At 35.2% G+C, this 288,358-nt stretch overlaps 3 protein-coding genes across 5 annotated transcripts in view; 1 reads left to right on the top strand and 2 right to left on the bottom strand.

The window, feature by feature from the left end:
• LOC148951526 (uncharacterized) overlaps positions 1–3,752 on the top strand; it is a 3,817-nt gene extending 65 nt beyond the window's left edge. The window contains exon 2 of the mRNA XM_089090314.1: positions 2,874–3,752. Coding sequence (XP_088946440.1) covers positions 2,874–3,676 — 803 coding nt within the window. The 3' untranslated portion in view covers positions 3,677–3,752. The remainder of the gene's footprint in view (positions 1–2,873) is intronic.
• A 52,622-nt stretch (positions 3,753–56,374) lies between these two features.
• On the bottom strand, positions 56,375–212,589 carry LOC148951525 (metastasis-associated protein MTA3-like). Of its 2 annotated transcripts, none has more exons than XM_089090311.1 (17): positions 212,540–212,589; positions 169,929–169,996; positions 158,216–158,306; positions 142,991–143,122; positions 141,515–141,747; positions 139,919–140,039; positions 134,885–135,078; positions 127,583–127,771; positions 121,569–121,702; positions 116,470–116,649; positions 104,854–104,992; positions 100,098–100,263; positions 87,283–87,470; positions 78,538–78,667; positions 76,494–76,675; positions 60,027–60,354; positions 56,375–56,932 (listed from the first exon to the last, which is right to left on the bottom strand). In XM_089090311.1, exons 1-17 carry the CDS (start codon positions 212,571–212,573, stop codon positions 56,925–56,927), a joined length of 2,517 nt encoding a protein of 838 aa, XP_088946437.1. In that variant the 5' UTR covers positions 212,574–212,589; the 3' UTR covers positions 56,375–56,924. The 2 variants fall into 2 exon arrangements, with proteins under 2 accessions (XP_088946437.1, XP_088946439.1); XM_089090313.1 differs by having other exon boundaries at positions 60,069–60,354.
• Positions 212,590–263,617: 51,028 nt separating this feature from the next.
• LOC148951524 (uncharacterized) overlaps positions 263,618–288,358 on the bottom strand; it is a 296,748-nt gene continuing 272,007 nt past the window's right edge. The window contains exons 30-33 of one of the 2 annotated variants that reach the window (XM_089090920.1): positions 286,853–287,045; positions 269,487–269,601; positions 266,110–266,370; positions 263,618–264,100 (exon numbers count right to left, since the gene is read on the bottom strand). In XM_089090920.1, the coding sequence (XP_088947046.1) occupies positions 264,008–264,100; positions 266,110–266,370; positions 269,487–269,601; positions 286,853–287,045 (662 nt within the window). In that variant the 3' untranslated portion in view covers positions 263,618–264,007. Of the gene's footprint in view, positions 264,101–266,109; positions 266,371–269,486; positions 269,602–286,852; positions 287,061–288,358 lie in introns of both variants that reach the window. The other variant, XM_089090919.1, reaches the window with a different exon arrangement.

Here is a 288,358-nt window from a genome sequence, read left to right as displayed (position 1 = left end):
GTTTATTCCATCATCCTAGTCAACCTACATAAATCTATTTTTAAATTTTCTATACCTAGAACTAATCTAAATGTGTATACTTATAGTATGCTCCTGGCTATTTGTTTTGATAAGGCTCACTGAATTTTGCCAAAACAGGATTTGAAATATAGCCTAGGCTATTAGCCTAGTGAAGTAATGCACTAGGATAAATAATTTGTTATTGAGCAATGATTTCTTTATTAGCTATTCAAACTGATGGATGGTCAAAGAAAAATAATAAGGCTAGGAAACAAAATGTAGATATCCCTCAGTACCATAGGGTTTTTATCTGCTGTAGGCCTAGGCATAAAGTTCTAGTTGAGGGACTTCTAGCCATCTTAGAAAGCAGCTAAGATAGGTGAACAAAACATTCAAAGAAGTTTCCAAGGCCTAAAATATACCTGGTAATGCTGTATAAAGCTGCTTTCTTGGTAAATATATACCAAGTCATATGATTGACTTACATATAAAGTGAATATACCACTCAATGCCATTTTTTATGCTGATTACAAATATGATAATCATTTCTATCAGAAATGAGTTTCAGCCCCCCCCCCCCCTATATATGCCAATTCAGGGTATATATCTCTACATTAGGGGGGGGGGAATTTTGTTTCTGATGTAAATGGGAGGTAAGTTGGTAAAATTCTACTTTAGCTACTTTTGGCTATCTTGGGAAGGGGTTAGTTTAGGAAAATGAAATTTTCAGGGATCGGTCTACAGGCTAAAGTATGTTCTGGGAAGGTATTTTGAAGTACCTACATCCACTCCTACTCCCTCTAGAGGGTCTTGAAATTTACCTACATGACAGGTCCTATGCCTGTTGGAAATTTGACAAAACATCATTTTATCTGAATTTTCAGTTATCAGTTTCTTTTTCTATGGCTTTATTTCTAAAATTGCAATTCCTGTTATTTGAGTATAACTTGAAGCCATATCAATGTTTTTTTTCAAAATTTAGGAAACGTATTTGCATATCTTTAAAACCTTATAAATTGGGATTGAGCAAAGTTGTGAAGCTGAAAACAATTTTGCTGTACTTCATTTAAGCAGAAGATCTATTTTGCAAGGTTTCACTTCTATACCTCACATATTTTTAAAGGTCATCAAAGGTCAGGACCCTCTAGAGGGAGCTTTACGCCATATTAAGGATCTTTTCCTAAATTTAAGAAATGCATGATTTTCAATTCTTTACAACCTTATAAATCAAGATATAACTTAGATATGAGGCTCAAAATACTTTCCTTGTGCCTCAATTGAGCTGTAAGTCTATTTCTAAAGGTTTATCGTTTATAACACACAAAGATCTTTAATATATTTCCCATATCAGCTATTTCACACCAACACAACAAGAAGCTATTCTGAAATAAATTTGATAGATTCAGTGAGATTTATCCTTGGAAGTTTCTTCTGACTGGTAGAACAGCTTTCAAAATTTAAACCAGAATTTTAGAAGCAAACACAGGTGACAAGCAAGCCATTGAATTTGCCTTTGAAAGTGCATACATGATCTTTGGCACTTTGGATTACCCTGCAAGACTGACATGCTTATTTTCCTGGGAGTTTTCTCCAAGAAATTGTTAGATTTAATAGAGGTAGTAGAGTAATAGATGTTTCTTGTGAATTTATATCACTGTTATCATCATCACTGTCTATTAAATTGATTTTGTCCTACTTGTATTTTATTTACCACCCTGGGCAAATTCACTTTTACCAATTGAATTCACTCCTCCCCCTACAATCTCTCTTCCTTTTTAGTCCTTTTTTTCTAAATTCTGTTTTTTTTTGTAACAGACTATATAATATTTTTATTATTATTTACCTGTTTAATCTTTGCTAGTTTTTGAAAAAAGGTGACAGGCAAGCCCCTGAATTGGTCTATTGTTGTACTGCAAAGTTTATACATGATCTTGCAACTTTGGCTTACCCTACAAGGCTGTTATGACTCAATCTTCCAGGGAATTCTATCCAAGGAATCATTAGACTGAATAGAGGCAGTCCAAAAAGGTGCCTGTGAATTAACTTCTCAAAAAGTGTATAGCCTCTTATATCTCCCTTCTTCAGAGAGCCATTATGGCTACTCTCAAGGAAAGGAGAAGAAAGATTTGTTTTTCCAACACTGTCCTGTAAAACCCCTGAGTGAATTAACTTTTACCTAGTGAATTGGCCTGCCATTCTACAATCTCTCCTCCCTGGTTCTACAATCTGTCCTCACTTATCAATACAAAACTGGTTCTATTTTCATATCAATACAATTTTCATAGGATACAGAAGACCTATTCCCCTACATAATTGATATGCTAAAAAAGTAAATACCTCTTTTTCCCACACGACAGTCTTTTTACAGCTTGTTGAGTAAAGAATTTTACTAAATTTGAATTTTATTTTCAGCCTTTTTTTTTACTAAATTGTGATTCTCTGTTACAAAGACTATATTTTCTTTTTATTATTATTAACCTGTTTAATTTTTGCTAGTTTAAATTGATTTACATGTTGCCCTTCTCTTGAAAGAAGGTCAACTGGACTGTTTGAAAGAAGTTTTCCAAGGAAATTGTTTCTCCACTCATTAAAATTATCCATTGCTAATGCTGTCTATCTCTTACTAAAGCATATCCCAATAATGTGTTATAATTTAAAAAGTAACAGAGAAGGTTTAACACCAATTCCAAAGTGTGGGAACTTAGGGTAAGAAAAGCATTCTGATTAGCACTTTGATTATGTAAAAACAAAGATCTGATCAAAATCAAGTAAGATTGTAACAGTAAAAATGTGCCTGTTGATTAACAATAATATTATTAAAGATATAGTAAGTTCCATAGTTTTTGGACCAAAATAAAACCTTTCTTTTTCAGGCAAAGAAGCAAAAAGAGTATGGGAATTCCTAAAACGAAAATTTGGGGAAGAGAGGAGAAGCCTAAAAGGGAAAAGTGGTGATGGAAGTTGCAGCAAAGAAAATAAGTGGTGCCTCTTCAAACTTATGGAGTTTATTTCAGACTATATGGCAGAAAGAAACAGAGAACAGAAAAGAATTTTTACTGCATTACCTAGTTTTCCAGATTTTGAGACTGACTTCTCTGTTGTTGACAACAGCTATGAAGCTGGAAGTGTTGAAGAAAACATGTATACCAGCTATGATGATGGAAGTGCTAGTGAAACTGTTTATACAAGTGCTGATTTTGATGAAGACACAATTGACAGCACTTTAGAGTCAATTTTGTCAGGTAGAACAAAGAAGCAAAATGAAGAAAATAATCAAAAGAGAAAATACATACCCAATAAAAAAACATCAACAAGAGTTGAAAAGAGAAAAAGGCCAATTGATGCTAACCATAAAACTCCAATAAAAAATTTGAACAGAAATCAAGAGCAAAAAAGAAAGATCAGTGGGGACACTTCAGTTATTGATGAGCAAAGACCCGAGATAACATTTAAAGCTATGCCTCATATTGGTGCTGCTTCAGCTGCTATGCAGATCATGGAAAGGGCAGAGAGTCTCTTAAAGGGAAGTGAGGAGAAGAGAGACAGGGTATTTTTCTTGGGCCAATCGGTTACAGCAAAATTGAGACAGTTCAATGAAAAGTCTCAGATCTTAATTGAAAAAAATATAAATGACCTTATTTTTGAAGAAGAAATGAAAGCTTTAGAGCAAGAATGAAATTATTGCAACATTATTTGCAAAATGTGATTCTATTTGACGATTTTAACTGCTTCATGTATTAAATTTGATATCATATTTTTCTATATAGTATTACAATTTCTTTTCCCTACTTCTGACAAAGATAAAAAGCAAATATGAAGTAGAAAAAGATAAAATACTTTGCATTTTATGTTTTAACTAGGATCATGAAAATAGTATAGTAAATTTTTTTCTTTGATCATTTTGCCCTGTTGTACACTTTACATACCCTACACAGGAGAATTTGATTAACAGAACTTATTTTTATTTTCATACAGTCATAATCTATGAACTCATAAATAATAAAACAAACACAGCTAAACTAAGGTCAATTTTTAAAGGTTATAATAATCTGTATTTATTTTTAAAATGAACCTTGTTGAATGTGTTCGTGTTGCCAGGAAACACTTCCTGCAGATGAGCTAAAGTATTTACACAAATAGTCGCGAATCCTTATTGCATTTTCACTAGGGTGATTCGAAGCCAATCCGCTGTTTATATTTGTAAAATTTGCTAAGTCATATGTATCACTCCTCCTGCTCCCATTAGACACATCTCCAGAATCAACTGAGTCTGAAGTTACATAAGCAGGCATTCCTGTGCTACTATCACACTGTATTAGATAGTTGTGGAGACAGCATGCTGCTTTAATTACTGTGGTTACTGTTGAGGGTTTAAGGTTTATGGACTGGCGAAATACCCTCCACTTTGAAACAAAAATTCCAAAGGTGTTTTCAATAACCCTTCGAGCCCGAGATAATCTATAATTGAAAATGCGTCGCTCTACATTGAGGGTTCTTCCACCATAAGGCCTTGCCAAATATGGCTTAAGGGGAAAGGCTTCATCGCCAACAAATTGAAAAGGATATTTGAAAGCACTTTCTCTTAGATTTGGTAATGGCTCTGGCTCAGGCAAATCAATCATACCTTCATTTAGGGCAGCTCCTATATGAGAAGATGAATACATTCCAGAGTCACTATCACTGCCATAACCTCCAATGTCAACATAAGTAAATTTATAATTGGCATCACATATGGCAAATAGTACAACAGAGAAATAATTTTTATAATTGTAGTATTCAGACCCACTGTTTTTAGGTGCCTGTATCCTGACATGCTTCCCATCCATAGCTCCAACACAATTAGGAAAGTTCCATTTCTGGTAAAATTCATTGCTTATTGTCCTGAATTCATCCTTAGTTGGAAACTTCAGATACTCTGGTTCCAATATTTCTACTAGAGCCTGGCAAGTATCTCTTATGATGGTGCTGCAGGTTGATTTTCCAACTCTGAAGGCAGCACTAAGTGTCCCAAAACTGCAACCCTCTGCTAAGTATCTGAAAATAAATGTAAATAATTAGCTTTTCTATTCACAATGTAACAAAACTAAGCAGGTCAGGTTATTTCAACCACCTGACAGGAAATAAGAATGCAGCTGAAGATGAGAAGCAAGAAAAAAGTTAGTGTTATATCTCTCCTTATAATTCATTACAAACTTCTGTTTTTCTTATATTTTCATGGAATTCAGTAATAGAAAACATCACATTTCTTATGAAATACTTTCAGTGAGGTTTGAGTTTTTCTAGTAAGAAATGATTAACTTGAGCTCTATGGGATTGTTTATTACTTTACACAATTTAATAGACTAATTTGAAGCAGGTTAACATTTTTTAAGTTATATCCTTTCTTATATTGTCTTGAAGTATTAGATCTTCAAATTTATTGATTAAACAGAAAACTCAAGTTGTGAGCTGGTGATTTGCTACACCATGTTTCACTGAAAGTGAAGATTGTAATTGAGATAGCTGATATTGCTGGATCAATAAACATGAGTTTTCCCAATAGCTATTGGTTTTCAAATTTTATTGACACTGTGGAAGTGATGAAAGACCTAATTAGTGACACTGTGGAAGTGATGAAAGGCCTAATTCAAAATGTCTTAGCTTTATAGATTTAGAAAAGCCCAGCAGAATTACAGCTAAGATTGTTATGTTGACTAAAGACCTTAAAATCAAAGTTAAACATGTGTCAAAGTAGAAAAGACAAACAAATCTGAAATATTTAGGCAGTGTCTTTTAAATATGTCACTTAAATAAAGCAATTACTTGCCACATATACAAAAGCACAAGCTAAAGAGTAGATCATTCCTTTGTACCTTTAATGCATTGTCAGCACAAATCCCCTGCTGACATTAAATTGAAAACTTATAATCCATTTTCTGCCCAATCTTTATTCGTCCATGCACAGATTCTCAATGATTACTATTTTTTGGATTATATAGTTCCAGAATTGCTGATAACAATTCAAGCATAGAAAGGTGCAAACCTAAAGTTTCCTTATTTTCATGTAAGGTGGTACAGCAACCCTCAAAACAAAGTAAACTAAAGACAAAATTTATATTTTCTGACTTTTACTCAAATTTTGGTTTGATCAAAAATATCTATATTTTTGATATTGCTGATTTTCTTTATAAGTAGGAATATAATATAGGCATTTTCTACCATCCAAGTACAGCAGCCTATTTCTAATGGAAAACAACTGTGCATTAGTGCTTCTAGAGTCAAACTCTAGGGCTAGAACTCCGTTATTGTTTTACTTTTATACTGAGCATAAAAAAAATCTATGGGAGTGAAGGCTTGACTTAGTTAAGGTTATGCTATTTTTCCTGTGGCACCTTTGTCAGAATTTCATATTTGAGGGATAAAATTTAGGCTAAATCACAATTGAAAGTAGGGAGAGTCAGTGATGTAAAAATAGGTAATACAAGAGCTACAAGTCTGTATTATAATATGGATGGATTTAGCTTTATAAAATAAAGAAAATCACTAAATATTGGAAGTATTTACCTCAAAACCAATGCCAGCCTTTTCCCAGGAGAAATTGGTCTTTTGAAATTTGAATCTGTTTTTTCATAAGGGAATGATCAGCAATTTTGGCAAACAACTCCTCAAATTTCTCCTTTTGCATTTGAGCTCACTAATTACAAGGTTCATGGTCTGCATGAACCTCAGCAAACCAGTTAAAATACTGACTATGGTTTCACCTTTGGTTGTACCCAAAGGCTAATTTTCCCAGGAAAAAATATCTACATTTTTTATATTGCTAATTTTGTTTATAACTAGGACAAAATTATAGGCATTTTCTGCCGTCAAAGTAGAGCAGCCTATTTCTAATGGGAAACAACTATGCATTAGTGCTACTAGAGTCAAACTCTATGGCGAGAACCCTCTTATTGTATTTTTTTTTGTGCTGAGTATAAAAAAAAAATATGGGACTGAAGGCTTGGCCTGTTTAAAGTTATGCTATTTTTCCTGTGACACCTTTGTCAGAATTTCATATTTGAGGGATAAAATTTATGCTAAATCACAATTGAAAGTAGGGAGAGTCAGTGATGTAAAAGTAGGTAATACAAGAGCTACAAGTCTGTATTGTAATATGGATGGATTTAGCTTTATAAAATAAAGAAAATCACTAAATATTGGAAGTATTTACCTCAAAACCAATGCCAGCCTTTTCCCAGGAGAAATTGGTCTTTTGAAATTTGAATCTTTTCTTTTCATAAGGGAATGATCAGCAATTTTGGCAAACAACTCCTCAAATTTCTCCTTTTGCATTTGAGCTCACTAATTATAAGGTTCATGGTCTGCATGAACCTCAGCAAACCAGTTAAAATACTGACTATGGCTTGACCTTTGGTTGTTCCCAAAGACTAATTTTCCCAGGAAAAAATATCTACATTTTTTATATTGCTAATTTTGTTTATAACTAGGACAAAATTATAGGCATTTTCTGCCGTCAAAGTAGAGCAGCCTATTTCTAATGGGAAACAACTATGCATTAGTGCTACTAGAGTCAAACTCTATGGCGAGAACCCTCTTATTGTATTTTTTTGTGCTGAGTATAAAAAAAACTATGGGACTGAAGGCTTGGCCTGTTTAAAGTTATGCTATTTTTCCTGTGGCACCTTTGTCAGAATTTCATGTTTGAGGGATAAAATTTAGGCTAAATCACAATTGAAAGTAGGGAGTCAGTGATGTAAAAGTAGGTAATACAAGAGCTACAAGTCTGTATTGTAATATGGATGGATTTAGCTTTATAAAATAAAGAAAATCACTAAATATTGGAAGTATTTACCTCAAAACCAATGCCAGCCTTTTCCCAGGAGAAATTGGTCTTTTGAAATTTGATTCTTTTTTTTTCATAAGGGAATGATCAGCAATTTTGGCAAACAACTCCTCAAATTTCTCCTTTTGCATTTGAGCTCACTAATTATAAGGTTCATGGTCTGCATGAACCTCAGCAAACCAGTTAAAATACTGACTATGGTTTGACCTTTGGTTGTACCCAAAGACTAATTTTCCCAGGAAAAAATATCTATATTTTTTATATTGCTAATTTTGTTTATAACTAGGAAAAAATTATAGGCATTTTCTGCCATCAAAGTAGAGCAGCCTATTTCTAATAGGAAACAACTGTGCATTAGTGCTACTAGAGTCAAACTCTATGGCGAGAACCCTCTTATTGTATTTTTTTTTGTGCTGAGTATAAAAAAACAACTATGGGACTGAAGGCTTGGCCTGTTTAAAGTTATGCTAATTTTCCTGTGACACATTTGTCAGAATTTCATATTTCAGGGATAACATGTAGGCGAAAACCAGTGATTTAATAGAAGTTTAAACAAGAGCTACATGTCTATAATTTAATAAGGATGGATTTAGCTTTACAAACTGAAGAAAATCAGTAAATATTGGAAGTATTTACCTCAAAACTAATGCCAGCCTTTCCCAAGGAGAAATTGGTCTTTTGAAATTTGAATGTTTTTTCTTCATGAGGGGGTGATCAGCAATTTTGGCCAGCAACTCTTCAAATTTCTCGTTTTTCATTCGGGCCCACTGATTATAAAGTTCATGGTCTGTACCAACCTCAGCAAACCAATTGAAATACTGGCTATGGTTTGACCTTTGGTTGTGCCCAAAGACTAATTTTCTTTTTCGGGTTCGGGGACGCTCTTCAGTTTGCGTCACTTGGCCCTCCTCCTCCTGCAAAAGCAATAACGCAGCTGCAGAAGTAAGAGCTGCAAAAGTCAAAGACACTTTTCTGCTAGCCCCCATTTTTTATTTTTGAATTTCTCGCTGTTACACTCTTAATCGTCTTACACTGTAATTAAGACAAGGCGAAATCTACCCTCCATAATCTGTGAATAAGCTTAACAATAACGGAGTAAAACAATAACGGGTTTCTAGCCCTAAAGTTTGACTCTAGAAGCACTAATGCACAGTTGTTTTCCATTAGAAATAGGCTGCTGTACTTGGATGGTAGAAAATGCCTATATTATATTCCTACTTATAAAGAAAATCAGCAATATCAAAAATATAGATATTTTTGATGAAACCAAAATTTGAGTAAAAGTCAGAAAATATAAATATTGTCTTTAGTTTACTTTGTTTTGAGGGTTGCTGTACCACCTTACATGAAAATAAGGAAACTTTAGGTTTGCACCTTTCTATGCTTGAATAGTTCTCAGCAATTCTGGAACTATATAATCCAAAAAAATAGTAATCATTGAGAATCTGTGCATGGACGAATAAAGATTGGGCAGAAAATGGATTATAAGTTTTCAATTTAATGTCAGCAGGGGATTTGTGCTGACAATGCATTAAAGGTACAAAGGAATGATCTACTCTTTAGCTTGTGCTTTGGTATATGTGGCAAGTAATTGCTTTATTTAAGTGACATATTTAAAAGACACTGCCTAAATATTTCAGATTTGTTTGTCTTTTCTATTTTGACACATGTTTAACTTTGATTTTAAGGTCTTTAGTCAACATAACAATCTTAGCTGTAATTCTGCTGGGCTTTTCTAAATCTGCAAAGCTAAGACATTTTGAAAACATCTCTGTTAACCATTTACCTACAAGTCCAGTGGATATTGTTGTTCATGAGTCAACCCATTGTGATTCTAGTCAGCTTTCTTGGTTGGCAAAACCCATATAATGAGAACAATCTCAGTTGTCCATTCAACTACAAGTCTTTTGGACATAGTTTGTTATAGACTTTTGAAATCATTTTTGATCTGCAATTGCCTTAAAATGGCTCTTAGACCTGAAAGACTGTCTCAACTGATAGACTATAATAATTTTTATTCAACTCTGGAAAAGTTGGCCCCAGCGGTTCATCTCATTGAGACTTTATGTCTTAATTTTACTCTAATTAGGCTAATTAGGCCTTTCATCACTTCCACAGTGTCTGTAAAATTTGAAAACCAATAGCTATTGGGAAAACTCATGTTTATTGATCCAGCAATATCAGCTATCTCAATTACAATCTTCACTTTCAGTGAAACATGGTGTAGCAAATCACCAGCTCACAACTTGAGTTTTCTGTTTAATCAATAAATTTAAAGATCTAATACTTCAAGACAATATAAGAAAGGATATAACTTAAAAAATGTTAACCTGCTTCAAATTAGTCTATTAAATTGTGTAAAGTAAGAAACAATCCCATAGAGCTCAAGTTAATCATTTCTTACTCAAATCTCACTGAAAGTATTTCATAAGAAATGTGATGTTTTCTATTACTGAATTCCATTAAAATATAAGAAAAACAGAAGTTTGAAATGAATTATAAGGAGAGATATAACACTAACTCTTTTCTTGCTTCTCATCTTCAGCTGCATTCTTATTTCCTGTCAGGTGGTTGAAATAACCTGACCTGCTTAGTTTTGTTACATTGTGAATAGAAAAGCTAATTATTTACATTTATTTTTAGATACTTAGCAGAGGGTTGCAGTTTTGGGACACTTAGTGCTGCCTTCAGAGTTGGAAAATCAACCTGCAGCACCATCATAAGAGATACTTGCCAGGCTCTAGTAGAAATATTGGAACCAGAAGTATCTGAAGTTTCCAACTAAGGATGAATTCAGGACAATAAGCAATGAATTTTACCAGAAATGGAACTTTCCCAATTGTGTTGGAGCTATGGATGGGAAGCATGTCAGGATACAGGCACCTAAAAATAGTGGGTCTGAATACTACAATTATAAAAATTATTTCTCTGTTGTACTATTTGCCATATGTGATGCCAATTATAAATTTACTTATGTTGACATTGGAGGTTATGGCAGTGATAGTGACTCTGGAATGTATTCATCTTCTCATATAGGAGCTGCCCTAAATGAAGGTATGATTGATTTGCCTGAGCCAGAGCCATTACCAAATCTAAGAGAAAGTGCTTTCAAATACCCTTTTCAATTTGTTGGCGATGAAGCCTTTCCCCTTAAGCCATATTTGGCAAGGCCTTTTGGTGGAAGAACCCTCAATGTAGAGCGACGCATTTTCAATTATAGATTATCTCGGGCTCGAAGGGTTATTGAAAACACCTTTGGAATTTTTGTTTCAAAGTGGAGGGTATTTCGCCAGCCCATAAGCCTTAAACCCTCGACAGTAACCATAGTAATTAAAGCAGCATGCTGTCTCCACAACTATCTAATACAGCGTGATAGTAGCACAGGAATGCCTGCTTATGTAACTTCAGACTCAATTGATTCTGGAGATGTGTCTAATGGGAGCTGGAGGAGTGATACATATGACTTGGCAAATTTTACAAATATAAACAGCGGATTGGCTTCAAATCACCCAAGTGAAAATGCAATAAGGATTCGCGACTATTTGTGTAAATACTTTAGCTCATCTGCAGGAAGTGTTTTCTGGCAACACAAACACATTCAACAAAGTTCATTTTAAAAGTAAATACAGATTATTATAACCTTTAAAAATTGACCTTAGTTTAGCTGTGTTTGTTTTATTATTTATGAGTTCATAGATTATGACTGTATGAAAATAAAAATAAGTTCTGTTAATCAAATTCTCCTGTGTAGGGTATGTAAAGTTTACAACAGGGCAAATTGATCAAAGAAAACAATTTACTATACTATTTTCATGATCCTAGTTAAAACATAAAATGCAAAGCATTTGAACTGTTACTACTTCAGATTTGCTTTTTATCTTTGTCAGAAGTAGGGAAAAGAAATTGTAATACTATATAGAAAAATATGATATCAAATTTAATACATGAAGCAGTTAAAATCGTCAAATAGAATCACATTTTGCAAATAATGTTGCAATAATTTCATTCTTGCTCTAAAGCTTTCATTTCTTCTTCAAAAATAAGGTCATTTATATTTTTTTCAATTAAGATCTGAGACTTTTCATTGAACTGTCTCAATTTTGCTTTAACCGATTGGCCCAAGAAAAATACCCTGTCTCTCTTCTCCTCACTTCCCTTTAAGAGACTCATATATAAACAAGCTGTCCCAATAAAATCTTTAGTCTTTTAATGAGGAAGATTTAATGAGGAAGTTTACTGATGAAGATTTAATTAGGAATTTTAATGAAAAATTTCAGGAGGAAGAAACTCCTTCTTTTGGAGTTTCAACTTGAGAACCATACCAGTTTCTTTATTTTATAAGTTTTAGACACACCACAAACTTCTCAGAATTCTCTTGGCATGAATTCTTGTCGACAAGTAATATAAAAACAAGCCATCCCAATGAAATCTGTAGTCTTTCAATGAGGAAGATTTAATGAGGAAGGTTACTGATGAAGATTTAATTAGGAAGTTTAATGAGAAATTTAAGGAGGAAGAAACTCCTTCTTTTGGAGTATCAACTTGAGAACCATACCAGTTTCTTTATTTTATAAGTTTTGAACACACCACAAACTTCTCAAAAATCTCTTGGCATGCATTCTTGTCGACAAGTAATATAAAAACAAGCTGTCCCAATAAAATCTTTAGTATTTTAATGAGTAAGATTTAATGAGGAAGGTTACTGATGAAGATTTAATTAGGAAGTTTAATGAGAAATTTAAGGAGGAAGAAACTCCTTCTTTTGGAGTATCAACTTGAGAACCATACCAGTTTCTTTATTTTATAAGTTTTGGACACACCACAAACTTCTCAAAAAGCTCTTGGCATGCATTCTTGTCGACAAGTAATATATAAACAAGCTGTCCCATTAAAATCTTTAGCTGGACGTCTTGTTTATATATTACTTGTCGACAAGAATGCATGCCAAGAGAATTTTGAGAAGTTATTGGTGTGTTCAAAACTTATAAAAATAAAGAAACTGGTATGGTTCTTAAGTTGATACTCCAAAAGAAGGAGTTTCTTCCTCCTTAAATTTCTCATTAAACTTCCTAATTAAATCTTCATCAGTAACCTTCCTCATTAAATCTTACTCATTAAAATACTAAAGATTTTATTGGGACAGCTTGTTTTTATATTACTTGTCGACAAGAATTCATGCCAAGAGATTTTTGAGAAGTTTGTGGTGTGTTCAAAACTTATAAAATAAAGAAACTGGTATGGTTCTTAAGTTGATACTCCAAAAGAAGGAGTTTCTTCCTCCTTAAATTTCTCATTAAACTTCCTTATTAAATCTTTATCAGTAACCTTCCTCATTAAATCTTCCTCAGTAAAAGACTAGAGATTCCATTGGGACAGCTTGTTTATATATTACTTTTCGACAAGAATGCATGCCAAGAGAATTTTGAGAAGTTTGTGGTGTGTACAAAACTTATAAAAATAAAGAAATTGGTAAGGTTCTCAAGTCGATACTCCAAAAGAAGGAGTTTTTTCCTACTTAAATTTCTCATTAAAATTCCTAATTACATCTTCATCAGTAACTTTCCTCATTAAATCTTACTCCTTAAAATACTAAAGATTTTATTGGGACAGCTTGTTTTTATATTACTTGTCGACAAGAATGCATGCCAAGAGATTTTTGAGAAGTTTGTGGTGTGTTCAAAACTTATAAAATAAAGAAACTGGTATGGTTCTTAAGTTGATACTCCAAAAGAAGGAGTTTCTTCCTCCTTAAATTTCTCATTAAACTTCGTAATTAAATCTTCATCAGTAACTTTCCTCATTAAATCTTCCTCATTAAAAGACTAAAGATTTTTTTGGGAGAGCTTGTTTATATATTACTTATCGACTGGAATGCATGCCAAGAGCTTTTTGAGAAGTTTGTGGTGTGTCCAAAACTTATAAAATAAAGATACTGGTATGGTTCTCAAGTTGATACTCCAAAAGAAGGAGTTTCTTCCTCCTTAAATTTCTCATTAAACTTCCTAATTAAATCTTCATCAGTAACCTTCCTCATTAAATCTTCCTCATTGAAAGACTAAAGATTCCGTTTGGACGGCTTGTTTATATATTACTTGTCGACAAGAATGCATGCCAAGAGAATTTTGAGAAGTTTGTGGTGTGTTCAAAACTTATAAAAATAAAGAAACTGGTATGGTTCTCAAGTTGATACTCCAAAAGAAGGAGTTTTTTCCTCTTTAAATTTCTCATTAAACTTCCTAATTAAATCTTCATCAGTAACCTTCCTCATTAAATTTTCCTCATTGAAAGACTAAAGATACCGTTGGGACGGCTTGTTTATATATTACTTGTCGACAAAAATGCATGCCAAGAGAATTTTGAGAAGTTTTTGGTGTGTCCAAAACTTATAAAATAAAGAAACTGGTAAGCTTCTCAAGTTGATACTCCAAAAGGAGTTTCTTCCTCATTAAATTTCTCATTAAACTTCCTCATTAAATCTTCATCAGTAAGTATCCTCATTAAAAGACTAAGGATTCCATTGGGACAGATTGTTTATATATTACTTGTCGACAAGAATGCATGCCAAGAGAATGTTGAGGAGTTTGTGGTGTGTCCAAAACTTATAAAAATAAAGAAACTGGTAAGGCTCTCAAGTTTATTCCCCAAAAGAAGGAGTTTCTTCTTCATTAAATTTCTCATTAATTCTTCATCAGTAACCTTCCTCATTAAATCTTCCTCATTGAAAGACTAAAGATTCCATTGGGACGGCTTGTTTATACATTACTGGTCGACAAGAATGCATGCCAAGAGAATTTTGAGAAGTTATTGGTGTGTCCAAAACTTATAAAAATAAAGAAACTGGTAAGGTTCTCAAGTTGATACTCCAAAAGAAGGAGTTTCCTCCTCCTTAAATTTCTCATTAAACTTCCTAATTAAATCTTCATGAGGAACCTTCCTCATTAAATCTTCCTCATTGAAAGACTAAAGATTCCATTGGGACGGCTTGTTTATATATTAAATGTCGACAAGAATGCATGCCAAGAGCTTTTTGAGAAGTTTGTGGTGTGTCCAAAACTTATAAAATAAAGAAACTGGTATGGTTCTCAAGTTGACACTCCAAAATAAGGAGTTTCTTCCTCCTTAAATTTCTCATTAAACTTCCTAATTACATCTTCATCAGTAACTTTCCTCATTACATCTACTTCATGAAAAGACTAGAGATTTTATTGGGACAGCTTGTTTTTATATTACTTGTCGACAAGAATGCATGCCAAGAAATTTTTGAGAAGTTTGTTGTTTGTCCAACATTTATAAGAATAAAGAAACTGGTAAGGTTCTCAAGGTGATACTCCAAAAGAAGGAGTTTCTTCCTCCTTAAATTTCTCATTAAACTTCCTAATTAAATCTTCATCAGTAACCTTCCTCATTAAAAGACTAAGGATTCCATTGGGACGACTTGTTTATATATTACTTGTCGAAAAGAATGCATGCCAAGAGAATTTTGAGGAGTTTGTGGTGTGTTCAAAACTTATAAAAATAAAGAAACTGGTATGGTTCTCAAGTTGATACACCAAAAGAAGGAGTTTCTTCCTCTTTAAATTTCTCATTAAACTTCCTAATTAAATCTTCATCATTAAACTTCCTCATTAAATCTTCCTCATGGAAAGACAAAAGATTCAATTGGGACGGCTTGTTTATATATTACTTTTCGACAAGAATGCATGCCAAGAGAATTTTGAGGAGTTTGTGGTGTGTCCAACACTTAATAGAATAAAGAAACTGGTAAGGTTCTCAAGGTGATACTCCAAAAGAAGGAATTTCTTCCTCCTTAAATTTCTCATTAAACTTCCTAATTAAATCTTCATCAGTAACTTTCCTCATTAAATTTTCCTCATTAAAATGCTAAAGATTTTATTGGGACAGCTTGTTTTTATATTACTTGTCGATAAGAATGCATGCCAAGAAATTTTTGAAAAGTTTATTGTGTGTCCTAAACTTATAAAATAAAGAAACTAGTAAGGTTCTCAAGTTGATACTCCAAAAAAAGGAGTTTCTTCCTCCTTAAATTTCTCATTAAACTTCCTAATTAAATCTTCATCAGTAACCTTCCTCATTAAATCTTCCTCATTGAAAGACTAAAAGTTTCATTGGGACGGCTTGTTTTTATATTACTTGTCGACAAGAATGCATGCCAAGAGAATTCTGAGAAGTTTGTGGTGTGCCCAAAACTTATGAAAATAAAGAAACTGGTAAGGTTCTCAAGTTGATACTCCAAAAGAAGGAGTTTCTTCCTCCTTAAATTTCTCATTAAACTTCCTAATTAAATCTTCATCAGTAACTTTCCTCATTAAATCTTCCTCATTAAAAGACTAAAGATTTATTGGGACAGCTTGTTTATATATTACTTGTCGACAAGAATGCATGCCAAGAGCTTTTTGAGAAGTTTGTGGTGTGTCCAAAACTTATAAAAATAATGAAACTGGTAAGGTTCTCAAGTTTATTTTCCAAAAGAAGGAATTTCTTATACATTAAATTTCTCATTAAATCTTCATCGGTAACCTTCCTCATTAAATCGTCCTCATTGAAAGACTAAAGAATCCATTGGGATGGCTTGTTTATATATTACTTGTCGACAAAAATGCATGCCAAGAAAATTTTGAGAAGTTTTTGGTGTGTCCAAAACTTAAAGTGTGTCCAAAAACTAAAGTGTGTCCAAAAACTATAAAATAAAGAAACTGGTAAGCTTCTCAAGTTGATACTCCAAAAGGAGTTTCTTCCTCATTAAATTTCTCATTAAACTTCCTCATTAAATTTTCATAAGTAAGTTTCCTCATTATAAGACTAAAGATTCCATTGGGACAGCTTGTTTATATGTTACTTATCGATAAGAATGCATGCCAAGAGATTTTGAGAAGTTTGTGGTGTGTCCAAAACTTATAAAAACAAAGAAACTGGTAAGGTTCTCAAGTTTATTTCCCAAAAGAAGGAGTTTCTTCTTCATTAAATTTCTCATTAAATCTTCATCAGTAACCTTCCTCATTAAATCTTCCTCATTGAAAGACTAAAGATTCCATTGGGACGGCTTGTTTATACATTACTGGTCGACAAGAATGCATGCCAAGAGAATTTTGAGAAGTTATTGGTGTGTCCAAAACTTATAAAAATAAAGAAACTGGTAAGGTTCTCAAGTTGATACTCCAAAAGAAGGAGTTTCTTCCTCCTTAAATTTCTCATTAAATTTCCTAATTAAATCTTCATGAGGAACCTTCCTCATTAAATCTTCCTCATTGAAAGACTAAAGATTCCATTGGGACGGCTTGTTTATATATTACTTGTCAACAAGAATGCATGCCAAGAGCTTTTTGAGAAGTTTGTGGTGTGTCCAAAACTTATAAAATAAAGAAACTGGTATGGTTCTCAAGTTGATACTCCAAAAGAAGGAGTTTCTTCCTCCTTAAATTTCTCATTAAACTTCCTAATTAAATCTTCATCAGTAACCTTCCTCATTAAATCTTCCTCATTAAAAGACTAAAGATTTTATTGGGACAGCTTGTTTATATATTACTTGTCGACAAGAATGCATGCCAAGAGATTTTTGAGAAGTTTGTGGTGTGTCCAAAACTTATGGAAAAAAAAACTGGTATGGTTCTCAAGTTGATACTCCAAAAGAAGGAGTTTCTTCCTCCTTAAATTTCTCATTAAACTTCCTAATTAAATCTTCATCAGTAACTTTCCTCATTAAATCTTCCTCATTAAAAGACTAGAGATACCATTGGGACAGCTTGTTTATATATTACTTGTCGACAAGAATGCATGCCAAGAGAATTTTGAGAAGTTTGTGGTGTGTCCAAAACTTATAAAAATAAAGAAACTGGGGAGTTTCAAAAGAAAATAAAGAAAAAGAAACTGGAAACTGGTATATTATAGACAAATAATATACAAACAAGCCGTCCCAATGGAATCTTTAGTCTTATAAAGTAATATATAAACAAGCTGTCCCAATAAAATCTTTAGTCTTTTAATGAGGAAGATGTAATGAGGAAAGTTACTGATGAAGATGTAATTAGGAAGTTTAATGAAAAATTTAAGTAGGAAAAAACTCCTTCTTTTGGAGTATCAACTTGAGAACCTTACCAGTTTCTTTATTTTTATAAGTTTTGGACACACCACAAACTTCTCTAAAATCTCTTGGCATGAATTCTTGTCGACACGTAATATATAAACAAGATGTCCCAATAAAGCCTTTAGTCTTTTAATGAGGAAGATTTAATGAGGAAAGTTACTGATGAAGATTTAATGACGAAGTTTAATGAGAAATTTAAGGAGGAAGAAACTCCTTCTTTTGGAGCATCAACTTGAGAACCATACCAGTATCTTTATTTTATAAGTTTTGACACACCAAAAACTTCTCAAAAAGCTCTTGGCATGCATTCTTGTCGACAAGTAATATATAAACAAGATTTCCCAATAAATTCTTTAGTCTTTTAATGAGGAAGATTTAATGAGGAAAGTTACTGATGAAGATTTAATTAGGAAGTTTAATGAGAAATTTAAGGAGGAAGAAACTCCTTCTTTTGTAGCATCAGCTTGAGAACCATACCAGTTTCTTTATTTTATAAGTTTTGGACACACCACAAACTTCTCAAAAAGCTTTTGGCATGCATTCTTGTCGACAAGTAATATATAAACAAGCTTTCCCAATAAAATCTTTAGTCTATTAATGAGCAAGATTTAATGAGGAAAGTTACTGATGAAGATTTAATTAGGAAGTTTAATGAGAAATTTAAGAAGGAAGAAACTCCTTCTTTTGGAGTATCAACAACACCCTTGTTACACAAATTAAGACGGGGCTTAAGGTTCTCAAGTTTATGCTCCAAAAGAAGGAGTTTCTTCCTCATTATATTTCTCATTAACCTTCCCCATTAAATCTTCACCAGTAACCTTCCTCATTAAATCTTCCTCATTGAAAGACTAAAGATTCCATTGGGACGGCTTGTTTATATATTACTTGTTGACGAGAATGCATGCCAAGAGAATTTTGAGGAATTTGTGGTGTCTCCAAAACTTATAAAAATAAAGAAACTGGTAAGGTTCTCAAGTTGATACTCCAAAGAAGGAGTTTCTTCCTCATTAAATTTCTCATTAAACCTCCTCATTAAATCTTCATCAGTAACCTTCCTCATTAAAAGACTAAAGATTCCATTGGAACAGCTTGTTTATATATTACTTGTTGACAAGAAGGCATGCCAAAAGAAATTAGAGAAGTTTGTGTGTGTCCAAAGGCTATGAAAATAAAGAAACTGGTAAGGTTCTCAAGTTTATGCTCCAAAAGAAGGAGTTTCTTCCTCATTAAATTTCTCATTAAATCTTCATCAGTAACCTTCCTCATTAAAAGACTAAAGATTCCATTGGAACAGCTTGTTTATATATTATTTGTCGACAAGAAGGCATGCCAAAAGAATTTAGAGATGTTTATATATTACTTGTCGACAAGAATGCACAACAAGAGATTTTTGAGAAGTTTGTGGTGTGTCCAAAACTTATAAAAATAAAGAAACTGGTATGGTTCTCAAGTTGATACTCCAAAAGAAGGAGTTTCTTCCTCCTTAAATTTCTAATTAAACTTCCTAATTAAATCTTCATCAGTAACCTTCCTCATTAAATCTTCCTCATTAAAAGACTAAAGATTCCATTGGGACGGTTTGTTTATATATTACTTGTCGACAAGAATGCACGCCAAGAAAATTTTCAGAAGTTTGTGGTGTGTCCAAAACTTATAAAAATAAAGAAACTGGTAAGGTTCTCAAGTTGATACTCCAAAAGAAGGAGTTTCTTCCTCAATAAATTTTCATCAGTAACCTTCCTCATTAAATCTTCCTCATTAAAAGACTAAAGATTCCATTGGGACAGCTTGTTTATATATCATTTGTCGACAAGAAGGCATGCCAAAAGAATTTGGCGAAGTTTTTGATGTGTCCAAAAAGGTTCTCAAGTTTATTCTCCAAAAGAAGGAGTTTCTTCCTCATTAAATTTCTCATTAAATCTTTATCAGTAACCTTCCTCATTAAATCTTCTTCATTAAAAGACTAAAGATTCCTTTGGGACTGCTTGTTTATATATTACTTGTCGACAAGAATGCATGCCAAGAGATTTTTGAGAAGTTTGTGGTATGTCCAAAACTTATAAAAATAAAGAAACTGGGGAGTTTCAAAAGAAAATAAAGAAAAAGAAACTGGAAACTGGTATATTATAGACAAATAATATACAAACAAGCCGTCCCAATGGAATCTTTAGTCTTATAAAGTAATATATAAACAAGCTGTCCCAATAAAATCTTAAGTCTTTTAATGAGGAAGATTTAATGAGGAAAGTTACTGATGAAGATTTAATTAGGAAGTTTAATGAAAAATTTAAGGAGGAAGAAACTCCTTCTTTTGGAGCATAAACTTGAGAACCTTACCAGTTTCTTTATTTTTATAAGTTTTGGACACACCACAAACTTCTCTAAAATCTCTTGGCATGAATTCTTGTCGACACGTAATATATAAACAAGATGTCCCAATAAAGCCTTTAGTATTTTAATGAGGAAGATTTAATGAGGAAGGTTACTGATGAATATTTAATTACGAAGTTTAATGAGAAATTTAAGGAGGAAGAAACTCCTTTTTTTGGAGTATCAACTTGAGAACCATACCAGTTTCTTTATTTTATAAGTTTTGGACACACCACAAACTTCTCAAAAGCTCTTGGCATGCATTCTTGTCGACAGGTAATATATAAACAAGATTTCCCAATAAAGTCTTTAGTCTTTTAATGAGGAAGATTTAATGAGGAAAGTTACTGATGAAGATTTAATTAGGAAGTTTAATGAGAAATTTAAGGAGGAAGAAACTCCTTCTTTTGGAGCATCAGCTTGAGAACCATACCAGTTTCTTTATTTTATAAGTTTTGGACACACCACAAACTTCTCAAAAAGCTATTGGCATGCATTCTTGTCGACAAGTAATATATAAACAAGCTGTCCCAATAAAATCTTTAGTCTTTTAATGAGCAAGATTTAATGAGGAAAGTTACTGATGAAGATTTAAGTAGGAAGTTTAATGAGAAATTTAAGAAGGAAGAAACTCCTTCTTTTGGAGTATCAACAACACCCTTGTTACACAAATTAAGACGGGGCTTAAGGTTCTCTAGTTTATGCTCCAAAAGAAGGAGTTTCTTCCTCATTATATTTCTCATTAACCTTCCCCATTAAATCTTCACCAGTAACCTTCCTCATTAAATCTTCCTCATTGAAAGACTAAAGATTCCATTGGGACGGCTTGTTTATATATTACTTGTTGACGAGAATGCATGCCAAGAGAATTTTGAGGAAATTGTGGTGTCTCCAAAACTTATAAAAATAAAGAAACTGGTAAGGTTCTCAAGTTGATACTCCAAAGAAGGAGTTTCTTCCTCATTAAATTTCTCATTAAACCTCCTCATTAAATCTTCATCAGTAACCTTCCTCATTAAAAGACTAAAGATTCCATTGGAACAGCTTGTTTATATATTACTTGTTGACAAGAAGGCATGCCAAAAGAAATTAGAGAAGTTTGTGTGTGTCCAAAGGCTATGAAAATAAAGAAACTGGTAAGGTTCTCAAGTTTATGCTCCAAAAGAAGGAGTTTCTTCCTCATTAAATTTCTCATTAAATCTTCATCAGTAACCTTCCTCATTAAAAGACTAAAGATTCCATTGGAACAGCTTGTTTATATATTATTTGTCGACAAGAAGGCATGCCAAAAGAATTTAGAGATGTTTATATATTACTTGTCGACAAGAATGCACAACAAAAGATTTTTGAGAAGTTTGTGGTGTGTCCAAAACTTATAAAAATAAAGAAACTGGTATGGTTCTCAAGTTGATACTCCAAAAGAAGGAGTTTCTTCCTCCTTAAATTTCTAATTAAACTTCCTAATTAAATCTTCATCAGTAACCTTCCTCATTAAATCTTCCTCATTAAAAGACTAAAGATTCCATTGGGACGGTTTGTTTATATATTACTTGTCGACAAGAATGCACGCCAAGAAAATTTTCAGAAGTTTGTGGTGTGTCCAAAACTTATAAAAATAAAGAAACTGGTAAGGTTCTCAAGTTGATACTCCAAAAGAAGGAGTTTCTTCCTCAATAAATTTTCATCAGTAACCTTCCTCATTAAATCTTCCTCATTAAAAGACTAAAGATTCCATTGGGACAGCTTGTTTATATATCATTTGTCGACAAGAAGGCATGCCAAAAGAATTTGGCGAAGTTTTTGATGTGTCCAAAAAGGTTCTCAAGTTTATTCTCCAAAAGAAGGAGTTTCTTCCTCATTAAATTTCTCATTAAATCTTTATCAGTAACCTTCCTCATTAAAAGACTAAAGATTCCATTGGAACAGCTTGTTTATATATTATTTGTCGACAAGAAGGCATGCCAAAAGAATTTAGAGATGTTTATATATTACTTGTCGACAAGAATGCACAACAAAAGATTTTTGAGAAGTTTGTGGTGTGTCCAAAACTTATAAAAATAAAGAAACTGGTATGGTTCTCAAGTTGATACTCCAAAAGAAGGAGTTTCTTCCTCCTTAAATTTCTAATTAAACTTCCTAATTAAATCTTCATCAGTAACCTTCCTCATTAAATCTTCCTCATTAAAAGACTAAAGATTCCATTGGGACGGTTTGTTTATATATTACTTGTCGACAAGAATGCATGCCAAGAAAATTTTCAGAAGTTTGTGGTGTGTCCAAAACTTATAAAAATAAAGAAACTGGTAAGGTTCTCAAGTTGATACTCCAAAAGAAGGAGTTTCTTCCTCAATAAATTTTCATCAGTAACCTTCCTCATTAAATCTTCCTCATTAAAAGACTAAAGATTCCATTGGGACAGCTTGTTTATATATCATTTGTCGACAAGAAGGCATGCCAAAAGAATTGATGTGTCCAAAAAGGTTCTCAAGTTTATTCTCCAAAAGAAGGAGTTTCTTCCTCATTAAATTTCTCATTAAATCTTTATCAGTAACCTTCCTCATTAAATCTTCTTCATTAAAAGACTAAAGATTCAATTGGGACGGCTTGTTTATATATTACTTGTCGACAAGAATGCATGCCAAGAGAATTTTGAGAAGTTTGTGGTGTGTCCAAAACTTATAAAAATAAAGAAACTGGGGAGTTTCAAAAGAAAATAAAGAAAAAGAAACTGGAAACTGGTATATTATAGACAAATAATATACAAACAAGCCGTCCCAATGGAATCTTTAGTCTTATAAAGTAATATATAAACAAGCTGTCCCAATAAAATCTTAAGTCTTTTAATGAGGAAGATTTAATGAGGAAAGTTACTGATGAAGATTTAATTAGGAAGTTTAATGAAAAATTTAAGGAGGAAGAAACTCCTTCTTTTGGAGCATAAACTTGAGAACCTTACCAGTTTCTTTATTCTTATAAGTGTTGGACACACCACAAACTCCTCAAAATTCTCTTGGCATGCATTCTTTTCGACAAGTAATATATAAACAAGATGTCCCAATAAAGCCTTTAGTCTTTTAATGAGGAAGATTTAATGAGGAAGGTTACTGATGAAGATTTAATTAGGAAGTTTAATGAGAAATTTAAGGAGGAAGAAACTCCTTCTTTTGGAGTATCAACTTGAGAACCATACCAGTTTCTTTATTTTAAAAGTTTTGGACACACCACAAACTTCTCAAAAAGCTCTTGGCATGCATTCTTGTCGACAGGTAATATATAAACAAGATTTCCCAATAAAGTCTTTAGTCTTTTAATGAGGAAGATTTAATGAGGAAAGTTACTGATGAAGATTTAATTAGGAAGTTTAATGAGAAATTTAAGGAGGAAGAAACTCCTTCTTTTGGAGCATCAGCTTGAGAACCATACCAGTTTCTTTATTTTATAAGTTTTGGACACACCACAAACTTCTCAAAAAGCTTTTGGCATGCATTCTTGTCGACAAGTAATATATAAACAAGCTTTCCCAATAAAATCTTTAGTCTATTAATGAGCAAGATTTAATGAGGAAAGTTACTGATGAAGATTTAATTAGGAAGTTTAATGAGAAATTTAAGAAGGAAGAAACTCCTTCTTTTGGAGTATCAACAACACCCTTGTTACACAAATTAAGACGGGGCTTAAGGTTCTCTAGTTTATGCTCCAAAAGAAGGAGTTTCTTCCTCATTATATTTCTCATTAACCTTCCCCATTAAATCTTCACCAGTAACCTTCCTCATTAAATCTTCCTCATTGAAAGACTAAAGATTCCATTGGGACGGCTTGTTTATATATTACTTGTTGACGAGAATGCATGCCAAGAGAATTTTGAGGAAATTGTGGTGTCTCCAAAACTTATAAAAATAAAGAAACTGGTAAGGTTCTCAAGTTGATGCTCCAAAGAAGGAGTTTCTTCCTCATTAAATTTCTCATTAAACCTCCTCATTAAATCTTCATCAGTAACCTTCCTCATTAAAAGACTAAGGATTCCATTGGGACATCTTGTTTATATATTACTTGTTGACAAGAAGGCATGCCAAAAGAAATTAGAGAAGTTTGTGTGTGTCCAAAGGCTATGAAAATAAAGAAACTGGTAAGGTTCTCAAGTTTATGCTCCAAAAGAAGGAGTTTCTTCCTCATTAAATTTCTCATTAAATCTTCATCAGTAACCTTCCTCATTAAAAGACTAAAGATTCCATTGGAACAGCTTGTTTATATATTATTTGTCGACAAGAAGGCATGCCAAAAGAATTTAGAGATGTTTATATATTACTTGTCGACAAGAATGCACAACAAAAGATTTTTGAGAAGTTTGTGGTGTGTCCAAAACTTATAAAAATAAAGAAACTGGTATGGTTCTCAAGTTGATACTCCAAAAGAAGGAGTTTCTTCCTCCTTAAATTTCTAATTAAACTTCCTAATTAAATCTTCATCAGTAACCTTCCTCATTAAATCTTCCTCATTAAAAGACTAAAGATTCCATTGGGACGGTTTGTTTATATATTACTTGTCGACAAGAATGCACGCCAAGAAAATTTTCAGAAGTTTGTGGTGTGTCCAAAACTAATAAAAATAAAGAAACTGGTAAGGTTTTCAAGTTGATACTCCAAAAGAAGGAGTTTCTTCTTCCTCATTAAATTTTTATCAGTAAACTTCCTCATTAAAAGACTATAAAGATTCCATTGGGACAGTTTGTTTATATATCATTTGTCGACAAGAAGGCATGCCAAAAGAATTGATGTGTCCAAAAAGGTTCTCAAGTTTATTCTCCAAAAGAAGGAGTTTCTTCCTCATTAAATTTCTCATTAAATCTTTATCAGTAACCTTCCTCATTAAATCTTCTTCATTAAAAGACTAAAGATTCCATTGGGACAGCTTGTTTATATATTACTTGTCGACAAGAATGCATGCCAAGAGATTTTTGAGAAGTTTGTGGTGTGTCCAAAATTTATAAAAATAAAGAAACTGGTAAGGTTCTCAAGTTGATGCTCCAAAAGAATGAGTTTCTTCCTCATTTAATCTTCATCAGTTTATATATTCTCCTTCTTTTGGAGAAATTCCTTCTCCAAAAGAAGGAGTTTCTTCCTCCTTAAATTTCTCATTAAACTTCCTAATTAAATCTTCATCAGTAACCTTCCTCATTAAAACACTAAAGATTCCTTTGGACGGCTTGTTTATATATTACTTGTCGATAAGAATGCATGCCAAGAGAATTTTGAGAAGTTTGCGGTGTGTCCAAAACTTATAAAAATAAAGAAACTGGTAAGGTTCTCAAGTTGATGCTCCAAAAGAAGGAGTTTCTTCCTCATTTAATCTTCATCAGTTTATATATTCTCCTTCTTTTGGAGAAATTCCTACTCCAAAAGAAGGAGTTTCTTCCTCCTTAAATTTCTCATTAAACTTCCTAATTAAATCTTCATCAGTAACCTTCCTCATTGAAAGACTAAAGATTCCGTTGGGACGGCTTGTTTATATATTACTTGTCGAAAAGAATGCATGCCAAGAGAATTTTGAGGAGTTTGCGGTGTGTCCAAAACTTATAAAAATAAAGAAACTGGTAAGGTTCTCAAGTTGATGCTCCAAAAGAAGGAGTTTCTTCCTCATTAAATTTTTATCAGTAACCTTCCTCATTAAAAGACTATAAAGATTCCATTGGGACAGCTTGTTTACATATTATTTGTAGACAAGAAGGAATGCCAAAAGAATTTAGAGAAGTTTGTGATGTGTCCAAAGGTTATGAAAATAAAGAAACTGGTAAGGTTCTCAAGTTTATTCTCCAAAAGAAGGAGTTACTTCCTTATTAAATTTCTCATTAATCTTTCTCATTAAATCTTCATCAGTAACCTCCCTCATTAAAAGACTAAAGATTCCGTTGGGACGGCTTGTGGTGTTGTCCAAAATTTAAAAAAATAAACAAACTGGTAAGGTTCTCAAGTTGATACTCCAAAAGAAGGAGTTTCTTCCTCCTTAAATTTCTCATTGAACTTCCTAATTAAATTTTCATCAGTAACCTTCCTCATTAAATCTTCCTCATTAAAAGAACAAAGGTTTTATTGGGACAGCTTGTTTATATATTACTTATCGACAAGAATGCATGCCAAGAGATTTTTGAGAAGTTTGTGGTGTGTCCAAAACTTATAGAAAAAAAGAAACTGGTATGGCTCTCAAGTTGATATTCCAAAAGAAGGAGTTTTTTCCTCCTTAAATTTCTCATTAAACTTCCTAATTAAATCTTCATCAGTAACCTTCCTCATTGAAAGACTAAAGATACCATTGGGACGGCTTGTTTATATATTACTTGTCGACAAGAATGCATGCCAAGAGAATTTTGAGAAGTTTGTGGTGTGTTCAAAACTTATAAAAATAAAGAAACTGGTGAGTTTCAAAAGAAAATAAAGAAAAAGAAACTGGAAACTGGTATATTATAGACAAATAATATACAAACAAGCCGTCCCAATGGAATCTTTAGTCTTATAAAGTAATATATAAACAAGCTGTCCCAATAAAATCTTTAGTCTTTTAATGAGGAAGATGTAATGAGGAAAGTTACTGATGAAGATTTAATTAGGAAGTTTAATGAGAAATTTAAGGAGGAAGAAACTCCTTCTTTTGGAGTATCAACTTGAGAACCATACCAGTTTCTTTATTTTATTAAGTTTTGGACACACCACAAACTTCTCAAAATTCTCTTGGCATGCATTTTTGTCGACAAGTAATATATAAACAAGCCGTCCCAATGGAATCTTTAGTCTTTTAATGAGGAAGATTTAATGAGGAAGGTTACCTATGAAGATTTAATGAGAAATTTAATGAATAAGAAATTCATTCTTTTGGAAAATAAACTTGAGAACCTTACCAGTTTCTTTATTTTTATAAGTTTTGGACACACCACAAACTTCTCAAAAATCTCTTGGCATGCATTCTTGTCGACAAGTAATATATAAACAAGCTGTCCCAATAAAATCTTTAGTCTTTTAATGAGGAAGATTTAATGAGGAAAGTTACTGATGAAGCTGTAATTAGGAAGTTTAATGAGAAATTTAAGGAGGAAGAAACTCCTTCTTTTGGAGTATCAACTTGAGAACCCTACCAGTTTCTTTATTTTATAAATTTTGGACACACCACAAACTTCTCAAAAATCTCTTGGCATGCATTCTTGTCGACAAGTAATATAAAAACAAGCTGTCCCAATAAAATCTTTAGTATTTTCACGAAGTAGATTTAATGAGGACGGTTACTGATGAAGCTGTAATTAGGAAGTTTAATGAGAAATTTAAGGAGGAAAAAACTCCTTCTTTTGGAGTATCAACTTGAGAACCTTACCAGTTTCTTTATTTTATAAGTTTCGGACACACCACAAACTTCTCAAAAATCTCTTGGCATGCATTCTTGTCGACAAGTAATATATAAACAAGCTGTCCCAATAAAATCTTTAGTCTTTTCACGAGGAAGATTTAATGAGGAAAGTTACTGATGAAGCTGTAATTAGGAAGTTTAATGAGAAATTTAAGGAGGAAAAAACTCCTTCTTTTGGAATATCAACTTGAGAACCATACCAGTTTCTTTTTTTTCATAAGTTTTGGACACACCACAAACTTCTCAAAAATCTCTTGGTATGCATTCTTGTCGACAAGTAATATATAAACAAGCTGTCCCAATAAAATCTTTAGTCATTTTAATGAAGAAGATTTAATGAGGAAAGTTACTGATGAAGATTTAATTAGGAAGTTTAATGAGAAATTTAAGGAGGAAGAAATTCCTTCTTTTGGAGTATCAACTTGAGAACCATACCAGTTTCTTTTTTTTCATAAGTTTTGGACACACCACAAACTTCTCAAAATTCTCTTGGCATGCATTCTTGTCGACAAGTAATATATAAACAAGCTGTCCCAATAGAATCTTTAGTCATTTTAATGAGGAAAATTTAATGAGGAAAGTTACTGATGAAGATTTAATTAGGAAGTTTAATGAGAAATTTAAGGAGGAAGAAACTCCTTCTTTTGGAGTATCAACTTGATAACCTTACCAGTTTCTTTATTTTATTAAGTTTTGGACACACAACAAACTTCTCAAAATTCTCTTGGCATGCCTTCTTGTCGAAAAGTAATATATAAACGCCGTCCCAATGGAGTCTTTTGTCTTTCCATGAGGAAGATTTAGTGAGGAAGGTTACTGATGAAGATTTAATTAGGAAGTTTAATGAGAAATTTAAGGAGGAAGAAACTCCTTCTTTTGGTGTATCAACTTGAGATTCATACCAGTTTCTTTATTTTTATAAGTTTTGAACAAACCACAAACTTCTCAAAATTCTCTTGGCATGCATTCTTGTCGACAAGTAATATATAAACAAGCCGTCCCAACGGAATCTTTAGTCTTTCAATGAGGAAGATTTAATGAGGAAGGTTACTGATGAAGATGTAATTGGGAAGTTTAATGAGAAATTTAAGTAGGAAGAAACTCCTTCTTTTGGAGTATCAACTTGAGAACCATACCAGTATCTTTATTTTATAAGTTTTGGACACACCACAAACTTCTCAAAAATCTCTTGGCATGCATTCTTGTCGACAAGTAATATATAAACAAGCTGTCCCAATAAAATCTTTAGTCTTTTAATGAGGAAGATTTAATGAGGAAAGTTACTGATGAAGATGTAATTAGGAAGTTTAATGAAAAATTTAAGGAGGAAGAAATTCCTTCTTTTGGAGTATCACCTTGAAAACCATACCGGTTTCTTTATTCTTATTAGTGTTGGACACACCACAAACTCCTCTAAAATTTTTTAGCATGCCTTCTTTTCGACAAGTGAAATACAAACACGATGTCCCGATGGAATCTTTAGTCTTTTAATGAGGAAGATTTAATGAGGAAAGTTACTGATGAAGATTTAATAAGGAAGTTTAATGAGAAATTTAAGGAGGAAGAAACTCCTTCTTTTGGAGTATCAACTTGAGAACCATACCAGTTTCTTTATTTTAATAAGTTTTGAACACACCAATAACTTCTCAAAATTCTCTTGGCATGCATTCTTGTCGACAAGTAATATATAAACAAGACGTCCAGCTAAAGATTTTAATGGGACAGCTTGTTTATATATTACTTGTCGACAAGAATGCATGCCAAGAGCTTTTTGAGAAGTTTGTGGTGTGTCCAAAACTTTTAAAATAAAGAAACTGGTATGGTTCTCAAGTTGATACTCCAAAAGAAGGAGTTTCTTCCTCTTTAAATTTCTCATTAAACTTCCTAATTAAATCTTCATCATTAAACTTCCTCATTAAATCTTCCTCATGGAAAGACTAAAGATTCCATTGGGACAGCTTGTTTATATATTACTTATCGACAAGAATGCATGCCAAGAGAATTTTGAGAAGTTTGTGGTGTGTCCAAAACTTAATAAAATAAAGAAACTGGTAAGGTTCTCAAGTTGATACTCCAAAAGAAGGAGTTTCTTCCTCCTTAAATTTCTCATTAAACTTCCTAATTAAATCTTCATCAGTAACTTTCCTCATTAAATCTTCCTCATTAAAATGCTAAAGATTTTATTGGGACAGCTTGTTTATATATTACTTGTCGACAAGAATGCATGCCAAGAGATTTTTGAGAAGTTTATGGTGTGTCCAAAACTTATAAAATAAAGAAACTGGTATGGTTCTCAAGTTGATACTCCAAAATAAGGAGTTTCTTCCTCCTTAAATTTCTCATGAAACTTCCTAATTAAATCTTCATCAGTAACCTTCCTCATTAAATCTTCCTCATGGAAAGACTAAAGATGGAAAGACTAATGTTTAATTAATATATAAACAAGACGTCCAGCTAAAGATTTTAATGGGACAGCTTGTTTATATATTACTGGTCGACAAGAATGCATGCCAAGAGCTTTTTGAGAAGTTTGTGGTGTGTCCAAAACTTATAAAATAAAGAAACTGGTATGGTTCTCAAGTTGATGCTCCAAAAGAAGGAGTTTCTTCCTCCTTAAATTTCTCATTAAACTTCCTAATTAAATCTTCATCAGTAACCTTCCTCATTAAAAGACTAAAGATTTTATTGGGACAGCTTGTTTATAATGCATGCCAGCAAGAATGCATGCCAAGAGATTTTTGAGAAGTTTGTGGTGTGTCCAAAACTTATAGAAAAAAAGAAACTGGTATGGTTCTCAAGTTGATACTCCAAAAGAAGGAGTTTCTTCCTCCTTAAATTTCTCATTAAACTTGCTAATTAAATCTTCATCAGTAACCTTCCTCATTAAATCTTCCACACTGAAAGACTAAAGGTTCCATTGGGACGGCTTGTTTATATATTACTTTATAAGACTAAAGATTCCATTGGGACGGCTTGTTTATATATTACTTGTCGACAAGAATGCATACCAAGAGATTTTTGAGAAGTTTGTGGTGTGTCCAAAATTTATAAAAATAAAGAAACTGGTAAGGTTCTCAAGTTGATACTCCAAAAGGAGTTTCTTCATCATTAAATTTCTCATTAAACTTCCTCATTATATTCCATTAGATTCCAAGACTAAAGATTCTCATTAGACTCATTAGATTCCAAGACTAAAGATTCCATTGGGACAGCTTGTTTACATATTATTTGTCGACAAGAAGGCATGCCAAAAGAATTTAGAGAAGTTTGTGGTGTGTCCAAAACTCATAAAATAAATAAACTGGTATGGTTCTCAAGTTGATACTCCAAAAGAAGGAGTTTATTCCTCTTTAAATTTCTCATTAAACTTCCTAATTAAATCTTTATCAATAACCTTTCTCGTTAAATCTTCCTCATTGAAAGACTAAAGATTCCATTGGGACGGCTTGTTTGTATATTACTTTATAAGACTAAAGATTCCATTGGGACGGCTTGTTTATATATTACTTGTCGACAAGAATGCATGCCAAGAGAATTTTGAGAAGTTTGTGGTGTGTCCAAAACTAATAAAAATAAAAAAAATGGTAAGGTTTTCAAGTTGATACTCCAAAAGAAGGAGTTTCTTCTTACTTAAATTTCTCATTAAACTTCCTAATTACATCTTCATCAGTAATTTTCCTCATTAAATCTTCCTTATTAAAAGACTAAAGATTTTAATGGGACAGCTTGTTTATATATTACTTGTCGACAAGAATGCATTCCAAGAGCTTTTTGAGAAGTTTGTGGTGTGTCCAAAACTTATAAAATAAAGAAACTGGTATGGTTCTCAAGTTGATACTCCAAAAGAAAAAGTTTCTTCCTCCTTAAATTTCTCATTAAACTTCCTAATTAAATCTTCATCAGTAACCTTCCTCATTAAATCTTCTTCATTGAAAGACTAAAGATTCCATTGGGACGGCTTGTTTATATATTGCTTTATAAGACTAAAGATTCCATTAGGACGGCTTGTTTATATATTACTTTATAAGACTAAAGATTCCATTGGGACAACTTGTTTACATATTATTTGTGGACATGAAGGCATGCCAAAAGAATTTAGAGACGTTTGTGGTGTGTCCAAAACTTATAAAATAAAGAAACTGGTATGGTTCTCAAGTTGATACTCCAAAAGAAGGAGTTTCTTCCTCCTTAAATTTCTCATTAAACTTCCTAATTAAATCTTCATCAGTAACCTTCCTCATTAAATCTTCCTCATTGAAAGACTAAAGATTCCATTGGGACGGCTAGTTTATATATTACTTTATAAGACTGAAGATTCCATTGGGACGGCTTTTTTGTATATTACTTGTCGACAAGAATGCATGCCAAGAGATTTTTGAGAAGTTTGTGGTGTTTCCAAAACTTATAAAAATAAACAAACTGGTAAGGTTTTCAAGTTGATACTCCAAAAGAAGGAGTTTCTTCTTCCTCATTAAAGCTTCATAAGTAACCTTCCTCATTAAAAGACTAAAGATTCCATTGGGACAGCTTGTTTATATTTTACTTGTCGATAAGAAGGCATGCCAAAAGAATTTAGAGAAGTTTGTGGTGTGTCCAAAACTTATAAAATAAAGAAACTGTTATGGTTCTCAAGTTGATACTCCAAAAGAAGGAGTTTCTTCCTCCTTAAATTTCTCATTAAACTTCCTAATTAAATCTTCATCAGTAATCTTACTCATTAAATCTTCCTCATTGAAAGACTATTGATTCCATTGGGACTGCTTGTTTATATATTACTTTATAAGACTAAAGATTCCATTGGGACGGCTTGTTTATATATTACTTGTCGACAAGAATGCATGCCAAGAGAATTTTGAGAAGTTTGTGGTGTGTCCAAAACTTATAAAAATAAAAAAATTGGTAAGGTTCTCAAGTTGATACTCCAAAAGAAGGAGTTTTTTCCTCCTTAAATTTCTCATTAAACTTCCTAATTAAATCTTCATCAGTAACTTTCCTCATTAAAAGACTAAAGATTTTATTGGGACAGCTTGTTTATATATTACTTGTCGACAAGAATGCATGCCAAGAGCTTTTTGAGAAGTTTGTGGTGTGTCCAAAACTTATAAAAATAAAGAAACTGCTAAGGTTCTCAAGTTGATACTCCAAAAGGAGTTTCTTCCTCATTAAATTTCCTCATTGAATCTTCATAAGTAACCTTCCTCATTAAAAGAACTTTGTGGTGTGTCCAAAACTTATAAAATAAAGAAACTGGTATGGTTCTCAAGTTGATACTCCAAAAGAAGGACGTTCTTCCTCCTTAAATTTCTCATTAAACTTCGTAATTAAATCTTCATCAGTAAGCTTCCTCATTAAATCTTCCTCATTGAAAGACTAAAGATTCCATTGGGACGGCTTGTTTATATATTACTTTATAAGACTAAAGATTCCATTGGGACGTCTTTTTTATATATTACTTTTCGACAAGAATGCATGCAAAGAGAATTTTGAAAAGTTTGGGGTGTGTCCAAAACTTATAAAATAAAGAAACTGGTAAAGTTCTCAAGTTGATACTCCAAAAGAAGGAGTTTCTTCCTCCTTAAATTTCTCATTAAACTTCCTAATTAAATCTTCATAGGTAACTTTCCTCATTAAATCTTCCTCATTAAAAGACTAAACGTTTTATTGGGACAGCTTGTTTATATATTACTTGTCGACAAGAATGCATGCCAAGAGCTTTTTGAGAAGTTTGTGGCGTGTCCAAAACTTATAAAATAAAGAACTGGTATGGTTCTCAAGTTGATACTCCAAAAGAAGGAGTTTCTTCCTCCTTAAATTTCTCATTAAACTTCCTAATTAAATCTTCATCAGTAACCTTCCTCATTAAATCTTCCTCATTAAAATACTAAAGATTTTATTGGGACAGCTTGTTTTTATATTACTTGTCGACAAGAATGCATGCCAAGAGCTTTTTGAAAAGTTTGTTGTGTGTCCAACACTTATAAGAATAAAGAAACTGGTAAGGTTCTCAAGGTGATACTCCAAAAGAAGGAATTTCTTCCTCCTTAAATTTCTCATTAAACTTCCTAATTAAATCTTCATCAGTAACTTTCCTCATTAAAAGACTAAAGATTTTATTGGGACAGCTTGTTTATATATTACTTGTCGACAAGAATGCATGCCAAGAACTTTTTGAAAAGTTTGTTGTGTGTCCAAAACTTATAAAATAAAGAAACTGGTATGGTTCTCAAGTTGATACTCCAAAAGAAGGAGTTTCTTCCTCCTTAAATTTCTCATTAAACTTCCTAATTAAATCTTCATCAGTAACCTTCCTCATTAAATCTTCTTCATTGAAAGACTAAAGATTCCATTGGGACGGCTTGTTTATATATTACGTTATAAGACTAAAGATTCCATTGGGACGGCTTGTTTATATATTACTTCATAAGACTAAAGATTCCATTGGGACAGCTTGTTTACATATTATTTGTCAACATGAAGGCATGCCAAAAGAATTTAGAGAAGTTTGTGGTGTGTCCAAAACTTATAAAATAAAGAAACTGGTATGGTTCTCAAGTTGACACTCCAAAAGAAGGTGTTTCTTCCTCCTTAAATTTCTCATTAAACTTCCTAATTAAATCTTCATCAGTAACTTTCCTCATTGAAAGACTAAAGATTCCGTTGGGATGGCTTATTTATATATTACTTTATAAGACTAAAGATTCCATTAAAACGGCTTGTTTATATATTACTTGTTGACAAGAATGCATGCCAAGAGATTTTTGAGAAGTTTGTGGTGTGTCCAAAACCTATAAAAATAAAGAAACTGGTATGGTTCTCAAGTTGATACTCCAAAAGAAGGAGCTTCTTCCTCCTTAAATTTCTCATTAAACTTCCTAATTAAATCTTCATCAGTAACTTTCCTCATTAAGAGACTAAAGATGTTATTGGGACAGCTTGTTTATATATTACTTTATAAGACTAAAGATTACATTGGGACGGCTTGTTTACATAATACTTGTCGACAAGATTGCATGCCAAGAGATTTTTGAGAAGTTTGTGGTGTGTCCAAAACTTATAAAAATAAAGAAACTGGTAAGGTTCTCAAGTTGATACTCCAAAAGGAGTTTCTTCCTCATTAAATTTCTCATTAAACTTCCTAATTAAATCTTCATCAGTAACCTTTCTCATTAAATCTTCCTCATTAAAAGACTAAAGATTCCATTGGGACAGCTTGTTTATATATTACTTGTCGACAAGAATGCATGCCAAGAGAATTTTGAGAAGTTTTTGGTGTGTCCAAAACTTATAAAAATAAAGAAACTGGTAAGGTTCTCAAGTTGTTACTCCAAAAGAAGGAGCTTCTTCCTCCTTAAATTTCTCATTAAACTTCCTAATTAAATCTTCATCAGTAACTTTCCTCATTAAGAGACTAAAGATGTTATTGGGACAGCTTGTTTATATATTACTTTATAAGACTAAAGATTCCATTGGGACGGCTTGTTTACATATTACTTGTCGACAAAATTGCATGCCAAGAGAATTTTGAGAAGTTTTTGGTGTGTCCAAAACTTATAAAAATAAAGAAATTGGTATGCTTCTCAAGGTGATACTCAAAAATGAGTTTCTTCCTCCTTACATTTATCATTAAACTTCCTCATTAAAGTTTCATAAGTAAGTTTCCTCATTATAAGACTAAAGATTCCATTGGGACAGCTTTTTTACATATTATTTGTCGATAAGAAGGCATGCCAAAAGAATTTAGAGAAGTTTGTCGTGTGTCCAAAACTTATAAAATAAAGAAACTGTTATGGTTCTCAAGTTGATACTCCAAAAGAAGGAGTTTCTTCCTCCTTAAATTTCTCATTAAACTTCCTAATTAAATCTTCATCAGTAACCTTCCTCATTAAATCTTCCTCATTGAAAGACTACAGATTTCACTGGGACGGCTTGTTTATATATTACTTTATAAGACTAAAGATTCCATTGGGACAGCTTGTTTATATATTACTTTATAAGACTAAAGATTTCATTGGGACAGCTTGTTTATATATTACTTGTCGACAAGAATGCATGCCAAGAGCTTTTTGAGAAGTTTCTGGTGGGTCCAAAACTTATAAAAATAAAGAAACTGGTATGGTTCTCAAGTTGATACTCCAAAAGAAGGAGTTTCTTCCTCCTTAAATTTCTCATTAAAATTCCTAATTAAATCTTCATCAGTAACCTTCCTCATTAAATCTTCCTCATTGAAAAACTAAAGATTCCACTGGGACGGCTTGTTTATATATTACTTTATAAGACTAAAGATTCCATTGGGACAGCTTTTTTATATATTACTTGTCGACAAGAATGCATGCCAAGAGCTTTTTGAGAAGTTTGTAGTGTGTCCAAAACTTATAAAAATAAAGAAACTGGTATGGTTCTCAAGTTGATACTCCAAAAGAAGGAGTTTCTTCCTCCTTAAATTTCTCATTAAACTTCCTAATTAAATCTTCATCAGTAAACTTCCTCATTAAATCTTCCTCATGGAAAGACTAAAGATTCCATTGGGACGGCTTGTTTATATATTACTTTATAAGACTAAAGATTCCATTGGGACAACTTGTTTATATATTACTTGTTGACAAGAATGCATGCCAGGTGCTTTTTGAGAAGTTTTTGGTGTGTCCAAATCTTATAAAAATAAAGAAACTGGTATGGTTCTCAAGATGATACTCCAAAAGAAGGAGTTTCTTACTCCTTAAATTTCTCATTAAACTTCCTAATTAAATCTTCATCAGTAACCTTCCTCATTAAATCTTCCTCATTGAAAGACTAAAGATTCCATTGGGACGGCTTGTTTATATATTACTTTATAAGACTAAAGATTCCATTGGGACAACTTGTTTATATATTACTTGTCGACAAGAATGCATGCCAGGTGCTTTTTGAGAAGTTTGTGGTGTGTCCAACACTTATAAGAATAAAGAAACTGGTAAGGTTCTCAAGGTGATACTCCAAAAGAAGGAGTTTCTTCCTCCTTAAATTTCTCATTAAACTTCCTAATTAAATCTTCATCAGTAACCTTCCTCATTAAATCTTCCTCATTGAAAGACTAAAGATTCCATTGGGACGGCTTTTTTATATATTACTTTATAAGACTAAAGATTCCATTGGGACAACTTGTTTATATATTACTTGTCGACAAGAATGCATGCCAGGTGCTTTTTGAGAAGCTTGTGGTGTGTCCAAAACTTATAAAAATAAAGAAACTGGTATGGTTCTCAAGTTGATACTCCAAAAGAAGGAGTTTCTTACTCCTTAAATTTCTCATTAAACTTCCTAATTAAATCTTCATCAGTAACATTCCTCATTAAATTTTCCTCATTGAAAGACTAAAGATTCCATTGGGACGGCTTGTTTGTATATTACTTTAAAAGACTAAGGATTCCATTGGGACATCTTGTTTATATATTATTTGTCGAAAAGAATGCATGCCAAGAGAATTTTTAGAAGTTTGTGGTGTGTCCAACACTTATAAGAATAAAGAAACTGGTAAGGTTCTCAAGGTGATACTCCAAAAGAAGGAATTTCTTCCTCATTAAATTTCTGATTAAACTTCCTAATTAAATCTTCATCAGTAACCTTTCCTCATTAAATCTTCCTCATTGAAAGACTAAAGATTCCATTGGGACGGCTTGTTTATATAATACTTGTCGAAAAGAATGCATGCCAAGAGAATTTTGAGGAGTTTGTGGTGTGTCCAACACTTATAAGAATAAAGAAACTGGTAAGGTTCTCAAGTTGATACTCCAAAAGAAGGAGTTTCTTCCTCCTTAAATTTCTCATTAAAATTCCTAATTATATCTTCATCAGTAACCTTCCTCATTAAATCTTCCTCATTGAAAAACTAAAGATTCCATTGGGACGGCTTGTTTATATATTACTTTATAAGACTAAAGATTCCATTGGGACAGCTTGTTTATATAATACTTGTCGACAAGAATGCATGCCAAGAGATTTTTGAGAAGTTTGTGGTGTGTCCAAAACTTATAAAAATAAAGAAACTGGTATGGTTCTCAAGTTGATACTCCAAAAGAAGGAGTTTTTACCTCCTTAAATTTCTCATTAAAATTCCTAATTAAATCATCATCAGTAACCTTTCTCATTAAATCTTCCTTATTAAAACACTAAAGATTCCATTGGGACAGCTTGTTTATATATTACTTGTCGACAAGAATGCATGCCAAGAGCTTTTTGAGAAGTTTGTAGTTTGTCCGAAACTTATAAAAATAAAGAAACTGGTAAGGCTCTCAAGTTTATTCTCCAAAAGGAGTTTTTTATTCATTAAATTTATCATTAAAATTCCTAATTAAATGTTCATCAGTAACTTTTCTCATTAAATCTTCCTCATTGAAAGACTAAAGATTCCATTGGGACGGCTTGTTTATATATTACTTTATAAGACTAAAGATTCCATTGGGACAACTTGTTTATATATTACTTGTCGACAAGAATGCATGCCAGGTGCTTTTTGAGAAGTTTGTGGTGTGTCCAAAACTTATAAAAATAAAGAAACTGGTATGGTTCTCAAGTTGATACTCCAAAAGAAGGAGTTTCTTACTCCTTAAATTTCTCATTAAACTTCCTAATTAAATCTTCATCAGTAACCTTCCTCATTAAATCTTCCTCATTGAAAGACTAAAGATTCCATTGGGACGGCTTTTTTATATATTACTTTATAAGACTAAAGATTCCATTGGGACAACTTGTTTATATATTACTTGTCGACAAGAATGCATGCCAGGTGCTTTTTGAGAAGCTTGTGGTGTGTCCAAAACTTATAAGAATAAAGAAACTGGTAAGGTTCTCAAGGTGATACTCCAAAAGAAGGAGTTTCTTCCTCCTTAAATTTCTCATTAAACTTCCTAATTAAATCTTCATCAGTAACCTTCCTCATTAAATCTTCCTCATTGAAAGACTAAAGATTCCATTGGGACGGCTTGTTTATATATTACTTTATAAGACTAAAGATTCCATTGGGACAACTTGTTTATATATTACTTGTCGACAAGAATGCATGCCAGGTGCTTTTTGAGAAGTTTGTGGTGTGTCCAAAACTTATAAAAATAAAGAAACTGGTATGGTTCTCAAGTTGATACTCCAAAAGAAGGAGTTTCTTACTCCTTAAATTTCTCATTAAACTTCCTAATTAAATCTTCATCGGTAACTTTCATCATTAAATCTTCCTTATTGAATGACTAAAGATTCCATTGGGACGGCTTGTTTATATATAACTTGTCGACAAGAATGCATGCCAATAGCTTTTTGAGAAGTTTGTGGTGTGTCCAAAACTTACAAAAATAAAGAAACTGGTATGGTTCTCAAGTTGATACTCCAAAAGAAGGAGTTTCTTCCTCCTTAAATTTCTCATTAAACTTCCTAATTATATCTTCATCAGTAACCTTCCTCATTAAATCTTCCTCATTGAAAAACTAAAGATTCCACTGGGACGGCTTGTTTATATATTACTTTATAAGACTAAAGATTCCATTGGGACAGCTTGTTTATATAATACTTGTCGACAAGAATGCATGCCAAGAGATTTTTGAGAAGTTTGTGGTGTGTCCAAAAATTATAAAAATAAAGAAACTTGTAAGGTTCTCAAGTTGATACTCCAAAAGGAGTTTTTTCCTCATTAAATTTCTCATTAAACTTCCTACTTAAATCGTCATCAGTATCCTGACTCATTATATCTTCCTTATTAAAAGACTAAAGATTCCATTGGGACAGCTTGTGTATATATTACTTGTCGACAAGAATGCATGCCAAGAGATTTTTGAGAAGTTTGTGGTGTGTCCAAAACTTATAAAAATAAAGAAACTGGTAAGGTTCTCAAGTTGATACTCCAAAAGAAGGAGTTTCTTCCTCCTTAAATTTCTCATTAAAATTCCTAATTAAATCTTCATCAGTAACCTTCCTCATTAAATCTTCCTCATTGAAAAACTAAAGATTCCACTGGGACGGCTTGTTTATATATTACTTTATAAGACTAAAGATTCCATTGGGACAGCTTGTTTATATAATACTTGTCGACAAGAATGCATGCCAAGAGATTTTTGAGAAGTTTGTGGTGTGTCCAAAACTTATAAAAATAAAGAAACTGGTATGGTTCTCAAGTTGATACTCCAAAAGAAGGAGTTTTTTCCTCCTTAAATTTCTCATTAAAATTCCTAATTAAATCTTCATCAGAAACCTTTCTCATTAAATCTTCCTTATTAAAAGACTAAAGATTCCATTGGGACAGCTTGTTTATATACTACTTGTCGACAAGAATGCATGCCAAGAGATTTTTGAGAAGTTTGTGGTGTGTCCAAAACTTATAAAAATAAAGAAACTGGTATGGTTCTCAAGTTGATACTCCAAAAGAAGGAGTTTCTTCCTCCTTAAATTTCTCATTAAAATTCCTAATTAAATGTTCATCAGTACCCTTTCTCATTAAATCTTCCTCATTAAAACACTAAAGATTCCATTGGGACGGCTTATTTATATATTACTTTATAAGACTAAAGATTCCATTGGGACAGCTTGTTTATATATTACTTGTCGACAAGAATGCATGCCAAGAGCTTTTTGAGAAGTTTATAGTGTGTCCAAAACTTATAAAAATAAAGAAACTGGTATGGTTCTCAAGGTGATACTCCAAAAGAAGGAGTTTCTTCCTCCTTAAATTTCTCATTAAACTTCCTAATTCAATCTCCATCAGTAACCTTCCTCAATAAATCTTCCTCATTGAAAGACTAAAGATTCCATTGGGACGGCTTGTTTATATATTACTTTATAAGACTAAAGATTCCATTGGACAGCTTGTTTATATATTACTTTATAAGACTAAAGATTCCATTGGAACAGCTTGTTTATATATTACTTGTCGACAAGAATGCATGCCAAGAGATTTTTGAGAAGTTTGTGGTGTGTCCAAAACTTATAAAAATAAAGAAACTGGTAAGGTTCTCAACTTGATACTCCAAAAGGAGTTTCTTCCTCATTAAATTTCTCATTAAACTTCCTAATTAAAACTTCATCAGTAACCTTCCTCATTAAATCTTCCTTATTGAATGACTAAAGATTCCATTGGGACGGCTTGTTTATATATAACTTGTCGACAAGAATGCATGCCAATAGCTTTTTGAGAAGTTTGTGGTGTGTCCAAAACTTACAAAAATAAAGAAACTGGTAAGGTTCTCAAGGTGATACTCCAAAAGAAGGAGTTTCTTCCTCCTTAAATTTCTCATTAAACTTCCTAATTAAATCTTCATCAGTAACCTTCCTCATTAAATCTTCCTCATTGAAAAACTAAAGATTCCATTGGGACGGCTTGTTTATATATTACTTTATAAGACTAAAGATTCCATTGGGACAGCTTGTTTATATAATACTTGTCGACAAGAATGCATGCCAAGAGATTTTTGAGAAGTTTGTAGTGTGTCCAAAACCTATAAAAATAAAGAAACTGGTATGGTTCTCAAGTTGATACTCCAAAAGAAGGAGTTTCTTCCTCCTTAAATTTCTCATTAAAATTCATAATTAAATCTTCATCAGTACCCTTTCTCATTAAATCTTCCTCATTAAAACACTAAAGATTCCATTGGGACGGCTTATTTATATATTACTTTTTAAGACTAAAGATTCCATTGGGACAGCTTGTTTATATATTACTTGTCGACAAGAATGCATGCCAAGAGCTTTTTGAGAAGTTTATAATGTGTCCAAAACTTATAAAAATAAAGAAACTGGTATGGTTCTCAAGGTGATACTCCAAAAGAAGGAGTTTCTTCCTCCTTAAATTTCTCATTAAACTTCCTAATTAAATCTCCGTCAGTAACCTTCCTCAATAAATCTTCCTCATTGAAAGACTAAAGATTCCATTGGGACGGCTTGTTTATATATTACTTTATAAGACTAAAGATTCCATTGGGACAGCTTGTTTATATATTACTTTATAAGACTAAAGATTCCATTGGGACAGCTTGTTTATATATTACTTGTCGACAAGAATGCATGCCAAGAGATTTTTGAGAATTTTGTGGTGTGTCCAAAACTTATAAAAATAAAGAAACTGGTAAGTTTCTCAACTTGAAACTCCAAAAGGAGCTTCTTCCTCATTAAATTTCTCATTAAACTTCCTAATTAAAACTTCATCAGTAGCCTTCCTCATTAAATCTTCCTTATTGAAAGACTAAAGATTCCATTGGGACGGTTTGTTTATATATTACTTTATAAGACTAAATATTCCATTGGGACAGCTTGTTTATATATTACTTGTTCACAAGAATGCATGCCAAGAGATTTTTGAGAAGTTTGTGGTGTGTCCAAAACTTATAAAATAAAGAAACTGGTAAGGTTCTCAAGTTGATACTCCAAAAGAAGGAGTTTCTTCCTCATTAAATTTCTCATTAAACTTCCTCATTAAATCTTCATAAGTAACCTTCCTCCTTAAAAGACTAAAGATTCCATTGGGACAGCTTGTTTATATGTTACTTGTCGACAAGAATGCATGCCAAGAGCTTTTTGAGAAGTTTTTGGTGTGTCCAAAACTTATAAAAGAAAGAAACTGGTATGGTTCTCAAGTTGATACTCCAAAAGAAGGAGTTTCTTCCTCCTTAAATTTCTCATTAAACTTCCTAATTAAATCTTCATCAGTAACTTTCCTCATTAAATCTTCTTCATTAAAATCCTAAAGATTTTATTGGGACAGTTTGTTTATATTTTACTTGTCGAGAAGAAGGCATGCTAAAAGAATTTAGAGAAGTTTGTGGTGTGTCCAAAATTTATAAAAATAAAGAAACTGGTAAGGTTCTCAAGTTGATACTCCAAAAGGAGTTTCTTCCTCATCAGATTTCTCATTAAACTTCCTCATTAAATCTTCATAAGTAACCTTCCTCATTAAAAGACTAAAGATTCCATTGGGACAGATTTTTTATATATTACTTGTCGATAAGAAGGCATGCCAAAAGAATTTAGAGAAGTTTGTGGTGTGTCCAAAACTGATAAAATAAAGAAACTGTTATGGTTCTCAAGTTGATACTCCAAAAGAAGGAGTTTCTTCCTCCTTAAATTTCTCATTAAACTTCCTAATTAAATCTTCATCAGTAACCTTCCTCATTAAATCTTCCTCATTGAAAGATTAAAGATTCCATTGGGACGGCTTGCTTAAATATTACTTTATAGATTAAAAATTCCATTGGGACGGCTTGTTTATATATTACTTGTCGACAAGATTGCATGCCAAGAGATTTTTGAGAAGTTTGTGGTGTGTCCAAAACTTATAAAAATAAAGAAACTGGTAAGGTTCTCAAGATACTCCAAAAGGAGTTTCTTCCTCATTAAATCCTCATAAGTAACCTTCCTCATTAAAAGACTAAAGATTTCATTGGGACAGCTTGTTTATATATTACTTGTCGACAAGAGTGCATGCCAAGAGATTTTTGAGAAGTTTGTGGTGTGTCCAAAACTTTTAAAAATAAAGAAACTGGTAAGGTTCTCAACTTGATACTCCAAAAGGAGCTTCTTCCTCATTAAATTTCTCATTAAACTTCCTAATTAAAACTTCATCAGTAACCTTCCTCATTAAATCTTCCTTATTGAAAGACTAAAGATTCGATTGGGACGGCTTGTTTATATATTATTTATAAGACTAGAGATTCCATTGGGACTGCTTGTTTTTATGTTACTTGTCGATAAGAATGCATACCAAGAGATTGTTGAGAAGTTTGTGGTTTGTCCAAAACTTATAAAAATAAAGAAACTGGTATGGTTCTCAAGGTGATACTCCAAAAGGAGTTTCTTCCTCCTTAAATTTCTCATTAAACTTCCTCATTAAATCTTCATAAGTAACCTTCCTCATTAAAAGACTAGAGATTCCATTGGAACAGCTTGTTTATATATTACTTGTCGACAAGAATGCATACCAAGAGCTTTTTGAGAAGTTTGTGGTGTGTCCAAAACTTATGAAAAAAAAGAAACTGGTATGGTTCTCAAGTTGATACTCCAAAAGGAGTTTCTTCCTCATCAGATTTCTCATTAAACTTCCTCATTAAGTCTTCATCAGTAACCTTCCTCATTAAAAGACTAAGGATTCCATTGGGACATATTGTTTATATATTACTTGTCGAAAAGAATGCATGCCAAGAGAATTTTGAGGAGTTTGTGGTGTGTCCAACACTTATAAGAATAAAGAAACTGGTAAGGTTCTCAAGGTGATACTCCAAAAGAAGGAGTTTCTTCCTCCTTAAATTTCTCATTAAACTTCCTAATTAAACCTTCATCAGTAAACTTCCTCCTTAAAAGACTAAAGATTCCATTGGGACAGTTTGTTTATATTTTACTTGTCGAGAAGAAGGCATGCTAAAAGCTTTTAGAGAAGTTTGTGGTGTGTCCAAAATTTATAAAAATAAAGAAACTGGTAAGCTTCTCAAGGTGATACTCCAAAAGAAGGAGTTTCTTCCTCATTAAATTTCTCATTAAACTTCCTCATTAAATCTTCATAAGTAACTTTCCTCATTAAAAGACTAAAGATTCCATTGGGACAGCTTGTTTATATGTTACTTGTCGACAAGAATGCATGCCAAGAGATTGTTGAGAAGTTTTTGGTGTGTCCAAAACTTATAAAATAAATAAACTGGTAAGGTTCTCAAGTTGATACTCCAAAAGAAGGAGTTTCTTCCTCCTTAAATTTCTGATTAAACTTCCTAATTAAATCTTCATCAGTAACCTTCCTCATTAAAAGACTAAAGATTCCATTGGGACATCTTGTTTATATATTACTTGTCGACAAGAAGGCATGCCAAGAGAATTTAGAGAAGTTTGTCGTGTGTCAAAACTTATAAAATAAAGAAACTGGTGTGGTTCTCAAGTTGATACTCCAAAAGAAGGAGTTTCTTTCTTCTTAAATTTCCATTAAACTTCCAAATTAAATCTTCATAAGTAACTTTCCTCATTAAAAGACTAAAGATTCCATTGGGACAGCTTGTTTATATATTACTTGTCGACAAGAATGCATGCCAAGAAAATTTAGAGAAGTTTGTGGTGTGTCCAAAACTTATAAAAATAAAGAAACTGGTAAGGCTCTCAAGTTTATTCTCCAAAAGAAGGAGTTTCTTCTTCATTAAATTTCTCATTAATTCTTCATCAGTAACCTTCCTCATTAAATCTCCCTCATTAAAAGACTAAACATTCCATTGGGACAGCTTGTTTATATATTACTTATCGACAAGAAGGCATGCCAAGAGAATTTTGAGAAGTTTGTGGTTTGTCCACAGCTTATAAAAATAAAGAAACTGGTAAGGTTGTCAAGTTGATACTCACTCTTAAGGTTGTCAAGTTGTAAAAATCTCACTCTTAGAATTCAGTTCAAAATGCTAATTCTTACAAAGCAAAATATCACATCCCAAGGTGTATCTTTTTCCTCAGTCAACTACCTTTATTAAACGCGTTATTATATATATCTAAGCTGAGAATCAGAGCTCTGAATTTGCTACAAATGTCTTTTGCAACATTCTACTGCTATACCCATTCACTCTTTCTCTTAGTCAACGTTACTGTTTCAATCCAAAACGGTGTATCTGATAGACCACTGGAAATGCACCAAATCAATCATTAGCCAAAAAAAAAGTGTATCCAAAGGATTAATCAAAAGCTTGCATTTTCACCACATTCATCCCTTGGTCATCACTATAATCAGAGTTTATATTTGCTGTAGTTTTTGTAAAGTCTGTTTTTTTCGCTGTCTGGGCAAGAAATAACTGAGTTTGACTTGAATTCAAACCTTGCTAAAGTGGTTGATATGCCAGCTTATTGACTTTCTGAATGAAAGTTGAATATCAAGAAAATAGAGAGGTTAAAGTTATCTATTATTTTTCTTGTGTTGAAAAAAAAATGTATATGCAAGAAAACTACTAAACCACATTTTAGAAACTGTATATACAGAAAAGTCAATGTTCTTGAGAAACTGGTCAAGGCTTTCCTGTAAAATTTTGAAAAATAGAGATACACTATTTAGGATTTGGAAAGCCGAACGCTGTTGCACATATTAAGATCTTTGCGGCTAGCATACTAAATAAAGAGCGGGGTCCTAAATAAAGAGGAGGGTTTAGTTCCTATTTTATTTTATCCCTCTTCTTATTCTTCGTCTTGTTCTTTGGCTTTATTTTGTTGAATGTGTGAATTAGTTAGTTATTAACTGAGTCGCGGCACACTCGTCCTCTGATTTATTTTTTTTTTACTAGGGACTGTACTTACTTAATTTTTTTTGTGAAATACTGAAAACAATGGAATTAAATTTAAAATATCAAAGATGGCACAATATGTAGAAACATGTCCGAAGTGGTAGCTGGAAGGCATAAAAAAACTTCTATTTTGTATGTAACTTTGTTTCCATAAAAGAACAGAAAGTCAAGTTGGGTTATCCCAGTTGAAGAGACAAAACATTAATACAAAATCAAAACGCACAACAAGTCAGCTATGAAGTGGAATTTTTGGACACTTATAGTAAAATCATTTGGAGAAAATTTGAATCATTAACTAATCTTTGAGACTGAAACTTCTTGAAAAGACCCAAACTTCTTGGACACTTAAAAGAAAAGATTTTGATATCATGATGGAAAAACGGGATTATGTAATATATCAGTGACCGTGTAAATATTAAGGGGTCGCCCCCTTTGAGCCCACCAAGTAAAGAACGAACTCTAGCCTATAGCCCTCAATTTGACATTTCCTAACTTAGGTTTTTTTCTAATTGTCTAAATTCATTTTTAAACTGAAAACTATATGTGTCTTGAACAGTCTTGAAAAGAACTTATAAAAGGAAACTGAATATTTGGTATATACTGATTTCAATTGCAGAAAGTTCATCAGCTCAAGATTTTATTTCAGTGCATTTCAATGTTGTAATAAGTACAGAATAAAATATTTGTAATATAATTTGTTTTCAGTGAAGCGCCAATGATGCAGTAGACTTTAAACTTTTAGTTAGGGAAGGAGGCAGTTATCAAACTCTTGTTTGTAGTGAAAACTATGTGTGTCTTGAACAGTCTTGGAAAGAACTAATAAAATTAAAATGAATATTTGATGTATTATGATATCAATTAATGAAAGCTCATCAGTTCAACATTTTATTTCACTGGAATTTTTATTTTTAATGCTGTAAAAAGTAAAAAAGAAAATATTGGTAATATAATTCGTTTTCAGTAAAGTGCAAAATGACGAAGTAGGCTTTAGACTTTTACAATTGGGGCAGTAACCAAACTCTTTTGTAGTGATTTTCAGCTCGATTTAAATATTCAGTTTAAGTTTTACTCGTGTTAATTTTTTTTATTTATATTAGTACCTGTTGTATATTTGTTTGCTATGATTGTTTTTTTTTTATTTCTATCCGTTTTGGGTTTCATTTATTCTTTAATAGTAAAAGGTTTTTGTTCGTTTTAAACTTTATTTGCACATTTAATTTCAGTTTTGCTCGTTTTAAGATTTATTTATTCATTTATATTAGTACCTCTTGTATGTTTGTTTTCTATGAATGTTTGTTTAGTTTCTGTTCGTTTTTTTTTATTTTTGATAGTAATTTCTGGGTGTTTTCAGTTCGAATTATTATAGGTTTTTATTTCTGCTGATGTTAAGTTTAAAATGACCTTTACTTTTCTTTGAATAAATTCTTTCTCAGAAACTTAAAAAAAAAAAAAACTAATTTCTGTTCCTTTTGATTGCCAAAGTTTCAAAATTTCAACATACCCCATTTCAAAATAATTTTTTTTTTAAATGATCAAAGTATCAGAACTAGCATCAAAGTAACAATATCAAAGTTACAGAGTATCAAAGTAAACAAAGTATCGAAGTAACAATAAATAATTTGCATAACTTATTTCTGTTGCCCCCTTAAAACAGTAAATCACAGTATAGAAGTAAAAAAAAGTATCAAAGTAACAATAAGCAACTTGCATAACTTACAACCCTTGCCCCGAGGGCTGTTCGGGGTTTGTCAGCCCCTGAGTTATACTTAATTGACTTTTGAACTAATTTGAAAAAAAATGGCTATCTCAAAATTTTGATCGAATGCATTTGAGCAAAGAAGGGCGTCAGGAGGAAGGGGGACTGGTTACCCTGATAACTGTTTACTCTTAAAAAGAGCTAGAGCTTTCAATTTGCAATCAAATGAGCCTCCTCCAAACTTTATACAACCGCCCCTTCCATACAATCTTTATATGCTAACAACGGACAACCAGCATAACTTATAGCCCTTGCCCCAGAGGCCGAGGGGAGTCAACCCCTGAGCCATAGTAATTTTGCTTTTGAACTATTCGGAAAAATATGGTTATCTCAAAATTCTGATCGAATCCATTTGGGAGAAAAGGATGTAAGGGGGGCTGGTTACCTTCTGATCGCTTTTGACTCTTATAAAGGAACTAGGACTTTCAAATTCCAATCAAATGAGCCTCCTCCAAAGCTCATACAACCGCCCCTTCTACAAAAACATATAGCCTTGGAGCACAACTTAAAAGCCTTGCTTCCGGGCTCTGGGGGGGGGGAGGGGGATCACGTCAACTCGAATTTTGAACTATTTTGAACAAAATGTTTATCTCAAATTTCGATAGGAAGCATTCACGGAAAAAACGGCTTGGAAGGAAGGCTAGTTGTCCTCTGATCACTTTTGAGTCGTAAAAAGCAAACTAGAACTTTTAATTTCCAATCAAATGAGCCTCCTCCAAAGTTTATACGCCTACCCCTTTCGTAAAACCTTATACGCCCCGGGACATAACTTACGACCCTTGCCCCTGGGGGGGGGGGACAGGTTGTTTTAACCCAGGAGGCATTGCTGCAAGATCTAAATAAAAGTTCAAACAGGGATAAAATCATTTTAATAGACAGTGATAACTTTCACAAACAGTGATAAAATTTCACGAAAAATACTGGATATTTCGGTCACATGTGCAATGACCGTCATCAGTAGTAAAACTAAACTAAAACAATAGTTTATATACGAAATAAAATAAAACTACATATTGTTTAATAATCTAAATCTTTTCAAACCAAAAGCGGAAGCTAGTCTCATCGACGTTCTTGGATCCGGTTCATTAGCGTTGAAAGAACCAACACTTGGACAGAGGTTAACTATATTGGATGAATTGAAATTCACTCTATCAGATTTTAATAAATTATCGTAGAGTTCAAACCAAATTCACCTGTGTCACGATTTAATGCTATATTCTTAAATAAAATTTTCTCAATTTCAAGAGTTCCACGAAAATTTTGCTTGAAACCCTGGTCCCTAGAAACCAAAGAGACATTATTGAACAGAATAAAATGATCTGGAAAATTAAAAGTATGTTCCAAAGGCTGAAGTGAAATCTTCATACTTAGAATCTTGGTTTAAAGTTAACTATAGTCCAAGTGTTAGTTCACTCAACACTAATGAACTGGATCCAAGAAGGTCAAAGAGACTAGCTTCCGCTTTGAAAAGAATTAGATTATTAAACATTATGTAGTTTTATTTTACCAAAAATCTTATATGCCCCTAAGGCATGACTTCCAACCCTTGCCCATAGACTCCGGGGTGTTGTGCTGACCTCGGAGTTTCTGCTAGTCATCTTTGGGCTACTTAAAAAAAATGGCCATCTAAGTATTTTGATCAAATACAGTTGGAGAACAGAGGGCGTGGTAGGGGGGGGGGAGGCTAGTTACCGTCTAATCTCTTTTGACTCTTAAATACCCCCTGGAACTTCCGATTTCTAATTGAATGAGTCCCCCCTGGGGGCTCATTCAATTACTTTATTCCGTAAAAACCCGAATTTTTGACGACCCCTTCTTCTATTTTGGTGTAAGTGAGTCCAAGTATGAGTAAGGGAGGGACTGAGTGAGTGAGCATGTGAGCCCCCCTGTGAGTCTTAAATTTTATGCAACCACCCTTTCCATAAAAACATATATGCCGCTGAGGCAAAACTTAAAATTTCTTTCCCAGGGCCCTGGGGAAAAGGCGGGTTGTGTCAATCCCGGAGGCATTTTTATATGATCTTCGGACTATTTGAAGTATTTGGCTATCTCAAAATTTCAGCTGGACATATTTGGGGAAGAAAAGGGAGGCTAGTTGCCCTCCGATCACTTTTAACTCTGAAAAACGGAACTAAAATTTTCAATTTGAAATAAAATGAACCTCCTGCAAAGTTTATACGACCACGCCTTCCATAAAATTCTTAAATAGCCCTAGGGCATAATTTGCTCCGGGGCTGTTCGACCTCACAGTTATTGTTATTTGGCCTCTGGACTAGAGTTGCCACAACCCTCTAGAGCCCGAAGACAGTTGTAAGTTATACCCCCCGACTGTATAGTTTTTATAAAAAGGGTGGCCGTATAATCTTTGGAAGCTCGTTTGATTAGAAATTAAGAGTTCTAGTTCCCTTTTTAAGAGATAAAAGAGATCAGAGGGCAACCAGACCCCCCCCCCCATTACGTCCTTTTTTCCCAAATGGATTTGATCAACATTTTAAGACAGTCATTTTGTTCCGATTAGTCAAAAGGCAAAATAACTGTGGCTTAGGGGTTGACTCTCCTCGGCCCTCGGGGTAACGGCTATAGGCTATGCGAGTTGCCTGTTGTTAACATATAAACTTTTTGTGAGGTTGTATAAAGTTTACATGTGCAAGGCAATATTCAATAGTTTAATCGGGGTCTAAAAAGTACATTTGGCAACAGGAAGGTGGTTAAAAATCTACTTCAGTGGTATGTGATGGATATACCGCTTATTTCAATTTGTGAAAAATTTGTCTTACTACTTTGAAGCTGAAAACATATAGACTATTGATGGTTCAATCATCGCTTACGTTGAATGGAGCTAAGGCAAAGCATATGTTCAAGTTTCTGATTCCTTTGTGGAGCTTTTTAAAGAGCAAGTGAGTTCCTAACAAAAGACAAACCAATTCACTTGGAAATTCTGGAGTTGGCAATAAAATTCGACCATGCAAACAGCAATTTCGAAATGAATCACCTTTGTTGGTTTCATTTTTACACGATTTGATCCTTGCGGTCGCATGTGTTCTAACTGCACAATTCCTTCTGCTTGGATTTTCATTAATGCAGACAATTTTTCAATGCCCTTTGCTTTAGCTGCTCTGATTTTTCCAGTCTCATTTGATGGTCCAGGTTGTTTATTTTCACCCGCTGTGAATTTATATTGTTTGGGTTGTTCTATTTGTCTTATCACGTTGGATAGTTCAGGTGGTTGTACAAAAATTCCCCCTTGTTCAAACGAATCATCATTTATAACAATTGTAAATTTTCGTTTTTCGGATCTTCCTCTGGGAATATTTTTTATGCTTATATTAAGTGCTAGCTTTTGACAAATAAATTGAGAGATCTTCTTAGACATAACTAGCATTAATGCTATAATGACCTCAGTGAAACAGACGTTTTGATGTGAGTATTTTAAATATGACGTCATTTATGGCTGTAAAATGTATGGAGACTTTTATAAAAGCACAAAAATAACAGCAAGGCGTGTTTCTGATTTAAAGTTAAATTTTGAGTCACGACTACTTTGATTTCCGCGTCTTAAAAACTTCCAATTTGTCCACGTAACAAGAAAAATTAATTTTGAGTTTTTCATAATTTTTTAGATAAGAACTTTTGAATTTTCATTGTTTTAATATTTTCCTTTTGCTCTAGTTTTTGATGGTAAAAGTAAAACGGTAAATGTGTTTGAGAACCCGTCGAATATAAATTGTAGAATGACAGATCACAAATAAACGATAAAAACTAAGATAATATTTTCAATGAAAATCTCCCCCCCCCCCAAGTATTTTTCAAAACCTAAGGGGCCCATTTAAGGGGCAACAGCTCCCCCACCCAACGGACACGGCAGTAGCATAATTTATTAATATTACTTAAGGCGACGATAATGCCGTTCCAGTAAACTTTGCGTGAGAAACATGTAAATGTTTATATTTATACCTTTGATAGTGCACCCTGAAAGTAATTTCGTTCCCCAAGCCTTTTCAGAAGCTTCTTACCACAGTTTATATAATTATCCAGTAAGTTTACCGCAGATGATTTCTGGCTCTTCATTCTCGGTGCGAACAAAAAGCTCCTCCCACTTATTGGTTGAGCCGGCCAAGTGGTTTTGTCAGTACTTGTTCCGTAGCTGATTATTCTTTGTCTACCCGTGAAAAGATCTAATGCCGCTTATGTTTACATCTGCAAAAATGTTATCTGGAGCACTCGCACCTCGGTCCGGGTTTTTATAATGGGTGAGATAGGGAAAGATCATACTGGATAATTATATAAACTGTGCTTCTTACAAACAATATAATTATAAAATTCTTAACAAACAATAATTTGTGAAGCTCAGTTCTTTTTACCTTTTTGTGTTCTGCCTATATTAGTGCTCTCTGGGAGTGATATTCTTTACCATTCTTTTTTAAAGCTATGAACCAACTACATAATTATAAAATTTAAAACTTACTACAATATTCAAACCACATCTTTTTAATCTTCTATTTTCCATTTCTTTTCTAATACTAAAAATAAACTAGATGATTATGAAACTTAAAACCAATCATAACATTTAAAGCTCAGTCTTTTGCCTTTTTCTGTTATATATAAAGCGTTATGATCTGGAGTAATTCATATTTACATATAACATACATATATATCGCTCTTGATCGTAGCAAAACGTTTTATACAGTAAATATAAGATATTCAAACATTAAATATCTAATATTATTTACCTTTCGCATACCGTGCAATTAATTTTTTTTCATCCTAATTAAAAATTTTTATAGCCTACTTACTTACTGATGAAGGAAAACCCGAGTTACGTATAGCTTTAGGCAGAAACGCTCGCTGCAGAACGATTATCAGTGATGCCCCAAATATCCCTATAACTACGACAGAAAAAGTATAATCAAAGCTTTTGAAAAGAAGCTCAAAGGGCTAGACAGGCGTAGCGTTTCCTTCTAGCATATTACGCATTTGCAAGTGAGAATAATACGCTGAAAAGGTAAAATCCCTACCCCCCCTGGATACGGCCTTGGTGATCATATTTCATGGTAGGTGATCACAGTAGGGACCATCAGCTGCTACTTTTACTTTTTCATTAACAGGTTAAAGGTCATTAAAGGAATCGTATGTTTGGCAAATTCTCTTTAATTTATAAAATACAGACACTCAAAGACCAAAATTTTCCTGAACAAACTATCAAGTAGTATATTAAAAGAGCTAGTAATTACTTAAATCAAAACTGAAAATATTCAAATATAGTGACTAAATCTCTCAACTAAGTCAGCCTAAGAAACAGCACATTTTGTAGTTATAAAGATGGCGTTAAATACACCCGAATTGAATAGGCTAAGGGCGGCCATTTTTATCTTCAAAACACTAATGCTGTACAAAATCCTGTGTAGCCATTAAACTGTGTCAAGAAGCACACAAAAAAAGTCGAAGAAATGTACAAAAGACAAAATTGGAAACAATCTGTAATATAGATCTTCGCCAACCTGGGCTATAATTGATCCAGCTCTAAAACTAAAATATTTTTTTTTGATTGAACGATGAAGAGGCAATTTTTTTTTTATAAGCATTTGCTATGAGGCAAGGGGTGGGCAACAGCCCCTCCCAGACCTTGGTCTGCCTCCCCCCAGACCCAAGTTTGCCCCCCCCTCCCCAGCTGAAATTTAGTTTCTTCCAAAATCTTGTCAAAACTAGGATAAACCTACACAATTCAAGCATCAATAGAAACAGATCAGTTTTTTAGTACATATTTACCTTTACAGTACTATAAGTTACCTTTATATAGCACTATAAAGTAGCTTTATAGTACTTTTAAATTACTAAAGAGTGCCTTTATGATACCAAACGGCTTACTTTTTAGTTTTTAGTGTCATTTTCATTTGGTCTGGGAAAATTCTCTCTCTTAGTTAATTTTTTTTTTTTTTAAACTGATACACAAAAAAATATTACAGATAGTATAGTGTGAGGGTTATGATAACGTTAAAAATAAGACCTTTCAAGGAGGTTATGATAACGTTAAAAATAAGACCTTTCAAGGAGGTTATGATAACGTTAAAAATAAGACCTATTTGAATTCAAGGAGGAATAGGAGGGAGGTGGTCTGAAATTTAAAAATTAATATTTAAGGTCATAATTTTGAAATATTTGACGAGACCAGAAGTTTGTTTCCTAAAGGGTTCATTGGATAAATCTCGTTGGTGTGGTATTCCCTCCACCATACCTCCGCTTATGTCACCTCCTCAGCATCTTGTAGTGCATTTAAGGAACTGCAAAGAGCTATACCCCAAATAGAAAAGAAGTCCTTTTCAGGTCTCCATTAATCTTTTCTACTTGATCCAGCTGTGACACTAACACTCTTTGTTGATAAAAATTTCACCCCTTTCTTGGTAAATTCTGTAAATAATTTGATAAAATTTTGATTAAAGTTCTCTGTTAAAATGAAAAGTTTCAGAAAGAAAGCAGTAACAAGTGCAAAATATTTAAGAATATATTTTCAAAACAAGTAAAATAATTAACCGTTTAAAGCTAAAATAAACATTAGTAACAATTAATGTTCTTGGTTGTTTTTATTGTAATACAGTAATAGCAATTCACAAAAAATTCAGAGGGTGGGGGGGGGGGTGATTTGTTATTTTATTCATTAAAAATAAAGAAGAAAGGTATTTTTCAATGAAAATACTTCTAAAAATTGTCTTTCAAAGTCTAGGAGGGAGGGGTGGGGAACGAAGAGGGCAAATGACCTTCTAAATTGACGCTAGTCATGTAATGAAGGCGCTACTGATAGTGTCCGAGATGTCTATAAGCAGGAGTCCTCATACTTCATACTTTCACTGTAAGAGCAGAACTTTCATTCTTTAGATCAAATTCTTTAGCCAATTTAGCTTCAATACAAAAAAAAAAAAAAAAAAAAAAAAAAAAAAAAAAAAAAAAAAAAAAAAAAACCGACAGCAGAGAAATTATTGTTTTCTTCATTCTGGAGAAGAATATTTCCAGTTATTTTTTCTTCTTTTTTTTTTACATTGCACAAGCCCACACTTCTAATAGATTTCAGCAGTAAAAATTTCAAATTAATGCAAGATTTTAAGCTTTTAAAGATATAGCTTCATTTTTTTAAACTTACATTATCATATCAGAATTCCTTAGATGTGAAAGTGGCTCTGGAGCATAATTATTCCCAGATATCAAGAGAAAAAATATCTATTCAGAGCAGTCAGGCAGAACTGGATTTAATCTTTTACACAAGGATAATCTACTGGTATTAACCAGAAAAAATATATATAATATCGATACAACCATTGGAAATGTACTGCCTACGAGAAACCTGAGCAAAAAATGCGTAAATATAGAAATACTGCACTTTTTCAACAACTTCCAACGAATAATTTCATGTATATTTCATCTAATAGTCAGTGTTCCAAGGCTCGCTATCGTTCAGAAAAAGGGAGGGTTTGGCTCACATCAGCCGCAGTTGGTTTGAGGCATAATAAAATAAAGTATAAAATAAAGCATAAAAAAATATACTTATGTTGGCGAAAGTTTCAGAAAAACCGAAAAAACTAATAAAAAGTGTATTAAAAACCTTGTTTTCAAAATTAAATAGGGGTTAACTAAAAAAAAAAAAAAAATAAAAGTTGTGAGGAAAAACTAAAAATACCAGGTGAAAGTACTCGTTCTTGACAGAATATGTCAAGTTTATAAAGTTTTCAGTTTATTTTACCGTGTAAAAAAACAATAAAGAGCGGTATGACGTCGTTATAGGCCTAATTTGAATTCATAGGCTAAAATGACATGGTTTTACTCAAGTGAGAACTTGTGCGCCCCGATATTCGCTATCAGCACCCTCAATTACCCTAGAATCCATCCTCAAACCAACCGTGGCGAATGTGAGCCATCCCCTGAAAGATAACGGTCCCTGGATCACTGACTATTATAAAAACCACGTAGAATTAATTTAAAAACCGTAGTTCAGAGGATGGACAGAATTCAATCTCAATTATGGAATGATAGCAAAATTGTTGTCTTCCGTTCATGTATCCGAACTGTAGGAACCTCAATTATGATGAATTAAAGTTGATATAGTAAAACTGAACATAAGCCAGTAAGATTGATAATATATCAACTTATTAAAACTGAACATTAACCATTAAGATTGATAATAGGCGGTACAAACTTTAAAGTTGATACATGAAAACTGAACATAAACCAGTAAGGTTGATAATATATATATATATCAACTTTAAAGTTTATATATTAAAACTGAACATAAACTGTAAGGTTTATAATATATAAAATTTTAAGTTTATATGATAAAATTGAACATAAACAAGTAAGGTTGATAATATGTACACTTTAAAGTTAATATTAAAACTGAACATAAACCAGTAAGTTTGATATTATATAAACTATAAAGTTGATATATTAAAACTGAACATAAAACTATAAGGTTGATAATATATCAAATGTAGAGTTTATATATTAAAACTGAACATAAGCCAGCAAGGTTGATATCATATAAATTTTAAAGTTTATATATTAAATCTGAACATAAAACTGTAAGGTTGATAATATATCAAATTTAAAGATTATATATTAAAATAGAACACTTTAAAGCTGATATATTAAAACTAAACATAAAACTGTGAGGTTGAAAATATATCAAATTTAAAGTTTTTATATTAAAATCGAACACAAACCAGTAAGGTTGGTAATATATAACCTTTAAAGTTGATATATTAAAACTGAACATAAAACTGTAATGTTGATAATATATCAAATTTAAAGTTTATATATTAAAAATGAACATAAACCATTAAAGTTGATAATATATGAGCTTTAAAGTTGATATATTAAAGCTGAATGTAAGCTTAATGATGCCAAAGGAGCCGCGCATAAGTCAAAAACTTTGCTAAGCCTTGTAATATATTCAGATTTTTTGGACTCTATATTTGTTTCTTAGAACTCACACAGTCTTTAAATATACCAATATACACTTGTCTTTACAAACTCAGTATATATGGATAAAACAAATCATTTTCTAGGAGGGAAAAAACTCCTTGTCAAAATTGTTTCCACTGCATCAAAAGCAAATACACTGACACCAAAACACACATAATATGAACTGTCCAAATATCGTAGCTGTGACACCATTTTTATTCTGATATCTACGAAGAACACTGAGATTCGTATTTAATACCGGAAGAATAAGAAGAAAGCAACCTTCCATCAAAATAGTTATTTGCCTAAAAAGGTAAAATAGACATTATTTAATGTATTAAACATATAATCTCTTTTAAACCTAAGGACGACTTTAATAATGAGGGAAACACTGCCACTCATGAGAATCTGTCATTGGATTAGGCTTATTTAGCAAAAGTATAACGAAATAATGAATTAGAATACCTTAAACATTGCAGAATCTTTTATTTTGTCACTGTAAAAACATTGTAAAGCGCTTATAACATTATAAAACATTATATCTACTATCTTTAAATGTTTAACTGTGTATATATATATATATATATATATATATATATATATATATATATATATATATATATATATATATATATATATATATATATATATATATATATATATATATATATATATATATATATATATATATATATATATATATATATATATATATATATATGTATATATATATATATATTTATAAGTTTTTCTTGACAACGACTCCATTTTTTTTTGAAAATTGGCACCCTGGGATTTACGGGAGGTTACCATGGAAGGTCACTTTTAGTGTCTTTAAAATTTTACTTATTTTTGCGTCTGCAAAGATACACGGGAAGGAAAAATTAATTCACGCCCCAATTTCTTAGCCACTCTGGAATGGAATGAAATTGTTTTCGCTTCAGTGAAGAACAAACAAAAGAGAGGAGTTGAAGTCAAGCCAGAAAAAATCCATGTGAGTAACGTCACATTTATATACATCCAAAGAACAAAGAGTACGCCATAATTTCCCCAGGGGTGGTCGTATCACTTTTGTATCTATAACGTATACAAAATTACAAAAGAAAATAAATGAGTCATTTGAGTTTTACTGAAAACCAAATAATTTTGTTAAATAAAATCTTAAATTACTGAAAAAAACACAATCTGATCCCTTAGCGATTACCTACATAAATATTCCTAGAAACATCCTACACTAATAAATCAATAAAAAAAAAAAAAAAACAACAAAGAACAATGATCTTCTACCCACATATATTTATATACATATAATACAGTCGTTAATACAATCGTTTATATATATATTATATATATATATATATATATATATATATATATATATATATATATATATATATATATAATATATATATATATAATGCAGTGATAATTTTGTGGCTTTTGAATCAGCTGGCCTAGTGAAGTATTTATCTACTTATAGGCCCAGATCAAGTCTATCAGAATTGCCTTCGGTTAATACAGAGGTACGGGGATGGAAATCGTTAATCACCAGCTTTATTTTAATGAGAATTTGGAATTAGAATACTCAACGTAGGTACATGTTAATATAAATCTACGTTTTTTGAGACTTTGTCGCTTTATTCTTCAAAATATAGACGAGGATTAAAAAATAAAACGACTATGTTATTCAAGATGACTAAAATGAATGTTTAACATTTAATAAGAATAATTCCTGAGAATCTCAGTAATTCAAGATTTTATTTAACAAAATTATTTGATTTTCAGTAAAACTCAAATGACGCAGTAGTACGATCCCTTATTCGTTCCCCTACATAACTCAGAAGATTTCAAGTCTCAATACCATACGGCATTGGTTAATCTGACAGTTCGCCTATGTATTGAGTTTACAGTCAATGCAGAAATTCTCCTTAATAAACCTTTTCTCTAGGGGGGTTTACCAGAACTCTATTTCACTCAATTTCAGAAATGACACCGAATATTGGACGTTTTAACGTCAATGATGACGATATGTTTTAATAAAAGAAAGTAAGTTGTAATTAAAATTGTCTTTCCCATGAGTTCTTTGTCATCTGCTTAGAATAATCTGTCCTATATGATAAACCCCCTCCCCAAAAAAAAGAACAAGAAACGAATCTGAGCTGCTACTACAAATACAATTTATCTTTATTGGAGCCCGGGGACCCCAAATGAAACCCTACCAGAGAGGGAGGGGGGGGGGGGGTTAGAGTATTTGTGGCCGAAAGGAAGCTTTAACCGAGATAAAGAAACCCCCGGGATAAGAATGACCTAATCAAAGTTAAAAAGAGTTAGTAAGCTTTCAGACCGCTAACAGGAGAGGCATCAAAGAATCACAACAGTGGTCTAATTTATTATCTAAAGGCCATGAGACAAGCCAATGAATTAACTACGAAAGAAATATCTTTAATCGGAGCTAAAGTTTATATTTTATGACGATAAAAATTTCAATGATGTACTATTGTTGTCAATTCAACTCCATTCGGGACATAGCACCCAAAGAGAGTACTTTTGGGTGCTATATCTGCTCAAGCGTGGCTCTATCAGTGGCAGTTTGTAAAAAGCACGTGGTAATTAAAACTAGCTTTCGTAAGGCTTTTATATTTCTGTCTAGGACCATCTTTCAGTATGCTCATCCCTTGAGAGGGGGGAAAATGAGACACGTCAGTTCTACTAATAAAAAAAAAGAAGAAATAATCATCTTAATATTCAAGATACAAGACTGCAGAACTCATAAAAAGTTTTCGAAGACAATAGACGACCTCAATTAGGTTCTTTCCACTTTCCTAATTGACTCCATTCGAAAAATACCTAAAAAATGGCAGGTATCCATGTCTATTGATACTACTGAAACATGACACAATCATTGGGGTTTTACGTACAATACTGAATAATTAAAATTGGCTTCAATATGGGCCATTATTTGTCTCTGTACAACCGCAGGTTTTAAATGATGACCCGGTGAAAAAAAAAAGAAAAAAGAGAAAAAAAGAGGAAAAAGCTGATAAATGCTACCCATGCAAAAATAAAAACTTCCTTGCAATTCAAGATGGGTAATTGTAAATCGTCATCAAAAGTTTTTAATTATCGAGCAGTTCAAACATAGCGTAACTTCAGAGCTTTAGGGGGTAACAACCAACTTACAAGTAGATTCATTTGCTGTCATTTCATGTTTGATATCTCTAATTTTATTAGAAAAAAAAAAATCCATTTTCTACTTGACTAGTTTGTAAGTTTCTATGAAGAAACCCGGACACGATCAGACGCCCTTACTAAGACCAAATAGATAAAAGACACAAAATAGAACAGAGAAACAAGTTTTGCCCTAAAAAGAAATAAATTCAAAAGGATGTAAATACAAACATTCATAGGAAGAAAACAAAGCAAAATAAGAATGAAGCTCACAATGACCAGCAGGTGAGAAAGATCCTGAATATGTGCCTAACGTCTGGCAGCCTTCACTAAGACCTACGCTGCTAAATCCTTGATTAAGGTGTTGCAGGTGCCTACGGGAGGAGCGAAAATTAGCATGAGCTGTTGCGCGAGTAGAGGGTAAGCCGATTGCTGGGTGATATCCAGTAGATGGCATGGATGACGGTTCCTTTATAGTTCTTGACCGGAAAGTGCATTTTGCAGGTGACGCTGGTGACAGTTGATTGGTAAGTGCTACACGGTGATTGCTCAAACATTCCTGTAAAGTCAGAGCATACAATTACAAGCTTTTCAAAGCAATGAAAGGTAAGTAAAGAGCAATCCTTGGGAGCGTTATAGAAACACAAATAAAGAAAGCCTGAACACAACAGACGCATAAAGAATATGATTTCAATGCTTATTCTAAAAACATGTAATGACTAATTTTAAGATTATTGGCTGGGAAAAAATTACATAATTTTACGAAGCCTAAATTACCCCCCCCCCACAAAAAGGAAACTATCGGCTCGGTTTCTTTAAAGAAAAATTCTAAGAAATAGCATTTCGTATTTCCTCCCAGAAAGAGACCTACCGATAGGTGAATCTTTTACCCGTGAAAAAATAAATCGGTATTGCAAGTCGAATATTTCTGTCTTTTACCTATGCCCAAACAGCATGGATTCATAGAGAGGAAATAACCAGTCAGATCAGTGGCAATCATGGAAGTATTAACAGGTTAACAGGGACTCGTTTTGCCATGTATCTTATCAAGAGTCTGATTTTCGTAGTTTCTCACATTGAATGAAAATAATACGGTTTAGCTATTCTTTTCTAAAGGACTGTATTTTTTGTTTGTTTTCTCGGCATTACAAGCTTGCTTTATCAAGGGATATTTCCCTAGATAAACTGTGACTAAAAACCATAATTGTTTTCTAGTAGAACTTAAACAATAAAACTTGAGAACAATATCGCCCTGAGATTTCCACCCATTTTCACATAATTTTAGATTTAAAGCTAGCATAGAATAAAAGAAGATAATATCTTAAGTCGGGATACACGCAAAAATCAGCATTTAATAATCGACTGGAATCTTTAGATTTTAAAATTTCCCCCACAATTCCCTACATAGGTTTTTTTTGTTTTTATAAAATTTGCCCTATCCCCTGAAACAAACTTTTTTGTAAGAGCCTATTTTAGAATCGTTTCTTTTTATATTAAAAAAAAAAAGTTTGTATTGAGAAAAAACCACCATTTGTAGCTGATTCAGAACTGGCGACTATTATTTCGATTAGTTTTAATAGTAAAAGTTTGTCGCGAAAATTTTAACCAAGATTTACCGTTTTGTGGCCGTGATAACATGAATACGATTACTGATGTGACTCCCACACATTAACACAAATTATGCAACCATCTTACCATGCTAACAAATGCATTTATATATATTGCTAATTTTCAGTATGTTAAAACTACTCCTGTTTTGGAATCAATCCGTTTTGGTTAGGTTGCAGAAAATCTTCAAGAATTGCTGTTACCATTTGGCTAAGAAGGAGATCTAACGACTTCCAGTCATCATTCCCAGGTTTGGAGAATAATTCCGCGTAATATTTAACTTTTGGCTCGTTTCCACTTGTTCTCAATGTGATGATTAATCCATTCTCAAAAGAAAAGGTGATCATTTCAGATACGTGGCTTACCGGAAGGACAGCCTTCTTGGAAGGCTTAGAATCGTCATATCCAGTGGTTAAATCCCGAATGGATACGATTTTGTACTTACCGCCTAAAATACTTGTCGGATATGTGCTTGGACCATTGAAATTCCTAAGCCTTGCAAAAATTCTGGCAATGATTTTCATATCGTTGCATAGAAAGTACGAGTTCAAGTTAGCATGGTAGCCGTACTCTTTGTAGATCTCTCGAAGCATGCCGGCAACACTTTTCCCTTCTTTTGCAAGGTACGAAGCAAGTTCACACATGACAGCTCCTGCACTAATTCCATCTTTATCAAGAACGTTTACACCTACCATAAAACCTATAGACTCTTCAAAACAAAATATTACTTTTTTACCAGTATCCATTACTTCTATGGCACGGTTTGCAATCCATTTGAACCCAGTAAGAGTTTCATAGTACATAAATCCCTCTTTGTAGGCAATGCTCCGAAGAATTTTCGAAGAGACAGCACTAGATATCATACATATATCTTTATTATCTGAAGATTTCGTGTTATTGTAGAACTGCCACCAGCCAAGTAAAGCTCCAAGCTCATTTCCACTAAAGATCTTCCATTTTCCTTCCGGCTGTTTCTCAGCAAAAGCCATTCGATCAGCATCAGGATCGGTCGCAAGAATGTGTTTTACACGATTATCCTCTGCTGTTTTGATAGCCAGATCCAGCGTGGATTTACCTTCTTCTGGGTTAGGAAATATAACAGTTGGAAAACTGGGATCAGGTGATATTTGTTCTTTAACTGGTATATATGGAGGTAGTCCAAATACTTCGAAAGCTTTTTCCATGAATTCAGCTCCAACCCCGTGGACGGGTGTATAAACAAAACGTAAATCTGTGGTTCGATTAATATCTGAATAATTTGACAGTGTTTTAAGGATCTTGAAATAGTCCTTCGTGACTAGAGGATCGGTACAGAGAACACTTCTTTGAACATTCTCATTCCAAGCATTTGGCCAAGGTTTCAAATTATCCAAAATTTCACTATGGATCCCTTTATCGTGAGGAGGAATGATCTGTGCACCATTCGACCAATAGACTTTATACCCGTTATCCTCTTTAGGGTTATGAGACGCAGTAACCATAATACCAGCGGCACATCCATTCTGAAGTATCGCATACGGAACAAAAGGAGTTGGACAGATTTTGGGGAATAGATGAACAGGAATCCCTTTACTAATGAACGCTCGTGCTGCTAATGCAGCAAATCTTGAACTGTGGTGTCTCTGGTCAAACCCAATTACAATGCCAAATTTGACACATAGGGGACTGGTTTTTAAAAGATAACTGGCAAAACCTTGACTTGCTTGTATAACTACAAGGTCATTCATGCATGCAAATCCAGCTCCCATGCGTCCTCTAAGGCCTGCTGTTCCAAACTGAATTCTTTTTAGGAGTAGTTTCTCCAAGGTCTTGTAATCTTTTATCTTCACTAACTGTTTTATTTCAGTCTTCGTAACATTATTTTTATCCCAACGTAGCCATTTTTGTACCTTATGTTTTAGATTATATTTATCCATTACAATGTTATTTTTTACATTGTAATGGATAAAAATCAGTGTAATTGCCACCATCAAAAGTTACTGGCACCACGAGAAATCGGTTTTTATAAATTGAAGTGTGAAATAACCATAAATTGTTTTAAAATACTCAGAAATAAATACGACACAAATTCTTTTTGTATTTAGCACAAGAGGGAAAATTGTCTCCATTCAATTTTATAGTTAAACAGTAATTTGACTAAAAATATCAGATTTGTCTTATTTGCGTACCTGCATATGTGCAACAAACTTATAAATAGGATTGCTGATGGCCTGATACTGTCAATTCACCTATTTCTTTTTAGATAATTGTTGCAGATGTTGTTGCACACCATCAAAATTCTATCAACCTAATAGTAACTGAAGCCAAAAAAATATAGATGCTTTTTTAAAGTAACTGTCTAGTGATACATGTTTCGCTTGTAACACTGTCTAAAAGTGGTCATTTTCATTCAGGCTCAAACTGAACAATAACGTTTAATCACAAGAACAAATTTTTAGAATTTTGGAAAAGAGCTTGAAACCCTTTAAAAATGGTCAACAAGGAAAATTACATTTTTGTATGGGTAGCCCTGATATGCTTCTTTTTTCTTAGGGTTATCGGATAAATAGTCATAGAATGAATCGGAAAGACTCATTTGAATGGAAATGAACGTATTTAGTTCCTTTTTCAAGTAACGATAAGGACAGTGATTACAACTTGATGTCACAAACAAGCAGAAACCATGTTTATCATAACAGATGAGTTTATGGAGAGGACAGCCATTTCTTTATCTCCATTTCTTAAGAAGCATCGTCGCAGTAGAGTTGTACCTCCTGTATCTCAATAGTGGTGAAATAGTACACAGAAGGACCAAGTAAAATCGACCCATACAACTCAACCCTTTTGCAACCCAACACCCATTTGACTGATCCCCTATTCAACTGAACACCACGGGATTCAGCCTTTATTCAACTCAATCCATTTTTAACTCAACCCCCATGCAATTTAACACTTGTTAAACTCAACCCTCATGCAACTGAGCCCCATTTGATTCAACACCCAACCGCATTCAGGCCAAACCTCCTTAAATCAATAATATACCTATAAAATGTAAATGTAAAATGTAACGCAATAATCTTCTTCCTTAGTAAAATTTTTCGTGACCAGGACCCAAACATGGTTCATGGTTGCAGCAATGGGGAGAATGGGGGTTTAGTCAAATAGGGTTTGGTTAAACGGGTGTTGAGTTGCATGAGGGCTGAACTAAACGAGGGTTAATTTGTACGGGGATGGAGTTGAATGGGTTTATGTTGAACGGAGTTTAGTTAAATGGGAATTGTGTTGAGTTAAGGTTGAGTTAAGTGGAGATTGAATGAAACGGGGATTGAGTTAAATGAGGGTTGAATTGCACAGAATGTGGGTTGAGTTAAATGAGTTTGAAGCCAATGGGGTGGACTTGCATTAGGGTTGAATTAAACGAGAATTTTCTTAAAGGCGTTTCAGTTGAACGAGGGTTTAGTTAAATGGGTTGGGTTGAACGGGATTCAGTCAAATATGGGTTCATTTGCACGCACACCGTTTGACCTGATTGAAATTTCAAAAGTTTACTTGACGAAATTTCAAACAATCAGGTAATAGTATCTATTAATTACGATATCAAATTCCTTGTGTCAAAAGAAGATACGTGCCTTATATCATCTTGTATATGAAGGTGCAGTTCTTAGTAAAAAATTACATTATATTCTAAATGTTAGGTTTTGTTAATTACAAAAGACACAAGATAATGCAACTTCCTTTCAAACGAACACTTTAAAAGCTCCCAGGCAAATGAATCCTCCCATTTCCCCCTGTTGCTCCAGTTCTCCACTAGCGAAAAAAAAAAAAAAAAAAAAAAAAAAAAAACGAAAAAAAAAAAAAAAACGGAAAAAAGAGGACATATCTGCGTCAACAATGCGAAAAAGAAATTCGTCTTGTTGTTCAAGGTAGGGGACTGCCAGTCTCCTGCAAGTGATTTTCGACATTGGTAATTCCAATGGTATAACTTTTGTTTCGATCCGACGCTATTTCTAAGGCGTTTCATACTATTTTCGAAATTTCTATAAATTGGTTTTCAAAGTAACGTTCTACTATTAAGAATAATAAAAATATAAGTCACTATTCCTGAATCAGCTACGAATGCCAATTTTTTCTAATGAACCAGCTTTTTTTTATTTGTGGTTACTATGAGCCGTGGTTTGTTCTTTACAAGGTTGCAGCTATCACCGCAATCAAGATACCTTTCGGTATGCCCGGTCTGTATGTCAAGTTTTTTGGACTTGCAGATTCCGTTCTGCTTAGAATCTCAAGTTCTTCTGATAACTTTTTTAATCAAGTATTTCATAGCCATATCCAACTACAATTTTAAAATAAATAATTGTATAAAATTTGGAATTGTTAAAAAGGTAGAACTGTTGCTGAGACACTATAAACATTTTTGCATTTTATTTCATAAAAAAGTCGATTCTTATAATGTAAAAAGAATTCAGAAAAAAATGGTGCATTGGAACACTCACTTTATAAAACTGTAATGCAAACATTGCAGGGTTAAGTCATCTTACCCTAAATAAAGCTTTAAAATGACTGTTGGCGTAAGTATATGCTCAGGGGGATGACGACACCCATTTACTGCTGACAATCTTTGTATATGTAGCATACACCTAGGAATATCATCTCTTGGCATATATTTTATGAAAGATTACATTTTATTTTAATATTTCAGTCACCATGGACTAGACTTCGTTCTTTGGTATAACTATGGGACATGTTTGTCTCTTACTATATTGCAGCTACTGCTACAACCACGATAAATCCCCCCGTAGAATATCCCCAGGAAAGTTCACCCCCACAAACTTCCCTCTCCATGTAAAATTATCCCCTGGAAAATTCCCTCTCCAACAAAAAATGTCGGTATACTTCCCAACAAAAAACTATATGTAATTAATTGGTAAATTATATAGCTCATACCCCTTTTCTCAAGGGATGTGGGGGGTCATGTCATCCCCAAGGGCATAGGTATTGAAAATTACAACCATGCTTGACGAGACATTTTTTTTTCAAATATAATTACACAGACCAAAGGGAATGAGGCAGGGAAGTCATTCAAAAATGCAACCATATTCCAGAGAAGCAACTTTTCAAAATAAGTTTGTGTTATATTATCTTCTCAAAAGATAAGTGTGTTGCATCATCATGTATATAGTGATTTATGGGCCAGAATTCGTTCTTAACTATAATTCTCTTTTTTTTTCTTGACTGTTAGGGTTTGCATCTGAACCATCATTTATCAAACAGATGACTATGCATTATTTGCAATAAAAAACTGTCCTAATTTTTCACTCTTCTTCTACTTCTCTATGGCGCCATAATAATAATCTGTTCAATGATGCATCATGCCGTGCTCTAGTGGTTAAGCGAAGGATATGATTCCTATGATGCACCTATTCTCCACCGAGAAGTGAAGGATAGAACTTCAAACCTCTCTGTGGTAAATTTCAAATAAAACTTTTTTTTTTTACTTTCTTAACTGGTAGGGTTTTAAAGACTTGTTCAAATTTGCATCTGAACCATAATTTATCAAACAAATGGCTATACATTATTTGCACTATAAAAGTGTCCTAGATTTTTACTCTTCTTCTGTTTCTCTATGGCTCCATAAAAATAGATTCAAAAGTAGAATTGTTACTGAAACACTATAAATATTTTTTTGCATTCTATATAATTTTAGTTAATTTTTTTTCTATAATTACCTAAAGTATTCAAGTTGTTATATTGAAGAGGTATTTTGAAATTTATAGCTGTCACAAGAGAAGAAATGAATAATCAGAATATTCAATCAAACAGTTCGTTGTAACGAAATGTAAGTAAGGAGCGACCCGGCTCAATGGTAACCGAAACTCTAGAAAACAGGTTTTTGATACCAATAGATGCATCAAAAGAATCAGATTTCAATGCTGAATTCAAATATATAACTTTCATCAAGTTTAGTGCTACCCATCAAAAGTTACGCGCCTGAGAAAATTTGGCTGATTTTCAAAAAAAGGGGGAAAGACCCCTAAAAGTTATAGAACCTTAATGAAAATCACACCATCATATTCAGCGTATCAGAGAACCCTACTGTAGAGGTTTCAAGCTCCTATCTACAAAAATGTGGATTTTTGCATTTTTTGCAAGAAGAAAGATCACGGATGCGTGTTTATTTGTTTTTTTTTTCTTTTTCCCAGGGGTGATCGTATCAACCCAGTGGTCCTAGAATATCGTGGGAAGATTCATTGGAACGGAAATTAAAAGTTCTAGTGCCCTTTTTAAGTGACCAAAAAAAATGGAGGGCAACTAGGCCCCCTCCCACGCTTATTTTTTTCCCAAAGTCACCCGATCAAAATTTTGAGATAGCCATTTTGTTCAACATCGTCGAAAATATGATAAATATGTTTTTAGGATGACTTAATCCCCCGAAGTCCCCAGGGGAAGGGCTAAAAGTTATGAACTTTACCCAATGTTAACATATAGTATTGGTTATTGGGAAGTATACAGAAGTTTTCAGGAGGGGTTTTTTCTGGTAGAGGGAGGGAAGGATAGGTCGGGGGTTATGTTGGAGGATCTGTCCATGAAGGAAGTTTTCAGGGGGGAAGGGAAATTGCCATGAAGGGGGCGCCGGACTTGCCAGCATTATTTATTGGTTATTTGGAAGTATACAGACATTTTCAGGAAGGATTTTTTTCTGGAGGAGGGGGGCTAGAGGAGGGGGTTACTCTGGAGAATCTTTCCGTGGAGGATGTTTCTTTGGGTTAAGGGATATTTCTATGAAGGGGGCGCCGGATTTCCAAGCATTATTTAAAAAACGATCAGAAATTAAATAAAAAACGAAATTAATAAAGAAATTATTAAGAAGATAAAGAAATTAATTAAAAGAACTTAAAACAAACAGAAATTATAACGTATGTGAGGGGGTTCTCCCCCAAGTCAATACCTCGCTCTTTACGCTACAGCTTTTTTTTAGTGCTTTCAAAAGAGCTATCTATTCTAATTAAACGGCCTTTGTGATTCAGGGGTTTGTGAATCAGAATTTTCTTAACTTTTAACGTAAAGAGCGTGGTATTGACTAAGGGGAGAACCCCCTCATATACGTAATAACATATACGTAATAAACAAAAAAAAAACAAGTGATACGGCTCAATAGTAATCGAAACTTTTAAAAACGGAATTTTGATGTCAATAAATGTATCAAAAGAATGTGTTTATAATGCTGATTCTAAATATATAAATTTTATTAAGTTTAGTATTACTCATCAAAGGCTACGAGCCTGAGAAAATTTACCCGATTTTTAAAGAGCGGGGAAACATCCCCTACAAGTGAAAGAATTTTAATGAAAATCACACCGTCAGATTCAGCGTATCAGAGAATCCTATTACATAGGTTTTAAGCTCATATCTGCAAAAATCTGCAACTTTGTATTTTTTGCCAGAAGAAAAATATACGAATATAAAAGTTAGTTACGTAATTTAATTTGTAAAGACATCCATTTTGCAAAGGAAATGTAAAATTTTTATGCAAATTTTGTTTACTTATTCAATGAAGGTTAGCAAAAATAAAAGCTGCATTAAGTAAAAAACGATTAGAAATTAAATAAAAAAAACAACAAGTTTTTTAACTGAAAGTAAGGAGCGACATTAAAACGTAAAGACGAACAGAAATTATTCCGTATATGAAAGGGGCTGTCCCCTCCTCAACGCCTAGCTCTTTACGCTAAAGTTTGACTCTGTCTCACTATTTTATTTTTAAAAACAATAAAAAACTTGAGCGTACAGAGCGAGGCGTTGAGGATGGGACAGCCCCTTTCATATACGGAATAATTTCTGTTCGTTTTAAGTTTTAATGTCGCTCCTTACTTTCAGTTAAGAAAACTTGTTTTTTTTTATTTAATTCACCGGAAAAAGCCGATCCTTTCAATGTATTTTCCTGTGTGTAAAAATTCGGTTTTAATCACATGAGCTTCGATCCTCCTTCTCTAGAGGCGAGCCCCATGGCCATGTTTAACGTTATATATAGTAATGCTAAACAAGACACATTTTTTCAAAGATAATTACAAACAAGTAATTTCTTAGACCACACTAATTTTCCATTTACGAAAAATTAAGAGACTCCACTGTTTTATTTAAATCAAACCCGTTTTTCTCTCTTAATTTTTCGTATAATTACAAACAGGGAAAAGCCTAAGGCTTTTTCTTCGTTAGAATAGTGAGAGACGAACCTCAGAGATGCAGGCAGCTAAGTAAGTCAAATATGGCAGCAAACCCCTGAAAAGCAACTTTTCAAAAGATACTTGAATTATCTAAACTGTTAGTTACTATACGCCGTGGTTTGTACTTTACTAGGTTTTAGGTATCTGAACGACCATGATACCGGTGAAACTTACATAATCCCCATTTATAATGAACTATACAGATCCTTTATGTACTACACCGTTATTTACTATAACTTTCTTTGCCCCCTTATTGTACGAAAATGCAGTTTCTCGTAAAAAATGACTTTATTTTAAATATTATTTTTTTAATTACAGAAGCGACTATATGTAGCAATTTTCTTTAAAATGAGCCACTAAACAGCTCTCTATGATGTTCCAGTGCCCCACTGGCCACGGAGAGAAAGAAACGGAAAGAAAAAAAAGATACTTTCGATGCAGAATATCGTGGTTACAGCAACTTTCCCTGTTTTTCAAGCCAATGGATTATTATTCAAGCCAAGGGACTGTAAGTTTGCTATATAGGGGTTTCAGTCAAGGCGGTTGTAATGGTGTACTTTGTGTTTTGACTTTTGTTTTTGTGTCTACGGAAAGTGTTCGTCTCTTACTAGCTACCGCTGCAACCACGACTTGTTTCTAATCAGAGAAAAATTGCGTGTCTACACTTTTCACACTTATGAGGCTTTCACTATTAATAAATACATCATATCGAGAATTTTACTTTGTGAGGATGGTCATATTTTTTTTGGGGGGGGGGGGGGCATAGAGAAAATTTGTCTATCTTTTTCTGTCTTTTTGGCATTAGAAGAGAAAGAAGTGTGTGCCTCTATTTGATTTTTCTCACTTCAAAATGGGAGTCGAAGACTGTTAGCAATATTTATATTATAAGAGTCTGTTTCTTTGTTGATTAAAAATATCCAGGGTTCAATCCGAAAAAAGCAAGAGCTTGAAAAAAGTGGTGCTATGAAATTCTAATTACATGGGATTCCTAGAGCAAAGTCTTAAGTTTTTTCCAAAGTCTTACAAAATTCGTATTTTCCCAAAATAAATACTCACGATGCGTGTTTATTTGTTTGTTTTACAAGAATTTATTTACCGAGCGAGTAGCCTTAAATTACCAAGGACGTCTAAATGAAAATACTTTTTGTCCCCCCCCCAACATATTTTAGTTCTATTTATACCTAAAAATCCCAATTTCCTACGATTTTCCTTTTGGTTGTTTCAAAATTATGAAGTTCCAAGGGACCTTCATGATTTCTTTGTTAAATTTTACAACGCGTAAAAATTCAAACATTAACAATCTGCTGATTTTCAACCAAATTACATATATTAGCCTTATTAGAGTATGAGCTTTTGAAGTTCAGAAACTGATACAGAAAGCATTTGACCGTGCACCAAAGGTCTATCTTAAATCCCCCCTCGGCTAAAAAAATCCAATCAAAACAATTATACTTAAACTCGACCAGTCAAGAGCTTTTTGACGAGATATCTCAAGACAATTTTTGAGCGTCAGTGATTTCTGCATTGGATAGGTTGAGACAATACGAAGAGGCAAATTTAATTTTGGGATTTAAACTCGTCAACACAAGATTCTGGCATATATATGGTCCTTTGAAACTATCATAATAGGCAAGAACAATCTTTAGTTGACTTGTTACTTCGCTTACCAATCAAAACCCTCAATTATTAGCCATTACGAAGTGGCCACAAAACACTACTACTACTACTACTAACAACTCACTGCAGCACCAATCCGCATGAGGCTAGCACAGCTGCACAAGCTCCCCCTCCATCCAATATACTTAAACCTTCCCCCTTTACACCCCCTCAAGTAGTTCAAATTTCCTTTAAATCCATAATTACGGGTTCTTCCTACCTCATTCAGAGACAACCTACTTTCAGTTTGACCCTAGATGGATGGCCAAAAAGGACGGTTTTTGGCAATTTGCCATCCTTCATCTGCAAATATTGTCCTAGCCACTTCAATCTTTCTCTCATTATAGCCTAGAAGGCAGGATAGAAAAACATTTTTCCTATAGCTTACTGTTTGAAATACGGTCAGTCAAATAGGTACCCAAGACAATCAGCAGAAACTTCCTCTGAAAAATATCTAACAAATTCTCCTCCGTCTTCCGAAGTGTCCACGTTTAAAGACCATACATGACCAATGTGATCACCGTAGCTTTCGATATTCCAATCTTGCTATGCAGACATAACTTCATATTCTTGTAAACTTTTCTCAACTGAGAATAAAACACCCTGGACCTTGGCTATTCTTCTTTTAATATTTTGACTGCACCCATCATCTTTACTAATCATACTATCAAGGTAAGTGAGGGTATCCACTAGAACGATCTTTTCGTTACTCAAAATCTCTTCATCAACTTAATTTATTCCTAGCCTAGGCAACACGGTCTTCTTAACATTAATTTTCAAACATATTTTTGCACCCTGAATTGTCAAAGCCTACAAAAACCCATTCATTTTGCTAATGTTTACATGTAGGACACTCAAATTACCAGCATAATCTAAGTCCAGGAGAGTTTTACTTTCCTATTTGACACCATGCTCTCTCATATCCTTTGCCGTGTTCCTCAGAACAAAGTTCATCAAAATGATCCACATAAATGGGGGGGGGGGGGTAAAAAGGAAAAAACCCTGCTTAACTCCTATTTCCACAAAAGACCAGCTTCTATCCTCATTTCCTACATTAGCCGCAGCAATGTTGTTCCTGTGCGTAGAACAAATTACTTCAGTATTTATCTGGTATAACATACAAGGATAGGACTTCGCTAAAGCTCTTCTATAAGCTGAATCAAACCCTTTTTCATAATCTATAAAACTGCGGATTAAAGTCTGATAACTCGGGCACTTCTAAATTATTAATTTAAGAGTGGAAATTTGGCTGAAACATCATCTCCCCTTCCTAGAACTACACAACACTTCTCTTGAAACTTTACCTACAACATCTCACAGGGAATGGCCATGCATGCTCACGCATGTCATGCATTTTCATCTAGAAGGATCGTCATGCATGTGATCATCCGTAGTTGGTAGTCCTATATTATCAAAATATAGGACTTTATAGCATTTAATTAATACTCATAGCACTTTGGACCATAAAACATGATTTTGGCGCTAGCATGGCCAAACTTTTAGCTAGAAACAAATTATTACAACTATTGAAATGAAAATTGTTAGGGCTAGAGATCCCAATTATTTATCACAGGGATGTCCTTTTGTTCTTTTCATAGTCCCCCACCCCCTTTCTATAAAATTCTTTCCCCTCTTTTTGTTGCAAACGTTCTTACGTCTTTTCACGCGATAAGCCAATGAAGTATTTCCACCTGGGAAATTAGTCACCCTTTCAGTCCAGACTTATCCATAGTTTGGGATGAATTTAACTATGAGAGGACAAAATGCGTAAAGTCATAGATTCTTTTGCGGACACCTCATCTCCATATCTCGTCCACAATCGGTGAGAAGTCCAACTCTAAAGTGTGGAGTTGCAGATAATTGAGAAGTCTTACCTCGAGTGCAGATAATTGAAGAGTATTTTTGATTTATGTTTCGATTATGTTTTGCGACTTGAGGTCATTAAATAAGTTCTCTAGTTGTAGTGCTGACTTCATTTTTCGCCAGTTACTGGCTAGAGCGTTGAAGTAATGAGAATTAAACCTGAAATATCAAGTATTTACACAAGTAAACCGGCGGCGTACATCCCTTCTCCAATCCAGCTCCATGCATGACAGCCTGAAATGGCTACTGAGCTACAACAGCTCAAGGTAGCACTTATTCAAAGTGATTCTGAGTTTAAGCTTCTTCGGGGAATTTTGGGCTACAAGAGTAGCCCACAGTTGCAATTTCTATAGGTATTCTTATTTGGATCATAATGTGCACCATAGTAATACTACTGGCCACCTGGCCCAACGGCCTAAGCGGCGTTTATTTAGACTCCTAGTATCTGAAACAAAACTAGCCTGAAGTATGCTGATAACACCTAAATAACAAAACACAATCCATGAAAATGGTCCGTTATTAAAAGCCATTAAAGCTGAGTATTCAATAAAGCTGAGGGTTGTAGAGTACTGCATACTTTCAAATTATTTATTTTGGCATTCTTTAATTTCATAGTTAATACTTAAAATGAATCGAAATTCCATGGTGATTCTAATGAAATAAAATGTTTAGAGTTAATGGGTACGCCTCGACAGCTATTAGAATAAGTAAATTAGCATGTTTTAAGAACACGCTGATATTTATAGATAATTCAAGAAAAGGGAGAAACAGCACCACTGTTCTAGTGGTCTAGGCTTACTTGAAATTTTAAATGCCCTACCTCTGACTCCGAGCATGCAAAATTTCATATTTTTCTTTTGACAGGAGCGTCTTGTACTCTTCTTGTTTCATTTTTTTTCCACTAGTGATGACCGTAAATCGAAACAAACATCCGTTTGGCATCAATTTTGCAGGAAGAGTTCTGTCGGATGTTGACTTCGCTGACGAGGTTGCATTAGTATGCGAAAATCTCACTGACATCAATACTGCCCAGGAAACGCTAGCATCTACTGCAGGAAAACTTGGTTTAAATGTAAACTGGACCAAGACCAAAATATTGCCGGTGGACAAGATACCATGCAGCCCCCTGACAATTATAGAAGTATGTGGCCCAGATGTTGAGATAGTCAAGCAGTTCACCTACCTTGGTTCAATTGTTTGCTCAAACGGAAATCTAGATGCAGAGATATCAGCAAGGGTGGCAAAGGCGAACACCGTTTTCGACCGCCTACTAAGAACAATATTCCACAAACCCCAAATCAGCCATCTCATGAAAGCTCGTATCTACTCAGCCTCGTTAGCAAGTGTTGTGTTGCACTCGTTAGAGACTTAGCCTTAGACTCAGTCGCAGATGATGAAGGTAGATGCTGTCCAGACAAAACACCTCCGCAAAATCGAACGCGTTAGGTGGCTCGACAGGGTATGAAACATGGATATCCTCCAGTTCTTCAAATTACCACCCCTTTCCGAACAGCTTGAGTCCTGCTCGCTGCGTTGGTACGGTCATTTACTTCACCTACCAACTGAAACACCTGCCCGGCTTATATTTGACTTCGATCCAACTGCAAACGGCTGGAAACGCGCCAGAGGTAGACCCCGTATGAGATGGGCGGATATCATCCGCGATCTCCAACTTACGCCAATAAACAATTTCCGACTGAAAAATTATCAGTGAATTGCAGCGGAAGGGTGAGAATGTTATGCCTCCGTGGAATTTAGATCCAATGGCATCTTTTGTCAAAAATAATTTTAGGACGTCAAGGAACTTCCCTTTTTCAAATAGGGTATTTAATGTACTTGAACAGGGTATTCAAATGTCAACTTCTAAGCCAAGGGAAAATCTGTAAATTTTAGGAGAATGACGAGAATTATCTTATGTGCTGAATCAAAAACAGCGAGAAGATTTAGTTCTACATAACTTACGTGTTCAATACCGTCCTCCTCACTGAACAACTATCATGAGGTCTGCTGGAATCAATCAAACGGTTGTAGAAATATTGGAATACAGGTCTTTCGAGCAAGAATTGGGAATTCTTATGCCCTTTCCATGATTTGGAGGAGAATGGTGAGCAATAAGGCACTCTCCTCGTCTTTACAGTCCCGAGTCTTATTGCAATAGAAACATGATTTGAGATTGACAGTCAGCATAGTTATTCTAATAGGAAAGATAGTTTAAAACAAGCTAGAGGGGCACAACTTCATTGTCGAGGCTAACACTTTACGATCAATTCCCAATGAGAAATAATCCATACTGATTACGACTGTAGGCTGTTTTCTTACAGCCTAAAGAAAACCGCCAGGGAGAAACTTACTCTTAGAATCACCGCAACCTACAACTACTCAATAGCTTACTCAAACTACCACACTTAGGGCAAACGCAGTGTCCCCCGTTTTGCATAAAAGTCCAGTGGACATTATCCGTCATGATTCTGCCCAAAAACCTCGATCATCCCTTAGTTCTATAGACTATCTATCAACAAGTGAAAATGACATCATTTTTATACAATCTTGAAAAAGGCTTATACCGGCTTTGCCTCTCACTCAGACTATCTATCTTGGCTTTTTCTCTAATTAGCCATGACTTGATGACAACTTGATTTTAATTCAAAATAAACAGACTTTAAAAAATACTTGGTTTGTTACAGTTACCATCGAACGGATAAATTATATCTGTGCAGAAAACTGGCTAAATCCTCAAAGCCATTCTTCAGGGTGCCTTCTCTAGTATAGATATGCTCTACTAAACTGAGAAGGTTAATTCTCCCAAAGTAAAATCACGGCTATAGCTCTCACCACCCTGGCGTAGGCTAAGAAAAGCGTAAGATTGTAATTTAACCTGGAAAAACTTGCTATTATCCCTTCGAATCACTAAGTAATACTCTACAATAAATAACAAACCTTCTGTTTTTATTACCTGCACGGAGAGCATAAACACGAAGTTTTGGCCAGTCTTGGACAACCATCCATACATATTCCGATTTATACACGAAGACGTAAATTATGTCTAGCCAGCTAAATGCTGAGCTGATAATTAACGCCCCAGGTGCTATTTCTTTAAACCTTAGCTAATTAGCTTATTCGTAAAAAAGACGTAGTTCTCAGCGCAATGAGAAAAAAGGGAGGAATAAACTGAAAGGGAACCATAAAAGAACAAAAAGACAAATAACTGGGGCCAGACAGACACAAAGCTGCATTTTTAGAAAACTGCCTCAAATAGCCAGGGATAAGACACATCCTTCCCAGGATCTTGGGCAATAGCTGAAATCAGGAAATACTGATACCCTACTCATTTAAACTACATAACTATATATTGAAAAATAAGCTATATTCTTGCCTTTGTAAGTTTAATCCTCTGGGACACTCCTTCTCTTTTGTAAATATCAGGATTCTGAGTTGGTTTAAAGGCCAATTCTAATTTATTCGTTTGATATGCGGTAAGTGGAATTCTGCGCCTTTGCTTTCTTTCAAGAAAAATTCCTTCATTAAATTCTCCGTCAGTTCCTTCACTCCTTCTTCCTGAACAACAAAGACACAAATTACAAAATTGTATGAGCTTTAGTACCAATAGCTATTAAATTAAGATTAAATTAATTAAGATATGAAATAAAATAATACTAGTTAATTAAATTAGTATTAAGGGCTCCAGCTACAGAAAATTCAATAAATGGTCAGTTACAAACAAGCTTTATATTTTATGATTTGAACAATGTTTACTTGGATCTAGGCTTGATCTACATTTCAGGCAAGGGTATGCTCAATACTTAAATACCTGCTATATACTTAAATTATATTGAACGTGCCTAAAACACCTGCACACTGAGAAAAAGAGGTGATTTCAAAGCGTGTTAGCAGCAGCAGTGCTCTACGAAAGCGCATAGTGCAATTTACTAGAAAGTTAAAAAAAGAAGAGGGAGTGACAAAAACCACCCAAGGTGAATTTTCTGAGGGAGTAGGGTATCTAAAAGAAGCTTGAAATTCAAACAATAAAGAAGATTGACGAAATTATAGAAGCACAGTAAAGTTCTTGAAATCCTTTGTTTCAACGATAAGAAATGTAATCCTACCATGACTACAAGGAAGGATTCCGTCCTTGGAATCCTTCCAAGGACGACAAGGAAGGACTACAAGGAAGGATTCCGTCCTTGGAATCTTTCCAAGGACGAAAACTTTCCGTCCCTCCCTCCAACCAGCGTACTATAAAACTTTTAATTTTTCAATTTTGTTTCAATATCGTCACTGTTGCACCTAAAGGTCAAATCTGCCGTTTTCAAACTTCCGAAATCATTGCCAAAAATCACTTGCCAAGCTGATCTCATTTATTTTCGATGTAACAGCTTCAATTAGATACTGTTTTCTTAGGCTACACTGCCGTACAACGACAAACAAATAAACTTTCAAATGGGGATTAATCCATTTATTTAGACAGTGAAAAAAACAGGTACAAAATTCCAGATATTTCAATCACATATAAAGTGACCGTCTTCAGTAGAAATACTAAAATAATAAAATGGAAACTAGCATATTTCTACACAACAAAATAAATAGCTTTTCGGGTCATTCACAAAATAATGAACTGCCGGATTATTCACTAGATTATATTCAGAGAGAGAGTTCATTGAAAAAGTCATGTCAGTTATAAAAAAAAAGTTCTAAAACAATGCCTGATTAAAGGTGTTACGTCGAAAATACGTCGTATATATGGAAAAATGAGACCAACCCAGTAAACAATGATAAACTCAACATTTGGTTTGCAATTAGAAGACACGGAAGGCTTTGCCACCTTCATTAAAAATTTGTTTTATATTTGGGCAAGATTAAAGAAGGAAATTTACATCAAGTATTTGAATTAACTTTGTCAATGAACTCTCTCTGAAAAAAATCTAGTAAATAATCCGGAAGTTCATTATTTTGAGAATGACCCGAAAAGCAATTTATTTTGTTGTCTATAAATATGCTGGTTTCAATTTTATTATTTTAGTATTTCTACTGAAGACGGTCGCAGTATATGTGATTGAAATATCTGGGATTTTGTACCTGTTTTTCCAGTGTCTAAATAAATGGATTTATCACCACTTGAAGGTTTATTTGTTTGACTCACTTATGAAAACACTTTAGCAAAAGATTTTTGGCAATCACATCAAAAGCGTGAAAATGTAAGAAAAAACCTTTAGGCGTAGTATCGACGATATGTTCATTCATTTCCTATGTCCAATGTGTTTAATAATAAGTTTCAAGTATACGGAAATAATTGTCAAATGGTTGTCCCAAGCCAATCACACTTTTCCCCATGCCAGAACAACGGCTGGACATCCCCTGAAAACAAAATTAAATCTCAATTAGAATGCCAAAGATAATATGTTCAAGTTGATAATACTAACCTCTATGAATTTTTAGGTTTGTGTCATGATGTTTTGACTTCTTTTGCGTTAATATAGCGATCTCTTCCGCTGGAAGTCTTCTTAAAACAACACTGGCTTCTCTCATTCTCGTCGAATTTAGATTCACATTCTACAAAAAAGAAAAAATAGTTTTATAGTAATTGAAAGAGTAACATTTTTATGAAGCATATAAATAGTTTGTCAGTAATTGGGTTACATATATATACCGGTTGGAGGTATGTGGAAACTTACTTGAAACACGTCACAGAAAAATGCCAGTCCTGACTCTCCAAGTTCTCGGAGACAACTGATCAGCCGCTCGTTCGTTAGCTAGGAACGCCCTCTACCGAATCCAGTTGGCGCGCGCATGCTCCGAAGTACAGTCACGGCGGAAGAAAATGAGTCATTACTTTCCGGACAAACCCTGTATATACGGGTTGGAGGTATGTGGGTTTTGGAAGACCTGCGTACTCAGTTTACTGAATCCACCCAGAATAAAAATATTATATGGAAAATATATTTTTTTGTATAATTTAGTTACTGTATAATGGAGTGAATTTACAAAGTCTTACCAATTATTCACACACCCATCTCTCTACTCCACCATGTCCTACCACTGGTTATTCCCCCCTTACATCTTAATTGTGCAGAAAGGCAAAGTAAGTTTAACCATTTTTTACAATGTTTGCCCAAAAGTTTCAAAGAAATAAAAATTGAAAAAAAAAGAAAAAACAAAACATTTAGATTTAATTCTTCATGGAATCCCTATGATATAATATTATGAACGCTAAAAAACTTCATGGGTCACGGTTACTACAAAAAGACAACAACATAAAATCACAGGCAGCGTAACACTAGCATAGCGCTGCTTAAGTAAAGTTTTTTATTTTGTTTTTAGCATAGTCGAAAGGTCCAATAACCAAGCTTCTGGGGATGACCCCCCCCCCCTACAGCCCTTGGGGAAAGGAATGTACGTTATGCAATTTGCCCATTGTATACATATATCATTTGTTATCGGAAAAAGGGGACATGTTTGACCATTGGTGTCCAAAAAGGCCAAGGGCATTCAGGTAAAGCTTTCAGGGAGTGTTGAGGGGTGTGTTTAACTAAATAAAACACACTATGTGTATACAGGCTGTCAAAAGGGCGTAGCTCGGGAATGAGTTAGGCTATTACATTCGAATTTTCAGGGAATGATGAAGGGGTTTATTAATTTATCAAAAGGTAATATATGCATGCGAATACTACTATAACTACTACTACTATTAATACAACAGCTACTCATACTACAGCAGCTCTTAATTCCACTGCGATTACTACTAAGGCTAAGGGTATTGAAGTAAAAATTTCAGGATATGTTGAGGGGAAGTTGAACTAAATCAAAACATGTTATGTGCATAGAGGTTGTTAAAAGGTATTAGATATTGTGTAACAGCAATATCTTAGGAGCTACTTACGAGTATCAAGCTGAAACTTTCATGGCATAATGAGGGGGATGCTCAACTGGCCAAAAGGCAATAAATGCATACTCTTACTGCTACAACCGTTACTACTACAACTGCAACTACTACTACTCTCACTACAGCTACTACGACTACCACTACTATCAAGGCTAAGGCTATCATGGTAAAATTTTTAGGAAACATTAAGCAAAAGTTGAACTAAATAAAAAAAAAAACTATGTGCATAAATGTTGTCAAAAGGGCGTATCAGCAATATCTTACAAACGACTTAGAGCATTAAGTTAAAAACTACAGGACATATTCAAACTTACAGGGTACGTTGAAACCTACAAAAGGCAATATTTGCATGCTACTACTACTACTTCTACTGTTACTCATACTACTACTGCTGCTACTACTATTACTAATTCTATTACTTCTACTACTATTACTACTACAACTACTACTAAAGCTAAGAGTATTAAGGTGAAAAGTCAGAGAATGTTGAGGGAGGTCGAACTAAATGAAAACACACCATACGTAAGAAGGTTGTCAAAAGCACGTAGCAGCAACGTCCAAAGAACTTCTTAGGGTATTAAGTTGAAAATTTCAGAATATGTTGAGGTGGACGTTGAACAAAGCAGAAGGTGCTATATGCATGCTGCTACTAATGCTACTACTCTACGACTATTAATACTACTGAGGCTAAAGGTATTAAGGTGAAGCTTTAACGGAATGTTGGACTAAATCGAAACACACTATGTGCATGTGAGGTGAGAAAAGGGTGAAACAGCAATATCTCAGAAACACATTAGAGCATGAAGTTGAAACTTTCAGGGTATGTTGAGGGGGGTGGCGAACTAATCGAAAGGCACTATGTGCATACTATTACTGCTAATGTTGAACTATGATTACTATAACTACTGATGTTTAAGGTGAATCTTTCAGGAAATGTTTAGGGGGAGTTTGAACTAAATCAAAACACCCTATGTGCATGCAGGTTGTGAAATAAGCACACAAGCAATATCTTAGGAAAGGCATAGAGCATTAAGTTGAAACTTTCAGGGCATGTTGAGGGGAACATTGAACTAACGAAAAGGTCCCATGTGCATGCCACCACTAAGGCTATTTAAGTGAAATTTTCAGAGAATATTTGGGGGATGTTGAAGTAAATCAAAACGCACTATATGCATGAAGGTTGCCAAACAGGCATATCAGCAATTTTTCAGAAACGGCGTATAGAAATAAGCTAAAAATTTCAGGGCATGTCGAGGGGGGTGTTGAACAAACCAAAAGGCACTATGTACACGCTGCTGTTGCTACTAATACTGCTGATACTTCTGCTACTACTACTACTGCCACTGAGACTAAGGGTATTAAGGTGAGACTTTAATGGAATGTTTAAGGGGAACGTTGAACTAAATCAAGCAAGTTATGTGCATGCAGGTTCTCAAAAGGGCGTTTCGGCAATATCATATGAACGACTTAGGGTATTAAGTTGAATCATTCAGGACATGTTAGGGGGTATGTTTAATTAACTAAAACGTACTTTGTACATACTACTACTACTGCTACTGCTGCTACTACTACTACTATTGCTGCTGAGGCTAAGAGTACTAAGGTGAGACTTTCACGGAATGTTGAGGGGGATGTTGAACTAAATTGAAGCATCCTATGTCGATGAAGGTTATCAAAAGCGCGTAACAGTTTTATCCCAGGAATAGCTTATTAAGCTGTTAAATATTAAGTTGAAACTTTTAGTGCATGTTAAGGGGTAACACATCGTTAACATGGTTAAACCAACCAAAAGGTACTGTATGCACATTACTACTACTTCTACTGCTACTACTACTACTGCTGCTGCTACGACTAAGGTAATTAAGGAGAAATTCTCAGGAATTGTTGAGGGGGATATAAAATTAAATCGAAACATACTATGTGTACATAGGCTGTCGAGAGGGCGCATCCATAATATTTCAGGAACGGCTTATAGTATTAAGTTGATACTTTCAAAGCATGTTGAGGGGGATGTTGAACTATTAAAAAGATACTATGTACATATTACATGTATTGCTACTAGTAGTAGTAGTACTACAACTGTTACTGCTACTAGTACTATTATTACTAAGGCTAACAGTATCAAGACGAAACTTTCAGGGATTACTGAGGGAGATCTTGGATGATTCAAAACATAATGTTTGCATGCAGGTTATCAAAAAGGTGCATCAGCAGAATCTCATAAGCGGCTTAAAATATTAAGCTGAAACTATTAGAGCATGTTGAAGGGTGTCAAAAAGTGCCAAACAGGCACTATGTGACAAATTCTACTGCTGATAATACTCCTACTGCTATCAATACTACTATATTCCCAATGCTCCTACCACTACTATTACTATCAATATTACCATTGTTAATGCTAAGTGTATGAAGCTAAAATTTTCAGGGAATGGCGAGGGCGGCGTTGAACTAAATAAAAAAAAACCATCATGAACATGCATATTGTCAAAAGAGCGTATCAGTATATAAGGAAAAGTTTAGAGCATTAAGTAGAAGCTTTCAGGCCATTTGGAGGGGGATATTGAGCTAGTTATAAGTACACATGTGCATATGGGTTATCAAAGGAGTGTATCAGCAACATCCCTGCAACGCCTAAGGACAGTAAGTTTAAACCTGCAGGAGTACTAATATCACAACCTCTTTTGCTACAAATTCTAATACTATTACTGCTACTATTGAAATCAAAAGGCACTATGTGCATGCTGGTTGTCTACTGACATCCTGTTGCTAGTAATAGGTTTACTGTTGCAAAGACGCCCCAATGGGCGTCTTAGCAACGTCTCAAGAACAGCTGAAAGTATTAAGTTCAAACTTTCAGGGCTACTACTATTACTGCTGCTGCTACAAATATTAAACTAAATCAAAAGGGTTTAAGCGCATCCATGTGATCAAAATGGCATGGATATAATGTCTTAGGACCAGAATGAGATATTAAGCTTTAGTTTTCAAAGAAACCTGATTGGGAAACAAACTAAATCAAAAGGTACTATATGTATCTAGATTGTCAAAAGGCCATATTTGCAATACATCAGTAACAACTATGGGTGTTACTATGGAATTTTCAGATATTTTTATTGGACATATAGAACTGAATCAAAGACATTATGTCCATCCAAGTTTGTCATATATTTGCAATATCTTTGGAACTGATAAAGGTGTGAAGTTGGAGCTTTTAGGCTATGTTGAGGAAAATATTTGATTAAAATGGACGTTATAAGGGAGTATCTGCAATATATTTGGAATAGTTTAGGGCACTAAGGTGAAACCTTCAGAAGATGTTGAGGTACATGTTGAACAAAATTAAAACGCACAATGTGCCTGGAGGTTGTCAAAAGGGCGTATCAGCAATATATCAGAAACGGCTAAGGGTATGAAATTGAACCTTTCAGGCCTACTACAACTACTACTACTACTACAGCTACTATTTATGCTACTCCAACAACTACTACTCCAACTATTTACGACTGTTACTGGTTGCGTTTGTGTCTATTTGCGACTGCGACTCTGACAACTTGCCGCAGCAAGTTCAACTGCTTGTGACTGACTGCTACTACTCGAACCTGCGATTGCGACTAAACACAGATTTGACTGCAACAACTACTTGCATCTGTAGTGACTCAGAACTGTGACTGCGAATATTTGAAACAATGACTGTGACCCCTTGCGGCTGTGACTACTTGTGACAACTACTGCGACTACTTGGAACAGCGACTGCGGTTACATGTGACTATAACTAGCCTACTTGCAACTGCAACTGAGTCTAGTTGTGATTGCTACTACTGCTACTAATACCATTTCTGCTACTAATACTACTACTACTGCTGTTGCGACTACTACTTAATATTAAAGTACATCAAAAGAGGTTAAGTACATCCAGGTTGTCAAAATCGCACAAATACAAGATCTTAGGAATGGAATCGGGCATTTAGTTGAAATTTTCAGGGAAAGTTGGGGGTGATGTAACACTAAATAAAAATAAACTATGTGTATCAACTATGTGATTATCAAAAGGATGTATGTGCGACATCCCATTAAAATTGAGGGTATTACGTTGGACCTTCGGGGTATGCTTTAAAGGTTATTAAACAAAATAAAGAAAAAGAGAAAAAAAAACGTGTTCATCCAGTTTTTTCCAATGGGCATACCTACGATATCCCAGGTATTAAGGTAAAATTGTCAGGGCAGCTTGAGCAGGAAAATGCAATAAATCAATCTACACAATGTACATTAATGGTTGTCAAAAGAATGTAATTGTGGAGAGCAATAGTTGATTGATCTTTGCCTATTATCAAGGTTGTAGCACGATGGAAGGTAGAATTTCGCCAGCCCTATAGAACCCCAAAGATTATACACATTTGTTAATACACAAAACTTAAATCGAGGGTCCATTCACAATGGTCCTTTGATTATTTTATCCTACATTCTATGCGTACTAGGTCACAATTATCCAAACCATATCAATAAATCGTAGGGTTAATAGTCTATAAATATGATTAAATTTTAAACAAAACAAGTTTTGTCAACTGAAAGTAGGAAATAAACCAAAACTTTAGATGAACAGAAATTACCATGAACAGTGCAATAGTGTTTCCGGCTATTGGCGCTTCTACTACTAACAAAGCTTTATTTAATGACAACATTCTATTTTTAGATGCCAGTGATTGGTACATTATCAAATTGTAACATTAAGTAGTAGTAGCCCATTTGTTTGAATATTTTTCCCCGCACCCATCAATCCAAAGCATTATAGAACATCTATTACTAAAAAATTTGTTGCAAAATTTTGTCCAACATATAAATACTAACGCAAAATCTGGATTTTTATAGAAAAAAAAACTGCAAAGACTTAAAAGATTCATTTCTTAACCAATCAAAAAGACTTAGTCAACAAAAACGAACAGAAATTAATATATATATATATATATATATATATATATATATATATATATATATATATATATATATATATATATATATATAAATGCACAAAAGAAGTTTTCCCAAAAAGTAAAGACTAAAGTGAAAACTAAACCAAAGATGAGGAAAAAATCAAATAAGTGTTCAAGCGTTAACCTACTATAAACCGCCATCAATAAATAAATAAAAACCAAAACGAACCAAACTGAAACCAAACAATAAATAACGAAGTAAAACTCAAAACGCGCAGAAACTACCACAAAGAAGAATAGGGCTAACACCTCCTGTGCCTTTCAAAGACCAGAACATCATTTGAATTTTAATGGAGACCTAATGCATTCAAAACGTTTTCTCTTTTATTAATTTAATGAACCCAAACTTATTAAGACTTTCAGGAATCAGAGTGCATTAAACTGAAATTAAAATTAAAATCAGAGTACATTAAACTGAAATTAAAATTAAAATCAGAGTACATTAAACTGAAATTAAAATTAAAATCAGAGTACATTAAACTGAAATTAAAATTAAAATCAGAGTACATTAAACTGTCAATTCCATTCATAGTTTTTTTTTGTTAGTACGCTAATCTTGGTTACGATGGTGATTTTTGTCTTGATTTTAACGTTGTAAATCCATTAAGTTTTCAGTAAAATTAAATAATGTTCTGGTCTATGAAAGGCACAGAGAGCGGTAACCCTACTCTTCTTTGTGGTAGTTTTTTCCCGCTTTGTGTTTGACCGGGTTGTTCATCTTAGCTTCAGTCCCTTTTGGGTTTAATTTATTTATTGATGGTGGTCTATAGTAGTTTTACGCTTAAAAAATTATTTGACTGTATTTCTGCTCATCTTTGGTTTAATGTTTGCTCTCTACTTTTCTTTCAAAAACTTCTTTTGTGGACAAAGTTTTTTTTTAAATTAATTTAAAAACAAAGACACGCACTTAAACCTAAATAAACATAAACAAAAATTAGAGAATATAGTTTCTCTATTTTTTGTTATTCACCATGTCTGTACTCATCAATATTCTAAACTTCTGAATCCCTTAATATAAAATTCATCCATTTATCCCTGTGCCACACCGGGAAAATTTTCTCCCTTAATCCATTCAGTTCCTTATAAAAACTCAAAAATGAACTAAATGGTCCTCCCCATCTTCACATATTAGGCTAAAATAAGGACCTATCTTCGACTTCATTCTTTCCAAATACATTCTCTAATCACCAAGCGGTTAAAAAAAAATGTCCCTTGCCAACATTATCCAACTTGGTTCTGTCTTATATAATGCTCTTAAAATAAGTTTCCATCCCTCATGGTTTCCGAGAGATACCGGGACCCTGTTGCCTTACAATGCCATTTCTGGATTTCCTGTTTACCTAAAATAATCCTTACTTGTTCGGGTGCCACTCCAATTTCCGGCCCTAACCCTTTCTCGGTATCCCACAACCTTGTTTCTCCAGAACCGTCTAAAATATATCTTACTTGACTAGGCCAAGAACCCTTTTCATATCTCTCAAGTACTCCTGGCCTTCAATAGCCCATCTTCTTGCAAATATAGCAGTATCTTACAACACCTGACCATGCTAACTAGTCTATCTACTCTTACATTAATCAACCCAAATTGTCCCTTAAATCTAACCCACTGAACTTACCGCTTAGACATAGCAATTTTTTCTCACAAACTTAACTGAATCCTTTCTAATTTATTCAACTTAGAAACCCCCCAATTTCCCAGCCATGACTAAAAAATGGTTTTAGCTTGCGATTTAGAATCTTCTTCATTCAGGTGACGTCCCTTACGCCATTATTTCTTAAACTGCTCCTCAATGTACTCCATATTGTACTTAGTCTTCTATTTATCATAAGGCTAACATGGGGGCCTCGCCTACCATTTGATGAAACCTTGTAATCTAGATATGAAAACTTATTTGCAGTTTTCAATTCATTCCCATTCACATTTTGCCGAAACATACGACTATTTTTTCAAAAGTTTTAGTCTCTTCAAAAGACAGATTTTTTCAGAAATCAATTTCGAATTTCTACTTAGTATGGCCTGTTACTTAGTTACAGCTACCACTACAACCATGACTAGCTTATCTACTTGATCCAGGAGGGTCAAAAAGTCAATCAATAAAAACTTGGAGAAAAACTGTCAACCCTTCTAAGAGCCTTCGGGATAATCAACCTTTTAACCAAAATAAAGAAAGGGACTTCGGGAACCAAATTCAGTTTTAAGGACTAAAGAGTCCGTCCCTTGATTTTACAGACCTCGGGGACTTTGTGACAACCCAGTGCTACTCAAATAAGCTTTGGAGATTAACGTCTATTATCACCTTGGTGTTATTATTCTTCAGAGTCCATCCTTCTCTAGTGGAAATATCTCGATGTAGAGTTTCTTCAAAGGTGTGTTCTAATTCACCCGTTTGGCGTGCAGTAGATTTAGTTCTACATCTCTTCTGGGTTCTTTTACGGTTCATTCCTGGAACATAGTCTACTTGACATCTTCTTCTCCTCTTTGTCCCTGAATAGTAGAGAAACAAATTTAAAACTAATACGGGCTTAACTGACACCACCCATGGAACATTAAACGAATGATTATTTACACACCAAGGTATTATTTCTTCTTCTGATAAAATTTTCTTTTGAATCTGGGGCTCACATATAAGAGCATTTAAGAGCGCCTTCCACCTATTACCCCCTTCTTTAGCCAAGTCACAATAATTTTACTTAAAATACACGTATTCGTATCTAATCTATGTATTCATTCAATTATATGCCTGGACATTTACTTATTTTTAGAAGAATACTGATTCCACAAACATAATCAACTGAATAAACAAATTTTGTAAATAATACATTTTTTTGTTCAAAACTCCAAAAATTTTTATACTCACATATACTGCCATGCCTTAATCAAGTCTTTGCTTAATTACATTTTAAATTTAGAATCGGTGCTTTGCCATATTGCAGTTACAGGCTTTTAGTATTAAATTTTCTAATAGCCCAATATATTTATTTACATTATACCTATACAGCTTGCTGTCTTTGATTTGGTTGTCCATTCATATTGAAACAAAAACTAATGTGTTCAATGAGAGATTTACAGTTTTTTCACTAAATTGGTTGAGGAGTGTATACTACGGGCTCTGGATCTCAGCTCCAAAACTATCTGTATTTTCGTGATTGTTCCATATTTTCGTGGAATATTCTGGCAACTTTCATTGTATTTACTGTTTGAAGATACCTCCATCCTCCAAGAAAAAACTTGAAATCAGTTCTTTTCTACGTGCCTGAAATAACTATAAACAGTGAAGAAAACTGGCCGTAACAAAACATTTTAGTGCTCTTTAACAGCCTAAAGTCCAATTTAGGGAAGGATTGAAAAAAATTAAAAGGGATGGTAGAAACATGTATTTCTAGATGAAAGCTCCTTGTCTTTTCCTGTCTAGTATTCAGGAAGCTAAATAATTTCCAGTTCATACTTTAATCATGATTTAGTTCGTAGTTGAACAATAGCTAGAAGGTGAGCCACGACAATATTCTTCGCATTTGGACAAGATACATAAACAATAGCTTATTTCAGTGTTACTGTTTTACATAACACTAATCTGATTCTTAATGCAGTCACAAGGAGCGCCACGTCCTGCCCCCTTCATCTGGAATTTTTTTTTTATGGAATTTGTCCTAAAAAGCACAGCAAAGGCAATGAGAGAATACAGAATCAAATGGGGAAGTAAAACTCGCCTATATTTAGATTATACTGATGATTTAAGCATCCTAGATGAAAATGTCAGCAAAATGCACGATTTTTTAGAGGTTTTGCGAATTCAGGGTACAAGAATAGGTTTGAAAATTAATGTTAAGAAGACTAAGTCACTAAGACTAGAAATAAGTGAAGGTGAAGAGGTGAATAAGTGGAGACGTAGCAGCAATATCTTAGGAGAGACTGAGAGTGTGAAAGTTGAGGAGTGAAACTAAATCAAAAGACACTATGTGTGTCCAGTTTTTAAAACAGGCGTATATTGTGGAAAATTATGTCCAACATGTAAATAGTAAGTCAAAATATGGATTTTTATAGAGAAGAAACGAAAAGAGAAAAATATTTTTTGTTTAACAATTAAAAACACAATGTCAATCAAAAACGAACAGAAATTAATTTTAAAGATACTTCCAGAAAAAAGTTTGTCAAATAAAAGTAAAAAGCTACATTAAACCAAAACATGAGCAGAAAGAGAGTTACATTATTTTGCAAGCGTAGAACTACCATAAATCACCATCAATAAATAAACGAAATTGAAAACAAACAAAAATTACAATAAACAACCGAGTCAAACTCAAAAAGAGCAGAAACAAAGGAGTAGGGCTAACGTATCCTTCTCTTCTAAAGGCCAGAACATAATTTGCACTTTATTGAAAACAAGAATTGTTTTAAATATTTTTTCTTTTTTACCTTTAAAACATCCAGAGGCGGTCTTAGGGGGTGGGACAGAGGGGCCACTTGCCCCGGACGCAAAAATTTTAGGGGCGCAAAATTTCAAGTAAGTGATTTAACGGTTATAATCATTTTGCAATCCTTGACTTTTTATTGTTGGTGGTAAGCATAAGAGTTGAAAGCAAAATTTTGATTTTTCTTATATCATCATCACCATTTCTTGGAAATAAAAGTAGGTAGCAATAAAAGTAAAATATTGGGATGATGTGGATTCCATTCAGTTGTTCCATGAACTCCAAGATATAAAAAAAGCACAATTCAAGACCGACACATTTCCTTAAAGAAACCTATATATGTGTTAGAATGTAATGTGCAGTACGTAGAAGAAGGAGGCTTCGCAAATGTAAGGGTTGTCTATCAAATATTTTTAACAAGTGCAGTGTCGATGGCCAGTAATGAGCAACCGTTTAGCTTAGAGCCTCCGGAACAAGGAATGAATGGTGCAAAGGGCGTCAACGAAACATGGCCAGACAGCACGCAGCTGAGCTACAGCCGTGACGTCCTCCCATTGTGGTTGATGAGACATCTCCCTTCTACTCAGAACCTGTTCATGCTTGCGTCGCAAGGTGTTTCTTGGTCGACCTCTTTTGCGCCTCCCTTCTGGGCACCCCTAATAAAATGAGCATAGGAGTTGACCCTCTGGTATGCGAAGGGCGTGACCAAGGTACATCAATCTCCAACGTTTCAGAAGTTCAGTAACTAATGGTTGACCGGTTCACCGCTAAATTTCAATGTTGCTGACCATTTCCTGCCAAGACATGTTCAGTACTCTTCTAAGGCACATGTTTTCAAAGGCAGGGACGCGTTTCTCCAGTTAGACATTTAGTTTCCAGCATTCACTTACATAGAGGAGATTGGGAATCTCATTACTATTCATGAGGCAGAGCTTCAAGCGCATAGAGTATTTCCTACTGTGCCAGATTCGTTTCAACTTATTAAAAGCCGATATAGCTTGTTCAATAGTCCTCTCGATTTCGTTTTTCAGTTTACCATTATAATCAATCCAAATCCCTTAAATTCATTGAACTGTTCAATTGCTTTATCCTTGCATCTCAGGGCCAGCGGAAAGTCAGATTTAGGCATGCATTTTATTTCACTGACATTCACTGTAAACCCCACTTTTTTGGCCTTTCCATACATTGCGTCGAGTAGCAGGTGCAATCGCCGTTTCGCTTCTTAGAAGAGAACAACGTCTTCGGCGAAGTTCAGGTCAGAGATCTGTCGGCTGCAAATTTTCACTCCTGAGCCTGAAGACTGCCTTAGAATGTAGTCCATAACAATAAAAAACACGAATGGAAAGAGGACTCATACCTGTCTGACACCAGACATTATCTTGAAGAAAGGGGAATTACGATACTCGCACACAAAACATTCACTCTCTTCTTAGAGTGCGATTATCATTTTGACTAGTTTATCAGGTAATCCATAATAATTCAAAACCTCCCTAAGTTCTTTTGATCAACAGAATCGACTGCTTTTTCCAAATCAATGAAGAGCACGTATATTGGGTTCTTATCCCATCCCCTGAACTGTCCAAGCATTAGTCTAGGAACAAAAGTAGGATCAGAGCAAGACCTACCAGGTTAAAAGCCTTGTTGCTCTTCCCTGATGTGTGATTTTATGGTTGTTCTTAGGCGTTGTAATATGACTGTGGCTAGTACTTTACTAGGCACAGAAGTTAAGTTGATGTCCTTCAAGTTGTCAAACATTAGCCCATCGCCCTTCTTGAAGAGTTTCATCAGTATGCCTCTGATCTAATGTGTTGGGACTTTTTCGTTATTCAAGACGAACACTAGGAGAGCAGTCAAAAACAGTTATGGAGGCTCGAAGGGATGTCTTTAGCATCTCTGCCGTAATTCCATAGACTCCAGATACATGTCCATTTTTCATCTTTTTCCTAGCTGTCGTCACCTCTTCGATGCTGGGGAAGGGAGCGTTCATAACTTATGTCAATCACTAACAAAGATAAGATCGGCTATGGCCTATAGTCAGATCGACTACGGGTGATTGAACAAATGTTTCAGTGGTTTTCGCGCATTTAGAATTTGATTACGTAGTTGTCATCCAGATTCGGACTACTCTGGAGAGCATTAATTCCTTTTCTTCTAAAATTACGCCAACTTATGGAATCTCTGTAGTTTATACATTATAAAAGAGCTATAGGCCTCCAAAATAATTATAGTAGTTTTGGTTCTTCAAGGTGATTTAGACCTACCAGATCTACGCCAAACGAGGGCCATACAAGTAATAAAGTTTTGGCTACAGGTAAAACATTTGCCTGATAATCACCTGGCAAAAGCAACCTAAACAAAGAAGCTGAAGTCAACTAAAAAGGCAACTTAGTAACAACAGGTTAAAGCTTGGCTGGAGAATGGTAATCTCTTGCGGGCATGTAATTTGGGTCAAGGTCCTCTAGGTAAACTTAAAAATTTCCCCAGCAAGTTCGTACTGCACCTTTGGTACAAAGAGATCAAGGTCCAGTCGGCATTTTCATATCTAGATCACAGAAGTATATGGAGAGGAGTTTTACTTGAAACTAAAGGAGGGACCTTAGATGCTGGTTGTAAACGCAGGTAAATTGTATACCGCAGAATACAGAATTATGATACGGATGGTTCGGAAGGTAAGTGTGCTTACCCTCTCTGCGAGAAGATTGGGGACGGGTTCAACAATTTTTTTGGGGTATGTGACAAAGATTGGTGAATTAAGGGGAATAAATCTTTTCGAGGGGATGTATCACTGTTCCTAGATATTTTGAGAATTTCTTCTAGAGACATAGTTTTTGTTTTAGGATGTTTTATAGAGAATGACGTGGGGCACAGAAGGCAGTTACTTAAATTCGTCGAGTGTAATCACTTTTTTTCCGAGTTTATTTTTGTGAATATGGCCTACTTTTAAATACGTGTATCTATTTGTGTTTGGCAGACTTTCGTAAATCTGAAAAAAGGGTTAATATTTAGCGAAAAATGAGTAGCTACATAAATTTATTCTCATTTCAGCTACATTGGAAACCACCCAACTGAGACTTTTTCTGGAGGTATGAGCAAGCCCAGCTACAATTGTAGCTTAAACTGATATATCTTAAGGGTCCTTGAGCCCTTCAAGTTAAAATTGTTGGATTTTAAGCAATACATTTTAACAATTCTAACGCTTGATTCTGCAAACTGATTTTTTTTTTTGGTTCCGTACAGGGCAGTGGTACTGTTCGTCTTCAGTTTCGGACCTAAAACTCCCTCTTGTTTCCTCAGATAACCCGAAATGGATTTTGAGTACAAAAATGGTTTCAGGACCAGTGTAAAAGTATGCATGTAACAATGCACAAGCAGTCCTAACATCAAGGCCAATCCTGAGTATGGCTTCTCTTTTGGGTAGCTTGAGAAATTGCCTTACTGTACTTTCTCTAGAAGGGGGTAGAGCAGAGAAGTGAAAATCTAGAATGCCAAAGGATTTCTAGTTAGCCGGATTTTCATTCAATAGTTAGTTTAAGGTTTCAACACTGGCTATTAAAAAACTCCAATAGAGACTATATTCCAACAGCCCATCCATGACACAGTAGGTAATCAATCAAATACCTAGCAAGGTTTTAAATGTCTTCACTGACAGCAAAATATACTGCTTCTTCATCACAAACAAACTTATGTTCTGGAGGGTGGGGGGTCTTGACTCTTTAGATCTTCATAATTTCTAAAGTAATTAAGTTATCAAATTTGTTCACTGATTGAAATTGTAGTGGAGGAAAGATACGGAAAAAATGGTCAAACCTCGGGGAAATTGCAACAGAATTTTTTTTACACCAAAATGTCCAGAGAAATCAGATTAATCACACAAAAAAAATCCCCCCGATTCCCCCCTGCACAAGTATCCCAAATTCACCCTTGAAGGGGGAAAATGAAGGGGGACATCGATTTTTGTGGCTATAAATATTTTGGAGTTTGAATATTAGTTCCTATCAAATCAAGCATGCTGAATCCAAATAAGATTTCAGATTTTAATTTATTAGTATGCTAATGCCCATTTTCATGCATAACGTGCGGAGGGTGGGGGGTAAAAATTGAAAGCGTACGGTGGCGAGATTCTTCGTTCTTTCCATTCGAAAACATTTGTGGTAATTCCAATAAATAAGTTAAAAACTTGTTATTACGTAGTCAATTACCTCATTACACCTAAAACTCCTGTGAAAATTGACCAGCATGAACTATTTATTTTAATCACTTATCAGTTGATTCACCATTTCCAATCAAGCTAGGAATGGAACCTTAGAATACGAGTCTCGAACAGTTTAATTTTAAACCAGTATTCCAGAATCCCGTCCCCCTCCCAGTTTGCAGTTTCCATTCCTTAGTGCCATTCTTTATAATCAGTGGAGCCATCTACCATAGTACTTGCTAGAAGACTGGCGTGCTCAAGGCTATATACAAGGTTTGTGCCGTTTTGTTTTACTCCCGCGAAAAAAAGACAAAAGATCCGCGAGCGTTGAGCAGAAGTATTTGGCGAGATAGCGGTTAGAATTGTGCTTCTGATTTTGGAAAACAGTAGATATTCAATTCTGCTTTTAAACTTCATTTCTGCAACGTCATCTACTGCATATCACTCAAGCTGAGTGTATTATTCTATGTGGTGATGGGTTGAATTCTGATTTAGATAGATAAATAGATAAGATATTTATTTCAGAAAGATCACTATCACAAGCCCACAAAGGGCCGAATTCGGACTTCTGAGTCGACAATAAAAATTGTTGCACTAAAACTGGCCAAAATGCAAAAAACAACAACGAAATAGAAAAATCATAATGAACAATCATTTAACAGTCAATAATTAAAATTATAAAAAGTCAATTAAAAAGTTAAAAAAAAACTGGTCAAACTAAACTTACACAAATACGAATCAGAAAAAGAATTAGAACGTACATAAAAAAAGGAAGGGGGGGGGGGGGGGAATAAGCGAATATACACAAAAAAAGACCGAGACATTAATGAATATAAATTAAAAGGGACACTAAGAAAGTGTCAATAATTCAACAACAGTAAGTCAATAAAAGAGTTAAAAAATAAAAACTGGTCCAGAAGGACCAGTGATTGTGCCTGATTTGATTGTGCCTGGATTGACTGAACAAACAAGTGGTATGAAGTAATGGAAAAACTGTTTGGTTCGGGATTATACCGAATTCCTTTTGTTTGGATTCATGGTGGGACGGCCTCCCATGCCCCTCTTTCTCAGAATTTCTTTCCTGTCTGGCATTTCTTTTTTACTTTCTATTCTTTTGTTCCTTCTTTTCTAAGTTTTCGTTGTTATTTTTTTTTGTTAATTAAGATAATTTGGCTATTATTATTATGACGAGAAAGTTTGTTTGGTGTATATCCTATTATTTACGCACCCAACCTTACGAGCTCTGCTCTCTGTTGGGGGTTAATTTCTTTGTATTTTTATGTATATTAAATAAATAAAATAAATAAATTAAGTAGTTTCTTTTTCTTCTAGAACCGTCAATGAAGAAAACGTAGTCTGCCCGATATGCCAAAGATGCATCAAACCCGGTGAAAACACTGCCATATTATCCGAGAAAAGAGCCGATGCTGTGAATAACGCAAGCAAAGAAAGAGGTAGTAGCAGGACTGTGACTACTGGAAATGAAGTCCATACCGCGTGTCGTCTTAACTTCTGTGACAGACGTCGGATCGACAGAGAAAAGAACGCTCAAAGGAGACTTGAGCAAAAAGAACCGGTTGCAGCTCCCCCGACCAGATCTTCAGCTCCAAGCTTTGACTTTTCGAAGAACTGCCTATTCTGCGGTCAAGCAGTGAAATTATGCAAGATCACAAGTCGCGAATTTGCTGAAACCTATACATTACGAACTCATAGCTTCGACTTCTCGATTAGCGAAATGTGTAAGAGCAGGAACGATCAGTGGGCCACGACAGTGCTTGGTGGGATAAATTCAAATACTTCTGACCTTCATGCAGAGGATGCCGCTTATCATCAAATATGCTCCGTAAACTTCAGGACAGGAAAAGAGATTCCACAAAAATCCTGTGGTCAAGCAGAAGTGAGTGACGTACCTCCACCAAAGAAACAGAAGAAAAGACCGTGCGATAGTGCAAGGAAAGCCGCTCTCGAAGAAGCGCTTTGGTGCTATGCCAACAGTTAAGAACCTGTACCTCTGACGATCATTTTAAGAAAGATGGCTCATATTCTCTCTGAAACTGACTGTGATAATTTGGCATACAACTTACGTCAAGCCAAGGATTTGCTAGTCACTGAGTATGGCGAACGAGTGGTTGTGTCCGATTCAAACGGGAAATAGACGCTCGTAATATTTAGAGATACGGTTGACAAGATATTACGAGAATATCATCAAGAGGTGAAGGCAGATAGCGAAAACAGAGAAAGGGATCAGCTCATAAAAGTCGTTGAGAGAATAATAAGAAGTGAAATCAAATCCATTACGACCAGGAAGGATTCCTACGAATATTTTAACGAAATATCGTCTGTAGAGAAGTGTTTGAACTTCTTGTGCCCATCTCTTTGTCTACTACTTTCATCGATAAGTGGAGACTCGCCTCGTCTAATATCTTCTGTCGGACATGCTGTATTGCAGGCATGTAGACCACGGAGTTTATTGTCTCCTGTACAAATAGGACTGCCTTCGCAGCTGCATCACCATTTTCCATCCCGATTTTTAATTGAAACACTGCACAATCTCAGCTTCTGGTCTTCGTACTCAGAGATAAAAAGATTTGAGAGATGTGGAGCAGTATATCAAACGTTGTTGGAAGAGTCCAAAGAGAAAGCAGTTTTTTTCAGTATGTAGGAGAAAACGTCGATTATAACATTGCTACTATGGTCGGCCTGAATACCTTTCATGGAATGGGTCTTATTGAAATGTATACACCTGAGTTTCCGGCAACGGAGCTTTCAGTGCAAATAAAAGAAGTAAGCGGAGATGAGATGAAGTCAATCGACACCGTGCCATTCTACACTTACCAAAAACCCGCCAAGTTGCAACCAAGGACTTTTGTTTGCTTGACAAACAATGGTGACACTCATGACAAGGAATGGGAGGTTGAAACGCTCTGGCGCACCTCTGGCTTTTTCAAAAGTTCATATATGAGCTGGTCTACCTTTATGTGGTCAATACACCAAAAGCTACATTATTTGGGAAAATGAAATATTCGTTTTTTGCCAAGGATTAACCACAACCCAAGCAATATCTCCTGTGTTTATTCTACCCTTATGCATGCTAACGAACGCGCTAATCGGGCTGGAGAAAACTCTAGTCATTATCTTTGACCAGCCACTTTACTGGAAGGCGAAGTGTATCGTCGATGCAGAGCCTGCCACAAGTGCTTTAAGAAATGTTATTGTTGTCCTGGGTGGATTCCACACACGCATGAGTTTCCTAGGAGCCATTGGCTTCCTTATGGCTGACTCGGGACTTTTGGAAATCCTAAGTCAAGTATATGTGCTTAACACTGGGCGTAGTATTTTACAAGGCAAAGCTGACTCTCGTGCAGTGAGAGGCCATGGTCCGTTGGGGGTAGCCCTTTATGCGAACCTTTTATCATCAGAACTGGGTAACAGAGCATTTGATGGCAATGACATGCTACCAGAGCAAAACAGCCGTACGAGTCGCTCCTTGAAGGAGATGAGATCGACGAAGTGCAGGTGTCGGAAGCAGCAGAGCTTATCTATGAAATAGTTCAAAATGCAAAAGAACGATTATCCGAGTCCAGAACTGCCCGTCTTTGGTTTCAGTATCTGGACCTTTTGCCAAGCAATGTCTGGCTGCGATAAAACATTTAGACTTCACGGCGTAGGGAAACCAGCAGTAGTTTCCTTGCCTCTTAAAGATGGGATTTTTAAGGATGCTTGTAAAATCTTCATGACACCAGGATCCAACAACCAGGAGACCGCCGAAGCTAGGGAGAAAACTTTGCTTCGCGTATTCAAAGGGAAAAGAAATAAGAAGACCCTCGAGGATTTCTGAGCGCGAGCATTTACAATGCGGGTTGCAAGTGCAAATGCTTTTGTTCTTGAAGCCAAAGTCGGCTTCCACCGACTTTGGCTGCCGCAAAATACCACTTTTACAGGTGCTATTTTTAATTAATGAAGTGGCAAGACACGTCTAATTCACTAAAGCCCGAAGAGTGGGGTTGGCGCCTCTCTTCGTCACGGAATATGAATCTTCCCATTATGAAAGATGCTTCACCAGCACCGGAGAACCTACTGAAGATATTGCGGTGCCAGTGCACCAGCGGATGCGAGTTGCTCAGATGCAGCTGCCGTCGGAACGGTTTGCCCTGCAGCTTTGCCTGCGGGAAATGTAAAGGGGCGTTATGCACTAACACTGCAGCAAGACAGTATGAGGACGATAACGAAGACGAGCAGGAAGAAGAATTAGCTTTAGGTTGTGCTTTAAAATCAAAATGCTCTTGTGATTAATTTATCCGAGTTCTAAATGTTTTTCTTTTATAACTGATTGATTTGAAGTTTTGATCTCGATTAAAGAAGTAGTTTTTCAAGATATTATACTTATTACAGGCCCCTTAGAGGTGGAAATGAGGTAAATAGTGAAAAAAAAACTGCTTTTTGACCTCATTGTCGGCAATACGGTACTTTATTTGATATAAAATGATCCTTTAGCCGCAGGAATCCGGCAAATAATGATCTGCGTACTTTACCCCCCCCCCCCGTTCCGTGAAGGTGAAAATTGATACTGGGGTACGGAAAACTTGATTTCTGACGTCGGATTCGGATTCTTCAAGCTTAATTTGATAGAAAACGACTACTTAAACCCAAAAATACGTCCAAATAGAAATTCTGATTCCCCCCTTATTTTCCCCTTCAAGGGGGATTTTGAGTAGTTGTGCATGGGGGATATGGGGGGATTTTTTTGTGTGATTAAGCTGATTTTTCTGAACATTTTGGTGTAAAAAAAAAATTCTGTTGCAATTTCCCCGAGGTCAAACCGTATTTTTCCTCCACTATTGTGAATTCCATTGTATGAGGTTGTTATGTTTAAGGAAGTATCTCTCAATTCTAAGACATACATTAAACTTAATTTTTGTTTGTATATATGTGTAGTTGAAAAGAATTTCACTACGAAAATTTTTCATTTGAGAAAACTGTTGCTTTGAAAATAATTCAATAGACTAGTAGTCCCATTAACAGATTACCATAAATGCTAAAAAGACACGAGTTGTTTGTAGAATATAGAAACGACACTGCTTTAAAGAAATAGAGAATATACGAGAACTTAGAGCAGATTGAAATTACTGGACCTATTAGATGTATAGCCGGGAAGAAATTATAAAAGAAGCAAAAGAAAGTGGCCTTTTCCCCATACGAGGTTGCTGAGGTGATATTGTTTAAAAAGAAACAATTGTCAATAATCGTTAGATGTGGCATCGGCTGAACATACTAGAAAAATTTAATCGGTACAGCCTAGTTTGTTATTTTTTAAATTGAGAGTATTCATCAGTTTGGTAATTCTCTGAACAGATTAGCATAGATACTCGAGAAACAGTTTGTGACCCTTATAGATCAAACTAGCGTAAATAAACAGAAACAAACTGGAAATTTAGTTACGGTTGAATTTTACATTCTAATGGACTTAAAGCTAAAGATATGTCCTTAAGCAAGAATCAATTTAAACTCCGATTTATGTTAAAATTATTTTTATTGTTCATTGAATTAAACGAATTAAGCAAAATCAATTAAATAAATTAAATAAATTAAATTAAAATGAATAAGTCAAACTTTTCCACTTTTTTTTTGCAAAAATTGATATTTTGGCAAATTGTTCCGTATTTCATTTTGTTTTTGTGGAAAATCCAGCCTGCATCATGTTTATACTGTACAGCCTTAAGAGAAGTTAGATTAACTGGTGTACACTTGATGCGTGTTACCAAGATGAGTTAATTTTATTCGTGATAAGTTATCCCCCTTCTAAAAGTCATGCCTAACTTCTTTTGTCATAGAAAAAGATAACCTTTTATTTTTAATTTCAATTCACTACCTTGCATATGTTTGAGTCATTGAACTTTATGGAAACGGAAAAAAAAAATTATAGATATATTTAGGGTAGCTATACTATACTATATCATTTTTCTTCTTTTTTTACGTTCCTTGATGGAACAAGCCTTTTTAAATTGTTTATCCATTAATCTATTCTGGATCAAATAACCATAGCTCCTACTTTTCTTTTCAAAGAATCTGTAAAACCTCGGCATATTTTAGCAGAAAATAGTTTTTGTACCTTCTTTTTTTGCCGGAAATGGAATGACACTTTAGTAGACCTCTAAAAAATCGGTAGAAATTGAAACACTGCAGGCAGCAGCAATTTGTATCTAATATACAAGAACTCACGTATAATTAAAGCAGTAAAACTTTCTCAATAGTAAATCGATTCGTTACACCCATTAAAGTTCAATGAACTTTAAAACCAATTCATGTATTAATGATGAGTAATGAAAATTAATCAATTTAATAAACACACATCAAGTATCCAGTCCAACTAGCTGCTCTTAAGGCTACGCAACATAAAAGTAACTATGGCTGGACTTCCCACAAAACCAAAACGAAATCTCAAACAAAATACAAAATTTTTGCGAAAATACCTAAATGAGTCCAAGATTAAATATCTATGCTGGTAAATACCTTTATAGATATCCAACACTGTGTCAAGATTTTTCCATTTCCTGTTTATCAGTCTTTCGATTTGTTCTGATGAAAGTTTTCTTAGAACGACCTTGACTTCTCTCCATCTTGTTGGCACTGCATCACGGGACAAATCTAGTACTTTTGGAATAGTTTTGGGAGCAGCCTGCAGAAAATAATGGTTAAGTCTTAGGCCCCTAAATAGTCTTTCGTCGGCCCCCATATCGTAGCTTTTACTATGTAATTACAACTCTACAAAACTCAAGCAGGTTTAGTTCTACGTAACGCACTGGTTTTCATAGTTCTACAAACGTAGATAAATATCGTAGATAAATATCACATAATCTGTTTATTTGAGCTACTTTTGTAGATATATTCTGCAAAACCTGCGAAGCAATAATTTTTGTATTTCGATTTTTCTCTTCACTTTCGCGTTAAAACTGTTTCTTTAAATAAATTTTGCTCGTTTTTTGAACATACACAATAAACTTTACAGAAAGAGCTTTGTCTTAACCTAGGCAATGGAACTAAAGAAGTCAACATGAGTTTTGGGTAAAATAGGTACATTATAGGTTTTAATTTTTATCTCCCTCAAACTTTCCAATGAGATATGTCTATAGCAACATTGTCACATAGATAAAGAATTCAAGGGATGTGTTATAACGGGTTTCTCTCAGAACTAGAAGACAAAATAATCATAGCATGTAAATAAAAACGGAAATTTTCTTTCGGTCTGCTGGTCTTTTTTTCAAAATACGTTTTTTAATTTTCATTTACTACACGAATGGGAGGGGGATTATATAACAAAGGGGATTTTAAAAGTCCAGTAGAGGGTTTTGGACTATAGGAATTGCAATGGTGCCTTTGTTATCCTTCCTAGCCTTTCACTAAAAAATAGCTCCAGGAATTTGCATTTTTGGTGTCATATGGCACTTTACGATGGATGTATCAAAGGAAGTGCACAGAGCACATAGGTATGAGGAATAGATCTTAAATAAGCTACAGAAAACCTTTTCATAATTTGGTGGCAGCCCATAAGCCTTGGTGGAAAAAAGGAGACGCATCGTAGCTACCCATGCAAAAAAAAACCTGTTTTCTTCTTCAAAACCATCGGCTAGGGTTTCAGACCATTGAAAATTGACTGGCTACCATTAAATTTGTATATCCAAGCATCTCGAACTTCTTTCATCAAATGTTTTAAGGCACAAAATGGAAGGAAACGGCATTTTTCTTTAGCATGGTTAGTTTTGCTACTTAGAATGAATCAATCTATCGTGATTTTCATTCAAATGAGCCCTCGTCTAATATTTTGCGACAGTTATTCAACGCGATCACTCCCTGGAAAAAAATAGCAGAGAAACAAAAACAGACTTAATAGAGTTCTCTATGCAAAATTGAAACGAAAATATATCAAAAGGGGTAAAACTTTTAATTTCTAAAGTGAAAAATTAAAAGAAAATTTTCATACAAAATAATAATATCCGGATATTTCGGCTTCACATTCGGAGATCTTTACCAACAGAAAAAAATAGCATCAACAAAATATAAAATAAAAAACACCGTATATATATATATATATATATATATATATATATATATATATATATATATATATATATATATATATATATATATATATATATATATATATATATATATATATATATATATATATATATATATATATATATATATATATATATATATATATATATATATATATATATATATATATATATATATATATATATATATATATATATATATATATATATATATATATATATATATATATATATATATATATATATATATATATATATATATATATATATATATATATATATATATATATATATATATATATATATATAAACAAAAAAACCTAGCATCTAAACAAAATCCAATGTGGTGCAGAACCCAACTACAAAACATAGAGGTAACAAAGCCAGATGTCTGCTATGTGTCTACTTTTATGCGTCAGAGTTATCTTCTGCTGTGGATAGCAAATATAGAAGATTCCAGATGTGACGCCGAAAAATATGACTTTTATTATTAGCTTTGTATTAAAAAGCTTTTCTTAGTTTTAATGTCTTATTAAAAATTTCACCCGTTTGTAACAGATTTCCTTTTCAATTATAGATGGGAAGGCAGCGTGGTGTACGAAATTATTTACTACCCATGCAATGTAGGGGATTATCCTTGTTGTTAGGGGGGGGGCATCATTAATACCCATGCAAAATGATTTCCTTGTTCTTCAGAGGGGGGAGGATATTTGAAATGGGACTAATGGTGTTCTGTTATTTTGATCCACTGTCAATTTTGAAGATCTCTAAGCTCTCTTTCAAAATCCCGGAATTTTTTTTTTCGCAACATGCGTTTTCTATTACTGAAACCTGCATAATATTTTTTATTTCTGAATCACCTTTAAAAGAAAATCCTTGCAAATCTCTTCGATTGTCAAATATTCAACATAAATCAAGCTTCTTCTCCTCACCAGATTCTAGAATGAATTTTCGATATCGATCAAGCAGGGCAGTTGAAAAGTTTACTGGTGACGGTCTACAGATTATGAAAATTAGGGCAGGCAGACGCAAGATCATTGCAAGACTTGCATTTCTCAGCTAGTCTGAGCTTAGGCTGAATATAGTAGTGGTTTTATTGTTAACCCGTTTTAATGTATTACAGTTTTCTGAGGGGCTGAAAAACTTGTTCGGAAGAGCATCTGCTTAAGGTCTTTGATAAATAGGTTGGGTGGGCCTATTACCAAGAAGCACAGACACATTTTTGAGGACCAAAAAGTCGTTTTCCTTCCACCCGACAAGACGAAGCCTTCATCAGAAAGATATGACCCACCCCTCAATAGGTCGGGTCCCATCGCAAGGGTTTTAGTCTCTTCGAAATCACGGAGATGGTCCAAAACGTCACCTGTGCCTTCTTTTTTGGTTGTAATTCAATTTCGTCCGCTATTTTTGCAACAAACTGGGTTTGATCCTGTTGGATCATTCGATTCCGCACTTCGCTGACCCTTTAATATGTGGCCACCTTTTTAAGTAGTTTGGCTTCCATTTTTTGCTTTATGACATGGATTGCTTCATTGATTAGCCAATCTTCCATCGGAAAGCTCTTAATGCCATGCACTAGCCGTATGCATCACTAGTCTGTGTTTCAGAATAATTCCAGTCGTCTTCACTGCTATAAAGCGTGGCAATGAGCTCGAAACTATTTGGTATGTAATTTCAATCACTGGGCTAGGAGGCTAAGCTTGATATCAGCACATTAAATCTGTGGTCTGCATTTCCTAACTCTGCCGATCTGTAGTTTCAACAGTTCTTCAGTGATGTCTTCCAGCGCTAATAGAAATAATGACACAGTCAATCATTGTGTTTTAGTGCGTCCGTCGTTACTATACATCATATACAGTTGGATAGTTTTACATTCGAAATTGGCGTTTTCGATGACAAGATCATGAGATCAGGAGAGTTCAAGCAGGCAAACACCATAGTCGTTGAGTACGTTGGGGGAAACAGGTCCAATGGTCCCACGCCAACCCACCCAAACTGTTGTGCACTGTCGCTGTGAAGTTAACAGGGATAACGGTAACATGATCGAAATCATTTATGGGGGCATAGCATACAGTAAATAATTGTTAAGACCATACTGGCCAAACATGACAAAACGCAAAAAGAAGAATAAACGAGTGTAATTCCAGCCAATGAAAAAAGGAATAATAATAATAATTTATTTCAACCCTCTTTACATACATGAAATGCACTTAGAGGAGTACAAAAATACAGAAAAAATAAACTGAAACAATAAACAAGAAAAAACTCACAAAAAAACAAACAACATCTCAGCTATTTAAGCAGCACAATTAAGCTAAAAAATTAAGTGGTAAGTCGACAAAATTTTCTCGACGCGTATGGAACCTGTCCACAAGCTGGTCCTTTTTTGAAGGAATATCAAAAACGCCATATCTACTCCAAACGTACTGGTTGCGAGTCAAAAGCGGCAATTGCAGAAGAAATTTGCAAAAACAGAAAAATAAAGATATGATTTTCTTCCGCTCAGATATTGTGAAAAAAACTCCACAAAGGGACCAAGAAGAAGACATGCGGTGCGAAAAAAGGGTTGTAAATTCGGGTTATTTTGTGAAACGGGCCTTTAAAACGAGCAAGCAGCCCTTACGATTTTTTAGCTTTTCTTTCAACGTATAATATGGAGATATTCCAGTCGAGACCTCCGCTCAGCCGTCTTCAGTGCAAAAAAATAAATAAAGAGCAGAAAATACGGTTAAAAGTCTTAAGCACAAAGTGAAAAAAATAAAAACTAAATTCAAAGAAGTCTTCTTCAAGCAACGGTGAAAGGGCAGCGAAATATAAGCATTAGACATTGAATGGCTTTAAAAAAAAATCTGTAATGTTCCCATGTTTGAATAGCCATTCATTGTCTGGTGTTTTTATTTAATAGCTCTTTCACCGTTCCATTGAAAGCGTCTCTTTTAATTTTTGCTTTGTGAAAGCCCTTGGGTTTTTTGTTTGATTTTCTCCCTCTCTACCTCTTTTACGAATGATTAATGAATTTTAATATTTTGTCACTGAAATGACAGTATTTGTGTTCACAATATGTTTTTTGGGGATTCTTTTCTACTTCTTTTATTACTCTCCGCCGTTTATTAATGTGGAGACGGGCATTCATGTGGAGACGGGCATTATCGCTGTATTTCTGCTTGTTCAATATAAATTATGAGACGTACCTTGTGAGATTTGACATGCGCGGCTAATTTCACGGCCCGGTTAAAACTTCTTTTACATTCAAAGCAACGATAGTCTTCCTCTCCGTTGTTTGATTCGGCAGCCTGATCTACCTGTGATGATTTCAATTTCCCGCCATACCTGAAAAAGTTCAAATTCGAATGTTAATGCTATAAGAAATGGGAGAATTTTGATTTGAGCCACAAATTTGGAAAGTAGAAGACGATTTGTGGAACACTCTCTCCCCCGAAAGTGAAACAAAATTCTAAAGATAATTAAGAAAAAGTTTCCGCATGAAATACAGCAATGAATAAGTTCTTTTGAGCCCTAATAGTGAAAAGCGCAAGAATATCTCATAGTTAACTAGCTCTGAAATTCAATTCATTCCTATGATAAACATCGTGATGAAAAAAGAAAGAAAAAACCTTATGCCGTAAAATCCGCCACTTCTAGAACCTCCTTCTTTTCCACCCAATCCCTATATAAAAAAAACTCATCAAACCTGAACTACCATTTCTTCTCTTATTTGCCCCTTGGCTCCTACCTCATACAAAACCCTGGACAAAATATCAACAGAACCTGCTATATCCCCTTGCCATGCCATTTCTCCACTCTTATATTTAACTATTATCTTTCCCAACATCCCCTCACTACCATTATCCAACCTTAAAACTTCCTTGTATCCATACTCACTGTCCGTAAACGCATTTTCAGTAGGCCTATCATTTCGACCAATAGCAAAAAGGTGCAGAGGTGAAAAAAATTACGTTTTGAAAGGTTCTTGAAGGAATTTGGAAGGAATAAAACAAACTTCAAAAGCACTTGATATAAGATAGTACCAACACCATGGATTTACCCTCTCATGGGTCCTAATAATAATAATAATGTATTTCTTACCCGTCTACAAAAAGGGGAATGACGGAGTATTATATAAAAATAAAAAGGAACTTCAGCATCAAAAACTTATTTTCACCATAAATAATCAGATCACTTTGATAACAGGAAGACTGCTCTTCGTACACTATGCATAAGAAAACTTTCAGCAAGGGTAACAACGGATGAGTTGGTGAGTCAGCCAGGAAATTTCAAAATTTTGTTTAATTTTTTACACTTGATGCTATAAGAGGGATGTCTCTTACTTCCACAATTTGCACATTTCATAGGGGCAGAACACGGTAGCTCACGACTGGAAGTATGTCCTCCAGAACATCTAGCACACTTTGCCGCATTTTTATATTCGGAAGCTACATGTCCATAATGTTGGACACGTTGTAGCAGCGTTTTGGAATAAACAGGAATTTCTCTATCCGAAAGCAATCATATTCGATCTGAATACTGTGTCAGATTGCAGAGGAAAGGGCACTTTCTGTCGGAAAATACATTTTGAAAGTTGACGAGCTTCCGGTATGGGTAGCTCTTGTGCATTCTGGTGAGGCAGTTTTTAAGTCTTTTTCTGCTAAACAACTAGGTATCCCTTTCACAACGCCTATGAAGACGGGCTCGGTCACTTTCGTTGTCGCAGTGTCACTTTTCAGGTTTTTTGCAACGTTTTCAGCCGAAACCTGGTTGGAAACTTTGATCAGCCAACGACTTTTTGATGACTTGATACAAGCATCAATATCGCTAATGCCACACTTCTCCATTAACTGTCGTTTTTCCGTGGGATTTGATACTTCAGGTGAATTAGCCACAACAACGGAGAAAAGTCTTTTCTCAGAAACGTTCGCTATCTCCTTGTTCGCACCTGCAGCACCTTTCACGGGTGAGTTCGTTGGCGTTTTGAATTTTATGCTCAGCGCCTCTTCCAACTTGGGTTCGATTTTTAGCAGCCGGCGCGACAAATCTGCAAGTGACTTAAAACTGGCTTCGAGGACCTCCGAAGGATCATACAAGCAGAGCACCGTCTCGTCTCTAATATCTTTTTCTCGAAAAACAACATAGCAGTCGTATAGCTCACTAATTACAACACCAGGGAGCGAGAAAAAAGGCACAAAACAGATACTCCATATTATAAAATAAAATAAGAGAGGCTAGAGAGGAGGAAAACCTTTAAACTGAAAAACGCAGGACTCCATTGCCTGATACAACATCAGGGAATAAGAAAAAGCACAAAATAAATAGTTGGTGCTATAAAATACAAAAAAAAGAGGCGAGAGAGGAGACAAAAACCTTTAAATTAAAAAGAAAAAAGGAAGAAGAAAGAAAGATATTAAAAAGTTAATTTATTACAAATTAAATTTATTACATACGCAATTTATTACAACAACGAAGTGATACCTAGGAGCCGACTCAGAAAGTATGTTCCAGATAAGAAAACACGCAATTAAAGGACCGAAATCCAGTCTTGAAGAGGGAGTAAAATTAAAAGTAATTTGTGTTGGATAAACAATTCGGAAAGGAAATGAAAAATAGCCAGAAACCGGAAGACGAGTACATTCAAGGAGCTTGAGAAGGAAGAAAAATTCAAGATACACAATAAAGAATATAAAGCAATTTAAAGTCAGAGAGCAGCTTTAGAAAAGAAGAAAAAGATCATTTTAGCAGAATACGGTGAAACATAGAAGTCGATTATAAATAGATAAAAATGATCGGAATCGAAACAAAGAAAAACAATTTCGGACTTGAGAGTACCGAAACTTCGGTTTTAAAAAAAATCAACATTCTTCTGAAGAGACAGCTTTACATCATAAACTAAAAATCGTGCATGGCGATCCTTAGGCTAATTGCACCATTCGTTAGACGAATTTTAGATAGCAGAGGGGAAACCTGATATAAGAGGAAAATTGAACAATGTCGACTAGCAACGTCGGAATCGAAATCAGAACATCATAAACAGGCCGCTCAGATTTAAATGAATCTTATATACTGCCCAAACAGAAGTTACGAAGGTGCTAACGTCAGTAAAAGAAAAAGATAAGCATTGTAGACATAAAGAAACAAGGGAGACATAAAATGGACCAAGAACAGAAAAAAAATACTACTACAACTCATTGCATGACCAAGCCAACTAAGGTAAACACAATTACACGCAGTTGATTAGCAAGAAAAACAGATAAATTTAAATTGAAAAAAATGTCAGACCTAGAAAATGGGTATAAAACCGGTTAATTTGGCGACAAGACTTACTTAAGGTTTGTATTCTTTGGACAAGTTTTTGGTATAATATCACATTTCGGACTTGATGGATGGATGGAGCTTAAACTACGGAATATCCAAGCATCTGATCCCTTTGATATAAGATACAGCTGCAGGCTAGCCGTAAAACTGCTTGTTTAACAAAGCAATTAAGCATCAACATCTGCCAAATTAAGCTAAACCATTTTGATTAGCTTAGAAGAATATTTTGATTAGAATTTGATTAGGCACTATTTGATAAGTCTTTATTAATACAGCGCAATTTATCCTCCTTAAGAAATTTATCTATGATTTGCTTTAGGAATTTAGCCTATCATTTGGGCATTAAAAAATACTGGCAGTGTGCTTTAGTGAGCAGTTTACAAATCAAACTTCCAGAGTCTTTACATCTGTCTTATCTGTCAATGTAATTTGTCAAATTCTCAGGTTTGCAGACACTTAGCCCTTGAACGAGGCCTTGTGTCTCTCTAGCCAATTTTTTTTTAATTAATAATGATTCACTATTGACAATAGAAGATCCAGAAGCTTATCTCCGAAATTAAAATAAAAGTTGAGCCCGGAACTCTACAAAAACTCTACAATTCTTATAAATGCATGTCTTGTGACGTCATGAAATTCAAGTCTGTGTCTTGTAAATATGTTAAAGCAAAACTGTAAAGCAGTGGAATGTGTCGATGTAAATATGAAAAAAATTATAATATTAATATAGAATATCACAGAGTAATCAATACAGAGAGCTCTCGTTCATATTCAAGTTTCATTTTATTAATTTTTTTTTCATTCTAAATATGGTAGTCCACAATTTAATCTAAAAAAGTATCCTTAGATTTTCATCTGATACTCAGAACGTAATTGATAGTGGCAGAAAATGAACCATTTTTACGCCCCTTTACCTACCACTGCTGCCACTGGGGAGTGGCAGCAAAGCGCATTTGAAAGTCTTGAAGATAGCTCTCTACAACTCGTGCTTAGGACTGAGTAAAAGAAAAGTTGAAATGATTGATGCAGTGTGAAAAATTTTTCGCAGAAAAAGATGCACAATTGATTTGTAAGGTTGTAGAAGATAATAAGAGTAATAATGATAATTTATTATATACCCACTAGCAAAATATAAGAAAAAATTAGAAGAATTAACTCAATAGCTTCTAAAGATACAACAACCATAACACATAATAACAAGGCATAAATATTGTCATTCAAACTTCACGGAGGAGCTTCGCATGACACGATTCGGTGCTTATCGTTTCTCTACTTCAGGATAACCTAAACAGGCGCATCAACGTCGTACTTTTCCTAAAAAAATGTGTTTCGCAGATAGCCAAGAAGGTCCAGCAGAAACTTTTGGTAGAAGAAGTTGAAGGCACAGTAGAAACTTTAGGTACTTAAATAAGCCTAAACGAAAACGAAGCTTGATTTAAATAAGGAAGTTGAGTCTATCGAAATATCTTTAAGCATATCTTTAAGTCATCTTTAAGCATTTTAGACTTCATACAAGCTCACAGTAGGCTGCTAATTCAATACCTCACAAATCTGTCAAACTTTTGAAATTAAAAAGTAATGGAGTTAATGTTATCAGGCATCTGGGCGAAAATTAGGTTTTGAAATCATAAAACATGCTAAGTCATTGCAACGGTGAACACGTATCTTCCAATTTCTCAAGTTCAATCCTCCGTGGTCTTGCAAGTCAACATGCTTCTAAATGCCTTTAAAAGTTTCACGAATACCAGAAAATAATAATAGTACCGAAAATCAGCTTCTTATACGTAGGAATTGTTAAAGAATTTTGACGTATTTAGTCTGCAATATGCCATGTTAACCACCTCTGGCAAAATGTTCTCCATCGAAACTCTGTTCACACGGTCTTCCATTCAGAAGCAGTTCTCGCGCATGGTAATAAATCGAAAGGTCTGGCCTATACTTTGAAAAAAAAGCATTGATCTTCCAATACCGTCTTTTATTATTCTGACGACAATGTTCTCGCTAGGAAAATTGATAATACTGCCATAACCGAGTCAAGCTTTTATATAAAAACAAGACGGTGATTTCGATGAATAAATTTGCAATCGCTTGCTACTCCTCGAAATCATGATGAATCATAAAAGAGAAAATAATGTTCCGTTTATAGCTCATGGTGACGTCAGTATAGACTTGAATGAGAAGTTACCAGACAGAGGATATAGTAGAATGCTTATACTCTCACTTGAGATAAGGAAACATTTTTCATATTTTTATACCCTCCTATCTAGCATTATACCTAATATTGATCGTATTTTATGTTCGCCATTATAAGACTTCTAAATCAACATGTTGATACGGAGACATAAATTTTTTTATCATCAATCAGCCCCACTAACAAGTTTTTTAAAATATAGTCGTTCCTCACTGGCCTCCAAGAGTATTACGGGTAGTAGTGTTACTTAACTCGGAAATGTGGAAACTACCTTCGGATTGCTCAACGTATTGCCCGGACCGGCTACATGTAGACAGAGTACAATCTTTAAATATTTTCAAGTTCCTGGCTTCGATTACAATACAAATTTTCAATCTATTCAAACTGATTTTCAATCATGCGTTAGTTGTCCCCATGGAATTCTTTTTTCTATGCTCGAAACTAGCCTGACCGAGAGATCTCCATTTTATATGCTCGCCATGGACCTTTCGAAGGCCTTCTAGAGTGACTCATGGTCAAGTATTTTTTTCTCATGGCACATGGCTTTAACAATGGCACGAATTCTTCTACCATTTTCCTTCTCCGTTTTCCGTATGGGAATCCCGTCCTTACTATTGATAAATTTGGGCTTTTAAGATGAAATAAGATCGAACTATTTCATTAGGCTAAGATGCTTCTTATTTGGCCGATGTAGATAATCTTCTTCTTCCATTTATAAATATGCAAGATCTTTCAGCCATGATTTGAAAAGTTGGTCATTTTTTCCAAATTGACCTTTCTCTCAAAGTTGATAGGGTTGCTTCTGCCACTTGAGAGTATGACTTGAACTTACGCTTCCCTTGTATATCTGTTCCTTCTTTTCGGTAGTTAAGATAAGATATTTATTTCGAGAAATTACTATCACAAGCCCTGAAGGGCCGAATTCAAATTTCGAAGTCCATAAAAAAACAAACAAGCAAGAAAATCATAACAAAAGCACAACAACTTAAAGATTGGCAACCAATGCAAAAAAATAAATAAATAATCAAATATCGGAATGCTGTATGATTCCTTTGTCACTTATATTAAAAACTGCAAAATGGCAACTAGTTAATTAGATAAAAACTGATAAAACTGAAAAAATAAATAATATACACATTAACAAATGTTTAAAAAACAACATAAAAAGGGGATAGGGAACAAAAAAAAAGAGTATAAAGAAAACCGAGCTGTTTCTTTTATTATATAAGAGAAAAGACAAAATTTATGTACAAATTAACCACTATTTATTAAATCAGTAAAAAAAGGAATAAAAGATTTATTATACCGCAAGGTAGTACAAAGGATGGGAGATAAGGTGGGGATAGGCTGGGACACAGGTCGTGGAGGACGATTTCTATCAGGTACATGGTATTCAGGGAAAAGGTTCGCAGTACGGGGATTCAAAAGTTCCAACTTACCAAAACGGAGGCACAAATTATTTATTCTTCTCTCAAGGGTCTCTAGTTTTGAAATATTTAACAAATGCAAATATGGTATCTTGCCCTCTTTAAAAATGATTCTTAGAGCTCTCTTTTGGACATTTTCATCTTTTGTGTTGCTTCATTTGAGAGGCCAGGGTGCCACACAAGACAAGCATAATCTAATATGGGACGCACGAAAGAAATATATGCTTGCAATAAAAGTGATTAGGGGCAGCTAAATTAATTTAAAAGTTTAAGGAGGGAAAGCGAGGAGTTTGCTTGTCGTAGGATATTATTTATATGGGCATCCTATTTCAAATTTGAAGAAATTGTAACACCAAGGAGTTTAAGAGATGTGACAGAGGTTTCAGGAGGAATAGGAGCAAGAAAAGGGGAGGGGATTTAGGAAAGTGGCTGAGACTATTGTGGATTTAGAAGGGTTAACTGTCATGTCAAGGGAAGAGGCCTCACAGGCAATATCTTGGAGTATGCCCATTGGGTTGCTAAAGATGTTTTTATGACATATCTCTACTTTCATCTTAAGCCAGTCTGCGAGAAAACTTTCATAAAATTTTGAAAAAATCGAGGTGAGGGTAATAGGACGAATGCCATCAAAGCCAGGCTCCCATTTTTCTTTTTGATTAGGGTAATAAAGCCTTGTTTCCAATATTGAGGGAACTGTCCAGATTCGGTAATTTCATTAAGCAGGGTGGATAGGGGTTTTGAGAGGTAATCACTGAAAGCTTTAATCAGAGGAACAGGAATATCTAAAGGGCAAATGCTTGATCGTTTTAGTTTTTCAATTATTTTTACAACATCAAGCGAAGAAATACGTGGAAGTGAAAAAGGATCAGGAATATCTGGAAATGCGTAAGATAGTGGTGGGAGACTCTGGACAATAGAAGCCAGAAACTTATTGAGTTCATTAGCTGTGGTCTTTGGAGGTTCATTTATATTAAAATTTAGTTGTTGTTGACTCTTGCCGGTAAGTTTTTTAATTTCAGAGTACCAGTTCTTCGGTTTATCATGGCGCAAGTCTTTAAATTTTTTTTTATAATAGGCTCGGGCAGCTTTTCTAATTTGACTTTTTAATTCCTTTCTTAACTTTATTTGCTTCAGCTAAATTACCCCTCTTAAATAAGCTTATTTTCGTGCGGATTAACATTTTTATGTGATTGTTTATGTAAGGTTTATCACAGGAGCATTTTCTGATTTTTTTTTTCTGGGAAACATAATGAGTAGGAATCAATTAGTTTTCTGTGAAAAATCAAAATTTTGTCATCAAGATTATTAGCATTATAAGGGTCTGACCAACTTTCACTGGTCAGCCATGATCCAAAAGAAAAAAGGCCTGTGTCACTGAGGGGACGGCAAACCCCTATGGAGGTAGTAAAGAAACGTTCAATGGCTTAAGAGGGAGAAAAAAGAAAACAATAGTGGTAACTGTCTCCCAGCGGTGGCAGTGCTTGCAGGGAGTTGTAATACTTACTCATGTTTCAACAAATAACATCGAGAGAGGCGTTACCTTTTGTTGTAGATATTTTAACCAGTTGTTTAATATTAAGAGAGGTGCAGATAAAGTCTATCCTCAGGTCATTAGCATCGCCAAGTAAGCAAATACCAGCGTTCGGATACTTCGATAACACAAAGTCAGAACTTATAAGAAATCGTTGTATACATTTGTGTTTCTGGTCAACACTTTGGTTAGGGAAATGATAAAAGACGGCGGTTACAATTAGATTGAAAGGGCGGGGAAGTACTTTCTGTCTAAGGCTCAGCCATAGAGTTTTACCGTAATCTGATAAGTTGGGGGTGGGGATGAGTTTTGGTTGGAAGTTATCTCGGACAAAAAATAAACGACCACCCCCATTTTTCCCGAGGGGGTGATCGAGAGGGCGAAACTTTATAAACAGAGCATAATTGTTGATTTTTAGGAAATCTGTGTTCTGGGACTGAACCTCTGTCACATCAATAATATTAATTTTATGAATTTCAGAGATACCCTCGAGTTCTGTAATTTTATAAAAATTCAAGCTCTCAGCATTGTTAAGTAGGAAAATTGGAAATTTAAACTGATTTCGGTATTGGAATTTTTTTTTCAATTCGGGATGGAGTTATTTGGGGTTGAAATTTATGTGAAGGATGCTGTGGGTAAGGGGGTGGCTTTGAGGCATTATTAAAAGGCCGGACTGGACCGGGCTTGAGAGAAAAGGAGGACAGCGGACAAATTATGGGAATATTATTAAGTTGGGATGGAACTACGGTGGAATTCGTCTTACTATTTGAAGTTTTAGAAACTCTGCATGGATGTGTTACCTTTGGATCGTTCTGCCTGCTTACTCTTAAACCAGAGTCATACTGGTAGGGTAGCCAGGGGGGATAAAGTTCAAGGAAGGGAGTAGTCAATAAGTCAAGTAGGGAGTGTTCTTTAAATGGGGGGGGGGGGTCGGGGGGCAAGATGATGCTGAGGGAGGGAAGTACGGTGGGGGGTGTCTCAGAGGGGAGGGGTTGGGTTTGTTTCGGAAAATAACAGGTAGAGTCCAGAACCGGTCGGTAACTTCTTGGACGCACGGAGAAGAAAGGAGTCGAAAGGGAGTGGATTTTTGTGAGGAATAAGAGTGAGGGGGTGTTTGGGGATGGTCCGAATTGAGTGAAGTGAATGTGGGGGTTGAAATGACTGGGCACGCGTAAGTACTTGGGGCGGAGGATTGTTTCGAGGGATGGATTCCTGTGGTATACTGCTCTGTATCGGGTATGCAGGGGGATAAGACTGAAAGTCGAATGGAACACGAACAAGGGGAGGGGGAAGGGGGGGGGGGTCGTGAATACATTCGGCGTCGCTCTAAAAAACGTTGGGTTTTAAACCTGCGCTCCAAACCTGAAGATGCAAGAGCAAAAGTACACGACTTATCAAAACAAGATACAACAGAACAAAGATCAACATGGTCAAAAATACACTTATAAGACACACAAAATCCCGAAATAAACTGACGACAAATATGTAGAAACTTGCATTGTTTGCGAAACTTGCAGAAACCACTATCAAAATGCTTGCAGATCACATTTTCCTTTCTGCTTATTTTTATGTTTATTTCACTTTTATCCTTCACTTTCGTAATTTTTTCAAAAATAATAAAAATGTCATCGTCTGGTAATGACTCCTCCATAACCTTTTTGTTTTGTTCATTATCACCTGATAATTTATGTGAAAAACCGGAAGTCACTGGATTATTCACGAACTCAAGGGCGTCATCAGTAGTCATACTACACGTAGGTATTTGTATGCTCTCATGGGATACTCTGCAATTATTGCTGGATTTACTGAACTCTGATAATTGATTCCCTAGTGTAGTAATAATTGCTTTGTTGTTTTTTAAATCCTCTTGTAATTTGGTGATTTTCGAATAAGGGTCACTTGATTGTTTTCTAGACTGCAGAGTTCATCTTCCATAAGGAGGCGTTGGGAATTATGGGAGTTGATATTTTCACTTAATATATTTTCACGTTCATGGAGTATATCTTTACCAATTTTTTGGTCATTGAGAAAAATATCAACTTGTTTTTTCAAATCTTCTATGGCTACTTCATGCTCTGAATTCTTCTCTAACTGGGAATTGTATTTAGCTCGGAGATCAGCCAGCTGATCTCCGCTCTTTGATATGTTTAACACAGTCAACACAAGGGGGGCGTGGAGAGCTTGATTTTTTGAAACTGATTTTGGGGTTGTAGGTTTTGTGGCAGACTTGGGTGTAGAGCGTGGTTTAGAGCCAGGGGGTAGAGAAAGTGGTGTTAAAGGTGGTTCGGGGTCCTCATTCAAAGAACGGGAGGACTGGCAGTTTAAACAAAACCACTCACCACATTGTTTTCTCTCCTCAATAGAAATGCCTGCACATTTTGGATGAAACCACTGTTGACACCGACTGCACTGCACTGTTCCACTGGCGGCACAAAGTCTGCACTCAGGGCATGTGAATTTCATGGGCCTGGACATAATAGTGAAACAATAAATCCAGTTAATATAGCTCGAAACTGTTCAATGACTGAAACTTGGATTAGAATAACTTCCAAAAACGGGTTTCAAAAATTTAACCCGGCATAGGTGTTAACAGGTCAAATGCCAGAAAGTGACTGAAGTCAGTTAGGCCCTATAGCCTACGATGCCACATTATTCGTAATGCTAAAAGGAGTAGTGCATTTGTCCTAGGTACGTTGTGCTCTACTTTCAGTGATAATAATACCCCCAATCTTACTAGTATTTAACCTTTTAACAAAGAATGGTGTCAAAGAAATTCGATCTTCTTATAATAGATATCACAATTTATTACTTGATTTCCCCACTTGGTGGAGTTAAAATAATATTGCTCATAAATTTGATGTCCCAGATTTAAAAGAAGAGTGGCAATGCTCTACAAAAAGTTCTCACGTTCAGCATGAATAATTAGTTTGTTCTTTTTATTAATTAAATTTTGTTTTAGTCTAGTATTTTTTAACACTCTGAGTGTCATAGTTTTTGTACGATATGAGTTAAAAATCAGTTATTACTGTTCTTGTTAATAAAAAAACTCAAATTATTATTATAATTTCTTAGCCTTTTTTACTCTAATGATTCCAGTCACCTCAAAAACATTAAAATTATATAGAATTTACCCTCATGAGCCTCTTAGCCCCAAAATCGAAATTCAAGTGGAAAATTCTAAGGAATCATTTAGCAAAAACTTGAACTATATCGCTAAAAATCTTTTTAGTTATCTTCAGTGTGCATTTTAACACATATTTGAAGAAGACAAGCAATTTAAATTTCCCCAAAATAATGTCCCAGGCTACTAAGAAAAGCAATTGCGTTCTGAAACCAAACTCAATAAATGTCTTGCCTTTTCCAATAGTCTTGGCAATTGCAGCAAAGTTGACAGCCAGTGTTGGCATTATCCAGTGCTAGCCAGCCAGAGGAAACCGAGGTACCACACATTGAACATGATTTATCAGCGTTACGATCACAACTATTGGCTGTATCCTGAAGATTCGAAGCTGGACATCCCTTCGCAACATCGTAACTAAAGTAAAATCAAATTTTATCAATTCATAAACTTCGTCAAAATTACTTACATAAAAACAAGGCAAACGACAATCTTCAGTAACTAGCAAATTGACATTTTTGAAGGCTGTAGGACACAGAAAAAAAAAGAAAAAAAGGCCCCCTTAACTATTCAATATGTCCCAACGAAAGTTGGAAATGCCTATATCTTCAAAACTAAACGTTGGAAAACAAAATTATCTTTTTAATATTAGCTATCCCCATATGAACAATAATAGAAATGGTTAGAAGTGCATTTGTTCCCGTTGAAGGGATGCTGAGAGGAACTTCAAAATTAGAAGAGAAAAAGCACACAAGTTATATGTTGGGAACCAACGAGATATACAAAATTATCGACAGCTGGTGGGGCTCAGGATCGTGTGAATAAATCATATCAATAATCATGCATGGTATCTTTTGCAATAGTCATGCAAAAGATTCAAGATCTTCTGACAGAAAAAAAATGTCATAATGATAATTATTTATTTACCCACAAGATACGAAAGCTTATAGTGGAGAAAGGAACAAAAGGAAAAAGGAAAAAATTAGACACATCAATAAAAAGAAACACTTAGGTTATTATTAAAGAAAAACATCGGAAAAAAAAATGTCATAATGATAATTATTTATTTACCCAAAAGATACGAAAGATTATAGGGGAGAAAGAAACAAGAAAAAGGAAAAAATTAGACACATCAATAAAAAGAAACACTTAGGTTATTATTAAAGAAAAACATCGAAAAAAAAATGTCATAATAATAATTATTTATTTACCCACAAGATACGAAAGATTATAGTGGAGAAAGGAACAAGAAAAAGGAAAAAATTAGACACATCAATAAAAAGAAACACTTAGATTATTATTAAAGAAAAACATCGGCAATTCGGTATCACTATTATCACAGACTTCTCACAGATTCTCGACGTATCCGACATATCCGAGGCAAAAGTTAAAGATCCAATCGAAGAAAAAGCAGCAAATAAAGACGTTCAACATTTTATAAAATCTCCAAGCGATGAAATAGCTATAGATAAAGATATTGGAGTTTATAAGGACGTTAAAGAAAAGCCTGCTACTGAATCAGCCTCTGTTAAAAAACAACAACAAAGGTTTGGCGTTGTGTTTTTCATAACGACAAAAGACAAGACGAGGCAAAAGTTAAAGGTCCAATCGAAGAAAAAGCAGCAAATAAAGACGTCCAACATTTTATAAAATCTTCAAGCGATGAAATAGCTATAGATAAAGATATTGGAGTTTATAAGAACGTTAAAGAAAATCCTGATACTGCATCAGCCTCTGTTAAAAAAACAACAACAAAGGTTTGGCGTTATGTTTTTCATAACGGCAAAAGACAAGACGAGGCAAAAGTTAAAGATCCAATCGAAGAAAAAGCAGCAAATAAAGACGTCCAACATTTTATAAAATCTCCAAGCGATGAAATAGCTATAAATAAAGATATTGGAGTTTATACGGACGTTAACGAAGAACCTGATACTGCGTCAACCTCTTTTAAAAAAACAACAACAAAGGTTTGGCTTTATGTTTTTCATAACGTCAAAAGACAAGACGAGGCAAAAGTTAAAGATCCAATCGAAGAAAAAGCAGCAAGTAAAGATGTTCAACATTTTATTAAAGCTCCAAGTGATGAACTAGCTATAAATAAAGATATTGGAGTTTATACGGACGTTAACGAAGAATCTGATACTGCATCAGCCTCTTTTAAAAAAACAACAACAAAGGTTTGGCGTTATGTTTTTCATAACGACAAAAGACAAGACGAGGCAAAAGTTAAAGATCCAATCGAAGAAAAAGCAGCAAATAAAGACGTTCAACATTTTATAAAATCTCCAAGCGATGAAATAGCTATAGATAAAGATATTGGAGTTTATAAGGACGTTAAAGAAAAGCCTGCTACTGCATCAGCCTCTGTTAAAAAAACAACAACAAAGGTTTGGCGTTATGTTTTTCATAACGGCAAAAGACAAGACGAGGCAAAAGTTAAAGGTCCAATCGAAGAAAAAGCAGCAAATAAAGACGTTCAACACTTTACAAGAGCTCCTAGCGGTTAGATAGCTATAAATATACATTGGATTTTGTAAGAACGTTAACGAAGAACCTGATACTGCATCAAATCCAGTGTAAAACTGTCAGTAAAGGAATAGCAATAGCTAAGGATGTTGATAATTCTAAAGACGTAATTTTATAGGCAAGTCTGAAGCAGAAGGTGGTAAAACCACATCCAGTACCAAAAGACGTAGAGATTGAGCCAACAGTAACCGAAACACTAAGAGAATAAAGTTGTAATTTTACAAAGACGCTACTTTTCACTTAAACTCCATTGGCTTCAACAAACTTCATGAAATGATTTAGCTAATAAGGGTTGAAATGATATGTCGTTTGAATAAAAAGAATAAATTTTATCCAACAGCCCGGAAATCAAATGTGACATGACATATCCATAAAGCTAAAGCAAAGGGTACGGAAAAAATTGGTGGGAGCTTAATGAAAATGAAGCACAAATAAATATCTGATTAAAAAGTAAACAAAAGTAAGAATCACAACAGCTAAAGCAAAAGACATGGAAAAAACGATAACGAAAATCACATTGAATTGCAAACGAAAATGTTGAACAGCCATCTACGTTTAGAATCTCGAAAAGATGTTTTTGGTATCTACTGTGTGACGTTTTAAGAGATTATATAAGATGCTGCTTGAATCCAAATTGCAAAAGCAAAAGGTATGGAAAAAAATATGAGATAATGATGAACGAAAACGAACAAAAAAAATCTATGGTTGGAAGACAAGCGACAGCGATAATCACATCAAATCATAAACGAAGTCTGAGCTTAGAAAAGAAGCAACAATGAGAATCACAACGAATCCCAGAGAATACAAATCCTATAAAATGTATAACTTTGTGAAGGATTAACAGGAAGAAGGAATTGAGTTACCGTCAAAATTTCTTAATTCACTTGAGATTGCTGATTTGACTTCATGACTTAGAACTAAAAAATAACGCAATGATTATGCCAAATTTCTTTAGATTTAATTTTAAAAAAAGTCATATGAGTGACGTCGTATTTATGAGCACATTTTCAAGAGCGTAAATTACGTCACTTCCGCCCCAGGAGTTTTCGTTTCGTTTTTAGTATCTATGACGCACGCAAAAATACACAAGATGAAAAACTGCTTTGCAAAAAATTACAAATGAATAAGGAAAGTATTATTTTAGCGTCGGTAAAGGATAAAAGGAAGAATTAATTTATTATCTATAGCACGTACAAAATTACACAAAATGACAAATAACTCTCAACAGCGAAAGAAAAAGACATGAAACAGCAACAAATCACATTGAACTGCAAACGATCAAGAGCAAAAATTACATCATTTCCCCCCAAGGAGGGGTCGTATCGTTTTTAGTATCGATGACGCATGCAAAACTAAACAAGATGAAAAACTACTTAACAGAAAATTATAATAGAATAGGGAACGTGTTATTTTAGCGTATGTAAAGGATAGAAAGAGATTTCACAACTTAGAATTTATGACATGTGAAAAATTGCACAAAATGACAAATGACTGAACAGCTAAAGAAAAAGAAATGGAACAAGAAACAGTAATATATATATATATATATATATATATATATATATATATATATATATATATATATATATATATATATATATATATATATATATATATATATATATATATATATATATATATATATATATATATATATATATATATATATATATACATTGAATTACAAAAGAAAATGTGACTTAAAACTAAACAATAACCCGATAATTATGCCATAGCAGTGTTTGAATATTTCAGAAAATTACGATTAAATAAGGAACGTGTTAAACAGGAATGAGGAATTTAATTCAAGACAGAATTTCTTAATTCAACTATAACTGCTGATTTAAAACCGTATTGCTTGAAACTTAAGAATAAAACGATGATTATGCCAATTTTAGGTATTTCAGGGGGCATTATAACGTGATTTTGAATAAATCCGAACGGCTTAATTAAAAGGCATGGAAAAAAGTCTGAGGTAATAATACACGATAATGAAGGCCAAGCGATATATATATATATATATATATATATATATATATATATATATATATATATATATATATATATATATATATATATATATATATATATATATATATATATATATATATATATATATATATATATATATATATATATATATATATATATATATATATATATATATATATATATATATATATATATATATATTTATATAATGAAATTAATTAGCTTTTGGACAGAATGGGGGGAGGGATACAGGATGTATAAAAAATCAATGGATGAATGCTTGAATCCGGTAAAAAAAACATTATTGCTTCTACTCCTCAAAAGGACGGTAAGATTTTCACAAAACTGTTTTTCAAAAGAATATTCCTTAAAACTTGAAAAATATTCTATAATCCCAATGCTTTTCGATATTTGGAAGGATACTGAAATACTAAGGCAATACTGGAATATTTCAATATTAGAATACTAGAACTCTGGGCGTTTTTATTTTTCGTATGACAAAATAGATTGCAAACTTTTGCATAACATACTTTTAATATTTAAATATAAATATTAAAACTACAGTATGATGTAAGATATATATTACTTCATATATCTTAATATACTTAAATATAATTTCAACATACCTTAAAATATTTATGATATACCTTAATATACCCAGAATATTTTTAAATACTCTACGTTATCCAACGAATTAATTCTCCTTTTTCTCTTATAAACAACTTATTAAATTTTATATATGCTTCCAATTACAACTGTTACCCTCTACACTTTAAATTCAAATATATATGAAATAGTTTAGATGCTGGTCGCCTTACCGGGACGAAATTAAGACTTGAATAAGTTTGGATTCTGCTTGGCCTACGTTCCCTTTTTTCTGCTTGACGTAGCGATCAGATGTTTTCCACATATAATAGTACTCCACAATATTTTTCACGGATTTCCAGGGAAGCTAAAAGGAAAAGAAAACAGTAGTATTGTAAAATAGCGACTGTTCTTTGAGATTTGGTCGATTCTTTAGCCACTAAACTGCTATGGCTTTGTTTCTTTAATTGATAAAAGTGTATTTAAAGACCCTGATGAAAATAGGCTGTATTGGAGCTGTTCTGGTGCTGCGGGATGGTTTGGTGTCTCCACTGCGTCATAGGTTCCTTTCTCCGCCCCTATCCCGACAGGGAAATCCTTGCTTACGTGGCCTCAAAGTGGCATTAGGATGAACCTTTCACTAGTTTTTCTAACCAAAACAGTGACTACTAACATCACTGCAGGATGACCTTGAGGAGGGGTAACCCCTGAGGAAATTACAGCCTAGAAAACGACAGAATATTTGCACTGGATTCTAATAGTCGCTTGTTTTCTGACTAGAAAGTGCAGGGTATCAGTCATAGTAGTATATGCCCCTGTAGGACCGACTGACAGACATAGAAATGACTCCGATGAATTTTCCTTACAACTACAGGTAGAAATATGTATGTCCCAGGTGGAAATACGGTGTTTTTATTAAGGTATTTCTACTCCCAGATCGGTAGAAAAAGCAGTGGATGATCCCCTAGCCTAGGCAAATTTGGTGTATGAAAAGAAAACAGCAATGATTACACACTTATGCAATTTTGTAGGTATAACAAGCTAGTAATAACCAATATAGTATTTAGTCATAAAATAGCCCATAAGTTAACAAGACATTCACATGATGGTAACAAAGCTGACCTTATTGATTATGTTATTGTAAATCAAATACTGAATGGATCAATAAAAGATACTATGGTATATAGGAGCGCTGTTATTGATGTTAAAAGTAAAGATCACCATCTAGTATTGTCTAGGGTTAATTTAAGACTGAAATTTAAGAAGTGTAGCAACCTTCCAGGAAGCTATGACGTTGGTGGACTCCAGCATGAGAATTTGAGAGAAACGTAAATACTTCCTAAGACCATGCATATTTGGCCCAGCATATTTTCGAAATTCCTAAACATGTTGTTCTTTTTGAGGAGGCAACTTTAATATCTACTGTAAATGGCCTATCTCAATATTTTAAAGAAGTAATTGAGATAAAAAAAAAAAATTATAAACAGAAATTTGGCTATAAATAGAGACACCGGAGACATTTCAAAGCCCAATTTATAACAATTTAATACTAAAAGACTCAGTTGATATTTGCACCCAATAAAATTTAAGAGAACCTATTAACATATCAAATGAAAACCGAAATTGCAGAAGAGCAAAATGTATTGCTAGGCAAAACATTCTTGCCCAATCTCTTTGGTAAATCCCTTTTTTCATTGGTTCCGGCTTGGTCTTTCATTCAGTGTCTGTTCGGATCTTGTGCAGTAGACTCCAAAAGGTTAGATTTTTTTTTTTTTTTTTTTTTTTTTTGTAGCACTGAGGACGACTTGTCGAAATATTTGCTTGTTTTTCGTTTTCATATTTTACCACTGGCTGGCAAAATCCTCGTTTTCTCACCTTTTTTGGTTTTATTTTTCGTTTATTGCTTCCTTTCCTCTCTTAGCTTCATACCTTCGAGAGAAACTTTTCGGAAACAATTGAATACTGATCTGGGGAGTTTAAAATTTGACAATGTAGAAGATGGATAGACTCATTTTAGGAAAATAGTTTGTGAAGTCGCTGATGGTATCTTAAGGAAGAAAGTTAGGAACGTGGCTAGGAATATTAGTGTAAATGCTGTATGTTTAAGAGACAAAAGGAATGGCTTGTACAAGAATTATCTGAGTGATAGATCATATGAAAATAAGAAGAAGAGAAAAAAAGGGGAGAAAGCATTAAAATATGAACTAAGGAGGTGTGAAATGGAGGCCATGGATAAAACTGACTGGGATCTGGAAGATGTAGCTAGACGGTATAATAGTGTACGGGGATTTTAATAAATTGAGAGGGAAAAGTCAATCTGGACTTGTCCCAGTTAAAGATAAGAATAAGGTCACAATTAGCGAAGGAAGAGTTAAGAGAGATGGGTAGAAAATCTTGAGAATGTGCTACACCGTGATAGAATTACAGGGAAATATATAGAAAAGAATGAAAAAGTTTGTAAACTTTGATGCGAAGGAAAATTTATTTTGTGAGGAAGAATTAGTGACACTACATAAAGGATTAGAAAACAATAAGGCAAAAGATAATAAGAGTTTGGTAAATGGGTTTCTTAAATATGGTGGTTATGTATGAGGTTAGAAATAAGTTACTGAAGATTATAAATACGATTTTTGAAAAAGGGAAAGTATCTAGCGAGTTTAGGAAAACTTTAATTAAACCTGTTTATAAGAAAGGTGATATGAGTGAGCCAAGGGAATAGCGAAGGCACGGGGTGTTTTTTCACAGTTAGAAAAAGTTTGGAAGAATAGGGGGATAAGTCTGCGAACCAAGATTAGAATATTGGAAGCTGGAGTAATGACAGCAGTCAAGTATGTTTCTGAAGTGTGGGCACTCCGGAAAAATGGAGGACATTTGCTTGATATTTTCCAGAGAAATTGCCAACGGATTGTTTTGTGACCTGACTGACTGACCGTATCTCAAACAGTAGGTTGTATCACAAGTGTGGTTTGATCCCGACTTCCAGGGCTATAATGAAAGAAAGGCTATGATGGCTAGGGTATGTTCTGCGAATGAAGGATGCCAGATTACAAAGGATTTTCCTTGTCGGCCAACCGTCTAGGGACAAACGAAAACCAGGTCGTCTCCCGTTGGGGTGGGAAGATGTCGTAAGGAAAGATTTAAGGGAAATGGGAACTTCCTGGGAGGGTGTAAGAGGAAGGCTTTGAATAGGTTGTGATGGACGAGGAGCGTGCATAGCTGGGTTGGCCGCAGGTGGCTTGGTGCTGCAGTGAGTTGTTAGTAGTATTAGAAGTATTTAAATCTACAAGTACAATTTAGCTTCAGTTCTCAATTATTTTTTTTATGTACTGAAGGTATTTTGATTTTTTATTACGCTAGAAAAGAAAGACATTTTATTATCTATCATCTAAGTATTTTACAGTTCGTGGAAATAAAAGCTATTTCTCTTTCTTCGGTGATTGGCTAGGATCATTAAAACTGGTATTGAAGAAGCAAGAAAATCTGCAAGAAAATTAAGGTCTTAGTAGTTTATAACAAATCAAGAGAAGGAAAATGACAAAGAAAAGCTATATAAAGACAAAAAAAATACTATAGGACAAAACCAAAAGATCTACTTAAATACAAAAATATCGACTCTACAATTATATAAAATAAAAGTTGTCATAAAATACTGACAGAGTAACCTCATCCATTTCTAACCTAATTTCATTGATTAATTTCTAGTTTAAAAGACTGAAAGAAAAAGCCAAAATAAAGTGTTTTTTTTTCTTCGTAAGGAAATTTTCTTCACAAGACACGTAAAATGTTCAACGTCAACTTTATGTTACAGTACAAGGAGATCGAGCTTCAATCAGTGAAGATAATTTTATACATAAAAACGTTTACCAGAGTATTCCCCACCGCAAATAATTTCCCCGCCCCCTCCCGGAAAATATTATCCTACGCGGAAAATTCATCACCAAAAATCCCCTCCGGACAAGTCCCTCCTGGAAAATTACTCCCCACACATAAATTGAGCAACCAAAAGGAATGTAAGATAAATAAAAGCAACGAAGGAAAGAAAAGAAAAAGGTAAAGAAATTAATTTGCTTGCTTATTTGAAATACCAGCGGACCAAACTTCAATAATGTACAATTAAAAATAATGTATCAAACCCGAAAAAAAAACCATCATTCTTGGTAAAAAAATACGACATTTTTAATTTTTCTAAGTTGAAGTTTTTAACCTGTGTTTTGAGGTCCTCAGTGTTCATAGAGTAATTCTCATCAAGATCAAATCCTCTTTTGATGATAATTAACCTGTTTTCCTAACCTTATACATGTTTCTTACGTTACTAACTTTTAATGGGTAAATTTTGATCTAATGATTTCTGTACATTAAGAATTAGTGTAAAAGTAGATACTAAGTATTGTAATAAAAAGGCTATTTTTTGGATTTATGATCGAAGTTATAAGCTATGATAAAGTTATGGTTGAAGATATAAGTTAACTTGGCTTAGAGCTTTTTACCAGAGGCTCTTTTAAATGTAAAGAGGGCTGTTACCCCTCTGTTTAAGCTGAACTTTAACCTTCACACAATAGTGTTTTAAGAAATTGTCATTATCATGTGATTCCTTATGCGATGGAGCTAAATCAGAAAATGTTAAAAAGACCACTTTCAGGTGAAAGTAAAGAGCGACATTAGAGCTTAAAAGCACCAGAAATGATCCTGCGTACGAGAAGGGTACAAGCCCAATTTACATTCTGAACTTCTGAACACTTCCTATTTCATCCATATTTGATTGGGCCCTATGCTGATGCTAGCCACTTCTGTTACGCGGATAACATTCTTCTAATATAAGATGAAACTCTCCAAACTGCTTTTTATTCCGTTTGTTCAGGTCTAAATGAGATCGGCCTCCAAGTCGCCTCTTCGCAAACTGAGTTTCTTGTTTACAGTTCCTCTGAGCAAGTTCCGGTAACTATCCACGTTGGCCCAAAAACTATTTCCGCATCGTCTTCGCTGAAATATTCAGGTCTACCATTGGACTGAACTGTTTTGACCACTAAATACTTGATATGTCAACACTGAAAGAAAAGCTTTGAAAACTTTACTGGCTGCTTGCTCGAGTTAAAGGTCAGTTTCCCAAGATAATCTTAGGCAGAGTTTACAATACTTTTTTGGTCCCGAATGTCTTCTTTTTGTGGAGTTTCTTCGAGAAATCTGAACGGAAGGTAATTTGATCTATACTCTTCTGATTTTGCAAATATCTTCTCCAGTTGCTATTTTGGACTCGTGACCACTTCATTTTCAATAGTATGGCATACTTGATGTTTCTTCAAACATAGACCAGCTTGAAGACAGATTTCATAAGCGTCGCAAAGGTATTACCGAGTTTCCACTTAAATTGTGTAGTTTAAGCGTGTTGGTTACGTAGCTGGAATATAATTTTTCTTGTGAGTTTTTTAAACTATTTTCATTTTCTTCTTTATACTCCTCTAAGTGCATTCATGTTTTGTACAGAAAGTTTAAATAAATCATAACTATAACTTTTAAAAAACTTCTAATACTATAGAGTCAGCGACTCAACAATCTCATCTGAGAGATATGAATACAACAAAAATGCAGGAAATCATCCTGCCCTCTCAACGTATGATTCGGATCGCATATTGACTTGTCTAGCTCTACGTTTTTAGTTTTTATACAGTTTTATCCATACAGTTTTATACAAATACTAGATATTGAAATATTCAATAAACACAAAATTATGAACAATGCCGAAAAAATTTAATTTGGGGCTCCTAAAATTAGTTTTCTGGAAATCTAGAATTACTTATCATTTTCAAAAAATCCAGAAGAGATCTTAATTCTCTTCTATGGTTTCCAAAGAGAAATTTTTATGGTCTATACAAGCCTGACAATAAATGATCGCCAAGAAGCTAATTTTCAGTGGTAGGACAGTTTTATTCCATTCCTTGTATGTACTCTTTAGGGAACTGAAACAAAATATTTGATTTTTTCTGGAGAATATCCCAAATATTTTTTGAAAATTATGTCACCAAGCCTCCCTCAGCAGTTCACAGTCACCTACCGTAAGAAAAAACATTTAAACTTCCATGTCTTATCGTTCCTGATTATAGGACCCTTCATTACTTAAATATAAAGGGGGAAAATAAATGCAGTACTGCTACTTTGTTGAACAATTAACGACAATTATATAAATATCAGAAAAAACTTAAACAAAGAAAGTAAAAAAAGAAAAGAAAAAACAAACAAAAAAATATATTACAAAGTCTTGTCGTATTTCAAAGAAATCTTTGCCGTGTTTTAACATCCCTTCTTCAAAGAGAGCTGCTTCAACTGAACACCATCCCTCAAACTCATCTCGGCAAAGCACTGGTTCACAAGAGGGCACCAATGCTCCCCAAGCAGCACTCATGTCATATTTGTTCTTGTGCAATATATTCAAGGCATTTTGCTGAAATTTATTAGTAGCATTATTTTTGATAAAACAACAATAAACTTAATGCTTCAAACCATCCAGTTTTTTTTTGTCTAAAGTATTGACAAATTGACAGAGAGTCTATTAGGCTGTCTATTAGAGAGTCTATTAGAGAGTCTATTGACAGAGAGTCTATATGGATCTTATATCAATAAGATCCATTAAAAATTAACAAAATACTGAGCAAAGAAGAAACCAGAACTGCTGTATTAAACTACAAAAAAAAACTGTGTAATATTACTTACAAAACAAAATAGTTAAATAATACACGGTTTAAACTATTATGCACTTTTTATAAGCTTACAAATATTGGCATTGACTCTTCTATTCGTCAACTTCAAAGTACCTAGAAATTCAAATTCAACATCCAAATGCCGTTTTTGCAAGAGAAAGGCACCGACAGACATGCAGCATTATTGTTCCCTTTACCCAATTCTCCACCTCCCCCATTATAAATATAGTAACAATTATGATTGTGTCTGAAGCTAACCCACCCCCCTTCAAAACTTTAAAACTAAACAAAGAAGGGGGACATTCGACTGGATTCAGAACCAAATGAAAATATTTTAATATAAGGAATAAGCTTTAAATTTTTATACATATACGTACTCGTCATAACTTTCAGTATTTTCCTCCCCTTAATGATAGCACTATCATCTTAATGGCTGCAAGATTTTCTCCTGTTTCTATCACTAGTCGTGAAGCTGCCAAAGCCTCTAAAATTTGAAGGAAAATAGTGTGAATCCCCGCTGTAGATTGTTAACTCTAACCAATACCTTCCCTGAGAAAATATTCTTTTTCCTTGTAGATCACCTTAATCCTACCACTACCACTGGAGGTTATCCATCAATTTAGAAGACAGGCTTCATTGATTTTCTCTGACCTCAACTTTCACCTAGGTCTGTGGATAACCTTCATCAGACTGGTGTCCAAATTTCTTTTAGAACAACAACAACTACAGAAACACAACAATTGCCGAGTATATAACAATAGAGAGTCTATTAGAGTCAATAACATCCATTAAAAATTAACAAAATACTGAACAAAAGAAGAAAACAAAACTGCTGTATTAAACTACAAAAGTAACTGTACCAAAAGTACAAAAGTAATAATACCACTTACAAAACAAAATAGTTAAATATTACTAAACATACACATGGTTTAAACAATTATGCACTTTTGATAAGCTTACAAATATTGGCATTAACTCTTCAATTCGTCGACTTCAAAGTACATAGAAATTCAAATTCAATATCCAGATGTCGTTTTTGCAAGAGAGAGGCACTGACAGACATGCTGGATTATTGTTCCCTTTACCCAATTCTCCCGCTCCCCTATTATAAATATAGCGACAATTATGCTTGTGTGTGAAGCTAACCCACCCCCCTTCAAAACTTAAAACTATAAAAAAGGGCGAAAATTTGACTGGATTGAGAAGAATGAAAATATTTAGGAATAAGCTTTAAATTTTTATACATGTACGTACTCGCCATAACTTTCAGAGTCTCTTCCTCCCCTTAATGATAGCACTATCCTCTTAATGGCTGCAAGATTTTCTCCTGTTTCTATCGCTAGTTGTGAAGCTGCCAAAGCCTCTAAAATTTGAAGGAAAATAGTGTGACTCCCCGCTGTAGATTGTTAACACTAATCAATACCTTCCCTAAGAAAATATTCTTTCTTCTTGTAGATCACCTTAATCCTCCCACTGCCACTGGAGGTTATCCTCGAATTTAGAAGACAGGCTTCATTAATTTTCTCTGACCTCAACTTTCACCTACGTCTGTGGATAACCTTCATCAGATTGGTGTCGGTTTTTCTTTTTTAGAAAAAACAACAACGACAACAAAAACACAACAAGAGCTCAAGACATCCGAGACTGGACGCGTCAGATTTACTCACGCTGTCAGCTGAGTTGTGTTCGGGAATAAACGGGAGCAACAAAACAAATTGAAATTTTAATCTTTCTTCTACTTTCATTCAGCTGTATTATCCTTTATTTTCTCCTTTTAAGTGTGTATTGGCTTTAGATTTGAACATGTCCTTCTTCCTGAACATGTTCGGAAATAAGGAAGAGCATGTTCTTCTTTCTAAGTTTAATAACTTATTTTTCTTACTTAGGCTAAGTTACTTATGCAGCCTTTAATTATTTATAAAAGCAAAAGATTTATAAAATGAATTTCGAGATTGAACTTCTATGTTTTAAGTTGTGTTAAGATTGGTTGGTTCCGCTTACAAGATTACAAACAATCATCTCCGTTTAATTTGATATGGCACACCTGAGGCTGCTTTGACGGGGCGGTACTCCCCCCCCCAATGACACGCACAAAATAAAACAAGATGAAATAGATTGAGACAGCCCACTAGCACTGATAAGGGGAGATCGAACTACCGTCAGTTACTTTTCCCCGACAACATTTCATAGCGCTGCAGAGATTTGGGAACGGCTTAAGCAATGGCAATAGAAAGTTCTACTACCCCTATTAAACCCCTAAAGTAATAAATAAGCAATAGGCCCAGCCTCGCATGCTCTTTTTCACCTCCAACACAACCGTAACTTCCTTTAGTATAAAATAGAAATTTTAAAATAGTTGATTCATTTATAATAACTGAAAGTTCCAAAAAATGAGCCTCAAAAGAGAAGGGATATTATTAACGCAGCCCGAAAATATTCAAGGACAATTAATCCATTCTCCGCCTATCTATGTTAGTAGAAAATGTGGGCATGTCACACTTTATTAAAACCAAAGTCTTACAAAAAATATAAATACGTATGATCAGAAGTTCAAATTGAGCTGTTCACCTCTCAGTCCCCCCCCCCCCAAGTCTTCAACACCATACGTACCCCCGAATGCTCCCAAATACCCCCAATTGACACGGGGTCAAATCCCAATTTTGTCCTAAGTAGTTGAAAGGCTCAGTAAATATGCCTCCGGGGATGACAAGTTAAGTCTAGGCAAAGGCCCTAAATAATACCTATTTCCCTTTTCCTCACAGTACATTTTATTAAAAGAAGCTAGGGATGTCGCTTCTCGTTGAGTCGGAATTATTACAGATTTTTCATCGTTTACTCTTAACAACAATCCTGAGCATCCCAGCCTAAGTTTCACTTGACTTTATTTACTATCAATTACTTTATTTACTTTACTTTAATTTACTTTATTTACAATATAAACTCTAAACACCATATGAACACAACCTTTACAACATGCACACAATATGCACACTTTTGTGGTGATGTTTTCTAATTAAGTCAATTTGGAATTTAGTAAAAATATTAAGACGCAAACACAAAAGTTAAGTAATACCACTTTTTATTAAGATAAGGAACATATCCTGGCAAGTTTATGCTTAACGGGAAATTGAGAAATTACCACGTCCTAGCTATGTGCGTAGGTTGGGTCCCGGAAGGTGTGGTTGATAAAATGTTTAAAAGATATATTTTTTTGGGAAGGGGGAGACTGGCACAAATTTTATGCCGGACTGACCTCTGGTTCGTTGATTTAGAAATACCTTGGAATATTGTCGGATTATTGTAAGTGTCTAAGTATTTTATTGTATTATATCTTATTGTAAATTTCTGATACTTTTTGTCTCCCTGGAACCACCAGTCCCAGCGGAGAATATATATATATATATATATATATATATATATATATATATATATATATATATATATATATATATATATATATATATATATATATATATATATATATATTACTCCGCTGGGACTGGTATATATATATATATATATTATTATTATTATGCCTCGTACTAGTATATGTTAACCGAATAAAAGTATTGGATTATAGCCAACCTCTCTACAATCTACATTTAGTCTCTCGAATATACCCAGATGGTACGCCTCATTATTCAGGTCATAGCCTAAGACACGCTGCCTTAGGCTATGTATATATATATATATATATATATATATATATATATATATATATATATATATATATATATATATATATATATATATATATTATTATACCTCGTACTAGTATATATTAACCAAATAGAAGTATTGGATTATAGCCAAACTCTCTACAATCTACATTTAGTCTCTCGAATATACCAAGATGGTACGCCTCATTAGTCAGGTCATAGCCTAAGGCACGCTGCCAACGTTTAATTACCTTAGAGCCATAGTTTATCTCCCCTATAAAGGGAGAATAAAGGCATCTACCACAACTACCATAAAATCACCTTACCACACTTTATGCACAATATGCAAACTTTACAATAAGTCCACAACCACCCAAGAAACTAAAAAGATTTGGTGGCCAAAAAGTTATAACCCTCAAAAAATTTGTTTTTCTGTCGTCCATGGGCTTCCCTTGGCTACGGACTATGTTCTTAAACAATGCTTTGACCGAAGCAGCACAAATGTAAGAACAAATTTCTGCTGTTTAATTACAGGGGATCTGCTCTGGACCGAAGGAGCCTCAAATCACAAGTAATAATTTTAGAAGGGCGCATGTACAAGAAGTATATTCTTGATGAAGGGTCACGTCGAAAATTAGAAACCATGTACACTAGCCCAGTAAGATGTAAGTGTGCAGCAAATTTTACCAAAAAAAGCAAAAGAGCTAAAAGAAAAATTTTGTCAAATCAGCTTGGAATTTACAGTGGGTTTACCCTTGTTCAACGGGACCTCAAAACACAAAAAAAGTATCAGATTTAAAAATTTCAAGTTAATGAAATGACCCCATAAGTTTGAAATTGACCCTTTTTCTTAAATCCGTGAGTCTTTCTTATTTAAGCTCAGTCAGTGAACAGCAATTTCACGGTTATTTTATTGATTTTTATTGGAAATCGAATTCTGTCTTTATTCTTTTGACTTGTTGCAGAGAAATATTTGGGCGTGTATTCAAGTCAGATGATAATATGCATTTAAAGGTAAAAATAGATTCAATTTTTTTTTCCAAAAACGAGTCAAGAAAACCCGAATTTATTTATTGTTGAAAAATTTGAAACATTAATTCTACTTGTTATTCTGTTTAGAACTAGTCATAGAAATAATATTGAATTGAATTTATTTGTAACTCGTTGTAAACACAACAACAAACGGAGTATATGAGAAAAAAAAGAAAAGGAAAAGACGGAAAATGACAAATAAAACAAAATTAAAATTCAAAATACAAGCACATAAGCACAATAACTAACCAAATAATTACACAGTACACATAAAAAAAACACAATAATTATAAAAAAGTCGGCCACATTTTTGCGTTGAGCCAGTCCATCGATCAGTTCAAGCTTCCCTTTTCCGAGAAGCACAACAATTTTTTCGGCCTTTTTTCGGCAACAATTTTTATTTTCGGCCACCTTTTTGCATTGAGCCAGTCGATTGATCAGTTCAAGCTTCCCTTTTCCGAGAAGCACAACAATTCTATAGTGACATATTTTCGGCCACCTTTTTGCATTGAGTCAGTCGATTGATCAGTTCAAGCTTCCTTTTTCCAGGAAGCACATCTTCCAGATAAATTAGTCCAATGCTTAGTTAGTCACTGCGTCAACATTTTACACCATCTTTAAAGATGAGACTACCAATTGAGTTGAAAAAATACGCTTTCCGGGGATAGGTATCTCAAAGAGCATTCACCTTACCATGGACTACTTCTCTTGCTTGACAAAACTGGGTGTGGCTCTTCATTTTGAGATCCATTGCCACCCCGATTGAGCATCTATCACAACAGACCTACTGACAAATAGGCATGCCCACCTTTTGCGGAGGCTCCTAAAACCACACAAATATCAATCAAGCGAATACAAGTACGGCTTTGAGGGTAAGCTGTAGGGTAAGCTGAGGTAAGCTTGGAGGGTAAGCTGTAGTACTAATTAAATCTCTAAGCAAAAGATTTAAATTGGTGTCAATGGTTGTTTTAATTTTTCTATCGAGCTTGACCAGTTCTGCCATTTACAAAGACAACACGGCCGACTTTCATGGAACTCGTCACAACGAGGGCAGATTGGAAGATCAAAGAAAAAACAATATTAACTAAACAGGTTAGCTATTGAATAATTAATTAGCTTAATTATGAATAAATCTTATCTTGATCATTAACGAGAGTTCCGAAGAAATATACTTGTTTTCCCGAATTCTTATCTATAACCTTCATTTACAAAGTATTCCTTTTTTTCTCATTAGTTTGTTTTTATATTTTTTTAAATACGAACAACACGCTTCAGTGCAATGGTAACAACTCTATTTTATGGCAGGCCGTATACAGGATTTTTTTTTGAGGGGGTTTAACTAATTTTTTTTTTTTGGGGGGGGGGGGTTACACAAAAAAAGCATACAAAATTTGTTCATGCCCATTTTTGTTACGTTTTTACGAGTCAGACAAACATTTCGGGGGAGGGAAGTTAAATATCCTTTGGATACTTTTTGTAATAAATTCTAGATTTTTTAAGGCAAAGTTTAAGAGTAATTCGAAATTAAACCTATATTTAATACCTTGTTTTAGCAAATGCTCAAATTTGCTTCTTCGATTAAGTTGGAAAAAGATTTTTTTTATGAGGTTTATAGTGAATATTTTTCAAACCTAAAAAACCAACGAAAATTTGATTTAACAAAGCTTTTTTGATGAAAATCAAAAGCGAAGTTGAAAAATTAGTAAAAATTATTCCACGGTTTATATAGCATATTTTTGAAAAACTCTTAAACAGACTGGCTCGTCATGTTAGTCTGAAAAATTAGGACTTCACTAAAAACAAAGCTTTTTTGGATTTTTTTTTTTTCACAGTTAAAATCGTGCCTTGAAACTTGATATCATTGCCGGTAAAAGACTATTGAGAATTTTGAATTATTGTTTTATTTTCTGCACGCCACTCAAGGATTTTTTTTGTTTTTTATTCCTTTTCTGTTACGGTAATTTTTGTGTTTTCAGTAAAGTGCTAGTTTTTCGGACTTCTACTAATATAGGGTAATAAGATGAGCTATTTTGTTTGAAAGTTTTTCAAGAATATGTTGGATAAACCACGAAGCAGTAATTCTTCGTTTTAACTTTCAGGTTCGCTCTTTACTTTAATCAGAAAAACTTTTGATTTTTTAAATTAATCCACATATGGATCTCCTACCAGAGTAGCATCTCTTGACGCAGCAGCAGCATTCATTGTAAGACTCTTCTCTGTTCCAGGACGCAGACAATCTATAGCACGAGCATATGTACCAACTGATCGAGCCAGAACCAGGAACTGGTCCACTTGATGATCTGGAATTTCATTATATGGCGACCAAACTAATGTTTCAAAATCCTCACTGTTGCTGATTTCTGGAAAAGTAAAAAACAAAATCAGTAAGAAAATTTACCGAGCTAGTTAACCGTTCTAATTAGAGGAGGAATTACTAAAAGAATTTGAAAAGACATGAGAGGGTTTGGAATCAAGACTAAAAACGTAGTTTAGTAGCACCAATGCTCATCAACTTTTCGGTAGGAATTACAAAATTCCTAAAACCTTGAACCGTAAATAATATATAGTTATTTGAAAAATCAACAATAGCACGACAATAATATGATGATACTGGGTATCCTGTATTATAAGTTGACGCTTATACAAACGATTTCTTAAATTGACCAAGAATCAAAAGTGTTTCAAGTCAAAGACAAAATTTTAAGGCAAAGACAATCTTTGGTCGTGACTAGATGACTGTGAATCACAAATGCAAGTATTAGATGTCAAAGAATCAGTGTGATCATTTTGTTTATTTGAGTTTCAATGTAACATTCAGCGAGCGTGAAGGAGTTTGGGCAAGTCAGTTTACCAGAGGTCAGTTTCTAAACTATCCTGACTTGAAAAACTGTAAAATCAATACTCTATAGAAGGATTTGGAGACGTTTATATCCTAAAAGATGTAGATTATCACCCTTGAGTTGATTCTGATTCGTACTTTCGTCAAATATGTCAGCAAATGTAAAGCACTGGTTTGATCCTGGTTGAGTCGGCCTAAGAATAAAAGACCCCTCCCAAAACAATTCTGATTCAACAGAGGTTCAACAGATGATCCATATTATACCAGTTTGGCAGTGTCCCAAATTTAGATAAATGATTTTTCCACATCAAATCCGGAAAATCAACAGGAATAGAGATAGTTGTCAAGAGACACGCATGTCTCTTAACATAATTCCTATATACTGAGGGCGTAATGCCATACTTCACATACTTTTGGCTTTGGAATGGTCCAAAGCCATTTCAATGCAGTAATAGGTACTGCGTAAGCTTTGCACTTTGATCTAGAACTAGGCCCTTAAACTTCTTACCAAGGTTCCACATAGTGTGAGCTGCAACAAAAAATAGCTACCATAAAGAAAACAATCATCTCAGTACTGATGCACTTTCGGTAAACAATAAGTACACCTGAAGCTCCAGCACAATAATTCACAAGACGTATAAGCTCAAAATAACCATTACAATCACAAATGAACCATCAGCCGTAAGAACAAACAGCTTTTAGCCTGTGGTTGGCTAGAAATTTACATCCGAAAGTCAAAGAGTCAAGAGAACCCTAATACACCAAGAATTTTTTAGGTTGGCGGCTAAAAATCGCAGATACGAGGACCAAAACGAAAATTATTTTACGGTAACTTGAATCTTACAAATTCAAGATATATATATATATATATATATATATATATATATATATATATATATATATATATATAAATATATATATATATATATATAAAAAAAATATATATATATATATATATATATATATATATATATATATATATATATATATATATATATATATATATATATATATATATATATATATATATATATATATATATATATATATATATATATATATATATATATATATATATATATATATATATCAGTTCGTCCAAAAATATGACGAACGCACAGCTTGAAATTTACGTCAATAAAATCCAGCGTTAAAAGCACCGGAATCTACATGTAGTCATCCCAAAATAGGGAGAACCAATTCATGCCTCCCAGCCCCTGCAACAGATTTGTGGTCCGATGCCTGGATGGTCAGATGCAATGCATCGAAAACAAAGGAGCTGATGATCTCTCGATCGAAAGTGCCATGTATAAATCCTAACTTTATCTTCATGAACGAAGCAAGTCTCTATAAAGAAAGTCTCTTCTCTCTTCTGAAAGTCAGGTCTCTGTTGGAAAACCCACCTCGTTCAGGTGCAGCCTCCTGTAAAAGTAAGCTGGGAACCACCCTTCGCTGCACAATCATTCTATGACTCAGCTCGATCATCACACTTTATATGTCTTGCATCAGACCCATCAAACAGTATGGATGCCCGCTGTTTGCTAGTGCTCAGAAATCGTTGCTGGTACCATTCCAAAAGACCCAGAAGAGCACTAATGGAGCTGGTTAAGTCGTTCCCACGACTCTCTCCAGTCTGCTAGACAGAGGTTTGTTGCGGCGCCGATGGCTACTTTCTACAGGTAAACACATTATCCAACCGACAAGACAGACACAAAGACACACAGCTCGGTCGAATTATCTTGAGGTTGGTACGCCAAGAACAGTTTATTTGAAGAACAGCTTCATACAACATTTCACAACAGTTTGGAATGATCTTCCTGGGGGCATTATCCCTAAAATTGTATCTGTTGACTCTTTCAAAAGAAGGTTCAATAGTCATCTCAAATCTTGATAAAAGACTAGCGGCAAATCAGATATTTTATTCTACCTGGCGCCATGAATTTAGGAATGAAAAAATGCAGAGACAACCCTGAAAATACAATTGGTTCACCCCAAGACAGGGTGAATTGTTTTTCGTTTTTTTTTCCAGATCGGCAAGAACTAAGAATATTTACAATCAGCCAAGACGAAAATAAGTTACTGGGCATAGAATGTGTTGATCCTCCAGTCCAAAAGACTAGAAATTCGTGACGCCAAAAAACTGCCCCTTACTGAAATATTTAGTTCACCCGAAGATTTAGCGGAAAAGTTCTTCTTACAGATCGCAAAGGAGTAAGAATGCAATCAGTCAATACAACAATATGAACCTCGACTTGGGTGGTGTTCATCTCTCAAACCAAACGATTCAAAATTCGTCTGACCCAAAAAATGGGTACAAATATTTGGTGTCTCTGATCAGCTCCAAAATTAAATCCATAAGTCTCTAGGACAAGTGGAGTGCAAAATTCCAATTGTAACCAATTTTGGCTGTATTGTTTCGTGACACCCAAAAATCACCTAATTGTTTTTGTCAAATAATAGGGCTTAAAATTTACATGCAGGGTATGGTGACCGGACAAGGTAGTCTTTGATGAACGTGAAACATTTTGAATCAAACTCGGTTGCATCAATTTTTGTGAAAAATCTCAAAATCATCATAATTTTTTTTTCTCCGAATGGCTTAAAAGTACCATGCGTTTAGAATGCACCGAGGGAGGTCCTTTCTTGTCCAAAAATGAAACCAAAAAATTTTGCGAAAAAAAAAAACAAAAAAAGAAAAAAAAATATTTATCTCAATTCATGGTGCAAGAAACAATATCTTTCTGATTCTCTCAAAACTTATAAGATATATGGACAGACTATCAGGAACCTCAAATAAGACAAACGATTTCAGAAGATACTTGAATTATATTGATTTGTACCATCCAAAATTTAATTCTTATTTTTACGACAAAACAAAACTATTCTTATAAATAACATAGAAACTGATTTATTTAAATTCACCAACAGTTGCAAGATCACAAAATGAGAAGACGCATTTAATAAAAATTTTGGAAGATCCGTCTATATCCAAGGGTATCTACAAAATTAATTAACGTATTCAAACCAAACTATTTATAGCCCCCTCCCTATTCACCTCAAATTTTGTTATGTAATTCCTATTACAAAAATATTCCACAGCACAATGAATGACTAACATTCTAACCAACTACTCAAATTTCACCCAATATTAAATTGCAATCCATCATTTTAGTTTTGAAGCCGAAAAGTGGAAAAAAATAATTTCACGATTATTCATATAGTTTCCAAGTAAAACTTTGTCAATTAAAAGGAGTAATATAAAAGAAGTGTTTCAGTTATTTTTCAATGAACAGTAAAGAGTAATATTAAAACGAGCGGATATCAAATCTTTTAATAAGCGAAGATTAAGGAGAGTAGAAATTATTTTGAATAAATAAATGAAACCTAAAACAAAGAGAAGTTAAAATGATTAACCAAGTAAAACTTGAAACATTGACATAACTATCAATACATAGACGAAACTAAAAAAGGAAATAAAAAAGAGTAACCGAAAACTTTTATAAAAAAAAATGTATCCTTTTACCATATCAAATTCCATATTCCATATATAATTTACCATATCAAATTTATCCTTTTACCATATCAAAATCAGATTTGAAGTCACGAGTATGATATAGAAAATTTCTTTCTTTCATCTAACCTTGATTAGTATTGTGATTTTCTTCTTTTCTCTTGTTGATGTTTCGACAAATAAAACCACAGTGTTTGAATAAACAACGTTTTCAGTAAAGCCCAAATGACACTAGCCGGTCAGTGAACGTGAGGGGTGTCTAACCAACTTATATTTTTGACAGCTCGCATTCGTTAACCTGAACTAGCCTTGAGACTGTCATATTTTTATATTATTGAGGATATTCACGACAAAAAAACACACTGTTCGAAACAAAAAGTTGTTTTCAGTAAAGAATAAAGGACTCGCTAACATATGGTGGGTTTGTATGGGCGATGGCCAACTCTTATATATGGAAATTTATGTTCTCGTTACATCTTAATTGATCACTCGTTATCATTTCTATTTCTTTCAAGTTTTATTTATTTTTAATTGTAATATCTGGTCTTTTTAAGTTTGACATGCTTTTTCATTTTAGTTTCTGTCCTTTTTTGGCTTCATTTACTCGTTTACAGCAATTTCTGAGCGTTTAACCTTGACTTATATACTTTATTTCTGCTTGTTTTAAGCTTCTAAGTCTGTCATTATTTGAGCACCTTTATTTCGAAAATATTTTACGATTAATTCTACAAAATAGCTGAATCGCTCATCGGTCAAATATGCAGAAGTTATTCAAATACAAATACAACTAGGTCAAATACAGCTTGAATGAAATTATTTTAGTTATTTGGGGCTAATAGTAACACATTACCTGGTATAGTTGCATCCGGCACTTTACACTGAAATTCGTCTCCGATTCGTATTTTCTTTTCTTCAACTTTCTTCAAAGTTTGTCTTACGGGGTCGAAGGCCCACGAGTAATAAAACGTGTCCTAAAAGACGTAATCAACGTAATCAGCAATAAAACGTGTCCTAAAAGACACAAATTTAATTATCAGTAAAGAAGACAAGAAAAGATTTTTCACATTTTCAATTGCTTATCGCCAATCCATCTTTTCCACAAAAGGTCTTGATATTCTTCGAACAGATGAAAAAATTCATGGTCTTTGGGTTAAAATCAATATTTTAATTATTTCACAACAAGGTATACAAGATTTAGAGACTCACTAACTGTTTTGTCCTCGGGACTTGATTTGGTTTTTCAATGAATTAAAACGGGGGGATTCTATTTGGCTGCCCATACCCTTATCTAACTGACATAATCAAACGGGAATAAATTTAAACTTCTTTCGATCTATTTTCCCGTAATAAAAGAATAAATTATATAACATACATAGATATTAATCATTCAGTAAAAACAAAATAATTGACATAAATTGTACTGCTTTCATCTTTACCTCCAATTTATTTTTCTTTCTTATTTATTCATAGTCGTGATTTATTAATGTCTTATTTAGATAGTCTTATAAGCAGAAAAAAAATTTCTCAGGACGGTATTCTGTGCCATGCCGTTGGTTGGTGCTATGTCGTGAACCAGCCTTGTTGCAAGATCGTTTCTACCATTTGCTTTATGTAGTAACAAGGAGACAGTTTCGAGCCGGAGTAATTGCTATCAAATAAACCTAACTTTAAGGACTTGTTTTTACAAAACAATAATAAAAATATTTCACCAAGATGCATCGCATTAAACCGTTCGGCAACTTACTACTAACAGCGCTGAGCATCTACCCTCAGACGCGAGTGGTAAGAAAGCTTTCCAAATCAATCGAAGTACGGTGTCAATTGGATTTGCTTTTTCTGTTTTTGTTGTTCCACAGTATAAGTGACCCTTGTCCCTTCTGTACTATTTCACGAAAGTAACTACTGAAGTCGATAGTCATTATAGCATACTAGTCTTTATAGCAATAGAATACAGACCAAAACCAATTAGCCCTTCAGCGTGTTGCTACTACCCCTTTTGAGGCAAAGCGCCCAAGTCATGTAAAGATCAATAGTTCCTTTTTTCTTTTACTTTGCTACTATCATTTTAGGTATTGTTTCTTTTGGAACACAACAATCATTTCTTATCGGTATTTTAGCAGTGTATGATTCCATTTGATAATTTTGTTATTTGAATGGATTGTTAGCTAAAAATATGAACTATAAGAATACAAATTATTCTTTAGCTACAGCACTTACGATACGTGCTCAGAAGTAGGAACATAGAGAAGGATGTTAAACAAACTTTTCTTGGACAGGGGGTACAAAACGAGTGCACTTTAACGGTAAGATTTCCTTAATTTTTCGGACAGTTTTTCCTGGCAATTTTCGAGAAGACTGTCCTCTGCGCATGAGTGTACAAGACTGGCAAAGACAGTGGCGAATTGATGTTATTGCTAGAAAAAAGAAAAGAAGAAAAAAATAATACCGCATCATTTAAACACTCAGAGCAGCTTTCGCCTTCCTTAAGAAGTGCTACTGTGCATTTTCCTCGAATATCTGACTCCGAAACCAATTCAATCTGTCCTGAAATGAAAAGTTCTCTGTCCTTCAAAGAATGTTTCTGATGGCCAGGCAGTAGAGTAAACCCTTCTTCCACTGGTGTTTGACCAATGAGTGCTGTACTTTCATCATTTTCAGCAGTATCAGCTTTTTGTAGACCTACAAATGTCAGATTAAACCAAAATCATGAGAAAAACTAAGTAAAACATTAATGTTGCAACTAGTGCAAGCGATATTGCGTCACCGCAAAATGAGAACGAAAACCTGAGTTAATAAAACACAAACCATGTTGAATTAAAACTCATGCAAAATTAGACCCAAGGAAGGTCAATCCAAGCAAATATCAGTTAAAAGACATTCAACCCAGCAAAATTCAACACAAGAAAGTTCAATGAGGACCAATTCAACTAAAAAATGCAACCCAAGTAAAATTCAACCCGTGCAAAATTCAACAAAAGTACATTTCAAACCAACAAAATTCAACCCACACAAAATCAAACCCATGCTAATCATAAAAAATAATAGCAACAAAGCTCACGTCAACAGTATATAATGACAAGAATTCATCATACCACACTAATAGAGGCATCACTGAAGTTATGGAGGAATTATGTATTTTTAAAGCGTCTTAATGGCCTCAATAAACTAACCATATCTAGAATTGTCTAATTTTATTGTATCCAAGTATTTATTTTTATTGCAGAGTGGGCATTATTGCTTTATTTATATATGGTTTTTGCCTAATTTGTATGGTTTCCTCTACAGATATGTTTTGTGGTGTTTTTTTTACCCCCCTCCAAGTATTGTTGTAGGTTTTCTCTTTGATTTCTTTGCCAACACGTCTTAATATTGCAACTCATCCAAGCTTGGGTAGCTCCTGTTGCAACCGATCACAGGCCCAAAGTAGGAAAGCCCCATTTTTTTTAGGGGGGCAGCAGTCTGGGCAATATTCCTCCCTTATTGAACATTCCTCAATGTCCATTACCTTCTGCCAGGTCCACTCAGCCTGCCCATTTTCGTCGACCATTTTACCCCACACAGATTCCCGTGCAACGACCTTTCTCATGTCTTTCCCAAACATAACTTTTCTTGCAAATGAAATTGTCACCTGGCTACCAAGGACCTTGGCCTCCAGTCCCCCTCCCTCTCGAGACCCCAAACAAGTCAATTTGCTCCTACCCTATCCCTGTGATAACGGATATTACGTAATTAAAATATGTCTTACGTTTTAAATAAAATTTTTCAATTGACGCTATTATAGTTTGTTTTCATGTTTTTAGGGTGCAATTAGGTTGTATAGGGTTACTTTTCTTTTTCAAAACAGTTCTTTCAAAGAGGCTCGAACATTAGTTTAGAGAAAATCATTTTAATGAATAATTAACACCGTATATTCCAAATATACCTTCATCATTGCTATCTTGCTCCTGGGATTCAGAGAGGGGCGCAGAAAGACTGGATCCAAGAGGCAGTTCCAGTGCCGACGAGCAATCTAAACCAGAAGATTCGGTTTCACTTGTAAAGGTGCCTTCAACTTCTGCAACAAAATACAAATAAAAAGACACTAAAAACATAAATGCTAGGAATCTACTGTGTATTTAAGTTCATCTGACCCTCAACTATTGAGCGGATCCCGATAAATAACCGACACTCTTAGTCTACACATTCACAATAAAACTAAATCGGTGATCGCATGTGTATTAATTAATACCTACCCTATCTATACCCTACTATAAAAAAAAAAGGTCAAAGAATGGTCTAAAAATAAAGCAAAAAATAGATATTCAGAGTTAAAGGTTGTGTGGCAGGAGACTTGACCAACTTAATTTGAACCTACGGGAACTACCTGAAACTACTGTCAATAGCCATGCGAGGTTCCTTGCTTCCGTCGTCCAACGCCTTCTGGTATTGTCTTTTAAATTAAGAACTGATGATCTCCCCGTTCTTTACCCTTCATTTCTCCTTAGGATATCGAAAGAAGAATTGGGAAACAAAGGAAAACAAGTGTCTTCCCTCCAGATATCCCTTTTCTTTTTCCTTTTGCCTTCGCTGATTTCCTTTCAAAGACCTCATCCGTCCTTTTCATTAAGACCATCGACTCTGAGAAATTCTAAAAATATGGAGGCAGGGTTTCATAACCACCAGGAGCCATAACATAGCTCCAAAACACTGTACGAACATTTGCTGCCTGTAATGATAAAAAAGGTGCCTCAACCCCCAATTGGTCATATTTGAACCAAATCAAGTGCCGGTGGTCCCTCGGGAATATACCGCGATACTTACTTACTGGGTAAAAGAATATTGTATGGGATTTAAGAGTTTACTGAACAACATTGATGGTAAGAACTGTCCCTCAGCATTCTGTATCTATAATAGCACATGAAAAGCTTTTTTTGTGTCGTCAAAAATAATCTAAAACATATTGACAATCCGGATGCTTGTAAAAATCTTCTGGGTTCTATAGCTAGCCGTTCTATTTTAAGTATTGTCACCCTAAAGCTTGGAAAGGATGAATGCCGGGTTGTCATGTCTGAAGAAGCTGACACGACTGAACTTGCTGAAGTTATATCTAATTCTAACCGTGGCGCATATGCAAAAGTGAAATCAAGCTCAGATTCAACACCCAAAAAAAGCAATGGAACGTCCCCCTAATGAGCAGCTACCCATGTCAGAATAGCTTCTCCACCCTCGATGATACAGAAGCTAAGCATTTCTCCAATTAAAAACTGTTTTAATACAGAGAAATTCTCACAATGTGCTGGTCCATGTAAGAATTATAAGATAGTTCTTGTAAGCTAGCCCCGAAGTGTGCACTATCTGATAAAACTGACCATCTCTGGAACGCATTTAAGTGCCCTAAAGTCCAGATGATAACATAAACGGTTCAGTGATTAATAAAAGATCTTTTTCTACCATCTCATGGCTGATTGAGATGTGCTATGCCTACAGAGGCACTTCCTATTGAAAAAAGGCTAGCCCTTCTCCAGAGTACAAAATCTTGACTAAAAGGCCAAATTTTTAGTCTCCATATCAAGCGTCTGTGATAATATGTGACTTGCTAACTTGAACAAATGCTCTTGCTGGTAGTTCAGCCTAGAGAGGCACGTGAATCTTCGCCTCCAATGGGAGCGGTCCCGTTCAAGCGTGACTGATTCTTGTAGACCAGTACCGATCATTGAGGTACTGGGTAAGGGAGTCCGTCCATCTGAATCGGAGCCTTCTGCGGGGGCGCTTGTAGTCATACGGAGACGGATCAAAACTAAATAGTGTGTTAGCGGGTGTTTCTGCTGATATGTGGATCAAATGACACCACAGCCGTAGGGTTCGTGCAGCGACCTGACGAAAATTAGGGGTCAGATCTGTCAGTGGCAGTACTTGGGTGTTCAGGACGAAGTCGTACCGACTGATCCCTTCAATGCGTCTCAAAACTTTGTTTGGCCATGTCTATGGCATTACGAACTGAAGCAGCAGCTTGCCAGGTCTCAGCACCGTAGAGGAGGACTAGAGTTACGGTGGTGTTGAATATCCTCATTTTGTTTTCGCCTGATGTTGGGCTTTAACCATACCGAACTGCATAGTCATGCCATAACTGATACGACTTTATCGATGCGCGACTGAACTTTGTATTTGACTGACGCGTTATCCATGATGACAAATCCAACGTAGGTATACGACTTGACGATTTTGACAGTGTGTCCTGATATATTGAATGCTGGTGAGTTGGCCGTGTAATCCTGTCTGGTCAACGATCTTTAATTTTGTCTTCTGGCAACTAATATGTAGTCCCACTTTCAGAGCTTCATCCGACAACATTTAAAGGTTTTTTCAAGTTCAGCTGCAAAACTGCATATCAGGGCAGTATTATCAGCGAAGTCGCAATCGGATAAAACTCTGTGGCCATACTTCTGTCCGAACACCACTTTACAAACCACTGTAGAGTGCCTTAAAAAGGCAAAAGTATTTGCACAGGAGACCTTTTCGTTCTAGTATCAGCCAGAGAGACTCAAGGTCGACCCAGTCGAAGGTTTCTTTAAAGTCAATAAAGGCGATGTGCGCTGTACTCTGCGACTCACGAGCTTTCTCAATGGCTTGGCGTACAGTGAAGATCTACTCGGCGGTAGATCTGTTGGAAATGAAACCTGCTTATTGAATCCAGCTCCGGCGGCACTTACGGATGAACTGGGCACTTATATCAATCAACGACATGGCAAATTATTTGCCAGGAACCGACAGGAGGGTGATTCCTCTATAGCTTGAGCAACCACTTTGGCTACCTCTGCGCTTCCATAGAGGGAGTATTACCTCTCCCTTCCGTTCTTGTGGAATCAGTTCAGTTGTCGGCACTCTCCTAGGTCCCCTCCTTTTTCCTGTCATGATTAACAGCCTCGCGAAGTAATATCCTGACCGATGGAAATTTGTTGATGACCTAACGGTTTGTGAAACTTGCTTCAGAAATTTAATAAGCGACCTTATAAGTGTTCTGAATGAAACTGTAGATGAGGCCTTGGACTTAGACATGACAGTAAACCCCTCTAAGTTCATGATAATGCCAATTTGTTTCCTCAAATCCTCCCTCTGTTTTCTTAATCCTATCCCTCCTGCAATTTCTGTGTCCTCATTTCAACTACTTGGCGTCACAATTTCTTGAAACAAAGTGGGATATCCACGTTAAAGACATAAAAAAAAAAAAAAAAAAAATGAGGAGTACAGTTAGCTTCAACTTCAGAGCTATCCCAGAGGATATTCTGAAAACCGTTCGAGATATAGACATCCATCGTTTCCTAAAAGGGCTAAATCTCAATGCAACAAATGTCCGAGCAATAGATTCTGACGATCTGCGAAAATTCGGAATCGTGCAGGTTACACTTAGTTCTGCAGTCGTCACCGATGACTTTGTCGAGAAATGGAAGAAAATGGAGCTGGAGATAAATTCTGATCAAGTTGTTTACCCGGTGTTTGTGGAAAAATATGGCAAGTGCCCAGTTGTCGTTTATCTCCAAAAAATCCCCGGTGAATCTTCAGCTGATGAAGTTAAAGCAGGGCTCCGACGCTATGGGCAGGTCCTGAACATGCGCCAAAAGATGTTCGAAGGGGATTTTATTGAGGTAGCCACAGGCCGAGTTTCAGCGCTTATGCACATCGAATCCCACATTCCACCGGCGATTATGATGAGCCAAGAAGAGAAGATTTTGCATTCTACGATGGCCAGCCCACTCTTTGTTTCATCTACCACAATGACAACCATGATGTTGCAAACTGCCCGAGAAAAAATCCAAACCAGAGAAGAAGTACAACAGAAAAAAGCCACGATCCTTGGGGAACGGCTGGGTTAGCCACGCCGGCGCAACCAACGGTGCCAGATGAACCAAAGTCAGTACTACAGGGTATTGTATCGCTTAGCAGCACAGAAGCAGTCAACTTAGTTTTCGCCGCCACATCGCAAATTCATCAACTAGAGAATCCGAAACAATATACCACATCTCCGCTCATAAAAAAATCCAGAAACAGAAGCCACTAACCAACTGGATCAAACTCAGTGCGCCAACAATGAAAAAAATGAAGAGGGGAGTACCGAGCACAAAGTAAATGAAGGAGCGTTGATCAGCAAACAGTCGCGGATGCCAACTCCAGGCACAGCTTTCAAGAAAAAGCCAGAAACAAGAAAACCGGGAGACACTCCCAAAATACAGTATAGCAATTTCTCGCAAGATTCAGTGGAGTCAAACAGTGAAAAGAAAAAAGGTGCGAAACCAAGCGAAAAGAAAAAAAAGGAATTCAAACAGGAAAAAAGTATAAAAAGACCTTAACAAAATATGGCTTTCAGAATAGGAACTCTAAATGTAAATGGTCTAAAACAGGAGAAAAGACAAAAAATGCTACTAGACTTTATTTTTATAAATAAATTGGATATTTTGTGCGTCCAGGAGGTAGACACGACGAATATAAGGTACCTTTAAGAGAAAGGTTATAAGTGTATATCAGCAGGGCTGGTACTTGACAGAGGTTTCGTTTTTCGAAATGATGAAAACATAAATAAAGAGAGCCTGAAATATGAAACCGATGAAAAAGTGAGCAGCATCACGTGGCAAAATATCATTTTGGTTACTGTACACTTACCGTCTGGCACAAATAATTTCGAGCAACGCGAAGAAGTCCTCAGAAGGAAAATTATCAAGCACATCACTGCAGAATCAATGATTGTCTTAGGTGACTTCAATTGTGTATTACAGCAAACAGACATCAGAAGTAAAGCCAAGAACAATGACAAGAGGAAACTAAGCGAAGAACTAAATAAAATTGTACGAGTCTGGGAGCTGAAAGATGCCTGAATCGAAAAGAAAATAAAGAGGTATCTTACACACGTATTGACGCAAGACCTGCGAGCCGTATAGACAGAAATCACTGCACTTCAAACCTCATGAAAAATGTGACGAAGATTTAAAACGTTGTGGTATCTTTCACAGATCACACGGCCTTAGTTACGACGTTCAACTTTGATCCAGACAGGACCGTAGTATCGACGTAAAAAAACAAGAATTTTGGAGAATGGACCCAAATATATTACGAGAAAAAGAGACCAGAACAATAATTCGAAGTAAAGTAAAAGAATTATTAGGAATTTACGCTGAAAACACAGACGTATGCCAGTTTTGGATTAGGTTCAAAGCAAAAATAGGTCATTTCATTAGAAGTCTTGAAAAGCAACAGAGAAGAGAGAAAGAAGCTCACAAACGCCACATATATAGGGCGTTAACTGACCTAAAGGAGGAAATGGTTTTTTAGGGCAAAGCATCTGGCAGGAGTATTACGAAATAAAACAGCAAATAACACAAATTGAAGAAAAAGAGTTTGAAACCTTCAAGATAAAAAACATATTACAAGAGTTGGAAGGATCAAGACTGATAACGTTGTCAGAAAAAGTTAAAGCGCAAGCAAAGAGAAACGAAAACCAAATCGGGAAATTAAGAACCGAAAACGGTGGAACAACCTCGGATCACACGAGAATATAAAAAGAAACCACCTCCTGTTAAAGGGTGTTGTATACAAAACCTCCCGTGGGAAACAAAACAGAGAACGGCTTCGGTGAATTCCAGTCCAGATACCAGGTTACAGAAGAAGAAAATGCACAAATAGGGGAAGAAATTACGAGAAATAAAGTAGAAAAAGTGATATCCGGGATAAAAAAAATGGAGTATCGGCAGGAATGGACGGGCTAAGCTATGATTTTTATAAGTTAACGTGGAGCAAAACCGGGGAATTTTTAATGAAAGTGCCAAATCAAATTGGGTCAAGTGGATACCCTGAAAGTGAACTGTCAGTTATATCACTGTTACACAAGGGTGGACCTAGAAAAGACCTCCAAAACTGGCGACCAATCTCCTTAACAAACAGTGACTTTAGAATATGTACTAAAGTATGGTCTAAAAGACTGGAGAAAAGCGCAGCGAAAATAGTGGGAGATTATTAACAGTACGGTGAAATTAAAAGCAGGAAAGTCCAACATGTCCTGACAGTTCTCAGAGACCTTTGCCTTCGGCAAGATAAAAAAAAACGATAGAAAAAGTGTTAAGTTGGAACCTATTAGCCCTAGATGGTGCTGACATACTGAGGGCGTATAATTCCGTAATACGAGAGATTTTGTGGTTATTAATGCGACAAAAGATGAATTTCGGAAAGAATATCATAGATAAATTGGAAAGAATATATTCTGCACCGAAAGTGGTTATAAAAGTGAATGGAAAACTGACGACAATAATAAACCTAGAAAGAGGTCTGCTGCAAGGGGACCCTTGTTCTGGAACGCTATTTGAAATATATCTCGACCCACTCTTTCGGTATGTAGAAGAAAGAACGTGCGATGTTCAAGTTTCTGAAAACGTTTTTTCCGAAAAGTGCAGTTTTCTTAGATGACGGAAATTTTATCACAGGAAGTGAAAATGATGTGAAAACTGTGTGTAGGGGGTTGCATTGGTACGAGCTAAGATTTCACGTGAAAATACACAGACAAAAGAGCAGTGTTCTACCCTTGAACAAATCGGCAAATTACGACGACATAGAAAGAAAATGTTGGCTCCCGTTTGCGGAAAAAGCGCGAGTATTGGGCCTGACTTTGAGAAAGTACTGAACACAAAAAAAATTGGGAGGAAAAAGTAAATAAAATGGTCGGGATGGAAATGCCTTTTCAAAACGATGTTAGAAAGAGTTCTGTATGTCAATACATATTGCCTCACGCTATTATTTTACACTGCTCCAGTTTGCGTATTACCTGAAAACCTTGCCAAACAAATTGAAAGAGCCATCTGGAGATTTGTTTGGGCCTGGAAACTTGAAAAACTAAAGATAAAAATGCTATACCTTCCTGTGGAATCGGACGGAACTGGGGTAGCAGATTTCAGGGTTATAGGCAAGACACTCTTCCTCAGAAATATTTGTGAACTTGTGGTTAAAGAGGAGCCATCAACTGCAATTATGAGGCAGTGTTTTCTCCCTATAGTGAATGAGGATGCAGAAGAAAAGGTGAAAAAATTGAGCAAAGAAATTCCGACCCCTCTGCGATGGATTGTCAGCCCCCTGAAGAAAGCAAAGGAATTGGGAGCACTGAGATGTGACTTGGGAAAGGAGGACCTAAACAAGGTATCGCGGGATGTTTTTAGAATTGAGAAAGAATTGAATTATAGAGCTAGAGAAAAGGAGCCGTTCATTGATTTTCAGTTATCTTTTAAAAATCTAAGTTTAATCTAAAAGTTTAGTTATGAACAGAAGGAGTTTGTGTACTGCATGATTCATGGAATTACTCTTTAGTGATAGAGTTAGTCGCATATTGAAAACTCAAACTCCTACTTGTTCGATGTGTGGAGACGAAGTGCTTGACGGATTATTGCACGAATTGATTCAATGCCCCTCGAACGGTGGATTATACCAATGATTATTGGAAATATTAGTAAATGAAGGAATAAAAACAACGTCTGTAGAAGAAAAGAAGAAAGCTCTAAAGCTGTCCTTTTGTGTTAAATGTAAGCAAAGGAATTATACACTGTGTTTGTTAGTGACAAGTGTTAGCATGCATGTGTGGAAAATGCGAAAACGTCAGAAGCAGGTCAAAATTCCTTTGGCGAACGTTTGGCCTGAATGTTATGTGGATGACTTGAGACGGAGTCGAGCATGGAGGGAGAGAGTAAATGTGGAATGGATGAGTACAATTGAGTTTTAAATTTGAAAATTTTGATTTAAATGGTATATTGTAAAAAACGTTTTAATTGTATTAAAAAAAAGTGAGGAAATGATGTTAATATTATCATAAATGATTTTAATTTATTTTTTATTGGTTTTTGTTTGATGTTTGAGTAGCCAAATGGGTATTAAAAAGATTTTAGTAGTTTATCTATGTGTTTTTAAAGAAGCATTAGAATGGCGTACCCAAAGATATTGTAAGGGCATAGCTTTCTACTCCTCCTAGGTTTGTTTTCGGCTGAAGGAAGGTTGGGAGGATGATGTATAGTTGATTGAGAACAGGGTTTTATGAAAAATATTTGTGTATTATTAATATATTTCCACGGTGAAAGGGGTGCCCTATGGCAGAAGGGCACCCTGCAAAACCGGGAATGGTATTTTTTTTGTGATTTTGAATTTTTTGTAGTATACCTTGTCTTTGTTAATTATGTTTGGCTACCCAAATCCAAAATTCAAATAATAAAAGTTGTTTTTAAATTAGTGTAGGTGACATTAAAGTTTGAAATTAAGTGAAAAATATTATTATGTCACCGAGAGGAGAGGATGTGGGATAAAAAAAAACATAATCCATAGAGTTAATGTGTCTATCACCCTCCTTAAGCCTATAAATATATTAAGCGTCCCCTCTTCCCACTCCTTAAAGATTTACACGTCTTTTGTTCGCCCGCATCTCGAGTATGCTTGTCCAGTTTGGGACCCTGGTATCTCTCGCGAAGAATCGGAAAAAATTGAATCACTCCAAAAAAGAGCCTTGCGAATAATTTTCAAAGAAGGCATGGTGTCATACTCTCTGCTCTTAAAAAAAGTTAGTTTTGATACCCTTGAGCGACGGAGGGTTTCGTTGTGCCTCCGTTTTGCAAAAAAAAAAAAAAATGCAATAGCAAACCAATGTACTGCTATTTTTTTCCCCAAATGTCACTCCCAACCTAGATTGCGGTCACCTCGTGCTACTTATGATCCCTTCCTTATTCTGTCCCCCATTCGCTGCGTTACTTCCAGATATGAAAAAACTTTTGTCCCTTTCATCACAGAAAAAATGAACAGAATATCCGACTAGTTTCTCTCTTTTTTGGCTGATGGTGCTGTCCAGGTTCCTGCACTTATTTCCTTGTTCCCCCTTATATTAGTTTCCCTTTTAATTTTTATTTATTTTAAATTTCGTTGTCTTTTTTGTGTTTATTCTCTTATTTTTGTCTCCTCCCCCCTTTTTTGACCGGTTTTTATCTTTTTAATTCTTTTATTGACTTTACGCAGTTAAATTATTGACACATTTTTAGTGTCCCTTTTAATTTTTATATATATTTAAATCTCGTTCTTTTTTTTGTATTTATTCACTTAGTTTGCCCCCCCCCCCTCTTTGTTATGTCCCTTTTAATTCTTTTTCTGATTTGTATTTGTTGAAGTTTAGTTTGACAAGTTTTTTTTTTTGACTTTTTAATTGACTCTTTACAGTTTAATTATTGACTCATAAATGATTATCCATTATAATTTTTGTTATTCGTTATTGTTTTTTTTTTGCATTTTTGCCAGCTTTCTTGCAACCATATGATTTGTCGACTCCGAAGTCTGAATTCGGTCCTTCGTGAGCTTGTGACAGATATTTTTTTGTAATAAATATCTTATCTTATCTTATCATCTTTCCTTTTTATTTTTTTATTTGTATACAATATCGCTTTGCATCATTACGCCGAGATCGGGAATACTAAATTAGTTTCTGCGAAGATCCACCTACGATTGAAAGCTCAGCCTGCAAAACGACGCCAGCCAAAGTTTGACACTCAGAAACTAAAAATTTCGGAATTCCGCCAAAAATGTTCAGTCGAAATCGAAAACAGATTTGAATCCCTGTGGCAGACAATGTGACAGACATACAAGAGGCACTGAGACCGTCGTTCTCAAGATATACTCAAAAAATCCCTGGCTATCACAGGAAGCTTCGCAAATCATTGAACAACGCAGGAAAGCGGTGACTGGAGATACGTCCTCCTACAAGTGATGAAATGGAATCAAGAACAAACTTATTCACCGAGACAAGCAACAATTTGTTGATAAAAAAGCTGATAAACTTAAAGATACAGAACCTAAAGGTTACATCATGTCGCTTTTCAAGCAAATCAGAGACCTCAGCGAGGAGAAATCTCTAAAGACAGGAGCAGTTGAATCCGCCTCCACCTTAATCCTCGAAGATGAAACCGAGCAACTAGAGCAATGAAAGGAGTACTTCGCAAAGCTGCTGAACGCTGAAAGACTTCGCCTCGATCCCAACCTAATTAGTTCGCTCATTAAATAACACCCAAAAATTTCCCAGAGCACGATCCTCTACATGCTCTTCTGCCTCCCGTGGGCAGTAGAAGTGGATTTTAGGTTCCCGAATTGCCTCAGGTCAGTAAGAGGTAGGATTTTTTCCTTTAGCCAATCTGCAAGGAATCCCCCATAAAGTTTGGAGAAAATGGGAGTAAGAATAATAGGAAGAACGCCTTCAAAACCAGGCTTTCCGTTTTTCTTTTTCAAAGGGTTTATGAAACCCTGTTTCCAAATTGTTGAAATTCGCCCAGACTTGGTAATCTTGTTAAACAGGAAAAACAAGGGCTTAGAAGGGAAGTCACTGAAAGCACTAATAAGAGGAAACGGGATATCCAAACCACAAACACTTGTTTTTCAATTCTTCTTTCTATCTCAGATAGAAAGGAAACAGTGGGAAAAGAAGGGAAAAGGGCTCCTGTTGGCAATTGGTCGGACAATGCTGGAAGGCTCAAGACAATGGAAGTGAGGAATTGATTTAGATTATTGGCAGTAACATCAAGGGACTCGCATAGATTGAAGTTAAGCCACTCAAGCCTCCTGCCACACAGCTTTTTAACCTTTCAATACCAATTTTTCGGTTTATTAGTGAACAGTTCTTCGACCTTATTTGTGTAGAACGATCGTGTCAATTTACGAGTTTCTCTTTTAATTTTCTTAGTTTATTGGCTTTATCCGGTTTACCATTTTTGAAAGGCTTCAATTTGGTTCTAGTTAGTGTTTTTGTAGTTTGGTTAATAAAGGGTTTATCACTAGACCACCTTTTAAATATTTTTTTTTCTGGGAAACAAATATGATATTTATCAATTAGCTTTGTGTGGAACGTAGCCATTTTCTCAGCAAGATTTTTTAAACTATAAATATCAGACCAATCTTCAGTATTCAGTCACATACCAAAAGAAAGAAGACCAGAATTTTGAAGAGGGCGATAAGTGCCACAAGTTATTGAAAAAGAATACTTAAAATTTGAGGAGGGGATAAAAGAATCGAAAGATGATAGCTCCCACCTAATCGGGGGAAAGCTGAGGGGAGGCTGTAAAAATCCTACATATTAGTTAAAATAACATCAAGAAAGGTATTTCCCCGAGTCGTTGGTATTTTGACAATTTGCTTTACTTTAAGTGAGGAGCAAAAAGAATCCATTTTAAGGTCGTTGGCATCGCCAAATAAAAAAAGGCCAGCATTAGGGTACTCAGAAATAACAAAATCAGCACTTGTCTGCAATTGCCGGATGAATTTACATTTTGAATCGATATTTTAATTTGGGGAGTTATAGAAAATAGTTATTGCATTAATATTAAATGAACGAGGGAGAACTTTGGTCTAATACTTAGTCAGAGGATTTCGCCATACTCGGTAAACTAGGGACCCGAATAACCTTTGGGTAAAGGTTACTCTTAGTAAAGAACAAAACACCGCCACCTATTTTTCCGAGTGGGTGGTCTAAAGGACGAAGTTTAAGAAACTCTGAAGAATTTTTCAGGCACAGGGAAGCTGGGTCATCTGATTGTACTTCAGTAATAGCTGTTCAATCGATTAGATTTGATTCTAAAAGCCCCTCGAGTTCAGTAAGCTTTTCAAAATTAAGACTTTCAGCATTAGTAACTAAAAGTTAAGGAAAAACAAGCCGATTGGGAAATAGCGACAGGAAGACTTGATAAGTTTGAGAATTTCCTTGGTGGGGTTTTAATTTAATATTATGATGCTTTGGAGAAGAAGGGTAAGAGAAGGATTTACCTTGGGGATTTGGAAGTGGGTGAACGGGCAAGGATATAGACGAAGCATGACGAGGAAGGTGCAACTTGTTTCCAGTTGACGTGAAGTGAGAACAATTAGGATTTATTACGAGACAATTATTAAATGCAAAAAGTCTTAGAATTAAGTCACGTTAGCAGGGTAGGCACGAGGGATAAAACAAATTGGCTGGAGGTGGGGTTTCATGGAGATAGGGTAATAAGGAATTAAATTGGGAGGATTTTTATAGAGGGGAAAGGGGGAGATGGAAAGGCAAGAAGGTGCTAGGAAAGGGGAAAGGGAAGTGGGGTGGGAGCTTTTTGGGTGGAGGGAGGTCGGATTTACTTTGGCAAATGACGGGTGGAGGCTAGAACCAGTCAACAACATCTTAGGCGCATGGAGCGGATAGGCTATGCAAGAGGGTTTGTGATTGGGAGCGATATGAGTAAGAGGGGATTGTGGGAGGGTTTGGGACAATTGGGTGCAGTTTTGTCTGCGATGGTGATTTGACTGGTCATGAGTGAATTTCTAAACTGGAGGGGCATTCCGGAGAGAAGATACCTGGGCATATTGCTTTGTATCGGATAGGGAGGGAGAAAATGGGGGGTATTTAATAAGGGAGGAATGGGATCCGTAGTGCTGCCAAAAAAAAAAATAAAAATGGGAACAAACTCTTGGACTAGCTTCATTTCGTTTTTTGAGGTTATGGTTAATAGATCCATGATTATAAGGGCACTTTGGACCTAATTTGCAACTTCCTTGCTTAAAAAAAATTGTAATTTTCTGTAACACTATTATCAGGAATAGTTTTTTCCTGCACCTTGCTTGGAGCACGATCATGTCCAAAATCACATTTATCTACTAATTTGCAAAAACTTGTCAAAATTACATCAGCACATTTGCGAATATTAGCAGGCAAGTCATTATTACTAGACAGATTCACTTCCGTACTGTCAAAACAAATTCGGCATCTGTGATTGAGTTCTCAAGATCAGGATTATAATTGGGTTGAATAGAGGTGAGATTGAGGTCAGGTACAATTTCTGAACTTAGATTTATGTCATTTGTAGTGGCTAAAGTCGATGTACTTAATCCTCTGCCTCCGTCATTAATATTCATTGAGCTTAAGGACAATGATATTTTTTGTGTTATTTACATCGTTTGGGAAGGAATTATTTGTAGGTTGACTTCTTGAATCACTTTTATAAATTGACAAAAAATCTGTAATAAGCATTAACACATCCGTTAACTTTTCTTTTAAAGTGAATATTTTGTACAATCTGGTTGTAAGGAGGGGACTGCCGTGATGCTGTCTGTTTGAACAGATTTATCCGTGCTGCCTTCATGGCTTGGCACGATACGTGCGTTATGCACCTTGTGAGGGGCATTGCAATTTTTTTGAGCACTTAAACCTATTACAACAACTTGATGATTTGGATAGTCATCGGTGTTCCTGCAATGTCTGTTGGAAGAGGAAGACCTTAGGTGGTGTTGCTGCGCTTCTTCGTGCCAAACTTCCGCCCTAACCAATTTCGTCTTTAAATGGTTCTGTCTCACTTCAACAGCAAGACATTGCTTTTTTCTATAGCCTAGATATATACCAAGTGATTAATGTGACAAACTCAGATCAAAAGTTCAGCATAGCCCGCGGTAAGCTTGCAAATGCTGTGGTAGAATAACAGAACCAAGACCTAACTGTTATCGTTGCAGGCGATACGAAGCGTAATATTGATAATACAAAAAAACCTTAGCATAGAAACCATTCATAGAGTATGTCCTCAACTCACTGTCACGAATAACGACATGACAGTTACATACGTACATAATAGTGGGTCTGCATCCAACTTTAACTTTTTTCCGTTCAGTAAAATAGACTGCAATTTCCCCCTCTTCCTACGTTAACAATAACATTGGTGTTTCTGACCACCTACATGTGTCAAATACGTTCCTTACTGGTTCAAGTAACCCAGTATCTCACTCTATAATAATAATCGATGGGTTTAGAAACAAGAATTTCTGACAACATTCTGTGTAAAACTGAAGTGTCTTTCCATCTATTGTAGGCTACCTCGGGCTTAAGCCAGGTTGAAAATCATTTTTCGCTGAAAACTTACTATTCTGAAATTGCAAACGCCTGTGGAGTGGCCGAAAAGGCAACTGTCCCTACGAAAAGTGCCGACGAAAGCCGAAACAGCAGAGTGGAATAAAAACCCCAAGCTTAGTCAAGCCTGTCGTTGGTCACGGTATTGGTTTCAGTTGTGGTGCGATAAAAGTAAGCCTGCACTGGGCACAATTATTGAAATCAGATTGTATTGTTATTAGTTTAATTATGCCACTAGGCATGTGCGCAGGCATATTTTGTAGCGTTATGTATATTTCATGAATAAAATATCTATCTATCTATCAGTGGATAGTATACGAACTGCAAATTCGCAAAATGTTTCGCTCAGCATCGGGCTTGTATTACAAAAGAAAACAGTACTCGTACTGAAATCAAACCCTTTCTTGCTTTAAAAACTTGCAAGAAAAACAATAGATGTGATAAGCCATCAGTTTTTTTTCAACACAAGCCCTTCAGAGGAAGACTGGACTGATTAATACACTTCTGAGTTTCATGCAACTAATCTTCGGCGGGAGCAGGCTTTCGAAAAGGAGCTCGCCGAAAGGCTACCTGAGCCTTCTTGAAGTCCATATTTTACACTCTCAATCTCCAGCGTCTGTAATGCTGTGAGCAAAGTAAAAGAGAAATATTTATAGGAAGATGGTAAAATCTGCCGTTTGCATCTTGTGAATGGCGGTACGATGTTGTTTGAGTATTTAAACCAACTGTACCAAATTAGTTTTTCACGGGGTTTAGTGCTTGGTTCATTTTGTTTTGTTATTCTGAATCTAGCTATCAAAAAGGTGAAAGGTCTATTTCAGTTCAGCACGCATAGACCAAATACGGTAGCCCCAATACTAAGCAAAGATTTTGAAATATGGATTATTGATGACACAAACGGAGTGTATTATACACCCAGTACCAAATTTGTGTTTAAGAAGGGTATTAGCAGAAATCATGTACCTCACCTCATTTGTAGAGTCCTCCTGGAGTGTGATGGACTGGTGAATCTATTGCAATTGGATTTCAGATGGGAGTCAAACCTTCGCAAGTCGAGTCGAGCTCTTGTCTTAACAGCCAGCTGCTGTTGGCTATGCTGTTGGAAGTTCTTACTTTTTACTTATTGACGTAAACCTAAAGTGAAGACTAAGAATAGTCTACCGAGCACAATCACATTATGATAGGTTATATTATTCTAAAATATTAACTGATGAGACATGGGCATTAATCCCTAGATCACAATTAATCACATATAATGGTTACCTTGGAGTTCATCAAATGCAGAGAGAAGCCTAGCTGGGATGTCTCTTCTCCGATAAAAACAAGTAACTTCGGCCTCAACACCCTCGGCATTCTGAAAAAAGAGGTTTCAATAACATAACTTGAAAGGCAGCGAGGCCTGTTTCATACAAACCAGAAAATAATTTATGGACTTTAATTGCGCCTAGTATCCAGTTTCTCGTTCTGTGGTGCTGTATAATTCTCTTGCTTGTCTAAATGAAAATTTAAGAGGCTAAAGGAAAAGAGAAGGTAGACTGTGGTGATCTAAGAGGTGTTACGTTACATTTTTGTCAAATCGAGATTTGAAGAAACAAACTTAAACTTACAAATTCATCAAATGCTTTTCTTATTTTTTGGAAACAAAGAAAAATATCAGAGCAATAACATAAGCAATACCTTTCCCATAATTCACTAAACTCTTGCTCTTGATAACACATACAATCGCACGAATGGACAAAGATTTGCAAAGCATAGTTTTCGTCCGAGGTGCAATACAGGCAGTAGACAAAGCCTGGTAAAAAGTGGGGACTCAAAAGATGTTTGATTGATATATCTGGAATTAAGAACGCGAGATTGCTAGCCACACTTGTAACTTACGGGATAATTGATTAAAAAGTAGACATTTGCAAAAATTCACTTGGAATTCAGTAGACAGGTGCATAAAACAAAGAAACTTTTCTCAACAAATAGTAGACCCCTGATTTATACAGTCCAGGTGCTCGTAGGCTTTATAGTATCATCGTTCAAGAAATATCTTGTTTTTTGAAATTGTTAAGCTGTCTAACACTTCAACCAAAAAAATGCAATGGTCTGAAATTTCGTTGTGAAAGTTTGGCAGTTTGTAGCTAGACGTGCCCAAAAAATTTCAAACAGATCCTTGTGATTTGCTGCACAAAGAAGGTGCAATATGCCTCTGAAACTCCGTTCCCTCTGTCACTTTTCTGGAAGAGGGGATTGAAGTGGTAGATTGGAGAAGGGGCACACGCTTTTGTAAATCATTATTCTCAATTTGGTGCTCAAATGATACAGATTAGAATTCCTTGCCCGATTTAATTTCCAACAAGAAACAACATGCCAACCTATACACTAAAAAATTGGTGGTGGGATGGGGTTAAGGAGAGTTGATCATATTAAACCTGAAATCATGCGGATTAAAAATATTTGCAGCATTCCAGTTCAAACAAGTTGCAAAATGTCTTCCTTTCTGAGTCTCCACAGCTTAGACTTTGCCCATTTATTGCACTGATGCAGGACTTAAATCGTTTTTTTTACCCCATCATTGAAATTCCACATCTTCAACTTATGATTGGTCAGATGGTATTATAGAGTTGGAAGACAGCGGTAGATGTTTCCTAAAATGAACCCTCTTTACTTCAACTTTGAAGCCATTTAGCTGAGAAGCCTTTAAATTTTTATAAATCGCCTCTTCTTTCGATTGTTTATCGATAATGCTCTCCACACCATAGAAGGGCTTTACAAAAGAGCCAATATCAAGGTGTATGTTCCATGTCATGGACTTCAACGCTTTTGGCCAGAAATTCTTTGGTGCTTTAAGTCTCCTTAATCCACACTATCTACTTTAAGTTTCAAACCGTGAAAAAAAAATTAGCATACACAAATCCTTTTAGCAACTATACTGTGCACCGGAATCGTGCTGGTGCAAGGGTCGCGCTCAGTAAGTTTTAAACTGACCTGACACACAAACATATATTCTGCGATTGTAACCTTTCGGGCAAAACCCCTTGTACTTTAAAACCCTCTTGAACCAAGGTGCACGCCTTGTAAGTATTGGGTTGAAAAGAAAAATCAAGTCATCGAAAATGTCTGTGAACAGACATTTGTTACTTTTTGTTCATTTCATAAAAGTAAGGAGCAAGCTTACTTATTTATTAATAATTTAATATCAACTATTAACAAAAAAACTTAACCTAGCGACATCTCTCCAAATACCACAACATGATATAGAAGAGGAATAATCAAACAAATGCACAACATAAAAAACAATGAGAATTAACAGGAGTGAAAAAAAAATACTTAAGTATAACTACAATATCATGTACCTTAACAGTCAATTCCTTCCTTAGCGCACATCGATCAAAATACGATAATAATAACAGTAATATTGGTGATCTAAAACCATTTTATTTTAAAAATTATAAATCCTATCAAATTAATCATTAAAAGCATATTTAAAAAACAATCCACTTTTCAACAGCTCATTCACCTAATGAATTCAAGCTTGGATTTTATAACGAACATAATGACTTTACAGAGACGCATGAATTGTTCGACAAAATCCTATAGCCTAACTGACCCCAAACACCAAAACTTCCAGCTTGCACATGTAACACACACGAACAAAAACCTTAACAAATGAAACTCAGAGAGGAAAGAAAATAACAAAATGTAAAATAAATAAAAAAAGGTGAAAAAAAGAGGATTTTGTCAGCCAGTGGCGAACCATGAAGAAGAAGAAATAAGCAAATATTTTGACCTCAGTGTTAAACAAAAAAGAAAGAAAAGAAACCAACAAAAATCAAACCTTTCGAAGATGACTTATCAACGACAGAACAGAAACTAAAAAAAAAACAAAAAAACAAAAAAAAAAACTTTACAGCATAAAAAGTAAGAAGCTAAATTCTACACCCTTTATCCAGAAAAACCATCCATTCTTAGCATTGCCTCATCAAGTTGCTTAAAGGAAAGCGTTTTCCCTTGAAGCCATTCTGCCTAGCTGATAACAAGATAATATTTTTCATGTTTATGGGTTCAATTACCCATTCCATCAAATATTTGTCGTTAGAAACAGCTATCGCTTCCTCAAAGGTTGGAAAATGGTCGAGATGAACACAAATACGCTCTGCCAAACCAGAAAAAAAGTTTCAAGAGGCTTCCTAAATTTGAGAGTTTCTACAGCATTACGGTGCTCAATAGATCATTCCACAAAATTTTTGGCGCAAATTTATAATTTTTAACTAGCTGCCCAAAAGTACAACGATTTGAAATAATGTTTCAATATTGTTGGCACAAAGTGCAAATTAATTTGTTGAAATGGTCAAGAGCATGGATACTACCAGTGCTTGCAACTATATTTTCGGCAATTCTAAGCATTAATCAGTGAACGCAAAATTGGGAAACATCGATTATGATTCAGCATTATTTAAGAAAGGGGAAAGAAATCTGCAGGAGTCAAACTCTAGGTAGTTCAATCAGTAAGTTATTCTGTAGAGTGCTGTGTAAAAGGATGGATAATGGTCGCAACACAAAGGTAGATTAATTGAATGTCAGGCTGGGTTTAGGGAAAATTATAGTGCAATAGATCAAATTGTTTGCTCACATGTTTTAGTTAGTAAATATACGATGCATCGGGAAAATAGGCTATACACGGCGTTTTTGGACATTTGGGGAGCATTTGAAGAATTTTCAAGGAGTTTGTTGAAAGTGATGTAAGTAAAATTAGAATTGTCGATTATGTTAGTAGAAGTTATCAGCTCCGGATTTTCAAAAGATGTTAGAGATTTTGGATAGTTATTTACGAAGTAAAAATTAATTTTAACACCGATAAATCATTCATATTAGTTTTTGAGATATATTAAAGAGAAAAAAAAAAGTTTTATTTTAAACGAAGAGATGATAGTTTTTATGAATTTTATTTATTTGGGATGTAAGTTTGTAATTTCAGGGAGGTGGAGTGCAAATTACGAGTTGGAAAGGTCAGAAGGCTTCATGGTTGATTCTGGAAAGCCCCCCTTAGGCCACTAGGGGCAACACATATTAAGTTACACAAAAGAATTTTGAGACAAAATTAGAGCACGTTATAAGTTATGGCGGGGAAGTTTGGGAGTTAGAAAAAGGAAAAAAATAAAAAGAGTATACTTAGGACATTTCAGGAGACTTAGGGCTAAGTGGGAAATCTAATAGCTTGGTGTTAAAGGGTGATATAGGATTATTTTCACTACGAGTGAAAAAACTATTTAAATGATAGGATACTGGGAAAGGTTATTGGTTTACCAAATAATAGTAAATGCAGCTTATATGGAGGTGTTGCAGGACAGAGGGAAAAATGCGCGGGCTTCCCAAATGAGATCAATTTTAAATAGATGTAGGTTATCAGGTATCTGGAATGAAGGGAAGGGGATAGGATTGGAGGATGGAAATGTACCAAATTTAGTAAAGGGTGTGTTGGAAGACCAGAAGATTCAGAAATGGCAGTGTGAAGTCGCATCCTCGGCGTCTCTTGGAGTTAACCGGCGATGGAAAGGGGGTCTGAATATATGATATTTATTTTAAACCAGGTTTAAATAGGCTAGTGAAAAAATTAAGTAATATATGTCAGGAAAGGGTAATTTCCTAACACTTGGAGAGAGGATGAAGTACTTAGGTAGAGTATGGGTAACAGATGGTCCTTACTCATGCTCCATGTGTGAAGATAAGGGCGAGGATATGCTTCACTTCATGGATCTTTGTCCTGAATTACAGGATTTAAGAAAAGAATTATTTTCTAGTAGTTTGGGGTCAAGTGTGGGGTTGGTCTAAGTAATGGCATCAAAATACTATGGGACAATAAAAAGATTGTAAAATACATTAAAACTGGAATGACCCATAGAGATTTTGTAGGGGCGGGGTGCTTGATGAATTGTTGATTGTGTGTGAATTGTTTTCTCTGTTTGTTACTTTTCTGTATGTAGCCATAGTTGACGTGGCTGTAAAACATTTAGTACTTATCTATCTATTAATATTATGTATGTGAGTATAAGTTTTATTTTGTTGTGTTATCATTATGGTATTATGTGGCTTACTATGTGTTTTTTTGTCTACTGTTATTGCTGTTATATCATTATGTTATAGTATTGCTATTGTTAAGCATATTATAGTTTCCGTAAGTTTTGTGTTGTTGTTTTGTTTGAGCCATGGCCCGAAGAAGTAGAGCAGTAAACAATTTATCTATCCATCTATTAAATTTACATTAAGTTTGTTAGATTGTTTACCAAGCCCTGGTGCACGAAACAGAGACGTAGCAAATGGAAATATTGAAGGACGGCTCAAAATGGCCATCTACCGCTTGAGCAACTAAGTTATCTCTGCTAAGCAGTTTCTGATAAGCAGAATAAAATGACCAGCAATCTCAGGAAAATATATTTTATAAAGTATACTGAAAACTTGACAATGTTTAAAGGCTATCGTGGCATCAAGAGTGTATTTGCAACTAAATTGACCCATTTTGTGACCCCATAGCTATAAGCACTTTTCTACTAGTCATATCTACATCTTAAAACCTAGTTTATCAGATGCAACGCTATAGCGTTGCCCATAATAAAGGCCATACGGCTCCAATGTTTTTTTATTATTTATTATTATTTTTTCCCCAGAGGCAATTCATATGGAAGGGGTCGTCGTAGAAACTTCAAAGGGGGCTCTTTCGATTGGAAATCGAGAGTTCTAGTTCCCTTTTTAAGGGTCAAAAGTGATTGGAAGGCAACTAACACCCCTTCCACGCCCACCAGTTCTCCAAACACATCCAATCAAAATTTTGAGATAGCCATTTTGTTCAGCGTAGCTGATTTCCAGATAGAAATTATGTTTTTGAGGAGGACACAGCCCTCAGGGCAAGGGTTGTAAGTTATGACCTGAGGGCATATAAGCTTTTTATAGAAAGCTTTGTCGTAGAAACTTCAAAAAGGAATCATTCGATTGGAAATTCAAAGGTCTAGTGCCTTTTTTAATAGTCAAAAGTGATTGAAAGGCAATTAATCTTCCTCTCACGCCCACCTTTTCCCCAAACACATCGAATCAAAATTTTGAGATAGCCATTTGTTTTAACGTAGTTGAAAGTTCAGGAAACTAAGAATTGAAGATAACATCCCCCCCCCCCACACACACACAGGATTGTAAGTTATGCTCTGGGGGCATATAAGGTTTTTATATAAAGCGTTGTCGCAGAAACTTCAGAAAGGGCTCATTTGATTCGAACTTTTAATGGCTAGTTCCCTTCTTAATAGTCGAAAGTGATTGGTAGGCAACTAACACCCCTTCCACGCCCACCATTTCCCCAAACACATCCAATCAAAATTTTGATATAGCCAAGTTGTTCAACGTAGTTGAAAGTTCTGGAAATTATATGTTTGAGCAGGACACTCCCCCCACAGTCAAGAGTTCAGGGCAAGAGTTATAAGTTATGCCCTGGGGGCATATATGGTTCTTATAAAAGAAATGCTCGTCTAAACTTCAGAGAGGGCTCATTTGCTTGGAAATTGAAAGTTCTAGATTACTTTTTAAGCGTCAAAAGATATCTGAGGGTAACCAGCTTCCTCCCCCCCCAAAAAAAAACCTTTTTCCCCAAATGCATCCGATTAAAATTCTGAGATAACCATTTTGTTAAAAATAGTCTAAAGATCATATAACAAAAAGTCCAGTGCCGACAAAACCCCCAGGACCCGGGGGTAGACTTTGTAAGTTATGCCCTGGGAGCATATATGGGTCTTATGGAAGGGATGCTCGTATTAACTTCAAAGAGGACTCATTTGATTGGAAATTTAAAGTTCTAGTTCATTTTTTAAGTCAAAAGAGATTGGAGGGCAACTAGCCCCCCACGCCCCTTTTTCTCCAAATACATCCAACAAAAATTTTGAGATACCCGTTAAGTTAAAAATTGCTGAAAAGTCAGATAACAAAATCTCAGGTGTCGTCACCCCCCCCCCCAAGGCCCGGGGACAGGCGTTGTAAGTTATGCGCTCGGGCATATATGGTTCTAATGAATGAGATGCTCGTATAAACTTCAGAGGGCTCATTTGATTGGAAATTGAAAGTTCGAGCTCACTTTTTAATAGTCAAAAGAGATCCGAGGGCAGCTAGCCCCCGCGCCTTCTTTTTCCAAACCCATCTGATAAAAAATTTTAGATAGACATTTTGTTAAAAATAATTCAAAGGTCGGATAAGAAAAACTCCGGTGTCAATACAACCCCCTAGGGCCCAGGGGAAGGCGTTCTAAGTTATGCCCTAAGGGCATGTATAGTTCTTGTGAAAGGGATGCTCGTATAAACTTCAGAGGTGGTTCATTTGATTAGAAATTGAAAGTTTTAGTTCACAGTTTAAGAGTGAAAATATATCCAAGGGCACTTAGCCCCCCCCCATACACCTTTTTCCCCCAAGCCCATCCGATGAAATTTTTATAATAGCCATTTCATTAAAAATAGTTCAAAGGTCAGATGAGAAAAATTCCTGTGTCGATTGAATCCCCCAGGGCCCGGAGCCAGGCGTTATGAGTAATGTTCTAGGCGCATATATAGTTCTTATGGAAGGAATGCTTGTATAAACTTCGGAGATGGCTCATTTGATTCGAAATTGAAAGTTCTTGCTCACTTTCTAAGAGTCAAAAATGATTGGAGGGCAACTAGCCCCCCCCCCCCCTCCACGTCCTAAACGCATCAGATCAAAATTTTGAGATAGACATTTCTTTAAAAATAGTTTATAGTTCAGATAACAAAAACTCCGGTGTCAACACATCCCCACAGGGCCCGGAGATAGGCGTTGTAAGTTATACCCTGGGGGCATATATGGTTGGTATGCCCAGGGATGCTCGTATAAACTTCATATAGGGCTCATTTGATTAGAAATTGAAAGTTGTATTTCACTTTTTAAGAATCAAAAGTGATTGGAGGGCCGCTAGCCCCCCCCCCCCCCACACTCCATTTATTTTCCAAGAAGCACTTCATATAGAAGGGGTCGTCAGATAAACTTCAAAGGGTGCTCATTCGATTGGAAATTGAGAGTTCTAGTGCCTTTTTTAAGAGTGAAAGTGATCGGAGGACAACTAAGCCCCAAATACATTTTCCCCAAATACATCTGATAAAAAATTTGAGGTAGCCATTTTGTAAAAATATTTCAAAGATCGTATAACAAAAACTCCTTTACGTATGGCCATTTCGTTTAAAACAGTTCAAAGGTCAGATAAAAAAAAATCCTGTGTCGACACAATACCCCCCCCCCCCAGGGCCCGGGGCAAGCGTTATAAGTATTGCTCTGGGGGCATATATGGTTCTTATGGAAGGTATGCTCGTGTAAACTTGGGAGAGGGCTCATATGATAGGAAATTGGAATTTCTCGTTCACTTTTTAAGACTCAAAAGAGATCGCAGAACAACTAGCCCCCCTCTCCACGCCCTATTTTACTCAAACCCATCCGATAAGAACTTTGAGAGAGCCATTTTTTCAAAATAGTTGAAAGGTTGAAAATAGAAAGTTCTAGTTCACTTTTAAAGAGTCAAAAGAGACCGAAGGTTAATTAGCCCCCCCCCCCACGCCCATTTCCCCAAAGCCATCCAATAACAAATTTAGATAGCCATTTTGTTAAAAAATAGTTCAAAAATTAGATAATAAAAACTTCGAGGTTGACACAAACCCATTTTTCAATTTGATATTATTACTTTGATACCAGTTTTGATACTTTGATGAGCATTTGATTTTTTTTTTTAAATTTTGATATTGAAATAAGGGATTTTTGAAAACTTGAAACTTTTTGCAATCAAAAACGAACAAAAATTAATGTTAAAAAAAGATTTCCGAAAAATAGTTTTTTCAAAGAAAAACTTTGTAAAGGTCATTTTAAACTTAAGATCAGCAGATACAAACACCTGTTATAATTCAAACTCAAAACGACCAAAAATTACTATAAAAGAATAAATGCAACCCAACACGAAGAGAAATTAAATAAACATTCATAGCAAAAAACATACAACAAGTAATAATATAAATGAATAAATAAATCTTAAAGCAAGTAATGCTTAGATTGAATATGAAAATCGAGCTTAAAACGAAAAAAAATATTTTCCTATTGAAGTATAAATGAAACTTAAAACGAACATAAATTAAATAAACAATTAATGCAAAAAAACATACAATAGATATTAATGTAAATTAAAAAATAAACTTTAAAACGAGTGACACTTAAATTGAATATGCAAATCAAGCTTGAAACGAACAGAAATTACTATAAACAAGAGTTTGGGTATCACCTGCTTCTCTCACTGTAAAATTCTAAAACTTACTGCGTTATTGGCGCTTTACTGAAAACTATATGCGTCTTAAACAGTCTTGGAAAGTATAAACAACATCAAATTGAATATTTAATGTATAATGATATTAATTGTTGAAAGATTCATCCGTTCAAGAATTTATTTCACTGTAATTTTATTTTTATTTTCAATGCTGTAAGAACTGGAAAAGAAAATATTTGTAATATAATTCGTTTTCAGTTAAACGCCAATGTAGGCCAAAAGTAGCCAAAGTAGGCTTTTGGTTTTTATTTACAGTTAAGGAAGGAGGCAGTATCCAAACACTTTTTTATAGTGAAACTATATTCGTCTTGACCAAGTTTAAAAGGAGATAAAAAATTAAACTGAATATTTGACGTCTAATAATACCAATCATTCAAGTCTTATCAGTCTCGTCTGCTCGTATAAATTTAATATTTATTTTAAATGTTATGCATAAAACAAAATATTATTTGTGAAATTCATTTTCATTAAATCGTCAATGATGCAGTAGATTTTAGATTTGGCATAAATTATGACAGTGAACAGGACAATACGTCGTATAGAATCAAGTTCTTTTGGTGTTAGCTTAAACTGTTCTCGAAAGCAGTATATCTTTAGGCAATAAATACCCTTAACCATCCATCTGGCCCGATGGTAAGCACCCAACGGACTAATGTGAGTACGTTCTTGTTCAGGATTATTCTCATCAAGAACCACCAAGCATAGCTTCAAGAACTCCAGGTAATCCTCACGTGACATCTTGACATAACTGATGGTGCAGGAAGGTGACAATTTCTTGCTTCTTCAGATGCAGCCAGTCTTTTACAGGTTCTGTTAGACAACCATTACTACCTGTGTCTCTGTCAAGAGCAGCAATACTGCTTTGGTCAATGAATTTCCACTGTTCATTAAATTTACTGAAGATATCAATCCAGAGTACCATAGGATGGAAAGAACATATTGAAAACAGCAGCAGATACTATTTCAAGGATGTGGTGCCTGTAGGCCTAGAAAAGGAGACGCTTGTTGAAAGCTTGTTGGATGACTGTGATTGCTTCTGAATGGACACCAGTATTTGAACTAGTTGTGTCAAAGCACAACCCAGCAAACCATTCTGGGGCTCCTTTTCATTCCTGCAAAGCCTCAATTACTGCTTTACCCATCAGTTCACCTGAATCTTCTGGTAGTTTAAAAATACTGAGAAGCTTCTCAATGTTTACGCCTGAAACCACTATTGGCATGCGATCAACTAAACTACCATTATTGTCTGGTAGCAATTTGCTGTCAAAGTGTGCCACTAATGGTGCTGCTGGCAGAAAGAGTGCTTTCTGCTGTTGGGCAGTTGACTGACGAACTTTTTTTCTTGCTCTATAGATTGAGCTAGTGGACATAACAATGTTCTCAATATCAATGCCACCGGCTTTCAGAGCTGAAGCAACTACATGCATAGCATCCCGTGATGTTGTATTGGTACGATCTAAGCTAGCAGCAAGCATTGGGTCATCAACCAGACAACGCTTATTTATTACAGAGAAGGAATTTCTGGTGGAACTGTTTCACTCATGACAGTTTCTGAGTTCAGCTGTGCATATAGGCCAGATAACTTCAATAGCCTTGGTCTATAATCTTGCTCATCATTCGACGATTCAGTCTCGGAGTTACAAAGCTGGCTGTATTCTTCTACTGATGTTGAATATAACATCACCGATGTATCCCGATCCACGTTTGCCTTTTCTCTACGTCTTTCTTCATCCTGGAGCCTCTTCTGTCTTTTCCCGTGACGAATTTTGAATTCTAAATCGTTTTCACCCATAAACATCTTTCTGTCGCTTCTCTGGTCTTGCAAGAAACACAAGTCTTCCGGAATGTTTGTAAGTTGATTACAATCAGCATGTCCAATATCAAATAGCTTTTCCAACTGGGCACAAAATTCTTGTTCCACTTCTACTTGTCTGTTACTTCGGCGTGACTTGTTCTTAACAATCCCTAAATGTTTTTCATACAGTGCTTCCCATTTTGCCATAGCATTTGACTTTTGTGTTATTGGAAGACTGGCTAAAGCCCACAGTTCCAAAACTTCATTAATAGTATGTAAACAGCTATCAGGTAGGGTGCATTTGCTAGTTGTCAGGTCAAAAAATAGTCGGCGTAACACCTGACCATTTGTTGGTAGCTGGTGCTTGCAAGTTGTGGCATCAAGTACTGACAGCAACTGGCCAACCAGCCATACTTCTTACTAGATCTCGTTGTAACCTTCTTTTTTCTCCATCACTTCAGAAACTACCAAACACTTTTCAAGTCAGAAGTCAGTCGACAGTGCTATAAACAAATAACAAACTCAGAAATACTAATAGACAGTGTAGTCTGAATTCAAGATGGCAGATATCATCAAGATAGAGTTAAATATAAAAATCATAGAGAAAACGTAAACATCAAGTAATAAGGCTGGTAAGTAATAAGACTGCATGTAAGGTTGATTTTGCTACAATGAACCTGCAAGTAAGGTTCATTACTGTCCATTAATATCATGCAAACCAGTATAGAAAAGCAATAATTACTAACGTCGCATATAGCAAAATAAGTGGAAAATTTGGATGCTTTGAGGGGTTACTTAAAGAGAGAAGAATTATATAAAATGGAAAAATAAAATATAGCCTAGATCACCTTCACAAGCTCCTCTATTCTCCGTATTTTATATGGTTCGGTTGGCGAAATTTCACAGTAGATATAATCTATAAAATAAAAATATTAACACTAAAATGCTCCAATATCAAATATAGCGTCAAGACTCATAGCCATAATATGATTTGTTTACACTGTTTTTACTGATTGAGTTTTAATGATATTGAGATTGAAACAGCATTCCTTCTTCAACTCAAACTCTTATAGAAACATAAAAAGCTACCCTTCCATGGAAAGTTAAGATGATCTATGTTTACTGGCAAAAGCAAAGTGAAAAATAGGATGACAACATTAGAAATAGGCCACACAGGCGGCCTGTATTAATACCGATACATCATATTAAAGTAGTAGGCTAAGTAACAAAATACTAACTTTTTCCCCAGTCTATTTATACATGAAAACCACAATTTTCTTTAATTTTTTTTAGTTGCTTTAAAATTATGAAGTTTCTAGGGCAGTGCCAGATTTTCTTCAGTGTTGTCACGTTGAACCGTGAAAACAAATGAGCAAGAATAATTAGTTTAATTCGACAATGCTTTTTGGTAGTAAAACTATTGGTTCCCTAAAACACCTACAGTTTCTAAGGAAAGCTGCATCTTCGTAAACTGTTGGTGATATATACTTTTAGCTTATTTTTTCTTCTAATTACTCTACGTATGTATTACACTTAACGCCCACTACTACAAAACTGCAAAACGTTTTTTTTTTTTTACTAAAAACTGAATTCCAATTTTTTCTTCCAAAATTCTGTAGGATATATATGTCTGAGTAAGCTTTGGCTTCACTCATTCAAACAATTAGGTTTCATTTTCAATGTCATTGGCGCTTTAACTGTTTGAATGTGAACCGATCAGATCAGACCGAGAACAGATCAGTCAGACCAAAAACAGATCTTATCAGATCAGAGATCGGAGACATTTCACGCAACGCTCAGCCAAGGCGTCGCAATACGTGGCCGAACAATCAGAAGCGTCAGTATTTGATGATACTTTATATGGGAGGCCAGTTTCCAGCTTTACTGAGGGTGATATCGTTGCTGACTCTTGCCGATCACTGTGACCTTCAGGGTACAACAAAGGCGTTTACGTTAGAAGACATCCAGATCCCTGGTTCTAGGGGTTTTATGAGAGGTCTTGGAGCCATATAGTAGTACTGGCACCACTATTGTATCAAATATCTGCAGTTTAGTCTTCAGTGTGACTTGGTGTTGTTACCATACGAGTTTACCCAGACAGAGGAAAACAGTACAGGCCAAAATAATCATGAGTCAAAAGCAGTAGTTAAGTCAATAAACACCTGGATCATCTTTTGCTTATGTTTAAATCTGGGCTATAGAACCTGTCTCAAGCTGAATATCTGGTCAGAATAACCCATGTCAGACCTGAAGCCTCCCTGGTTGGGTCTAGATCGTTATATCAATTAGGGCGATTCCTCTGTAGTTTTTGCATTCCGTCTTATCTCCTTTTTTTAAGTACTGGTAGGATAGGGTATGATTAAGTACTGGTAGGATAGAGAACCTCCAGTCAAGTTGTACATATTCCATTCCGCAAACCCTTGTTTGCCATATATTATCTGATTGAAGCATATTATGAAGGATAAGAAGGATATTATCTGATGGAGATTCTGAATTGTCAAAGGAGGTAGAGCTTTATAAATTTCAGGTGGTATTGAGTCTTCGCCAGGTGACTTGTTATTCTTTAGAAGTCGTATGACCGTGCTTAACCCCCCGGATAGTTGGAGAATATAAACTCACTCCCCCATAAGTCCCTGAAGATCTTGGGTGGTTATGTGATGGGGAAAAGGTAGGGTGATGCGGAAAGTTCAGAATGATCCAACCAGGGGGGGGGTTCACAGACTCCAGCAAAACTCAGCATAGACTTCATATATGTTCACCATCATTCAAACATCCCCTATAACTATACCTCCCCGTCAGGTTTAAACTCGTAGGTACGCTCCATTATCATTGTCAAATTTTTCAACATTATAATTAGCCCACCCATAGGCAAAACAATATATTTGGGAAGACGAGTCCTAATTTCATAAATAATACGACTGTAACAACAAATTAGCTGAAAAAAATACAACCACGTGCAAAGATACGCAAAAAAGTAAAATGTACAAGTATTTACGGAATTTTCAATAAATTTCCCTTCCAAAACAAAATAAGCATACATTAGAAAGCACAAATCCAACAATAGTATATACTGTCAAAAGATCTTTCTCAGAAACTTGGTTACATTTTTTAAATATCCAGGAATTCCAATCTTAGACGATTTTGCAATTATTTTACTATTAAAAGTCCAGTATAGAACCACATATCTTGTAACCCTCTTTCACGACTTTGACAAGATCATTAGCCAAAATCAATTGGAAGACAGCAAAGAGACTTCTTGAAAAGATGTCCATTAGATAACTTGTAAAAAAGGAGTAAGTTCTTTAGCAACAATCCTTTTCTTTAAAATCTAAAACACTAAACTGGTTCCCTTTTTTGAAGGAAGGTGATCCTTGAGTTCAAAAAGAATGGTGAACAGATATTTGTAGATACAACTGTTAAAACCCATGTTAAATAACAGTTGATTTTTACAGAATTTTTTAAATTAGTCAAGGTCCTAAATAAAGAGAAAAATTGTTAATTCTGGCATGCGGTCAAAGAAGGTAAATAATAATATCTTCAACAATGGAAAATCTGCCAAAAATTGTGAGAAATGTTATAAATTGGGGAGAAAGTTGATATCTAAGCCTTATACACATGAAAAGTTATGCATGGGGTAATTAACTATTATTTGGCGTCGAAAATAAATGTTTCAAGATGATTTATTTGTCCCCTTGAGCTTCAAATTTAACATCTCAGTCATAGTCAGAACCCATTTTATCAACAAGTTTGGAAGTCAGTGACCTCTCTGAAAGAAACCTGACTTGATCAATCATATGCAGCTTGCTGTCTATTAGAAACAACCACATCCGTAGTGGCGCAGGTACACTTGGGTTAAAGTTTCACATACTTATATATAAAAAAAAACGAGTATAGTATTATGAAATCCATTACGACAATAAGTCTTGACAATGTTCAAATTGATTTCCTGAATCCATTCTTTCACGGGAATCGGTGAGATTTTTGCAATTTTTCTTTGAAAGAATTGATTTCTGTCTTTTTTAAACGTGGGCTAAAATTTCACATAGGGGAACACGGGGTGGAACGGGGTAAGGGGCGGACCGGGGTTAGATGACAAGAAAGGTGCTGCGCCAAGCGGCAATAGCTATAACTACTCCAGCTCGGTACAGCTGAACTGCGGAATCCATGTTTGTTTAGTTTCCTTTCGTTTAATAAGAGAACCAGTTGTCGTCTAGTTATTTGCTGTTGGATTGCAACTTTTATTGATTTTGTAATTAAGGTAAGGTTAACACGCTTCTTTGCATTACATCTGTAGCTAGTCATAATTGTAATACGTTAAATGGGCTTTGTTTTAGTGACTTTCTTGTTTCTTTACTAAAAGTTTTTGCGTGGCCATAACCTCCAAATAATAAGGCGTGTTCCTGGGGTGGAACAGGTGGGGGGGATTGGGTAAGTACCCCATTCCGCCCCGCACTATTTTAATCTGACCAGTTGTTAAAACTGGGTCAGTACCTTTTCTTAATTTATTTTCAGATGGTCCGTGTGTATAAGAGAAAGACAAACAGACAATCATGGTCTACTGAGGCGATGAGCAATGCTGTTGTAGCGGTTATTTCTGGTCGATGTGGCTGCCTGAATGCTTCTAATGAGTTTGACGTTCCCCAAACTACTCTTGAAAGATACGTTAAGAAAAAAAGGAAAATCCTGAGTATCTGATTGATAAAACTGAAGGGAAATTTCAAACCGTGTTTACCCAAGAACAGGAATTTGAGCTTGTGACGTAGTTGAAAACTATGAAGGCGTGGTTATTTGGTCTGACGATGAAGGACTGGCGTAGCTTTGCTTCCCAGTTAGCTCAAAGAAATGGCATAGCTCATATATTTCAAAATGAAATAGCTGGTCAAGACTGGGTCAACGGATTTATTAAGAGAAATCCTTGTCTGTCTATTCGAAAGCCAGAGTCAACATCTGGTGCAAGAGCTATGGGATTTAATAGAGTGGCTGTGGATAGTTTTTTTTTCACTTCTCACTCAATTGGTAGATAAGCACAAACTGACAGCGTTGTAGATGTTTAATTGTGATGAAACTGGTGTTTCAGTGAACCCTAAGAACCATTCAAAAATCATTGCTTGTATGGGTAAACGACAAGTTGGTGCAATAACTTCTGCAAAAAGGGGGGAGACCGTAACCTGCCTTATTTGCATGTCTCCAAGTGGATCATACATGTCCCCGATGTTAGTTTTTCCGAGGAAGAAAATGCAGAAGGAGTTTGAGCTGGGACTATCTCCAGGGAGTTGGGCTGAGGTTCACAGCACTGGATGGATGACCGCTGAGCTATTCTTAGTATGGTTTAAAAAATTTGTAGTATTTTCTAAGGCATCAAAGGACTTTCCGGTTCTCCTCATATTAGACGGACATTCCACCCACACCAAGAACCTAGAGGTCATAGATTACGCAAGAGATAATGGCGTTTCGTTGCTTTGTTTACCCCCGCACTGTTCTCACAAGTTGCAACCGCTTGATTTGTCTTTCATGAAGCCTCTTAGCCTTCACTACGCTGAGGAGCTTCGAAAGCGGCTCCGTTACAACCCAGGAAAATTTGTGTCGCTGTTTCAAATTTCAACGCTCTTCGGATCAGCGTTTATCGAAAGCGCCTCTATGAATACTGCAATTAAGGGGTTTAAAGCAACAGGAATTTGGCCACCTAACCCAGCCATATTCTCTGATTCAGATTTCCTGCCAGCTGACACTACTGACATCAAACAAGCTGAACCTTCAACCCAAAAAGTGATTGAGGAACCTCCAACGACAGAGAAAGAACAAGTGGGAAAATCTTCGTCTGGCTCATCTGTTGATAAAGAAAATCCCAACACTTGTAATAAAAGGGGTGAAGGTGTTACAGTTTCTAGCCCTACCGTTGGTGTTAATAGCACCCCAGCGAAAAAGGTTCAATTTAATATGAATGACAGGGCTACTCCCGGATGCTCTTGGATGACAACTGACATGAATGACTCTTCAACTGTATTTGTTGTTTCACCTGAAAATTTAATTCCTATTTCAAAAGTCAGAAGAAGTGCAAAAAGCACGAATTGAAGGAGAGGGACGACTGCAGTTATAACTTATTCACCACCTAATAATGAGTTAGAGGATGCTATAAAATAAAAACAAGAAAAGGAGATTGCCAAGACAGAAAGAGCAGTGAAGATACTTTTTAAGAAATAAAACAAAACGGAAAAAATAAAAACAAAAGGAAAGTGCCTGAATAAGAGTGAAAAAGTGCCAAGAAAAAAAAACAAGAAGATAAAGACACAGCCTGAAACTTACGGCAGTGATTCTGACGAGTTTTCCGACTGTGAATGTTTATATTGTTGTGAGTTTTACTCAAGGTCAACTGAGGGTTGGGTTACCTGTTCCATATGTAGAAAATGGGCTCACAATTCCTGCGCAGGAATTGATTTCGAGGACGATGAAGCTATCCTTGTATGTGAATTTTGTAATTCAGAATGAGATTAAATTGATGAAAAAATATGTTTAAAGTAGTTTTGTTGGCTTAAGCAAAATGGGAAAAGCCAAATTATAGTTTTATTTTTATTAATCAGATTAATTAATTAATTTAATTAATCATAATCTGATTAATTCGATCAAAGAATATTTTTAAAATAGAGTTGTTACCTTAATCAAAATAAATAAAAAGCCAAATAACAGTTTTACTTAGTTACTGTTTTATATACTGTTTTAACTACCACCCTGTTCTGCCCCGTATACGGGGCAGAACGGACTATTTGACACTTTTTTATATTTTAATTAAATAAATAATAATTGTGTTGACTTCTTACAATATGAGTGTGAAACTTTGTTCACAACAATACAAGGTACTTTTATGAAATTTTGTAGCCTTTCATATTGACTCCTTCTAATTAATAAAAATCATTTTAAAGATAGTACCCCGTTCCACCCCGTGTTCCCCCTACTTATAAAATAGCAAAGAAAAAAAATACAATTATGACATCCATTACGACGACATGTCTTGAGAATCCAGGAAATTCCTGCGATTTTTCTTAAAAGAACTGATTTCCTTATTAAAACAACCTATTTTAGGCCTATATAACCTAGCATCCACACAATTTGTCAATTAGTTTGTTATGCCAAGCAATTTGTGTATAACTGCTCTTTTTTGAAATTACGTTATAAGTACCAGGCAATATAGCATGTTAATGGGTAGAATTCTAATTTAGCATCTAGTTAAAGATGATTTAACTATTTTTCTGTTATTGTTGTTACAAAATTGTTTTGTAATGAAAATTAAAACCAAAAAAAATTTCAACAGAAAGTAAGGATCAACCTTAAAACTTAAGATGAACGGAAATTTTTCCATATATAAAAAAGTGTATAATAGTATATAAAAAAGTATAATATAAAAAGTGTTCTCCCCTCTTTAGCTGCCGAATTGTTAAGCTAAAGTTTTTTAGTGCTTTAAAAAAGCTTATTTTTCCAATTCAATGGTGCTTGTGTTTCAGAAAATTTTCTTAAAGAAATTTGGATAAAAAGTCAAACTTTAGAGTAAAGAGCGAGGAGTAAAGGAAGGGAAATCCCTCTCGTATAAAGCGAAATTCTTGTTCGTTTTAAGTTTAAAGGTGCTCCTTACTTTCAGTTGAATAAAACTTTTTTAAGTTTGATTTTTCATCGTTTTCACATCATTTCAAGACCTAACCATTATATGATGTGAAATGCCAGCCCGTTATACGCCTGTGTTCTTAAGCCCTTCAGCTTTCAGCAAGCTTTTTCAGTTTCTCAGCTTGAGAGTTAAAATTTTAGATTTGTAATCCAAATTTTAGACAAAATTAAAACAGTAGTATTGTTGAGTAATTCCTTAATAATATTTTACGAGAGAATTTTGGGTGGACAAAGAGCTCATTCTATAATCTTCATCCACCCAAAACTCCAAATATTGCAATTGAGTTGCAATGTCATGATTGAATTCTAAATGTTGCAATTGAAATTATGATACAAATTATATTGACATTTAAATGGAAAGAAAAATTTGCATATGTAACGTTGTTGAGTTCAAAATGGATGAAGAATTACATTTTGCAGTTAAAGTGAAGATAATGTATAAATTTTCCATATACGATGGTTAGACTGCACTTGTTAAGATATTGAAGAAAATAGAATAGGTGAGATGTTTAAAAAAAATCTGAAAGTAGTTGGTTTTTTAGTACTTTTTAGTACAAGTAGTTGTTTGCTCCTGAAAGTGGTTGTATTAATTTTACTCAATTAAATAGACTAGGTATACCTTGAAAATTATTTATATGTTCATTATTTATAATTTTAGTATGTTCCTGTCATCATTAGAATCTCCTAGAGGTACATGTCTTTACAAAGCATCTTAATCTTATAAAGTTCTTAAAATAAACAGTAACTTTGCTCCAAAGCTTCAGTTGAAGTTTCTCATGCTTGAATTCTAGAGAAAACTGCTGATGTTTTTATCTAAAATCTTGAAAAGTGTGCTAAAATAAAATTATCCGGAGTAATTCATATGATCTCTATGAAATTTGATATTAATTAGTAGTACTCCCTCCATTGATTCTGGAAGTCAGATAGCATATTAGCATGGGATTTCTGGAAGTCATATAAGTGGAGCTCTTAGCCCCTCGCCCCTGTACAATGCGGTCAGCTGGCAATATTCCCGCCCTGTTTCGTCACGCGACACACCCCCATTTTAAGCGCATGTTCCGTCACAAGAAACACACCTGTGTATTTCTGTGAGAGCCCTGTTTCTAGGCGAAATTCCCAGGTGTTTCCCCCCAATAGGTGTCTAGACACTTTCCCAGGTGTTTTTATATCCCCTATTTTTTTTCCATACACATGTCTAGACGGGCATTTTATAGGAAAATCGTGTCTAAACAAGTTTCCAGGTGGTAGCAGCCATTTTTATGGATCGAGAGTCAGTTTCTTTCTGGAAGTGGGGCAGTCAACATTGAAATGAATGCTTATACATTATTTAATACTTAAAATGTTGATGAAACGGGACCTAGAGTACTTAAAGTGGCGGTGAAAATTACAAGGGGTTACCGACTAGCCCTAAAATGGGACAAGATGTATGCTGGATATGTTATAACATAAAACAAATTCAAGTCGGAAGAGAAATTATGCTTTGCGGCTCGGGGGAATATAGTGCATATACAGAGACTATAACATGGATTAAATGCGCTGGCGCATTATATTGAAGAGAACAATTTATAGAAAACAGCTTGTTTGTATTTGGTGGTGAGAATGCTAAAAGGGCTTAATTTGAGAATCAGAAAATTTTATGTAATCTAGTAAAATTGGGAAAAATAGTTATTTTAGATGTTGACTTTCTGGAATTATCTCTTCAAAGAAAAATATTTCCTCAAGAAATACTTAACGATATAATGAGAACCGTTTCCCCATCTATGAACTATTGTATGAATCTTTGTCCTCGTGGTTCCCATGCTTTTACTCAATTTATAGATATATTAATTGAGACAAAACAATGTGATATTGTGCTTTTGCTTTTATCCACTATTTAGACGGCAATTTTGTACGAAATCGTGTCTAAACAAGTTTTGTGAACCCACTTCTCCTAGGAGACATATTTATTGACCGAGAGTCAATTTCTTTTCGGAATTGAGATAGTCAACATCAAAAAATGTTTTACATATGTCGATTATGCTTGCATCCTTTGGGCAGCTCGTCATCCTGCGAGAACTGTACTTTTGCTGACGAGTTTAATGAAAACGTTAAATTATGCAATCAATGTAAGTTGCAGAGAGAATATACTGTGCAATTAAAAGCTGCAACTCATATTCGTAAGAGATGTGTGACTCTCATAATCATGGATAATATTATTCCAACTATCAATTTTACACATGCGATCGACGAGAATATGCTTATCCTAATATAATTGCGAAAAACCCTAAGAATGATTTCAATTTATTTCTAAAAGACTGGTATCCTCGTGGTTTTAAATTGTTTAGGGAAGAAGAACCGGGTCTACACTTCATTTGCTGGAATAATAAAGGAGTGGTTTTTACGGCATTGCTGTGAAGATACCGTCTACTTTGATTATAAACCTACAGACCTTTATTTGGCTATCACAGAAAGTGATTCCTCATATGAGAATTTTGTATGTGACTTTGTTTCAAATAAGCAAATTGAAACACGTGAAGTTTATAATATGAATCAGAATAGTATTATTGACTTCACAAAGAGATTTAATAGAAATGAAGTTACATTGTATTGTAGAAAATGCCACCCAGACTTTAGATTTCAAGATGAATACAAATTGAATCCCGATGAGCTGTTACCACCTATCGTTTCTGATGATTACCTATACGTGGTAATCACATATGGACGCAAAATATATATGGACGCAAAATCCCCTGCAACCGGTGCAATATATTTTTTAGCCAAGGTTAGCGCAGAGCGAAATAGCTTAGCAAATCAATTGCCGAGACCGTACCCGGACATTGACGAGCGACCCCTGTAATAGTCCATTCCATGACCTAGTTGTCATAGTTAAAGAGTAGGAACATAGCGATAAATATCAGGACATACAAAATGGGTTTATTTACCCATCTCACGGAATGGTTCAAAAATGACACGTAATCCCAGTCGAACCTTTTGTTGTTGCTAGAGGATCGCCCAATTCACTTCTTAATGTTAACTGACAGAGCTCCAAGTACGAAGTGTTGACTGGAATGTATTGAAGGTGCTTTGTATTGTAGTGATGAATGTAGTCATTAGATGTTTTTTGTTCAAGAATACGTAGGAGGGGAACATTGATTATCAACTCTTGATTTCTCGACAAAGGAAGCGTAAAGAAATATACAATTGTCCGAGGAGAAGACAGGTGGATACTCTGTTAAAATGACACGATTCATGCCACTAGTGCTTCCTGCAATTTTAACATTGATCATATAATGTTTAAAACCAAAAACATCTCATAGATTATCGTGGAGAATGACCATTTCGTTGTCAATGGATGAACTAATGTATATTTTGAATAGTTGAATTGAAAAGCGTCACTTTTGCAATATGAATTTTTTTTGTTAATAGCAAAACACAATTGATTCATAGTCCCAAACTCCTTATGCCATAACGTGACAAAGGGATATTCATATGAATGGATCTTTTCCATTATATATTGATCGTTGACGACTGGCCAAACATGTCGTTTAGTTTTTATGTGACCTGTATGGTCATATCTTAGGATATCATATTTGCCTATGAAAATACAAACTAAAATAGCAATCTCATGACACTTGTCAAATATAATAGCAGGGGAGTTTAGTCCGAAAACCACTTGATCTATTCGAATAGCCATAAAGACGGAAACATTAGACATGAATGTCAGATAAACCCCTTCAGACATTATGAACGTCTTCAGCGGGTATCCACGAATAGAAATCGGAGTTGTATCCTATCCAGCGAAAAAGCAGCTGTCACTTACCCTTGCGAGTACCAGTCTTTAATACCTTTTGACTTTGATAAAAACTACTGTCTTTAACCTTTTGCAATTCAACGTCATAAAAACCGCCCAGAATCTCTTCATCTTTCATATCACGAAGACGATACATTATAGGTTTAGTGTCCAAGACTTTTGACACTTTAAAAAATTCAATGCTCCACAAGTAATTTCCCTTTTCAAAAATATTTCTTGTACGATTGATTCGAACAGTATCACCAACATTTATTTTTTTCTCCCCTGCCTTTCCATTAGAAGATTTTTTAAGGAGAAGTGTATTGTCACTATGATGAACTTTAATAGGGCTAACGTTGAACAAGGATCAATGAGGGCGTTGCTTATAAATCAACATGATTTTATCCAAATCATGAATAAAATCAGCAATATTTATCAATATGAAATATCTTGAAGTAAACAGTAGAATAGATTAGACTTAAAGTTCAACCATTACCGCTTCTATTGCAATATGGCTATGATAAAGTATTGTATTATATTTCAATAAAACCCTTTTTACATGTGGATTACTAAAATTCACTTCCACTATCTGTTTGAATGTTTTTATACGAATCCTGTACAAAGATGGATTCAAGGGCTTTAGGAAATTCATTGCCTCTATTTCACTGCAATGGAACTGCATATGTATACCGACTAAAAACATTTATTGCAAGTAAAATATACTTGTAGAGTATATTACGACGTATTTGAATCACGTCTAGAGTAAAAACATCTGCTTGTAATATATGCAGAGGGTAAAAGACTACTTTTTCGATAGTGATTACAATAAACCCTATGATTTCGATGTAGAGTATAACTGGGTTCCTTTTGCAAATACTCTTTTGCTAGATTCTTTTTAATTTTGGAAACCTGAGCAAGTGTAGTGGGAGAACTTAAACTTTCCTGGTTCTCCAATATTTTCATAAACACCTTCTAGAACTTGATCCATTTTGACCGCAAAAGAGGTATTAAGCGCCTGCTACCCTTTTGCATACTACTAGGTGACTCAATAACTCTTTGCCTTTGTTTAGCTACCGGTGTCATTGAAACATTATTTCTACTAAGTGTACTAGTATTTTTCAGGAAAGATTTAAAGCTATCATCTCATACCGTTAATGTTTTTGATGGACCAATTTCTTTTAATTTCTTTAGAATTTGCTTATTGCTAATAAGACTTTTGGGAAAATTTGACGACATTAAAAAATTTTATGGAAGTCTTTTAAATGATTCGACTCTTTTACGATTTGCAATCAGATCTAATAGCAAATCAATTAAATTGTAGCTCTTGTCCTTGATTGTAACTTCATTCTTTTTCTCGTCAATTTCTTCATTTTCAGCGAGATACGTCAAGAGTCTTTTACCTTGTTCACGATAGGATGAGGTAACAAATCTACAACACTTGTTAATAAATCTTCTTTTTTCAGTGTTTTCAAAGTTTTGAAACTTTCAGTACTTTTAGAAGCTTGATCAATGACATTTACTTTGAGCGGTTTTTCGTTATAAGGTTTATGTTTGTTGACACGTCGAAAGGCATTTTGAAGAAAAATTAATCGTTCATCATCGGCAATTGTTTCACTGATTATCTTCAAAGTGCTCTTTGGGTGAAAGAGCAAGTTCAATTGGCGTCAATTTACAGGGTTTAGCCATATCTAGAGAATAGTGTTTACAAGTCCGGCGATTATCGGTAGTAACATTGAAAAGAAATTACCCCCTCCCTTGAACAAGACGTTTTCTTTTACAATTTGCTATCATTTTGCAAGCTAGAGCACGTACAAGTGACCGATGTTGCTTTGACTGTTGTCTAACACCATCTGAAAGTTGAACTTTACCTTCCGCTATATTTAAACAAAGTTCCGATAAAAGATTAGTAAATTCCTTGTCAACTCCATGTTTGAGTATTGCTTTCCTAAGCCGCGGTTTTGAATTTGCTACCACGGAAAATAAATGCCGGTGTTCATGTAGCTTTTTCAACGTCATGATAGCGACTAATGACCTTTTTTAGTATTCAGGGGTAGATATACAGTAATTTCATTATCGAAAATATCAGTGACTACACGTAACTCTTCGGGTGTATTTTGATTGAGGTTCAATAAAATGTAACCATAAGGTTTATTAGTAGCTTCATTGTACGTCAAAAGTAAAAATTTGGGTTCTCCAGGGTAGATTTGTTTGTTTCAAGTTATAAGAGAGCTTGAATCGCGAACAACTGTATAGATGATATAGTAAGTACAATTCAAAGCGTATGTTCTCATACATTTACTCTGATGAAAAAGGTTATGGAGCACAACAGTTACAGAAATTCTTTCGTGATGGGACCGGACCGTGAATAATTATAACATTTCCTGCGACCCTTCTTCAGATTCAGCTAAATCGTCAATAATAACCCACAAGTTTGGCGCAATACTAGTAAACACGTTGAGCCCTTGTATTAATTTTATGCTTGGATCAATCTTCTTTATTTTGTCACAAGATTCTTGCCATACACTCTAGCAATAATAGGTATTTTTCAGATTCTCTAAAAACATTTTATCACGATTTTGCATTATTTTCGTTAAAAGTGTCCTCCAATGTCAAAATGCAACTAGCCTAACCTCAATCTGTTGAATAAATACTCAAAGATAATGGAATATATATGGTTTCTTTAATTCACAAATGCACTACAAAATTTTTAAATATATTTTACAATGAACATAAAAAATAAGCACTTGAATATATTTACAATAAAAATTAAAACGAAACATATAAGAAATGCCACTCAGATGGCCGAACCCTCCTCCGCAGGACGCGTCAGCCGAGCGGAAGGCGCCAAGGCGGGCACTGCCAGAGAGGCCTGAAAAGGGCGAGGGCTCGCGGTGAGCTAGTAATAAACATTTTGCTCATTATAAATAAACACTACGCAACAAATATAAAAATAAACACTTGAAAATTACCGCTATGCGCAACGTAAAAAAATTATAAATATAAAACACTGGGTAAAAAGGCAGTGCTAAGCTGGCGACGTAAAAACGAACCTCCTCCCCCACAGACGACCCCCTTCCCCTTGCCTCAACTAAAGCTTCCTCCAGACCGAGTTGTTTTCTATAATTTACACATTCAACTCGATCTGAAGTAAGATAGTGGTAGGATCTCCACACCATCCTCGAGTACATAGACTTTGTCCGATATGGTTGACATGGCATTTTTCTCAACTCGAACTGCATAGTTTTTATATTTTAAAGAGCGAATGGCCATGACACTCGCTCTTGGAACTAAATTATCTTCTATATAGTTCCTACAAACACTCATGGTGAAATTGTCCTTTAAATAGTACGACGGCACCCCCTTGCAGACTTTTTTGGTAGTCTCTTTGCACGTTTCCACACAGTACACATTCATACCTGGAAATACGCCATGGGATACCAAGTGGCTCCTCGTCTTGGGTTTTAAATTCAACAGCTGATTTGGACCCTGGTGTTTCACCGGCTCTGGATAGTGGGACTCATCCCAGTTTGTACAATCCATCCTAGAACTAATGTACTCTCCGTTTTTCGAATCGTGTAACATATCATCTGTTTCAATTTTCAACAGGAGTCAATCGGTGTCTCCATAATACACCTGAAGTTGTCCCATCCCCGGCCATTGGCGCTTACATACAATGTAATAAAATTCCAACTTGAGTTTTTTTTGAAACATCCAAAATTGCACTGCCAGCGGCAATGTTTTCATTAAAAACTACATTTCTCTTTTTTCTGTGTAAAAGGACCATATTGGAGTCTATGATCGTGAATGATGTGAAGTTTGGATCCGCGAACAACGTCGAAATATCATTTACCAGTTACATTTTGAAATAATCCCACCCATTTTTACACCCTCCCTTTGCCCAAACCCTCTTGGCAAATTCATCGTCGGCAGTGGTGCATTGACGATCGCAAAGTGAATCATAAAACTCAACAATGGGCGGTAACTTTTCCTCACTTAGCTTCGACGCGGAGCTGAAGTACTCGTACGGGTATATGCCCTTACACATTATTACCATAGAGTTCCTCATCTTGAAAGTGCTGTTTAAGGAGGGGGAAACTATAAAAATTATCGCTTTTCTGTACTTGAATGAGTTGACTAAACTAAAGGAATCAAAGAAAAGGATTTTATTCAAGTACACTTCACCATTGTCAATTGCTTTCCATTTAAAACCCAAGACTAGGAACTTCCCAGATGATTTAGGTATGATGTTACATGAAAAAAAACCATCCACTCACATGTCATCTACAACATCGCAGTTCTGTAAACGTGCCGACGCTAATAATATGAATTTCAAATTATAATTGGAATTGTGAATGTAAACCGGTAAAAACTACTGCTGCCTAACATTTGCAATACACGGTTTATGTGCAACCCCCCAAAGCTACTTCCCCTTGATAAAATTTCTCGTCATAAAATGATCGTGGTCTCGGGCTTTCGCATCCCCCTCATTAAATTTTTTCTTACAAACCCAATAAATATCTGGATTTTTAATAAACTTCTCATCTTCTAGTGATAAATTCATTGGATACTATGTATGGCGCAGCCGTGAAATTGCCTTATTTGCTGTTTTCGTAAGAGCAACCATAGCTGTGCCAACATTTCCTCTCCTCCTAACTTCTCAAAAAAGTCTAAAAATTGCATGGTATTACTTGCATACCTTCGCGCATGCTGCATAAAGATCGCAATGACTTCATGTTTTTCACTCGATTCAAATTTTACGGATAAAAATAATCCGTGAGCGCAGCATCAATGTACAATGACACTTTGGTGCTCTACAACAGCGTGTTCTGAAATCGTTTTATTTAATTTTGATTCGGTATAAAACCTAAACAGACCCATTGGACAGTAATGACGTGAATTTTGCTTCTTACCCTCACTTAAAACCCTGTTAATATGGTGTTTAGGAAAAAATGTCAAATTGACTCAGGATCTTTGGCAGGTTCGCAGAGAAGCCATACCCGTGCTTCACTGATTTAATAGCGGTGCCCTTTCGAAATATATATCCCCTTTTTTTACCACTAAGTTCCACTTCTTCATATTCTTCGTCAAATTGCAAAACTGTAACCCCAACTTTTAAATGTTCATTAGCCCTTTAAAAAATGTCAATCCCCTTTAGTGTTATTGGATAGTGCCCCTTTAAACAATTAAAATCTACTTTAGGAAATTCAGATCCTTCATCGCCGTCATTAACTGCCCAATCGTCCAACATTGTCTTAATGGCAGTCATTGCCTTGGGTTTATGACCCATGACAAGGAATATTTGAAACACTCTAAACTCGTGTCGAAAGATAATCGTTGTACACCCTTAGTACCCTTTAAATTTACATTATATTTTACACCCCCCTGCCCCCCTCTCCCACCTGTTAACACAAACTCTTTATAAAATATAGTAATATTTAATTCTAATTTTTCTATAAATAAAACCGATAACCACTCCGGTTTTCATTGTACCCCTCCATCCTATTAAAAATTTCACCCATCCAATCCAAAAAACACCCTCAAAATGATGCAAGTCCGTATGCAGCGTCTGCATCTTTGTCTGTACGTGATGTTCGCGCAAAACACCCGAACTTGCATTTAAAAAATTGATCTTAAACGCGATGGATGCTTTTAAACTGCCACGACCTCCCGCCTCCCACATATGGTTTTCGAGAAGTGCCCGAATCATTCTTAAATAGGAATGTGAGGTGTCAATGGAATCCGTATGAATACTACCACTTGATAGGGAACCGAATGGGTCACCGAACTCAGCCCTATACACGTGAATGTTGTGCAAAGCGGTATCTGCTAAATGAAACTCTGGCAGTACAGGGAGTGGGCCGGCTCCACTTTTCCCACCTAAATCACTGCGAGATGCGGGCGTTGTCTCGACCTCGCTAGGTGGCACTTGATCTACCCATTCATAGTCTATATCAAGGCCGAGACCCCGCAAAAACTGTCTAAATTAAACTCAGTGGGAGATACACTATCTGAACTCACCCTCACACCTAACCCCCTCCCGTTCACTACTCTCCAGGACCAGTTTCATGTTCATAAATGTCTGAAATACTTGTAGAGGTTGTAGGTCCCAGGTGTAGGTGTTTTGTGAACCTAGAAGAATAATAAAAGCATATTTAGCTCACTGGAAGGCATTGCCCTAAAAAGAGAGAATGAGTATAGAAGTCATACTAATGACTAGAATGCATCGATGTATTATGAAGGGGTACCATGACTCCTTCAACTCACTGAGCCCCTACTACTCGCTAGAATGTATCCTAGTTTTAAGAAAGGGTCCAATGTCCCCTTGGAACCGTAGACCCTCTACTACTGACCATGTATGTAAAGGACCCCTTTGCGGCCACACTACTGCTAATAAATGTTACAAGGCTCTAAAAGACCCCGTTTGAATGTTTCTATTTTTAAACAGTTATGGGAAAATTGCAGAAGGGGGGTTTGCATCATGTATATTCACAGTCCTTGTTGGTATTTCATGTGCCTCGTCTGCGGGTGTAGCTTCTAGAAGCTCACTCAATAGATTTCCCATTAACTGGTCGAAAGAGTTCTGAAAAAGAAACTTGTAGGTAGAAATGACACTAACAAGGGGGGGCACAAGTAGTAACCTATTACACAGTATGAACCGTACATTCAACCGTGCTTTTTCACCGGTGCTTGCGTAATTTGTCTTATCTCTAGCATGTACAAGAATGTGCAGCATAGCTTCACGTGGACATTGCAAAAAAGTTGGCAACCTATAGAGTGGTCAAACATGTTTTGAGAGTATGGTTGTTTGTTTTTTTTTTATCGAAAACTAGAGATTGTCAAATTGCGTTATCCACTGTTCCATTTCTTTGAATTATGTGCTATCAAGAGCGGTTTCTGATTTTTTTTTGTACAATTGCCTTTAGCCAAGAATAGTTTGATATGAATGTGTCGGTAGATAGCATTTGCGAATTGGATCCTACAGTCAGAATTGTTTGATTGACATTTGCAAAAAAGGGATAAGGGATTGTATTTAGTTTAAATAATGCTAGGAGGAATTGAGTTTTGTGGGTGGTGTGAAAAATGGTACTTATTCAATATCCTGGTAAACATACGACTAGAAATGCTTCAGCATAAATAGGGGTATTGCGTCTTTCTGAACTTTCTGGGGAAGAGGGTGGAGGTAAGTATTTAGTTTAAATAATGCTAGGAGGAATTGAGTTTTGTGGGTTGGGTGAAAAATGGTACTTATTCAATATCCTGGTAAACATAGGACTAGAAATGCTTCAGCATAAATAGGGGTATTGCATCTTTTTGAAATTTCCGGAGAACGGAGTGGAAGCAAGTATTTAGTTTAAATAGTAATAGGAAGAATTGAGTTTTGTGGATGGGATGAAAATAGTACTTATTCAATGTCCTGGTAAAAGTACGAATAGAAATGATTCAGCGTAAATAAGGGTATTGCGTCTTTCTGAACTTTCTGGGGAGGGGAATGGAAGCAAGTATTTACTATAAATAATGCTAGGAGGAATTGAGTTTTATGGATGGGGTGAAAAATGGTACTTATTCAATATCCTGGTAAACATACGAATAGAAATGCTTCAGCATAAATAGGGGTATTGCGTCTTTCTGAACTTTCTGGGGAGGGGGGTGGAGGTAAGTATTTAGCTTAAATAATGCTAGGAGGAATTGAGTTTTGCGGGTGGTGTGAAAAATGGTACTTATTCAATATCCTGGTAAACATACGACTAGAAATGCTTCAGCATAAATAGTCGTAGACCAACTAGTAAATATTTATCGGGGTTTTATTTTTTCTGTTCAACTATTTTCAGTGTAAGCCAATATAATTACCTCATTCTTTTATTCTAACTTAACTTGTAGGAATAGGACTTCTAGAATAAGGATTCATTCTCTGGACTAAATCAGTTTATTCATGTGTAATGGTGAACAAAAAACTATTAATTCTCCGTATTCTTCTTCTTCTTCATATCTAGCTAAACGTTGCGCTGTGTTTGTCACACCAACTAGTAAATATTTATCGGGCTTTTATTTTTTCTGTTTAATTATTTTCAGTGTAAGCCAATATAATGCTAGGGGGTAAATTAAGTTTTGAGGGAGGTAAAAATAGTAGCTATTTAGTACCCGATAAACAGGTGACATGAAAAGGTTCATTCGAAATAGTCTATTGCTAATGATACCTCCTCGACAGATATTTTTTTATTTTTTTTATAGCTATTAGCCAAACGTTGCTCTGTGTTTGTCAAGCCAACTAGTAAATATTTATCGGGGTTTTATTTTTTGTTCAACTATATTCAGTGTAAGCCAATATAATTACCTCATTCTTTGATTCTAACTTAACTTGTAGGAATAGGACTTCTAGACAAAGGATTCATTCCCTCGACTAAATGAGTTTACTCATGTATAATGGTGAACAAAGACTATTAATTCTCCGTATTCTTCTTCTTATTCTTATCTAGCTAAACGTTGCGCTGTGTTTGTCGCACCAACTAGTAAATAATTATCGGGATTTTATTTTTTCCGTTCAATTATTTTCAGTGTAGGCCAATATAAAGCTAGGGGGTAAATTAAGTTTTGAGGGGGGTAAAAATGGTAGTTATTTAGTACCCGGTAAACATGTGACTTGAAATGGTTCATTAGAAATAGGTTATTGCTAATGATACCTCCTCGACAGATCTTTTTTTATTTTTTTTATAGCTATTAGTCAAACATTTCTCTTTGTTTGTGATACCAACTGGTAAATATTTATCTGGTTGTTATTTTTTCTGTTCGACTATATTTAGTGTTAGTCTATATAATTACCTCTTTCTTTGATTCTAATTTAACTTGTAGGAATAGGACTTCTAGAATAAGGATTCATTCCCTCGACTAAATCAGTTTATTCATGTATAATGGTGAACAAAAGACTATTAATTCTCCGTATTCTTCTTCTTCTTCATATCTAGCTAAACGTTGCGCTGTGTTTGTCACACCAACTAGTAAATATTTATCAGGCTTTTATTTTTTCCGTTCAATTATTTTCAGTGTAACCCAATATAATGCTAGGGGGATAAATTAAATTTTGAGGGGGGTAAAAATGGTAGTTATTTCGTACCCGGTAAACATATGACTTGAAATGCTTCATCAGAAATAGGTTATTGCTAATGATACCTCCTCGACAGATATTTTTTATTTATTTTTTTATAGCTATTAGCCAAACATTTCTCAGTGTTTGTCACACCAACTATTAAATATTTATCGGGGTTTTATTTTTTCTGTTCAATTATTTTCAGGGTAAGCCAATATAATTACCTCATTCTTTTATTCTAACTTAACTTGTAGAAATAGGACTTCTAGAGTATGGATTCATTCCCTCGACTAAATCAGTTTAATCATGTATAATGGTGAACAAAATACTAATAATTCTCCGTATTTTTCTTCTTCTTATCTAGCTAAACGTTGCGCTGAGTTTGTCACACCAACTAGTAAATATTTATCGGGCTTTTATTTTTTCCGTTCAATTATTTTCAGTGTAAGGCAATATAATGCTAGGGGGTAAATTAAGTATTGAGGGGGGTAAAAATGTTAGCTATTTAGTACCCGGTAAAGATATGACTTGAAATGCTTCATTAGAAATATGCTATTGTTAATGATACCTCCTCGACAGATATTTTTTTATTTTTTTATAGCTATTAGCCAAACGTTGCTCTTTGTTTCTCAAACCAACTAGTAAATATTTAGTGGGGTTTTATTTTTTTCTGTTCAATTATGTGCAGGGTAAGCCAATATAATGCTGGGGGGTAAAGTAAGTTTTGAGGGGGATAAAAATGGTAGCTATTTAGTACCCGGTAAACATGTGACTTGAAATGCTTCATTAGAAATAGGTTATTGCTAAGGATACCTCCTCGACCGATATTTTTATGGCTCTAACAATTGTACTCTATGCTTGACCAGAGACACGATGCGGCTTTCCCTCTATTACATACATCATATATCGGATAGATAGGGATGCCATGGCGGGGGCGGGGAACGCCGCGGAGGGCCGCTACGATGGAGTGGAGGGGGAAATTAAATAGTGGAACTTGTGAGGAAATTGCTCTGCCTTGCACACACACAGACACATTGTTACTTACTTACAATTTTTTCATGATTTCTTGAATGAAATTTCTGCATTGTGTATACAAGAGGTGGCTTCAAGAAAGAGTTTGTTACCTATTAACAATTTCTTTATAATTTCTTGATTGAAATTTCCGTATCGTGTATCCAATAGGTAAAAGCAATAAAGAGTTTATTACTTACTTGCGATTTTATTGTGATTTCTTGAATTAAATATCTTTATTTTGTCCAGGAATCGAATTCAACAAAGTAATTGTTACTTACTTACAATTTGTTCATAATTTAATGAAATGAATAGAACTACTCTAAAGAATAAAGACGGGTTAAGCTTAAAGATATTTATTGCTTAAACGTATTAACAGATTTTTTTTTTGAAAAAAAAACACATATTTACATAAAAATAGTACTTAGAGTTCACTCTTAAACATCCAGAAACGATGGTCCCATGATATAGAAAAGTTTTTACCATGTCTTATGGATTTATCACGATCAGGTATGTCCTTAGGTATCCACTGTGCGAAGAACCTAACCTCGTCTTCAGGACGGTGATAACCTCCTTCAAATTTAGGACACTTAAACTCTTCTAGATTGAAAAGTGGAATCCTAGGGTCACACTTTTGAATTAAAACTTTATCTGTAGGTACATTACCCTTTACGTAGAGTGCTTCAACCCCGAAAAAGCTGCAAATTGCACTGACTTCCTCCTGAACATTTCTCAGTTCCTGATCACTATTATTAAGTGGTGTAATCACTCTATCGTAGAATCCCAGTCTGTTTATATGACGTAATGTAGTACTCCACAAGCTTTTATCATACTCAAACATGTTATAGTTCACTATCCAATGATAACAGTCAATTTCTTCGAGTTCCATTGACAATAATAAAAATGCACATTCAAATATAACACCACAAGATGATTTTTTTCAAACCGATAAATTCTGTGTCATACAGTCCTATCATCTTGGAAGCTATTAATGTAGTTGTTAAGTAGAGACATACTTCATCAAACTTTTATACCTTCGCTCAAGGTTGAATGGAATTATGGCTAGGGGGATGACTCCTAAAACCATCTGAATTCATTGTGGGGAGGAGTCATAAAACCATTAAAAGTCATTGCGGGGAGGAGTCATAGAATTCTCGGTATCTATTGCATGCAAATGAAGTCTGGAAATTAAAATTTTTTTATAATATATGTATTGTGTATTCATGAGTTGAATTTAAGAAAGAGTTTGCTACTTACTTACTATTTTTTCATAATAACAAATCCGACAATGGATGATGATAAACCCCAGCGGCGTTCCCCGCTCCCGCCACACCCGTGGCGGGGCGGGGAACGCCGCGGGGGCTATCACCATCAATTGTCGGATTTGTCCCCCCGGCGGCCCCCGCGGCGTTCCCCGCCCCCGCCACGGCGCCCCTATCTATACAATATATGATGTATGTAAATTCCTTTTCTTACAACTCCGATGTTTTAATAGACATTCTAAACGTTCGATAGGCTAGCTTACTCTAAAAATAATGAACACATAGCAATGTAATGCATAATATATTTTTAATGAAATAATGTCATGTAGAATATTAATACAAAAAATATATGTTATTATACATTATTAATATCAGTGAACAACTTTGGACATTTTGAATCTGTTCCATAAAATGCTTCAACATGTTCTCTCTTGATACTATAGCTATTGTCTTCTCTTAGTTCGTAATCATTAGAATAATCATTATTCCATTTTGACTCATACACAATTTTTATAGGTGTGTCATCGACAGGCTCAATATCCTTTTCATATTTGGTATTATTTGATTTATTGACTGTTTGAATAATGGCAGTAACGTTTGCTGGTACTTTGCTTTTCATCGATTCATCTTTATACTCCTTAGTGATATTTTCTGCCAATGCCCTTTTTATTTTTCTAGCAATTTCACTGTCTATTATCAAACTATTTTTACACAGGTAACAGTTCCGGCACGTAGACAAGATATGGTTTATGATATTAGTAGAAGAGTAGGCCTTTCTTTTCGTCTTTGCTTTCATTTGAGTGCTAATACCCGAAAGCTGACGATATGGTTTAACACTGGGTAACATGTTACCAGAAACACTAATAAGAAGATGCTCCTCTTAATCAACTATTATTTTTATATTGGCATTCTCTTTGAGTGCGATCATCTCCGGAGATTTCAATCTCGTATATCCACCATCATAAGAGTTGATTTTTTTTGGTACTCCAAAGAAATTCAATTCTTTACTGTCATGACATTGCACGCATACGTTTCCGATAGTGCTACCACTTGTACTTATTTCATAGTTTAAATACTTCTCCATGTCAGCATTCAATGCTACAATAACACTATCATGTGAACACACTTTCTTAAAATGCTTCATCTTCACTTTTTCGAGATATTAACTATGTGTTTATCGTTCCACTCTGCAAAAATACTGATTTAATACATACAATAAACTAGGTAGTGTCGATAACCGGCCATAGAGTAATAGTGGGAAAGCCGCATCGTGTCTCTGGGCAAGCATAGAGTACAATTGTTAGAACCATAAAAATATCTGTCGATGAGGTATCATTAGCAATAACCTATTTCTAATGAAGCATTTCAAGGCACCTGTTTACCGGGTACTAAATAACTACCATTTTTACCCCCCTCAAAACTTAATTTACCCCCTAGCATTATATTGGCTTACACTGAAAATAATTGAACAGAAAAAATAAAAGCCCGGTAAATATTTACTAGTTAGAGTGACAAACACAGCAAAATGTAGAGGGAGATATGAAGAAGAAGAAGAATAATAATAATCTACTTTAATTTGCTCTATATTTCGCATCAGTAACTTTATTTCGTAAAGAGGAGTAATCTTTCTTCTGGATGTACTATCTATACAACTGAAAATACAATCGAAGAAAGAGGTAGTTACTTTAGAGCAAGCTGAAAATAATTGAACAGAAAAAATAAAACCCAGATAAATATTTACTAGTTGGTGTGACAAACACAGAGCAACGTTTGGCTCATAGCTAAAAAAGCAGAAAAAAATATCTGTCGAGGAGGTATCATTAGCAATAACCTATTTCTAATGAAGCATTTCAAGTCACATGTTTACCGGGTACTAAACAACTACCATTTTTATCCCCCTTAAAACTTAATTCTCCCTCTAACACTATGTTGCCTTACACTGAAAATAATTGAACGGAATAAATAAAAGCCCGATGAATATTTACTAGTTAGTGTGACAAACACAGCGAATCGTATAGGTAGATAAGAAGAAGAAGAATATAGAGAATCAATAGTCTTTTGTTCATCATTATATATGAAGAAACTGATTTAGTCGAGAGAATGAATCCTTTTTCTAGAAGTCCTATTCCAACATGTTAAGTTAGAATGAAAGAATGAGGTAATATTATTGGCTTACACTGAAAATAATTGAACAAAAAAAATAAAACCCCGATAAATATTTACTAGTTGGTGTGACAAACACAGAGCAACGTTTGGCTCATAGCTAAAAAAGCAGAAAAAAATATCTGTCGAGGAGGTATCATTAGCAATAACCTATTTCGAATGAACCATTTCAAGTCACATGTTTACCGGGTACTAAATAACTACCATTTTTAACCTCCTCAAAACTTAATTTACCCCCTAGCTTTATATTGGCTTACACTGAAAATAACTGAACGGAAAAAATGAAAGCCCGATAAATATTTACTAGTTGGTGTGACAAACACAGCGAAACGTTTAGCTAGATAAGAAGAAGAAGAAGAATACGGAGAATTAAGTCTTTTGTTCACCATTATACACGAATAAACTGATTTAGTCGAGGGAATGACTCCTTATTCTAGAAGTCCTATTCTTAAATGTTAAGCTAGAATAAAAGAATGAGGTAATTATATTTGCTTAAACTGAAAGTAATTCAACGAAAAAAATAAAACCCCGATAAATATTTATTAGTTGGTGTGACAAACACAGAGCAACGTTTGGCTAATAGCTATAAAAAATATCTGTCGAGGAGGTATCATTAGCAATAACCTATTTCTAATGAAGCATTTCAAGTCACTTGTTTACTAGGTACTAAATTACTACCATTTTTACCCCCCTCAAAACTTAATTTAGCCCCCAGCATTATATTGGCTTACACTGAAAATAATTGAACGGAAAAAATAAAAGCCCGATAAATATTTACTAGTTGGTGTGACAAACACAGCGCAACGTTTAGCTAGATACCAAATAGAAGAAGAATACGGAGAATTAATAGTCTTTTGTTCACCATTATACATGAATAAACTGATTTAGTCGAGGGAATGAATCCTTATTCTAGAAGTCCTATTCCTACAAGTTAAGTTGGAATAAAAGAATGAGGTAATTATATTGGCTTACACTGAAAATAATTGAACACAAAAAATAAAACCCCGATAAATATTTACTAGTTGGTGTGACAAACACAGAGCAACGTTTAGCTAATAGCTATAAAAAAAAAAAAAAAATTATCTGTCGAGGAGGTATCCTTAGCAATAACCTATTTCTAATGAAGCATTTCAAGTCACATCTTTACCGGGTACTAAATAGCTACCATTTTTACCCCCCTCAAAACTTAATTTCCCCCCTAGTACTATATTGGCTTACAATGAAAATAATTGAACGGAAAAAATAAAAGCCCGATAAATATTTACTAGTTGGTGTGACAAACACAGCGCAACGTTTAGCTGGATAAAAAGAAGAAGAATACGGATAATTAATAGTCTTTTGTTCACCATTATACATGAATAAAATGATTTAGTCGAGGGAATGAATCCTCATTCTAGAAGTCCTATTTCTGCAGGTTATGTTAGAATAAAAGAATGAGGTAATTATATTGGCTGACACTGAAAATGATTGAACAGAAAAAATAAAACCCCGATAAATATTTACTAGTTGGTCTACCCCTATTTATGCTGAAGAATTTCTAGTCGTATGTTTACCAGGATATTGAATAAGTACCATTTTTACACCACCCACAAAACTCAATTCCTCCTAGCATTATTTAAACTAAAAACTTACCTCCACCCCCCTCCCCAGAAAGTTCAGAAAGACGCAATACCTCTATTTATGCTGAAGCATTTCTAGTCGTATATTTACCAGGATATTGAAAAAGTACCATTTTTCACACCACCCACAAAACTCAATTCCGCCTAGCATTATTTAAACTAAATACTTGCCTCCATTCCCCCTCCCCAGAAAGTTGAGAAAGACGCAATACCCCTATTTATGCTGAAGCATTTCTAGTCATACTTTTACTAGGCTACTAAATAACTACCATTTTCATCCCATCCTCAACACTCAATTCCTCATAACAGTATTTTAACTAAATACTTGCCCTCGTTCCCTTCCCCGAAAATTTCAGAAAGACACAATACCCTTATTTAGGCGTAAGCATTTCTAGTCTTATGTTTACCAGGATCTTGAATAAGTACCATTTTTCACCCCACCCACAAAACTCAATTCCTCCTAGCATTTTTTAAACTAAAATACTTACCTCCACCCCCCTCCCCAGAAAGTTCAGAAAGAAGGAATACCCCTATTTATGCAGTAGCACTTCTAGTCGTATGTTTACCAGGATATATAATAAGTGCCATTTTTCACACCACCCACAAAACTCAATTCCTCCTAGCATTATTTTAACTAAATACAATCCCTTATCCCTTTTTTGCAAATGTCAATCAAACAATTCTGATTGTAGCATCCAATTCGCAAATGCTATCTACCAACACATTCATATCAAACTATTCTTGGCTAAAGGCAATTGTCCAAAAAAAATCAGAAACCGCTCTTGATAGCATATAATTCAAAGAAATGGAACAGTGGATAACGCAATTTGACAATCTCTAGTTTTCGATTTAAAAAAAAACAAAACAAACAACCATACTCTCAAAACATGTTTGACCACTCTATAGGTTGCCAACTTTTTTGCAATGTCCACGTCAAGCTATTCTGCACATTCTTGTACATGCTAGAGATAAGACAAATTACGCAAGCACCGGTGAAAAAGCACGGTTGAATGTACGGTTCATACTGTGCAATAGGTTACTACTGACACAGATGACTCACTCTCCCAAAAGCTAGCGAGAAAGCGCTTTAAAGTCTGAAAAACAACCTTATTTTAGAGTCTTTTAAAACTAGGGGGAGGGGCATGGACCTTTAACATTCTAGTGAATAGAAATTAGTGATAAAAATTAGCGAAAAGATAACATTATTAGGTTGGAAAAATAGCGAGAAATGGCATTGTTAGGCTAAGAAATTAGCTCTAGAAAAAGAATAGAACGCATTATTTTTCTAGATATCTTTTGGTACGATGATGGGCTTTAGAATTAAGGGGAGGGGGTATGGAACCTGAAGCTTCAATATTCTAGTGAATAGAAATTAGTGATAAGAATTATCGAAAAAAACCCTTGCAATACTTTTAATGTCTCTGAGATACAAAAAATTAGCTATATTATCTCGAAAAATGATGAAAAAACAGCCTTATTTTAGCTGTTTCTGAGGGGTCTGAGTCTTAAAATTAGGGGGGATGGGGGTAAGGACCTTTAATAAACTAGCATAAAGCTCCTTCAGAACCTGAAAGAGGCGAAACTATTAATCCAGAACTACCGAAATGCCTGGAAAACTTTTAATGTCTTCGACATGTAAAAATAGTGAAAAATACCTGTAGTAGGCAGAGAATATAAAACACATTATTATAAGCTTGATAACCAATTATTTCGATCAAAGCATGTAAAGAATGTCGATCAAAGCATGTAAAGAATGGATTATTCTCAGAACTATTTCTCCAATGTTAGCCTGAACAAAAATATACATTAGCTAGAAAAAATCGCTAAGTTTTTGTTTATCACGCCAACAAATATCCTTACATCTTCAGATTCTGTCAACATTTGGACGTGGGGCCTGAACGGTCCTGGTGACGCATAATGCTCTGCGACGTTAGGACCCTGCATTCCGTGACTTGTGCAGCCATGCCAGCGACGTAGCGGGTTTGTGTAGCCGGGGCAGCAAGTTGACCAGACAGCATGGAAGCTCGATGAGTTGGAGTTTGGGCAGGCAGCGTGGCAGCTCAATGGCTGGGAGTTTGGGCTGGCAGTGTGGCAGCTCGATGGCTGGGAGCTTGGGTAGTAGGTGCGGACCAGGATGGGGTAGCTATCTCCAAGCGTTGTAAGGGAGTTGGGTCGGTGGCCCTAGCCCTCTTGTTGGGTGGGGGGAGAGCTGAAAACTTCTATAAAAGAAGAGAGGATTTAGTATAAAATAGCGATCGCTTCTACAGAATTTATTGGAAATATATGGCTTCGACGGCCCCTCTTGAGTCTAACTCAATCCCTTCTAAAAACCTTCTACAATAGTCACAGAAAACAGGATTTCTTGCTTCTTGCCTTTTTCTTGCTATAAATATTTAAACACGTCCGTCATTGTCCAGAAACTCTCTTCAGCTTTTTCAGCTTCAGCTTCAGCTTTTATTTAAAAATATGCTTTTAATCATCTAGGCGGTCAATAAAAATAAATCTGGTGCTGCGCTCTTGAAATAACCGGTTTTTTCATTTTCTCTACTCTCCTCCCTCTCCTGCTTTACATACAGCTATCTTAGGCTTCTTAACCGATGCAACCGATGTTTTCTCATTTTCTTAACTCTCCTCCCTCTTCTGCTTTATATAGAGCTATCTTAGGCTTTTAAAAATGCTATTATTCATCTAAAGAGCGGATAAATAGGTCCCTCCTCCTTTTTCAAGAAAGCAAAAAAGTAAAATTTGCGAAGAAAAGGCTAGGCTTATAAATCAAACGTCATTATTATACAACATGTGAGAAATAAACCCTGACAATCAGTTGTCTGTAGCCTTAGGATAGAAATAAATGTTCCTATTTACATTTAGAAAAAAAAACATAAAATTTAAAGCAAAAAAGAGCTAAGGTGTATTTAAAGCTTAAAAAACTACCATTATTCCTCTAGGGCCAAAAGGTGTGTCAAATCCAGGTCAATAATTTAAAATCTAGATCTCAAAATAGCCAGCCCTCCTTTCCAGGAAAGCAAAACTAGAATTTTATGTAAAAATTATAATTAAAAGCTAACCAAAAACTAAACTTCAGAGTTGCATGTAGGAAAGGCTACATTATTTTTCTTGTCAAAAGGGGGTACATGTTTCCATAATGAATCCATCCCCTTACATTTCACATGAAGAAACAGTTTGTTTCACCTTATATAGCACCTGCTAGAAGCAAATCTTGAACCCAGGCACAGTCCCCCCCCCCAAAAAAAAAAACACTGACTACTCAAAATGGAAGCAATTACATTTTCCATATGCAAATATTTATCATAACTAACACCACCTTAATTCAGTGTAAAAAAAATGTCTTTAATTTGACCAGAAAAAGCATCTTTTTTGTGAAACCATTTTGCTTGGTTAATCAGACAATAAGCTTGATCTGACTATGTAATTGAGTAACACAGGATGTGTATATGACGGGTGCCAATAATTGCTCCTATATACCTGTTTACGGAAATGTTTAAGCCAGCTTGAGCTATTAGCGGTTATTAAGGGTTAACGTAAAAAAGGGGAAACATATTAATGCCAAAAGTCAAAGATTTGACACATGTTAATTTACTCTTTAGCTAGGATACAGAAAGATCCACTGAAAATGTAAAAACGGGAAAATTGTACATGTTAGGCGAAAAGGAATTACTTCCTTTGAAAAGTTACATAGTTAACGGACGAGGGAGGGGGACTGGGTTTTTACACGGTAAAAAGGGGCTATTTTATGCTTTAAAACGAGTATAAACAAAGCGCTGTGGAGTTTTTTTGGGAAGGGGGGTATAGGAAATACTAGAGAAAGTGACTTACTTCTTGATATGATCGAGACATATTCGCTTTTTTACTAGACTTCTAGCACGTTTGAGAATCAAATCAATACACACAGGGATCTTCTATTCTCGATGGAACACCAGGATTCTGGGAATCTGGTGTCACGTGACGAAACAGGGCGGGAATCTTGCCAGCTGACCGCATTGTACAGGTGCAAGGGGTTAAGAGCTCCACTTCTCTGACTTCCAGAAATCCCATGCTAATCTGCTATCTGAATTTCAGAATCAATGGAGGGGGTACTACTTTAATTATATATTGATATAAACCAAGCACACTTTTTAAGTACCTGCTTTGTGATATACTATGGAAACCGTCACAATTTTTTTCTCAGAATCATTTCAGGGAGCCAACATCAGATAGGATAGCCTTTATAAATAATGAATTTCAATTCAAGGATTATGCATTTTCCCTTGGTACAGACGATAACCATCGAGTTCCAAGTGGAAAAAGGGGATGTCACATACATGTTTCTATTAACACCCAATCTGAGGCATTCATACTTTCACACAAAATATTGTAGTTTAGCATATTCACTACTGATTGGCACCAGTTTTGGAATGTAATTATATATAAAAAAAAAGTTTTTTTAACTGAAAGTAAGGAGCGACATTAAAACTTAAAACGAACAGAAATTATTCCGTATATGAAAGAGAGTGTCCCCTCCTCAAATCCTCGCTCTTTACGCTAAAATTTTTTATTGTTTAAAAAAATAAAGTTGTGAGACAGAGTCAAACTTTAGCGTAAAGAGCGAGGTGTTGAGGAGGCGACCGCCCCTTTCATATACGGAATAATTTCTGTTCGTTTTAAGTTTTAATTACTGTCAGTTTAAAAAAAACTTGTTATTTTTAATTTAATTTCTGAACGTTTTTGAATTAATTCAGCTTTTATTTCGGCTCACCGTACATGAATAATTAAAACGAAATTTCCATATTCATTTTACTTTTTTTAAGGCTAAATGGCTGTCTTGAAATTTTGTTCTGACATAACTTACGAATTAACTTACGTAAGGAACTTCTATATTCGTATATTTTTATTACGTATATTAGGGAGTTCGCCCCCCCCCCTAACCAATACCTCACTCTTTACGATAAAGTTTGAATTTTGTTCGAATCACAAATCCCTGAATATCAAAGACCGGTTTTTTAGAATAGAAGGCTCTTTTGAAAGTACTAAAAAAATTAGCGTAAAGAGCGAGGTATTGACTAGGCGGGGAACCCCCTCATATACATAATAATTTCTGTCCATTTAGGTTTTAATGTTGCTCCTTACTTTCAGCTGAAAAAAAACATGTTTTTTTATTTAATTTCTGATCGTTTTTTAAATAATACTGGGAAATCCGGCGCCCCCTTCATAGAAATGTCCCTTCCCCCAAGGAAACATCCCCCATCCTCCGACCCCCCCCCACCTCCATTGTCTTTTTTATGTTTTAATGATCACTACTCAATTAGTATCTTCTTTAAGATATCAAAAGATGCCAATTAATGTACCAAGACAGGTTAGAATTCAAGATTGCAGTATAGGCATTTTGTATATTAGCCATGTAGCATAAGTGCTTAAGGGAAATAGTCTCCTCACTCAGTGGCTGGCAATCAAATAAGACATGCTGGATTGTCTCACCAGTTGAGAAGCAGACATGGTATAGATGGGAAGGATGTAGCTTCCGATTAAATAACAAACTACTGAAAAGAAGGGCACCTGATTACAGATGGTAATAAAGCAATGTATGTAATCATAGGCAGCAGAATAGCACTACCTAAGTAAAGAACAATGTTGGCACAATGTATTATATATCTGTTTCTTTCTTTCCTCATTTTAAACCAGGGCACTTCGTATCGAAGGAGTTGTTGTAGAAACTTTGAAAAGGGCTCATTCGATTGGAAACTGGAAGGGCTAGTGCCCGTTTTAATAGACAAAAGTGATTGGAGGACAACTAACCCCCCTCTCATACCCACCATTTCCCCAAACACATCAAATCAAAATTTTGAGATAGCCATTTTGTTCAACATAGTTAAAAGTTCTGGAAATTAGGTCATTGAGGATGACACCCTCCCTACAGCCCTCAGGGCAAGGGCTGTAAGTTATGCCCTGGAGGCATATAAGGTTTTTATAGAAAGCGTGGTCGTAGAAACTTCAAAAAGGGCTGAGTAGATTGGAAATTGAAAGGGATAGTGCCCTTTTTAATACTAGAAAGTGATTGGAAGGTAACTAGCCCCCCCTCTCACACCCACCATTTCCCCAAACATGGCCAATCAATATTTTGAGATAGCCATTTTGTTCAATGTAGGCTAGTTCAAAGTTCTGGAAATTAGGTCTTTGAGGATGATAAACCCCTCAGAGCCCTCAGGGCAAGGGTTGTAAGTTATGCCCTGGGGGCATATAATGTTTTTATAGAAAGCATAGTCTTGGAAACTTCAAGAAGGGCTCATTTGATTGGAAATAGAAAGGGCTAGTGCCCTTTATAATAGTTGAAAGTGATTGGAAGGCAACTAACCCCCCTCTCACGCCCACGCTTTCCCCAAACACATCCAATCACACTTTTCAGATAGCCCTTTTGTTCAACGTAGTTGAAAGTTTTGGAAATTAGGTCTTTGAGGATGACAACCCCCCCCCCTCACACCCTTGAGGGCAAGTCTTGTAAGTTATGCCCTGGGGGCATATAAGGTTTTTATAGTGTTGTTGTACAAACTTCAAAAAGAGCTAAGTCAATTGGAAATTGAAAGGGCTAGTGCCTTTTTTAATAGTCGAAAGTGATTGGACGGCAACTAACTCCCCGCTTACGCCCACAAACACATCCAGTCAAAATTTGGAGATGGCCATTTTTTCAATGTAGTTGAAAATCCTAGAAATTATGCCTTTGAGAATGACGACCCCCCTACAGTCATCGGGGCAAGTTATGCCCTGTGGGCATATAAGGTTTTTATCCAAAGCGTTGTTGTAGAAACTTCAAAAAGGGCTCACTCGATTGTAAATAGAGAGGGCTAGTGCCCTTTTTAATAGTCAGAAGTGACTGGAAGGCAACTAACCCTCCTCTTACGCCCAATTAGGTCTTTGAGGATGAGACCCCCCCCCCACAGCCCTCAGGGCAAGGGTTGTAAGTTATGTCCTGGGGTTATGTAAGGTTTTTTTATCGAAAGTTCTGTTGTAGAAAGTTCAAAAAGGGCTCATTTGATTAGAAATTGATAGGGCTAGTGCCCTTTTTAATAGTCGAAAGTGACTGGAAGGCAACTAACCCCCCTCTCACGCCCACCATTTCCTCAAACATATTCAATCGAAATTCTGAAAATTTTGTCAAAAGCAGTTGGAGGGCAAATGCCCCCCCAAGCATATCATTTCCCCAAATACTTCTGACTAACATTTTGATATAGCCATTTTGTTGAACATAGTTAAGGGTCTGGAAATTATGTCTTTGAGCATGACAGCCCCCACAGCCTTCAGGGCTAAGGTTGTAAGTTATGCCATGGGGGCATATAAGGTTTTTTTATAGAAAGTGTTGTCATAATAACTTCAAAAAGAGCTCACTCAATTGGAAATTGAGCGGGCTATTGCCCTTTTCAATACTTGAAAGTAATTGGAGGAAAGAATCCCCCCCATGCCTATCATTTCCCCAAACATTTACAATCAACATTTTGAGATGGCCATTTTGTTCAACGTAGTTGAAAGGTCTAGAAATTCTGTCTTTGATAATCACAACCCTCCTTCCATAACCCCCAGAACAAGGGTTGTAAGTTATGCCCTTTGGGCACATAAGGTTCTTATAGAAAGTTTTGTTGTAGAAGTTTTAAAAAGGGCTGATTAATTGGAAATTGAGAGGACTAATGCCTTTTTTATAAGTCAAAAGTGATCAGAGGGCCAATGCCCCCCCCCCCCACGGCCATCATTTCCTGAAACACTTCCAATCAAAATTTTAAGATAGCCATTTTGTTCAACGTATTTGAAAGGTCTGGAAATTACGTCTTTAAGGATAACAAATCCCCCCAGCCCTCAGGGCAAGGCTTGTAAGTTATGCCCTGGGGGCATATAAGGTTTCTATAGAAAGCATGGTCATATAAACTTCAGAGGGGGCTCATTAGATTGGTAATCAGACGCTCTAGTGCTCTTTTTCAGAGCCAAAGTGATCTGAGAGCAGCTACCCCCCCCCCCCTCCACACAAATACGTTATATTGTCCCAAAATGTATCTAATAGAAATTTTGAGATAGCCATTCTATTAAAAATAGTCTAAATATCATATAAGAAGTCTTTTGGAGTTTAAAAAAAACAGAGATTAGGGGCAAGGGTTGTAAGTTATGCCCAGGGGGTATTTAAGGTTTTTATGAAAGGGATTGTTGTTTAACTTAAGGAGAGGCTCAGTCTTTTTCCCTGAAAGACTATGTCAATATAAAACTAACAGAAATTAATTAAAAAAAACTTTTTCCACAAAAGAAGTTTTACAAAAAAAAGTAAAGAACTCCATTAAACCAAAAATTAACAAAAATAAAATTAAATAATCTACCAAGCATACAACTACCATAAATTAGTATCAATAAATAAATGAAACCCAAAACAAACAGAAATTAAAATAAATAACAGACTTAAACTCAAAACGAATAGAAATTGACGTGAGTTGGGTTCTAAACCCCTATGCTTTCTAAAAGCCAGAATATAATTTGTACTTTACTGAAAAAAATTCTTTTCAATGTTTTCATTTTTATCACTTTAAGAAATCTTAGTCAACTTTAAGAATTAAACTGACAAGGCACATTTGTTTCAGTAAATTCATTTGAATTTTTTTCTATTATGGTACCATAATTACCCAACAGCTCATAGATGTAATTTTTCATGTGAAATTCATCCAACATCAAGAGCATATTTCAGCATCCATCATACTGGGACAGAAATCTGGAACTCAATTCTAGCTAGAAACTGGGATCAATCTGATAAACATTTGTTTCAAAGGTAACTTAAAAATTATCTGAAACTCAAATCTGTGGGGCAATAGTTAAAATTTTTTGTAGTGTTTTAGTGTCTATAAGTGTTTTGTTTTGATAAGTTAGATTAAGGCTGCTTTAATTTTTGTATTGTATAAATGGCAGTGCTTAAGTATACCACTAGGTATGTGCACTTGTTTTTTTTCAAATTGTAGACTATTTACATTTGTGTTTCAATAAAAATGTTCTAATCCTAATAGTCGACACTGTCTTAGATTATACTTCTTTGTTTGAGGCTACTCATTACTTAGATTTTACCAAGTCAGAGCTATTGTATACTGTTAAATGCAATCATAGGATATATTCTGCTATTTTAAATCATTTTACTTGATTCAAGTATTCCTAGTTTATATTTATATGTTTGAGACAGTCTATAGTCTACCTTTCTTGGATCAAAACTGTTATTGACAATTCCTTGATGTTTAAGGTAATATATCAGCCTTTGCTATATTTATTTGACATGATTTCTTTCTGTTTTTGTAAGAAATTTTCCTGGAGGCTATGATTTGCAATTTATCAATACGTTTCAAAGTTATTAGTAGTCTAGATAATGGGGCTGTGTACATTCTAGGTTTCTCTTATTGACTTACTGTATAACATGAGTATGAACTATCACCATATAGGCACATTTCTTTCTTGAATCTCCTGTTTTGATCTTTCCACTTATTTTCTAAATTACTTTAAAACTTTATAGGATAGGCTATTTGATAGAGCACACAAACATTAAAAAAATAATCTTTCTTTGCAATAATCTAATCTTTGCATTATTGTGCCAACATCTACTGAGTAGCTACTCTACAGAAAATCAAAAAAAAAAAAAAAATAGCTGGTACACTCATTTCCTATAAGGTACATAAATAGCACACAAACTTACTTCTTAATCACAGAAATAATTACTAATAGGCCTATAACCCTAACAACAATAATAAGAGTAATAAGTAATCAACTAATTACAATAATAAAGAAACTTACAATAAATTATGATGTGACAATACTCAGTAGATGTTGGCACAATAATGCAAAGATTAGATTACTGCAAAATACTTAGAACTTTGACTATTTCCAACTACTTTGCAGATGCAACTAATTGTAACTGTGTCTAATTAAGGCTATGACTATTTGCAAGTGCAACTAATTATGACAATAAATAGTTCCAACTGTGCTGGGGACTACTTGCTACTGCAACTACAATTATTTGTGACTGCAACCACTACTACTAGTCTGATTTTTACTGATACACCTAATATTAAAGTAAATCTAAAGAGTTTCAGCACATTCATGTTGCCAAAAAGGCTTATTTGCAATAATCAAAATATCCTATATGCATCCAGGTTGTCAAAAGGTCATATTATATTGATCTCAGGAATAGCTATGGGTATTAATTTGAAACTTTGCCAAGAGAAATCTTATACTAAATTAAAAAACACAACATAGATCCAGGTTGAAGAATCAGCATATCTACAGTATCTCAAGGACAGTTAAGGATTATTCAGATGAAACTATTAGAGAATACATAACTAGGCAAAGTAAATGCATGAAGCACATTGGAAAGTACTAACAATTAGCTTTGAAGAGACAGGCACATACTGAATGTGTTGCATCTTCCTTCCTATACAAGTTGTGACTTCCTTCACAGATTAGTGTGAAGATTTAGTTGGATCTGGTTGTTCAGACATCTTTAGATTTACAAGGTCAAGTACACCTGTCACTTTTGCATCTATTTTCATACTATTAATGTGATTTCAACAGCAACCTTCTTGGCTTGCAACATCTTTGTTGCTGCTAGTCTCTTGGGAATGGTTCCGATTTTTTCTGGCCCTGAAGGCAGCTGTGGGACCTGGGCTGCTACAAGTGTTTCTGGTACTGCTGGTGCAGTCCTCTGCTATTGCATTATACTGGATAGGATTAGGAATTTCATCATTCAAATATGTACTTGGCAATAAGGAATCAAGTTGCTGCTCAAATCTTTTCCAAAAAAGCATCAGCTCACTAGTAGATTTGCCCATTATCCAATTTCCTAATAAACAAGCAAGAGGGTGATTTATTTTGCTTCAAAATGATCCCTTTTGTCATTTTGAGCTTTCATCTAACTTGAACCAAACTGTATATCTGGGTGATAGTTACCAGCTATCCTCTTGTCCTCTACTATTTTTGAGTTAAGTTTCTCCTTCTGTGTTGGTATGAAAGATTTAAGTTTGTGCCTTATGAGCAGTTCAGCTAGTGATGCTACACCATCAACAGGAGTTTTTCTGTGCTGTGGAAGAGCTAAATACAGGTCCGTTTGTGTTCAAGTACGTTGGTCACCAGTCTATCAACAATCTGGACTGATTAAAGTTCATGGTAAATGTTCAGTGGGCCATATAATTTAATGAGACTGAACTTGAAAACATCATTTTGATGCCTTTTTATGCTCATTTGATTCTGAGTACCTACTGAGTCACCTTCTCAGTAGGGGCCCTCTCCCAGCCACTCAGCACATCCCCAGGTGGTAGACAGGGAAACGTCCTTAAGATATGTAGGGTACCTCCCATAAAGGGAGGCATGAACCAAAGGGGGGACCTAGCCCCTGGGGCCATAAAGACAGGTGGAGGAGGAAGAAGGCCCATTTGATGCACACTGAGCAGGGCCCACTGGCATGTGGACATATTCTGTTAGTTGTAAACCTTCTTCCAGCAATGGGTTAAATTGTATGGTACTGTAGGATACCATTGTGGGAGGATCCTCTTCAGGAGGAAACTACAAAATATGGGCAGAAGATCCAGATTTGAACAATGGCCTCTGCATGTTGGGTATGCAGTGGTATGCTCTGAAAAACCTCTCAGGGTTTGGCGTCCCTGCCTGCAGAGCTTGAGAGTGGTAGGTACTGCAAGGTGCCAACTCCTGTCCCTATTGGGGTTACCACCACCTTTGCTGAGGTTAAGTATGAGGTCTTAAGACCGCTCCTTATCTGATGAGGCAAAGTCTGTCTTAGGAGTTCTTTTGTCTTCTGTTTGGGCCAACTACCCATCTAGCTTAAGTTTTCAAACAGAAAAAACAACCTTGGATCAGACTTCCTTCCAGTAGATGACCAAATGCATGAACCAAGACAATTATTATGGATATGTTTACTATTACTCACTGCAATGTATGTGATCTCTGATCCAATTTGGATCACTTACAGCACATGTTGAATGAGGTCTCCCCTTCTGTCATGTGTGTATTGAAGGCCAACCTGAATTCTAGCATCATTGATAGTGAGGTCAGTATTCCTGGTTATACTCTGCTCAGGCTGGATTGCAAAAACCCAAGAAGCTCATCTTTTGGTGGAGGTGGTGTTGCTATGTACCTTAAAAATAACATCCTTTTTTGGCACTTTCAATTCCTAGTAATAAGGAGGTCTTTGGGTTAAAGTAAATCTATCAAACAAATTATTTGTTATTGGTACAGTCTATAACCCACCAAAGATGAAAACCACCAAACATCTCAAAGATTGCTAGGAATTTGTGAAGTAAAAGTTCCCTAAATCAGGTATAATAATCCAAGGAGACTTCAACATTCATAATGGCCACTGGATGAAAAATTGTATGACTGATGTGGAGGGCTTAGCTCTGCTAGACCTGAGTCTTGCTTACAGCATAGAACAATTTGTTGAATTGTACACTTACATCAGCCTTCATGGATCATCCAGATTTGATCTCTTCTTAACTGATCATTTGGAGTCCTGTAGTGTTGAAAGTTATGCTTTTGCCAGCGATCATGTGGCATTTATAGCTCATGGAAATCTCAAAATACTTCCACCTGTAAAGCACAAAAGTTTCACCTTGAGAAAAGCCATGGTTCAATGCTGGTTGTAGAAAGACAATCAGGGCCAGAAAGATGGCTCACAAGAAATGGTATTCAACTGAATCCAATGAGGACCCGTCTGCTTTTATTAGCACTTGAAACAAGTCTGTTAAAGCTGTATGTCAAGCTAGAGCCGATTACAAGCACAAGTTTGTAGACAAACTGAAAAATACCCCTGTAAAGCAGTGGTGGAGGATCATCAAAGAAGCCCTACCATCATCTAAGTTGACATCAATTCCCTTGCTTCATGTTGAAGGGATAATGATCCAGTCAGGCCAGGCAAAGACAGATGCTCTTGCATAGGCCTTTTCAAAGGTCTCTCAACTTGATGAGGATGGAGTCTTCCTCCCCCTTTTCCACCACAAACAAATGCAAAAATCACCAGCATTAACATAACTATTAGGAAGGTGCTCAGAACACTAAGCCAGCTGGATGTCACCAAAGCTTCAGGACCTGACAATATTCCCAATCTTATCCTCAAAAGATTTGGCCCTGAACTTGTCAGTCCTCTTGACTCTCTCCATAGAAAATGCTTTGCAGCAGGATTATCCCTGAAAGCCTGGAAAACTGCTCATGTGGTCCCTGTTCCAAAGGTGGAGTCTGACCTTACAAATGTAGGATCATATTGTCCAATAAGTCTCCTGTCCTGTGTAGGAAAAGTTCATGAAAGCATCATTAATAAGACCCTTTACCAATACCTTGAGTCACATTTGTTGTTGGCAGACATGCAATACAATTTTTGCAGAAAACAGTCTACATTAGACTGTCTGATTGCACAGTATCAAGAGTGGGTTGAGCTCCTTTCTCAGGCACACAATATTTGCCTTCTCTCCTTTGACATTGCAAAAGCCTTTGATCATGTATGGCATGAGGGACTTCTTTGTAAACTGAAAGCCATAGGAATTCATGGTTGACTATTTGACAGGCTTGCTGACTTTCTTTGTCAACAATCATTGCAAGTTGTCCTTGATGGCTTCATATCAAAAGAACACCCAGTTTTATCAGGAGTACCACAGGGAAGTATTCTTGGGCCAACTTTTTTCTTGGTGTTAAACAATCTAAGGGACAACCTTGTGAAAAAACCTCACCACTTTGCAGATGACACAACAACAAAAACATCAATCACAAAAGACAATGATCCCAGTGAACGCTGCAAGGAGCTTCAGACTAACCTGGAGGAAATTTAGGCATGGGCAGATGCATGGCTCATAAGTTTTAACACATTGAAAAGAAAAGAGCTCCTAATTTCAAAGACATGTAATATGAGGGCTCATCCTGATTTCATCTTCAAAGGAGAGGTAATAATGTGTGTTGATACACTGTGCATACTTGGATTTAATTTCTCTTTGGATCTGTCATGGACTGAGCATCTCAGTAAAATTAGATCCTCTTGCAACAAGAAGTTAGGAGTTATCCTAAGATGCAAAAGTATTCTCCCTGATGGTTCTATTCTGCCACTTTTCAATTTGTGCATCAGACCTGTCATGGAATATGTATGTCCTCTCTTTGCTGGTGCACCAAAAAGCCACATTGCTCCACTCCAACATATTCAAAATAGAGCAGTGCATGCAGCAAACTCTGGCAACAAAAAAGCTAAAACCCTACAGCTGATCCAGGAATGTTTTGATGTGGTGTCCATTTTGGTTTTCTATAATTACTTATATAACCCTCCATCAGAGGAGCTATCAAAGCTTGTTCCTGATAAAGCAAAGCCCTTTGTGATCAACTCACAAGAGTACAGCTTGTCAGGACTACCTTGAGCAGGGTACTCCCTGCCAAGAATAACTGAAAACAAGTTTCACCCAGCAATCAGTTGCCACATGGAATAGATTGCCAGCAGAGGTAATCCCAGAATATCCTTCCCTTGATGCATTCAAGAGAAGGTATAACAAGTACCTTAGTGTTAGAAAATGAGGTTACTACCAGGATTAGCAGCAAATCATCATCTGTGATGGAGCTATGAAATTTTTAATAGAAAAAAATGCTCTTTCATAATTCCTAAAAAATACCTTTGGGACCCCTTTAAGGGCTCAAGATGCAATTTGCAACAGAAGCAACCATTGTATTATGAAAGGGCACAAAAAAGGCATCAAATGATGTTTTCACTTTCATCCTACCTAAGTTATAGTACCACCTAGAAATTTACCCAAATACATAGCCCAAATTGTATAACCTATTTTATAGGCCTGTGTGATTTTCTGTTTCTTGCTCTCTTTTGGCATTGATTCAGTTTAAGGGTACAAGAGTGGTGCATAGCAAAATGCATGTGAGTTATATAATTTGGGCTAAGCTATATGTTTACACATTAGGGGAGTTGGGTATAAAGAATAGTGGAATTGCTTCAAAAATGTGTTAGCTATAATTTTTCTGCATATTATGAAGTTTTCTCAGCATGTTTTCTTCTCAATATCCCCAATTCAAGGCTTATACTGATAGGTAATTGTGAAGCAAGATTCCTAGGCTACTGTGAAGGAAAAGTAATAACTAGGCTAGGCTACAAAAGAGCAGGAGCCTACTCCTATTTCAGCTTCCTTTTCAAATAATATTTGGTAAATTTCTACCAAATCATATTATTGACTTACACATAAAGTGAATATGCCACTTGATGCCTTTTCTTATGCTGATTACAAATATAGTAATCATTCCTATCGGAAATGAATTTCAGCCCCCCCTATATATGCCAATTCAGGGTATATATTTCTAGACTCTAACCTATGGTGTATTCACTTTATTCCTAACTCAATAATATGATTTGGTAGAAATTTACCTAATATTCTTCCTTGCCATAATGACTGCAATATACCCACTAATAAAGCTAGGTTGGTAAAGTTCTACCAAATCATATTATTGAGTTAGGACTAAAGTGAATACACCATTCAATGCCTTTTTTTATGCTGATTATGAATATAATAATCATTTCTATCAGAAATGAGTTTCAGCCCCCCCCCCCTAAATATACCAAAACTAACCCAACCTAACCTAACCTTTAATGGACAAATATAGGGGGGGCGGCGTACATTAGTTTACAATATAAATTAATTCTAAGCTTTTAATACGCATAAAAAAGGCACCAAAGGGTGTATTCACTTTAGTCCGGTAAAATTCTACTTTAGCTACTTTTGGCTATCTTGGGAAGGGGTTAGGTTAGGAAAATGAGACTTTCAGGGATGAGTCTACAGGCTAAAGTATGCCCAAGGAAGGTATTTTGAAGTAACTATCTCTACTCCTTCTCTCTCTAGAGGGTCATGAAATTTGCCTACATGACAGGTCTATACCCATTGAAATTTTGACAAAACAACATTTTACCTTAATTTTCAGTTATCAGTTTCTTATTCTCTGGCTTTAGCTCTGAAAATGCAATTTCAGTTATTTGAGCAGAATTTTAAGACATATAAATAGTTTATTTCCAAAATTTAGGAAATGCATTTGCATATCTTTAAAACCTTATAAATCGGGATTGAGCAATGTTGTGAAGCTGAAAACAATTTTGTTGTGCTTCATTTGAGCAGAAGATTTATTTTTCAAGGTTTCACTTTTATACCACACAAATTTTTAAAGGTCATTAAAGGTCAGGACCCTCTAGAGGGAGAAGGAGTGGAGGTAGGTACTTCAAAATATCTTCCCAGGACATACTTTAGCCTGTAGACCCATCCCTGAAGGTTTCATTTTCTTAACCTAACCCCTTTCCAAGATAGTCAAAAGTAGCTGAAGTAGAATTTTACCTTTAGTCCTAACTCAATAATATGATTTGGTAGAACTTTACCACTAGGTCTATAGGCTATACAAAACCATAAACCTAAGAACAACCTGGAGTAGGCTAACAAATTTTTTACTGTAGGCTATTATACCTAGAAGATTTCTATTTAACATATTTTTGGGATTTTAGCCATTTTAATCTATGTTTTTCAGAGCTTTTTTAAACATTCTAGGGCTACACCTATATCAGATGACAGGCTACTAGGAAAGGAGAACATAATTATCATGACAGGGAACATTGTATTTGGAAAGTTTTGACTGGAGAATGCACTGGTACTACTCTTTAGTTATTATGGTATTTCATTCATATAAGGAATCTGCCAGTAGGCTATATTTATTAGGAACAGTTGCATTTATAGACAAGGAGTATATGTATTTGAGTCCTAAAAGTTAAATCTTGATTCAGGGTAGACATATGTAGCCTTTTAGCAAACTTTCTAGGAAGCAACAATCTACTAATAAAGTATACGCTTAAAATACTAGTTCATTAAGATTATACAACCTCCTAAATTGTATGTAGTAGACGGGCGGGACATTTTTAATCTGAGCACGTTTTCGTATTTTAAATTTTGAAAAATATAAATGAAGAAGAATAATTTTGCGGTTGTTTTTACACATCGCAATCATAAATACTGCATTCCATAACTTATCCGACTACTTATCCACTTATCAAACTCATCATGTGCTTATATCAAAAGTTTGTGGTAACGAACTGTAAGTACGGATTGACTCGGGTCAATAGTAGTCGAAACTCTAGAATACGGAATTTTGATACCAATAGATACATCAAAAGAATCGGATTCTTATGCTGATTTCAAATATATAAGTTTCATCATATTTAGTCTTACCCATCAAAATTCACGTGCTTGAGAAATTTGCATTATGTTCAAATAAGGGGAAACACCTATTAAAAGCAACAGAATTTTAATGAAAATCACACCATCAGATTCAGCGTATCAGAGAACCCTACTGAAGAGGTTTCAAGCTCCTATCTCCAAAATCTGGAATTTGTATTTTTTGCCAGAAGAAAGATCATGGATGCGTAATTATTATTTTTTTTTTTATGTTTCCACAGGGTTGATCATATCGACCCAGTGGTTCTAGAATATCGCGAGATGGCTCATTCGAAAGGAAGTTAAAAGTTCTAGTTCCCTTTTTAAGTGACCCAAAATTAGAGGGCAACTAGACCCCCTCCCATGCTCATTGTTTTCCCAAAGTCACCGGATCAAAATTTTGAGATAGCCATTTTGTTCAGGATAGTCCAAAAATCTAATAGCTATATCTTTGAGGACAACTTAATCCCCTACAGTCCTATGGTAAAAGCTGCAAGTTATGAACTTTGCCAATTATTTATACATAGTATTGGATTTGGTTACTGGGTTGTATACAGACGTTTTCAGGGAGATTTCTTCTGATGGGGTTTCATGGGGAGCGGGTTCCATGGGAGGATGTTTCCATGGAGGAATTTTTTATGGGGAAAGACAATATACATAAAGGGGGCGCTGGGATCTCCAGCAATATCTAAAAAACAATAAGAAATTAAATAAAAAAACAATTAGGTCTTTAGGTCTTTGAGGATGAAAACCCCTTCTGAGCCCTCAGTGCAAGGGTTGTAAGTAATCCCCTGGTGGTATATAAGGCTTTTATAAAAAGTTCAAAAAGGGCTCATTTCATTGGAAATTGAAAGGGTTAGTGCCCTTTTTAATAGTCGAAAATGAATGGAGAGCAACTAACCCCCTTCTCACGCCCACTATTTCCCAAAACACACACAAAAAAAAGTTTTGAGATGGCCATTTTAGTCTACATAGTTGAAAGTTCTGAAAATTATGTATTTGAGGATAACAAACCTCCCAGAGCCCACAGAGCAAAAGTTGTAAGTCATGCCCTGGGGGCATACAGGGTTTTTATAGATAGCGTAGTCGTAGAAACTTTAAAAGGAGCTCATTCAGTTGGAAATTGAGAGGACTAGTGCCCTTTTTAATGGTCGAAAGTTATTGTAGGGTAACTAACCCCCTCTCACGCCTACCATTTCCCCAAACACATCCAATCAAAATTTTCAGATAGCCATTTTATTCAACGTAGCTAAAGTTTTTGGAAATTAGGCCTTTGAGAATAACGCTCCCCCCAGAGCCCTTGGGGATAAGGTTGTAAGTTATTCCCTGGGGGCATATAAGGTTTTTATGGAAAGCTTTGTCATAGAAACTTAAAAAAGGGCTCATTCGATTTGAAATTCAAAGGGCTAGTGCCCTTTTTAACAGTCGAAAGTGATTGGAGGGAAACTAATCCCCCTCTCACGCCTATGATTTCCCCAAACACATCCAATCAAAGTTTTGAGATATCTATTTTGTTCAACGTATTTGAAAGTTCTGGAAATTAGCTCTTTGAGGATGAAAACTCCCCCACAGCCCTCAGGGCAAGGGTTGTAAGTTATGCCCTGGGGCATATAAGGTTTTTATTGAAAGCGTAGGAACTTCAAAAGGGCTCATTTGATTGGAAATTGAAATGGCTAGTGCCCTTTTTAATAGTCGAAAGTGATTGGAAGGCAACTAACACCCCTTCCAAGCCCACCATTTCCTCAAACACATCCAATAAAAACTTTGAGATAGCCATTTTGTTCAACGCAGTTGATTTCCAGATAGAAAATATGTTTTTTAGGAGGACACTCCCCCAGTTTTGCATTAGAAACTCGAAAAAGGGCTCATTCGATTGGAAATTTAAAGTGATAGTGAAGTGAAGTGAAGTCGAAAGTGATAGGAGGGCATTTTACCCCCTCTTCCGTCTTTGAGATGACAACCCCCCCCCCCCGACAGCCCTCAGGGAAAGGGTAGTAAGTTATGCCCTGGGGATATATAAGGTTTTTATAGAAAGCGTTGTCGTAGAAACTTCCGAAATGACTCATTCGATTGGAAATTGAAATGGCTAGTACCCTTTTTAAAGTTGAAAATGATTTAAGGGCAACTAAACCCCCCTTCACCTAAACCCCTTTTCCGTTTCCCCAAAAGCATCCAATAAAAATTTTGAGATAGCTATTTTTTTTCAACGTAGTTAAAAGTTCTGGAAATTATGTGTTTGAGGATTACAACCCCACACAACCCTCGGGGCAATTGTTGTAAGTTATGACCGGGGGGCATATAAGGTTTTACAGAAAGAGATGTTGTAGAAACTTCAAAAAGGACTCATTCGATTGGAAATTAAATGGCTAGTGCCCTTTTTAATAGTCGAAAGTGATTGAAGGGCAACTAACCTCCCTCTCATGCCCACCATTTCCCCAAATGCATCCAATCAGAATTTTGAGATAACCATATTATTCAGTCTAGTTGAATATTCTGGAAATTAGGTCTTTAAGGATGATAACCTGCTCAGAGCCCTCAGGGCAAGGGTTGTAAGTTAAGCCCAGGGGGCATATAAGGTTTTTTTGGAAAGTGTTGTCGTAGAAACTTCAAAAGGGGCTCATTTAATTGGAAATTGGAAGGACTAGAGCCCGTCTTCATAGTCAAAAGTGAATGGAGAGCAACTACCCCCCTCTCACACCCACCATTACCCCACACACATTCAATGAAAGTTTTGAAATAGCCATTTTGTTTAACGTAGTTGAAAGTTCTCGAAATTATGTATTTGAGGATGATAAGCCCCCCAGGGCAAAGGTTGTAAGTTATGTAATGGGGCATACAAGGTTTTTATAGTTAGCGTTGTCGTAGAAACTTCAAAAGGGGTTTATTAAACTGGAAATTGAGATGGCTGGTGCCCTTTTTAATAGTCTAAAGTCATTCGAGGGTAACTAACCCCCCTCTCACGCCCATCATTTTCCCAAACACATCCAATCAAAATTTTAAGATAGCCATTTTATTGAACGTAGTTGAAAGTTCCGGAAATTAGGTATTATAGGATGAAAAACCCCCCACCAGGGCCAAGGTTGTAAGTTATGCCCTAGGGATATACTTTTTTTTAGAAATTGTTGTCTTAAGCATTGCAAAAAGGGCTCATTCGAGTGAAAATTAAAAGAACTATTGCCCTTTTTAATAGTCAAAAGTATTGGGAGGGAGAATCACCCCCAAGCCCATCATTTCCCCAAACATTTCCGATCACCATATTGATATGGCCATTTTTTTCAACGTAGTTGAAAGGTCTGGAAACTATGTCTTTGAGCATGACAATCCCCCAACAGCTCTCAGGGCAATTGTTGTAAGTTATACCCCGGTGATATATAAGATTTTCATAGAAAGTGATGTTGTAGAAACTTCAAAAAGGACTCATTCGATTAGAAATTGAAAGGTCTAGTGCCCTTTTTAATAGTCGAAAATGATTGAAGGGTAACTAACTTCCCTCTCACACCCACCATATCCCTGAACACATCAAAACGAAATTTTGAGATAGCCATTTTTTTCAACGTTGTTGAAAGTTATGAAATTTAGGTCTTTTTCGATGATAGCCCCCTCAGAACCATCAGGGCGAGGGTTGTAGGTTATGCCCTGGGGGCATATAGGGTATTTATAAAAATGTTACCACAGAAACTTTAAAAAGGGCTCATTTGACTCGAAATTGAAAGGGCTAGTGCCCTTTCTAATAGTCAAAACTGAATGGGCAGCAACTAACACCTCTCTCACGCCCATCATTTCCCCAAACATGTTAAATCCAAGTTATGAGATAGCCATTTTGTTGAACGTAGTTGAAAGTTTTGGAAATTAGGTATTTGAGGATGACAACTCCCCCACAGCCCTCAGGGCTAAGGTTCTAAGCTATGCCCTGGGGGCATATAATGTTTTTATAGAAAGCTTTGTCGTAAAATTTTCAAAAAGGGCTCAATCGAGTGGAAATTTAAAGGGCTGTTGCCCTTTTTAATAGTCAAAAGTATTCGGAGGGAGAATCTCCCCCCCCCAAGTCCATCATTTCCCCAAACATTTCCGATCAATATAATGATATGGCCATTTTGTTCAACGTACTTGAAAAGTTTTGAAATAATGTCTTTGAGGATGACAATCCTCCCCCCATAGCCCTCAGGACAGGGGTAGAAAGTTATGCCCTTGGGGAATATAAAGTTTTCATAGAAAGTTTTGTCGTAGAAGCTTCAAAAAAAGCTCAATTGATAGGAAACTGAGAAGACTAGTGCCTTTTTTATTAGTAGAAATTGATCAAAGGCAAAATGCCCCCCCCCGCCCGTAATCTTTCCAAACACTTAAAATCAAAATTTGGAGATATCGATTTTTATCAGCGTATCAGATCAGTCTGGAAGCTATTTCTTTGAAAAAAACAAAACCCCCAACCCTCAAGGTAAGGGTTGTAAGTTATGCCCTTGGGACATACAAGGTTTTTATAGAAAGGTCATGTAAACTTCGGAGGGGGCTCATCAGATTGGTAATCAGACGGTCTTGTTTTGTTTTTAAGAGTCAAAGTGATCGGTGCCCAGCTACCCCCTCCCCCCCCCCCGCCCACAAACACACACACACGTCGTTTTGTCCTGAAATGAGTCTAAAAGAAATTTTGAACTAGCTATTCTATTCCAAAATGTCTAAGCATCATATAACAAGGCCTTTAGGGTTGAAACAATCCCCAGATATTAGGGACAAGGGTTATAAGCTATGGATAGGGTTGATATAGATAGGGTTGTATTTATGGTTTTTATAGAAGAGATGGTTGGTTAACTTTAGAAGAGGCTCAGTCTTTCTCCCAGAAAAAGACTATGTCAATATAAAACGAACTGAAAAAAATTCAAATGAACTTACTAAAAAAAACCGCACTGTCAGTTTAATATACATATCCTGATATTTATTCCTTAAAATCTTAATTAATTTTTGATTTATTAAAGTTAGAGTTGTGAAAACATTTAAAAGAATTTTTTCAGTAAAGTAGAAATTATATTCTGGCTTTTAGAAAGCTTGGGGTTTAGAACCATACTAATATTAATTTTTGCTCGTTTTGAGTTTGACTCTTATTTATTTTAATTTCTTTTTGGTTTGGGTTTCATTTATTTATTGATACTGATTTGTGGTAGTTGCATTTTTGTTAGATTATTTGATTCTATTTTTGTTCATTTTGGTTTAATGGAGTTCTTTACTTTTGTTTAAACTCATTTTGATGAAAAAGTTTTTTCTTCATTAATTTTATAAAATTCTTATTCCCTCATAAAACAACTTACAGCCCTATCCCCAGGGCGCTGGGGGGGAGGGGGGGGGCTGTGTCATCCCAAGAGACATTATTATATGTTCTTTGGACTATTTTGAAAAAATCGCTATCTCATAATTTCAATCCGATACGTTTGATGAAAGGAGGGGTTGTAGGAGAGGGGGAGGGGCTTAATGCTGTCCATCAGTTTTGAAGCATAAAAAGGAACTAGAACTTCTAATTTTCAACAAAATGAACCTCTTCTAAAGTTAAACAACCATCCCTTCTATTAAAACCTCAAATACCCCCTTGGCATAACTTACAACCCTTGCCCCTATTCTTTGGGGTTTATTTCACCCCCAAAAGCCTTGTTATATGATATTTAGACTATTTTTAATAGAACGGCTATCTCAAAATTTCTATTAGATGCATTTTGGGACAATACGACGTACGTGTGTTTGGGGGGGGGGGGGGTAGCTGCCCTCCAATCACTCAGACTATTAGAAAAAGCACTAGAGCGTCTGACTACCAATCCAATGAAGCCCCTCTGAACTATATATGACCATGCTTTCTTCAAAAACCTTATATGACCACAGGGCATAACTTACAACCCTTGCCTTGAGGGCTAGTTTGATTTGTTATCCTCAAATACATAATTTCCAGACCTTTCAAATACATTGAACAAAATAACTATCTCAAATTTTCATTGGGAGTGTTTGGAGAAATGATGGGCGTGGAAGGGGGGTCATTTGCCCTCTGATACCTTTCGCGTAATAAAAAAAGGCACTAGTCCTCTCAATTTCCAATCGAATGAGCCCTTTTTGAAACTTCTACGACAAAAATTTCTATAGAAACCCTATATGCCCAAGGGCATACCTTACTACCCTTGTCCTGAGGGCTATTGAGGGGGGGGGGGGTTGTGATCCTCAAAAACATAATTTCTGGACCTTTCAACTACGTTGAACAAAATTGCAATATCAAAATGCTGATTGAAATCTTTGGGGAAATGATGGGCGTGGGGGGGGGGGAGGTGTGAATCTCCCTCCGATTGCTTTTGACTATTAAAAAGGGAAATAGCCCTCTCAATTTTCAATCGATTGAGCCTTTAGCCCTGAGGGCTGTGGGGGGAAAGGGTTATCATACTCAAAGAAATAATTTTCCGACCCTTCAACCAACTTCAGCAAATGGCAATTTCAAAATGTTGATCCAAAGCGTTTGGGAAAATGATTGGCGTGGGGGGGGGGATTACACCCTCCGATTGCGGTAACCATATGTTTAAGCAGAAATAATTTAATAAGGAAAAAAATATTTACAGCACAAAAAAAAATACAAATTGCTAAGTTTCAAAATACCAACGTTTTACTAAGATAAGAGAAAACTTCCTTTATGTGAGGTTTTAAAAGGAAATTGCCACTCACCACTTTCGTGGCTAAGTACGTAAATTGGTGGTTATTGATGTTGTTGATTTATAGTATATAATATAAGATTTTTGGGATCGAGGACGCACTAATCTATTTGCCGGGCAAACCTCTGTCCGTTTGATGTTAGAAATACTTTAGAATATTGTTGGAATATTGAAAGTGTTCAAATATTGTATTTTATCGTAGATTGCTTATAATTGTTGATTACCTGAGACCAGGAGTCCCCATGGCATATATGTATCCAGACTGTGTATTTTGGTGGCATAAATAAAAGTACTATATTATAACCAAGCTCTGTACAACCTTATTTAAGCTTCTCGATTAACTCCCAGATAGAACGCTCGAGATAATTTGTCAGGCCAAGGCTTAAGGCACACTACAGAGATTTATTCACCTTAGAGCCGTAATTATACCCCCTACAAATGGTGGATTAACACACCAACAAGAATCAACGTTATAACAGCTGGTGACAGCTGGTGGCAACTAAAACTTACTTTACTACAACATTAACCTTACTTTACTACACGATCGCTTTTAACTATTAACAAGGACACTAGCCCTCTTAATTCCCATTTGAATGAGCCCTTTTTGAAGCTTCTGCGACAGCACTTTCTATAAAAACCTTATTTGCCCCTAGGGTATAACTTACAACCTTTTCCGTGGGAACTCTGGGGGGTTTGTCATCTTCAAATACATTATTTTTGGAGCTTTCAACTACGTTGAACAAAAATGGCTATCTCAAAATTTTGATTGGATGTGGTTGGAGAAATGGTGGGCGTGGAAGGGGTGTTAGTTGCCTTCCAATCACTTTCAACTGTTAAAAAGGGCACTAGCCATTTCAGTTTCCAATCGAATGAGCCCTTTTCGAAGTTTATACGACAGCACTTTCTCTAACATCCTTATATGCCCCCAGGGCATAACTTACTACCCTTGCCCTGAGGGCTGTGGGGGAGTGTCATCCTGAAAGACACATTTTCTTGACCTTTCAATTACGCTGAACTAAATGGTTATCTCAAAATTTGAATTGGATGTGTTTGGGGAAATAATGGGTGTGGGTGGTAGCTTGTTGCTCTCCATTCACTTTTGACTATTAAAAAGAGCACTAGCCCTATTAATTTCCAATCGAATGAGCCCTTTTTGAAGTTTTATGAAAAAGCTTTCTATAAAGACCTTATATGCCCCCAGGGCGGAACTTACAACCCTTGTCCTGAGGGTTGTAGGGAGCTATGTCAAAATTTTGATTGGAAGTGTTTGGGGAAAAGGTGAGCGTAAGAGGGGGGGGGAGCTGCCCTCCCATCACTTTCGGCTATTAAAAAGGGCGCTAGCCCTTTCAATTTCCAATTTAATGAACCACTTTTGAAGTTTCTGCGACAACACTTTCTATAAAGACCTGACATGTCCCCAGGGCATAACTTACAACCCTGGCCCTGAGGGCTGTCAGGGGAGCGTCATCCTCAAAGATATAATTTCTGGACCTTTCAACTACGTTGGACAAAATGGCTGTCTCAAAATTTTTATTGGATATTTTTGGGGAAATGGTGGGCGTGAGAGGGGTGTTAGTTACCCTCCAATCACTTTTGACTATTAAAAAGGGCACCAGCCATTAAATTTCCAATTAAATGAGCCCTTTTCAAAGTTTCCATAACAACTCCTTCGATACGAAGTGCCCATTTTTTTTTCTTTCTTCATTTTGGATTTTCATCATTACAGACAATTTGGCAATTTCCTTTGCTTTAGCCGACCTTATTGGTCTGGTTTTAACGCCGAATCTTTATTATTTTAACAGAGGTTGATGCAGTATCAGGTTCTTGGATATCGTCCTTAAACTCTATTGTCGTTACTTATAGCTTTTTCATGAGCTTTTATAAAATGTTGAGCTTTGACTTTTGCCCTGGTTTGTCTTTTATCATTATGAAATACAAATTGCCGAAACCTTATTTTTTAAACAAAGATATGGTAAGCATTGTTGACCTTATCCATCTCAAAATCCCAAACCCAATTATCATAACTATCATTTTCAATCCTGGTAAGTTTTGACTCCACTGTTGCTTATCTTCTAACCCCATTTTTCTTCTTTATTTTGGATATTCATTGCTTCAGACAATTTGCCAATGCCCTTTGTCTTAGTTGCCCTTATTGGTTTAGTTTTAAATGACGGTCCAGGTTGTAGATTTGATAATTGTTCAGGTGGTGGGAAAAACTTCTTTTTCTTCCAACGAATTATCATTAATAACATTTGGAAATTTTCATTTTTTTTGGTCTACTTCTCAGTTTTCATACTGATCAGTTTTTCATACTGATATGTCTTTTCACACTGAAGTTTTTTCAAAGACATTTGATTATTGAAGCAAGTTCGATTACTAACATTGATTGTCTACTAAGCTTCAAACTTTTGGTTTTCTTTTTAAGGTTTTTGGATAGTTGTAATCCCTTATTAAAATATATACAAACATTTTTACAAGTACCAGTTTTTTGCTCTTTAAGCAATTTAATGCCTTTTCATAATGCAGTCTTTTCAAAAATATTTAATGATGGAATTAAGTCCAGTTTTTCACACCCAATGTCTACTAGACTTCAAACGTTTGGTATTCTTTTTTAATGTTTTTGAATTGTTGCAATATCTTGTTGAAATCAATATCGATACAGAAGGAGCAATATATCCAAGGTAAACAGAGCGATAACAGAATTTTACCTGATTCAAATCCTCCCTTTTAGCCCAGATTTTGTTAGGACGCTTAGTAAATTCTATCGTGCAATTCTAGTGCAATTTCAATCCCAGTCTTTCCATCTAAAAATAAGAATATATTTGAAAACTGCTCCGTTAGAGTCCTTAACTAAAATTGCTGCCTGCACATTTCGGTAGTAAAGTCAACTCGCTGTCATTTACCCAAGTCCTTAAAACTCCTAAATTCTAAATACTCCCCTGAACAAATCTTCCCAAATTTAATTTCTCGTTATTACCCTATCGTATATCTTTATTAGATTCTAATAAAAAAACTGACAATTGGCTAAAAAAAAAAACCAGACTTGACTAAGCTTTGCCATTTCAGTTGGTAGCTGAAACCCTTTTCTCTGCTAAACCAAATCAAGTTAGTACGGCTCTCTCTTTCATTTCGTGCGTTCAAAGTGAAACAGACTAAAAAAAAGAGTAAAAAAACGTGTAAATTTGTTAGAATAATTTAATAATCATGAAAATAGTTATGGATGACGAAATCTCAGTTTTCCCCCCAAAGCTTGATTAGAAGGACGTCGTGATTGCATCATGCAAGGGTCGAATACCCGAGCCGAGCCACCAGCCTTTATGAGTGGAGGGAGAGGACAGAAAGTGATGTTGGGACCTTTGGCCCCTTTAGCTTCAGAATAATGCCATTTTTTATAAATTTGATTTCATTTATCTTCAATTTCAGTAACTAAACACCGAGAAAGCTTTTATTATAGGACGTCTGAAGGAATCCATTAATTAGCTAATTTCTGAAAAAGGCAGGTGAGCAATGACAAATACAGCTTAAATTTACAGCCCGAAAAGCTTCAAAGGATACTGGGTAATTTAATTTGATTTGGCCATTCATCGCCTTTGGTCAGAGGTGCGTGCACGGAGGCGTTTTGAAAAGTTTCTTCATTAATGAAGAACGTTCCAGTTCAGTTTTTAAGTTCTTGTAAATACATGAAAGTGAATACAGTAAGAAAGTTTGTCTTCATAATCTATGACTTTTTAGCCTAGGTGGATTCTGGGAGCCCACAGAAGGGCTGGGATTATATTATTTGTAGTAGGAAAAGAGTTGAGAGACATACTGCCATTAGTGATATCGACATGGGGTTCGTTTATCCTCCATGGAGATAGCTAGAAATATTAGTCGTAACCCAGGTTGGGCACCCTTGGCCTAGAGTTTGTCGACCGTTCAATCACGTTATCATAACCTGGAGCATGGTATACCGTAATTGGGTACTAACATACTCTATATCTACGGAACAATAGTGGTAACCGCCGGCATTCCATTACAATACTTGGCGCCAGCGAGGCTGGCGCCAAGTAAGTGGTGTAGCTAGATTTTTGCGTCAATAATACTGGTGGCAGCGAAAAAGGAGCTACCAACAGCACTGGTAGCAAAAGAACAAGTGTTTCTGAAGATACTGATGAAAATTAGCCTACAGTATACGCTATAGGCTGTAAAAATCTGCCCGGAAAAACAGATTTGAAAGATTACGAATTTAAAATTTGATGAGCCAGGCTCCTACCTAGGAACGACGCAGTGCAGGAGAAAGGGTATAACCCCTTTCATCACCCTCTTTCATCAATGTTTTTGCTAAGCCTAAACACCCAAATATAGAAATTAGAGAAAATTACAAAATCGACCGTTTTCCGCGGGAATAGTCAGAGAATTGTGAGATTTTATGAATAAAAAGAAAGAACGTGAAATTAATCGAGTTTTGAGTTTACATTGGGGGAATCTCTCCGTAATAGAAAGTATTACAGGGTTTAAGAACGGATAAGATAAAGCAAAATTTATGTTATTATTTAAGTGAAATGGCGAATTTGAATATAATCTTCAGTGGCGAAGGTTAAAGATTATTGAAGACGGCAAATTAGGAAAATTTTTCAAGTTTGTGCGCACATTAGATAAGGAAGGTGGAAGGCGCCTGTCCTATTGAGTAATCGGCCTTAGAGGAGATTACATTGAAAGCGACTGTATCCGGGGTGGATACGTGATTGTTTTGCAGGGTAGTTCCCCTGTTTGAGTTTAGTTCAGCCAATCCAATAGTGGAATATTCGCGCGGTTTTTCAGTTTACTTTCTTGTCAAACCCCTGTTAATTCGTTTCTCGGAAATATATTTCACTCGTGTAAGATGTCTTGCTGTGAAAGAAGTCGTTATTCTATACTGAAGTCTAGATATTCCGGTTATTTGAAAAATTGTTGAACATCATTACGCGGCGCTAATAATTCAAAATAGTAATTGCGTACCATAATTTTTGCGTGTGGCAATTTTTTAAACTTGCCACGATTGACTAATTAATTAAGAGGTAATGGAATCAGGAAGGAGTACACCCAATAAAATGAGGGGGTACGGAATAAACAAGGAAGGTATAATATATGAAAAAAGAAAAGACAAACTCACCTCTCAGATGCTGTACATAATGAAGGGGAGTTGCGGGTTGCGGGTAAGAGATAATACATATATGGAACGAACAGATTCAGAAAACAAATTAAGAGAATATAATGACAGAAGGAATCAGATTAAGCGAAGTAGCAGGAGTAGTAGAAGCTCAATTTCCACCAGGGGCTCACGAAAAAGTGGTCATGTAGATATGACACAACATATATTAAATTTCATGAAGCAAGAAAGAAAAGCCAGAGGGCGAAAAGAGGAGGAATATAAAAAAAGGAAGAGAGAAAGAAAGACAACAAAAAGAAGAGGTAGCCGAAAGAGAAGACCAAGAATATATGGAAAAAATGCAGGATGAGAAAGATGAAATTATACAGAAAGAAAGAGAAAGAGATGTCCCTATACAGAAAGAGACATGAACAAGGAAACATAGAAATGCAGAAGAAAGAGGAAAAAAGGCCCACATGGAGGCTTTCGAGAGAGATCAACCGGAAAATTTCTGGCTTCTGGATGTATGGAGACCAACTAGCCTAAGAAAGGTCTACTCTAGATTAAATATTCGTTCCAAGATATTTAGAAACCAAGGTCTTCTAGAAAGAATCTCGTCTAAAGGCATTAACGATAGCAATAGGGAGGTTTTGATAAAAATAGCACAATTCAACGGAACTAGTAAGGCAGAAGATATTGCTTCCAAAGACCTTATGGAGGCCGATAAAAAGCAATAACGAATATATGAAGAAATAGTTAGTAAAAACGAAAAAGAACGGTTGGCAATTGTTGAAAGGATTCAAAGTCATATTTATATTTTAAGAGAGCATAAGGAGGAATGAAAGATTATTTTTAAACGTCAACAGATTATTGAAGATCTACACAATGAATTGGATGGGGTTGGTCCCTCTGGTGAAAAAGAAAAAAAAACATCGCTTACGAGGCTTATACAACAACATTAAGAGAAAATTTGCAATCATACGAAAAGTTGAATAAAAAGGTTGACAAATTTCAGATGGAAAGTATTGGCAAGGTTCTTATATGAATTAAGAAATATTTTAGATTGCGATAAGAATACACCTCTAAATTATACAAAACAATTGTCGAAAATGAAGAGAAGGAAAGACAGGCCCGTAGGGAGGCCGATAAAAAATATTACCAGGATGTGGCAAAAACAATTGACAGACAAATTCACAAAGTAACGTTGTGTCACAAGTTATTTCTAGGCTGTCGGATAGCCATAATAATTAGTCTAAGAATCAATCGGGAGAATATGACAATTACCAGACATTAAATGCTAAAACGGAAAAATATGCAACTTCGTTAACAAGGCGGGAAGGTGGACCGGCCCATAAAACAAATTGGGAGGCTGAGCCACTCTGTCGAAGAACCGAAATGCTTGATACTTCAGTTCGAAATGTTGATCATCCGGAGAAATGGAATGCGGAAGTGGCTTAGCCACATAATATTGAAAGTAAAACGCAACAAATTGATCTTTTGGAAGATTTTTCAGAAAACAGAAAACTTCAGAAAAGTTATACCGAATATGAAACACTAACAAATACATGCCAAAATGAAGCCCTGATTGCACCAGAGAAAAATGAGACGAAATTTGTTGTACTCACTTTTCCTAGTAAAGTTGAAGAACTTTTAGTACAATATGAAAAACCAAATTTCGGAATTCAATTCCCATCTTATGACAAATTTTTCGCCTCTGCGGTAAAAGTAAAGAAAACAAAAAGAGATGGAAAAGATGCAAGCCGAAACTACAATTCAAAAATTCAATTTTTATTTAGAGAAAATTTAGTTAATGCTACTACAAAATATAATAAAACTAAAAGAGAGAAAAGAGATGTTAAACGGAGCTACAATGAAGAAATGCAGTCAAAGAGGGTGGACACTGGAGTCCAATTCAAATTTAATGATGATTTAGATAATTTCGGAGACCACACTGCCTTTCCATGACGATAAGTAAAAGTTCAAATAGGGATAAAATCCTTTTAAAATCCCTATTTGAACTTTTATTAATCGTAATGATGATTTATTTTGCGCGATTGAAAAAGTTAAAAAAAAAACAAATGCAGAAAAGAAACAAAATTTGCGGATTCAGCCAGCAGTGGCGAAAAACAAAAAATCAGATGGGCTAGTAGTGTTCTAGGTGCTATTCCATCCGGGACAAGGCCTGGAGCATGAATATGTGTTCACTTTCAGCGTTACAAGCCTTTCCACGGGCACGTATCTAGTACTACAGATGGTACCGTCCTTAACAGACAGGTTTTTATGGGTCAATACCCATAACTAAAGACCTTGGTATAATGTGTTCAAAGGTTTATTGGACTTTCTGTAAAAAAAAATACTGGTTTCAGCCAGAGGGTAAGATAATCATGTTTTTTCTGTATAAATTACGGTGCAATAACTCTTTCTAGATCATTTTGAAAAAAAAACTCGAACAGATATCCTTTATTGTTAAATTTATTCGTATTCAGATTGATAGCTTCAAGAGAATTTTGGTAAGTGGATATTTTTGTATCCTTTTTATTCAATACTTTTTTCATTATAGCCAGCTTTTAACTATATGTCAGAGGGTACACAGAGGGTACTTAATATACAGTGCATTTTCAACGGTACATGCCTTACCACGGGCAGGTATCTAGTACTACAGACGGTACATGCATTACCAAACAGGTTTCTATGGGTCAATACCCATAACTAAAGACCTTGGTATAATGTGTTCAAAGGTTTATAGGACTTTCTGTAAAAAAAAATACTGGTTTCAGCCATAGGGTAAGATAATTATGTTTCTTCTGTATAAATTACGGTGCAATAACTCTTTCTAGATCCTTTTGAAAAAAAAACTCGAACAGATATCGTTTATTGTTAAATTTATTCGTATTCAGATGGATAGCTTCAAGATATTTTTGGTATGTGGATTTTTTTGTTCTTTTTATTCGAGACTCTGTTCATTATAGCCAGCTTTTAACTATATGTCATCTGGGTTTCTAATTGACAGCGGACTACTTATCTTTCGCAAAATTCACATGTTTTGTAACATCCATTCAGGTATAATAGGCAATTTGGATGAAGCGCCTCTTAGGTGCTTGCAGAAATATCTCATGATTAAGAATAAAAATTGATCAATGCGTCTCCTTTAAATGTATACACTATCTTTAATGTATGGTATGAGCTTTGGTTTTTGGGAGGGAGGGGGGGGGAGCACACTCCATTAATATTCTGAATAAAAATCTGAGGCGGGTAATATGCAAACGGCGTTATTTTTTCTTTATCCTGCGTGATGAAATGGGATTATTGATGCACAGCTAAATGTTGGTATAATTGTTCTGATGAAACCTCCCTTTTAAATCTTTTCTGATATGTAAAAGCAATTAGGTCTTCTTGGTTTATAATTGGAGCTACCTATCGTGGGCCCATTTGAGATTTAAAATTGATCTAATAACTTAGTGTATGTGTTTTAATGTATGGTGTGAGCTCTGGTTTAGGGGAGGGGGAACGGCGCCCCCAGTTAATATTCTGAATAAATATCAAACGGACCTAATAGTCAAAATTTTATTATTTCTTATGCATCGTATTTAAAAAATTGATAGATTAGGGTCCTCTTTGGACTAGTAAAATCCTTTCCTTTTTTTACGAGTTTAAGCAGATTGAAATTTAAGCCTATAAGCTTTAAATCGTGACGTTCATAATTCAAAAAGGCATACAATTTTTTTTCTTTTATCCTGCGTGATGAAATGCGATTATTGACAGACAGCTAAATGTGGGTATAATTGTTCTGATGAAACTTCTCTTTTGAATCCTTTCTCATATGTAAAAACCATTAGGTTTTCTTGGGTTATAATTGGAGTGACATATCGTGGGACCCATTTAAGATTTAAAATTGATCTAATAACTTAGTGTTTGTCTTCTAATGTATGGCATTAGCTTTGGTTATGGGAGGGGGGTGAGGATTATTAATATTCTGGAAAAACTGGTGGAGCTAATACGCAGAATTGTGTTATATTTATTCATATCATATTTTAAATATTGATAGCTTAGGCTCCACCTACGACTAGTAGAATTCTTTCTTTTTTTCGAGTTTAAGCCTATAAGCCTATAAGTTATCTGAGGGACTTACCTGACGAAAAAACTGAAAATTAGTTTTTATTCAAGGAGATTGAAGGTCAAAGTCTTCCTGAGCAAAAGCGACCGAAGCTCGATGGCGGAACTGGCAGCACTGATATGGAGCCAATTAGATCATTGAACATGGCGAGGAGAAGTGTAATCGCCTATCCGCCGCCATCTGACAAGCAGGGCATTTCTGAAATATGTCCTGCGATTTCTGACGTAAGTGCCTTTATCAGATAGTTAAATGTATTAGGTAACGGAGTAAGTGAAAAAAAAACATATTTCCATGAGATGTGTCCTGCGATTTCTGACGTAAGTGCCTTTATCAGATAGTTAAATATATTAGGTAACGGAGTAAGTGAAAAAAAAATATTTTCATTCTACATAAATGAAAATCCATAATAACCCCATTTTTTTATTCAAGTTTATAACGCACATACAATTTCGCAATGAAAATATACTACGGATGGTAAATTAGTGAGAACCTAAAGGGCTTAGATACTTCTTGTCACAGTTTATGTCATTGCGTTCGTCTATTCTTATTTTTACTCTTATTAATTTTAAATCAGCTAGTTGTGTGTGTGTGTCTGTGTGTGTGTGTGTTTGTTTGTGTCTGTGTGTGTATGTGTGCGTGTTTGTGTGTGTGTGTGTATGTGTGTGTGTGTGTGCGTGTGTGCGTATGTGTGTTTGTGCGTGTGTGTGTGTGTATGTGTGTGTGTGTTTGTGTGTTTTTGTTTGTGTTTTTGTGTGTGTGTGTGTTTATGTGTTTATGTGTGTCTGTGTGTTTGTGTCTGTGTGTGTGTGTGTGTGTTTGTTAACTCATGGGCTAATTATTGAAGAAGAAGAAGAATAAGAGGATGGAGGGGGACAAAAAAATCCTTTTCTATTTTACATAACTGACCATAGAGCCGATTAATAATTTATTTTTTGACTATATAAAATAGTGGATATTGAACATCAAAAATAAATCCTTTTTTTATAGATTAAAATCGGTGAATTATCGCCTCCATCAACATCAGCTCAAGAATCAGTTATTTTCAATGAGCCTTCACCAAAGGATTCTCGGGATAGTGTTGTACTTGATGATAATCTAGAATGGCAAAGGGCCTTTTTAAATGAATATTTTGGGGATATAGCTATCTAGGAGGACTTAACTAGTTATATAGACATGAACGAAGACCCGGAATGAGCAAATAGGTTTATAAATGAATATTTGGGTGATACCCCCACAAGTGTATCTAAACCGGGTTCACATGCTAATAGAAATAATCAAATTGTGTCACAAGAAAATGCTGGCTTGCTAGATCAACTATCTCCAAACACCCTGGAAGGTATCCTCAGTGAATCGGGTGATTTCACACCGCGCCCCACCCCTACTAATGCAATTAAACAGACTGGTGGTGGTGCTATTGAAGATTTTTTGCCAGCCCCACAATTGAAGTTGATCAGAGTGATGATAGTGAAACATTAGCGCCATCAGTAAATACACTACCAGATTTTTTCTTGTCTAACTCTGCCTTGCACCATACTAATGTCTACACGGCCTATTTCGGTGATCCCTTTAATTCTTTAACGTCAGGGGGTATAATAACAGACCCCCGGCTATTACTCATTCCTATGTTAACAAGATTCAAGCCCTTCTTGAACGACAAATGCGAGTTTGGGGAGGGAGGGACAATTTAAAAGCATCAATAGCACTAAAAATATATTTTTAAATGAAAATGGGAGCAAACTTTATTCAAAATACTTTCATACAGAGATGTTAGCAATTGGCCCGCATTTGGAAAATTATGAGGAGGTTTTTTTGGATTGGGTCAACAGCATCATAAATAAACTGGATAATTATAATAAGGGGAGGTAGCGGGTTGGTTTTTTATTTATTGAGAATTTAAGCGTTAATATTTGTTGATTTAAAAAGGATTTTATTCTAAGAGGTGGGCATAGGGAAAGGGTTTTGAATTAAAATATGATTCTGATTTAGAGGGTTGTAAAGACAAACAACGAATCTGTTTCGATGCGAGGCTACAGTGTTTCAAGTATGCATTTTTGATTGTGGCCTTTATACCTCTGCAAAAAGATGCTTCTAAGAAAAATTTGGATGTATTGGCAGGAATGGGTCAAATTTTCGTAAAGTAGATTTCAATTGTTTAAATAGTCAATTTCCCGTAAGACTAAAAGGGAAAGATATTTTTGAGCGGGCTAATGAACAATTAAAGATTGGTGTTACGGTGTTACAGTACGAAACAGAATTTGAAGAGGGTCAGCGTTCTGACAAAAATGGTTTTTTATTTCCAGTGAGGGCTTCGTCTATTGAATCAGTGAAGCATTGGACCTGGCTTCTATACACGCCTCCTTCAGAGCCTGATCCAATAGGACATTTTAATCCAACTACAGATATTAGTAGGGTTTTGGGAAAGGGTTAAAAACGGAGTGTACGCTACTATTGTCCAACATGTCTATCAATATTTCTCAGTGATTTAAAGCTAAGGCATCACATTAAACACTGTAAACGTCATGGATTCCAGTCTGTGGAAACGGTTAGCGGAGATATGGCGTTTTTGCGGTTTAAGAACTTCCAAAATTCGCTCCTGCAGAGCAACAAAATCGATTTGGACTGCGAGGCCAAACTCACAGACGTGTATGATTCGTCAAATCCAAATCGTGTTAAAATACATAATCGTGTTAAAAGCCAATCGTGTTAAAATCATCGGAGAAGCTGCTGCAGCTAGAATTCATGTGGAGATCAGTCGACAACGGTAACAGGTGCCTGAATAAAATCCGTTTTTTTGACCCTTTCAGTGTTTTCCCCAAATCTCTAAGTCATTTGATTCAGATAGAGAAAAGCAACAATTTTGATAGTTTCCCCCTCCTTAAACAGCGCTTCTCCGATGGTGACATGTATGATTTATTAAAGCGTAAGGGCTCATACGCATATGATTACTTCAACTCTATCTCGAGGCTATATGAGGTGTCATTACCGCCTATCGAAGCATTTCAGAATTCTCTTACGAACTGTCAATGCACCACTGGTGACTGTGAATTTGCCAAGAGGGTTTGGGCAAAGGGAGCATGTAAAATGGGTGGGATTACTGCACACTGTACTTGGCTAGTGATGTACTGACTCTTCTAGACTTTGTCTGCAAAAACACGGATAAAATCTATAGGTATTTGGGATGGATTTAGGGATATTTTTCCACTCCTCCTCTGGTGATGGACTTGATTCTTAGAATCAGCAAAGAAGAAATAGGACTGATTACCTACGAGGATCAGCACCTGTTTTTAGAGAGATCAATGAGGGGTGGATATGTTTTTCACGGGGACCGTATCGTGAAAACTGATCCGACCGGACAGAACGCCGATGAAAAGTCAGATGCAGTTTTTTTGATATGAATTCCCTTTATCCGTCGGCGATATTTCACTACTGTTTGCCATGTGATAATTACAAATAGCTTAATGATCCTTGTGCTCCAAATTTCCCCAGCATTGTTACCATTGAGGAAAATTAGGCGCAAGGATCGTTTTTTGAAATTGAAGGTGAAATACCCATAGAAATTCATGACTCGGTAAAAGACTTTGTTTTCATGTGCATAAATAGACCGGTAGGTAGGGACTCTCTTTGTCCCTATAATTTATCTTTAGTAGAGGATGGGAATATGCACAGGGTGCCTTCAAAGAGAAAACTTATTGCTGACCTTAACCCGAAACAGAATATCGTTGTTCATCACGTGCAATTGTGGTGGATGGTGCCCAATGGTTTCAAAATCACAAAGATTCATAGAGCCCTCCAACTTGATCAAAAGCCTTATATGAAAACGTTTATTGACACCTTTGCCCGTAAACGTTCACAAGCAAAAACGAAGGTTGAAAAGGAAATCTATAAACCCATTTTGAACTCGGCCTGCGGTAAAATGTGCGAAAGCGTATGAAACAGAAGTCGCTGTGACATTGTAAAAAATCCCAAAGATTATGCTCGAATCATTGCAGATCCAAACTTCACATCTTTCACAGTCAAAAACTTTAATATGGTGCTCCTACATCGCAAATGCCAGGTCCCAAATCAATGGTTAAAATCTGAAACAGTAAGCGATCTGATATCCAGTGGTGTGTTTCCTGGGCCGAAGGTATACTGTGTGGAAACGCACAACAAGGATATCAAACAAGTTTGCAAGGGGGTACCTAGACACTTTGTAAAAAACAATTTTAATTTGAGTTTTTATAGAAACTGTGTGGAACGTAGTTTAGTCCCAAGAGTGAAGGTCATGGCGATTCGCTCTTTACAATTTAAAAACTACACAGTTAGAGTTGAGAAAAACACCATGTCGGCCAGACAAAGTTTATTTACTTGAGGATGGTGTGAAGGTACTACCATACGGACAGTATCTAATTTCAGATCGAGTTGAATTTATAGAGTATAGAAAACAACTCCGTTTGAATAAATTAACTTAAATTCATTGATAGTACAAGGTGGGTGGTGGGTTGGTGTTTTTGGGAATTTATTTGTTTTTGAATCAAAATTAATAAATGTTCAATATGCAAGGCAGAGTTATTTCTTCATAATTTAATGTTCCCAATCCCAGCCCCCGCGCTTTCCGGCCGCCGCAGTGGCCACCCCCCACACCCTTCGGGGGGGGGGAGTGGGTGATCCCATGTCAATTGGAAAGTGATGTTGTAATTTTTTTGTCAATAAAATAAAAAGTTTATTATATTTTAAGTGTATTTATTGTTTAATAAAATAGTGTTTTTTTCCTACTGCCTTTTTCAAATAAATGTTGTATTTTTTGTAAATAAAATAAATAAAAAAAATCTTGATTATGTGTATTTATTAAATATAAAGTGCTTTTTTCCTAGTGCCTATTTCAAATAAATGTTGTTTATATTTTTGTTATAAATAAATAAATAAAAAAAATTGATTATGTATATTTTTATGTTTAAAGTGCTTTTATCTAATTACATTATTATTATTGGTAAAGTGCTGCTTTTATGTTAAAAATAAAAGAAAATATGATTCTTTATTGGTTTTGTTCTCCTTCAACGGAGTAGTAGTAGTAGGGAAATTACTTAGTCATTAGACATCTATAGTTTACAGTTAGTTGTAGGTTACAACAGCAACAGCAATCTTATAAGAAAATTAAAATATATTTTCTTGTGAATTATTATCGCTTCTAATCAGCAGTTGTACCAAACCAATCCTGGTCAACTCATCCTCAGGGCTATACTGTGGCGTTTCTCCTCCCCATAGTATAGTGCAGACGGTTTGATATCGTTCTATTTTCCCTTCTTGTTTCAGTTTTATTTTTTGTTTACTTTTGTTTAAAGCTTTTTCCAATAGGCATTGTTTAGAAGTCCTCCAAAAAAAGTCCCACCAGATCCCAAATCAAATTCCAGTGAAAGTGACACAGTGAAAGATACCCATCTTGGCTAGTCAATCACACTATCTCAAAGTTCAAATGATAGCTCCGATTCGGAGAATAGGACACGGATAAGTGTAGGGGTTAATGTAACCATAAATGATGATAATGGGTTTCAGGAGGTCCACTCTAGAAGCTCTAAAAAAAGAAAAAAAACCTCCCCAATCAAAAGCATTTCCCCTCTCCCTGCCCAAGATCCTCCCTCCAAAAACTTAGGAATTTACCTTAAAATTACTCCTGCTACCCCCTTTGAAATTAAAATGATCACTGCAATAAGAGTTGAAATTTTTAAATTGCTAAAATCAATGTTCTCTCTTAATATTAACCGTGATGGATCTCTGCTAATAGCTGTAGTAGATCAGAAATCAGCATATACAATAATTAACCTAAAATCCCTTCTGAATACTCCAATTATTGCATCTAATTGGAACCCAAAACCAATCACCAACAAAAATAGTAGTTTATAATGTTCCCCCAGAGATATCCACTCAGGAGTTAAAAGAAGGCCTCTCAGATAGGGCTGGAAACACAATCCCAGTTGAGGTCGTTACCCAACTTGGCAAACCTAACTCTAATGGCCTAAAAACTAGTAGATCCTTCTTATTCACACTGAAGGAAAAAATTAATATCCCAGAAAAATTATTCCTATTTGGCCAAATCAAACCACACAAGGAATACAAACCTAAGCCTATCCAATGTCAAAAGTGTCAAAAACTAGGATAAACAACAAATAAATGTAATATAATTTTCCTAGAGTTTATCGATAGTAAAGCTTTCTATCTTCAAGAGCTGGAAACGTGTAACGACTCTCAGCCAACATATATCATTTGCAAAGGCCCTCATAACTCTACAAATAAATCATTATGCCCTGCATACAAGAAAAGAGCTCTGACACTTCAAATATCAACAGAGAAGGCCATCCCATACCCCTTTGCAGCAATGGAAGCAAATGCTGCCCAACAATACCAAATAAAGCCTGTAATGAAACCAACCAAAACCCCAAGTCAAACGCCCCCAATGCATCAAGCACCCCATATAAAACACCATCTTCTAAGCCCCCTAGCTCAACTCCCTATCAGAAGTAATCACCCAGCCAACAAGCCTCCTTGTCCAGTAGATGAGGTCAGCCTGGCCCCCCCTCCCAAGAAGAAACAAACCAGAAACACTACCAGGAATCAATCCCCGAACCGACAAACAGGATACACAACCAAAAATGCAATCCCCAAATATATGCATATTCATTCTAAACTGTAATGAAGTTCAGGCCATGAACATACATCAACAACAGAAAACAAAAATCATTGCAGAATTGGCAAAAATCTACAGTCCAGATGATATGCTCATTCAAGCAAAAAAAGATCTTGCTTTACTTTTAACAAAGCTGAACATTGATACACAGTCATATGAAGAATAAATCAATAAAACAACATATATCAATACTCGAATGGAATGTAAGATCACTCACAGAAAATAAGCTAAATGAACTGATATCTCTTATGAATAATAATTCCATTAATATTGCTTGCTTCCAGGCAACTTATTTGACCCAAAATCAAAAAATTAAATCTCTGGGATATACTATCCTCAGAAAGGATAGATCTTTAGAGAGACAAGGAGGTGGGGTAGCTTTATTAGTTAAAAATAATATAAAATTTTGTGGCATCAATTTTCCAGATTTTGCAAATGATGTTGTTGTAATTGGTATCAGTGTTTGGCTGAATAATTTAAAAACCTACATAATAAGCTTTTATAACCCTAATGGCCAAACTACAGATGCCAAGGATTTCTTTAATTATATAAATAATTCTAATATGTTAAAAAATATCATTATTTGTGGAGATTTCAATGCCCACAGCCTTTTGTGGGGGAATAAACCAGCAAATAAAACTGGTAAATTCATTGAGCATATGACTTCAAATAATAATGAGTTAGCTGTTGTTAACCCTCCGAACCTGAATACATATTTCAACCCCAAAAGTGGCAGATTCTCCACAATTGACCTACAAATTGTGTCATTAATTTTTTTGAACAAAATTTACATAAATAAAATTGATAGTCTATGTACTGACCACTTTGCTATAGTTTGCTCCCTAAATGAACCTGCTGAAACTTTATCTCATACCTCCAAATATACCAACACTAAAGCAAATTGGTCTATGTTCCAAAATAAGCTAAATGATGAAATTACAAGTTTCACCCAAAGTTAATGCATTTCTAACACAACAGTTGACACACATGCTGAAGCCTTGCCATCTTTACTAATAAATACAACTAATCATGCTATCCCCAGGACAACACCTAAGAAAACATTCCCTAAACAAATTCCTAAAGCATGGTGGACAAAGAGTGCCTAAATAAATGGAGGATAAAAAAGGCAGCTAGGATAGAATTCATAAAATACCATCGCCTACTACATATTTTAAAAAATTACAAGCAGAATCTAATCTAAAAAGGACTATTATAGATGCTAAATATAACTACTGGAATAATTTTGCTAACGGTCTCTCCAGAGAAACGCATGAGCCAATTATACATAAGGTCATAAGCCATATCTGTGGGAAAAAGACTTCCCCAAACCCACTCCTGTATGGGCTTTTACATAATAATACCATTATGACAATGATAATGAAAAAGCTAACCTATTTGCAACTCTTTTTGTTAATAAGCTAACATCAAAAAATCAAAGCAAACTGTCCACAATTCCTATGAACCCAAGTTACCAACCACGCCCAGGATCCGATTACATAACTAATCCATTTTCAATCCAGGAATTGAATAATACAATACATCATATTAGGACCAAAACTAGCCGCAGCTATGAAAATATACACCCTACATGGATAAAGAATCTCACACCTTCATACAAACAAGAACTGATAAATTGTTATAATCACGCTTGGGCATCTTCTAGGTTCCCGAATATATGATAATGTTCGTCCCTCCTACCAATCCTAAAGAAAAATAAACCAAAAGATAACCCTGAGTCTTATAGGCGCATAATGATTACTCCTGTGATGGGGAAAATAATGGAGAAATGAACCTAACCCACACGAATCTACAATATGCTGATGATCTGGTGCTATGGTCATCTGGCAACACCTTTCAGATAGCACAGTCAAATTTGCAAAAGTCACTTTTCCAGTTTGAAAAATTCTCTCAACATTTAGATTTACCCATTGCACCCACCAAGGCAAAAATAATCCAATTTCACCGGAAGCGAAACCATGTTAATGCAAAACTAACTCTAAATAAAACAACTATTCCAGAAGATAATAATATTAATTACCTAGGTCTCATGCTTGACCAAAAACTTAATTTCCAACTCCACATTTCAAAAACAATAAAAAAATGCTATAGAAAAACAAATATACTAAAAAGACTTCTTTCCACACCCTGGGGCTGTAAGGAGAAAACTTTACTCCAGTTTTATAAATCACATATAAGACCCCATATTGACTATGGGCTCATCGTCTATGGTGCATGTGCAAAGACCCAGATGCAAAAAAATAAAACAACACAAAATGATATAATACTTATCATATTTGGTCTTAGGAAACCCACAAGCACCAAGTTTCTGCTTATGGAGAGTGGATTAACAACAATAAGGGAGAGACGTAGGTTTCTCTTGACAAAACATCTTACAAAAATTGAATCAAATAGCTCACCCAAATTACATAATTGGTTAAGAAATCCGGCCATGTATAGAGGCATTGCAGATGAGTATGCCAATATTCAGAAGAAGTTCCCCATACCAGTAAAGTCTGTTGCACCCACTTTCCCCCGATCCCCCCCAATGGAATTGGTCAAGTCTAATAATATATAATGAATTCTCAAAGAGGAATAAAGATTTAACCCCCATTGCTTTTGTCCAGAGAAAATTTGCAGAACTTAATACAATTACCTATAAAAATCACTTCCAAATATTTGTTGATGGGTCAAAAATGAATGAGAAGGTCGCAAGTGGTGTTTTCCTTCCTCACCTGAAAATTGCAATGGGCGAGAGATTATATAATAATTTATCTATAATGTCTGCTGAGTTAAATGCCATAATCATGGCATTAGAACACCTTAAGGAAAACCAACCTTTGATTGCAAATAGAAATAATATTATCATATATTCCGACTCTTTATCAAGCCTTGAGTTGCTGGCCTCAGCTCCTCAATATAAGTTGGACATTGACACTTATCATTGTCTCAGTATTATTGATAATCTTGCTTCGAGTGGCATAAAAACTTATTTTCAGTACATTCCTAGCCACTCTGGCATAAGTGGTAATCATCAGGTTGATGAAATAGCCAAATATACTATAAATATTGAACAGCCAAGTGGGAGACCAATCCCAATTAGAGATATTTACCGATGGAGACTATCAGATAATAATTGTAATAAGATCAATCCAATCCTTTCCCCCTTTTCCAATAAGTATTTTTCTAAAATTTATCATAGAATTCGTCCTGGAACAAATGGACTAAATTTTCTTGCATTCCCGTATAAGTTTTCTAATTCAAGTGGTTCAATTCCCCTCTCCCCTCTTTGCAGGCATTGTAATATGAATAATGAAGCAATTGACCATTGCCTATTTGAATGTAATATGCTGACGTCTGCACAACATACCTTGCTTTGTAAACTGTTAAAATGCTTCAAACACCAAAAAATCTCACTATCAGCCAAGAGCCTAGCCAACTATACCTGCACACAGAGCACAGAAATCGATATCTATCATCTTATATTTGAACTCCTTGAGTCAAAAGATCTACTGAAAGATATCTGAGAATATCTAATAAATAAGAGACAACCAAGACAGTAGCTCTGTAGCCCACAGAGTGAAGCAAAAAGAAGAGGGCTAAATAGTACCCACTGAATAGCCCGCCTGCTGTGAATTAGAAGAAGAAAGAAGGTGAGCTGTTGAAGCGAACAGCAATATGTATCAATTTAAAACACCGTTCAGATCGTTTCTGTGTGGTCCATTAATGTCAGGCAAAACGACACTCTTAACTAAAATAATAAAAATTTGTAATAAAATGTTTACGAAAAAACCGAAAAAATCTACTATTGTTACTGTGTTTGGCAGGAGTCATACGATAAAATAAAAGCTATTGCTACATCGGGGGTGGTGCAAATACAATTTCTACAGGGACTTGATGTTTTCGACATTATTGAAGCAAATACTTGGCTCATTATTGATGGTTTAGCTGAAGCCATTGAGCAATGGTCTCAAGAAATGCTAAAATTGTTTACTGTTCGCTGAACAGATTTCCGTTACTCTAGTTCTACACAATCTCTTTCATCAGAGCAAATGTATCCAAAAACTTGCTTTGAAGTGTACCTACTATATCATCTACAGGGTTGTTCGTGATTTTAGCTCGCTATTAACTCACAATAAATAGATATACCCCGACCCCTCCTAATTTTAACTTTCACCGTGCAATCAGGGAACTAAAAAACCCTATGGTTACATTCTACTGGGTTTTAATCAAAATCCACCTGAGGATTTGCGTGTAGACGCAGATAATTTTGACAAGTAAGTTACATTATATTTTCAAGTGAACAGTAAAAAAGGCAATTATTTGCCATCGTGACACTGAAGAAACCATATTAAAATAGACATTTATTTTCCGTTCTAAGCACTTCAAAACCCCCCTTAGAAAAGCCAGACTCAAACATGGTATTGACAATGATTTCATTAATCTAAAATCTGAACTTTGTTTAAATTTAACCGAGTGAAATGTTCAACTGCCAGAAGTAGTTAAGCAATAAGCAAAGCAACATCGTTCCATTGTACGTGCCTTGGCTTATAAAAAGAAAGGAAAAATTTAGAAGGAAAAGTCTTCTTCAGGCGGGTGGTATTTCTTCACACTTTTACTGCCAATAATTGCAGGACTTGTAAACAGTTTTCTCTAGATGGCTAAACCCTATAAATTGACTCCAATAGAACTCTCTCTTTCACCAGTGGAAGACTTTGAGGATAATCTGAGTAAATTCATAGACAATGAGAGTATTGATAATGATAAAAAACTTCTTTTACATAAAAATGCACTTCGTCGAGTGGACAAACATAAGCCCTATCATGCGAGACCTGTCAATGTGAGTGTCATTGATCACACAAAAAAATGTCCTCAAGATTCTGCTGCTGCTGGAATACAATTAAAGAAGGAGGAATTGGATTCAATAGTGTTGAGTATTGGAAAACTAATGCCACAATCATATCGTGAACAAAGTAAATGACTCATAACATATCTCATGGAAAGTGTTCAAGATCCTATTCAAATTGATAGCAATCGGAAACGAATTATAATTCAAGGGAAAAGTTATAATCTACTTGATTTAATCTATGATATGGTTACAAATCGTAAAGGACTTTTATCATTTCACACTCATCTACATAACTTTTTAAATACATTAAACTTCCCTAAGAGCCTTATTAGCAATAGGTAAATTCTAAAAAAATTAAATGAACATGGTCCTTCCTCATCAACAACAACATTAAAACATGAAGAAGAAGAGGAGGAAGATTTTAAATAAATCTTGGAAAATGCTAGCACACCTAGTAGAAACATTGATTCGACGATAAGGAGTACACCGCTCATCAGAGGCAACGCTGTAGCGTTACCTATAGTAAAGGCCATACGGCTCCAATGTTTTATTATTTTTTTTTTCCCCAGAGGTACTTCATATGGAAGGGTTCGTCGTAGAATCTTCAAAGGGGGCTCATTTGATTGGAAATCGAAAGTTCTAGTGCCCCTTTTAATAGTTGAAAATGATTGGAGGGCAACTAGCCCCCCCTACGCCCATCATTCCCCCAAACACATGGAATCAAAATTTTGAGATAGCCATTTTGTTCAGCGTAGTTGATTTCCAGATAGAAAATATATTTTTGAGGAGGACATTCCCCTACAACCCTCAGGGCAAGGCTTTTAAGTTATGCCCTGGGGGCATATAAGGTTTTTATTGAAGGCATTGTCGTAGAAACTTCAAAACAGGTTCATTCGATTGGAAATTAAATGGCTAGTGCCGTTTTTAATAGTCAAAAGTGATTGGACTGTAACTAGCCCCACTACGCCTATCATTTCCCAAAACACATCCAATCAAAATTTTGAGGTAGCCATTTTGTTCAGCATAGTTGATTTCAGGATAAAAAAAATATTTTTGAGGAGGAAAATCCCCCACAACCCTCAGGGCAAGGGTTTTAAGTTATGCCCTTGGGGCATATAAGGTTTTTACAGAAGGTTTTGTCGAAGAAACTTCAAAAAAGGGTCATTCGATTGGAAATTGAAAAAGCTAGTGCCCTTTTTAATAGTCGAAATGGATTGGAGGGCAACTAGCCCCCCCCCCCCCACGCCCATCATTCCCCCAAACACAACAAGTCAAAATTTTGAGATAGCCATTTTGTTCAGAGTAGTTGATTTTTGGATAGAAAATATATTTTTGAGGAAGAAAATCCCCCACATACCTCAGGGCAAGGGTTTTAAGTTATGACCTGGGGAGAATATAAGGTTTTTACAGAAGGCGTTGTCGTAGAAACTTCAAAAAAGGCCCATTCGATTGGAAATTCGAAAAGCTAGTACCCTTTTCAATAATCGAAAGTGATTGGAGGGCAACTAGCCCCCACGCCCTTTATTCCCCCAAACACATCCAAGCAAAAGTTTGAGATAGCCATTTTGTTCAACGTAGTTGATTTTAAGGAAGAAAATATATTTTTGAGGAGGACACTTCCCCGCAACCATCAGAGCAAGTGTTTTAAGTTATGCCCTGGGGGCATATAAGGTTTTTATATAAGGCGTTATCGTAGAAAATTCAAGAAAGGCTCATTCGATTGGAAATTAAAGGGCTAGTGCCCTTTTTAATAGTTGAAATTTATTGCAACTAGCCCCCCCTAACGCCCCTCATTTCCCCAAACACTTCCAATCAAAATTTTGAGATAGCCATTTTGTTCAGCGTAGTTGATTTCTAGATAGAAAATATGTTTTTGAGGAGGACACTCCCCCACAACCTTAAGGGCAAGGGTTTTCAGATGTGCCCTGGGGGCATATAAGGTTTTTATAGAAGGCGTTGTCGTAGAAACTTCAAAAAAGGCTCATTCGATTGGAAATTCAAAGGGATAGTGCTCTTTTTAATAGTCGAAAGTGATTGGAGGGCAACTAGCCCCCCCCACGCCTATAATTCCCCCGAAAACATTAAATCAAAATTTTGACATGGCCATTTTGTTCAGCGTAGTTGATTTCCAGATAGAAAATATGTTTTTGAGGAGGACACTCCCCCACAACCCTCAGGGCAAGGGTTTTAAGTTATGCCCTGGGGGCATATAAGGTTTTTATAGAAGGCGTTGTTGTAGAAACTTCAAAAAAGGCTAATTCGATTGAAAATTCAAAGGGATAGTTGTCGTAGAAACTTCAAAAAAGGCTTCGGCTCCGATGTTTTATTATTATTTTTTTTTCCCAGAGCCACTTCATATGGAAGGTTTCGTCGTAGAACCTTCAAAGGGGGCTCATTCAATTGGAAATAGAGAGTTCTAGTTCCCTTTTTAATATTCAAAATTGATTGGAGGGCAACTAGCCCCCCCCCATGCCCATCATTCCCCCAAACACATCCCATCAAAATTTTGAGATAGCCATCTTGTTCAGAGTAGTTGATTTCCAGATAGAAAATATATTTTTGAGGAGGACACTCCCCCACAGCCTTTAGGGCAAGGGTTTTAAGTTATGCCCTGGGGGCATATAATGTTTTTAAAGAAGGCTTTGTCGTAGAAACTTCAAAACAGGCTCATTCGATTGGAAATTAAATGGCTAGTGCCCTTTTTAATAGTCGAAAGTGATTGGAGTGTAACTAGCCCCTTCCCCCCGCACCTATCATTTCCCCAAACACATCCAATCAAAATTTTAAGATAGCCATTTTGTTCAGCGTAGTTGATTACAGGATAGAAAATATATTTTTTAGGAGTAAACTCCCACACAACCCTCAGGGTAAGGGTTTTAAGTTATGCCATGTGGGCATATAAGGTTTTTATAGAAGGCGTTGTCGTAGAAACTTAAAACAGTTTCATTCGATTGGAAATTCAAAAGCTAGTGCCCTTTTTAATAGTCAAAAGTGATTGTAGGGCAAGTCGCCCCCCCACGCCCACTATTCCCCCAAACACATCCAAGCAAAATTTTGAGATAGCCATTTTGTTCTACGTAGTTGATTTTAAGATAGAAAATATATTTTTGAGGAGGACACTCCCCCACAACTATCAGGGCAAGGGTTTTAAGTTATGCCCTGGGGGCATATAAGGTTTTTATAGAAGACGTTGTCGTAGAACCTTCAAAACAGGCTCATTCAATTTGAAATTAAAGGGCTAGTGCCCTTTTTAATAGTCGAAAGGGATTGGAGTGCAACTAGCCCACCTCCACGCCCATTATTACTCCAAACACATCCAATCAAAATTTGAGATAACCATTTTGTTCAGCGTTGTTGATTTCCAGATAGAAATCATGTTTTTGGTGAGGACAATCCCCCATAACCCTCAGGGCAAGGGTTTTAAGTTATGCTCTGGGGGCATATAAGGTTTTTATAGAAGACGTTGTCATAGGAACTTCAAAAAAGGCTCATTTGATTGGAAATTCAAAGGGATAGTGCCTTTTTAAAAGTCGAAAGTGATTTTAGGGCAACTAGCCTCCCTCCACACCCATCATCCCCCCAAACACATCCAATGAAAATTTGGAGATAGCCATTTTGTTCAGCGTATTTGATTTCCAGATACAAAATATGTTTCTGAGGAGGACAATCCCCCACAACCCTCAGGGCAAGGGTTTTAAGTTATGCCCTTGGGGCATATAATGTTTTTATAGAAGGTGTTGTCGTAGAAACTTCAAGAAAGGCTCATTCGATTAGAAATTAAAGGGCTAGTGCCCTTTTTAATGGTCAAAATTTATTGGAGTGCAACTAGCCCCCCCCCCGCCCATCATTTCCCCAAACACATCCAATCAAAATTTTGAGATAGTCATTTTGTTCAGCGTAGTTGATTTCCGGATAGCAAATATATTTTTGAAGAGGAAACTCCCCCACAACCCTCAGGGCAAGGGTTTTATGCTATACCCTGGGGGCATATAAGGTTTTTATAGAAGTTGTTGTCGTAGAAAACTTTAAAAAAGGCTCATTCGATTGGAAATTCAAAAAGCTAGTGCCCTTTTTAATAGTCGAAAGTGATTGGAGGGCAACTAGCCCCCTCCCCCCCCCACGCCCATCATTCCCCCTAACACATCCAATCAAAATTTTGAGATTGCCATTTTGTTCAGCGTAGTTGATTTCAAGATTGAAAATATATTTTTGAGGAGGACACTCCCCCAGAACCCTCAAGGAAAGGGTTTTAAGTTATGCCCTGGGGGCATATAAGGTTTTTTATAGAAGGCGTTGTTGTAGAAACTTCAAAACAGGATCATTCGTTTGTAAATTAAATGGCTAGTGCCCTTTTTAATAGTCGAAAGTGATTGGAGGGCAACTAGCCTCCCCCCACGCCCATCATTCCCCGAAACACATCCAAGGAATATTTTGAAAATATGTTTCTGGGGAAGACAATCCCACACAACCCTAAGGGCAAGGGTTTTAAGTTATGCCCTTGGTGCATATAAGGTTTTTATAGAAGACTTTGTCGTAGAAACTTCAAGAAAGGCTCATTCGATTGGAAATTAAAGGGCTAGTGCCCTTTTTAATAGTCTAAATTTATTGGAGTGCACCTAGCCCCCCCCCCCACGCCCATCATTTCCCCAAGCACATCCAATCAAAATTTCGAGAGAGCCATTTTTTTCAGCGTAGTTGATTTCCAGATAGAAAATATGTTTTTGAGGAGGGCACTCCCCCACAACCCTCAGGGTAAGTGTTTTAAGTGATGCCCTGGGGGTCTATATGTTTTTTATAGAAGGGGGTGTCGCTGAAAATTAAAAAAGGGCTCATTCGATTGGAAATTAAAAGGGCTAGTGCCCTTTTTAATATTCAAAAGTGATTAGAGGGCAACTAGCCCCCCCCACGCCCCTCATTACCCCAAACACAACCAAACAAAATTTTGAGATAGCCATTTTGTTCAGCGTAGTTAATTTCCAGATAGAAAACATTTTTTTGAGGAGGACACTCCCCCCCAACCCTCAGGGCAAGGGTTTTAAGTTATGCCCTGGGGGCATATAAGGTTTTTATAGAAGGCGTTGTCGTAGAAACTTCAAAAAAGGCTCATTCGATTGGAAATTCAAAAGGCTAGTGTCCTTTTTAATAGTTGAGAATGATTGGAGTGTAACTAGCCCGCCCGGCCCCCCCCCCCCCCACGCTCATTATTCCTCCAAACACATCCAATCAAAATTTTTAGATTGCCATTTTGTTCAGCGTAGTTGATTTCCAGATAGAAAATATATTTTTCAGGATGACACTCCCCAAAACCCTCAGGGCAAGGGTTTTAAGTTATGCCCTGGGGGCATATAAGGTTTTTATAGAAGGCGTTGTTGTAGAAACTTCAAAAAAGGATCATTCGATTGGTAATTCAATGGCTAGTGCCCTTTTTAATAGTCGAAAGTGATTGGAGGGCAACTAGCCTCCCCCCCATGCCCATCATTCCCCCAAACACATCCAAGGAATGTTTTGAAAATATGTTTCTGAGGAGGACAATCCCCCACAACCCTCAGGGCAAGGGTTTTAAGTTATGCCCTTGGGGCATATAAGGTTTTTATAGAAGACTTTGTCGTAGAAACTTCAAGAAAGGCTCATAAGATTTGAAATTAAAGGGCTATGTCCTTTTTTAATATTCTAAATTTTTTGGTGGGCAAATAGGCCCCCCCCCCTCCCCAGTCCCATCATTTCTCCAAACACATCCAATCAAAATTTTGAAACAGCCATTTTGTTCAGCTTAGTTGATTTCCGGATAGAAAATATGTTTTTGAGGAGGACAGTCCCCCAAAACCCTCCGGGCAAGGGTTTTAAGTTATGACCTGGGGGCATATAAGGTTCTTATAGAAGGTGTTGTCGTGGAAACTTCAAAAAAGGCTCATTCGATTGGAAATTCAAAAGTATAGTGTCCTTTTTAATAGTCGAAAGTGATTGGAGGGCAAATAGCCCCCCCCCACGCCCATCAATCCCCCAAACACATCCAATCAAAATTTGTATATAGCCATTTTGTTCAGCGTAGTTAATTTTCAGATAGAAAAAATGTTTTTGAGGAGGACAAACCCCCACATCCCTCAGGGCAAGGGTTTTAAGTTATGCCCTGGGGGCATAAGGTTTTTATAGAAGGTGTTGTCGTAGAAACTTCAAGAAAGGCTAATTCGATTGGAAATTCAAAGGGATAGCTGTCGTAGAAACTTCAAAAAAGGCTCATTCGATTAGAAATTCAAAGGAATAGTGCCCTTTTTAATAGTCGAAAGTAATTGGAGGGCAAATAGCCGCCCCCCCTCCACGCCCATCATTCCCCCATACACATCCAATCGAAATTTTGAGATAGCCATTTTGTTCAGCATAGTTGATTTTCACACAGAAAATATGTTTTTGAGGAGGACACTCCCCCACAACCCTCAGGGCAAGGGTTTTAAGTTATGCCCTGGGGGCATATAAGGTTTTTGTAGAAGGTGTTGTCGTAGAAAATTCAAAAAAGTCTCATTCGATTGAATAGTCAAAGGGCTAGTGCCCTTTTTAATAATCGAAAGTGATTGGAGGGCAACTAGCCCCCCCACGCCTATCATTCCCCCAAACACATCCAATCGAAATTTTGAGATACCCATTTCGTTCAGCGTAGTTGATTTTCAGTTAGATAATATGTTTTCTAGGAGGACACTCCCCCACAACCCTCAAGGCAAGGGTTTTAAGTTATACCCTGGGGGCATATAAGGTTTTTTATAGAAGGCGGTGTCGTAGAAACTTCATAAAAGGCTCATTCGATTGGAAATTCAAAGGGCTCTTGCCTTTTTTAATAATCGAAAGTGATTTGAGGACAACTAACCCCCCTCTCACGCCCACCTTTTCCCCAAACACATCCAATCAAAATTTTGAGACAGCCATTTAATTAAACGTAGTTTAGGGTCTGGAAATTAGGTCTTTGAGGATGACAACTCTCCCACGGCCCTCGGGGCAAGGGTTGTAATTTAAATATTCTCCGAATCCTTAATATTATTTTTTATAGAAGGGACACTTGTATAAACTTTAGAGAGGGCTCATTTGATTGGAAATTGAAAGTTCTTGTTCAATTTTCATGATTCAAAAGAGATTGGAGGGCAAGTAGGCCCCCCCCCTCCTCCCCGCCCTAAATGCATCAGATAAAAATTTTGTTAAAAATAGTTGAAAGTTTAAGTAATAAAACTCTGGCATCGACAAAACCCCCCAGTGCCAAGGGGCAGGAAAGGACTCTTGTATAAACTTCAGAAAGGGCTCATTTGATTGTAAATTGGAAGTTTTAGTCCAGCTCTAGTTCTACGATCCAAAATCGATCTAAGGGCGAATTCCCTCCCCCCGCCCTTTTTCCCCACCCCTCCCTTTGAACAAACTCTGTTTATACCTGAAGGCCCAATGAGAGTCAGAATGTTTTGGTTTTAACACACACCTATTAGGCATTTGCTCTCCTCCCTAACAAGGAAAGAAACAGAGAGTGTAAGGCAATGGCGGATCCAGGGAAGGGTCAAGGGGGGCGCCTCCCCCTAACGTAGTATAAAGTATTGTAATTTACTTAATTAACGCATGATTGCGTTAATTAAACTTGCTCCTAACGCAAGTTTATCGGATCAACCTATTTTGCACCCCCCCCTAAAAAATTCTGGATCCACGCTTGGTGTAAGGGCACTATAAATTTTAATTTGTAATTCAATGAACCCCGTTCCAAAGTTTATGCGACCACCTCTTCCACATAAAGTGCCCCTGGAAAAATAAATAAGTATTAATTCATTGAACCCTTATTGCTCTTTACTTAGGTAACGCTATAGCATTGCTTCTGACCTAAAAAGTTGATTAGAAATTTCAGCTTCCATTTTTATGAATATCCAAAATTATCTGAGGGGAATATGTTTGGGGGAGCATATTCCACGCCTGGGAAATTTCTGCTGGGTGGAATTTATCGCGGGGGATTTATCAGCAGGAAAAGAAAATGTGGGAGGAGGAATTTCCCAGGGCTGGGTTTTCCAAATGTGAATTATTCAGGGAGGGGACGACTAAACCCAGTCGATAATATTCTAAATTTTATATCTGAAAGTAACGGGAATAAAGAATCAATGGAAATGTTAGAGATAGCACTTCAGGTTCCTTTAGACGATTTTGTTCGTGTCTTTTGAAAAAAGACATTTTCAAAATACATATTAATTTCATTTGTATTAATTTCTCTATGGCTGCTCAATTATGCATGTGAGGGGGGAGACCTCAGTAGTAATGGTACAATTAAAGGTAGCGGGGTAATAGGAAATTACTGTGTACAATTAAAGGTAGCGGGGTAATAGGAAATTACTGTGTACAATTAAAGGTAGCGGGGTAATAGGAAATTACTGTGTACAATTAAAGGTAGCGGGATAATAGGAAATTACTGTGTACAATTAAAGGTACGGGGTTAATAGGAAATTACTGTGTACAATTAAAGGTACGGGGGTAATAGGAAATTACTGTGTACAATTAAAAAGAGAAGACAGGTAGGAAATTACTGTGTATAATTAAAGAGAGAAGACAGGTAGGGAATTACGGTATTAATGATAGAGAGAAGACAGATAGGACATTACTGTGTCAATCTAAGGTAGCAGAGTGTCTCCCCATATAGCTATAATATAAGGTAGCAGAGTGTCTCCCGCCATACAAGCAGACAGTGTAATGACCGGAATTCAACCACCGTGAAAATTCTTGTTGATCTGTGTTCAAAGTGCGTGACGTTTCCTTTGTATGAAATTGTGAAATTCTTTTTGTAATTTAATTTGTTTAATTAATTTACATAAATTAATTTATTAATAACTAATTTACATAATTACATTAATAAATTGTTTTTTTTTACATGTATTATTAATTAATTTACGATTTTTTACATTCTAAGTATCTTCCCATTGATTTTTATGAAATTTGTGTTTGATGTAGGAACCAAACGTGAGACCCGTGATTTCCTAAGGTAGAAGAACGACACGTTAATCGGCTGAACCAACAAGCCATTGAACATATTATGATTTTAGAAATACATCCAATGCATTGTTTCTGGGACATTGCCCAACTGATGTTAAGCGTCACAATATCGTAACAGGTTCATTCCATTGAACTGGAAAAAGTTCAAGCACATTCGATTTATCAATTGGATTTTTGATAGGTGTTAAAAGTGACCTTGTTTCGGGGTATTTTTATGGTATCATCGTAAGAATATTCATACCAAGATGATTTGAGATGCATAATAGACAAACAATTTCTTATGATACTTGGGCCCCAAGTCCTATCCCTCAACCCTATCCCTCCATCCTCCCTCCAACCCCCCCCCTCCACCCTCCCACCAAACCACCACTTTCCTTGAAATGCAAGAGTTGGAATATTTCAGTAGTGTTTTGTCATGGTTTACCTTGTCACAGTTACATTCTCTTAATTTTTCAAAGTTCATTTTTAATTTCTTTCGTTGAAATGCAAGAGTTGGAATATTTCAGTCGTGTTTTGTTATGCTTTACCATGTCACAGTTAAATTCTCTTGATCTTTAAAAGTTCATTTTGGATTTATTACGTTCAAATGCAAGAATTGGAATATTTCAGTAGTGTTATGTCATGGTTTTCCATGTCACAGTTACATTCTCTTGATTCTTCAAAGTTCATTACTCGCTTTAAGATATATTTATTCCTTTATATTATTACTTGTTGCATGTATTCTGCTATGATTGTTTATTTAATTTCTGTTCGTTTTGGGTTTCATTTATTCTTTAATAGTAATTTCTGGTCGTTTTGAAATTTGAATTTTAACAGATATTCATATCTCCTGAGCCTAAGTTTAAAATGGCCTTTACTTTTCTTTGAATAACTTATTTTTTCGGAAAGTTGTTTAAATAAATTTTTGTTCGTTTTTGATTGCAAAAAGTTTCAAGTTTTTATTGCATGGGAGGAGGGTTGCTTACTGTCCGATTATTCTTGACTTTAAAAAACGGATCTAGAACTTTCAATTTAAATGAGGCTTTTTTCAAAGTCTTTAAGATTACCTCTTTGATAAAAACCTTATATATGAACAATAGACAGCTTGCATAACTTGTGGACAGCGATTGGCAACAATGAATGGATTGGAAAATAGCTCCAATAAGGGTGTTTTGACCATTTCACTTGCTGTCAAAAAGGGATCACGACTGTTTGGAATTGACCTTAATAGGATTTTGTGTGTCAAAGCAATTTTGCATCTATCACAGAGCGTCATTGGCGCCTTACTGAAAACTATATGAGTCTTGAACGGTCTTGGAAAGTATAAACAAAATCAAACTGAATATTAGATATATAATGATATTGATTGTTGAAAGATCCATCAGTTCAAGATTTTTTTTCACTGTAATTTTTGTTTTCATTTTCAATGCTGTAAGAACTGGAAAAGAATAAATTTGTAATATAAGAGAAATTCGTTTTCAGTGAAGCGCCAATGACGCAGAAGGCTTTAGGTTTTTGCATTTAAAGAAGGGGGCAGTAGGCCTATCCAAATTTTGTTTGTGGTGAAACTATATTTGTCTTGACCAATCTTGGAAAGAACTAATAAATTAAACTGAATATTTGATTTATAATGATATTAATTGCTGAAAGCTCATCAGTTCAAAATTTTAGTGTAATTTTAATATTTATTTTCAATATTAAGTACAAAAGAAAACATTTGTAACATTATTCGTTTTCAGTAAGGCGCCAATGACGCAGTAGGTTTTAGGCTTCTGCAGTGAGGCGATACCCAAACTCTTGTTTGTAGTTTTTTATTCGATTCAAACTTGATTTGCATATTCAATTTAAGTTTCACTCGTTTTAAGATTTATTTATTCATTTACATTAATATATATTGTATGTTTGTTCGCATTGATTGTTGATTTAATTCCTGTTCGTTTTAAGTTTCATTTATACTTTTATAGCAAACTATTCTTTTTCGTTTTAAGCTTGATTTTCATATTCAATGCATTACATATTCAATGCATTACTCGCTTTAAGATATATTTATTCATTTATATTATTACTTGTTGTATGTTTTTTACTATGATTGTTTATTTAATTTCTGTTCGTTTTGGGTTTCATTTATTCTTAATATTAATTTCTGGTCGTTTTGAAATTAGAATTTTAACAGGTATTCATATCTCCTGAGCTTAAGTTTAAAATGGCCTTTACTTTTCTTTGAAAAACTTATTTTTAGGAAAGTTTTTTTTTAATTAATAGCTAGAAAAAAGCGAAGACGTATTCATATCAACTCAACGTCACCAATCATCACCCACTAGTATACAAAAGGGTAGTGGACGTTACACTGCGTGTTTACGTTCAAAATGGTTCTGAAACGTGTTTATGAAAATATTGGTGATGTGGGAAGTTTAAGTTCCCCCACCACACTTTCCAAAGTCATTGGTGTTCACACTGAAAGTGTACAAGGCTATCTACAAAATGATTCAAGTTACACTCTGCATAGAAATAATAGGCATCGTGCTAATCATTATCGAAAAACTAAAGCCTTTTTCCCACTGCACATACTGTAATCAGGTCTACTACGTCCAGATAGAATTCAAGAAGGCCACAACACACCGTAAAGTAAATTATACTTGCAATCAGTGTTTTTAGTGCTCAGGCGTTAGCTATTCTTTTGTTCTCAAGGAGAGATGTTGCAGTGGTCCAGGCAAAAGGAAATATTCTTGAACAAGATTCGTATAAAAAATTCAAACGGATCGGGATAGTCAATTGGTTAATCAACATGTCGAACAAGTACTAATGAAATATAATGCAATGCTGTGTCATATTCACAGTCCTATAAAGGCTGCATTGGCCGAACGATTGATAAGATATATTTGACTTTTAATTTCAAGATATTGTACATTGAAAAATGCACCTGCTTTTATTCATGATTTAGATAAAATAATGTTGATTTATAATCAACGACCCCATCGATAACTGTCCGACTCATGCCCAACAGAAGTTCATCATGCTGATCATAATACATTTCATACTTTTCTGAAAAAATATTCCAATGAAATGGTTGTGAAGAAAAAATTCCATGTTGTTGATACTGTTCGAATTAATGGAACAACCATTGTTTTTGAAAGGGAATTACTTGTGGTCCACTAAATTTTTTAAAGTGGCAAAAATCCTAGACACCAAACCCATAACTTATCGTCTGCGAGACACTAAAGATGAAGAGATTCTCGGTGGTTTTTATGACTATGAATTACAAAAAGTTAAATATAATAGTGAAACTTATCAAATTGAAAAGATATTAAAGAGCCGTACTAGCAGGGACAAGAAACAGTTACTTGTTCGGTGGCTAGGATACAACTCTGATTTTGGTTCTTGGATCGGTGTTGAAGACATTAACAATGCCCAATGCTTTGTATGTAACATTTATGTCCAACGTCTCCAACCCTCTCTACAACGATTTGAATAAAACAAGTAATTTTTGGACGAAACTCTCTCTCGCCATCAAATTCGACGGAGCGTATGAAGTGACTCTTGTCGACTGTATTCTCCAAAATACCTATGATATCATTAGCAGCGTGCTAGCGCTGCCTAAGTAAAGAACGATGTGGGCACAATGTGTTTTTTCTCCACCCGGGCACTTCGTATCGAAGGAGTTGTCGTAAAAACTTCAAAAAGGGCTCATTCGATTGGAAATTGGAGTGACTGGTGCCCTTTTTAATAGTCGAAAGTGATTGGAGGGCAACTAGCCACCCCAGGCCCATCATTCTGCCAAAAACGTCCTCTCAAAATTTTGAGATAGACTTTTTGTTAAGCGTTATTGATTTCCAGATAGAAAATATGTTTTTGAGGAGGAAACCCCCACAGCCCTCGGGGCAAGGGTTTTAAGTTATGCCCTGGGGGCATATAAGGTTTTTATAGAAGGTGTTGTCGTAGAAACTTCAAAACAGGCTCAATCGATTGGAAATTCAAAAGGCTAGTGCCCTTTTTAATAGTCGAAAGTTATTGGAGGGCAACTAGCCCCCCCCACGCCCACCATGCCCCCAAACATATCCAATCAAAATTTTGGGATAGTCATTTTGTTCAGCGTAGTTGATTTCCAGATAGAAAATATCTTTTTGAGGGGGACACTCCCCCAAAACCCTCGGGACAAGGGTTTTAAGTTATGTCCTGGTGGCTTAAAAGATTTTTATAGCAAGCTTTGTTATTAAAACAACAAGAAAAGCTCATTCGAGTAGAAATTAATAAGGATCGTTTCTGTTGTGTGATTTGCCATTGTTTGGAGGGCAACTAGGCCCCCCCCTTCGCCAATCATTCCCCTAAACACATCAAATCAAAATTTTGAGATAGCGATTTTGTTCAGCGTAGTTGATTTCTAGATAGAAAATACGTTTTTGAGGTGGACACTCCCCTACAAACCTCGGGGCAAGGGTTTTAAGTTATGCCCTGGGGGCATATAAGGTTTTTATAGAAGACATTGTCGTAGAAACTTCAAGAAAGGCTCATTCGATGGGAAATAAAAAGCGCTAGTGCCCTTTTTAATAGTCGAAAGTGATTGGATGGCAACTAGCCCTCCCCCCCCGACGCCTATCATTCCCCCAAACACATCCAATCAAAATTTTGGGATAGCCATTTTGTTCAGCGTAGTTGTTTTCCAGATAGAAATTATGTTTTTGAGGACAATGTGTGGGCACAATGTGTTGTTTTTTTTCTCCATACCCGGGCACTTCGTATTGAAGGAGTCGTCGTAGAAACTTCGAAAAGGGCTCACTCGATTGAAAATTGGAGTGGCTAGTGTCTTTTTTAATAGTCGAAAGTGATTGGAGGGCAACTGGCCCCCACCCCCGCCCCCAGGGGGCATTTAATGTTTTTATAGAAGGCGTTGTCGTAGAAACTTCAAATAAGCTCATTCGATTAGAAATTCAACGGGCTAGTGCCCTTTTTAATAGTCAAAAGCGATAGGAGGGCAACTAGCCCCCCCTCCCCCGCCCCACACCCATCATTCCCCCAGACACATCCAATCAAAATTTTGAGATAGCCATTTGGTTCAGCGTAGTTGATTTCCACATAGAAAATTTGCTTTTGAGGAGGACACTTCCCCACAACACTCGGGGCAAGGGTTGTAAGTTATGCCCAGGGGGCATATAAGGCTTTTATAAAAGGGGTTGTCGTAGAAACTTCAAAAAAGGCTCATTCGATTGGAATTCAAAGGGCTAGTACCCTTTTAATAATCGAAAGTCGGTTGGAGGGCAACTAGCTCCCCTCCCACGCCCATCATTCCCCCAAATACATCCAATAAAAATTTTGAGATAGCCATTTTGCTCAGCGTAGTTGATTTCAAGATAGAAAATATGTTTTTGAGGAGGACACTCCCCCACAACCCTCAGGGCAAGGGTTTTAAGTTATGCCCAGGGGGCATTCAATGTTTTTATAGTAGGCTTTGTCGTAGAAACTTCAAAACAGGCTCATTCGATTAGAAATTCAAAGGGCTAGCTCCATTCTTAATAGTCGAAAGTGATTGGAGGGGAACTAGCCCTCCCCCACGCCCACCATTCTCCCAAACACATCCAATTAAAATTTTGAGATAGCCATTTTGTTTAGCGTAGTTGATTTCCAGATAGAAAATATATTTTGAGGAGGACACTCCCCAACAACCCTCAGGGCAAGGGTTTTAAGTTATATCCTGGGGTGTATAAGGTTTTTATAGAAGGCGTTGTCAGAGAAACTTCAAAGGGGGCTCATTTGATTGGAAATTCAAAGGGCTAGTGCACTTTTTAATAGTTGAAAGTGATTGGAGGGCAATTAGCCCCCCCCCCCAAGTCCATCATTCACCCAAACACATCCAATCAAAATTTTCATATAGCCATTTTGTTCAGCGTGGTTGATTTCCAGATAGAAAGTATGTTTTTGAGGAGGAAATTCCCCCACAACCCCCAAGGCAAGGGTTTTAAGTTATGCCCAGGGGGCATATAATGTTTTTATAGAAGGCGTTGTCTTAGAAACTTCAAAAAAAATTCAAAGGGCTCGTGCCCTTTTTCAAAGTCAAAAGTGATTGGAGGGCAACTAGCGCCCCTCCCCAACGCCAAACATTTCCCCAAACACATCCAATAAAAATTTTAATATTGTCATTTTCTTCAGCGTAGTGGAATTCCAGATATAAAATATTTTTTTGAGGATTATACCCCGCCACAGCCCTCCGGGCAAGGGTTTTAAGTTATTCCCTGGGGGCATATAAGGTTTTTTATAGAAGATGTTGTCGTAGAAACTTCAGAAAAGGGCTCATTCGATTTGAAATTCAAAGGGCTAGTGCCCTTTTTAGCAGTTAACAGTGAGTAGTAATATTTTTTGTTGTTTTTGTTGTTTAAACAAGGGCACTTCGTATCGAAGGAGTTGTCGTGGGAACTTCGAAAGGGTCTCATTCGATTGAATATAGAAAGGGCTGATGCCCTTTTTAATAGTCGAAAGCGATTGGAGGGCTACTAATCCCCCTTCCACTCCCACCCTCCCAATTGCCCATTATGTTTAAAAACTAAATATTGCCTCAAGATTAAATCAAAATGCACTGTGATAATGCTAATTCCCAATAAGGCATCTCAGCAGTATCCCAAGAACGACTGAGGGTATTATGTTCAAAGTTTCGAGGCTGCTTCTGCTCTTAAAATTTAACCGAATCAAAATAGTGTAAGTGTATCAAAACTGTCAAAGAAAGTAAACAGATTTTTTTGCGAATGGTATCAAGTTTTCCATTTCATGTCAACTAGAGGAGGTATGAAACTAAGTTAAACAGTACTATTTGTGTCCAGATTTTTAAAATGGTGAATGTTGTTAAAAATTGCTGAAAATTTTTCTCCAGCATACAAATAGCAGGCCAAACTATAAAGTCTTATAAAACGAAAAGATTTAAAGTGTTATTTTCTCTTTCCCTGAAAAGACTATGTCAATATAAAACGAACAGAGATTAATTAAAAAAACTTTTTCCACAAAATAAGTTTTTCAAAGAAAAGTAAAGAACTCAATTATACAAAAAATGAGCAAAAATAAAATAAAATATTCTACCAAGCTCAAAACTACCACAAATCACCATCGATAAATAAATGAAACCCAAAACAAACAGAAATTAAAATAAATAACCGAGTCAAACTCAAAACGAGCAGATATTAACATAAGTTGGGCACAAAACCCCTATGCCTTCCCAAGGCCAGAACAAAACTTACACTTTACTGAAAAAAATATAAATGTTTTTACTTTTTTACTTTAATAAATCAAATAATTTTAACATTTGATTACTAAATATGAGTATATGTATATTAAACTGACAATACACATTCATTTGTATTTTTTTCAGTAAAGTGCAAATTATGTTCTGGTCTTGGAAAGGCATAGGGGTTTTGTGCCCAACTTATGTTAATTTCTGCTCGTTTTGAGTTTGACTCGGTTATTTATTTTAATTTCTGTTCGTTTTGGGTTTCATTTATTTATCGATGCTGATTTGTGGTAGTTTCGAGCTTGGTAGATAATTATTTTTTTTGCTCATTTTTTGTTTAATAGAGTCCTTTACTTTTCTTTGAAAAACTTAATTTGTGGAAAAAGTTTTTTTAATTAATCCTGAGAAAAGATCGCATATATGATATAAAAATTAGACCCCATGATTGGCCACCACCAGCTGGCGAACAACATAAAATTCAAAGGATCAATTGTTTGGATCATCCATATGTTGAATTACCCTGCGAGGAACTAACTTGTATGAATGGTTTATGTCGTTCTATCAGTTGACGAGTTTCCGCTTGTAAAAAAGAGCTTTTCATATCAACTATCAAAGGAAGAGGGGAGCATCTAAATTAGTTCGCCCATTGACAATGAAAATGTTATTCTCAACAATAATCAAAAATATGTTCTTGGCTTTAAACTTAATGAAATCCACGTTAAAATTACCGGAAACACTAATTTTATTTTTCCTGAGTAACAACCAGCGTTCTCCTCGGACACTTGTATATATCTACATGCCTCAGTTGCTGGAACATCGAGAGTTGGTAATAGCAATTTCTCTCTTTAACGAGTTCTTCAACGAAAACCAAATCAAGATAATATTAATCATTACAATATAAAGCATCTTCAGTATGTTCCTGTAAACACTTCATATTTGGAACTCTGTAAGTTAACACTAAGAAGTGAATTGGGTGATCCTCTAGCAATAACAAAAGGCTTAGCTGTGATTACATGTCATTTTCGACCCATCGTCACTGCCTAAGATGAACAATAGAAGAATTCCATTTCTCTGTCCTAATATTAACTGCTATGTTGGTGCTCTGAGTCTTCGTCAAATAGGTCATGGATTGGACTATTACAAGGGTTGTACTGCAATGTCTGGCTATGGTCTTGGTAGTTGGTTTGCTAGGCTATTTCGTTCTGCACTACCCCTTGCCAAAAAAATATCTTGTACCTACTGCATCAAATTTTGCTGCCTCAACACTACAGGACTAGGGATCAGGTAAAAATTTTAATGAAAGTGTTAAAGAAAATGTTAGATATTGAACAAGAGCAGCTGGTGAATAACTAAAACAATTGGAAAATGGAAGAGGGTTAAAAAGGGTGTGAGGTCATCATTCACTCATCAGTCTCTACTAAGGTGGGAAGCGAAGGACATCAACCGACTTTGAGGAATAAAAGGAAAAGACCAATAAGCAGAAGAAAAAGATTGTTAGATCAAAGAAGGATTTCTTGTTTTAAAATGACCTATCTCCCCCACAAAGAATCGCATCCATCAATCAGCTCCTTATTGAATCTACTCAATGCTGAAAATGTTGATGACAGTGTTAAGTATGGTTGTTATGAACAATTTCATCCTCAGCAACCCCTCTCGGAAAATACAATTTCAGATATTTTCCAATGAAGACTATTTCATGATCATCAACATTTATTGATTTAAACGTTTCGGTGAAAAAAAAGTCAGAAAGTAGAACTCCCAGTGCTGCCAATGGGCTGTCCTGTGAAAACTGTATCCTACGCAACTTGTTCAAACAAATTAATGTATTCATTAATGGAACATTGGTGAGCACTAGCAATAATTTATCCAACTATGCAAGCTAAATGCAATTTATGATGATCATTCCAAAGTCGTATAAGGAGTTGAGAGGACAGGCATTGGGCTATGAATATAGATCAGGTGTTGATACTGATGGTGAGTTAACTGCTGCAGTGACCCAGGAGTATCATCTAGTTGGAAAATTAAATCATGAGATATTCAATATATCCCAATGGTTGCCTCCCAAAGTCAAGACTGACATAAAGTTGCAACTAGCTCCATCGAATTTCATTTTGAAAAAAAAACAGTTGCTGCAGCGCCTGACGCAAATGTCATTATCACTTCAGCAATTCTTCATGTTCGAAAACAACAGGTTATGGGGAAGGTCCCCTGCAGGAAGAAGTGAAAGATAGCCCTTTTCCTTAATGCACAACTGGTGGACAAGTTGTGATCCCTTTACTGAGGTCTTTTCTTTCCAGCCTTCAATTTCATCTTCAGCCCGCATCAACGAGCATTATTCATTCAATTATTTTAAGGGATGGGAGCCAGAAAAAAGCGATTCATGGTTCGCTCAGGTTTTTACTTCATTTCCCTGAACCCCAATCGTTTTCAAAAGCCTTGTTTTTCGGCCTTGGCCTGCCCCAGGCCACTCAGCGCGTCCCGAGGTGGTGGATAGGGGAACACCCTGCAGATATGTAGGGTACCTCATGGGTAGTAAGGCGCGGACCAAGGGAGGACCCAGTCTCTGGGGGTCTTGAAACATTGCTGGAGCACCCTCGTCTGGAGGCCTTAAATTCAGACGGAGGAGGAGGATGACCCCTCTAATGTGCACTGGGCAGGGCCCATCGGTGTGTGGATACGTCCCGTCAGTCACAAATCTTTCCCCAGCAATGGGTTAAATTGCTGATGTTGCGGGACACCAAAAGGGCGCACTATCGTAAATAGATACAGTCGGCCCCTGCTAGGGACAGAGAGGAGTGGCTTACCGCTGTCCTGAAGCCAGCCAAGAAACCCCTTCTTTAATTACCTACAGGAGGCACATCAATGAACTGGTTAAAGAAGAGGCCCCAAAACGACCTTCAAGGACGGATGGGACATAAGTCAAGTCATTACTTCAAATTATGCCAAGGGGCAATTTGTGTTTTAATTGAGATGTGGTGTTGTTTCCACCAATAGAAATTAAGAGGCTAATGTAGCCAATTTTACATGATGGCTGGCATCATCAAATGTGCCAGAATTTTATTCTAGGCTTCCCTTAAGTGTAAATTTTGCGAGAGCGAGACATTTTTTATTTAATTATGCTATGCAAGGTTAAGTTCCGCAAATCACGTAGATTCTTCCTTCTTCGAAATCCCAAGCTTGATGAAGAGAGCTGTACAAACAATAGTTTTTATTGATTGACACAAGATGCAGGATGGCAATGAAACTAATCCAAGCGAACTGTAGAATCAGGAATACATACGCAGGCCGGTAGGTGCGGTTGAGAGGTACAAAAGAAGAAAGAAGAGAAGATAAGTTCGGTGATTTTGAAGTTGTTGTTATTTATTTTACGTTTTGTGTTTTTATCCTCTGACCTATGGCGTCGTGGCGGTCATTTTTCTTAGGAGGGAGGTGTAGGGATTTTTGGCCCCTTTTGTTTCAGAATGATGCCCTTTTTATAAGTTTAACTTCATTTGTCTTAATTTTCAATATCTAAACCCCGGGAAAGCTTTTATTATGAGACGTCCGAATGAATCCACTAATTAGCTAATGTCTGAAAAAGCCAGGTGAGGGATGACTCATACACCTTAAATTTACAGCCCGAAAATCTTCAAAGAATACTGGGTAATTTAATTTGATTCGGCCATTCATTGCCTTTGGTCAGAGGTGCGTGCTCGGAGGCGTGTCGAAAAGTTTCTTCATTAATGAAGAACGTTCCAGTTCAGTTTTTAAGTTCTTGTAAATACATGAAAGTGAATACAGTAAGAAAGTTTGTCTTCATAATCTATGACTTTTTAGCCTAGGTGGATTCTGGGAGCCCACAGAAGGGCTGGGATTATATTATTTGTAGTAGGAAAAGAGTTGAGAGACATACTGCCATTAGTTATATCGACATGGGGTCCGTTTATCCTCCAAGAAGATAGCTAGAAATATTAGTGGTAACCCAGATAGGGCACCCTTGGCCTAGAGTTTGGCAATTTGACCGTTCGTTCACGTTATCATACCCTGGAGCAGGGTATACCATAATTGGGTATTAACATATATTTACGGAACAGTAGTGGTAAACGCGGGCATCCCATTGCAGTATTTGGCACCAGCGAGGCTTCCTCTTCAGTAAGTGGTATAGCACCATTTTTGTGCCAATATCTGGTGGCAGCCGAGGCTTACCACTAAAACAGTGGAAAAACTGAAGACGTGAATAATGCTCAAGTGATGGAGGGTATATTTCGAAAGGCCAAAGGACACTTTCTGGGTTCTTGACGGAGTCATAGCCCCATTATGTAACAATAGCGTCATTTTAAGTTATTTTTTTCAGTAAATTTCTTTGGATTTTTTTTTAGAATCTGTAATCATACTCATGGTTCTAAAGTTATTGTATGCATGTTCTATCTTCTTTACTTGATTATGGATATTCATATCTACTGTGTCTGTGTAGATGTATAAGCCAAAACTAAGCTATACTAGTCAACACAGAAAAATGAAATTTTTATATGAAATATAGAAAAATGAAATATGAAACATTGAAAATACTGGAAAAAAGACTTACAAATGAAAGATGGACACAAAAACCTTTTTTTTTTCAAGAATTCCACATTATTCCCTCAAGTCAATACTCCTACAGGAAGCGACATGCAAGACTATCAAAAGGGATTACTGTAGATCTAGATTTTTTCCAGAAAGTGAATACTTGAGCTTGATCGTGCAAGAGTGGACAGATATTCTGTTTTTTTTTTGTTAAAATTTTACAATATTTTCCCTTTTAAGATACTCTACATTCCCCCGATAATTCTCTAATCGCATATTCCCTTGTTCTTGCTGTTGCATATCTTTTAACAACATTTTTCTTTGTTCTTCACTTCCATTTTTAATTCACTTTTCTCCTTGTTGTCGCATGTCTTGGAACCGCTTATTTCTTTGCTCCTCACTTTTATTTTAGACTCATTTTAATCTTTGCTGCAGCTTATCATCTAACCAGATATTTCTTTGTTCTTCACTTTCAATTAATCAAAAAAACTTTTTGCACAAAATAAGTTTTTCAAAAAAAGTAAAGAACTCTATTAAACCAAAAATGAACAAACACAGAAACAAATAATCTACCAAGCATACAACTACCACAAATCATAATTAATAAATATATATATACATATACATACTATATAAATATTATATATCCTTTTTAGTATATATGACACAGCGAACATTACAAAAGGAACAATAAAACACCAAGTGTACAGAGTCTATTTACAAAAGGGGTTTTAAGCGGTTTAGTAATGCCTAGAGGACAAATGCATAACCTAGAACATCTAAAATGAGAAAAGCAATCCGAGCAGCTAAGATAAACGGTATTGAAAAAATGCCCGAAGTATTGATAAATCAAAATAAAGGAGACAGAAATATACGGTTATAATACTTGCGACAAGGACTATTACAACGAGTCAAAATTGAAAGGGAAGAACAAAGAAATATCTGGTTAGAAGATAAGCGGCAGCAAGAATTATAGCGAGTCCAAAATAAAAGTGAAGAACAAAGAAACAAGCGGTTCAAAGACATGTGATAACAAAAAGAAAAGTGAATTAAATATGAAAGTGAAGAACAAAGAAAGATGTGGTTAAAAGATATGCAAGAGCGAGAACGAGGGAATATGCGGTTAGAGAATTATTAGGGCAAAATCTTATGAGGGAAAATATTTAATATTTTAGCACAAAAGACAGAATATCTGCCTACTCTTGCGCGATCAAATTCAAGTATTTACTTTCTGGGAAAAATCTAGATCTATAGTAACCCCTTTGAATATTCCTGCATGTCACTTCCTGTAAGAGCATTGACTTAGTGATTAATGTGGAATTCTGAAAAAAAACAGTTTTTGTACACATCTTTCATTTGTAAGTCTTTTTTCGAGTATTTTCAAAATTTTATATTTCATATTTCTATATTTCATACAAAAAATTAGTATTTCTGTGTTGACTAGTATAGCTTAGTTTTGGCTTCTCATATCTACACAGTAGATATGAAGATCCATAATCAAGTAAAGAAGATAAAAATGTAATGAGTAATTTTGGAACCATGAGAATGATTATAGATTCTAAAAAAGTCCAAAGAAATTTACTGAAAGAAAACATTCGACTTCAACTGATGCTACTGTTACATGATGGGGCTATGACTCCATCAAGAATCCAGAAACTGTCCTCTGGCCTTTCGGAATATACCCTCCATCACATGAGTATTTTTTACGTCTTCAATTTTTCTATTTTCTGTTCTCTCCCTCCACTCAAAAAGGCTGTTGGCTCGGGCATTCGAACCTTGCATGATACAATCACAACCTTCAATCTAATCAAACTTTGGGGGGAAATTTGAGATTTTGGTCATCCATAACTATTTTCATGATTCTTAAATTATTCTAACAAATTTACACGTTTTTGGATTCCTTTTTTAGTCCTTTTTACTGTGCACGCACGCCAAGAAAGAGAAATCTGCACTCACTTGATTTGGTTTAGCAGGGAAAAGGGTTTCAACTACCAATTGAATAGGCAAAGCTTAGTTAAGTCTCGTTTTTCGTAGCCAATTATCAATTTTTTTACTATAATCTGACAAAGATATACGATAGGGAATTACGGGAAATACGTTTTGGGAAGATTTGCTTAGAAGAGTACTCATAATTTAGGAGTTTGAAGGACATGGCTAAGTGACAAAGAGTTGACTGGACTGCTGAAATGTGCATGCAGCAGTTTTAGATAAGGACTCGGTGGCAAGAAATGTTTTCAAATGTAACTTATTTTTAGATGGAAATATTTTGATTGAAATTGCTCAATAGAATTTACTAAGCGTCCTAACGCAATCTGGGCTAAAAGGGAATGTTTGAGTAAAAATTCCGTCATCTTCCCGTTTATCTTGGATATATTGCTCCTTCTGTATCGATATTGTGAATTTTCCCGTTTTTTATTCCGTTTTTGATCAAAATTTGAGATGACAATATCTTTCTTTAATTTATATCAACCTTAATCCCTTTCAGGAAACAATATTTTTGTTGTCGCAAAATTAAAATTTTTTCAGCTTATTAATTTTAAAAACGTTTAATCCATTTTTGTTGAATCTTAAAATACGTTAAAACAAACAAACTGAGGGAAGGTTTTATCCTATATTCGGTGAAAGTAGTAGAAGAAGGAGTGTTTACAAAATAAAAAAAGTATCAAATTATTTTACAGTTTTAATAAATGACAGAAGCACTGATACAGCCTAAAAAACACTAGAATGAAAAAAAAAAGAAAATTAGAGGAACTAGATTAAGAGAAATAAAATTACTAAGAAGGGGAATTCTAAATCCCTTAAGTCATATTAGAAGTCTAAATAATCTGAGTCATCTAAAGTCCAAGTGGAATACACCTTCTCCTTATGTCTTCGTCTTCTACTTGGAGGAACGACTGGCGAATCAGTACCCCAGTCATAAGTTACAATTTCCAGTGTTGTTTCTTCTTCTGAGTCTTCGTAGTCTCCACTTGACGTTAGTTGACCATCCCCACTTCCTGTAACTAAATCTTCATCATCTGTGGTAAGGCCATCGCCACTTGCAGAGATGTCCAGTGTAGGTACGATTGGCGTTGCTGCTTGTTGCTATGGGTCTCGAAGTCGTTATCTAAACACAGATCAAAGATAAGTTAATTTATTTTAGGAATTTTTACAAAATTATTTTACTAATTGAAGTAAAATTTCAAAAATGTCATTCAACCAAAGCCAAATCTAGATGAAGATAAGCCCTTGGCTATTCCATTCGTAAGACCCCTCCAGCCCATTTATTTTTCTAGATCACAAGGTAAATAATATTTTATTTTATAATAACGATTAATGCATAGAAAAGAATTAGGAAATTTAAAAAAAACCTGAAAATCAATAAGCTTCGGAGAATGCGCCTTGATTTACTAGACCATTGTTAATTTTTTTTTTCTCTCAAAACCCTTGTTTTGCCTTTGAAAACTGCGCTGTAACTGATAGTAGCATTAATATTTTTAAATAAGTGATTTGTGATTAAGCATATCTTAATATACTAAAGAGCTAGATATAATACAGTATTTGGTGCGAAGTATATGCTGTGATATAGATTTATGGATTAGTTCGGGATTCAATCAATTTGGTTATTCTATATAATAGGCTAGAGTGCAGGTAAAATCTAGAAGCCATGATGAAACGAAAAAAAGTAGAAAATATCCCGGAGAATGTTGATCAGATCAGTCAGTTGAGTTTTTAATTCTCATTAGATAGCACACGGTATTTTTTTGTACCTAAAGGCAAGTGACTACATGCCATTACAGAGACTTCACGGATCTGTTTGTCTTACGACTTGGGGATCCACATATATGATTTTTCTCTTGTGTTTTTCATACCTGCTGTCCAACGTGCTCTCTCGCTGAATAGAGATAAAGTGGTTTTAGTGATATTCAAGCAATAATAACAAGATTTCTGTTGTTACAAAGTTAAACATATATCAATTTCAAAGTTTTGAATATAAGTTAAGTCTCCAAACACGCCAATAATCATGTAGTACATAAAAAATATCTTCACGAAATATAGTCGGCCTTTAGAAACATCTAATAAATATTAGAATGCAAGTGACTATGTAAATAAATTGTCTGGGCTTGTAAGCATGGCGGTATTCAGGGAGAGGGGGCTACCCAATTGATCACCCCCCCCCAAAAAAAAAGTTGTAGGTCTCATAAAAAAGTAACAAAAAAACATGTAAACAAATTTTGTTCATGGCTAGATTCATGATCACTAATCTTTTTTTAATGCCCCTCTGAAATCTTATTTCTAAGACTCTTCCCCCCAAACAAATCCTGGACACTGCCCTGCTTGTAAGCATCAATTGTACAAACTTATGTTGTACGTTTCGTATATGTTCTATATTATATAATACATTGTATAGCATAATAATTATATATAAAACTACTAAAATGGTAAATAATGACAGAGTCGGTCACCACGGTTTTCCATTTTTTTACTCAATCGGTTGCTAAAAATTCCTCGAAATTTGCCTGTTTGCCTAGTTTTGTAATTTGTTTGGTTTTGTAATACTTAAACTAAAAATTAGGATGAAATAATTCGAAGTTTCATAAGAAAAGGAAATTGTGATTGGCCCTTATAAACGTCAAAATTCTTACATAAAACAAATGAATATGCAAGCACATTATTTGAATTTTTGTATTTATATTGAAATCAAGATCTGGATGAATTAAGTCTGCAATTTTTGCTTCCCATTTTTTTTATTTGGTTGTTCATACTTATAGACTAAGGGGTGAGTTATATGATTACATGTATCACTTGAAGCCATAAAAACTGGCTGGACGTTACACTTACACTCGACATTCTCAACAAAAAATCCTCAACCTATAACAAGTTTTTGAACAGAAACACGCTTCAACCGTAATACAGTGCCTTCAAATAAAAGAACATTATAAGAGAGAACAAATAGAGAACAAATAAGAGAGCGTAAATAAGAGAAGAACAAGAGGAAGAAAAACCCAGCGTTTACAATTTCTTTAAGTTGGTTGAGTTTCAAATTCATAATGTGTTAAACACCTATATCACTATAATATTTGGAATCATTTTCATGAACTTTTTGTAGAATCAAGAAGATTACAAAAGACTTACTTGAATTGACGACTGCATTCTAAGACATACTGAGCAGCGACTAACTTTTCTTAGGTAAGCTTCACCTTTAAAGGTCTCGTTTTTGGGCTTTTTAAACATATGATTTTCTTCAATGGAGCTTAACCAGAACGAGAGGGATGAAGCGAAATAGTTGCAAGTTCCTCTTCCGTGACACTCAATAAAAGGAATGTGTTGGAAAACCTCTAAGCAGGAACCGGGAGATGACAGCTGCTGACCAGCACCTTTCTTGCCGTCCGCACTCTAAGAAAATGAACAATTACAAAGCCATCAAACAATACAGGCCATAGAGCCTTTTGTGGGGCCAGATGTATGAATTGTTGTTTTTTTCATATTTTTTATTTTTCAATGGTTCCTGTAAAATCGGATTTTTGATATAGGAAATGTATATGTATATGAGAAACAAGTTTTTATTCGACAATAGAATATAGAGACAAAAGAATTACGTTATGCTTTATAGTTTTTTTTTGCCCCGAGTGTGGATTTTATTTTCTACGTAATTAGACACCAGATATTATAGAAATAAAATATAGAAAGACACCAGCAGGCATCTAAGATGTTCGTTTTTTTTTTTTTTTTTTTTAATAAAATCTTATCTCTTCTACCGTTAGCATCCATTAAACGCTACTGCTATTAGCCATGCATGGATCCAAAAGCCTGTCTTGCTTTCCAATGCTGAGAAATTTTTATATTATAGCATTAAAAAAAAGGTTAAGTAAAAATTAAGTTTAAAACTTTTAAGAAACGCAAAATGAACTTCTAATGACCAGAAATTATCATAAGTGAAGAATAATAAAAGACTATAGTGTGTAGATAAAATTACAATTACGATTATGTATTTCCAGCTTGTAACTCTAAGATATTTGCATGGAAAAAAAACAAATTGCGACATGTGTTAAGCGCCAATTTAAAACCTCGGATTGTCAGAAAAAAATAAAATAAAACAATTGGAACTTAAAACAAATAAAAAATGCTATCAATGAAGAAATAAAAACCAAAACGAACAAGAATCAAAACCGATAATCAAATAAATCATAAAGATATAGCATACTTCTATTAGATGAATCCATGAATATTAAAACAAACAGAAATAATAACGAGTAATCAATCAAAATTTGAAATGAATCGAAAAAAAAAAAAAAACGCCAAAAGAGTAATGCTACCATCCACTATAAATATTTGAAATGCCAAAGTGTGATTAGTGCTTCTGATTTATGATTTCAAAAAAAAAAAATTACCGCTATAATTATTTTCTTATAAAATTAAGTCTTTGATTAGAGAACTGAAACTGAAGGTTGACCATCCTATAGCATTTGATTTGCTTCTCGGAATCCGTTCTTTCCAGCCTTAAAACACACGTCTACCACTCCCTGCCTCTTTGCAGCCTTCCATCTTGCTAAGTGGACGCTAACTGGTGTACTTAAATTAAAATTAAATTTAAAGCAACTTAAAAGTAGTAAATTAAAACTAATTTAATTAAAACTAGATTATCCTCGTTTTCTCGGCTATTTAATTTTACTATTCATTTATTATTTTGACATTTGCCTAAAGAACTAATTGGAGAGAAGGAAACATGTAAAGAAAATAATCCTTACTTCATAATATGTAGAATAATCATAGTTAATATATTTTACATGCAGGCTTGCGAGACTTTACCCCCAACCCTCCTAATGTGAAAATATATAGCCCCAAATTGTACATTTCCGATGTATTCTGCCACCCGTAGTTTGTTTTTCCAGTTTTTGTTTTATCGCAGTTTATTCAATTTACACGGGTTGAAACATGGGTTGAAACAAATGAGACGCATTGGCAGAATAGATAGGTAATATATAATTTGGGTTATATATTTGCACATCGGGGTGGGGGGGGGGGACAAAGTATAGGGGCTGTATGCAAAATGTGTTAACTATAATTATTCTGCATATTATGAAGTAAGAACTGTTTTCTTAACATGATTCCTTCTTCCTAATTAGTCCTCTAGGCAAATTTTTTCTATTTTTTAAGATTTTTTTAGATAATTTTTTAGAAAAAAATAGGACTATTTTTTCTTCTTTAGCATTTGTCATGTATAGCCAGTGTGATATGAACTGTTGCACACGTTGCAATATTAACTATTGCACACAATTTTTGAAGTTGGGCAGTGTCTTGACTAAAGTATTACTTTTTCCTAAAGTAGTTCTAAAGTGAAGATGTTCTTTTAGACACATATGCAAACATATAATTCTTTGAATTAAAAAACAACATATACACAATTGTCCTTTTAGGCCGTGGCTGTTAGACCCTTTTCTGAAAACGAACAACAATAAGCATTTAAATCTTTCATCACACCTGCATTTACGCTATTAATATATATTCCCCTGCTTAAGCACTTTTAAAACTCATGAGTTTACGAAAGTTCAAACCTTTCCTTTCTGTCGGTTTTACTTAGTCCTTTCTGTGAAACTAAAATTGTGTTTCGTTAAAAAATGTTTCATTTTTCTGAACAAATCACAATCACAAGAAACTAAATCTAGGAATGCAGATATGTATCACATGGATCCACCAAGTGTATGCAATACTAGGCGCACGGATTATAATTGGAAATAGGAACTAAAATAGGAACTTTGTTTGTGATCCTATGAACATGGGAATATCCATTTTTTAGCGAAGTTTCAATTATTGTTAGAATGTCTTCTTAAGGAAGCAAGATGAAAGACTAACACGGACGTTAATTACTTTCCTCCTTTCCTTGTGTTAACCAAATAATAGCTAGAATTCAGTTGTTGACCCTCGTACTTTTGAAAATAATATTAAAAAAAATGTTATGTCATATTTGGTAGTTATTTACTTTCCAAATCTTCTTTTTTGAAATCTTCTTGAGAACATAGCTTATGTATCTACTAGGCTTAAAAGGTTTACAATAATTACATAACTCTATGTGTGTTTGTTCATGCTAACTGTTTTTTTCTAACTTTTTGGCCTTTTGGCTGTTTTGTTAAGGGAATTGTTGCACATTTTTACCGCACAGGCTTAATAGAGCCTAATGGTTAGTTTTCTTATGCATTTTGTTCCTTAGTTTTTTTTTCTAATAAATTAGTTCTTCAAAAGAAAAAAACGTGGCAAAACGAGAAAATTTCCACAGTATTTTTGTTTTCTACGTTCCTTAAGTGAAATTTTTTTATCGCAATCCGAAACTTTAAAAAGTTTTGGAAGTAGTTGTATTTTCCTTACACTTTAAAAAATTAAATCGCTTAAACACTCCAAGTTTTTATTAGTTTAAAGAAAAAACAGCTAAACAGTTCCATAATATGACAATGCTAAAACATACTAAAAGAAATGATTGCTAGGCAAAACTAATTACTTTTATTTAAAATAATTACCATTAAGAAACTATAACCCCTCCATAGCTCTCCCCAATTGACTGGGCAATCCGGTACGTCTGCTGACTGACTATGAACTGTTATTACATTCTTGGTTGCTTCACACACCGAACATCTTAAAAAAGACAGAAAAAACTAAAATTATTTCTTTAATACGGACGTTATAATCCTATCCAATATTTAATAAATACTACCTTTAAATTTAAATTATCTTTTTAATTACTTTTGCACATTAAAACATGATTATGAGTAGAATGCTTATAATGACTTTGCTTACACATATAGGAAATACTTTGCTTACACATATAGGAAATACTTTTGCTTACACATATAGGAATCTCCATGCTATTTGCGTAGACTATGTTCCATCCTGTGCTATTTGGGATTGCGTAATATGTTATGAAGGACAGGTTTCTGACATAATTTATGTAGGCCAAATTTCTACTTCATAATATATCTATGGCACACATGCCTTTTAGGGTAAATCCGTGTCAGAAAACTTGTGTGTCTTGTTTATGTGTTAATATATTCAGTTTTTTTCTTTCGTTGAAATGCAAGAGTTGGAATATTTCAGTAGTGTTTTGTTGTGCTTTACCTTGTCACAGTTACATTCTCTTGATTTTTCAAAGTTGTTTTTGAATTTCTTTCGTGAAATGTAAGATTTTGTATATTTCAGTAGGTTTTTGTTGTGCTTTACCTCATCACAGTTACATTCTCTTGATGTTTCAAAGTTCATTTTGAATTTCTTTCGTGAAATGCAAGAGTTGGAATATTTCAGTAGTGTTTCATCGTGGTTTACTATGTCACAGTTACATTTTCTTGATTTTTCAAATTTCATTTTGAATTTCTTTCGTGAAATTTAAGAGTTGGAATTTTTCAGTATTTCCTTGTTGTGCTTTACCTTGTCACAGTCACATTCTCTTGATGTTTCAAAAGTTCATTTTGGATTTCTTTCCTTGAAATGCAAGAGTTGGAATATGTCAGTAGTGTTTTGTCGTGGTTTACTATGTCACAGTTACATTCTCTTGATTTTCAAAGTTCATTTTGAATTTCTTTCATGAAATGCAAGAGTCGGAATATTTCAGTAGTGTTTTATTGTGCTTTACCTTGTCACAGTTACCTTCTCTTGATTTTTCAAAGTTCATTTTTGCATTTCTTTTGTTGAAATGCAAGAGTTGAAATATTTCAGTAGTGTCTTGTTGTGCTTTACCTTGTCACAGTTACATTCTCTTGATTTTTCAAAGTTTATTTTGGATTTCTTTCGTTGAAATGCAATAGTTAAAATACCATTTTTCGTTAAGTGTGAGAGTGACTAAATTCATTATCAACATCCTTTGTCAGATACATTAAATAAAATTGACAAAATCTAAATTTCAGAGGGAATAAATTCATTATCAACATCATTTGTCAGATACATCAAACAAAATTAACAAAATCTAAATTTCAGAATGAATAAATGCTTTAACAACATCCTTTATTGGATATGTCGGATAAAATTGACTTACTCTAAGCATCAGAGTGACAAAATTCTATATCAACATCCTTATCTCAAATACATAGGATAAAATTGACAAATACTAAGTGTTAGAGTGAAAATTTTTTTTTATCAGCATCCTTTGGGAGACACATCGGATAAAATTGACAAAATCTAAATTTCAGAATGAATAAATTCATTATCAACATCCTTTGTCGGATATGTCGGATCAAATTGACAAAATCTAAGTATCAGAGTGAATATTTTTTTTAAAAAACATCCTTTGCTAGATACATCGAATAAAATTGATAAAATATAAGTGCCTGAGTGAATAAATTTTTTTTTATCAACATCTTTTGTCAGATACATCAAATAAAATTGACAAAATCTAAATATCAGAATAAATAAATGTTTTAACAACATCCTTTATCGGATATGTCGGATAAAATTGACAAAATCTAAGTATCAGAGTGACTAAATTCTATATCAACATCCTTTTTCTCGGATACATAGGATAAAATTGACAGAGTCCAAGTGTCAGAGTTAATAAATTTTTTTTATCAACATCCTTTTCTCGGATACATAGGATAAAATTGACAAAATCTGAATTTCAGAATGAATAAATTCATTATCAACATCCTTTTTCAGATATGTTGGATAAAATTGCCAAATTCTAAATTTCAGAATGAATAAATGCTATAACAATATCCTTTATCGGATATGTCGGATAAAATTGACAAAATCTAAGCATCAGAGTGACTAAATTCTATATCAAAACCATTTTCTCGGATACATAGAATAAAATTGACAGAATCCAAGTGTCAGACCGAATATATTTTTTTTATCAACACCATTTGTCATATACATCAAATAAACTTGAAAAAACCTAAATTTCAGAATGAATAAATGCTTTAAGAACATACTTTATCGGATATGTCGGATAAAATTGACAAAATATAAGTTTCGGAGTGAATAATTTTTTTTTATTGACGTCCTTTGGCAAATACATCGGATAAAATTGACAAAATGTAAGCATCAGAGTGACTAAATTCTATATCAACATCCTTTTCTCGAATGTCAAATTCTAAGTGTTAGAGTGAATAAATTTTTTTATCAACATCCTTTGGCAGACACATCGGATAAAATTGACAAAATCTAAATTTCAGAATGAATAAATTCATTATCAACATCCTTTTGTCAGATATGTTGGATAAAATTGACAAAATATAAGTGTCAGAGTGAATAAATTTTTTTTATCAACATCATTTGTCAGATACATCAAACAAAATTGACAAAATCTAAATTTCAGAATGAATAAATGCTTTAACAACATCCTTTATCGGATATGTCGGATAAAATTGACATAATCTAAGTATCAGAGTGACTAAATTCTTTATCAACATCCTTTTCTCAAATACATAGGATATAATTGACAAATTCTAAATGTTAGAGTGAATAAATTTTTTTTCATCAACATCCTTTGGCAGATACATCGGATAAAATTGACAAAATCTAAATTTTATAATAAATAAATTCATTACCAATATCCTTTGTTAGATACGTAGGATAAACTTGACAAAATCTAAGTTTCAGAATTAATAAATGCTATAACAATATCCTTTATCGGATATGTTGAATAAAAATGACAAAATCTAAGCATCAAAGTGACCAACTTCTATAGCAACATCCTTTTCTAGTATACATATAATAAAATTTAAAAAATATAAGTTTCAGCCTGAATAATTTTTTTTTTATCAATACCTTTTGTCAGATGCATAGAATAAACTTGACAAAATATAAATTTCATAATGAATAAAGGCTTTAACAACATCCTTTATCGGATATGTCGGATAAAATTGACAAAATTTAAGTATCAGAGTGACTAAATTCTATATCAACATCCTTTTCTCGAATACATGGGATAAAATTGACAAATTCTAAGTGTTAGAGTGAATAAATTTTTTTTATCAACATCCTTTGCCAGATACATCGGATAAAATTGACAAAATCTAAGTATCATTGGGTAATAAATTCATTATCAACATCTTTTGTCGGATAAAATTGACAAAATATAAGTATCAGAGTGAATAATTTTTTTTTATCAACAACCGTTGTCAGATGCATCGAATAAATATTGAAAAAACTTAAATATCACAATGGATAAATGCTTTAACAGCATCATTCATCGGATTTTTCGAATAAAATTGACAAAATCTAGATATCAGATTGATGAAATTCTACACCAACATTCTTTTCTCAGAAAAATAGATTAAAATTTACAATTTTCAAGTTTTAGATGTAAGAAATACTCTCATATATCAAAATCCTTTTCCAATCACGTCGGATAAAGCTTACAAAATCAAAGTATCAGAGTGACTACATTCATTATCAACCTCCTTTCTAGGATATTTTTGATAAAATTGATAAAATCTAAGTATCAGAGTGATTAAATTCCATATCAATATCATTTTCTTGGATACATGGGATAAAATTGACAAAATATAAGTATCAGTGTGAATAAATGCTTTATCAACATCCTTTAAATGCATTATCAACATCATTTGAACTTTGAAACAAGTTCTTTGAAAAAAGAACTTTGAAACAACAAAATGAACTTTGAAACATCAAGAGAATGTAACTGTGACGAGGTAAAGCACAACAAGACCCTACTGAAATATTCCAACTCTTACATTTCACGAAAGAAATTCAAAATGAACTTTGAAAAATCAAGAGAATGTAACTGTGACAAGGTAAAGCACAACAAAACACTACTGAAATATTCCAACTCTTGCATTTCAACGAAAGAAAAAAACTGAATATATTAACACATAAACAAGACACACCGGTTTTCTGACACGGATTTACCCTAAAAGGCATGTATGCCATATATATATTATGAAGTAGAAATCTGGCCTACATAAATTATGTCAGAAACCTGTCCTTCATAACATATTACGCAATCCCAAATAGCACAGGATGGAACATAGTCTACGCAAATAGCATGGAGATTCCTATATGTGTAAGCAAAAGTATTTCCTATATGTGTAAGCAAAGTATTTCCTATATGTGTAAACAAATTCATTATAAGCATTCTACTATTATGTACGCATAATTGTCATAGAAATTAGCATTGAGAAATTTCCAAAAATCGAGCAAACATCATTTACGTAAAAATTGAATTGTTTGTATTTGAACCAAATGATCTAATTGTAAAACCATTTCATTTGTCAATGCAGTAAATGATAATTTTTTTCTAATATAAATGATAATTTATATTAGAACAAAAATAAATGATAAATGATAATTTATATTTGACAAACAATCTAAGGATCTTGAAGAATCTATGGCCCTTATTTCGGGTTTTTGGTAATACTTTCACAAACCAGTTACGAATTAAATAAGAGTTTAGAACAAAGAATATGATGCACTTCCAGTACAACAACATGGCTAAAAACCAAGATCAATACTTTAGCATCTTTTTGTATGCTTAATAATCACACACATCAAACAGTTCGTGGGAACGAACTGTAAGTAAGGAGCGACCCGACTCAATAGTAACCGAACCTCTAAAACAGGGAATTTTGATATTTTGTTTCTCCGCATTATTTGGGGGGGGGGGGCGCAACTCCCCTCCCATGCCACACCCAAACGACGCCCCTTACAATGGGTATATAAAAAAATCGGGGGTTTATGCTGATTTCAAATATAAGTTTCAATAAATTTCATTTTACCCATCAAAGGTTACGAGCCTGAGAGTGTTTGCCTGATTTTTGAAAAAAGGAGGACACATCGACTAAAAGTCATAGAATCTTAACGATAATCACACCATCAGAATTAGCGCATCAGAAAACCCTACTATGGAGGTTTTGAGCGTTTATCTGAAAAAAAATGTGGAAGTTTTGATTTTCTACCAGAAGAGAGATCACGGTGTGTTTATTTTTTTTCCCAGGGGTGATCTTATAGACCTATCGACCAGTGGTCCTAGAACATCGTGAGAGGACTCAATCGAACGGGAATTAAAAGCCCTAGTGCCTTTTTTAAGTGACCAAAAAGTTGAAGGGCAACTAGGCCCCCTCCCATGCTCTTTTTTCTCAAAAACGTCCAATCACAATTTTGAGAAAGCCATTTTGTTCAGCATAGTTGCAAGGCCGAATAACTTTGCCTTTAGGGATATCCTAACCCTCCCACAGCCCCTGGGGAAAGGTCTTTGAGTTAAAAAATTCGCCCTTGTTTACGTAGAGTATTTATTATTGGGAAGTATGCATACATTTGTTTTTGGGGGGGGGAGGGGAGATTTCTATTGGTGGTATTTTTCACGGGGGAAATTTTCCATGGGGAGGGAAGTTTCCAGGGGGTGAATTTTTCAGGGGAAATTTTACACTTGGGGAATTTGCCAGAATTCCTATACGAAACTTTACTTATGTCTTGCTTTCTCATTTCTATCTCAATTTTACGCATGGGTGATTTTAAGGGTAATTGTCTGAGATGCATTTTTACCAGGATTGAATTTTGAAGAGAATAAATCCTTGAAAAGGAGAGACCTTTCTATGGAGGAGTAAACAGATTTCCTGGCATTAATAAAAATGATAAGAAATTGAATAAAAAAACAATGTTGTCTTGAATAAATTTTTTTCAACTAAAAGTAAGGAGCAACACTAAAACTTAAAACGAGCTGAAATTATTACGTATATGATGAGGGTTACTCCTCCACAAGACTTCACTCTTTACACTAAAGTTTGAATTATGTCCGAATTCTTTAAGAACGACTCCTGAAACACTATGTTCGTTTATCTAGAACAACAAGAAGCTTTTTTAAAAGTACTAAACACTTGAGTGTAAAGAACGAAGTGTTGTGGAAGAGTAACCCCCCTCATAAACGTAACAAATTCTATTCGTTTTAAGTTTTAATGTTGCTCCCTACTTTCAGTTGAAAAAAATTGGTTTTTTGTATATTTAATCTAAACATAGATTAAACTTTGTACTGAGTATTCCAGAATATTTTTAAATACACTCACTTTTTTATGAATACTTAAATATTTATTGCAGTTCTAGTTAACTGAAAAAAAATTGTAAAGATAATGTTTTAGTCATAACATGTCAATACGAGATGCATATATCATGCTAAGCAATAATATCATGGCTGCATATCTCGGATAAGAAAACTAATAATAATAAAAAAAATAAATGCTTTGTCTTGAAGTGTTTTACTCCACTCCATTATAGAATTGGCCCTCAATTATAGTCAAAGTTATGCCAAAAAGTCGCATCTAGAATTTCCACGATTAAAAGTTGATTGTATTTAAATGCTTATTGAACTTCTTAGCAATTATGAAAAAATTGCTGGAAGAAAATGTTTGAATCATAATATGTAAATATGAGATGCATATATGATGCTAAGCAAATGGCATCATGGTTGCATATCTTACATGAGAAAGGTGGTAATAGTCAAACACTTCGTGGTAACGAACTGTAAGTAAGGAGCGACCCGGCTCAATGGTAACCGAAACTCTAGAAAACGGGTTTTTGATACCAATAGATAAATCAAAAGAATAAGATTTCAATGCTGATTTCAAATATATAACTTTCATCAAGTTTAGTGCTACCCATCAAAAGTTACGCGCCTGAGAAAATTTGGCTGATTTTCAAAAAAAGGGGGAAAGACCCCTAAAAATTATAGAACCTTAATGAAAAACACACCATCATATTCAACGTATCAGAGAACCCCACTGTAGAGGTTTCAAGCTCCTATCTACAAAAATGTGGAATTTTCCATTTTTTGCCAGAAGAAAGATCACGGATGCGTGTTTATTTATTTATTTATTTGCTTGTTTGTTTATTTGTTTTTTTTTCCCCCAGGGGTGATCGTATCGACCCAGTGGTCCTAGAATATAATGGGAGGACTCATTCGAACGGGAATTTAAATTTCCGGTTTATTTTTCATGCGACCAAAAAAATGGAAGGTAACTAGGCCCCCTCATCCACTTATTTTTTCCCCTAAATGACTTGAAAAAAATTTTGAGATCGCCATTTTGTTCAATATGGTTGATAATATGATATCTATGTCTTTCAGGGTGACTTGGTTTTCCGAAGTCCCCAGGGGGCGGACCAAAAGTTATGAACTTTACCCAATTTTAACATACCGTATTAGTTATTGGGAAGTAGGCCTATACAAACTTTTTCTGTAGGGTTTTTTTCTGTTAGTGGGAGGGCAGGGTGGGTCTGGGGTTATATTGGCGGATCTGTTCATGAAGGAAGTTTTCATGGGGAAAGGTAAATTTCCATGAAGGGTGTGCCGGAATTTCCAGCATTATTTATTGTTACTTGGGACGTATACAACCATGTTAAGGAAGGATTTTTTCTGGAGGGGGGGGGGCGCGAGGCGGGGCTCAATAGGGATACTCTTGCCGTGGAGTATGTGTATGGGGGGTAAGGGACATTGCTAGGAAGGGGGTGCCAGATTTCCAAGCATTATTTAAGAAACGATCAGAAATTAAATAAAAAAAAAAAAATTTTTTTCAACTGAAATGTAAGAAGGAATATTAGAACTTAAAACAAACAAAAATTATAACGCATATGAGGGGGTTCTTCCCCAAGTCAATACCTCGCTCTTTACGCTACAGTTTTTTTTTAAGTGCTTTCAAAAGAGATATCTATTCTAATTAAACGGCCTTTGTGATTCAGGGGTTTCTGAATCAAAATTTTTTTAACTTTTAACGTAAAGAGCGTGGTATTGACTAAGGGGAGAACCCCTTCATATAAGTAATAACATATACGTAATAAAAAAAACAATAAAAAAACAAGCGATACGGCTCAATAGTAATTGAAACTTTTAAAAACGAAATTTTGATGTCAATAAATGTATCAAAAGAATGTGTTTATAATGCTGATCCTAAATATATAAATTTTATTAAGTTTAGTATTACTCATCAAAGACCACGAGCCTGAAAAAATTTACTCAATTTTTTTAAGAGGGGGGAAACATCCCCTGCAAGTGAAAGATTTTTAATGAAAATCACACCGTCAGATTCAGCGTATCAGAAAACCCTATTACATAGGTTTCAACCTCATATCTGCAAAAATCTGCAACTTTGTATTTTTTGCCAGAAGAAAAATATACGAATATAGAAGTTAGTTACGTAAGTTAATTTGTAAAGACATCCATTTAGCAAAAGAAAAGTAAAATTTTTATACAAATAAAAGCTGCATTAACTAAAAAACGATCAGAAATTAAATAAAAAAAAACAAGTTTTTTAAACTGAAAATAAGGAGCGACATCAAAACTTAAAACAAACAGAAATTATTCCGTATATGAAAGGGGCTGTCCCCTCCTCAACGCCTCGATCTTTACGCTAAAGTTTGACTCTTTCTCACAACTCTATTTTTTGAAACAATAAAAAACTTTAGCGTAAAGAGCGAGGCGTTGAGGAGGGGACAGCCCCTTTCATATACGGAATAATTTCTGTTCGTTTTAAGTTTTAATGTCGCTCCTTACTTTCAGTTTAAAAAACTTGTTTTTTTTTATTTAATAAAACAAAGGCTTCCAATAAATAATCCTAAAAACTGAAATGATTTTTGGTAAAGTTTTTTAACCCACTGTATTCTGGAGTTGGCCCTCCAATATCGTCGATGTCATGCCTAAAAGTATCTGACAAACTCGCAATTACAAGATAATTGTCAGAAACTGTTCACTAAGCAGTTCTCAAATGAGAGTTCAACAGAACAATATGTACTCAATCAAACTTTGGTTCTTTTGATCTATTAAAAAAAAGAAGTTTTGTCAACTGAATGTAAGGAGAAATATTAAAGCTTAAAACAAACAAACAGTATGAGTTATATGAAGGGGGTTTCCCCATCCTCAACACCTCACTCTTTGTGCTATAGTTTCTTAGTACTTTTAAAAGCTTTTTATTGTTCTAATTAAACTAATCCTTGTGTTTCAGGATTCGTTCTTAAAGAATTGGGGCAAAATTCAAACTTTAGCATAAAGAGCGATGCGTTGAGGAGAGGTAAACCCCCTTCATATACGTCATAATCTCTGTTTGGTTTAAGTTTTAATGTTGCTTCTTACTTTCAGTTGAAAAAACTTGTTTTTTTTAAAATTCTGATCGTTTTTAAATAATACCAGGAAATCTAGCCCCACCTCCATAGAGAAACCCCCCCTCCTTACAATAATATACTCTAGACCAGTGGTTTCCAGCTAATTTTAGGCCATATCCTGCCTAGGCGTTTCTAAAATCCTGATACCCCCTCGAGATATTTAAGTTTTGTTATATTTCACATGTATTCACCTGAAGGATGCTTAGAGGGCCAATAACTTGGGGTCTTTTTTGGGGTTGTTCTCTAGGCATATTTTATTCTAATGAAAAATATCGTCTGAATACGAAACCAATTATACAATGTATAACGCCATTTCAATACTATCATGCATCTTTTTCGTTCTTTAAATGCATTTGAATGTGCCGTCATTCACATGAACTTTTTTTCCTTCATATTAAGGGTCTAAAGCATAGTCAGCCGAAGTGTGTACGCCCACTTGACCCACCAAAATATTGTCATGTCCCATCGGTGGGGCCTGCGCCTCACGTTGTGAATCACAGCTCGAGACGAGTCAATCCCCGTGAATAGATACCCTGGATAATTATCCTTAAAAACTCCACGCGTAAAACTGAGACGGAAAACAGAAAGCAAGACATATAAAAAGAATTTTGTATAGGAATTCTGTCAAATTCCCCCAGTGTAAAATTTCCCCTGAAAAATTAACCCCCCCTCGACACTTCCCTCCGCATGGAAAATTCTCCCTCGGGAAAACCCCCAGCAGGAAATTTGTCCCCTCCTCCACCCGAAAATGAAGGCATGCTTCCCAATAATAATACTAAGCATAAATAATGGACAAATTTTATAAATTAAAGACCTTTCCCCTGGGGTTGTGGGGGATCATGCTATATCCAAAGGCATATTTATTGGGTCTTTCAACTATGATGGACAAAATGACCAGACAATTTTGGTTAGACATTTTTGGAAAAAAAGTGTTGGGAAGGGGGCCTAGTTGCCCTCTAATCTTTTTAGTCCCTCAAAAAAGGCATTAGAACTTTTAATCTTCGTTTGAATGATCCTTCTCTCGATATTCTAGGATCACTGGATAAAAAACCCGTTAAAAAAAAACGAAAAAAAAAACAACAAACAAATAAACACGCATAGGCTACGTGATCTTTCTTCCGGAAAAAATATAAAATTCCACATTTTAGGAGGTTGAAACCTCTGAAAAAAAAGGCTCTCTGATACGCTAAATCTGATGGTGTGATTTTTATTAGGATTCTTAGACTTATAGGGGGTGTAACCCTCCTTTTTTTGAAAATCAGGCAAATTTTCTCAGGCTCTTAGCCTTTTATATTTAACACTAAACTTAATGAAACTTATGTAATTGAAATCGTATAATAACGCGATTCTTTTGATACATATATCAGTATTAAAATTTGAATTTTTTAGAGTTTCGATTACTATTGAGCCGCGTCGCTCCTTACTTACATTTCATTACCACGAACGGTTTACCTTAGTAGTGTGAAAATGTTAAATGTGCCAAAAGCCGTGCTATTACTGTTAATTCATAACAAGCACTTAGAAATTGTTATTAACTTTCATATAAGCCCTTAATTGTCCCTTCCTATCTTATTATGATTTTATCTTATTACGTTTTATATTATGAGTTATGGGAAGAAAAAAGGGAAATGAAGAGTTCCGACAAGGACACATCAGTCTAAGCAGTGTAAAAATAAAATATAATATCCCTCGTTTTTCAAGACGGGGGAAATCGATACTCCAGTTGAGTGTTTCTGAAAATAATGATTTCTACTTTTGTCCGCCATATTTGGAATTCTACATATTTGGATTTCTACTTTGTCCGCCATATTTAATCCTCTTGGAAATTATTAGTTTCAAATAAACATATAAATAAAGAAAAAACAGTGAATTTACTTACAATTAATTTTACAGGCTCAGCAGCACTTAGAATTTATTACAACAGATTTTAATTTGCTCTGTAGATTTGGTTGAAACACTCGTTTCTTATTAAATTAAATTTAAAAAAAAAGTTTTTTTCTACTGAAAGTAAGGATCAACATTAAAACTTAAAACGAACAGAAATTATGGTTTATATGAGGAAGGTCGCCTCCTCGTCAATACCTCGCTCTTTATGATAAAGTTTTTTAGTACATTTAAAAGAGCTTTTCATTCTAATTAAACGGCCTTTGTGATTCAGGAGTCATTCTTAAAGAATTGGGACAAAATTCTAACTTTAGCGTAAAGAGCGAGTTTTTTATTTATTTATTCATCTTCAAAGTCAAATACTTTACTCTCTATCTTCTTATAATCCCTTTTATTTAATTACTGAGTATTTTTTAAATCATGCCCGGAAATCCCACTCTCCTGTAAAATTTCCTCTAGAAAATTCACTCCGAGGACTTTCCTCGACACGAAAAATTCTCTCCGTAGAAAATACCCTCTCACAGAAAAATCCCCCTGAAAAATTTCCATATATTTCCCAATAATAAATACTATATGCAAACAATGTACAAACTTCAAAAAGGGCTCATTCGATTGGAAATTGAAAGGGCTAGTGCCATTTTTAATAGTCGAAAGTAATTGGAGGGTAACTAGCCCCCCTCTCACGCTCACTATTTACCCAAACACAAATACCCAAACACATCCAATCAAAATTTTGAGACAGGTATTTTGTTCAACGTAGTTAAAAGTTCAACGTGATTTTTGGTAGTTTTACGCTTAGAAGATTAATTTACTTTATTTTTGCTCATTCTTGGCTTAATGGAGCTCTTTACTTTTCTTTGAAAAACTTGTTTTGTGGAAAAAGTTTTTTAAATTAATTAACCTAAAAAGCCAATTCTTTTGATGCATTAAATAAAAAAAACAAGTTTTTTTTAACTGAAAGTAGCACATCACTCTTGACGCTAAATTTTTTAGTACTTAAAACAAAGCTTCTTATTGTTCTAATTAAACGAACATAGTGTTCCAGGAGTCGTTCTTAAAGGATTGGGACAGAATTTAAACTTTAACGTAAAGAGCGAGGTATTGTGCAGGAGTAAACCCCTCATATAGGTAATAATTTCTGCTCGTTTTAAGTTTTAATGTTGCTTCTTTCTTCAGTTGAAAAACTTGTTTTTTTAAATTTCTGGTCGTTTTTTACATAATGACAGGAAATCTGGCTACTCCTCCACGAACAAATCCCTCCTCCCCAAGGATTTATTCTCTAGACCAATTACCCTTAATATTTCCACGAGTAAAAGTGAGACGGAAAAGAGAAAGCAAGACATAAGAAGAATTTCGTATAGGAATTCTGACGAATTCCCCCAGTGTAAAATTACCCCTGAAAAATTTACCTCTGGAAACTTCCCTCCTCATGGAAACTTATGCCCGAGGAAAATCCCACCAGCAGAAAATCCCCCCCCCCAAAAATGTTTGCATACATACCGAAACCAAATACTATACGTAAACAACAGGCAAATTTTGTAACTTAAAGACCTATCCCTAGGGGCTGTGGGAGGATCATGATATCCCCAAAGGCATAGTTATTCGGCCTTTCACCTATGCTGAGCAAACTGGCTATCTCAAAATTTTGGTTGGACGATTTTTAGAAAAAATGCCCTCCAATTTTTTGGTCACTTAAAAAGGGCACTAGAGCTTTTAATTTCCTTTCAAATGACCCCTCCCAAGATATTCTAGGATAATTGGGTCGACACGAAAACCCCTTTGAAAAAAAAACAACAAACAAACACGCATCCGTGATCTTTCTTCTGGCAGAAAATACAAAATTTCACATTACTTCAGATAGGCGCTTGAAACTTCTACGGTAGGGTTATCTGATACGCTGAATCTGATGGTGGGATTTTCATTGAGATCTTAAGACTTCTAGGGGGTTTTCCCCTTTTTTCAAAAATCAGATAAATTTTCTCAGGGTCGTAGTCTTTGATGGGTAAGGCTAACCCTTATTGAAACTTATATATTTGAAACCAGCATAAAATCCCGATTCTTTTAATATTAAATTAAAAAAAACGAGTTTTTTTTTAACTGAAAGTAAGGAGCGACATTAAAACGAACAGAAATTATTCCGTTTACGAAAGGGGCTGTCCTCTCCTCAACGCCTCGCTTTTTACGCTAAAGTAAGACTCTTTATCAAAAATCTATTTTTTAAAACACTAAAAAACTTTAGCGTATAAAGCGAGGCGTTTAGGAGGGGACAGCCCCATTTGATATACGGAATAATTTCTGTTCGTTTTAAGTTTTAATGTCGTTCCTTACTTTGAGATAAAAAAATTGTTTTTTTTTTTTTTTAATGTCTGAACGTTTTTGAATTAATGTGGCTTTAATTTTGGCTCACCGTGCATAAATAATTAAAATGAAATTTGCATATTAATTTTCTTTTTTTTGGCTAAATGGCTTTCTTGAAATTTTGTTCTGACGTAACTTACGAATTAACTTACGTAACAAACTTCTATATTAGTATGTTTTTATTATGCATATTAGGGAGTTCGCCCCCTAGTCAATACCTCGCTCTTTACGCTAAAGTGTGAATTTTGTTTCAAATTACAAACCCCTGAATCACAAAGGCCGGTTAATTAGAATAGACAGCTCTTTTGAAAGTACTAAAAAAAGCTTAAGCGTAAAGAGCGAGATATTGAATTGGGGGTGAACCCCCTCATATACGTAATAATTTCTGTTCGTTTTAAGTTTTAATGTTGCTTTTTACTTTCAGTTGAAAAAGAAACTTGTTTTTTAATTTAATTTCTGATCGTTTTTTAAATAATGCTGGGAAATCTGGCACCCCCTTCATAGAAATGTCCCTCACCCCAAGGAAACATCCTCCACAGAAATATTCCCCCACTTAGCCCCCTCCACCAGCCCTCCCCCACCAGAAAAAAAAATCCTTCCTGAAAACGTCTATATACTTCCCAATAACCAATACTATATGTAAACAATGGGCAAAGTTCATAACTTGCAGTCCTTCCCCCGGGAACTGTAATGGATTAAGTCATCCTCAAAGACATATTTATTAAATTTTCGACTACGTTGAACAAAATGGCTATCTTAAAATTTTAATTGGGTGACTTCGGGAAGAAATGAGCGTGTGAGGGGCCAAGTTGCCCTCCAATTTTTTTGATCACTTAAAAATGGCACTAGAACTTTTAATTTCCGTTCAAATGAGCCCTCTTACGATATTCTAGGACTACTGGATCAATAATATCATCAATGGGAAAAAAAAAAAAAAAACAAAGAAACAAGCATCCGTGATCTTTCTTCTGACAAAAAACACAAAATTCCACATTTTTGCAGATACGAGCTTGAAAGCTCTACAGTATGGCTATCTGATACGCTGAATCCGATGGTGTGATTTTCATTAAATTTCTATGACTGTTAGGGGGTGTTTCCCCATTTTTTCGAAAATAAGGCAAATTTTCTCAGGCGCGTAACTTTTGATGGGTAAAATTAAACTTGATGAAACTTATATATTTGACATCAGCATGAAAGTTTGATTCTTCTGATATATCAATTGGCATCAAAATTCCATTTTTCGGAGTTTCGGTTACTATTGAGCTGGGTCCATCCTTACTTACAGTTTATTACCAAAAACTGTTTGATATCTATTGGTATCAAAGCTCCATTGTTTAGAACTTCGGTTACTATTGAGCCGGGTCGCTCTGTACTTACAGTTCGTTACCACGAACTGTTTGATTAATTGTCATTAAATTGATTTTTAAGAGCATCAGTTTCAATATAGACGAGTCCATCCTTACTTACACTTATTTACAATGATCTGTTTGACGGCGAAGATAGGTACTTTTCGATATTATATGGTCCTCTGATTTCATGCTAATAATTTCAATCTACAACAAGCACACGGAAATTGGAATTAATTTTCATATAAACCCTTACTTGTCTCTTTATATCCACCGGTTATATGGTGAGCCATGCGAAGAAAAAAGGGAAATAAAGAATCAAAACAAGAACACATCAGTGCCACGATGCAAAATGCACCTTCCCGCGTTTTTCAAGATGGCGGCAGTTATCCTCCAGTTGAGTGTTTTTCAAGATTATGATTTCAATATTTTTAATTTGTTTTGATTTAGAACCAACTAGAAGGAATTTCATAGTCCTACATGGACTCTTTGCAATGGCCTCTACATGGACTTTTTGCAATTCCTACATGGTTTTGCTCGTAACTACAAGCTACTGTTCCCTTATATCTGAATAAAAGTTGCTAATTCCAAATCAGCTTCAAATTGAACTTTTTTTCACAAGTTTCTTTTTACGGATGCGTTTACAAATTTCGGTTGTTAGGTTAAATTCCTTCCAAGGCCCTCTTTCCGTGATGACTAAAATTAGAGGCCCCTTAACCCAAATACTTGTGCTTCCAAATACAGTGCTTCCGTTAACATCAGTCATATTTTTTTATCTTATTTTTTTTAAGTATGTTTGTATATAATAACACCTGACGGTAAGTTATCAATCCTAACCGAATTTTTAAATACCTATAATATTAAAAATACCATCAATCTTGACTTTACGCGTGGGAGGATTCACAAAGAGACAGGGTCGGGGAAGGGGTTCTTGGGATGGGTGCGTTTCACACGGAGGTTTTTTTCCACTGGGGAAATTTTCTGTGGGGGAATATGCCGACCCCAAAACATTCAATTTAATCGATGACGGAGAAGTAAAACAAGAGTCTTTCACCCAAAACACTTATTTTGGCAAAAAAAACAAGTTCCACTCTCTACTAGGTTACTGTCAATGTTACAATTAAGGCAGGTATTGTTCACTAATATAACTTAAGGTAGGAAACTAATTTAGGAGCAAATCAATAACCGAGGATTTGTTTTGTACATGTTGGAGCGACAAATTGTTCTTGTTATTTTATAATAATAAAGAGGATTATTATCTTGTTATTATAAATAAAGAGGAGTGTTTATTTTTACTTCACACAGAGCGAAATAGATTTCCTAGCTTTGAGTTAAATGAAACAGAAAAAGATAAGTATTGTTACTTTCGTGATATATATCGTCAGTTTAATTATCGTCAATATTAATTATCGTGTAATGTATCGTCAGTCTAATTAGTGTCTGGTATTGTGTGTATCTATTCCAGATTTATACATTATTCGCAAAAAACTGAAAGCTAAAGCACTGAAAACCCTAAAAACATTAGCTAAAACAGTGAAACTTTGTAAGAGCGATAAAAAATTTTGTTGTATAAATTGTAATAAAATTCTGATTGTTTTGAGTTTATGCCCAAAACCTTTAGCAACAGAAAAAGTGAGGAAAAAAAGGAAAGAGAACAAAAAAGAAAACTATCTAAAACAGAAAAATGCGAGAAAAGGGACCACAAGAAATGCGAAAAAAACATAAACTTGTTCAAATTTGAGTCTTCTTTCGTTTTTCTTTTTTGTGTAACATTTATGTGTTTTCTATACATAAATGCTTCCCAACCGTTCCTTTAGATTTTAATAGCTCATGGATTGGCTATTAAAAACTTCGTTTGTCGACAATTTAATTAAATTTTATTAAAATGATATCAAGTCTTAGTTACACATGGTGCAGCCGAATATCTACAGCTATGTCCATAGTGGCTGAGTGTTTTTCATCTTTGTCGCAAATTTGTTTAAGTTAGTTATTTTTTTTCCCCAGGAAAAAAACTATGCCACTTTAATGCTTAAAATAAGGAAATCTGGGATAGCTGTAGCGCGGAAAATTTCATGATTGTAGATTGAACTGGAAAGAGATAATGAACGGGAGAGTTAGCTTGGCCAATAAAGCAGTTCAGTTTTACAACGAAATATGGACTTGCAAAAATAGTTTTACATTAATAGTGATGAATAATAAACACAAACCTTGAGACATAATTTTTAATTTCGTCTCCTTCAATATTTGTGAATCTTGTCGACCTTTTCTGACCATTGTCGGCGCTTAACCAATAGCTATAATCGTTTCTTGAAGCATAATTGCAGGTTTCACTTGAATTCCTGCTGGAGCAGAAAATAAATGGCATCGGGTTGAAGACTTGGAGACAACTAGATGGCTGTCCTATATGATACCGTTCTTAGGAAAAGAGAAGTTGATCAATTATGAGTGTCCTATTTGAAATAGTTGCACCATAACCAATAGCCAACCAATGCGAAAAAAGAGATTGCAACATGCAACAAAGCTTCTCTCTGTTCATTGGGAATTTTCACCAATGGAAAGGCTTAACCAACTTGCTTAGTTCCAAGAGAAAAAGGGATATTTTTGCTACGATAAAGTACCAAGGACAATGAAAAAGAAATTTGAATTTTTCGACTGTTGAAGTGGAAACTTGCACAAATCAGGAATCAGAAGTTAGATTTTAAGGGGAGAGAAATCTATACAGAGTTACGCAGCTTTTAGTAGTCGTGGGTGCCAAATTAAAGGCAAAAAAGTGTCGGTTAACGAAAATCAGCAACAATAAGCTAAGAACACATGAAAAAAATAGCTTATAATGGTGTAATTCTATCTGAAGTTTTAGTTGTATTTGGATTTTGCAGATCGTTATTGTTTGAGTTTAAAAGGCGCAAAAGCGCCATGAAATTCGTAGTGTTAGTTTTGATTATTTGTTTTCATCGTTCAAAGTGGCAGCAGTGGCCAAAAAAATGTTATCGCCCTAAAAAGTGTATAGTTTTTAAACAACTGAAAGAAAAACATTAGAAAATCGTTGTTTTATGCCTAATATGCTTGGCAGAATGTATTTTAGGCAAAATACACCCAATGAGGGTGCAGGGTGTAAAAAACTTTTATTTTGGTGTCTCTTTTATTTTAAATGCCTAATATCCACACTACAGGATAATAGAGATACAATGATTTTATTTTGGTCTAAAAAGACATTCAAATGCGCCAAAATTGCTATTTTAAACTTTATGAGAAAAAGTTTTGTCCACATTTCTTTTTCTTACGGATGCACAGAGAGGTATCCACATCCAACGTCTGATGTGCATGGTTTATCATAGAGTAGGTATAAGTAGGAGGAAGATCCTCTTAGCTGGATAATTAATAGCTACACGATTCTTTTAAAAATGTTAAAAAAAGAACGATGGAAAAAGCACGAAAACTGTACTATGTATTTGGATGAAAAGATGTAGATTATTAGACGATTTTTAAAAATTCTGTCAAGCTGTATTATATTGTAATATTATATAATATATTGTACTATATTGTATAGTATGATATATTGTATTATATTGTCAAGCTGTATTATATTATGAGCAGAGGGGAAACGATGGACAAGAACGAACGCCCAAGCCCAACTCAAACTATGAATAGACGATTAGGGTGGTTGTAACGAAACTGCATTGAGTAGGATCAACTAAATAACAGAAAGAGAAAGA

This window comes from Artemia sp. Qi Xiang Cuo, chromosome 6, assembly GCF_049724085.1.
Source record: "Artemia sp. Qi Xiang Cuo chromosome 6, ASM4972408v1, whole genome shotgun sequence".
In the NCBI taxonomy this organism is placed as follows: Eukaryota; Metazoa; Arthropoda; class Branchiopoda; order Anostraca; family Artemiidae; genus Artemia; species Artemia sp. Qi Xiang Cuo.
Note: the sequence above shows the minus strand (reverse complement) of the source record. Positions and strands in the feature narration are given on the sequence as shown.

What these genes read in the sequence shown, in the direction of transcription:
- LOC148951525 (XM_089090311.1), bottom strand. Translation starts at nt 212,573, where the DNA reads ATGTCCCGCCCGTCTACTACATACAATTTAGGAG. An exon ending in GCAAGATAGCAATGATGAAG is followed by an intron (nt 141,748 to 142,990) that starts GTATATTTGGAA and finishes TGACATTTGTAG; the next exon opens with GTCTACAAAAAGCTGATACT. An exon ending in CTGAGTGTTTAAATGATGCG is followed by an intron (nt 140,040 to 141,514) that starts GTATTATTTTTT and finishes TACGTCTTTTAG; the next exon opens with GACACGTTTTATTACTCGTG.